The sequence below is a fragment of the Delphinapterus leucas genome, chromosome 1 (genome assembly GCF_059928025.1).
Source record: "Delphinapterus leucas isolate spDelLeu-1000000601 "Yukka" chromosome 1, BTC_Dleu_Yukka2, whole genome shotgun sequence".
NCBI lineage: Eukaryota > Metazoa > Chordata > Mammalia > Artiodactyla > Monodontidae > Delphinapterus > Delphinapterus leucas.
In genome coordinates this window covers 179,101,194-179,386,715 of record NC_143129.1, presented here as the reverse complement: position 1 = coordinate 179,386,715, position 285,522 = coordinate 179,101,194, and the positions used below count along the sequence as shown (strand labels likewise).

The following is a 285,522-nucleotide window of genomic DNA, read 5'->3' as shown; positions in this document are numbered from 1 at the left end:
TACATATATATATATATTCTTTTACAGATTCTTTTCCATTATAGATTATTACAAGATATTGAATATAGTTCCCTGCAGTATACAGTAGGATCTTGTTGTTTATCTATTTTATATGAAGTAGTGTGTATCTGTTAATCCCAAACTCCTAATTTATCCCTCCCCCCCACCCCATCCCCTTTGGTAACCATAAGTTTGTTTTCTGTGTCTCTGAGTCAATTTCTGTTTTGTAAACAAGTTCATTTGCATCATTTTGTTAGATTCCACACGTAAGTGAGATCATATGATGTTTGTCTTTCCCTGACTTGCTTTACTTAGTCTGATACTCTCTAGGTCCATCCATGTTGCTATATTTTTAAAACATCTATGAAATGAGATAATACCTTAGAGGTATATTAGGAGATTAAGATGCAAATATTAGTCAAGCTTCTAGACAGTGCTTAAGGAGAGGTGGTGGTCTTTAACTAAGATTCATTTGGCTACAAGTAACAGGGACCAGTGCAAGCTAAATTAAGTAGAAGAGGAATTCATGGGAGGAATATTAGTGTGTCTCATGGAGTCCAAAAAAAGTTGACAGCCATGCCTCAAGAACATTGGGAAGCAGGGCAGCCCCATGGACCTCCATAACTGGACTTTTTTGACCGTCCCTTGGACACTCCTGCCATTGACCAGACTCGGCACTCAACAGGCACCAGGCTCATTGCCTCTCAGTTCAAATTCTTGAAAGAAAGAACCTCACTGGATGGCTTGGGTCAGATGTTCACCCAGGATCCAATCATCTATGGCCTGAGGGTGGTGTCAGAGAGAACAAATATGGCTGCCAGGTCTTACCCTGTTGGACACGTGAACCCCTCAGGAGAAGTCCATTCTTCTGGCGTTATGGAAGCTCAGTGGAAGCTTCATGGTGCTCCCTATTCCCAGTGACCGTCCTGAATTGACTTTGACCAACACCTTCTCATCTTTCCTCCATCTGCCCCACTGCAGACCTTATGGTCAACTCTCTGTATAGCCCAGGACAAATTATTTACGCTCTGTAAGCCTCAGTCTCCCCATCTCTAAAATGGAGATGAAAGTAATACCTATCATATACAAATGTTGTGAAGATTAAATAATATGCATCGAGCTCTTAGCTCTTAAAGTGGTTGTTATTGCTTTCATTGTTGTTCTTTAATTGTTATTAGTATAGTAGTGGCAATGTTTCTTGCTGCCTAGCTGAGCTTATGAAAAAATAATAATAGCATAGAGCACTGTGAAGAGACAGAAGACATGGACTTTACAGCCAGCTATACCTGGATTGCAACCTCACCCTGCCACTTAGTGTCTATGCAACAAGTTACTCAACATCTCTGGACTTGTTTCTTCATTTGCAAAATGAGACTAGTAATAACCATCTTGCAGGATCCTTGTAAGGATTAAATGACATCCCTATGCATAGTGCACTTAGCAAAATGCCTAGTATATAGTAGGTGCTCAATAAAAGGGAATTTGTTTCATTATTTATTTTTGGCTGCATTGGGTCTTCATTGCTGTGTGCGGGCTTTCTCTAGTTGTGGCGAGCGGGGGCTACTCTTCGTTGCGGTGTGTGGGCTTCTCATTGCGGTGGCTTCTCTTGTTGCGGAGCACAGGCTGTAGGCTCACGGGGCTTCAGTAGTTGTGGCACACAGGCTCAGTAGTTGTGGCTCGCGGGCTTAGTTGCTCTGCGGCATGTGGGATCTTCCTGGACCAGGGCTTGAACCTGTGTCCCCTGCATTGGCAGGCGGATTCTTAGCCACTGCGCCACCAGGGAAGTCCGGGAATTCTTATCATTATTATAATTATAATTCTTATTATGAAACCACTTACTTAGTCAAATAAGTTCCTGTGCAGCGTGACTCCCCAACTTCATCTTACAACAGTCTGAATCTGGTGTCCTTTCTAAATCTGATGTCATTCATATCTTGGCCACCTGCAGTACTGGCTGATAATTATTAACAATTCTGGCTCATATGCCTTCTCCCATTGATAACTCTACAGTGAATATTTTCTGAGCTGGGCGGTGCTGTCACTGGCTTCGAGGACATCTGTAGTTTGGGGAATGGCAGTGTGATTTTTGCATATGGCACTGAAGCGATCCGTTCTTCACCGGGATTGGAGTTAATTTAGGGCACGCACTTTCTCAATTGCACATCCTCTGGGAGCACAGAGCTGAAACCCCACGCTGGGCCAAACCAGTCATGGCAATTTGGCACCTTGAATAGATGGCAAGGAAACGTAGCTCAAATAAGGAGGCACCGTAAGCACATTTCATTTTCATCTGCGTTTAATGGAAAAAGGCCACTGCCCTGCATCTAAATAACCTGATGCCTGTCTTTAAAATGCGCTCACTCGCTCTCTTTCCTGACTCACTAAATCAGGATAAAGAAAAAACTATCTTTGTATAGGGCAGTGCCTGAACAATTTGCACGCCCTGTAATTCTCACACAACCCTGGCACTCTCCCCTGCTCTCCTGCAAGGCATTGAATAGAAGGATGTTGTGCTGACACCTCATACTGTAACGATGTTGTTAGTCTACGGAAATACGCCATGGTGAATCTCCTAGTAAACAGTGAAGTGCCATTAGAGGTGCCATTTCTGAGCTAAAGGCACAGCGTATATTTAGGGATAAGAGTCAACATTTGGAATCACATTCTTCTGCCTTTTAATTTCCGGCTCTTGACTCCAGCATCTCTAGATTTAGACTGACGCAGGCATGCTTTGCGGACGTCCTTCGCCATGGCATGCATGCTTGGTTCCCTTCCCGGAAGGCAGTATTGCCCAGTGATTAAACCCACAGACTTGGAGCTCCGATCCTCTGGGTTCTTTGCTACTGTTGCCACTTTCTACCCGTGGGACCTTGGGTTGTTATTTTCAATATGTGTATTAACACATATATTATACTTGGCCAGTACTAAGGAATGTTTCATGTACTTTCCCTATATTGACTCTTTTAATCCTGAGATTTACAACTCTATGAAGTAGGTGCTTTTCTTATAATTCCCATATTATAAGTAGAAAACCAAGGCATAGCTGAATAACTTGCCCAGAGTCAAGATGTAGTCATAACCAAGCTGGCATTTGAACCACAGACCTTGTCTCTGGAATCCCCCTTCCTACCTGGTGTGTTTGGCTTAATCTCTTTGAGCGTCGTCTTTGCCACCCATAAAATGACAGGAGCACTAACACCTGCTTCTGGGATTCTCGTAATGATTAAATGTTTCGAGTCCAAGCAGGTGAAGTGCTTGGTGCAGTACCTGGAATATAGGCACAATTAATGTTGGCTGTTCTGCAATTAACAGCTGCTACGTGAGGCCTCTGCCTTGAGCTCCAGGGGTGCTCTGGGGACCTTTCACTGGGAGTCCTAGACGCTGGCACCCCTACAGCTGTGCCTCATCACAGCCCTGTTGACTGGCATCGTTCTGGATGGCTCAGAGTGGGTAGAGGCTGGAGGAAGGAAACACAGTCAGGAATCCACAGTAGCCCGGGAAGGAGATGGTGAGACCTGACCAGGGCAGTGGACGTGGGAAACATGAAGGGAACTAATTCAGTAGAAGCATCAGTATCCATGATTCAACATTTTTGAAGGATCAGCCAGAGTAAGGACCATGTCAGCGGCCCCAGAAGAAAACCAAGCCAATCAGAGGTGAAAGCCTGGCCTCCACGCAGGACACCCGCTATGTAGTTTGCTGGTCCATGAAAAACGAAAACATGGGACCCTGTGTTCAGAAAGTATTAAGAATTTCAAGACAGCAACAGCAGAGCATTAAACCAAGCACGAAGTGCTTCTAAGCATGGGGTCCTGAGCAGCTGCACAGGTCACATGCTCAGGGAGCCAGCCCTGCCTCTGTGTCGCCGTCCCCACTCCCACCCCCAACCCCAGGAGCTAGAGATGGGCCAGCAGTGGCTCCCAGGCTTCCGACCTCATCAGCTCACCTGCTTGGTTAGCCCCAGATTTCTCTCTCCAGGAGGAGCACAGCCGAAAGACAAGTATGTGGCAGGTAGAAAAAGGTGGTTTGGACTCCAAAAGGAGTGGGGCACGGAAGAGAAATGTTTAGCCCAGATGAATTGTGATTAACCACAGATACTAAGGGGTGCTCCAGGGAAGCCACGGTGGGTACATGGAATTCTTGAGGTGGCAGCTGTTCCTGTTCCTTCAGGAACAGTCTCTGGCCAAGAAGATCGATGCAGCACAAATGCTCGTAAGGTTTTCTTTTTCCTACATCAGGCTGTTAGCGTGATGAGGCGTGAGCTGCAGTCACCTGTCAGCATGAATAAAACATGCACGGAGACCCAGTAAGTGCTAAGAGCACCAGGCACTGAAGGGCCCCATCAAAGCATATGCAACGCAGAGGCCAGGCCACCATGAGTCTGCTGCTGCCAACTCTCACCTGCAAGCCAGAGATGGCTTTTCTTCCACAACTGCATCATCTTTAAGATGCTTAAGCAGGTCAGGCCTAAGAAGAGAGGCAGTGTGATCTGAGGCATGTAGACAGACACCTCTGCCCAGCACACCCGGTGCCTAAGGTGCTGCCATCAGAATCCCCTGGGTTTACAAATGCCGTCGTCTTACCAAGAGGGTTACCATTAACTTCCTGCAATGCCTTCCCAGGAACACTCAGCTAGATTATCTGACTCTTCTCTAGCAGAGTCCTGAAGGGATGGGACATAGACAGGTTAGTTTGGATAAGGGCGTGAGAGTCTTACATGTCAGCAACACTCCTTCATTTGTTCACCACTTCACTCATTCTTTCTGTCATCTAATATTCACTGAACCTCTTCCAGAGGGAATGCTGGCCAAAGCTGAGGACCTTGATGGCCGGAGGATGCCAGGAGGGCACCTCAAAGCAAACCTTGTCCACCTGACTATTTAAACCCAGAAACACCCCAGAGGCAGGGAAGGACACACCTGAAACAGACCGAATCCACCCCATTCCCGTCAGCTTGTACACACAGCCCTACTCCTTTCCAGACCTACCTTCCTCTGCCGCCCTACGCACACCCTGCTTTGCAGGCAAATTAAAACATCTTGTATTTTCCAGCTGCTGAGCCTTTGCCGCTGCTGTTCCTTCCATCTGGACCACCCTCTTGAAGCATTTCCACCTCTAGGATGCCCCCTGTCCTTCAAGGTCCATCCCAAACCCTGTGGTTCTCTGCATCTCGTTCCCTGGTCCCTGTGACCTGTCGGGACTTCACCTTCCAATGCGTGTCCTTAGGACTAAACCCCCAGAGCTTCTCACTGCCCGTGACGTGTTCCGCCTCCTGCCTAGTGAGTTGTTTTCCTGTCTCTTTCCCCAATTCTTTCTCTGAGGCCTAGGTCCCTGGTCTCTTCATCTTCCTTTAATCCCAAAGTCTAGAAGGTATCTGGCGCACAGTAAATATGCTGTTGTAATTGAAGGGTGTCCCCTGGCTGAAAGGGCTGCAGGTACCCAATTTTTCACAATTTTTGAAAGGGTTCTTTTATTTGTTTCCGTTCTTGCTGCTGTATGGTTTCCTATAACCAAGTCACCATATCTTGCTGTACCTTGCACTTCCTGACCCGTGGTGGGATATGGAACAAGGGGGCTTTTCCCACTTTTTTACTGTTGTGATGTAATTCACATACCGTAAAACGCGCCATTTTAAAGTGTACGATTCAGTGGTTTTTAGTCTATTCACAAGGTTGTGTAACCGTCACCGCTATCTGGTTCCAGGGTGTTTACAGCACCTTGAAAAGTGAAGGGCTCCTGTTAACTTAAAGTGTGTGACGGTTCTTTTGTTTAGATATCATTGGTGTCATTGTCGAAGTCCCGCCGACCAGCTTTCCCAGAGCTGGAAGGACAGATGGCTCCTGGGGGAGGCAGGCTGGCATCTTACCGGTCCTGCTTCTTCAGCTTCTGAGTCTCATCCTGTTCCACCTCCATTTCCTTTCTCGCTCACGGTGTGCCTCACTGAACGGCCTTGAGATGCTCTCAATCATCACAGGCCATCCCTCTTTGAACTCTGTCCCATCGCTGTTAAGCTGTTTGGACAGCCGTGCTCCTGGCGCGGTTTATTAAGATTACATTACCCAGGGACCAGCGCTCGTGTCCTGAACGCTGCCGAGCATCATGAAGGACCGAAGGGTGGGGAAATGCTCCAGACACCCGGAGGCCAGGTGAGCAGCATTGGCAGGGGCTTTTCTGGGAAGACCTCACAGGGTCACATCCATGTCGGAAACCACTCAGCTTCCTCCTTTTTCCATCCCGAAATGTCACTATGGGCCTCATCCTCAGACAACTCCTTCCAAACGTATTAGCTGGTTGGTGACACTATTCAAAATACTCCTCGGCAGCTGTCTCAGGCTAAGGGACCAGCATGCTCTACCTGTGAGCGTCCTCGTGATTTCCAAACCCCGAGTCTTGAGACCTGGTGGAGGAATGTCACCCGGTTTGCTGGACGTGCCTTCCTGTCACCTCCTTCCAATTGGCCAAAAAGTTCCCAATAACCCAGCACTGAAGACGCCCAGGGCTCCGCGAGGACGTGAGCGAGGACTCAGCCCCTGGAGAATGCAAAAGCAGGCGGTGTTACAGAGCTGGTCAAGCTTCTGGAACATCCGAGGCCTTAACCCATCCTGTGGCCCGTGGGAGAGCGGCTCCTGGGCCTCCCGGGCGGAAGGAGCGCCGCCAGCCTTTAATCTCTGTACGCACAGCCCCGCGGGCCCTGCACTTGATCCCGGGGCAGCGGCTGGGGGGAATTCCTGTGGTTGCTGTGTGATCTCCTGGCGTGGGAGTGGGGTGCGCCTTTCCAGAGGGGCAGCTGCATTCGCCCCCGTGACCTCTGTCTGCGGGGACTTCGACTGTCATGACTGTGACTGTACTTTCAAAACGCCTGCTCTGGCCCCTTTCATGTTATTCGTCCTCCTCTTCAAACACCCTTTCTCACCCTCGCTCACCGTCAAAGCACAGGGCTGCCTTTGGCTGTCAGATATAGGACATGAATCAGAATTGCTACCTGGTTGAAAAGGCAGATCATCCAAAGGTGGCCAGCCACTCACTCATCCATCCATTCATTCATTTATTCAATGTTCCTTAAGCACCCACTGAGTGTCACATACCGTGCTGGGCGTTAAGGAAACAAACATGCACGAGACACGATCCCTGCCCCCGAAGACTCTCACAGCCCAGCAGGCAGGCAGACAAGAATATCAGTGACCACACAGGGGTGGAGGAGTTCTGTGCCTATCTCCAGGGAGCAGTGGGAGTCCCGAGGGTCCCTTATTTCAACCTAGAAGTCAGGGTGGCTCCAGGAAGGAGCGGAACCTTGAGTAGCATCATGAGGAACTGGTGGGTGCAGAAAATGGGAGGGGTGCTCCAAACACAGGGAACAGCATGTGCAAAGGCACGGAGGCAGGGAGAGCAGTGGGCATTTGGACACGGTTGGTGGGACAGTGCTGGGGAAGCAGCAGAGGGAGATGACAGTCAGGCCGGTGAGGCCGTGTGCCGTGTTCAGACAGGGCAGCTATCGAGAGCTCTCTACAGGGGGATGATGGAGATGGACACCCCTCTGCAGTGACGTGGATGAGGCAAGGCTGGAGGCAGGGACCCCCAGGAGACTACGGCAGTGGCCCCGTCAAGAAACCCTGAGGGCAACAAATCAGACCTCCTCGCTGGCGTCTCTGGGGGTAGCCTGGCTTTGTTGCACAGAGGAGCGAGGGGTTTGGAGGAGCCCCGGGCACCCACAGCATCTTCCCAGTTTCCTTTGAGGAGATGTTGTACACATTCAGAGCATTTCCTAAGGCGTCGTGGCTAATCTCTGCATCCCCCTATCCCATGCAGTTTAGTGATTTAGGGGCTGGGAATCTGGAGCCAGACTAGCTAGGTTCAAACCCAGCTCTTCTACCTATTAGCTGTGTGACCTCAGACAAATTACTTAACCTCTCTCTGCATCTGATCGCACTGCTGTAACGTGGGGATGAGGATAGAGGGAGTTTCTAGTCACAGGGCGTGTGAGGGTGACATGAGTAACAGGCGTGTGTCAGTGTGTAAATATGTATATAAAGTACATGGCACACAGTAAGTGCTCAATAAATGCTCGCTCTTATTCTTCCTGTAGTGGGGCCTTCCTTACCTCTGTGGCATAAGACAGGTCAGAACAGGGCCCAGTTTGTATTTGAAGCCAGGGAGAACTTGGGGTAGACAGGACCCCTGGAGCAGCCCCAAAGAGTGCCCTCTAGGTGGTCTCTCGGGAAAACAAGCCTCCCCATCTCAGGCTGCCCCCTCCTCTCTCAGCGCCCTGTGAACCCACATAGCCTATAGCCTCCACCTGCGGAAATTAAAAGCTGGATTGGTTTTTATCGGCGTAATCGAAAGTAATACCACAGGGCCTGACCTTTTGTTCACAAGCAGTTATAGAAGTGACATTTGCTAAAGTCTCACCTTGAGCCTCTGCTTCTCTGCTTTCCTCTCCTGGCTCCTAAGGATACATCCTGGTTTGGAGGTGGCTGCCCCCACCTACCCTCCAACAGGGTTTTCTAGGTGCCCTCTTGTGATTGTAGCCATCAGGGGTTAGCACAGGGGTCACCCACTTCATGGAAAGCTCAACAGGGATTCCTGGCCTTAATCTAAACCAGACACAGTTAGGAACCAAAGGGATGTGGAAATCCCTAAAAATCCCCATGGCATCCAAAATGATGTACTGTCGCTGGAGTGTCTGCTACCAGAACCATCCACAAGCTGTGTCAAAAGGCAGCAGATCTCTGGACGTGGAGCGACCCAATGCTGTGGGCCTTTGCCCTCCTGGGCCTTGGTTGCCTCCTCTACCAAATGGGTATAGCCAGTGGTGTGCTGGTAAGCTCTCTCCAGGGTGGCCGAGGGAACAGCTGGTTGTGGTGTTCATCCATTTCCACAGGGTAAATACTTAGGTTACTAACTTGACGTCCCCGGTGGCAGAGCTGGGAAGGGATGCACACAGCCCTGAGGAGGCCGGGCAGCCGGCTCCAGCACACCACTGGGTGACACAGCACTGCCTCACACGCAGGATGACGCGAGAGACAGCGCAAGCAAGCACACGCTACACTGAGAGCAATGTGCGAACGGACCACCGGGAGAGCAGGAACCCAGGTCTTAACAGCCAGTGGGAATGTGCATAAGCCCAGCTGCAAACTTTTCTACTACGTGCAAGGTACGTAGCAGGTGCTCGTCTGGCTCGTGGAGATTGATTCGAAAGCCGTTTATATTTTTGATTCACAGATTTGCTTTTCTCCCTGCAGTTTATTTGCAAACTCAGGCTTCATGGCAACCCTCGAAGTGCAGGCTCTCTCCCATCCACCAGAACCTCCGAAATGAAACCTACATCAGCCCAACTCCTCACCCGCCCACGGCCCAAGGGATCTGGTTCCCATCTACTTCTCTGCCCTCTTCTCCTGCCACGCATCCCTGCTCATTCTGCACCAGCCTCTGGTCTCCGTGCCATTCCTGTGGTGGGTCCAGCATTCTCCTCCCACAGGGCCTTTGCACATACTGTCTGCTCCTCTCCTTATCCCCCCTCACTCTGGTCTCTGCTCAGATGTCACCTTTAACAAAGCCTTGTCTGAAATAGGAGCCCTTCTCTCGCCCTTCGTTCTTCATCCCCACAGCCTGCCTTGTATTTCTTTCTACCTTATACATTATAGGTTTGCTTGTTTATTGCCTGTCCTTCCCCACCGCCTCCACTAGGGGGGAGCTCCTTACGGAAGGAAATCTATTCCTTTGTCTGGAGTCCCCGCCTCTTCTCTGTTCCCATCAACACTTTGTCCTTCTCCGATCAGAAATGCCAAATCCGCTACTTTCCAGCCTCCGGTTTCTGATTCTGGCCCCTTCTCTCCCTCAGGGCTCTGTAATCCCACGGACACAAGCCTCGGGGTATCGTTCCTGCACACAAGCATCATATGGCTCCATCCAGGACGGCCCTGACCTGTGCGTGGGCCTGTCCGGCGCCCCTCTCCCCACCTGAACCTGGGCTTTCCCCAGCCAGAGCTCAGGCCCCTCAAGGCCCACATCTCAGTGAGGCCGCGTGCCTCTCTCCTGCATTCAGATCAGCCGTGCCAACCACATGTCCGCTTGCCCACCTGGATGTGAGCCCCGTGGGTGCAGGGACCTCGTCCTGTCCAGCTCTGATCCCCAGTCCCTAGATCAGAGGGGGCACATTGTGGGTGTGTGAGACAGACTGGGGGAGCTGACAGTTCTTCCAACAGCCCTGAATCTGCTGGAGAGTTCTGGGTGCGTTTCTGTTGCAAAAGAGCACCAAAGAGCTGAGTTCGGCTCAGTTCTGTCGGTTGCCATATTTAGGAAGATAGCTGTCCCACCGTTAGCAAGTGTGACACCATGAAAGTCTGTTCATTAGATGTTTCTTCAGAGAACTGCCTTTTACATAATATTAACAGCCCTCACCCTCTGTCACCTGAAGGAGTGAGAAAGGAAGGGGAGAACTTAAGAAAGACACAAACTTGACAGAAGGAAAAAAGAGGCTTGAACGGATGGTGTGACCTGCCCCTTTCTGCATCTGCAGCAGAGAAGCAAGACTTCAGGCAGCTCAGCGGGAGAAAGCAGCTCCCAGATCCACTGTGTGTGGAAAATGGTGACCATGGCCTTAGGGGTTTCCAAAGCTGTGAATTAAACTGTGTGGATGTATCATTTGGTGGCCAGTTGAGTAACACACATGAAGATAGAAAGGGAGAGGGTGGTGCTGGGGTTTTTTTATGGTTTGTTTGTTTTTTTTTAAAGAAGATGTTGGGGGTGCTTCCCTGGTGGTGCAGTGGTTGAGAGTCCGCCTGCCGATGCAGGGGACATGGGTTCGTGCCCCGGTCCGGGAGGATCCCACATGCCGCGGAGCGGCTGGGCCCGTGAGCCATGGCCGCTGAGCCTGCGCGTCCGGAGCCTGTGCTCCGCAACGGGAGAGGCCACAACAGTGAGAGGCCCGCGTACCGAAAAAAAAAAAAAAGAAGAAGAAGATGTTGGGGGTAGGAGTTTATTAATTAATTTTTGTTGTGTTGGGTCTTCGTTTCTGTGTGAGGGCTTTCTCTAGTTGAGGCAAGCGGGGGCCACTCTTCATCGCGGTGTGCGGGCCTCTCACTATCGCGGCCTCTCTTGCTGCGGAGCACAGGCTCCAGATGCGCAGGCTCGGTAGTTGTGGCTCACGGCCCCAGTTGCTCTGCAGCATGTGGGATCTTCCCAGACCAGGGCTCAAACCCGTGTCCCCTGCCTTAGCAGGCAGATTCTCAACCACTGCGCCACTAGGGAAGCCCCCTGTTTTTAATTTATGTTTTGTCCAAGAAGTGCTAACGGGAGGACAGTGCAGTGGAATTCTACAGTCCATTCCAGGAGACAAAAGTCTACAAAAATGGATCGATGGGAGAGGATTAGAAAGTATGTTGGAACTAAGAATGTTAAGGGACTAAATGAAGACGAAGTACAGAGTTTACAATGCATCAGATCAAGGAAAGCGGGCACTGCATTGCTCAGCTAAGCCTTTTTTATTTCATTCTGCAAATAGAAGTTCTATAGCTTTGAGGCAAGGGCTGTCAGCCCTGGAGTCAGGAAGACCTGGTTGGAAATTCTGTCTCTATCATCTGAAAAATGGTCATCATAACATGCCCACTTCATTGAATTGTTATGAGGATTCAATAAAATAATCCCTAGTTCAGTTCCTAAATCAACCCTCAGAAGATGCTAACTCTTATGATTTACTTATCAAATACTAATATGGTGCCCACAATGTACCAGGGACCTTTCTAGGTGCTTGACGGGCATTAATTAATTCAGTTACTTTTCACTGTCCACCAGGAAGGAGGGACTGTTATTTCCCCTAATTCACAGATGAGGGCAAGCACAGAGAGGTTGAGAAAACTGAGTCACACAGCTCAGGAGTGCTGGAAGCAGGATTCAAACCCACGAGTGTAACCTCTGTCTCTGTGCTCTGCTCTGCTGCCTTTCACACAGTTGCTTTTTTTTTTTTTTTTTGACTGTGTTGGGTCTTTGTTGCTGCACGCAGGCGTTCTCTAGTTGCGGCGAGCGGGGGCTACTCTTTGTTTCTGTGCTCGGGCTTCTCATTGCAGTGGCTTCTCTTGTTGCGGAGCACAGACTTCAGAAGTTGTGGCGTGTGGGCTCAGTAGTTGTGGCGCAGGGGCTTGGTTTGCTCCGTGGCATGTGGGATCTTCCCAGACCAGGGCTCGAACCCGTGTCCCCTGTATTGGTAGGCGGATTCTTAACCACTGCATCACCAGGGAAGCCCTTTCACACAGTTTTGGGTCACCTGCAGCATGCTCGGCCCTTTGGTAAGACACCAAAGCTGATGGAAAAGGAGTAGAAAACACAGTCCTATCTTTACCTGGCTTGCACTCTTATTAGAGAGCTCACTGTCTCATGAAGTCCTTCACTTATAACATAGAAAATAATTATGTAGTGTAGCATCGGGCAACTTTGCAAAGTCCATCAGCAAACATCCTCCTCTTCAAACAGAAATCAACAGTCCCTGTAGGTGAGCTTTGCTTTCTTTTTCAGGGTTAGATGAACAGAGATGCAGAAAGAAATGCTCCTTCTCTTAAACCCCTGACATTGGTGAGGTTGTTTGTTACTGCAGTATAACCTATCCTATCCTGTCCACTGCACTTTCTTAATACTACTTTGTATCTAATTCTTTCACAGTAGGTGTGCCATGATTACTCTTAGATGGAGATGAACTCCATCCACCCCGTTTACTTGAGGGCTTCAGAAGCAGAAGTAGGTATTTTCACCTCTTCTGCCCAGAAAGGCTTCCTCTGAGTCACCTGTGGGAATGACTGTTTTGGTGTGCTTTGATGTTAGCCGATTTTTGAAGCTTTCATTAGCTATGATAAATTATTCAAAAAAGAGTAACACCCAAAACCTCTTTAGAATATTGACGTGGTCCAGCAGTAAAGGAATGGAAAAGCACCTCCAGGTCTGAGGCTAACTTCCATTTAATTTTTAGAGGACCCAGTCGAGTTGCTAAAATGATCAGAAATGGGCCTGGCCAGAGCTAGCTCTGCAAAGAGGGGATTTTATTACCTCCCAGACCATTAACTTAGTCAGATCAAGTCAATGTCAAGAAAACAAAACTTCTCATGTCATGGGTGGGGCTCAAGATATAATTAACAAGGGAATTTGACTTTTGTCCAGAAGCCCCTTAGGAATTTTTTTTTTTTTTTTTTGGAAAGTAGGCTTTAACTAAATAAAGAAAATTATGTAAAATTTAGTTTCATTTCTGGAATCTTACACGATACCTTATGGGAAGCCTCAGAGACCCTAATCAGAGCTCCTTTCCCTTACTTTATTTTCATATCTTCATTCAACTAATAAAACAGCATTAGATAACAGATGTCCCCAAAGCCATATTGAAGTTATAAGTACCTGACGTGTTTCTTCTACTGAATTATGGAGACATTGTCAGAATACCTATGTACCTGGAGAACCAGTGTCATGGGAAGAAACTCAAGCTGGGGTATAAATAGCTTCTAAAAGACTTGGCTGTGCAGAAGGTGGAATGACAGTTCCATGATGAGCCACACGGGCAGAGAGCAGGGACTTAGGGGTGCCCAGAATTCCAACCCGGAAGTATACCCCAATCTGTGATCTCAAGGTTTTTATCATCTTGAAACCAAGAGCTACATATGACCCAGCAATTCCACTACTAGGTGTATATCCAAGGGAAATGAAAACCTATGTCCATATGAACATGAATGTTTACAGCAGTATTTCTCACAGTAGCCAAAAGTTGGAAACCCAAATGTCTGTCCACTGATGAGTGAGGAAACAGACTGTGTTATGTCAATACAATGGAATATCTTTTCAGCCATAAAAAGGAACGAAGTACTGACACGTGCTATACCATGGATGAACCTTGAAAACATGGTGCTAAGTGAGAGAAGGCAGTCACAAAAGACTAGTGTGGTATGATTTCATTCATAGGAGATGTACAGAATAGGCAAATCCATTGAGACAGAAAGCAGGTTAGTGGTTGCTGGGACTGGGGGGAGGGGAAATGGGGAGTGACTGCTAAGGGGTAGGGATTTCCTTTCTGGTGATGAAAATATTATGGAATTAGATAGTGGTGATGGTTGTACAGCTTTGTGAATATACTAAAACCCACTAAATTGTATACTTGTAGAAGGTGAATTTTATGCTGTATGAATTATATCTCAAAAAAAAAAAAAAGGACTGCGGTGGGGGATGAACCATTCTATCATGCAGCCAGCAGAGCCCCGTGATGATTCCAGAATGTCTTGGCAGCCAGTCCACCAAAGCCACACAGAGCATCGCAGGGTGCGTCGACATCCCTGTGATTCTCTCTCCATAGCACCTCAACAGGCTCCTTGGGAAATTTTCTGCTTTCCTGGGTCCAGGGGGTCAAGGCCAGGAGCAAGTTCACGTGGTCGGGACAAAGCTTACTTGTCAGTGTTGCAAGAAGCCGTGCAGATGCAGGTGAAGTGGCAGGTGGCGTCCACCCCATCCACAGCTCACGAGGCAGCTAAGCCCTTAGCCTGAGGGCCTCTGGGCGCTCCTGGGACTGGAAGAGAAGGGATGTGATTTAGGACTGGCCACCCTTCATTTCCCAGGAGGAGGAGAACAGGCCTCTCGGGATGTAGCCACTCAACAGGTCCTGGGCTTCACCGGGTAGGTTGTGATAGCCTGCCCACACATTTGCTGCAAGGTCTCCCCGAAATTCCCCCTTCTCTGCACTCAAGAGGGCTCTCCTCTTGACCCTTCCAGAACCTCCCTCTGCCACACCCTGCTTTTTAAAATGATCTCTTCCAGCAAGCTTTCCTTGGTTCTCTCCCTGCAGTGGTTCTCCACCGGGGGCATTTGGGGAACACGGGGCAGAGCCTGCAGACATTCTTGGTTAACTGGGGTGTGTGCAGTGAGTAGAGATCAGGGCTTCCGATAACCATCCACAGTGCACAGGACGCCCCACACAGAAGTGTCTGGCCCCTAATGTCAGCAGTGCCAAGGCTGAGCAGCCTCCCTCCATTTCCCCGCATCGTTGTTGACGTATGGTTTACATTGAAGACTTCTTTATGGACATTGATCCTGTTTGGGCAGCTGGCTTCTTTTCAGGATTAAAGAAGATCACTAATTGACAGGACAAGGAGCCTGGCACCCAGTAAGCTCCAGTAATGGCGCCTGCTATTCTCATCACCATTCTCTCCGGAAGGCAGGGTCTCATCAAGATTCAGAATGAGATGTGACCCAGGAGTGAAAGCCATTGACTTAAGTCCTGGCTCTGTCCCCAGCCCACATGGGGACTCAGGAGGGCCCCTTGAACTCTCGGGGCCTGGTTCCCTCATCACTAACCTGGAAACATTGCCATCTAACCCGTCCGCTTCCCAGGGTGGTCATGAAGACAGAACTCGATTACGAATGCAAAAGTGATTTACAAGAAAAGTGAGATCTTTTCGTTATTATGCCTAATACTCTGTCCTGGCTACTACTTACTGAGGGCTAATTATACAGCAAGTGCTGTGCTAAAGGCCTCCCTTCGTCCACACAATGTCTGGAAGAGGAAAGTTTTGTCGTCCCCATTTTACAGATGAGGAAACTGAGGCTCGGAGAAGTGAAGTTGTCCTAGGTCGCCTAGCTGGGAATTAGCAGAGGGAGGATTCAGACCCACTGACTCTCCACTGCTGTCCCCTGCTGCCTCCATGACCGATGAACAATCCCACCTTCTGGCCACAGTCATGCCTGGTGACTGTCACCCCAGCCCCCAGCGTGCTTGATGGCCCTGATACTCAGGATCAGAAAGTCCATGCATTGGAGGTCCCTCCAGCAGGACCAGGGAGTGAGTTGCTGAAGCTGTCACACACTGCGCTCTCCCTCCTCGAACACGACCTCTGCCCCAGGGGCCCGTGGCTCGGGCTGTCCTCCATGAATAATGCCCCAACTGGGTCTCTGCATCCAAAATGAGGCAGAGCCATAACGGGGGCCCATAAGTCCAGCTCCATCTGGGGAGTCACTCAAGTGCTTTACGACTGTACTTTCCAAGTGCTCTTCTCACTGGGGCTCCTCACTCCGTCGCCTTCTGCTCCAGGATGGGCCAACGCTTCACCGTGTTGCCTCAGGGCCACTGGGCACAGCCAGCAGGCAAGAGCCTTCCAGAGTCTCATCCACATGCCAGGACATACAGAGCCCCAAGGCAGATCCTGTTTCCTAATTAACGTGGAGCATTTTATCTGAACGCACCTCCAGAACCCAGCAAGATAAACATCCCCCTCCACCCCCAACTCAGTCCAGGTCCTTTATCCTCTCTCTCCAGCCTCTCGCCTGTCTCCAGTCCCATTTCTGGGCCTGCTGGCTCCTGACCTCGTGCTGTTGGTCTCTGAGTCTAGCTCCGGGGCTCCCAGATGGTTTGGTTGGAACCCTTGATGTCATGTTTGGACGTGGTCTGTGCCACCCCCCTCTGCCCTTGGCTCAGAGCAGCTCTAAGTATCAGGCAGGGCCTTTGCAAGGAAGATAGACTAGCCTCAGAGGAAATGTAAGCAGAGGGGACATTGATTAGAAGGACATGACAGAGCTCTCCAGATCAAAGGAAGAGCTGATGAAAGCCCAGAATTCCAGGTAGCAGGGACCAATGAATGGTCTTGTTGGGGTCTGCTGTTGGGATGAATGGACTCTGGGCCTGTGAAGACTTTGTGTGTCTCCACCGAAACTCCAGTACCAGGGACAGAGGGTCTGTCGGCCTGACTCAGGCTCAGTGGGGTAAGTCAAGTGAGGCTGAGCCACAGGCATTGAGAGTACAGGAGAGGTCGCCTCAGCAACATCTGTGTGCTATGACCAGAATGGGGGGATGGAGGCAAAAATAACAGAGGTCAACTCATTGCCCTTATTTATCATGCCCTGTATCCCCAAGTCCGCAACACTCAGCTTTATGAAAGAAAAGGAGGCCTCCTCCTTTCTCTTCTCTTTGGGGGGAACATATCAGGTGCTTTAAACCTGATATGCACAGATGTAGGCAAATTTTTTAAAACGCACAGGTGTAGGTAAAGAGCTGTCATCCCAGAGACTGCAGGGGGAGGCTTGAGCTCTGAGCACTGGACCCAGGCACACACTTTGGTCATAGCCAGATTTGGAACCGAGTCCCACATCTGCCATTTCGTACTGCTGTGGCTTTGGGCAAGTCATTCAGCTTCTCTGCGCCTTGGGGTTCTCCTTGATAAAATGGGGAGAAAATCATACCTATCGTGCAAGACTGCCGTGAACACTGAAGGTGTATTAGCATGTTAGGGGAGCAGGCTAAGGTACTGTAACAAAAGTCCTGAAAGGCAGCAAACAAGCCACAAGTGCATTTTCTCTTTCGTGAACATCTGGAGGAGGGTGGTCCAGGGTAGCTCCACCCCGTGAACCAGGAACCCAGGTTCCTTCTACCTTGTTGCTCTGCCAGACACTGAGGCCTTGCCCCCTTGGATGAAGCTGACTCTCCATCCTCTCTGCAGCCCTCAGGACAGGGAAAGGGGAAGTGGAGCCGGATTCTTTAAACAGCTGTGATGTGCAAGGTCACGAACCTCTACCTGTCACCTTCCATTGACGAGAACACGCCACGTGGCTGAATTAAGTTGCAAAGGAAGCTGGAAAAATGGAGTCTCTGGACTCCCATGTTCCCAGCTAGATTATGGGAGTTGGGGGACAGGGGCAGGGGCTGGAGGGAGCATTCCATAACTTCACATGAAGATAATGCAATTAAAAAACAATCAGGGGCTTCCCTGGTGGCGCAGTGGTTAAGAATCCGCCTGCCAATGCCGGGGACGTCGGTTTGAGCCCTGGTCCGGGAAGATCCCACATGCCGCAGAGCAACTAAGCCCGTGAGCCACAACTACTGAGCCTGCACTCTAGAGCCAGTGAGCCACAACTGCTGAAGTTTGCATGCCTAGAGCCCATGTTTCGCAACAAGAGAAGCCAGTGCAATGAGAAGCCCACGCACAGCAACGAAGAAGAGTAGCCCCCGCTCGCCGCAACTAGAGGAAGCCCACGCGCAGCAACAAAGACCCAACTCAGCCAAAAAATAAATTTATGTATTAAAAAAAAACAATCAGCACAGCTTTAGTGCATAGTAAAGACTCAATGAATGGTAGCTGTCATTTTTGGAAGACTAATTCTTAGGAGGAACAGGCAACAATCTCTCATCTCAGTATCCCAGTTCTGGAAGCCAGACCAGAACCCAGATGTGGGGCATGGCCCCTGATTTCTTTCTTCAAGGCCACTCCTCTCACAGGCCCCAGACTGCGGGAAGAACTCCCCATGGGCCCTCTGGCCTGCAGGGGAAGCCCGCAGCCCTGCAAGGGGGGGACCCCACTTGTCCCAGGTGCTCCAGACGCCTCTGCTCCCTTCGTCCCAGCACCTGATGTCAGTTCCTTTTGGCCCCATCACCCCAGAGAAGCAGCTAGGTATGATTGGCGTCCCTTGGGAGGGGGTCTTGGGGACCAGCTTGACACGTCAGCCGATGCCCTGCCATGTTCATTTTTGTTGACAGTTAATTATATTTCGTTCTGATCAGCTGTCAGGCCAGCGTCCTGACAGGACACTGAATTATGGTTGAAGCCAGTCATCCCCTGCAGACACCTTCTTCCTTGGGCCTTCTCGGCTATGGACCTCGGAGGGAAAGACTGGCAGGAAAGACCCTGGGAGTCAGAGTGTGCGGCCAGGCACCCCTTCCATTTTCTTCACTGTCATCGACACCCCCAAAACACACCAGGCTTCTTGATGGTGCTATTATTAAGGAATTTGAACATGTTTAATTATGTGTTGATCTGTACAGAGCTGAACACACACCCCCATCCTAAGCACTACCATGCAGGTCTAACCTTAAGCTATCATCAGGGAGGAGCTTGAGGGGCCAAGTTCTGCAGCCATAGTAGCAGACACTCGCATGGCACTTGCCACGTGCCAGCTGCAGTTCTGTGTGTTTTACATGTCCAGGCTTCCCTCTCTATCTGCATTGATTCTGTCTCTGAGTTTCTGATAACAGGCAGCAAGGGTTTGAACAGAGGGAATGGTTAATCCTCATAACTATATAAGGTAGCTCCTATCATTATCCCCACTTTATGGCTGAAGAACCTGACGCACACTGAGTTGTGTGGTGCGCTGAAGGCCATTGGGTTGGTACATGGCAGAGCCGTGTTTGAACCTGGGTAGTCTGGTTTGCATTTGTACCATAGCCACCGTGCAGACAGATGTGGAGAATATAAACTCATCAATAATTCCACCCTTGTTCTTGTGGGCCTATGTGTCCTGCAGAAGCAGGAAAGCTGGGAACTAGGTGTCAGAACTCCCTTGCAGCTAGAGTTCTGCGTGCGCTTCAGGTTTGGCCATGCAGATGAATTCACATGACATCTGGAAGGGAGGCTGAGTCAGAGGCACATTCCTGGTGTTTCTACACTTCCAGGGCAAGCATGTTCCTGAGGCACTCACTTGTTCTATGGTCACTTCAGCAGTGGTCCCTGTGCAGTGGGAGGCCTGCCTGTTACTGCACATCCACTTGGCTGCCGCTGGTCTGGGGAGGCCCAGTGTGGATTCAGGAGAAGCAACAGGAGGGGCAGCTTCCTGACTGTGGCCAAGGAGGTAAAGTTCTGTGGCTGCCAGCACCTGATTCATGGAAGACGCAGCAGATCTGTTGATGGTTCAGTTCGGCAGTGTGGCTTTTCATTCCTGAAAGATCTGTTTCTTCAGCTCTTCCTACAATACCATCACCCATTTAATATCCTATAATAAATGCCTTAAAGTATTAAAGTAGCGTAAAGTTGCCAGAATAGAATCTGTTCTCTGAACTAAATGACTGATCACACAATGCTAAACGAAAATATCTTCATTACTGATAAAGCTACCATTGGAGAATGTGACCTATATCAGCAGGTGAATAGGGCCCCTAATTACATGCATTTCCCCACCGAGACACAGGAAGCACCGGCCTGGAGCAAGCCCCAGGGCAGAGGCTGCCCCTGTAAGTTTGTGCCGGAGCAGAGCAGAATGTAAACCTTCTGGGCAGCTCACTCGCAAGAGGAAGGACGAAGGTGGGAGTGGCTATGTGTGCCCAGTTCTTTATCCTGTATTCACCAGGCAAATAAACCAGACCTACCTCTGTTGCGGACAGAGATGATGGTCAGTGAATGAGGAGATTACGTAGGGAATTGGATCAAAGTGCTGTTTTTCAACATTGAGATTCTGTGAGTCTGTGAATGGAGATCATGAGCATTAAACTGCTCTGTGAGAGCAGAGATGGTATAAGTCATAGATCGTGTGACTCTGGGTGCATTTAAATCGAGAAATTTTGTACTTTTTGGCACCCTCAAGGGCAGGGGATAACATTCCAGATGAAAGAAGTTTCTAAATAACTGAAGCTTTGTCCATTTTAGAGATGACACCTTTTAAAATATCAACCTCTAGATAGGAACATCTTCCTGAGAACTATTATTACAAAAAGAAACCATATTATTTACTTTGAGCTATGGTAATGGAGACTTAAACAATAAATGCAATTTCATTCTTACATAACGAAATTCAACGGTGTCATTGAGGTCTCGGATTCCTTCTGTGTTTCCTTCCCTCCATCCTCAAGCATGTTGGGGAAAGCCTTTCCTCATGATCACAAAATGGCTGCCACAATTCCAAGCATCACATCCCTTGTCACAAACCCATTTCCCAAACACAAAAGGAGTGATGGTTTAAAAAAAAAGGACTTTCTAGTCATGTGGCTCTCTGCTTTGTCAGAGAGGCAAATCTTTCCCAGAAGCTCTCAAGCAGACACGCCCTTACACCTTATTGACTAGAACAGGGTCACATGTCCTCTCTTAACCAATCACTGGCAAAAAGGGATAGGATGGGGACTTCCCTGGTGGTCCAGTGGTTAAGACTTCGCCTTCAAATGCAGGGGGTGTGGGTTTGATCCCTGGTCGGGGAGCTAAGATCCCACATGCCTCGCAGCCAAAAAACCAAAACATAAAACAGAAGCAATATTGTAACAAATTCAATAAAGACTTTAAAAATGGTCCACATCAAGAAAAAAATCTTTAAAAAAAAGGCGGTGGGGGGCATGGGATGGCCATCACTGATTTCAGCCCGTCTTGGGGCTGAGCACATTGCCTCCTGAATGAAATCAGTTCTGGTGGCATGGAATAAGGGGCGTAGGTATTGGTGGGAAGGCAGGAACAGTGCAACTGGCCTTAGTGTCTCAGTTCCATGCTGTGTAACGCAGAGGTGCCCGGAAAGTCCAAACAACTCCCAACTGTCGTGCTTTCGGAATTCTTCTTTCTCCTTCCATGTGACATTGCCCTTCCTCCTTCACTGTCAGGCTAACAGCTGTCACTTCCTGCTCCTGCCTCTGTGCCTGTTAGAGGCAGCATTGCTCCCTGCTTCTGATTTTTTCCCTTTAACTGTATGTGAGTCTAGAACTTGGGGGGCGAGGAAGTGCATTTACTGGACTAGGACTGTGGCTGTTGTTGGACTCCAGGGGCACTGGTCTAGAAGTATTCCCGAATCCATTTCCCCCAACGCTGGCTACAGCCAGCCCCAGATTCCTATTTTGTTTGATTTTTGGTTTTTTGTTTTTAGTATCTAGTTAGCAGAATGAGCTTTATTGGGATAGCCTAGGCCAGGAGGGGTGGAACATGAAGCCAGCCTCCACAGGGCACTCTGCATAGGTAGGCATTGCTGCATGCCCGCCATCATGGGAGATGCAGGGGCTGGGAAACGGCTCTCTAATGTCACCCATTACAGACCGTGATGATGGTGGGTCTATTAGTTAAGCCAGGTCCCTTCCACTAAGGGATTTCCAGAATCACCAGCTCTGTGAAGTGTCATGAAAAACATAGCACGGGGTGATGCACTAGGTCAGGATTTCTCAACCTCAGCAGTGTTGACATTTGGGGCCAGATAAATCTTGAAGGGTTTGGGGGGGCAGGGGTTGGAGGGTGCTGCCCTGTGCACTGTAGGGTGCTGAGTAGCATCCTGGCCTCCACCCACTGGATGCCAGTGGCCACCCCCACTCCATAATAGCAATATCACTAGACATCACCAAATGTTGCCTGGAGCGTAGAATAGCCCCTAGTTGAGAACCACCAGGCTGGAGAATCATGGGCTGGGGGCTGAAGTGCCTTAGCGAACCTGGCCTTCCCTGACCACCCTTCCTAAGGTACCACTGTGCCCCTCCCCCGCCATGTCCCATCTCTCTGCAGCTTCATAACTTGCTTTATTTTCTCCATACCCCTTATCACCTGAGTGTATCTTATTTTGTTTATTTGTTCGTTTGTTTATCTGCTCCCAGCCCTGGACTTATCCTGTGGGAGCAGAAACCAGATCTGTCCTCTTCATCACATCATCTCCAACACCTGACAGTGTCTACACATGGTGAGGGTTCAGCAAACATTGGTTGAAATCAGTTCAGAGAGTTCCATGAGGGGTGTCCTCATAGGAATCATTTAATAAGTGTCCACTGTGTTCCAGACACTTGGATGGATACTTCCCCTGCATGAACTCATCATGCCTTACGAATAAGGACACGGAGGCACAGAAGAGTCCAGTGACAAACCACTGATAAATGATGAGGGCGGGATGTAAACTTGGGTCTGTCTGATTCCAAGGCATTGCTGGTTTGGGAACACCAAGCCACCTCCCCAAAGACACTAGGCTGGCTTGGATGGGCTGTTTCCTGCACTGTGATTGGTGCATCCCGAGCAGGAGATCATGGCCTTCTGGGGTTGGACCGGTCCGTTCCACCCCTGACCGGCCAGGCTAAAAGGGCCGAGAAACCAGAGCTTGTTTCCTGACACCTGATAGAGTGCCAAGGCCACCTTGTCCTACCGAGGACATAGGACGCCCAAGGCCCCAATTTGGTTTTTTCAAATTGAAAGAATTATGGATCAACTGCTCTTCGGTGGCCTCCAAACTATTTCTTTTTCTTTCCGGAGGGAAACCACAATCCAAACCTCTCAACCGTTTCCTCCCCCAAAGCAGCATGGGAAATATGCCTGGGGAGTCTGCCCCTCCCCCGACCCACCCGCAATTGTGAGAAAACCCTGACACTGAACAGGATTTTGTGGCCTGTTTGCTTCCCCATCCCTTCCCCTCACAGTAATTAGCACTTCAGCTTTCTTTTGTGGTCTTTATGTGTTTAGACAACACAGTTTATTGTTTCCAAATGTTAGTCAATTCTAACTGTAAATCAAGCCCCAAATCTTGAATCCCATTCAAGGGAAAACTCACAAGTTGATTCTACACAAATAAATCATAAAAGGGTGGGAATGTTGTGAACGGAGAAAAGCAATTCAGACTCATAATGCTGTAAATGCAGCTTTTTGAACTGCTTAGTGAGTACATTAAGACAATTATATAAAGCTTGGGAGGATCTAATAAATAGTACATTAGTCTTTCGGACGAAGTCATTTGAAAGTTCCTATGTCTAAGAAGACAATATTTTTAGTGCTTTATAGTTTACAAAGTCTTTTTTTTTCTTGCACATTATTTAATTTAATCCTTCACAACACTCTTTTTATATAGGGAGGCAAGCTGTTTTACTAAATTCCATCAATTCCAAGACACATTTTGTTTCCATTTTTTTCTCTGAAATCAGGATACATCTTAGAATCAAAGACGTGTCAGTTTAATTGGCAGCTTTATTTCCTTAGTGATCCATAAAATAATGGTGCATGTTATAAATGATAGTGCCTTAGATTTAATGAAATTCATATTATTATGATTCCTGTTTCACTGGGGAGGTGACAGGTCCTGAGATGTTACAGATTTGGCCCAAGGTCATGCAGTGAGTAAATGGAAGAGTCAGAACTTGAACCCAAGAAGGGCAAGTCCTTTAAAGGGCATATAAATAGCCCAAGGTTGCATGATCACCTCTACCGAAGGTGGTCCCAATAACTGGGGAGCTTTTGTTTATCTGAACAAAATATACAAGTTTGGAGCCAGAGCAGAACTGTTTGAGATGTTAGAAGGGAGACCATGAGTTATCACATTCTCCTTCTCCACCTTTCCCTTGAAATGTTCAACCTCTCCTCAGGATGATTTAGGTAGCGTTGCTTTGAAGTTAGCTTTGCAGGTTATCCCTCCATGGCTAACTTGAGCAAATTAAGGAACAGCACCCTGACTCCAGCTGGACTCAGTCCCACACCAGACACAAGGCTTAGAGAGAGGAACGCAGGCTGAGTTTTAACCCATTTACTGCTCAACTGATCTCCTTGTACAGTGCACATCCTGAGCAACTGTACACAGAATTTCTGTACACCCACATGTCTCCAACCGGTCTTCAGTGGTGAGATGGTGGGACAAGAATACTTGGCAGAGAGAAGGAAGGTGTGGACAAATTCAGGAATTATTTTTCTAGTCCAGATCGCATACATTGTTTAAGCCTGGTCTTTGTGTTCTGATGAAGTCTTAGCCTGTGAACACTTTGACCAAGCTTGGCTCTCAGAAAAGAAACATAATGCTTGGGACAACTCCTACAGATTTAAGAAATTCAAACATGGTCTTATTTTTATGGTCTTTCTGGGCCTATTTCTGAAGATACAGCCGATTAGCTAAACCAACTAACAATTAGTATTAGCTTGCTGGGCTGAAGAACTACTTGGTAGAGTAGAAAGAGCTTATGTTCAGCGCTTATTCAGAGCTGAGTTCAGACTTGGGTCTCCGCTACTTTCCAGCTGCTCACTGTGGGAAAGTGTTAAATGTTTCTGAAACTTCAGCCTCCCCATCTATAAAATGGGTATGGTGGATTAAAGATAAGTGCACGTACTTTGCTACTCGCCCCATTGAGAGGTGGAATCTAATGTCCCTCCCCTCAAATCTGGATTAGCCTTAATGACTTGATCGGCCGATAGAATGTGGCAGAAGTGATGGTCTGGGACATCACCTATGTGGCTGGGTCACCTACGAAGCCTTGTGTTTTCCACCTGGACTTCCTGGAACTCAGCTGCCATGTTGTGAGGCAACCCAAGCAGCCCCGTGGAGAGGTCTTGAAGGAGACAAACCAAGACCCAAAGCTGACAGCCTCAACTGAGCTCCCAGTTGACAGCTAGCATCAACTTGCCAGCCCTGTGAGTGAGCCATTTTAGAGGTGGATCCTGCAGCCCCAGTGGAGCTGCCTCGGTTGATGCCATGTGGCTCAGACGCAGGTTGTCTCCATGCTCAAATTGCAGACCTGTGAGCAAAACAAATGAGTGTTGTTATTTTAAATCAGTCAGTTCTGGGGTGGTTTGTCATATAGCAGTGGACAAATGCAGCACTGTGGGTGTGAGTAGTAGCTCACTCGGGGCTTGTGTTGGGAGCTAAAGGAAATTCCATATGTAAAGCAGTGAGTGTGCTGTCCAGCACCATAGGAGGCACTCAGGGAAGCCGAGTTCTCTTTCCGTCCCCTAACTAGTGTGGGGTCCACTTTGTTACTAGTTGTTCTCTCCTGCTGGGACCAGCGTGATTGGACGAGGAGCCAGGGGGCAGGGCATCACCCTGACTCAGGGTTGATTGGACCCCACATCGATCTGTGTAAATGGTTAAGGCCAGCATCACCAGCCGTCAAGGGGCACATTTGCTACTGGGCAGAAATCATCATTAGTCCATCCCCCCTGATGCCCGATAAGGAAGGTCTCCTCGGATTTAAAGTTGATGACTTCCCATGGTCACCAAAGGTGATGAGTATGGTGACACATCGAAGGCTGTATCTTCTGTTGGTCCCGGCTGCCAGGTCTCTGCCTGGTGCTCTGACCATAGGCAGGCAGGAGGCTGGCCTCCCAGTCATGCAGAGACTTCCTTGTCGGCCCCACCAGGGCACTCACCTGACCCTGTTCCAGCAAGGACCATGTGTCCAACTGTCAGCACCCCTGGCCCCAGGCCCATGGGGCACACCGAGGCTTCCTGGTGCTCCTGGAGCTTGTTACATCTGCAACACACCCCAGGAGGGCTGCAGCCCAGCAGGAGCGATGGAAGACATGAGGGGTGAGGTGGGAATGGCTGAGTGGGCATCGCATACCTGGGGGCCTGTTCTGATTAGGGCCTGGGCTTTCCTTCTCACACTCTCACCCCATCAGTGTCTACTGATGGGGCGGGGGCTGACGGGGCTGCTACCTGCTTAGGCCCTTCCCGGGTAGCAACCAGTTCACAAAATAGGGGTCTTTGTAGGTCATTGGGAAGGCGGTCACATGATAAAGGTAAATGCTACAAGAGTGCGTAAGGGGGTCGGTGGAGGCGAAGCCAGGAATTTGCCCCTCTGGGTGCTGGGTGTTATCTCAAGTGGTGACACTGCAGTCACTTGGCCTCTCCAAGCCTTGGATTCCTCCCCTGCAGCATGGGTTGTCCAGAGCCCCCATTTCCAAGGGTGTCCAGGGAGTTAAATAAGAGGCTATCTTTAAGCCTTGGCCAGCCTCTGGTACAATAACCTAAGAGTAGTTCTGGGTAATAACATTATGAGAATCTTGCAACAACCTTCTGAAGTGAGTCTTGTTCAGAAAATTCAGTCTTGATCATTCCAGACTTGGGCAGGGTTTAGTAGCATGGGAGCAACAGAGTGAATCATTTTCTGAATAGCAGAGAAATCAGAGCCATTTCAGAAATGGTGCTGACATTAGATCAGGTGAGTCTGGAAACAAACCAGGCATCCATCTGCCTTTCTGTGCCCACAAACCTGGGCAACTACGGGCGTCTTCCAAGCAGGTGGCGAGGCCGGAGCTTTGCGCAGTGCACCTCGGGCCGTGACGAGGAAGCACGCAGTCTGTCGTTGTTGGCCTCCTTGTCCCCGTGTTCTGAACAGATATTGGGAATCCCATCATTTCTCCAGTGCCTCTTCTCAGCTCCAAGGTAGCAGCTGCCGGCCTTCAGGCTGGTGAAGCCAGAGTGCACGCTGCTTGGAGCATCTGCTCTTCTAGGAGGTGCCCTTAGGTGATGCTTCTCATTCCAAACCCAGGCACCTTAGCCAGGCTGACCTTGCTGTAGGCCCAGAGCCTCTCAGGATGCCCGCCTCAGCGAGGGTTTCGGGGGTTGGGGGTGGGGGGGAGCGTGTGCTGTGCAAGAGGAGGTCAGGGAGGCTGAACTGACCTGTCCTCTGCTGTCCTTCACCTCCAACTTTCAGGACCTACTATGCACCAAGCACCTATTAGTTATCCACTGCTGCATAGCAAATTACCACAGGCTCAGTGACCTAAAACAACACATGTTTATTATTTCATGTTTCCTGGGGGTCAGGAGTCCAAGTACAGCTTAGTTGGGTTCTCTGCCCAGGGTCTCACAAGGTGCAGCCAAGGTGGCAGCCAGACTGCATTCTCACCGGGAGGCTCGACTGCGGAAGAATCTGCTTCCAAGCTCCGTCAGGCTGTTTTCAGGACTCATTTCCTGGTGGCTGTGTGAGGGAGGCCCTGGTATCTGGCTGGCTGTCAGGTGGAGGCACCTTCAGGTGCTAGAGGCTGCCAGCAGTTCCTTGCCATGTGGGCTTCCTCAGCACAGCTGCTGACTCCATGGAGCCAGCAAGGATCTCTCTAGTGTGGACAAGCAAGATAGAGGCACAAATAGATGGATAGGTAGGGGTGTGTGTGTGTGTGTGTGTGTGTGTGTGTGTGTGTTTGTGTACAGATAGATACAGATACAAGTAGATGGATAGACATAGATCAATGATAGATAAGGAATTGCCAAGCAGAAATAGAGACGCAGATGTAGGGAACAAATGTGAGGATGCCAAGGGGGAAAGGGGTGGGGCGGGAGGAACTGGGAGATGGGGATCGACACATATACACTATTGACACTTATGTATAAGATAGACAACTGACGGGAACGTACTGTAGAGCACAGGGAACTCTACTTAATGCACTGTGGTGTCCTAAATGGAGGGGCTATATGTATATGTGTGGCTGATTCATTTTGCCGTGCAGTAGAAGCTAACACGACATCGTAAAGCAACTATACTCCAATAAAAATTAATTTAAAAAAGAAAAATCAAAAAAAGATAGATACAATATATACACATATAGATATAGATAAATAAATACAGATAGGTAGAGATAGATGGATAGATGATAGATAGATATAGACAGATAAGATTAGATGCCTACATATATATATATATATATACACATTAAGACAGATAAATATAGATGGATGGATAGATAGATAGATAGATAGATGATAGATAACCTAACCATAAGAGTGACATCCTATCACCTTTACCATGTTCTGTTCATTGGAAACAAGTCACAGGTCCTGCCCACACTCAAGGGGAGGAGATTATACCGGATGTGACACCAGGGGGTGGAGGTCAAGGGGACCGTCTTAGAATTGTGCCTATCACCATCACCTTGGGAGCTGTATCATTCTCATCTCTAGATGGAGAACTGAGGTTTAGAGAGAGAACTTGCCCCAGCTCCGACAGCGATCCAGTGGCCAAACTGGCATTTCAGGCTGTACTGGCCCACCTCTCAGTGGATGCTCCTTCTTCACCATCGTGACCACACTTCCCTAACTGCCCTGGCTGAGTGGTAGTGGTTACCTCTGTGCTGATTTTGACTAATGGGGCCAGAGTTCTTTCTCTGTGGTGGCATCCATCGTGATGATAATGTACTTGTTCAGTGTGTATCTTGTCTCTGCACCACTACTGTGTGCCCCCAAAGGCAAAGACTGCACCCATATTGTTAGTGGCCACACCCCTGTACCCAGAGAGGCTCCTGACCCATTGTGTGCATTCTGTAAACAGTCATTCAGTCTTTCAACCAACACTCGTGGAGCTGGGTTGCCTACTTTGGATACAAAGACGACCAAGACACAACTCTGCCTTCACAAACCCCTCACCCTCTAGCAGGGCAGAGACATGAAATAAATAAACTACGAGATAGTCTGGTGTGGTAAAAAGATTACAATGGCCTCCTCAGGTTTGCGTATCCTTATGTCCCCAGGGCCTAGAACAGTGACTGGCATATAGTAGGTGCCCGGTAATGTTTGTCGACTCTTCCGGTTCCATTACCCAGCATGCCTTGATCTCTTCTCTCCTGCATAGAGCAGAAGATAAAAATCACGAAAGATTAACTGCTCAGGAAAATCCACAGAAAGTTTAAAAAAATACATAATAACATTCTAGGCTGGCTTCAGAAGTCTCTGATGCAATCCTACAATCCTGGCACCTCCCTTTTTGAACAGAGCCTTGCATTTCAAAATAGAAAAAAAAAACAACAAAGACTGTAATTATTAAAATTGTGTATATAGGAGAATTTAGCCTTTCATTTGAAGTGTCCTAATGACACTTCAACAACTGCTAGGGAAGATAATAGGGTTTAGAGCAATTACACAGCCCGTCAAATACCGAACATGAGTGATTCAGATTCATGCTTGGAGCTGAAACCATTCTCAGCAGTTTTGCTCATACACAGCTGTTTCATTTAAAATACTTTGGCAGAAAATTGCAAAGTGGGCTGTGCTGGCCGTCCCTGCGTTGGAAGCTTAACTCCTTCCATACCCAATGTCATCCATCTCTCCTCCCTCCCAGACCCCCGACCTTAATTACTGCTTGGCCAAGCTTTTGAGCAGCATGTTTGTGGAGTTAAAACTTGGCCCCTTAGCTGAAAATGCTGAAGGGTTTGTTTCTCCTAAGCCTGCTGAAAGATTCTGTGTCTTTCTCCCTCTTTTGATTCGGTCAGTAGGTATCATTCAATCACCAGGTGGCCAGTCCTATGTGGGCTGCCAAGGTCTATCGGTCAGATGGCCAAAAACAGATGGTGCATTCAAACTGGGTGATTTGAGAAGAGTTCTGTCTTAGTTCAAGCAGCCATAACAAAATTCCTAGACTGGGTGGCTCAAACAGCAACCATTTATTTCTTACAGTTTTGCAGGCTGGGAAGTCCCATGATGTAGGTGCTAGCTGGTTCAGCGTCTGTTGAGAACCTTCTTCTTGGTTTGCAGATCTTGCTGTGTCCTCACAGGTAGAGAGAGAGGTCATCTCTCTTGTGTCACTTCTTATAAGGATGCTAATCCCATCATGAGGGCTTCACCCTCATGACCTAATCACCTCCCAAAGGCCCCACCTCCAAATACCGTCACAGTGGGAACTAGGGCTTCAACATATGAATTTGGGGGAAACACATTTAGTCCATAACAAACTCAATTAAAGAGCTGTTTACAAGGGAGGGTTCAGCTTGAATTTAGAGAAACCCACAGGGACAGTGCAGTGCCCCAAGGGTGCCACAGCAGGGAGTTGATACCATCTCCAGGGGCAAAGGGTAGGGAGCTGTTAATAGAATGTGGAAAGTGTACCTGTACGGGTGGGGGGCAGGCCAGTAGTTGCTGCAGCCTTGAGTTCAAGACATGCAGCCAACCCCCAACAGCAGTGAGGGACCCCTCCCCTCTTCTCCCACCCTCCCGGCTCCTCCTGGTGTCCCCCATTGGCCAAACCCAACTGGAGGCCAGAGATCAGATGCTCACTGATGCATTCCATACAGGGCAGCCTCCCAGAACTTTGAGAAAGGGTGAGAGACAAATTGAAGACAATCCAGCACAAAGGAGATCCATTAAGAGTAGACTTGTGTCCTCTGCCCTCAGAGAGTGGACCTCTATCTGCAGACAAAACTAGTGATGGGCTCCTGTGGTTGCAGTATAATGGACTCCTTCCATTTACCTCAAGTCATTGGGAGTTCACTATAAGGGGCCCAGAAAAAGCCAAATCCTCAGGAAGAGCTAGAGCTAACAGTCTCTAGTGGTTAAATTTTATGTGTCAGTTTGGCTACGCTCTGGTTCCCAGCTCTTTGGTCAAATGCCAGTCTAGCTGTTGCTGTGAAGGTGTTGTGTCGATGAAATTAACATCTGTGATCGGTTGGCTGTAAGTAAAACAGATTACCCTCTAGAATGCAGGTGGGCCTTATCCAACCAGTTGAAGGCCTTAAGAACAAAACCTGAGATTTCCCAAAGAAGGAAGGAATTCCGCCTCAAGACTGTAACATAGAAATCTTGCCTGAGTTTCCAGCCTGCCCTGCAAATTTGACTTGCGTGAACCAATTCCTTAAAAGAAATGAATAAATCTCTCCGTTACTCTACAGAACCCCAGCTGACACACGCCCCAACAACTTCCCGTTACATGTACGTTGATCCCAAACCCCTTTCCATGGCTTCTGAAACCTCACATGGTCCACCCCCCTCCTCCCTGCCTCCTCTAACCTCATTTCCTATTTCAAGGATTTTCCAGCTTTAAGGTGTGCAGGAATCACCTGAAGAACTTGTGAAAACACAGTCTCCTGGGCTCCATCCCCAGAGACTCAGATCCAGGAGGAGGGGGTTGGGCCCATGAATTTGCATTCTCACAAGTTCATACAGGATGCTCGTTCTGCTGGACCAAGAACCACAGTTGGAATAACACTGCATAATCTACTCAGCCCTCTACACCTGTTTTCTCTTGGGGTTCAGCGCTTTTGAGGGTTACTCAGCTCTTGGAGCCATCTGCCAATGCCAAGTGCCGCATCGTCTGGGTATCCCGAGAGCCCGAAAGCATCCATGGTGAATGGGATGTGTTTCACCCCATTAGCACAATTGGGTTTTTCTCCCAGCTGCAAACCCAGGTCCTGGGCGGCACAGCTGTCTGAATTAAGCTGGAGCATATAGAATGAACCACACAGATTATCAAGTTGGGTTTCCCACTCTTACCCGCAGTAAGTTGGCAACGCCTGGCCGACTGGACTCTGTGGTCTTTGAATTGAACCTTGGTGGATAGAATTTCGAAAAGAAGATTGGGGTCCCAGTAAGGGAGGCACTCAGAGCTTGAGCAGAGGATGGAGGTGAGAAGGTCCAGGTTGGGTCTGGGGAATGGTGTTAGTTTGGTTTGAACGGAATAGAAGGTTCCCATGGAGGAGCCGTGGAGTTCAGGCTGGGAAGGGCCATGAGGGACAGTGAAAACCCCTGAAGGTCTGATGCAGGGCAGGGACATGCTCCACCGAGATGGACAGAGGGAAAACGCTAAAGACAAGATGGGCACAAGATGAATGTGGGCTTCAGTGGCATCATGATATTGGGGATGGAGAGTTCTATATGTGGTAGGACCATGGTCTATCCCATGATGGAGATTTGGGAGAAAGGGGAGCAGGTGAGGGATGAAAACAATGCAACATGATTCTGATTCTGAGTCTAGGTGCCTACAGGATGGAAGCCCCATTGACCAAATTAGTAGAGAGTGGAAGCAAAACGGATGGGAGTGATCGTGATAGGCTCACGAGCTTGAAAGGATCCTTAGAAGTTACTGTTATGGGCTTAGTTGTGTTAACCCCCAAAATTCATATATTCAGATTCTAGCCTCCAGTACCTCTGAATGTGCTATCTTTGGAGATAGGGCCTTTAAAGGGATATTTAAGGTAAAATGAGGTCATTAAGGTGGGCCCTGATCCAGTACGGCTGGTGTCCTTTTAAGAAGAGGCAGTGAGCGCAGACGTAGAGAATGGACTTGAGGACACGGGGAGGGGGAAGGGTAAGCTGGGACGAAGTGAGAGAGAGGCATGGACATACATACCCTACCAAATGTAAAATAGATAGCTAGTGGGAAGCAGCCACGTAGCACAGGGAGATCAGCTCGGTGCTTTGTGACCACCTAGAGGGGTGGGATAGGGAGGGTGGGAGGGAGACGCAAGAGGGAGGAGATATGGGGATATATGTGTACATATAGCTGATTCACTTTGTTATAAAGCAGAAACTAACACACCACTGTAAAGCAATTATACTCCAATAAAGATGTAAGAAAAAAAAAAAGAAGAAGAGGTAGCTAGGACACAGACACGCACAGAGGGAAGACCATGTGAAGACACAGGGAGAAGACGGCTGTCTACAAGCCAAGGAGAGAGGCCTCAGAGGAAACGAACGCTTCTGACACCTTGATCTTGGACTTTGAGCCTCCAGAGTTATGAGAAAATAGATTTTTGTTGTTTAAGCCACCCAGTCCGGCACTTTGTTATGACAGCCCTAGAAAACGAATACGGTCACGCAGTTGAAATTTCCCCCTTTCTCAGCTGGGCGTACTGAGGCCCGGGGAGGGAACGGTGTCACTGCAAGTGGCAGAGTCCAGTCCTCCTTATGGGGCTCTTGACTTCAGGAAAATGATTGTTTTTCCCTGGACCGTGCTGCCTCTTCCGTCATGAGAGATTGACCATCTCCCTGCCTACAGTTTAGTTTGTTCAAACAGTTTACAGCCACTAAAGCAAACTGGCCTCTGTTTGGTTTCTTAAGTAATGATTTTCTGACAGAGCTCTCAGGTTCTGCACGGAACAGCAACAGACGCTTGCTCTGCCCTTCTCGAGCCCTCCCACTCCTGGTCCTGAGGGCCCAGCCCCGGAAAACGGAGCTTTCATCCCACTCAGGTGATGTGGCGAGGAGCTTCACCTGTGACCCTTGGAGGCGGAGGTGCTGTGGAATGTTCAGACAGAAAATTCCGTGAGACAAACAGAAGAACAGGACTGTAGTCAGGAAAGAGATTAGAACAGAGCTGTCATTTAGGAGCTGTCAGCCTGGAGATGAGGGTTTGAAACATTGTAAGGATGTGAAATCAGAGAGGCAAGAGTTCTCAGAGGAAGGGGAGACAGTGTGTCTTCGTCAAGACTCTTTGAGGTCCAGCAAGAGAAACTGCCTCTGGATTCTTAAACAAAGAGGATGATTTGTTAGGAAGACACTGGAATGTCACAGAATCCAAAAAGAAAGTGGGCATTCAGGCCCCAGGCAGGGTGGGGAGCAGTCCCTCCCTCCAGGGCCCCGGGTCCTCTTGTCCCCGTGCATTGGTTCTGATGTCTTTGCACGGAACAGAGAACTCTGACTGAACCAGCCCACACAGTAAGAAAAATGCATTTCCCCACCTAACAAGAAGTCTAGGAGGAGGGAGGGCCTGGGGGGGTTATTGCGAGGCTGTGCGGTGCTGTCAGGCCTCTGGCTTTTCCCATCTCTCCACTCGGCCAACCTCAGTAGCTGGCTCCATCACTAGCTCCTTACCTCCATCTCTCCTGGTCTCAAGGTGGCTGCCTCACGAGGACAGGGCGACTCTAACCCGAGAAGGGGACCGTTCTTTCCCGAGCATCTCCCCCACCACTCCCCACCGCTCCCCACCGCTCCCCACCGCTCCCCACCGCTCCCCACCGCTCCCCACCACTCCCCATTGCTCCCCATCACTCCCCACCGCTCCCTACCTCTCCCTACTGCTCCCCGTCTCCCCCTGTCACTCCCCATCACTCCCCACCACTCCCTGTCGCTCCCCGTCGCTCCCCACCACTCCCCACCGCTCCCCATTGCTCCCCATCGCTCGCGTTACTGCCTGAACCATCCCCCAACCCCCATCCCCCCACCCCATCCGTGGAAAAATTGTCTTCCACGAAACCAGTCCCTGATGCCAAAGAGGTTGGGGAACACCATATTGCAGGATGTTAAATATAATTCCTGTGCTATATAGTAGGGCCTCGTTGTTTATCTATTTTATATAGGGTAGTTTGTACCTGCTGATCCCAAACTCCTAATTTATCCCTCCCCCACCCCCTTTCCCCTTTGGTAACCATAGCTTTATTTTCTATGTCTGTGAGTCAGAAGCAGCGTTTTAGATGCCGATTCCGGAAGGGGTGCCGGGCAAGGGGAGGGTTGATTAGATCCTGTTAGTGACTCTGGGAAGATGAGAAGGAGGTTGAAGGGAGGGGAGAGGGAGGAGGGGAGGAGAGAGGGAAACTTGGGTTATTACTTCCATGAGCTTTCTCTGCAGACACTCTCAATAAAAATAGATGGGCTCTGGTCCTGACAGTTGTGTTTAAGAAAAGCAGTGAGAGCCTTTTGCAGAGTTTTAGCCTGAGTTGAAGGAATGGAGAATTCGGTGGGTCTGGCACACACGGCCCAAGGTAGATGGCAGAGCTGTTGTGTGAGCAGCTCTGAGCCGGCGGAAGGAAATCTCACAAGATTCAGAGTCAAGGGAGCTGGGCTTGCATCCTGACCTTCACCTGCCTGCTCCTAAGGATGTTCTGAGGGTTAAGAAAAGAAGGCACCTGCCCCAGTCCCCAGAACGTGGGCGCTGTCCCGCAAGTGGTGGCCGAGGCTGTCGTATAACTGGCATCAACATGATCGTCGTCCTCGTGCCCTTACCGGCTCACCAGGCCTCAGGGCTGCCTCCTCTTACATCGGGGCAAAGCCTCTCTGGCATTTTCGTCCTTGCAGCTTTTTTATATCTGGCTCTGTACGTCAGCGTCATGACCTTCTGCGGCACTGAATTCATGGGTCTGGCTCCATGAACATGGTGGGGGGTTTTTAAGATTCTTTTTCAAGTTCTTAGTGGCTGTTGAGGTGCCGACTGTTCTGTCTGGGTATTGAGGCAGGCTGTGGCAGTTTGGCTGGGAGCACGCTGATCCTTTTGCTTTGTCCCCTCGGAGGTGCGCTCAGAGTACACGCTTCTCTCCCACGGCTTTCCCCCAGCCCTCGCCGCTGCACCAGGCCTAAACAGGGAACGTTGGAGCCTTTGGCCAAAGCAGGAACTGCTTTTTGATTCACGCTAACTCGAAAGCCTGCGTCATCCGTAACAAGCTGTCAAGGCGTGGGGTCAGAGAGCACAGCCCAGCTCTTAGGAAGCTTGGGATGCTCGGAGGCCCTACAGGATGCGGGGACATTACTCGCTACATCCACCCAGCTGCGGCCACCTCCACCTGGCAGGTCTCTTCTAGCTGCATTCCTCCTCGGCTGTTCTAGAAAATGACACCTCTGCTCCTTTCTTGTGGTTTCTGCAACAGTGTTGCATATAATAGAATAGTCTCTGTATCCAGTGCTTTGCAGGTAGAGCTCATGTCATTCTTACCAAACCTCAATGAGCCACTTTATCATCACCCCATTTTTCAGAGGGGCAAACTGAGGCACAGAAAAGCAAAGTCAATTGTCCAAGGACACACAGTTTGTACACGACAAAGCTGGGACTGGAGCCCAGGTCCTCTGCTTACTCCCCAGGCCCCACTCATCCCTCCTATGGACCTTATCCTACGTGTCCTTCGCCCTTCAGCACTGGCTTTCCTGCCCCACCTCTCCACTCGCAGGTCCCTGTGACCACAGCCCTCCTCTCTCACTTGCCATTGTCAGTTTAGCTCTGCCTCTCCAGCCCACGCCCTCCAGAAGGACACCTGGCTGTCCCAGCACTTAGCCCAAGGGCCAGCACATGGTCGGTGTACAGTGAGCATGTTCCGAATTAGTGGACAGCTGGATGGATAGTCATGACACTCCCAAAGGTTGAATAGCTCACCCGAGGCCACACAGCAAGGCAGGGGCTGACCCTGGGCTCATTCCCAAATTTTCGGAAAGCAGGTCCGTGCCGGCCTCCGAGTCCCCCTGCCTTTTGGGAGCATGTGGAAACGTTTTGCGGCAGTCCCGTGCTTCTACATCCCAGGCTGCCTCCTCTTATTGTTCCTCCCAGGTTGCAAAAGAAAGAATAGGTGAAAAGAACGGGAAGTGTCCCAGCAACTGCTGATGGGCACGTACGAATGATCTGTCGATGCTCGCAATGGGCAGGAACTCAGACGCGTTGTCAGGCGCTCCGAGACTGGCCATATGGATTTATTTTTGTGAATTTTGTATTGTGAACTAGAGTTGCTGTTAAACACAGGGTGAGTCATCGTCTGCTTCTGCAGTTGCATCCCAGCCTACTCTGCCTTCAGAAGATTCTACAGAATGCCCTCGCTGCTCCCTGGGAGTGGGAGGCCTTATTCCCCAGAAGCATCCCCCTCCTCTTTGCTTCCTGAGCCTTGGTACCCACTTTGGCCCTCCTCTCCCACATCGGTGGTTTGTCAGTTTTCACATCTATTTCCCTAGTGACCCTAAGTTCTTCTGAGGCAGTGATGGGTTTATCTTTATAATCTTGGTTTCTGTAGAACCTGGGATGCCCACATCGCCAACATGCACCTGTTGAAGGATGAACGCCAATTTTGTTGGCTTTATCCCCGGTGTGCCTGGCTGGGAACCAGGGTTAAAAAGAGCTCAGGTGGATTTCGCTCTGATCACCCACATATAGTTTCACGGAGGACAAGTCGGTGCAGGAAGAAGAATAAAGGCTTGGGGTCAGACCAAACGGGGTTCAAATCCTAGCTCAGATGCCATGTGATTTTGGGTCCGCCAAGCCCCCCAAGTCTCAGTGTCTTTATTTGTACTGTGGGAATCCATCTCAACCCACCCAGAGGAGTTGTTGTCAGGGCTGAATAAAATCACGTGTGGAAATCTATGCATACCTTGGCCTTTCTCCTCACCTGGGAAAAGGATAGGGATTTACGGGCCCAGTCCTGAGGCACCTGTTGTCACAAGTAACCTTCCCTGATACAGCCTCAGGGTCCTACCGAGCTAGTGACCGACTTGAGGAGACTCAAGCATGAGCTCTGAGCGTTCTGGGCGTAGGATTTTGTTTGTTTCACCCTCAGATGATTCAGATGACAAAGGTGCTCAGGCAGTGGCTATCGGATTCAAGAGGAGGGTGTTGGGAAACAGTGGGTTCCAGAGAGGGGTCCTTTAGAACAAACCCCAGAGGAGCCTCCCATCCAGATCCTTCGGATTCAAGAGGAGGGTGTTGGGAAACAGGGGGTTCCAGAGAGGGGTCCTTTAGAACAAACCCCAGAGGAGCCTCCCATCCAGATCCTTCGGATTCAAGAGGAGGGTGTTGGGAAACAGTGGGTTCCAGAGAGGGGTCCTTTAGAACAAACCCCAGAGGAGCCTCCCATCCAGATCCTTCGGATTCAAGAGGAGGGTGTTGGGAAACAGTGGGTTCCAGAGGGGAGTCCTTTAGAACAAACCCCAGAGGAGCCTCCCATCCAGATCCTTCACAGAACGTTCACAAGGGTCTTTCTGCCAGCGAGCTTTCTTGATAAAGCAAGCCTCTTGACTATGGGAAGGTTGGGAACCAGTGATGAATGGAAATGTTTATGGGATTTATAAACCTTCAGCCCTTTTAAGAATGGCCTTCCTAAGATGGGACAGGAGCCCCCATCTTGAGTTGCAGTGTCATTAGAAATAGGTTGGGGTTCCTTTTGTTCCTCCTCTGTTTGCATAGAAGTTGGCTGTGCCCCCTTCTTGTCTGAGGATTAGGGTTAATTGATAAAGCTAGAAACAGAAGACCAGTGCTTAAGCCAGAGATGACAGATGCCAGCACGCGTGCCATAACTTAGCCCTCCCCTGCTCACGGCAGACATTCACAGTCGATCATCACACTCTCTATGCCATCCCTGGAATGAACTACTAGTCACAGTTCAGGGAACTTGCAGGCCAGAGTTGTAATCATTGCATTTTCTATTAGCAGACACTGTCCCTTTAAAAAGGGGGAAAACAATATACATATTACAATTAAAACATGTACCACTGCACTGTGTAAATATTCAGGACCCTGGGAATTCCATCTCAATAGTCTTATTATCAGCCTATTTTACTTGAGTATAAACAATAAATACATTGCAAATTATTAATGGAAAACCATGTTTAGGAATTACAGCGATTACCGATCAATTGGATGGAATAATTACTATAATCGCTGGGTAATTAGATTCTTCCTGGCCTGAGAGGGGAATGCCTGAGCTCTGGGATTGATTCCTCTGCTCCGCAGAGTCTCAGAACCAGGAGGAGAGAGTCCTGAACTCCAGGGCAGCAAGTTGGCAACTGTAAGTTGGGGCACCAGTCCTTCGTACCCACAAAGAGGAAGATACCACATTGTTACTAACGTTTTCAGCAGAAGGCTACAGAAACCCTGACTAAAAGCAGCTTAAACTGTGGGATTTTTTTTTTTTTGGTTCTCCACCAAATAGGAAACTGAGAGGTCAGTAGACCTGGACTGGTACAGCTCAACAGCAACACCCAGAGCCAGCCTCTTTCCATCTTTCCTAGTTGCCACCCAGAGGTTGGTGGTTTGTCACTTCGTGGTCACAAGATGGCTGCTGATGCTCCGGGCACCACATTCACATATAAGGCAGGAAGAAAGCAAAAGAGACAGTGACAGCAGTGTTTGTCCTTTTTCTTGTTAGGAGACTTCTACTTGTGTCTCATTGGCTGGGACAGGGTTACATGGTCACTCTTGCTGCAAGGGAGACTGGAAAAGTGGGGGACAGGATATCCTGGTTGGTTCAGGTCAATCATGAGCTGGAGCTGAGTCTACTGTCACTCTGAACAACAGGGATTCTATTATCGAGAAAGAAGGAGAGCCTGGAAATTGGGTAAACAACTAACAGTGTCTGTGTCAGATACTCCAGGAGACCATGCCCCAAGTCCCTTTGAGATATGACAGGCATCAGTAGTAGAGCTATAGATGACTTTGTTGTTCCTTGTTCATTCATTCATTTAAGACATATTTAATCAGTGCCTAGTGGATGCCAGGATAGAGGGAGAAGAACAGAATTATTTAGGAATAAACAGTAGGGATGGAGGGCATCACAGAAATCTTTCTAGGAAGAATGACATTGAAGCCAAGAATAAAAAATGAGTAAAAGTTTGCCAGCTTATCTCATGTGTGTGTGTGTTGGTGATGGACAGGAGGATGCATGAGGCGCCCACAGAAGGAGAGGTGAGTGTTGCAGACAGAGAGGATGACGTGTGTAAGGATCTCAACAGAGGAAGATGCCAATCCGTTTCCAGGAATGAGAGGAGGTATAGCCAGAGCATAGAAAGTGAGCCTGGAAAGACGGACAGACATCAGATACCAGCGGCTCTTATGAGCCAACCTGAGTTTAGACTTTATCCTAAAGGTCCTGTCTGCCCCAGTCCTTGCTACTGGGGGCAGGTAAAAGTGGCACTAACGACTAGCCCCCAGCACGTGAGCTTTCATCACGGCTGTATTGTTCAAGATGCTTTTGGTTAGGCAGGGGAAGCAAGTTTAATATTAAAAAGATGGGGGAGTAGTTATTGGTACCTATTATTAGAAAGTCCAAGGATAGTTGGCTTCCGGAACAGCTGAATTCAGAGGCTTAAATGATGTCATCATGAATCTCTCTCCTTCTAGACTCTTTCTTCCTCTGTGTTGACTTCCGTCTCAGACAGGCCCTCCCTGAATCATAGTGAGTGGCCATTAGAAGCTCTGGACTTATGTTCTATGCGTCTTGGACCAGAAAGGAAATAGTAGCAGTTCCAGCTCTAGCGAGAGCTCTCCTTGGCCCATCTTGGGAGACGTGGCCATCCCCGAACTGATCACTGAGGCCCTAGGATGCTGTGCTCTAATTGTCAGGCTGGAGTCAGGTGCCTCCCCCAGGAGCCTGCAAAGTGAGCCGAGAGAGAAGGAAGAGACTGAGGTGCTATCATGCTGGGCAGACTGAACGCCAGGTGGCCCCTCCTGCCTCGTTCTTACCTCACCTGTCATTGTCTGGACCACGCCTAGGTTCACCAGGCTCCTGCCCTCCCGTGCCCCTTCCTGCTGCCCATCCCTCAACCTGATGACTCATATGAGCTACCCCACGTTGACCCTCGGTCCTCCTCCCCCCAGGCCAGAAGTGCTTCTCACGCTCTGGATAATCCCCAGCTTCAGGTCCCTCTGCTGCTGTGGCCTCCTGAGGGAAATGGGACCCCTCCCTTCCTGCCCTCCCCGCCTCCACCAACTGGCGGAGTCTGGCCAACATCACTGGTCAATCCCGTCTTTAATAAAGGAAAACGCTGCAGTCTCCTTGTATCTCATAGCGTGGGGACGTGGGCCCTGCGTGTCGCCTTCTGTTCAGCAGAGTTTCTCAGCAGCCTGGCCCACGTCCCGCCGTGAAGGCACTGATTTACTCTAACTAACACACAGCACTGCTTATTAGAGCTCTCAATCCGACAAGAAGTGTCGAGCCTACCTCCGAGGTTCTACGAAATTATGAATAGAAACCCGTCTGGAGTCTGAGTTAACAGTGTTTTGCCCACTGAATGGGAACTGAGGGAGGTAACAAGCAACTTTGCAGACATGCAGGCCGCCCCCCACCTGTCCTTTAAGGCTACCTCCAATTTTACCTTCTCTGGGAAAGCCTCCTCTGAAATCCTGTGTTACTCAGGACTCTTTGGGTTGCAAGCGGCAGAAACCCAACTCAAACAGACAGAAGCAAAAATAAGTGAAGTTATTAGCTCTTGAAAGTGAAAATCCAAGAGTGTCTGGCTTCAGGCATGGCTGGATCCTGGGGCTTAAAAGATGTCATCACTACTTGATTCTCTCTCTCTCCCTCCGCCTCTTCTGCTCCCTCAGCCCAACCCACCCACCTCTGGGATCTATTGTCCTATGTGTTGTCCTTAAGCTGAATGTCTCCATACTATCCCATGGAATTTCCAAGATACATCTTTATAGCTTAGCAGTTTCAACAGGAAAAGGCTGCCTCTTTCAGGGAAAGGTTGCCCCTTTCCCACATTTCCCAGTAGACATCCTGTGGCTGATTGTCTTTGATTGGGTCAGCTTCTGTCATGGTTCTAGCGTCTACACCAGTCCCACCACCTGTTTATGCACGGCCCACAAACTGAGAATGCTTTCTGCCCTTTAAAATGGTTGAAAAAAAAAAAAAAGAAGAACAGTAGTAACGTGAAAATTATGTGAAATTCAAAATTATATGAAATTCAAATGTATTGGAACACCAGCACGCTCCTTTGTCTGTGTGTTGTCTAAGGCCGCTGTGGTGCTACAGTGGCAGAGCTGAGTAGCTGAGGCAGACTGCGTGGCTCACACAGCTGAAAATATGTGTTCTCTGGCCCTTTATAGAAAACGTTTGCCAACCCCTGGCCTAGACACTCCGTGTAGCCCATGGGATGCTTGAGTCAAGTACTCACCCTTGGAGCCTGGGGGTGGAGTCAACCCAGCAGACTACAGGATGAGAGCGACAGAGCACTGCCAGAGGAAGGGGCATGAGTGCTGGGAAGCCAGAACAGTCGATGCCCACTCTGCCCCCCACCCCAGTCTTAGACCCGGATCTCCCAGAAGCAGACACTGAGACAAGTATGTGAGCACTTGTCTTTTATGTGATGGAGGGGGCGGGGCGGCCAGGAGCACAGGCAGGGGTGGTGGGGAGTGAGACAGGGGAGGGGAGGGGAGAGAAAGAGGCCAATATAGGGTACTTTCTTGAGTGGTTACCACTGTGGGCAGCTGCGTTCATCGTGCTGGTATCTCTGGGAGACGGTACGGGGTACACATCTCAAGTATCCCAGACGAGGGGCAAGGGAGCAGGGGGGTCCATCCTCCAACCCCTGCCAGCCCCTGGTTGTCGGGCATATGGGTTCTGTCTTTTCTGGGTGACGAAGAGGCAGTTTCCTTTTCCATCCCTCATCCAGTGGTGGTTAATTAAGTTCTTCTCAATGCACGGACATCTGGGAGAAAGAGTAAGGGGCTACCGAGAGGCTGAAAATGACAGCTCTCTTGTCCAGCCTCCCCAGAACCCTTGCTAGGAGACACCAGAGCAACTGTGTCACCCACCTCAAGGCTTTGGTGAGCTGTGCACTTAGCAAGCAGCTGGTGACGGTCCATTCAGTTCCTAGCCTGGAGTTCAGGTTTACCAGAAGTCCGGGGTCTGGGAAACGAGGATACCGTCAGCCACGGCTCTGTTGTTTGCGCTCAAGAGGACCCCTCCTGTCCCTCCAAGCAGCATCTTATGCCCTCCTCCAGCTCTTTTACAATGACATATATTATTTATGAGAATGTGATAATATACATGAAGATGTCTTGAAATCCATGAAAATGTAATAGAAATCATCATTTAAAGTTTATTATCATTTATTCAACAAAATTTATTGAGTACTTTATGCCAGGCACTGGGAACATAAGAGTGTGGGGAAAAAGTAGCCAGAAATGCCTACCCTGATGGAACTTATAGCCTAGTGGAATTATTATCGTTAGTATTCTTATATAATGATGATCTAATGGTGGCCATTGTTATAATACCGAGTCTGGATTGGATGGGTTTTAAAGTGCCGGTTTGGGTCATTCTTCTATTTTAAGTGATTTTCTGAGGAAGACGACTTCAGGGTGCTAATGCTTAGCTTTTCCTCTGTATTACTCCTCAGATGCATAAAAGAAAAGTTCATGAGAAGGCTGTATGGGGTAGTGGTGAGGACCAGGGTCTCTGGAATGATCTGTCTGGGTTTAAATTCTAACCTCGTCTCTTCACTGGCTGGGAGACTCTGGATAAGTTCCCCCACCTTCCCTGACCTCAGTTTCCACATGCCAGGTATGAGGAGGGCCATAGAGTCATCATCGTTTAATCATTTAATTTAATGAAGATTAAATGATGCTACTGTATGCTCAGAACAGTGTCTGACGTTCAATGAATGCTAGGCATCATTTTTATGTAAAATAATAGCTGAAATGTACCCAGCAAGCTCTCTTGAGCAAAGCAAGTCCTTAATACGTATGAGCTATAGATATGATTGTTATCATTACTAGAAAAACTTCTATTCATCCTTCAACACCCAACTGAGATATTCTTCCCCGCCTCTCTCTTCTGACAGCATTTCGTGCAGAGCTCACAATCCCGTCTATCCGGTTGTGTTTTTATTTCTCTGTTGGTGGTTTTTTGTTGCTGTTGTTTTTATGATATCTTCCGGGACAGGGCCTGTTTTTCTCTTACTCATCCCTGTGTCCTTGATGGCCAGCACAGAGTAGGTGCTCAGTTTGTGACGTGAAGGAGCAAAGTTGAGAGAATACTGGGTCTTAGAGGCACGTCAGGGTCCCTTCTCCCCCAACGTGTTTGCAGAGCAGGCAAGAAAGGGAGCCAGCCTGCCTGTATTCATTCATTTCCTCATCGTTGCAGTAATTCCAAGGGAGGAAGAGTCAAATGGTCTCTGTCCTGCCTCCTGCCCTTGTCAGTCCAGGAGCTCTGGGCAGATGCCAAGCTGGGCCTCCAAACCCGCCTGCAGCCCTTTATTTTCCCTGACCCTCCTTACCGCCCAGCATCACACAAAACTGACTTCCCCTCAAACTGTGCTGCCCTCACTGGCTGCTTCAGAGGAAGGATCCCTTTCAATTCTTAATCGAGTCTGGGAGAGGACTCGCACAGTGAGGGCCAGTTTGAGCACGCTCCTCTGTAGAGGTCAATTGTTTCCTTTTTTAAAATAATAGCCACTGAAATGACCAGGCGGCTGGGCCACAGAAAGTCTGGGATGGGGGATCTAATCACCGAATCACTGGCGAATCATCTCCTCTTGGCCTCTTCTCCCTCATCACAGCTGCTCCTCCCTTTTTGAACTTTTGGCCACATTGTCCACTCTCCAGAGTCCATGTCTGTAGGAATACAGGTGCAAGGGAGGAGACACATTTAGCAAGCACGTTCAATGTGTCTTAAACGCGAACTCGAGGGTGAAGGCTCTCCTGATGCTGAGAAGAAATTGCACTGCAAACAGCCTGCTGAAATGACTCGCCATTCCTGGCGGGTGACAGAGGGGCTCTGGGTGTGATTTTCTGAACTGTGTTAATGGCGAGTTGCCATTCGTTCGTAGGCTGCCCTGGAGCTGGAAAATCCAACTCTCATCCAGGCAGAAGCAGCCACATCCTCCTGGTCGTTTAGCCTGGAGGCTGCCTCTTGCTAACTTACCTCTTGTCCACCAGGTCCCTCACTAGTCCCTGATGGAGGCAAATGCTTAAACCCATGCAGGGGGCTCAATTTACTTAAGTTCCCATATTGTAGGCATCAGACAGAAAGGTGATGGATACATATTTATTAAATGCATTCCTTCTATGCACCAGACACTATCTAGGCACTTGGAATGCATATAGCTGTGCCAGGATGCCAGATATCAAAGGTCATGGTCCACTTCATATTGTAGAAGATAGGTAGGTAGATACACACATACACAGAGAGGTAGGTAGATAACTTAATGTAGATGGTTATAAGGGCTGTGAAGAAAAATTTAAAGGGTAACGTGAAGAGGGTAATGGGGGCAGGGGAGCCCAGAAGGACTCTCAGAAAGGGACATTTGAGCTGAGATCTGAATGTTGAGAATGAACCCATCACGCAAAGATCAAGGGAAGAACATCCCAAACGCCAAGAACAAGTGTGAAGGCCTGAGGTGCACTCAGCGGGGCAGGTGTGGAGCTGTGCAGACCGTCACAGGTAGTTCACTTAGAAATGGAGCCATACGTGGGCTGTGTGTCAATGCGCAAGACTCGAAATCTGGAAGGGACGTACCTTGTTCAAAGCATTTAAGTGGAGAGTCCTGGGGGTGGGGGCAGCCTTTTTAAAATCACTGCAGCATTAAAGGGTCAAAGGCCAGGCACGGGCAATGGGGTGCTGGATTCTAGATGCTGGAGCTGGGCGTTCCCATCGCTTCCCAGCTCTGCCTTCAGTGACATCACTATAGAAATCAGCAGATGCCACAAACAGGGGGAGAGGATCGTAACGTCAGCTTTTAAACATCTGCCAGCTCACCTCTGACTACGGGGCCTCCCTGGTGGCGGATTGGACCTGCCAGTTACCTGCATCACCTCTTGTCCTCCACTCTCCCCTACTTGTCCTGTTCCAGCCACTCCAGGGGCCTGGCCAATCCTGTAACAGGCCAGATGTGCTCTGGCCTCCAGGCTTCTTTCTGTCCTTGCCGTTCCTCTTTCCCCAGCTTTCTGCGGGCCTGGCTCTCTGACCTCCCTCAGGCTGTGCTGAGATGTCCCTTCCCAGTGAGTCCTTCCCTAATGGTCCCCCAGCTCCCTGCACTTCCTGTCTCCCTCCCTGCCCTCTCTCTCTGTGTAGCGCTCAACATCATCTCTCTCATTTATCTTTTACTGATTCATCTTTTATATCCTCTGCCTCACCCCCGGCCAGAATGTAAGTGCCAAGAGGAAAGGGGAATTTTCGTCTGTTTGCTCACTGTTTTATACCCAGCACTTTAAACCCTGCGGGCACACAGTTAATGCTTCTTCATCTTCTGTCGAATGCATGAATGAATGGCCCAGTCTGTGTTTTCTCTTTTTTTTCTTCTAGTGTATCCATCGGTCTGGTATCGTCTCTTATTTCTAGAACAAGGTAGACCTGCAGGGCTGAGCAGACTTCAGTGAGGAAACCGAGGCAGTACAATGGGAGGAGTGAGGGTCTGGCCTGCAGCCCGCCCTGCAGTGAAGGTCTGGGCCAGGGCAACTCTGTCCTGTCATGTGAGGTAGCAGCCCTAGGAATGCCTCATTGTCCTGCATCATTTAGTGAACTATTCCCCCCAGAATTTTAATATCTAAAAGGCATTATTGTGCTGAATGGAATTGACACCTGTTTACATTATCCCTCTGTTCCTCATTTCCATGTGAAATCTGTTTGCCTTGATGCCGTACTATCATTCTAGGGCGTGTTACATGGAAGAATCAGAGGAGCAGTACAATTCGCAATGGGTTTCTTTTTTTTCCTTTGCGCTTTTCTTACATTTTTTAAATTTTTACTTTTATTAAAGTAATACATGCACATAATTAAAAAATCAAAGCGTACTAAAAGGCTTATAATGAAAAATGCCAATCCCGCGCCCACCTCTCCCTCCCTGTTCCAGCTCCCAGAGCGAACTCCTTCCTACACTGTAGCTGTTTCATTGCTCCTCATCTCCATATTTTGAGATAATTTGTATGTTGCTATTTCTTGGCTTATCCACAGTAGATGGTATCTCTTGATGTCCTGTGATGGTGGGTGAAAATGTAACACTCTTGGGACTCCTTCACCCACCCTTCCCTCCCCGATACTCCCCATACATTTGGATCCAGTTTCCTTTTCTGAAGTGTATGCTCTGAGCTCTCACTAGCAAGCCTCTGACATCTCATCTGGATTGAGCCTGTTTCTATCTGTAGCATCCCTGGCCCAGCCTCAGAGCCTGCTTTAGGCGTGTATAGGAGCCCTGCCCCACCCACACCCTCACTGTATTTTCCCAGACTCACCTTTTAGGCAGGTTGCTTTGCTTCTCTGAGACTCAGTCTTCTCATCTGTAAAATGGGGGTAATAACTAAACTGACCTCCTCTAAAGGTTACTGTGGTGGGTAAAGTCATGTGCTACAAGTGAAAGGCCTGGGATGGAGCAGGTACCTGGCAACTGTTACTTTCATCCCCTTCCTCACCTTTCCCATTGTTGACAGTGACTCCTAAAAGAGGCTTCACCTTTTATCAACTCCACTTTACAAAACAGCATCCTTCCTCGGCTGTCAGCCTGGCTGAACATGTGCTATAAGACGTGTGTCTTATAGGCGTCCCCGTGGGCACAGAGCCAAGATTTAAATGCAATTGTTCTCAATTGAGAAAATGTGAGCAGCTGTAGGATAGATTTTTGTTCCATCCGAATGGGAATCAACTCAGATGACAGAGTCCCTTTCCAACAGGGAAAATGGAGCCTCTTCCACGGTCTCTTCTTGGCTTCTTGGCTTCCACTCAGGGCAGCCTGAGGAGCTGGCAGCTTCACACTTGGGAAGTCAGTGACTTGTTCAACATCCCACCGTAGTGCTTGGTTGGGAGAGTGGATAAGCAGATGGATGTGTGCATGCGTGGATAAATGGATGGGTGGATGGATAGATGGATGGGTGGCTGGGTGGATAGATGGATGGGTGGCTGGATGAATGGATGGATGGATGGGTGGGTGGGTAGAGGGAAAGAAGGAGGGAGCAACTCCTTTCTTTAGTCTTGAATGTCCTTGACGGGCTGGCGGGCTGATAGTTTCTGAATTTGTCCTCTGTGGTGAACCTGTACTCCCTGTGATGCTGATAATGTGCTAGTGTTCACAAGGTGTGTGTTAGTCCAGGTCCTCCAGGAAGCAAACACCGAGATGGGATTAAACATGCAAGGATTCTATTAGGGGAAATGCCTGTGTGGGGGAAAATGGAGGGAGCTGGAGAAGGGTGGTGAGCTGTCATCCCCATGTGATGGAGAGAGAAGCATTGGACGGAGGTATCCTAGGTTGCCCTGCCACCTAAGAAAGGTTTTGCAAAGCTGTCCAGGAATTCTTAAGCCAAAGCTGGCCATCAAAGGAGTCCCCTGTCTCCCAGGAGTGGGCCTGACTTTTGGAATCTGTTATGCTCCGTCGCTGGCCGGGCAGCCCCGGGGAGGCGTGGCCTCCGTGCAAAGGCAGCAGCAGGGCCCTAGGTCAATGGCGCTCCCTGTGTTTGGAAGAAGGCAAGGCACAGTCCCACAACCAATATGGGGGAGGAAAGTTCTATAGACATATAAGCTTCAGGATTGCTGTACCCTACAGTCTTGTGGACTCAGGATGTACTGGCATAGCAAAATGGCCAAGAACTTTGCAATAAACAAGTCTGTTGAATTCAGCATTTCCCACGTTTATTTGACTGTGGAGCCTCTTATTATCAAATGGTTTCAAGGAATCAAGTTTGAGATCCAGTGGTCTTAAGTGTAGCCCAGGAGTTCCCAGGCCAAGAAAAAGAAGGAAAAAAAAAGAGAGAGGGGGAAAATGTGAGAAAGAGAGAAATAGGTGCACACAGACAGAGGCAGAATGAACACAAAAACACAAGTCAAGGGAGAAATAGAATGTCACTGGTTGTTTTCATCAGACCATGAGATGCCAAAAATAAAATACACACACACACACAGAGAGAATCTAGGTGTTAGTGGTCAAGGCTGACACAGAAAACAAAAGTCGTTTCATTGGACTTAGTAACAATCATGCCTTCTATGTGCATAGCGCACTATAGTTTATAAGACTCTTGCCCATTTACCATCTCCTGTGAGTATCACCCCAACCCTGCAAGTAAGCCTGGGCTGAGGAGCTATCACCCTCATTTTGTTGCTAGCAGTGACTCCGACCACGATGATAATAACTGTTGGATTCACTGAGCACCAGCTAAGTGCCAGGTGCTAACTTAAGCAATTCCACCTTTATCAACTTGATTCTTCCTGCACAGGAAGGTGACTGCACTTCAGAGAGGTTAAGTGACTGACTCAAAGTCACACAGCCAGCAAGCAGCAGACCCTCATCCAAACCCACTTGTGTCTGACTCCACGGCCCCTGTCAGCAAATAAGCTGCGTGGCCCCTCTGGCCTCTCTGGCCCCTTCCTTGACCAGTACAGCAGCAGGAACGTACAGCGCCCTCTAAGTGGGCTTTTTATAACCTGCTCTGTATCATAGCAAGAAGTAGGCTCAGGAAATGTAAAGTGGGCAGTGATTTTTTTCCCCCTTTCTTTTACTGCCTTTGTTTATTGAAGGACAAATCATTGCTGTTTTTGTTTGGGTTTCTAGCACAATAAAAAGAAAAGATACACTGGCAATCTGTTTAAAAGCTTATGCAATTCCAGAATTTGAGCTGTCGGATTTATGCCACACACTGATCTCACAGACATCATGGTGCCAGCCGCCCCAGCCCGCCAAGGGCTTCTGAAGTTGCCATTATCAATCCATGGCAGGCGGCCACGAGCTCAGGAGGTGGCTGTGGCCCCCTCCGCTGGCTCCAGCTGAAGCCCATGGACATAGACACGGATGTTGACCAGGGCCTTCGTTCTGCCGACAGCCATCTTGGTTTACTTGTTGGAGCTGATTTTTGGCTTCTGAGGCCGAAGAAGAGGGGTCCCAGGCCCGGGAAGAGTCTGCTCTCTTGACTCCACCTCTACATTCCAATCTGAGCCTCGGGTTCACAGTGAAGTTGGTACGTCTGCTTCTGTGCAGCGCGGGAGCGAGAAAGGAGTGTTGTTCCAGCAACAGATGTGCCCTGTGTGTGTTTGCCCATCAGCCTCCCACACCCGAGCGTCAGCTCCATGAGGCTGGGGATTTATCTGTTCCATTCAGTGCAGTATCCCCGGCCTAGAACAGTGTCTGGTACATAGCAGGTGCTCAATGAATGTTTGTTGGATGACTAAACGAGTGTCACATACACGTGGAGATCAGATACGAGTCGGAGGGGTGGGCAAGGGGGCCTGCCACACACAGCGTGTGGTCCCTTCTCTCTTGCTGCTTCTCCTTTTCCACCCTCAAGCCCTCCCGTGCCTCTCTCTGCCTCTCCGGCCCGTGCCTCTCTCTGCCTCCCCCGCCCTCCCCTCTCTTGCCTGTTCCGTCCTTTTTGCTGCCTTTCTCTGACCATCTTCTTCTTCTCCGCAAGAGGACGTCACCAAGCTCAGACCTTCAGGATAAGGGAGAGCCAGATCCAGTTCTGCCTCTGATGTGCTTTGAGCCTGAGTCCTTTCTGTCTGAGCCTCAGTTTCCTCATCTGTAAAATGGGGAGGGTGTGTGCACCGCTGTGCGTCCTGCAGAGGTGTCACGAGGGCAGGGGGTGGGTGGGCTGGAGAGTGCAGAGGGAGCCAGGAATGTTACGGGAAGTATTCGAGCCTACCAGACTCCTCCTTTCGAGGAAAGCAGTGGCTTTCTCTGGGTGCATGTTGGGGTGCCGGGAGCCCTGATTTTGGAGTTCCGCGGGAGGCACCCCGAGGGGGGAGCACGATAATCTCCGAGAGTCTGAAGCTACAGATGTCGGCTGTCATTGAGACCGACAGTTCCATTAGGCAGCTGCCCGCTATCCGCATGAGTGATTAAAACGTCGCCGTCCATCCTGCGCGCTATACATCATCTCGCCGGCCTGGCACTTCATCAAGGGCTGTGTGAACGCTGGGCCTCCGCAGCATCTTCCAAGGGCTACGTGGAGGCAGAGTTGGCGGGAGACATCTGTGCCTCGTGTCCCAGGAGCATCTTGGAAACAAAAGCCAGTGAGAGCCTGATGCTGAAGCCTGAGGAAGCAGGGCCTGGGTCAAGAGAGGTCGCTGGGAATCGAAGCAGCGGGGCCTGGGGGTCCTCTAGTCCCTGCCCTCATTTTACAGACCAGCAAAGTGAAGCTGGGGCAGCCGAGCCCCCCATCCCTGCCCCAGGGCCAAGTCTCACTCAGTTCAAGTTGAAGCAGGCGTCCTGCCGTGCTTGCTGACTTGCATGAAATGGTAACCAGAGCCTCGGGGTCACTGGCCACCCTGGAATGAGAGCCAAGGTCTCCTGCCCCTCATTTGAATGTGTGTTACTACTGTCATACATTAATTCTAATCGTCAGCGCGGTAACAGCAAACATAACAGCAGCTGCAGTTGCTGCAGCAAACAACGTCTGCTGAGTGTTTACCGTGTACCAGACACTGTGCTAAGCTGTGTCACGTGTCAACACAGGTATTTCTACTGTAATGTCACATGTGAGTTCCTAGAAACCCCACCTTCTGTAAAATCATGCATTGAAAATTGCACGGTTTATGGGAGTAGGGTTGGCGAGGCCGCTCCAGAACCTCGGGAACTTTGTAACTGGAGCGCTCCAAAACGGTAGATTCATAGGAGAGGACTAGCCCAGCGAATCTGTACCCGGCTTCCCTGGGGGTCGTTCCTCTGCATCTCAGAGGACACATTTAAAGGCTTCTGCTTTCTCTTTTGAGATGTTGATCCCGGAGGGCATTCACTTCTGATAGAGACCATTTTCATCAAAATTAAAAATCAGATCCAGGCTGTCGCCTTTATCATTCATCCATTGTTTTCATAGAGAGAGAAGCGTCTTCAAGCTTTTTCATCTCACTCACAGCTCCCCCATAGCTTCACAGAGCCAGGCAGGCACAGTTCTGGAAGCCACTAAGGCAGTCACTGTTTGCAGTAACGAAAAGCACTTGGGTAGATTTTCAACTTTTTTGGTTAAGATCTTCATATGCTGCTAAGGCTTTCTCTTTAATTTTAAGAAAGCTTGCCCCTGATCACTTCAAAACATAAATCAACAAGACGTCTACATTCTCAGATCCTACTCCCTTCTTGACCAACCGCATAAGAAGTAGTTACGGCGAGCAGACCATATCTCCTTAAATCCTCATCCGGACCCAAGGAGGCAGGTGCTACTAAAATCATCTCCATTTTACAGATGGGAAAACCAAGGCTTAGGAGAGGTTAAGTCGCTTGCTTAAGTTACACAGCTAAGAAGTAGGACAAGACTCTACCTCACTGACACCAACCACCCTCCACCTCACTGCCACTCCAGTCACATGTATGATCCTGCAATCCCACTCCCAGTCTTATATCTGGAGAAGAAGATGGTCCGAAATGATACATGCGCCCCAGTGTTCATTGCAGCACTGTTTACGATAGCCAAGACATGGAAACAACCTAAATGCCCATCGACAGAGGAATGGATAAAGAAGATGTGCTACATATATACAATGGAATATTACTCAGTCGCTGAAAAGAATGAAATAATGCCATTTGCAGCAACATGGATGGACCTAGAGATTGTCATACTGAGTGAAGGAAGTCAGACAGAGAAAGACAAATATCATATGTCTGAATCTAAAAAAAAAAGTATTAGGCATTTTAAAGTCCTTCACAGGGGCTACGTCTTGATCCTCTTTGCAGCCCCAGCACCTAGCATGCTGCATGGCACAGACCAGGCAACCAGAAAATGTTTTCTTAGAAGGCTGTCACACTGGAGAGGTTTCAGCTGGAAAGTCCCACAGAGATGGAGAGAGAGCTGTCACCTGCCCGGGAAGGTGGCCCTGCATCCCCAGCCATCAGACCGATCCCCTAGCAACACGTACCTCCCTGAGTTCCCCGTGTCCCAGACCTTGGGAGTTATATACGGGCAGACCTCGGCGATACTGCGGCTTCAGTTCCAGACCACGGCAGTGAAGCGAATATCGCAATAAAACGAGTCACAAAATTATTTTAGTTTCCCAGGACATATGAAAGTTATGCTTACACTCTACCATAGTGTATTAAGTATGTAATAGCATTATGTCTTAAAAAACAATGTAAATACCTTGATGTAAAAATACAAAACAACAACAGTCGCAATAGTAATTTTTTAAAATTTTTATTGGAGTATAGTTGATTTACAATTTTGTGTTAGTTTCTGCTATACAGCAAAATGAATCAGTTAAACATATACATCTATCCACTCTTTTTTAGATTCTCTTCCCATATAGGTGATTACAGAGCGCTGAGAAGAGTTCCCTGTGCTATACAGTAGGTCCTTATTAGTTATATATTTTATATATAGTAGTGTGTATATGTCAACCCCAATCTCCCAATTTATCCCTCCCCACCTCTTTTACCCCCCCGGTAACTGTCAGTTTGTTTTCTACATCTGTGAGTCTCTTTCTGTTCTGTAGATAAGTTCATTCGTACCGGTGTCTTTAGATTCCGCATAGAAGTGATATCATATGATATCTGTCTTTCTCTGTCTGACTTACTTCACTCAGTCAGATCACCATAACAAATATAATGATAATGAAAAAGTTTGAGATATTGTGAGAATTACCGAAATGTGATGCAGAGACACAAAGTGAGCAAATTCTGTTGGAAAAACTGTGCCGATAGACTTGTTCAATGCAGGGTTGCCACAAACCTTCAATCTGTAAAAAACGCAGTATCTGTGAGGCGCAATAAAGCGACGTGCAATGAAACGGGCGTGCCTGTATGATTTCTTGGCTCAAATTTCAGAAGGAAACCTGTTTCCCAATTTGGGCTGTGGTGCCAAGGGCCCGCCTTCCAGCACTTTCGGGCAGCGTCTCAGCCATTCTCCACTCTGCGTCCCCAGGGCCCTGCACGGTGCCGGGCTCAGAGCAGCCCTCGCACATGTTCATCTCTCTGGACTAACGGGGCCTTCGTCGAGTTGGCCCTTTTGCCGTCGCATGGGTCAGTCTTTGATGTGCATCCCTTTCCAGGCCCCATCTTATCCCTCCCTCCCGGGAGATGTGTCTGCAGGAGCATTAGAGAGGTGCTCACGCGTAAGCACACCACGATGGAGCTGCCTCCGGGTGGATCCTGCTGCCACCTTCTTGTCACATTGGGCTGGGCCTGCCCAGGGGACTGCTGCCCAGGGTGCCAGCCGACGGGATAACATCCTTCAAGCCGGTGTGTACCAGGCGGATCCTGCCTGCCCCACAGCTAGGGGGCTGTCCGGCGGCGGGTGGTGGCCCCCGTCGCTCCCCTGCTGCCAGCCATCCTCAGCCCCTGCTCCTGGCACAGAATCTTCTGCCCCTGGAGCAGAATCTCCCAACTCCTCTGACCCTGTCCCAGCTCCTAGGGGCCAAACTTCACCCAACCCTGGGGCCTGAAGGAGGGACTCTGTGCAGCTGTGCGGGGGGCAGGTGGAGCTGACGAGGCGGGGGGACAGTGGGAACAAAGGCACCCGGTCCAGGGGCTCATTTGGGGTTCCCAGTCAGGAGGCCTTTGGGGTCACCTTGCTGGGCTTGCATCCTGGCTCTTCCCCCACCACCTGGGCATTGACTTAGCCTCTCCAGGCCTCAGTGTTGTCAGCTGGAAAGTGGGATGGCAAAGGCCGACCTCAATGAGGCTATACACATAAAGCAGGGAGAAGAGAACCCGACATACACCACATGCTCAAGAAATGGGAGCTCTTCCCGTGGGACTCTATCTTGTGGGCGTATCTTCCTGTGGGGCTCTATCTTGGGGGGTCTCCCTATCTCTCCTTCCCTTTCTCTGCATCCCTAGTTCCCATCCCTCCCATCTCCCTCCACCATGGGGCAGTCCACCTGGGCCGGCATCTGGAGAGCTCCAGGTGTCCGTGTTGGAGGGTTTGGCTTTCCTGGGGCCTGAGGGAGGAAGCAGATCCTGTCAACCCTGGGAGCTGAGCTGGGGCCGAGTGGATGTGGACACAGCACCTTTCCACACTGCAGCCTAGCTTATCTTGAAGCCGGAGTCGACCTGCCTGAGTCACATGGTGGTGAGATGATGCCTGAGGGCCTGCGAACGGGGCAGGAGTCAGAGCCCGGGTCCTACCTGCAGGGCAGCAGCTCTGTGATGTTCCCCCATCATCAGAAGGCCCCAGCCCTCTCCCCACCTGCAAGCCCCGCCTCCTCCCTCCTGGCCCTCACACAAGGTGCCACCGTGTCTCGGCTTGGTCAGCATTTCCAGCCTCTGCCCATGCCAGTATCGGCAGTGCTGGGCATATTTCCAAAGGACCAGATGGTCTCACTGGTACATTTGCCCAGAGTTCATGCCACTGGCAGAAGATGACAAATGTGGGCTTCAGAGAAGTGGCTTTGAAATGGGGCCCCGGAGCTCTAGGGTATGGACTGCAAATTCTGTGATCAGAAACTTTTTTTTCTGGCCGTGGAATAAGATTGTGAGCTACCCTTTATTGCGCGTCCCTGTGTGCCAGCCTCCAGGCATCTTTATATAAGTGAGCTTAGCCTCATGCTAGTCAGTGTGGCCCAGGGACCAGCAACATGCGCATCGGTAGGAGCTTGTCAGAAATGCAGAATCCCAGGCCCCTCCCAGACCTGCTGAATCAGAATCTGCATTTTAACCAGATCCCCAGGGCATCCCTCTGCTCACTGAAGTTTGAGAAACACTGAGCCAGATTTTATATTAGTTCTCCGGGTGAGGACCCTGAGGGCCAGAAAGGAGAAATGAGTTGCCTAAAATCACAGCTAGGGACGGGGCAGAGCTGAGCTGTGAATTCATCTGGCTTTGCTTCAAAGTCCAAGCACATTCTTCCTGCACTTAACAAGCTCTTCTGGAGGGTCCGGAGGACCCTTCCTTGGGGACCTGCGGTTTAGCGGGTGGGAGTGTCCGTGGAGTGATCTTTACACAGTGTGGCAGTTGCTATGATGAGAAGGTACAGGGGCCGCTGAGACCAGGAAAGGCATCCAACAGGAGGGGACAGGTGAGATCCAAAGGACAAGCGGGACCTGCCAGACAGCACGTGTACTGGGTGCCAGAATTGTTCCAAACACCGTGCACGCACCGACTCATAGTCTTCGCTGCCCTGGGTGAGGTAGGGACCGCCTGCAGCCCCATTACTTAAGTGAACATCTGAGCCACAGGTCATCTGCACAGTCTCAGAACTAAAGCAGGTGGTGGAGGAGGGATTTGAACCCAGGCAGTCTGGCTCTCCTCCCCACACAGTCCTGCCAATGGGCAGGGGAAGAATGTTCCAGGCAGATGGAACAGCATGAGGAAAAGGATGGAATTTCCTTATCCGACTTGGTGGCTACCCTGGGCTCCAACCCCATCTCCTGGCCCCTCCCCCATCCAATCCTGCCACTGACCCAGAATTAGCTGCTTGAGGAAGCTGGGGAGCCTGGCCTGGGGCCACTTGGCTCATATGGGTTCCGCCACAGCTCTCCACCCGCTTCAAGAGCTCCCACTGGGGCTGAGACACTACGGCTGATAAGCACCAGTGGCCCACGGCCCTTAGCAGAGGAGTAAAGATCAGAGGAAGAATGAAGGCAACCCACTTTGGGGAGCAGAGACGTGTTTCTGGGTTGGGCTGGGCTGGATTGGAGTCTCAGAGAAGCTGCAGAATCTCAGGCAAGGGCAACTAACCTGGCCTCTGGTGGATTGCGTGTGTATGCCCCTTACCTGCCTGCTGGGAGGGCCACCGGAGGACTCAGGCCAGCGGTCTCAGTGCCATGAGAAGCCTCAAGTTGCCCCCAAGGAGACCACGTAGCCCTTTATGAGTGAGCCCTCCTCATTTTACAGATGCAGAAACTGAGGCCCAGAGAGGAAAAGGCACTTGCATGTTGACGCTTAGACATTTTTACGTCTTTGTAATGTCTTCACCCTTAGACATTTTTATGGAGCCTGCACGTGGACTAGTCCTCTGGGCTACCAGAGCACATAGACAGTGTCCTGCACGTTCTGTAGAAGACCCTTGTATTTTGGGGTTTCCCTTGCCATATTTGAATCCCCTCTCCCAGTTCCTAAAGGGAAGGGGAGGATCCCTTCCATAAACCATGAGGCCCAGTGCAGGGCGGGAGAGGCCTATTTCCCAGTCATTCGGGTGTTTCCAAGCTTGTTGGGGTCCAGCCAATGTTCTCAGGAAGTAGACTTGCAGAGACAGTAACACTAGATGGTTTTGTGGGCTGAAACTCACCTCGTTCTGGAAGCCGGCTGGAAAGACGCACAGGTGCAATTATTCTGGGGGCACTGCGGACCTGAGGCTTAGAGGACGTGGGTGGTAGGCAGGTGACTGGTTTTAATTTAGCCCTGTTCCCAGGCGTCCTGTGACTCAAGAATTTACAAGGGCTGTTAGCAGCCTGTTTCCAACCCACTAAATTGATTGTGACTTTAAGAATAGAAGATTCCCCTCTGTAGTTCCTTCCCTTGCTACCTGTCCCCCTGCTACGCCACAGGTATTTTTATCTGTTGCCTCTTGTTCTGAGCGGAATTATCCTTTCCCAGCCTCGCTGATCAGGAGAGTTTCTTAATAAATTTGCACCTCACCCGAAGGCTAAATGGCTGCCTGTTTTGATTTTTTGCCAACACCCCGACCCCAGCTCTGCCAAGCACCTCCCCCAAAACACACACGCCTTCACCCTTAGAAGTCTATGCCCCTCATCTTCAGATTCATTTGCCACCAGTTGGGCAGGTGACCAGGTGTAGTCTTGCACTGATACAGATCACTGGCATGAGCATGTGGCCTTCTGGTCAACCAGCCCAGGGCCCAAGCCCCAGCTAAATGTCCTAGGTCTGCCTTGCCCTTGGCATCAGCCTAGAACACAAAACCAGTGGCCGTCGTGCAGCCTGGAAGGGGACTAGCTCACACTGAGCAGCTTCTGTGTTCTGGGCACTTTGCACAACCCAGCAAAGAAGGAATGATCCGTCCCACTTTCCACACGGAAATACTAAAGTCCAGGCAGAGCTCATTCAAGTGCACAGGGTGAATGAATGATAGGGTTGGAATTTGAAACTACCTCTGAGGTCTTGCGACTGCACCGAGTCACCAGCCTGCTCACCAATCAGAACGGAAGTTTCCAGGGGAAAGAGAAGAGGAAGACTCCTTCCCCCTTTAAAAAGAGGGAGAGGCTGCTTCCACTGCTATTGTCAAAGCAGTTCAGTTGAGGGATTGATTTTTCAATAAGCCACCAAAATGATGGTGCATTTACTACTTATGTTACTAACAAGGAGCCCATTAATAATTGGAACGCGCCATCGGGATATGGCAGGTGGGTAATAATATGATTTACATCCTTGGGGGCTTGGGTTTAAGTTGTGTAGTAGTTACTGCAGGGGCCCGCACTATAAAATCGGATGGAGACAAACACCACTGAGGTGTTCAGAGATTCTATGGTTCTTGTAAGGATAACGGCTACAGAAATTGGGGACAGGGTACAAAGAAGGGAAGAGGTGGCCAAGAATGACGCTCCCACATGCATTTAGCAAACAAACGTGAAAAATACATATTTCGCGGTTAGATCGATCCCAGTCTCTGAGGAACCTGTACTTTCCATGTGTTTCTGAAATCTTAGCTTATTTCTCATACCGACAACAGCCATCGTGTCCATTCTTCCAGGGTAAATACGAGCACGTACTTGTCGTCAGGCTGTTGCAGGCTCAGTCAGGGACTTTACAATCTAACAGGAACTCAGACTTTTTTCCTCTCTCGTCACTCAATGCTTCTCTTTGGGAAGTGGGTGAATCGGAGTTGCTTAATTAAGAAGAGAAAGCTAAGAGATGCTTTGGAATCTGTCTTCAGCCACATATGGGGATTTCTGCAGTGGAAACCGATTCATACTCAGAACAGGAGAAAATGGGCTTAAACGTCCAGGAGAGATTTAGGTTAGAAGTTGGCGAGAAAAGAGAGCCAGGAATATGTAAGATAAAGAGCACAGGTTCTGGCGTCCCACAGACTCGGGGTCAAGAACTTGCACAAGTCATGTTGCTTCTCTGAGACACATTTATCTCCACTGTAAGATGGGGGTGGCAATACCCCCCTCAAAGAGTATTAGGAGGATAAAATGAAATAATGTATGTCAAGCACTCAGCGCCGTGACTGACCTATAAGTCACTGCTGTTAGTGCTACCGTGACTGAATGTCAAATGGATGAGCACTCTGGGTATGCGTGCACAGCTCCAGAAAGGAAACAGACCCAGGGAAGCTGCTTCTGACATTCACAAGTCTGTGGACCAAGCTGCAGCCACCCAACCCTGGGCCTGTGAGACTCTAAAAACTGGGGCTAACGGTGATCTGGAAGGGGGCCCCTTAGATACTCTGGGGGCCAATTCTTTTTGCAGTCTTGAGGATGCCCACAGATTCATTAGCAATTCGGGGACTTTGTCCCAGTGAAATCTTTTCCAATGTTTTGTCACTTGTTTTCCCCTTAGGCGGTTTTGCTCATCATCTGGGAAAAACCATCCCAGCTGTTTCAGTTCAAAGTCCCTTAAGCACGGCTGATGGCAAGGGTAGCCCACTTTTTTTCTTGTTGTAATAGTTTAATTGAAATATAATTCGCATACTATACAAGCCGCCCTCTTTAAGTGTATAGCCCTAGGCAACCACTACTCTCTATCTCTATAGACTTGCCTGTTCTGGAAATTTCATATAATACAGATAAACAGAATCGTACAATATTGATCTTCTATGACTGGCTTCTTTCGCTTAGCATAATGTTTTCAAGGTTGATCCATGTTGTAGCATGTATCAGTACTTCATTCCTTTTTTATGACAGAATAATACTGCGTTATATGGATATAGTACATTTTGTTTATCCATTCATTAGTTGAGGGACATTTGGGTCATTCCCACCTTTTGGTCACTGTGAATAATGCTGCCGTGAACATTCCTGTACAAGTTTTCAATTCAGCCTGCCTCTCCCTTAAAAACAGATCTCCATGGAAATAACTAAGTATTGACGATATTAACTAGAATTGAAGACAACATACTTTAAAATTTAGAGAAAAATTGAAAGATACCCAAGTACCTTTTGTTAAATTCTTATTCCATTGGCCTCTGGAACTCACCAGTGACTTTACTGGAAAGATGTCATCTCAAAGGTTGTCCCCTTGTCTCATCTTGTGCATCCTTTGAAGACCCACGAGATAAAATTTTCTCAAGTCTGTGTAATAATAACTATAATTCTGAGTAATTGTTTTATTTTTGGCTCATGGATGCTGAACCTTACAGCTGGTCCTGCTTCCATCGTTTCTGTGGTCACTAGCACAACCAGAGGCAAATTTCCAGGCCAGTGCAAGTAGGTTCTGGAACCAATGCAAGGTCCATACTAAGCACTCTTTGTGCGTTAGCCCATATTTCCTTCTGACAAGCCTTCAAGGTGCAGGAATGATGTGACTCCCATGTTACAGATGAGAAATCAGAGGTGGATGACTTGCCCAAGGTCACGTGACAGGAGGGGCGCGCTGGGATTTAAATCTACTTTTTTTATTCTAAAGTCTAGACTCTGACCCACTCTCTACATGACTGTGTGCATTTTTGAAAATCCACTTTAAATCCTTCCTGAGAAGTGGAGGAGAGGTATAGATCTCCTCAATCTTTAACTTCTTTCATTCTTAATTTAACCCTGATCTGATCCCAGATCTGCTTATCCCTCACCCACCCTGAATCTAATTACAATGTCCTTTTGGTATGTTAAGACTATCAAGATAGCCTGATATCAAAAGCCCTTCTATGTCAATGTCTTTTCTCTAACACAGCTATAATCTGTCGCTTGAGCTAATAAAGAGGGCGGGATTATTTTGTCCTAGGCTTTTCTGAGTGTCCAAAGCATTCCTACTATTTCTCCTTCTGTTCCCATTATACTTCCTTACACCGTTGTAGCAACCATTAAATATCAGTAAGGATGATTTAAAAACAGTTTATTTAAAAACAGGGGCTTCCCTGGTGGCGCAGTGGTTGAGAGTCCGCCTGCCGATGCAGGGGACACGGGTTCGTGCCCCGGTCCGGGAAGATCCCACGTGCCGTGAAGCGGCTGGGCCCGTGAGCCATGGCCGCTGAGCCTGCGCATCCGGAGCCTGTGCTCCGCAACGGGAGAGGCCGCAACAGTGAGAGGCCCGCGTACCGCAAAAAAAGAAAGAAAAAATATAGAGAAGCACAAAAACAGTTAGGATGTGGCGGTAGGACCGTTCTGCCTTGAAACCTCGCCTGGTTGCTCCCTACCCCAGTCATCACTCCCCTGGCACAGAATCCTGAATCCTGGGCAGCCGGGGCTGCTGGGCGAGGGTAGGTGGAGAGAACATCATGACATTCTCAGCAGCCACCTCACATGGGAGCAGGACCTCTGCTCCCTGGGCTAGAGACCCTGTATCCTTTCTCCAGATACAATGTGAATGTAGCCAGACATGCCTTTTTAAACGTTTCATCCTCTTTCTGGAATTGTGGTCAGGGAGAGAGGCCTGTAGACTTCCTTTTGGGATTTATTGAGATTTTCCTTATGGTCCAGTACGTCGTCAAATTTTTTTAATATTCCATGGGCATGTGAAAGAGAGTAGGTGTTTTCTGTTTGGTACCCATACATATACACTGTACACGTACACATTACACATACTCCGTACTCAACACACACATATGCTATATTGAGTTTGTTAACTGTGTCTTCAGAATACATCTTAGCAAAACAAAGTTTATCAGCTGAAAATGTAATGTCTTTTCTCAACAGACCTAAAATAAATTATTGGAAGAAACTGGATCTAGTTAATGAAGCATCTGTCTGCGTTTTGGCGCTCGGGTTGTTCATGAAAACAATTACCTCTCATCAGATTCAAGTTGCCACGAGGGTTGTTTTGCCTTCACTCAGTCCTCTTGTTCTTAGTGCATGTGATTTGAAAAGACCTTCCTATGAGAAGGAGTGGAAGGAGAGAAACCCAAGACAGAATTCTTGCAGGAAAGAAGTAACAATGGGGTATTATTATCATTGAGCCATGAGGAATTCTAATAGAGGATCTGGTTTCCTCCCTAATGTTGGTTACTTCATTGAGTGCTAAAGTAGACCTTTGCTGTGTTCTGTTCACTCGTCACCCATCACTCTGGTTTCCTTCCAGAAAATCCCCCCTCCCCACCACCACCTCAATCCATTTAGCTCAGGTGGGGTTCACTCCAGTCCTGAGCATTATACTGTTCCCAGGCCACATTGATTGGTTCAAGGATGGGCATTTGACCGAGTCAGAGCTAGAGAGACACCATGAGGCTTTTACTGAGACCTTTGGACAAGAGATACACGCTTACCCAATGAACTTGAACAAGGGAGAAGATGAGGCTGGAGCTGTTGGCAGCCATCTTGCCACCCGGAGGAGAGAGCTCGTCTGAGGAGTGAACCAACACAGCGAGGGGAGCCAAGTAATGCTGAGAGAGAAGCAGGGATGGTTGTATCACTTAAGCTCGTTGGCCAAGCCATATCTGAAGGTAGTACTACCCTTGGACTTTGCAGTTCTGTGAGCCAATAATTTTCTTTTTATTTAAACCAGTTTGGTTTGAGTTGTCTGTCATTTGTAATTGAAAACCTTGACTGACACCAGTGCCTAAAGAGTATGCCGGACACGTGAAAGAAGAGGGTGTAAAATTGAAGAAGACCAATTAAAAAATGGGCGGAAGATCTAAATAGACATTTCTCCAAAGAAGACATACAGATGGCCAAGGAGCACATGAAAAGATGCTCAACATCACTAATTATTAGAGAAGTGCAAATCAAAACTATTGATACAATGAGGCATCACTTCACACTGTTCAGAATGGCGATCATTAAAACGTCTACGAATAATAAATGTTGGAGAGGATGTGAAAAGGAAACCCTCCTACACCGTTCGTGGGAATGTAAATTGGTGCAGCCACTATGGAGAACAGTATGGAGGGTCTTTAAAAACTAAAAATAGAGTTATCATATGATCCAGTGATCCCGCTACTGGGCATATATCCAGAGAAAACTGTAATTCGAAAAGATACGTGCACCCCAGTATTCACTGCGGCACTATTTACAATAGACAAGACATGGAAGCAACCTAAGTGTCCATCGACAGAGGAATGGATAAAGATATGGTACATATATACAATGGAATACTACTCAGCCATGAAAAAGAGTGAAATAACGCCATCTTGCAGCAACGTGGATGGACCTAGAGATTATCATACTAAGTGAAGTAAGTCAGACAGAGAAAGACAAAATGTCATATGTATCGCTTATATGTGAAATCTTAAAAAAATGATACAAATGAACTGATGTACAAAACAGAAATAGACCCACAGACATAGAGAACAAACTTACGTTTACCAAAGGGGAAAGGGGTGAGGGACAAATTAGGAGTTTGTGATCAACATACACACACTACTATATATAAAATAGATAACCCACAAAGATCTACTGTATAGCACGGGGAACTAGACTCAGTATTTTGTAATAACCTATAAGAGAAAAAAATCCAAAAAAGAATAGATATATATCGATAGATATCTATATGAATATATATATATGTATAATGAAATCCCTTTGCTGTACACCTGAAACTAACACAACATTGTAAATCAACTATACTTCAATTAGAAAAAAATTGAACAAGAAATGGTCCCTCTTCTCAAGGATCTAACAATAGAATGAAAATAACACAGATCTGAAATCATCATTAAAACAGACCCTGACAATTGCTGTAATAACTGTAGAATTAAGTGCTGAGGGCCCAGAAGAGGAGGTAACTAAGCCTTCAGTTAAGGAGGAGGTTAGGGTCCCCTGCATTGGGGTATTGAAGCTGGGCCGAGGCACCTGGTTCTCTGGGGTGCTGTGGGGCCGGGACCCCTGAGGGTTTCCCATACCAGTGCAATCCAGCTCCTGTTCCAGTCAGACCCGGTACGGGTTTAATTGCTTTGGATTGATTTTTGCCAGTGGTGCCTTCCAAACCCCAGCCCAGGGACAAAGAGAGATTAGTCATGTCAGGGAGTTTCCCTACTGACAACAGAGAAAATCAGCCAGGGGTGAAAATGATTTAAACAGTTTTTTAAAACCAGCATCCCTGAGGGTACCTAAGATGCAAGCAGACTTTTGAAAATAGCGATTGGAGCACTTTGGGTCAGTAATAACACAGCAACGGTAATCATAGGAGCTACCGTTTGTTGTACGCTCCAAAGTATGGGGATGCTGTCTGAGCCCTTTACGTCTGGTCCAGGGTGCACTCAGCCTTGCAAATCAGAACACAGGGCCAGTTTCACCAGTTAATGATCACTGGCACAATGCCTGGGCTTTATTGTTATCAACTGTTTGTATTATAGCCCCTACACACAGTGTCTCATTTCATCCTCATGACAACACTGAGTCAGGTACTATGTTGTGCCCATTTTGTAGATGATGGAAGAGTGTTTATCTGCCCAGCTGGGAAGGGACAAAGCTGGAATCTGATCTTAAGTAGGACCTGTCTCTCCTGTAGTTCCGTGTATGCCAGGATGAGACATTTTCTGTAGCTGAGTCTCTGAATCCTCTTTTTGCAGCTATCATGTGATGGGTGCCAGCACTGAGAACTAGGTCTGTCCTGCAACAGTGCTTCGAAGCACCTGGAGTGTTGTCTGCACTGTTGTTCCCACGTGTTTGCCATCCGGGGCAGGATCTGATGACCAGCCAAAGGCATCTCCCAGTGAATGTACAGAAGGGGTCTTAGGCACTGACTGCTGAGTGGTCCAGAAAAGGCAGGGAGAGATTCATCCCCCTGTGTGGCAAGCAGGTTGTATCTCACGCAGACAGCCTACCCCTCAATGAGATGTTAGGGCTCTGCTGTGTTTGGGGTGGTGGTACAGGGGGAGATATGATTGATGAGACCTCTGCCCTCATCTGGAATGTTCCAGAACAGAGATGGCTCTGTATTTGAAAGACAGCTTTAAGCAGAAGCGCACAACAGGGCCCAGTGGACTCAGTCCTTCCCTGTCTTTCACTCACCCAGAGATGCAAAGCTCACGTTTTCTGTTTGACGTTCAAAGACTTTTACTGGGGGCTCAGAGATGAGTTGGGTTCAGTTCCTAACCTCGAGGATCTCACCTGTCAAAGAGAGAGGCAGATGTGTAAATAACCATAAGCCAATCCAGGTTCCACGAGTACCTTTTGTGTGTACATGTAGAGTGCTCTGAGAACCCAAGAAAGGAATGATTAGCTCAGCTGAGGAGTTCGTTTCAGAGGAAATTTAAGGAGGATAAGGGGTCAATTTGAACTGGCCCTTGAGTGATGAATAGGAGTTCATGAGTAGAAGTGAGGGCATAGCATTTCAGGCAGAGGGAACCAAATAGGCAGAGGCACAGAGATTCAGTGGGCGTGGTGTGTGTGAGGACAGTAAATAGCCTTGCAGAGCTAGAACGTGGGGTGGGGATGGGGTAGAGCAGAAAGGTAGCTGGTTCACCCTCTCATTCATTCTTTCACTCAGCGAATTCCTTCTTTCATCCGGCTAGGCGGCAATTACTGAGTCTCTGGTATGAGTCAAGCAAAGGACAGGAAAGGAAAAAGTCATCTCGACTCAGTGAGAGCAGAATCTCCCCAAATCAAGATGCTCAGCAGAGGAGGGGGGTGGATGCCACCCCCACCAACAAGCTCGAGGATAAAGGAAGTGTCAGATGAGCTGAAATCCTCCTTTATAGGGCAGCTGCTAAACCTCAGGAATGGGTTCCTACTGAGAAGGGAGGAAAGCTGCAACTACAATGTCAAGGGTCTGTTTCAACAATGGTTCCCAAACAGGACTTACTAAATCCAAGGTGGGCGGGACACAGCCCTAAAGCTTGAGGCGGAATTGGTGGCAGAAGCCAGGCAGAAGGACAGCTTGATTCTTCACCCGCACAGCATCTGACATGGTGTTGCATGTTGAGGATGGGCTCTGATTCAGATCGCCAGGGCCACGCATCGGCTGCACCACTCTCTGGTTGCCCCCTTCCCTCCTCCGGACCACTGTCTCCCCACGTGTGAAATGGGATGGTTCTAACACACCCTCCTGCAGGGCGGTCGTGACGCTCTGGGATGCACGTGAGTCACGACATGGAAAAGGCTCCTCCCAGGACCCTGCCACGTGACTGTTCATTGTCAATGGCTATCGGTGTCGCCCCGCACCGTGCGAGGAACACCAAATCTCATTGCTGATCAGAGTAAATGGCAAACCCCAGGTGCCATGTCTTCAACGGGATCTTTTCCCCTCCAAAATGTATCGACACATGCAATGGGAAACTAGTCAACATCGAGTGCGAAGATTCTGGGTCATGGGGGAGACTTCTACCTCTTCCGCCTGCCCAAGGTCAGAGACACCTTTCTCCACACTGCACACCATGTCTGGAGATGCCAGAGGAACAGACTTTCCCAGACAAACGTGGATGCGGTGCCTTCCCAGTATGAAAATAGATCGCCCTGGGACCGGAGTAGCTAATGAAGATGATAATTAGAATTGCTTATTAGGACATGTCTTCTAAAGTTCATTTGTGCTTTTAATAGAATCTACAAGGTAACTGCTTAGCAGGGATGACAGATCTTCCTGATCTGGTGTATTTTAAAGGAAGATCTTCGCACACTGGCTTCTCTTGGTCTCCCACCGCCCCCTCCTCTGCCATTTGCTTCTGAGGTAGCCTTTCCCTCACTGGAGGAGCCTTGAAGTTGCAACCAGCAAACACCATTCTTTTTGACAGGGAGCCCCCTCCCAAGCCAGAGAGACAGCTGGTCCCCCAACCTTGAATGTACCATCCCCATGCAGGCCCCCCCTCCTCCTTGCCCTCCAGACTCTCCTAGGTTGAATAGTGTCCCCTAAAAGTTTGTGTCCACCCAAAACCTCAAAATGTGACCTTATTTGGAAATAAAAGTTTTGCAGGTGTAGCTAGTCAAGTTAAGGGCAGGTCATACTAGATAAGGATGGGACCTAACCCAAAATCTGGTGCCCCTGTAAGAAAGCCATGTGAAGATGCACAGGGAAAAGACCACGTGACCACAGAGGCAGAGGTTCAAGTGATGCATCTATAAACCATATAAACCGAGGGACACCAAGGATTGCCAGCAACTTCCAAACGCTGGGAGAGGCAAGGAAGGATTCTTCCCTACAGCCTTCGCAGGAAGCACGGCTCACCGACACTTCCAGCCCCCAGAGCTGTGAGAGAATACATTTCTGTGTGTTAAGCCACCCAGGGTGTGGTACTTCATTACGGCAGCCCCAGGAGACGAACACAGTGCTTTTCTTCCAGTTTCTCAAACTTGCCCAGCTCTATGCCCTGCATGTGCTGTTCCCTCTGCCTGGGACTCTCTTCCAGCTTCCTGTCCCCCATCAGTTCTTCTGCTCTCCCATCCCCATGTCACCCGTCCAGCCCCTGCTTAAGATCTCAGGTCAGATGCGATGCCCTCTTGGATTCTCTGGACTAGGGAGCCCACCAATGCTGGAGGGGCCACCTCTGCTGGGGATCCACCTCTGTCGGATGCCCCCAGAGCCCTGCACTCACCACACTTTATCATAACTGTGTGTCCATGTCTGTCCTCACCCGTAGACCTTAGATTTGATGGAGACACTGCCATTGTGGATCTTGTCCATTGGCTTGTCCCCCAGGCCCTGGCACTATCCCTGGCCTTTAGTAGGACCTTGGGAGGATTTTGTGCGGTCATACTTGAATTGAGCTATATTCCTGGCCACTGCTAACTACGCTGTGGGCTCCTCTTGGCCTCTGCCACCACCTCCGCCATGGGAGAAAAGACAGCAGCCATCAGCTCTGATTTTGCCACCAAAGGCATGTGTGGTCCCGTTCACTAAAGGCTCTGCGACCTAGCTCACCGGTCAGTTGAAAAACCTAGCGAACAACACATGTCGCCTCCGTGGGGTGAGGTCCCTGTGTAGTAAGCTCTCTGGAGCTCCTCCTGCACTTCTCTTCTATGAGTCCTTCGCTCATAGATGATTATTTAATGAATTACCTTATTTAAAGCAAGGCAGCCTAAACAGAAAGCAAGCTTCTGATTTCCTTGGGATTCAGCTAGAGCCCTTGCCTCAGTCCCATACGTTCCTAGGGGAGGCTGGAGCCTGGCAAACAATAAAAAATGCTGGACCCTAGCTTTGCTAAACCCAGAGAGGTCAGTAGGTCCTTTCTGCCTTTTTAAGGCCTCAGGCCTGGCTCTATGAGCACCGGGCTCCTGTCCTGAGGCTCCCAGCATGAGATTCTCCATGGGAGACCCTAGTCTATGGAGAATTCTTGGGACTGATGCCCTGGAGAACTCTAGTGTTGCCATGGTATAAACTCGAATTTGAAAAGACAGAATGGAAGCTGGGAGCTGAGTATGGATGGCCACTCCCCCCCGTCCCCACAGTGGTGGACTTCTGACATTGCAGTGCCCTGCTCCTGAATCCCAAGTCCAGGCTCGTTTTTCCTAGGCCTCCTTGGCTACCATGCTTGGCCTTGGCAGCCAGGGCCCTCCGCAAGCAGGGGAGCCCACCATGTTCCAGGGCTCTGATCCATGGACCACAGAAACCTGCCTCTGAATCAACTCTTGGCTTCCCTCCCCTCCTCTCCCTTGAAGATTTGTTGTTTTGTGAGATCTGCGAGAGTGGGGAGATTTATTCTGCACCTAGGCTAGGTGAGCTGAGAGGGAAACAGAAGACAAAAGGTGCACTTGACTTAGACCAGGAGACCAAAATAGAAATTCTGGAGCATTTGATTTCCCGGGACAGACTCCAGCCACCACGCTGATGGCGAGTGCCCGTCGGGTTCAGAGGCATCTATCCACCTCCTGGACCACAGGTACGGCAGGCTCTTTTTCTTCTCTGTGCGTGGTTCCTGCTTTGTGAGGTGGGGAAGCTGCAGCATCCATCTCACAGGGATGCTGAGAGGGTGAAATGATGTAGCACGTAGTCCTCACTCCACTGAGATCCGGTGCTGTTGTTTGTGTTGTTAGTGATTACAGGAGTCACCCTGCCGAGTGCCCTTGCTAGGACTCTGTCTTCTGTGTCAGCTTCACTCCACATCTTTGGAGACCCCGAGAGCACAGAGGCCTGGGGTGGGCAGCAGGCAGATCAGCCAGCATGGCCCCTGGTCCAGGGAGGGCTTGTGCCTGGCTCTGTGCCCTCAGCTTTTCTGTGCTGAGCCTGTGATGTATAGAAAGCTCCGGACTGGGCTCAGGCAGGCAGAGGGGAGATGGAGACTCAATTTCATCATAGGAAGGACAGGAGCAGACGGGGGCGACTTCACGTAAGCACAGCCAGGGCTGCTGCAAAGCCGTTGGAGGGGAACTGTTCTGACACCCCCTAGAAGTATTTGGCTTCCCTGCCACTACTACAGACAGTCCCTGACTTACGATGCTTCCACTATGATTTTTCGACTTTACAATGTTGCAAAAGTGATACGCATTCAGCAGAAACCATAAGTCAAATTTGAATTTGGATCTGTTCCGGGACTAGCGTTATGCTGTACAACCTCTCGTGATGCTGGGCAGGGCAGCGAGCTGCAGCTCCCAGCCAGCCGTGCAGTCATGAGGGTAAACAGTGATATCCTTACAACCATTCTGTACCCAAACAACTATTGTGTTTTTCACTTTCAGCACAGTATTCTATAAATTACATGAGATGTTCAACACTTTATTATAAAATAGTCTTTGTATTAGATGATTTCACTCCCCTGTAGGCAAATGTAAGTTTTCTGAACACATTTTAAGGTAGGCAAGGCTAAGCTTTTTTTTTTTTTTTTTTTTTATTGTGGTACGCGGGCCTCTCACCGTCGCGGCCTCTCCTGTCGCGGAGCACAGGCTCCGGACACTCAGGCCCAGCGGCCATGGCCCACGGGCCCAGCCACTCCGCGGCATGTGGGATCCTCCCGGACCGGGGCACGAACCTGTGTCCCCTGCATCGGCAGGCAGACTCCCAACCACTGCGCCACCAGGGAAGCCCAAAGGCTAAGCTTTGATGTGCTGTTGGTTTAGATGCATTTTCAACTTAGGATATTTTCAAATTATGAAAGGTTTTAGGGACAAAAGTCCATCGTAAACTGAGAAAGATCTGTAATTGTTGCTACATCTCTTGGGCACATACTGAGTCCCAGACACTATTCTAACACCTTCCCTGGAGTGCAGCCATTTTATAGATGAGGAAACCGAGGCTCAGAGAGTTGAAACCACTTTCCCAAGGCCACACAGAGCAGACCTGGGATTCGAGCCCAGGATTACCGACCCCAGAGGCTGAAAATCTTCACCGCTTGCCAGTGGGCACCGCTCGAAGCAAATCCCTAGCCACTGCCGCTTCTCAGCTGGGCAGCGTGGGGTCACGTAGATCCAAATCATCCAGACAGGCCCTGAGTTTGGGGGCTCCAGCGGGCTCCTCTGCTGCCAGTCTCACCTCTGCCCGTCCTTCCAGAAATAGGGGGCCAAGGAGTGAAATCTGAATTGGGGAGCCTCCGGTCTGCTTAGTTTTTCTCCCTTGATCTTGCATTACCACACTCCGTCTTGACCCAGTGGTATAGTTGGTGTCAATGAAATTCCGCACAGGAAGCCAGGCTCCCCTTCACCAGTCTCTGCTCGCATCTCGGAATGTTCTGGGAAATGGGAACGCCCATCTTGACGAAGCACGGCAGCTGCCTCCTGTACCATCTGGGGACCGAAGCATCATTTTAGTTTTCCAGCTTCCGTCATTCCTTCCCACATCTACCCAATTCCTGCCCGTTTTGACCCTTGCAATTTGTTTCGTTAATCCTCCACTTGCGTTTTGGACAGTCGAAGCTTTTCCAACCTCTGATGTGTCTTCTCACCTCTCAGGGTGAGCCGGCGACCTTTCATGACCTTCGCCGTGTGAACACAATTCAGGGGGCCGGCTCTGGACTCGTTACGGGTCCGCAGCGCAGGGCCCGCGTGTATATATATTCAGCACAGTGCGGCTCTAATTACAGGCTGCTGCTGGAGACCAGTCATTTTGTGAGTCACTAGGACATGTGGCTAGGGCATTATAAAATCTTTTGACGAGTTCTGTAATTTTTTATACCTTCACCGAGGATGGCGTTTTCAGTGAAGCAGAACACAACTTCGGGGACGGCGCATGTCTCAGCCCCCAGACTGTTTCCAGGCTCCGTATTAAAATAGTCTTCTCGTTGAAAGTGGGCCTGCATCTCGGTGTCTTGCTAATCAATATCCCAGAGCCGTGGTTGGCGGTAATGTTTGAATACTCACTTCTGTTCTCCTTCTTGTTGGCAAATTACAGGCTTCCAAGTGAGGTGCCTGCATTTTGCAGAAACGGTGAGAAGCAGGTTTAATTAGCAAACAAACCTGCTGGAAAACTCCAGCGTTATTAAGAGCCTCGCTCTATGCACTGCACCGTCTGCCGGGCTGTGCCCGTCCCCGGCCCTCGGCCATTTCCTGCCTGCAGCCACCCAGCGCCCACCCCCCATTACTGTCCCAGGGTGTCCAGGGAAGCGTGAGACAGGGTCAGAAAAATCCCAAGTTCAGGTTGTTTCCCACTGAGTTGAGGGCTCAGGGTCTCATCTCTTGGAAGATCCCAGAATCCATCCAGGATTGGTCCTGGCCATGGACCCCTTGGCTTTGACACCCAGGGGTCTGCTGGGCAGATTCATTGAGGGTGGGGTTCATGGACTCAACTCTGGGAAAATTAAGCCCCTTCTGCTCAAAAGAGAAGACCACAAGCTTTGGAGTTAAGGCAGACTGAAGGTCAAGTTCCAGCTCTGCTCCTTACTTGCTGTGTGACTTTGATCAAATGGCTTAACTTCTCTGGTCCTCAGTTTCCTCACCTGTAAAATGTGACTACAACTAGTCACTACTAGTTGTAGTGACTCCCTCATGAGTTGCCAAGATGTCTAATGAGATAAAGTATAGAAACACGTCTGAGTTTGGCACAGTGATTGTCAATAGTCAGCTCTTGACCCAGGGCAGTTGCTAGGGGGGTTACAGTGGCAGCTGGCTGTGATTCTGGTGTTTTCATTATTACTGACATGAACCTTACTCCACAACCAAGTGTGCAAGAATCTGCCCAGGCCCAACCCTACCAGAGTGGTGAGAAATGAGGAGTCACCATACGGAAGGGTTCCTACACCACTGCCTGGGGTCACGCGTTAATCCAGGGAGTATATCTGATGTCTGGAAAACGAGGAATGGACCTGGAGTCTTCCATCCACCGTGGTCTCAGCTGACCTGCTCCTTATCCAGGCCCACCTGGTCCCCTAGAGGTGGACAGCACTCTTGTCTGAGCCTGGGTGTGCCTTTGGAGACATTAGGAGTGACATCCAGACCCACTACCCCTACGGGATGCCTACGTGCGGCCGTTCCCCTTTCAGCCCCGCCACCTCCTCGCCATGTTAGCAGAGACCAGATACAAGTCCCCACCATCGACAGCCCTGCAGACTCTCCTTCCAAGGCTTGGGGAATTGTCCAGTCTGCTCTCTTCTCTAATGTTCCACATCACCACCCCCAGAAGCACTACCTCTTCCACTCCCCTGGCCTAATTCCCTCCATGAGCTTCCTGTCTGAGGAACAGGAGTCAGGGGGGAGGTGTGTCTTCAGGTAAGTTCTGCTTTCCTTTTACACACAGACCTCCCTGAGACAAGGGGTCTGAAGGACTCCCTTTCTCTGGAAGCAGGGAAGGGGTGCTGCATAGAACTGTACCAATAGCTCTAGTCTGGCATTCAACAGCACTGAAATCAATCACAAATGATTTCAGTAGGGCTGCCACCCCCTATTATCCGCGGGTCGGCAACAGGGGAGTAAGGAAGACGTTTTCTGGGCATCTTCCCCTCACCCACCCACCCCATTCTGAACCAAAGGTATCACCTGTGGTGAACCTGAGCCGTCTACATGATGGCTCACACACACAGTGTGTGTGTGTATGTGTGTGTCCTGACGTTGTATAGCATTACTATTTCTTGACTTCATTCATTTGCTGAGTGCAGGAGATGCAGTCCTCTGGTTGACCAGACTTGACTCGCCTGCTGACCCTGGAATCAGAGTGGGATCAACCCCACTGAGGCTCACGGACTGAGAACAGGAGAAAGAAGGGGTCGAGGGAAAATGGGGGTGCTGTTGCCAGAAGAGGGGGGAATGGATACCGCAAAGACAACATGGCAAGTGTCCATCACCGGCCGATAAACACCTCACTTCCTGTGTCAGAAGTCGAATTCGGGTTCAAGTCTTTGGGGACCAGGCCCTTAAACTGCCCTGCTTTGGGAGGAACTTGGAACCCGAAGGACAGAACTTCAAGGCCAGCCACTGTCTCATGCTACTTACAGGACCTCTCTGGGTTTGTTTCCTTGTCTACAAAATGGGAAATAAAAGTTACTTAATAGGTGGCACTGTGGTTAAGACTCCACGCTCCAGGGTGCATTGGGTCCAGGTTCAATCCCTGGTCAGGGAACTAGATCCCACATGCGTGCCGCAACTAAGAGTTTGCGTGCCACAACTAAGGAGCCCGTCTGCCACAACCAAGACCCGGCTCAACCAAATAAGATAAAAAAAAAAAAAAAAAAAAGTTACTTCATAGGGGAGTTATGTAGCAGCACTGTCCAAAAGAACTTTCTATGATAGGAAAAGTGTTCTACATCTGCACTGCCCAGCGTGGCAGCTGCTGGCCCCATGTGGGTATCGAGCATTTGAAATATGGCTGGTATGACTAAGGAACTGTTTTTTTTAACTTTATTTAATTTTAATGAATTTAAGTTTAAACGGTCACATAGGGCTAGCAGTGGCCGTATTGTAGAGTACAGCTATGAGTATTCAGTGAGGTCACGCATGTGAAATTGCTTTGTAAAGTGCAGTAAAAGGGCTTCCCTGGTGGCGCAATGGTTGAGAGTCCGCCTGACGATGCAGGGGACACGGGTTCGTGCCCCAGTCCGGGAAGATCCCACATGGCGCGGAGCAGCTGGGCCCGTGAGCCATGGCCACTGAGCCTGCGCGTCCGGAGCCTGTGATCCGCAACGGGAGAGGCCACAACAGTGAGAGGCCCGCGTACCGCAAAAAAAAAAAAAAAAAAAAAAATGCAGTAAAGGAATAGTCACTGCATGCCTAAATGGAAAAATCCACGGATGGGGCCAGATGCTGCGTGAAGAAGCCAGGACCACACTCATGATTACTGTAACTCCTGATCTGGGGGAGGCTAAGCAGGGAGCCAACTGTGAATTCGGAGAAGAGGAGAGATGGGATCTGACGTATGTTTATGTTGTGTTGAAAATAGCCTCTAGGGAGGAAAAGCAGGTGACAAATAAGGAGGCTATTGCAGTAATCCAGGCAAGAGGTGATGGTGGCAGGGAGCAGAGAGGGGGCCGTGCAAAGTAGGATAGAGTGGTGGGATTCAGGGTCTGGTTTAAATGTAGAGCCAACAGAACTTACTGGTAGCTTGGATGTGGGGTAGGCGAAGCAAGGGGAGGTCAAGGATGACTCCGGGGGTGTAAGCGTGAGTAACTGGAGGGAAAGTGTTACCATTGGTTGAGCTGGAGAAGATTAGGGCGGGAACGAGTTTCCAGGGCGGGGGGGCGGGGAGAAGTCAGGAGTTCAGTTTGGGGCACGTTAATTTTGAGATGTCGGTTCATCACCCAAGAGTTTGGAATTCAAGGGAGGGGTCAGGGCTGGTCATATAAATTTAGGAATCCTCAGCGTAGAGATGATACTTAAAGCCGTGATACCAAGCAAGTGAATAGAGATAGGGAAAAGGCCTAAAGATGGAGCTCTGGGGCCCCCAACATCTGGAGGTCAGAAGGAGGAAGATGAGCCGAGCCGACAGATAGAGCTCTGCTGAAACAGAGCAGCAGGGGAGGTAGGAAGCAAACCAGTAAAGAGCAAAGTCCCGAAGTCATGGGGGTCGGGGAAGAGAAAGTGATCAAACCGTTAGGTGCTGCAGAGAGGTCACGTAAGGGGGGAGGGGGAGGCTGGAAAAGTGCCCATTGGGTTTAATGGCGTGAAGGTCATTGGTGACCTTGGACTGTTCAGAGGAATGTTGGCATGAATTGCTGGCTGGCTGGCTGGATGAAAGGTTAACGAATGCAGCTGACTGCAGCATCTCTTCACCTGTAACGGCAATTAAGCAGATGTTGCCTGACACCCCGGATGCCAGAACCAAAACTGTCAGGACTGATCCACTTCTCCATCCTCCCGTCTTTTGGGATCCAGCCCAGAAATGTTGGTGTGACCCCTGCTCACTATAAGATTAGAATCGTGACATGTTCTGGTTTGATTATTCTTCTTTTGAATACCCGTGATGCTCTCAGTTGAATTTTTCCTCTTTTGAAGCTTGAGAAAGGAAAGAAACAGAAGAAACTGAGAGAAAAGACTAGGTCTGGGATTCTGGATTTACTTGGTGTTTTTACCTGCACTTGCCAAACTGTTGCTTTGCTGAATATCCTTGCCTTTCGGGGGGAGCAGATTTGCAGAGTCTGTACCTTTGCAAGGAGGAGTCCCTGGTGATTCTCCTTCACCTTATGGGCAAGTGAGAAAAGGTAGGAGATAACCTTTTAAATTGTAGTTGTAGTTGGAGAATTACAGATTTTATGTGAAGCGTTATCTTTTTATAAGTTTATTTGATTGTTATCATTCATTGGACAAGCATGGAGGTAGGAGTTCAGTCAATCAGCCTGTTTTGCATTTTCATTAGGTTTTTTGTTCTGTTTTTAATAAAAAGGCCTATTTTCCATGAAGCAGTCTCTCCCTTCTAATAATGAAAATCAGATAACTTGGAGGCATGAGGCTCAGAACAGTCTTTCTAGACCAAGGTGTGCTGGAGTCAGCTGTTCCAGGCTCATGAGAATCAAGGGTTAACTTCAGGAATGCTGTGAGCTTCTCATGGGTAGCTTGAAATTGACAATGAGAGCATTTACACCAAGGCAACTGGCAATCACTACAAATCAGCATTCCGCCCCACCTCCAGACCTGGTGGTTAAGCATTCACCAGCCCACAGCTGCCTGTGGCCCTCAACACTAGGACAGAGATCCTCTGGGATCTATCTGAAGTGCAGTCCCAGGGATTTCCGCTTTCTTGGGAGGGAAGAGATTTCAGTTCAGGTGTGACTGCCACATAAACAGAGGTGCACAGGAAGACGTGTTGCCTCTAAACTTTCACAGTTGACGTCCCCTGCTTCCGTCTCTGCGAGGTGCTGGTGTAATGGGGAGGGGGTGGTGTAATTCCTGTGAGTGGGGAGATTAAAAGCAATTGTTTGGCTGAAAAGAGGAGGAAGAAGGAAACCAAGTGGGATTGTGATCTTTACAGATGTGAGGTCACCTCATTAGGGCACCTCCAAGGCTAGCTGCAAAGTCAGGAGGACAACAGATGAGAAGATGGCTTTATGGGATTGTCAGTGTTACCAGTTCTCTGTCCCCAGTCTGATCTGCACAGTCCCTGCCTCTGTTGTCGCCTGTCCAGTTTCTGATCTGGTGGTAGTTGTGTTTATTACATGCACAGATGCAGCCAACAACCGGGATGGCATCAGTGATAGTGGCTGCTGTGGGCTCATTATGATGCAGGCTGGGCAGGGGGCCCCTAGGTGGAGGATTAAACATGCTCTTGGCAGCAAAGAACAGATAGTTGAGAGGACACACCTTAGTTGTGCAGGTAGTAGCCGGGGCTTATGACCATCACTTCCATGCATGTCTGTGCAGGGAAAACCGACATGGGGTTATGTAGTAGTTAATTATGGGACATTTGGAGGTAGATTGCTTTGGGTTCAAGTCTTGTTCTGTGACTTACTAGCTCTGTGATCTCGAGCACATTTCTTACCCTCTCTGTATAGCTTACTTAGTCTACCCATCCGTAAAATGAGATGATAATAATGTTACATAAAAAATAGTACAAAAGATAGTACAAAAAAAAATCATGTGTTTGTGAGGATTAATGAGCAATCTCTGTCAAACACTGAAAACAGTGTCTGCTGCATAGGGCTTAATACGTGTTAGCTGGTGTCGCTCTCTTCCACGCCTTCTTACAGATAGGCATGTCTGGATTTGGAAAAGCCCTGTTTACCACTTAGGATACTGCAAAGCCATTCACACTGAAATCAGAACTAAGGTCTTTGAGCAAATTGAAACCAACTTATATTAGTCAGACATCCTTGAGTTTCAGGTGGGAAAATCTCAACCCAAATTGTCTTAAGCAAAAAAAAAAAAAAAAAAAAGTGCAATAGCTATGGCTCAGGTATTTGAAAGTACCAGAGTGGATCCTTCAGGCATGGCTGGATCCAGGAGTTTTAGCAGTGTCACCTGCACTCTCTTACACTCTCCTCCCCACCATCAGTCTCGATAGACCTGAGTCATGGACCAATCCCTGGATCGACAGATAAGCAGATGGGGTCAGCTCTGCCTAGCCCAGCCCACGAGATGGGGAAAGGATGGTTCTCCAAAGGTAGAGCAGGGGACAGACACGCAACACAGGTTCACCACAACTCCATGGTTAGGGGAAAGACTCTGAAAGCCTCTGAGAGCTTGGGTCCAAATCCTGGCTCCTCCATTCACCAGCTGGGTCACCTAGGACAAAGCTGTTTCTCCTCTCTGTGCTTCAGTTTCCTCATCTGTAACATGTGGATAATAATAGCAACTACTTCATGAGGCTGCTGGGGACAAACAAGTTAACAAATGTGAACTGCTAAAATAGCACGTGGCACTTCAGAAATAAACAATCAAGAAAGGCTGTTGCTGTTATCTGACATGTGCAGTTAACATGACTATCCTATAAATATTTTCATTAATTCAACAAATATCTTAGTGTCTGTTATATGCCAAGCCCCAGATGTCTTGATGGACCCTACTGCCCGTGGGGAGAGATAGACATTAAACAAATGATTATACAATACTGGGGAGAAGGAAGGATTTTTCCTACAAAGTGGCAAAGTGGAAGGACAAGAAGACTGCATTTAAAGTCAGAACAACTTACAGACATGGTTTCTAACTCCAGCTCTGACACAGATTGGCTGGGTGACTGTGGACAAATCATTTGTTCTGTCTCAACCTTCTTCTCTTGAAAATGGACTGAGAACTTCTGGTGGATTCTGATCCCAACTGCCCAACATCTCCAGGCCTTTATCACCCCACAGACCTGGGCTCAGGGGACCCAGGCTGGGGTTTCTCAACCTTGGCACTATCGATATTTTGGAGCTGGATAATTCTCTGTTGTGGGAGCCGTCCTGTGCATTGTAGGATGTTTAGCAGCATCCCCAGACTCTACCCGCCAGCTATCCCCAGTCATGACAACCAAAAATGTCTCCAGACATTGCCAAGTGTTCCCTGGGAGCAAAACCCACCCACCCCCCTCTATCCCCACTTAAGAACCACTGCTCTAGAAGAATTCCTCTGATTAACCGTTTGGTCCGGGATGTCCCTCCCCAGGCCTCAGTTTCCCCATCTGTCAAATGGATGGCTTGGTCCAGAAGATGGATAACCATAGGCCTCCCCAGGGCAGAGTTTTCCCCAACTCCAGATTTTATGGTGAAATCCCGCCAAGTTCCACTGGCGGGCTTGGACAACGAAGAGAAAGGCCATTGGCACTTCAGCTGGACAGAGATGCAGTCCTCCAGATGCTCATGTAGACCCCCCTTCTTCACCCCCTTCTCTTGCTCTGGGCCTTCACGGCCAAGGTTCCTGTTGGCCACCATGTTTGCCCAGGTGCTGGGGGAAGGGGGGACACCTTTAGCTCCCGCATCCCCCTGAAAATAGGGGAGTCACTTGAATATTAATGAACTTATTGGTGAATTCGTGGTTGATGTTGATCTGGTGTCTGGTGCCTAAAATGGCCTCATCTCCCCAAAGTGGCCTCCTAGCCCTGGCTCCATCTTTCTGAAGGACTTTGTCCCGGTTTTCTTGGAAGGTAATCTTGCACCTCAACTTTGCTAAGAAAATGAAGAGCCTTTTCCTCTCCTTTGAAATCCCCGCACATTTCTGCCCAAAGCAGAAGGACCTGTCGGAGACAGGACGTTGCATTTGACACTTGATCGCTGAGTCAGGTCTTGGTTCAAATCCCAGCTGGGTCAGTACCTGGCTGGTGACCTCAGGCAGGTCACCGGTTCTCAGAGCCTCAATTTTCTCATCTATTTAACAAATAATGGAGTAAACACCCCATTTTTTGTGGGGTTGTTGTTAGAATTAAATAAATTAATATATGTAAAGCACTTAGCCTAGTTCCTAACATAGAAAAGACTCAATGCATAATGATTTACCAATAATTATGTATATTGTGATTAAGAAGTCAAAGGAGATTATAGCCAGTTGTCGGTAAATTGTTCAGTGCTACCTACAAGTGCAAATAATACTAAAATGTCATCAATGTTAGAAATATCACCTTGCCAGCTTTCCAGAGGGAACACAGCCAGGTATGAACCATCAGTATCACAGTCCGTCAGCATGAGACAGGACTTACTGTGGCTTCAGGGTCAGGAACGGCCTGGATCTCTAACTGGCACAGTCATTCAGAGAGTGGACGCATTGGCTCAAATTGACTCAAAGGCTAGCTCTGAAAAGTCCATACCACAGAACTGTGCCTAAGAATCACCGCCCTGAAGATCAGTCGAGCTCCAGGATGGATGACTGGAATTCAGTTTGATGTGTGTGACTACACATGAATGGAAACACTCCCACATGCAGTAGACATGCTCAGGACACAATCAGACTCAATCACGTCATCATGACCACCATCGAATGGGCCCCACGTGCGAGCCACCACATTCATCTGTGTACATTGTGCGCACAACTTACTAAGCCCTGGTTATAAATGAGGGAAAGAGGCTCAGAAAGATCAAATCACATGACAGAACTCGAAGACAAGTAACCATGGTCCTGGGCTTCCACCCCGGCTTCTCAGATATGACCCCTGCAGGCAACCGCACAGCAGACGTGTCTGCACCGGCTTTAGAATGAGGTTGTGTCATATGCTCAAGGGGAGTCAGGAGTGGGGGAAGGGAGAGGTGCTATGACAAAAGCGAGGCGCCCCATAAGGTCCTGAGCTGATGCTAACGATAAGTGCAGTAGCAGCTGTACCAGACACGTGCTCAATGCTTTATGTACATTTTCCCACTTAGTGTTTGCAGCAACCTCCTGAGACAGAGTCTTTGTGGACGCCCATTCTGTAGATGAGAAAGCCGAGGTCTGCGGGGGCTCATGGCTTACAAAAATTATTGTTTGTAATAACTGGCGGAGCTAGGATTTGAACCCAGGTGGTTTGGTTCTAGAGCTGTTCTAGCTCCCATAGCTGCGTGACAAAACTCACCGATGTATTATAAGTTAATAACTGTAGCTAAAAATTTTATTACGCTTGTGAATTTTGTGGGTCAGGAAATTGAGCAGGGCTAGGGTAGCTTGTTTCTGCTCCATGGAGTCTAGGGCCTCAGCTGGGGGTGACCCAAAGAGCTGAGAACTGGACCTGCTGGGTCAGAGGGTCCACTTCTGAGATGGCATCTTCACTCATCTAAAGAAGTGGGCGCGTCTGACTCAAAGGCTGGGCTCGGCTGTGACTGCTGATCAGAGCACCTGCATGGGGTCTCTCCGTGTCACCTGGGCTTCTTGGAGACGGCAGCTGGATTCCAAGAGGGAGCTTTCCAAGAGAATCAATGGGAAGCTGCAGGCCTTAGAAGTCACTGATATCGCTTCTCCTGTGCTTTTCCGGTCAGAGCAGTCACAAGCTGGCCCAGATTCAAGGGGACGGGACCTAACTTATCCTGGGCTCGGGGCAAATGCCGGGGACTGGGAGAACTGCAAGCCAGATGCCTGCCCTTGAGGAGCTCCCAGTACAGCGCGGGGAAAACCACAGTGGAAAAAGAATTCCAGCGCAGCATGTCTTGTGCTCCTGAGGCCTCTGGGAAGTGGGCATGGAGCTCATTCTTGGAGCGTGTGGCAACTTCATTCACTGCCTAATTGCTCTGTCCCATTAGTCAGCAATGCTATATTCCTGGAGTTACTCATGACCAGGTCGAACTGCACATTCCCAAGAGTAAATTCTCCCGTGATAAGCAGGGTGTTTCCAGTTGTACGGGAAAAGCCAGCAGAGCAACTGGCCCCATAGCTTCCCAGCAAGCCACTTCCCAACCTTTGTCACAACTGGTCAGCGCAGAAACAGGAGGCAGAAAATACCACTGGCATATGAAACTCTGAGCCAGCGAGGCAGAACCCCTTTTGCAAACCGTAATTCACAAAGAGGCATGTACCACAGTGTTCATTGCAGCGCTACGTACAGTCGCCAGGACATGGAAGCAACCTAAGTGTCCATCGACAGGTGAATGGATAAAGAAGATGTGGCACATATATACAATGGAATATTACTCGGCCATAAAAAGAAATGAAACTGAGTTATTTGTAGTGAAGTGGATGGACCCAGAGACTGTCATACCAAGTGAAGTAAGTCAGAAAGAGAAAAATAAATGATGCATGCTAACACATATATATGGAATCTAAAAAAAAAAAAAAGGTTCTGATGAACCTAGAGGCAGGACAGGAATAAAGATGCAGATGTAGAGAATGGACTTGAGGACACGGGGAGGGGGAAGGGTAAGCTGGGATGAAGTGAGAGAGTGGCATGGACTTATATATGCTACCAAATGTAAAATAGATAGCTGGTGGGAAGCAGCCACATAGCACAGGGAGATCAGCTGGTGCTTTGTGACCACCTAGAGGGGTGGGATAGGGAGGGTGGGAGGGAGGGAGACGCAAGAGGGAGGAGATATGGGGATGTATGTATATGTACAGCTGATTCACTTTGTTATACAGCAGAAACTAACACAGCAATGTAAAGCAATTATACTCCAATAAAGATGTTAAAAAAAAAACAACCCTTTTTCAAGACCATGGAAATTATGTGAGGCCCTTGTGGCACTAGATGGGGTAGAGGACAGTAAACCAGCCTTTTGCCACCAAGACCATGACTGTTTGCTACCTCGCCTTGGTTTTCCGTTGTTCATTTATTCTTTCATCCCACAGGTGTTTAGGCATTTTCCTAAGCCCTGGGGATATGGTGGTGAGCGAAGCAGAGCTGTCCCTGTCCTTAGGAGCTAACAACAGTCTTGTGGTTTGTAAGATTCAGAGCACTGCATGGTGAGCTCAGGGTCTGGAGTCAGATCGCCTGGGTTTGAGTTCCTCCTCGACCACGTACTACCCGGAAGACCTCGCAGGAGTCCTTTAACTTCTTTCTTGCTGCCTCTGAGTTTGTTTCTTCATCAGTGTACTGGGGGTGCACTGGGTAACAGGATCTTCTGGGTTTAATGAGACTTAGGTTTGCAGATGTAGCTGCTGGTGGCTGTGGTGCTGGCGGCAGCTTCCTCTTCTTCGAGACTCATTGTAAGCTCCTCCGGGGCAGGGACTGTCTTCTGCTCCTCCTGTGTTGTCTCTTAGGGTCCTCTTTGAGCTGCCCTTGGCACTGGCACGCTATAAATTCCTCCTGAGTCACTAGGGCCAAACCTTAAATTTTGCTGTGACTCCGAAGGTCATTTTGAATAGTCATGGCTAGAGCATATTTAGCAAAACTTCGAATCTTTCCAGAAAAGAAAAAAAAAAAAAAAAGCCCATTTGAAACCTCTGCAGGGTGGCTTGGTGAGACATTCCTGAATTTGAATTAAAGCCTTTCTCCCGTGTTTTAGCCTCTCACCTGGGTAAGTTGTTGAATCTCTCTAAGCCTTGGTTTCCCTGTTGGTAGTAAGGGGACTGGCCTGTTTGGGAGGCTGTCGGGATGGGAAATGATGCCTGGAAAGCAGACTTGAGGTTGGGCGCACAGCTGGTTTTGATAAATGCAGGTTGCTGTTCTAGACCTAATACTTCCAGCAGTCCAGAGTTTTGGACGTCGGAGTAGGGGAGTTTGTGCAAAGGGAGACCCCAGCTCTGAGGGGCGCCAGGATGATAACAAAGCACTGTTCGGAGGTTCACTTCTTAGAGCGCCATCCATCAAAACCTTGCTCTTCCCAAAAACCTCCTTTCATCCCCCTGCACTCAGGAGGGCAGGTCGGAAGGATTGCAAATATAAAAGCAATTTTAGAACATTAAAAAAATTAATTGGCATTTATCGAGCACCTACTAACTTCCAGAATCTTCTTTAAGAATTTTACATGGATTCTTTCATTTAAGTCTCATAACAACCCCGCAAGGTAGGTCCTGCTATCACCCCCATCTACAGATGAGGAAACTGAGGCACACAATGGTGAAGAGATTTGTCAGAGGTCGTTCAGGGACTACGTGGGGAGCTGGAATTCAAACCCAGACATTCTTCTCCAAAGTTACTCCTGATCCATTGTTGGTGACTCCAGCAGTGGTTCATAAGCTCTTCTGTTGAGGGGCCCAGGTCTCCCTAGGACTCTGATGGAAGCGACGGCCCCTTCCCCAGCACAGGGCACGGATGTGCCTGGAGCACCTTCCCCAAAGCTGTGTTCTTTCCAAAAGTGAGACTCTGAGACACAGCCAAAAGCAGTGGGCACGTTTACACCCCCACCCCATCTTTTACCCCCAGGGTAGAATCTGGCATAACTTAAAAGAAGATACATGCACAGAAGTGGATACAATTTCAAGGAAATCCCCTCCTCCCAATCATATGCACACAGACAAGAATTCCAGTTAAGAGTCAGAAAACTATTTGCTAATAGAGACAGTTAGGGGTCCTATTTAACGCTGAGCTATAACTCTGAAATTAGCATACCACTTATTTGCATACGACCTACTTGAAAATCATTTGCTTTCTTTAAGTCATTAGTAAACATTCCCCCGGAAGTTACTGTTTCTGATCAGGAGGCCCTTTTTTATCACGTGGGTCCCCCAGCCCAGTCTGCTTTAGGGAAAAGGGCAGCCGGCGAGTTGGGTGCAGGCTTTTTACGTCTGTAGATGCTTTCTTTCGTGCCCACACAAACCTGATGAGGGAGATGTTATTTTTCCCATTTCCCAGATGAAGAAACTGAGCCTGAAAGAGATAATATCACTCTCCCAGGACTTCGCAGCCTGTGAATAACAAAGTCCAAAGAGCCTCTAACACCACAACATTCCTTCGTAATGTGTCACTGAATTAAAGAATAAAATTAGCATTTAATACTGTGTGTGTGACAGAAGTATGGTCTGTTTGGCTTTGCTTTGGAAAAAATATATATATATACGTATATATATACATATATACGTATATATATATATATGTATATATATATACTGTCAAGTTCTCCAAATCGGGGACCATTGTTGCTGGAGTCATAGAAGCCCAGAGCTGAGTGCATTTTTGAAGGTCATTCAGAGCAGGGCTTCTCAGCTTGCTGTGCATGACCATCATGTGAGGCTCTTGTGAAAATACAAAATTCTCGATTCACTAGCTCTGGAGTGGGGCCGGAGAGTCTACATATCTAGCAAGTTGCAAGTAAGGCCGAGGCTGCTTTTCCAGAGATCACACTGTGCGTAGCGAGAGGCTAGACCCTCCTCTGGCCTTTCCCTAAACAGCGTTTCACAACTGAGCAGGAAGTGTTGTTATCCAAGAGCTTCCAAAGGAGAAGTGTGTTGCCCAAAGGGAGCATTGGTGGTGGAAAAGGTCCGCCGACGGGGTTGGGGCAGAGTGGACCCGGAGACCCAGCTGCATTTAACATGCAGCATGAAGCTGCGCTCACCCAGGGAGTCCGCCAGGGAGGGGAGAGCATTACTGTCCGCGTGAAAGTGCCGGGAGGGAGCTATTATCTCTCAGTATCGAGTCTTCTCCGAAAAACATTGTAATAAGACATCAAGAATCAACAAAAATAACATTACCTCCAAGTTCTCCTTCATTAACCAGGAAATGAGAAGATAATCACCGCTTTCCAGCTTGTGTTAGCCCGGGAGTCCAGCCTGGGGGACGACGGAGGGGCGCCCCCTCCTGTTCTCCCATTGCCCACCTCTCCCAGCCACGCTGGCTTCCTTCCAGGGTCTCCGAAGCTCCCAGCACCTTCTGCCTTCAGGGCTTTGCACCTGCTGAGCTCATTGCCGGGACGTTCTTCCCCCTTCTCTCCATCTGGTCGACTCCTACCATTATCTGGGGTCCCCCTTAAATGTCCCCACTTCCCTAGAGAAGTATTCTGATTCCCCCAATCTGTCAGGTCCCCCAAAGACTATTTTCCTTCAGCGCATTCATCAAAATGGTAACCTGGCTTCTACCTACTAGATGGCCGGAGCACGTCCCCCAGTCATGACAATGAAGCCTCCACTTTCCAAATGCCCTCTAAGGGGGCAAAATCGCCCTCAGGTGAGAATCACTGGTAATAAGGTCAGCCCTCCGTATCTGTAGCTTCAGCATCCACAGATCCAAGCAACAGAGGATCGAAAATAGGAAAAAAATTTCCAGGAAGTTCCAAAAAGCAAAGCTTGAATTTGCCGTGTGCTGGTGACTATTTCCATAGCATTAACCTTGTATTAGGTATTATAAGTAATCTAGAGATGAGTTACAGATGAGTTGGTCATATGTAAATACTATTCCATTTCATATGAGGGACTTGAATATCTGTGGATTTTGGCATCCTCGGGGGTACTGGAACCAATCCCTCTGAAATCCTGAGGGACAACTACACACACACACACACACACACACACACAAGCATAATATGTTTAAGTGTATATATATGTATGTACACACGCATATATATACACACATAAATATATATAGGTTTAAGTGTACGTATATGTATGTATATTTAGCCATATATATGTCTACTTAAACATATGTGTCTGAGTTTACTTGTTTATTATAAGCTCCACGAGGGCAGGGTCTTTGTTTCGTTCACTGCTATGTTTCCAACACTTAGAACAATACCTGGATCCCAGGAGGTGCCCGGAAATACTTGTTAAATGAATGAATAAATGAACCACCACTCCCACCACTCCCAGTGTGATTGTGAGGATTAGATGAGATTATTTATGTGGTGCAATTAGCACTTGACGTAAATGATCAATAAACGCTATTTCTCCTTTCCTCCTCTCTTTTCCCACTTTCTCACCCCTTCCCCTACTTGCCAAGGACCTCTTTTTATTATTTTACTCCTCATGAAGCCCATGATTTGAAAGATTTTTCTCCTAAACGGATGAAATAATAATTCTTTTTCCCCCACGTCATGAGGCACAGACACGGTTAACCAGGCAACAGCCTCCCCGTGAAGAACCTGAGGTTCCTTTCAGTAGGAGCGCCATGATCCCAGTTGTAAATGGGCCACCACTGCAACCCCAGAAGTTCTTATGTTATCAACAGCCAGTCAGGCCTCTGATTAGTATCAGCAAAAGCTAGTTACCACTGAGCAGATGAAAGTCCAGCCCCAAACAAAGAAACTTGACATTTTGGGTTTGTCCATTATCAGGAGCAAAATAATAATTTGGTTATCAGGGTTATCAGGAACAAAATAATAATAATTTCTGGGTTATCAGGAACAGAATAATAATTTCCATTAGCAGTTTTTTACATTTTTGAAAAACCTCACAGCCCTTCCCTGCAGTTCCCCTCCCCCCAGGCTACCATGAGGAACCCCAGTTTGGGAACCGCCAGCCGCACCGCACCGTGCCATTTCTCAGGCTGTGGAGCCCAGAGGAGGCATTCTTCAGGATGCATCTACTTGATCACTTTCTTTTCCTGTTCCCAGTAATGAGCTTTCAGGCCTAATTAGAATGAAATGTGTTATTTCCCTTCCTTCTTTGTCTCCATAATGATCTTTATCATTAGGATGGATTCGTTTCCCGCGCCCGGCTCTCTCTCTCTCTCCCATTATGGTTTCATCGTGGTATGTGTATGTGCGTGCGTGAGTCTGCTCGCCCTGTGGATGGGAATAGTTAAGGGGACCTCCACAGCACTGGGAATAAAGAAACAAGAGAAAGAAACATGAAGAAAAGTGGCAAGGACTAAAAATGGCACCAAATGAGCCTCTTTCCTAACAGCGTCTCTGGATGATAATTGAGGACGGGGAAGTACAACACAGCCCCATTTGTCCTTCCTCATTGCCGTTGCTTTAATGAGAAAGGGAAATGAACCCATCGGGGACATTCCTGTCATCTTCCAGCACTGACAGCACCATTGTGAGGTCCTGGGTGAGCTCACCTCTCCTGAGCTGCACTGTATGGGCTCCAGGCACAGAGGCCTCAGCCCAGATTTGCTTCTCCCCTCTCTGCTGGCTGAGTCTGTTTGCTTGAGCACATCCTCCCCTCCCCTGCTCAGACCTTTTCTTCCGACGTGTCAGCTGGCCTTTCCAGTACCTGGACTCCAAGGCTGGAGAGTCTCTGCACGGCCCTCACTCCCTCCTCACTTGTGCACCCTCTGTGCACAAGTCACTTCAAAGACCAGGAAGGGGAGAGGGAGGAAGGGGCCCCAGAAGTCAGGTAGGAGGTGCCAATCATTCCCCCAATGCTAATTATCTTCGAAGCACTTTCTAGTTATTAATGAATGAATTACTCTCAATACACACACTGCACGGGGGTGATATTAACCCTGTTTAACCTGTTAAATATGGCTTTACGCATTACTGGTTAATTCAGTCTTGTAGGAAAATGGCCATTTCCCCTGCCCACTCCACTGGGAATCACTGTGTTGTGGTGGAAAGAGCATGATGTATCAGGATAGATCAGTCATGCTGCAGTAACAAATGATCCCCAAATCTCACTAGCTATCAACAAGGGTTTATTTCTCAGGCTCGTGCCCAGTGCAGCTCAGCGGTGGCTCTGTTCTGTGTCGTCTTCACTCCAGGACCCAGGCTGATGGAACAGCCTCCGTCTAAGACATTGGTGAGGAAAAGAGAACAAGGCAAATCATGCGCTGACTCTAAAAGCTTCTGCTTGGAGGTGACACACATCAATTCTGTTCACATTTCATTAACCAGAGAAAGTTGCAAAGCCAAATCTGCCATCATTAGGAGGAAAGTATAATCCTCCCCCAGGAGGAGCAATAAATATTTCAGTCTGCCATGATGGGCTTGTAGTTTATAATTACAAAAGCAAACAAGCAAACCAAAAAATTTAGAAATGATATATTTACTTAATAGAATAATAGAAAGCAGTGAAATGGCTACAGACAACCACGTGGGAATGTAATGTTGAGTGAAAAAAAAGCAAGTCACAAAAGACTGTATATTGTGGTTTTTTTTTTAAACTCAAAAAAAGTGGAACTGAACAATACGCTGTTAAGAGTACATATTGATTAAGATTTTTAAAAAATATTTATTTATTTGGCTGCACCGGGTCTTAGTTGCAGCACGTGGGATCTTTAGTTGCAGCACGTGGGATCTGTAGTTGCAGCACGTGGGATCTGTAGTTGCAGCACACGGGATCTTTTTCAGTTGCAGCGTGCGGGATCTCTTTAGTTGCGGCATATGAGCTCTTAGTTGCAGCATGTGGGATCTAGTTCCCTGACCCGGGGCCCCTGCATTGGGAGCATGCAATCCTAACCATTGTGCCACCATGGAAGTCCCTAAAGATATTTTTAAAAGAAGGGATTGATAAAACCCAAAACCTCTGATAGCAGCACCCTCTGATGGAGGAGGCAAGTGTTTAAAACAAGGGAGAGGCAAATAGGTAACATCTAATTATATGCGTTCACAGCTGTTTATTTCATTATTGCAGTTCATAACTTACATGTGTATTACATATAGTTTTTTCCATTTTTTTCTTGTGGTCAAATACACATAACATAAAATTAACCATTTTTAAGTATACAGTTCAGTGGTATAAAGTACATTCATATTTGTATGCAACCATCCATCTCCAGAACTCTTTTCATCTTGCAAAATGGAAACTCTACCCTTTAAGCACTAACTCCCCATTTCCCCCTTGCCCTGCCCCTGGCCACCACCTAAATATATTATTGTCTACATATCAACATAAGAATTTATTTTGAAAGAAAGAACATGGGCTTTGGAAACAGACGGAGTTGGGTTCAAATCCCAGCTCTAGTATTTTCTAACCTCAGGACCTTGGGGTCCGCCTAATCCCATCTACTAAATGGGAGTGATAAAAGCTCACTCCCAGGGTGGCTACAAGGATTATAGATGACATATAGAGAACATTTAGCATAACGCTAGACATACAGTCAATGCTTTAAAAAAGGGAGAAGATATTATATTAAGTGGTAGTTAAATGTTGAATATAGAATTGACCTGAGGCCATGCCCTTTCACAGCACTTAAATGAGCAAAGGCTGGGTTGGCCGTGTCCCCTGGGAGTGGAAGAGCACGATAGAGGTACTGCCTGCAGGCACAGAGCCCTGGGGGCTAGAACAGACACTAGCAGGGTAGCCTCAGAGGGTCTCCAGCTCATGGTGGAGGCAAGTTGTGCCTCCGTGGGAAAGTGGGACCAGAGTGATATATAAGAAGAATCCTGGTGTCCAAAGCGAGCAGAGGGGGCCAGACTGGGGAACAAGGAGTGGGCTGGGTTAGGGAAGCCAGGTCAGGACCAAGGCAGAAAACGATACAAAAGTGTTGCTAGGGACGGTTTAAAGGAGCCAGTGTGGTCACCAATCTGTTAGGATAATAGAATCATGCCAGATCTTTTAGTGAACCACCCTCTGGCAGGAGAATCCCCGAAGAGTAGATTGTGTCCCTGGCCTGCCCGATCATCACCGCCCTCCCCAGAGGTCACATGCAGATAATTCCCACCCACGCGGTGGCTTCCTGGCTCTCTCTGCCTGAGCACATCCTATGGCCCCAGAGCATGCTTGACCTGCCCACCAGGAGCAGGCCTAGAAGTGCAGCAGGAACAGACAGGAAACGCACCTGGAACAGGACCGGACATTCACCTGCAGCAGGCCCAGAAGTTCCAGGGAGTTAAAGCCACAGGAGCCACGTCAGCCCATGGGTTCCAGGAGTTGGAGAATAAAGACCCCAGCTTCGGTGGGAATGTGAATTGGTATAGCCACTATGGAGAACAGTATGGAGGTTCCTTAAAAAACTACAAATAGAACTACCATATGACCCAGCAATCCCACTACTGGGCATATACCCTGAGAAAACCATAATTCAAAAAGAGTCATGTACCAAAATGTTCATTGCAGCTCTATTTACAATAGCCAGGACATGGAAGCAACCTAAGTGTCCATCATCGGATGAATGGATAAAGAAGATGTGGCACAGATATACAATGGAATATTACTCAGCCATAAAAAGAAATGAAATTGAGTTATTTGGATGCACCTAGAGTCTGTCATACAGAGTGAAGTAAGTCAGAAAGAGAAAGACAAATACCATATGCTAACATATATATATGGAATTTAAGGGGAAAAAAATGTCATGAAGAACCTAGGGGTAAGACGGGAATAAAGACACAGACCTACTAGAGAACGGACTTGAGGATATGGGGAGGGGGAAGGGTAGCTGTGACAAAGCGAGAGAGAGGCATGGACATATATACACTACCAAACGTAAGGTAGCTAGCTAGTGGGAAGCAGCCGCAGAGCACAGGGAGATCAGCTCGGTACTCTGTGACCACCTAGAGTGGTGGGAGGGAGGGAAACGCAAGAGGGAAGAGATATGGGAACATATGTATACGTATAACTGATTCACTTTGTTATAAAGCAGAAACTAACACACCATTGTAAAGCAATTATACTCTAATAAAGATGTTAAAAAAAAAAAAAAAAAAAGACCCCAGCTTCTTCACCCGTCCATGGAGACAGTCCTGGGTGTGTTCCACACAGTGTCTCAGAGGCTCACAGAGGATTGACCCCCGCTGTCCCTGCATTAACCCAGTCATCAGCCTGCCCTCCCTGTCTCCCTTCCCTGCTCCTTCACTTGCTTCCTGGGACCAAATCCCTAATAAACTCCCTGCACCCACGTCCTTGTCTCCGGGTCTGCTGTGTGGGGGGAACGCAAGCTGAGAAGGCTTCTGGGCCTGGTGCTGGTCCAGAGTGACTTAACACTCACCGTCCCCCAGGACAGAATTCCCAGAGAGGGAGGGGCGTGTAGCTCTAATTCTGGAGGGGTCTGCACACTCACCGCCCCCCGGCGCTCCAGCCCATGGGCCAAATCCAACCCCTTCTCTCCTGAATGTTCAGCCCACCAACCGAGAATGGTTTTTAGATTTTTAAACAGTTGGGGAAAAAAATCAAAAGAAGGATAATATTCCATAAGCGAAATTTATATGGAATTCAAACTTCAGTGTCCGTAAATAAAGTTTATTGGGACATAACCACACCCGTTCATTTATGTACTGTCTAAGTCTGCTTTGGCCCTGCAGTGGCAGAGATTACCCATCTCTGGTTGGGACATAGACTGTATGACCTGCAAAGCCCTAAATATTAAAGAGTTTGTCGATCTCTTGTCTTAACATGACAAGATGCAGCGACCATCAGACTACAGCCGGTAGTAACATCAGTGAAAAGTACCTACAATGAAAACCAAACCCTAGAGGCAGAATCCAGTGTGAAAAGGCTCAGGAGTCTTGCCATGAGAACCACTCGGGGGCTTCTCAGAACTTGCCAATCACCTTTCCTTTTCCAATTCGGCAAGTTTGGGTTTGGGCCAAGCTCGGTCAGCTGGAATGCTCCACTGTGGAAACAGGCTGATCTGGGCAACTGAAATTTCTCTTTAATGGAAGATTGAGCAAAAAGTCCTTTCTGCATCACCCCCAAGGAAAAGATCTTTCAGTTGTGTGCAAAGCCCATTTTCCTGATGGAGAAGTCTGTCTTCCAAATGTTGAAGCTCTCCGTTGCCCAAGGATGGCACTTCCCCACTGGTGGATCATTGTGCCTCGGAAAGTGAAGATAATGAAACTGAATATGCCAAACCCATGACGTCTAAAAGGTGAAATGTTTTTTCCTTTTTTTTTTTCTCCCATTCATGATCCAAACATGATCCCTTCCATGGAAAACATCCTCTCTTCCTCACTTGCCCTGAGTTACCCCCTTGGCTATAACCCAGATCCCACACCATCAATGATCCAAAAGTTAGACTTTGTCAGGACTTCCCTGGAGGTCCAGTGGTTAAGAATTTGCGCTTCCACTGCAGGGGTCACAGGTTCGATCCCTGGTCGGGGAACAAAGATCCCGCGTGCCACACGGCACGGCCAAAAAAGAGAGAGAAGGCATAAATAAACAACATCAAAAAATTAAAAAGAGTTAGACTTCGTTAAGTATCAGGTAAAACTATAAAGACACACACAAAGTAAAGCACAAATTGCAGCCAAACACCTAAATCCTCAGCACCTATAAAAGCTGAAATTTTAAAAATTCTTGTTATCAAATTGAATTTTTTTCTTTCACTGTGTCTGCCTTCTAAAGATACAGGGAAGGGTATTTTTAAAGGCATCCTGGAGGTCAGGATTCTGCGAATCAGACTTATCTTGGGGGCTTTTCCAGTAGATAGACTTCCAGATCCCACAGCAGATCCACTGATCTGCTTCCTAGTGCTTGAGTTTGACACTCCCCCCCTTCCCCACCTCCTGCCTTTGGCCTCTGGGTTCCTTCTAAAGGGTCTGTGAGCCGTGCAGACATCCAGCAGTAAATGCCCTCTCAAGGCAGCAAGCAGAGCCCAGCCGGAGGGTGGTGGCCCTGCTGTCATTTATGCCATCATTCCAGCCTAAATGGAGTCTCAAGGTCTCCAGGAAGCCCAGCCCAGCACCTGCCACAAACGCTAAATTCTCCCAGAGCTCCAGGGAGAAAACACTCCTGGCAAATAGAGTTCAGTTGCCCGCAGCTTGCCTCTGGGCCATCTCTGATGCCTCGGTATCCGGATGCCCTCTCTTCACCCTCAGTATGGGAAGGGGGGCATCTGTCTTTTACAGGCAGCTGCCTCTCTCTCTTTCGCTCTTTGTATCCTACAATCCCTGGATTGTTTGAAGCCTAGTTTCCCCAAGACATCCTCAGCATCCTACCCTCCCCTGACAGCCCACAGGAGCCTACCCTGCAGACGTTCCCTACAGGGGCTGCAAGAGCCAGAGTGAAAGGGCAGGCGCTGGAAGGTGGCAGGGAAACCCCAGCTTGTGTCTCCAAAGTAGGCTTCGGAATTACCTTCTGTCTCTGCGTCAGCGCCCACCGTCCCTGTCCACGCTGAGCGTCGTCCTCAGATGCGGGCAGATAAGCCCACGAAGCTCCGCCATTGGGCAGTGAGGGCCTTCTGCAGCCCCAGCCATCTGATGGCCAGGCCCAGGCCGAATCATTTGACTCGTCTTGTATCCCCAGCACCCAAACAGAACGTTTCTGGAAGGAAGAAAGGGAGGGAGGGAGATAGAAGGAAGGAAGGATTGTGCATCCTTTCCACAAATATGTATGAGCATGTACTGTGTGCCAGACACAATTCTAGGTGCTAGGATATAATGATGAACAGAATTAGACCTGCACCCTACCTCATAAGGCTGGCAGTCTACAGGAGGACACCGCAATAAGCAAATAATCATTTAAAATACAGAGAAAAATGGCCCTGATGACAAGAGCTACACGGGAGAAGTAGAGGCCCTTGGAGCTGGTAGAGGGATATATTGGGGGCTTCCCTTTGGAAACAAAGCCCTCGTTGAGCGCTGAAGGATGGAAGGGGAAATCACTGAGGAAGACCCTCACCCGCCCTTCCCCTCACTTTAACCCTAACGTTAACTGGTTGCCCCGCTCCTTTCCATCTGGTGGTCAGAGCCACCCACCTCCTCTTTCCCCGCAGAGACAGCAGTGGCTGAGAAAGTACAGAATCGAAAAACTCTTTCTGGCTGTACTGTGTCTGGAGCTTTTTATGACGCTCGGCCTAAGACCCCAGTACCTGGAAACCAGAGAGGGCAAGAGCTCAAAGGGGGCAGGACTGATCTGTCCTGTTTAAGTCTGTGTGGAAGTTACAAGAGTTGTTTGCAAAGTCCCTTTCACAAAGGAGGCCTCCTCTGAATGTAAAAGCTTCACCCCAGCTTAGGAACAGACAGCCTTGCTTACTGAGGTGTCTCAAAAGTTGTGCCAATGACAAGCTCATTTTTAGCTGAAAAGATGGCACAGCTGAAATATTGGTGGGGCAGTCAGAGCCCGGCTCAAGACCCAGCTACAAAGGGAGGTGCTAAATAGTTGATGAAGAGTATAATTGATCAGGTATTAAAGCCCTCTCGCTGCAGGTTTCAAGCTAACTCTTCCGCACGTACACGTCTCTAACCCACCAGAGCCCAGGGTGCTGCCGCTCAAAGCATCAGCAGGGCACGAATCCAATTGTAAACTCGCCGCCTCTCGTCACCCGCTCTCTCCCGCTGCATCATCCCTCCGTTGCTTTTGCCGCTGGTCCCTCTTCTTAGGAATCCTTTCTCCTTGAGCACCTGGCCCGCTCCTGCTCCCTGACTTGCCTCTTACCAACTGTGCAACTCCAGGATACTTTCTTAATCTCTTTGTGCCTCAGTTTGCTCATCCGGAAAATGGGGAAGTTGTAATAGCCGCATCTGTTTAGGGTCACTGGGAAGACTGGACATGTTAGTGATGTCAAGGGCGTAGACCTTTGCATGGCACCTTCATACTTGCTCTGTAGACGTTAGCCATTGAATTTATGCATCCTTCCTAACTCACCTCAAGCATCATCTCCTGGAGCCTTCTTGTCCGCCCAGTCTGAGGTCGGTGTCCCACTGCAGCCTGTGTTTACGTGATTGCACTGTCACTCCACTGCTGGTTTGTGGGCCTCGGTAGATTAAGCTTCTTCAAGACTGGGATGGCATCATCCAGCTCTGTATTCCCCGTGGCTGGAGTTGGGTACACAGTAGGTGCCGAATGAATGAATGAATAATTGAGTGACTCAATCTCCACATGCATTTCTTCAGGTTCTGAGATCCTTTGATGACACATAGATGATGGGGAGGTCAACTCAGAATATTCCACATCTTTTACTTGGGCTGAAGAATGCAGCCCTCTGGCCCTGCTGGGGGCGAAGTAGGTTTATCTGGCTAGCTTCCGACTCAACTGCTCCAGAGACTGCCCTCTGCCCCAGGGTGCTCTATCCATTAGGAACAGTAGGCGGAGTCTAGGCCCCACGGATGGCCGTGATGCAGCCTGCCCACCGTCACTCGAGGCTGAGTTTTGGAAAGTGAGTCTCGTTCCAGCTCCCCACCTTCCAGGGTAGGGCGTCTGTAACTGGGGCCTCCTGCCTTTTGCCATTTTTGCTCACCCTACCCCACTGGGGGCCTCTCCCCCCTCCTCCATGCCTCTCGCTCCCTATACCAGGATGCAGCCACAGGGCTGTCTTTGGATTTTTCCAGCATTGGTCTCCCCCACCATCCCCGACTTTCCGCCGCTATGCCTTACACGCGGGGTACATGCTCCAGGCTCTGGCAACTCTGCCAGACGGGAAGTGCAGACCACCCTTGATTGGTATAAGCAGCGTGCTTTCCTTGGCTGGGTCTAGAGCTGCTGCAGCCTAGTTAGCAAAGCCGCCAGATCAGCAGGGCCTCTCATTAACACTGATCCGATCTGTGTCTCAGCTGCTGAAGCCCTCACAGTCTATCCCTCAGCAACGTTCCCCCAGGATCGCCAGGGCTCAGTGGGTCGGGGAGGGAGTGACAGCCAAGAAGGGCCATGCCGTGCGTGCCCTGTCGTCTGCTAATCTATAACCTAGCCGGGGGCTCAGCTTCCTGGAGGGCAGGGCTGGGGCTGGGCGGGGGTTATGGGCGGTGGGCTCTGAAAGTTCAACGCAGGCCTCGGGTCCCTCCGCCCTTCCGTCATGCAGTGACCCTGTGCTGAGGTGCTGCCAAAGATGCTATGCAGGCCATGACGTTCAGTATTAGAAAGCTCCAACCCTTTCTCCAAGCCACCCTGCTCCATGGTCTGGACCACTGCCACAGCCCCCCTCACTGGTCAGCCCTGGGAGTGTAGTTAGGTCAGCTGAGAGCACCTGAGGCCGGAGAATGAGAGCCAGTGAAGGGGGAAGTGAGGGGCAGCTGCTTTGGTTTAGGTAATCAGAAGGGCTTCTGGGAGGAGGTGACATTTTAGCTGAGACTTGAATGACAAGAAGAAGTTAGCCAGGCAACTATCAGGAGGAGAGGAGTTCCGGGACAAGGGACAGTGAGCACAAACAGGAAAGAAGGTGGCTTCTTTAAAGAAGAGGAGGGAGGCCAGTGTGCAAGGAGTTGAGGAGGGGCGTGAGGAGGGCTGGGTGATAAGATAAGAAGGAGGGACTAGTCGGGTGAACGAATGAATGAGTGAATGCTGTCAGAATTGAAAGCAGTGAGCGACCACTGGGAACCAGGGTAGTCAAAGAAGCTTTCCGGGGCTTCCCTGGTGGCGCAGCGGTTGAGAGTCTGCCTGCCGATGCAGGGGACTCGGGTTCGTGCCCGGTCCAGGAGGATCCCACATGCCGCGGAGCGGCTGGGCACGTGAGCCATGGCCGCTGGGCCTGCGCGTCCGGAGCCTGTGCTCCGCAACGGGAGAGGCCACAGCAGAGAGAGGCCCGCGTACCAAAAAAAAAAAAAAAAAAAAAAGAAGCTTTCCGGAAGACACGAGGCTTCCTTCTGCTTCCCTGTCATAGATCAGATTTTGTGCAGGGAGAGAGAAGAGGGAGACCATGGAGGGTGGCAGGTGAGATTCAGACAGGTGCAGCAGTGCTCGTGCATGATGGAACCCCCAGCTGTTTTATGACAAGTCCCCGTGAGGGAGCCAGGCGCCAAATAATACCTGAACTTCTGACTGTCACAACAGCCCTGCAGTGGGGTACGGTAGTTATCCCCATTGTACAGTCAGCAGACTGAGGCACAGAGAGGTTACATCGGTTAACTGAGGCACACTCTTTGTAAATGATGGAGCCAGGCATTGGGCCCATACATGCTCCTAATTATTCCTGAGTGAGAGTGTGCCTTTGCACTTGGTTAGGGAGTCAAGGGGCCTGCTGTGCTACATGACGGACAGTCCAAGTCCCTGCCAAAAGCCGTGTATTTATTTGTCCCTGGGAAAAACCTGTTTCTGGGCACTAAGGAGATTTGATCCACAGGACCCACTGGCTGGGAGCCTCTGAGTGCCTCTCCAGATTGCTGAGTATCTCTCTACAGTAAACGTCTGTCACTCCTGTGCGCCACACATCATGCAAACCTCTTTCCTACACTTGGAGAAGCTCCGATTGATTTAAGGCAGAGCCTGCTTCCCTCAATCAAGTTGAAAATGCCAGCTACTTGTTTTCCCAGCATCTCTTGCGGCTAAGGAATGGATACGTGACCCAGTTTCCAATTAGAGGCAAACATCTCACCCTAAAACTGGAAGTCAGTGACCCAAAGAAGAGGCAAGTCGTGCAAATTCGGATTCAGCTTCCAGAGATTGTGGTGGTAGCACCTGTCGGCCCATCGTCAGTGGTGGCCGCAGGCAAGATAGAGTTTCTGTGCCCAACAGTGTGGACTGGTCATAGGACTAGTTCAGTGGTTTGATTTGGGGCATTAATTTTGATTTCAACCCTCCAAGCTGGACTCTCCCATCCTCCAGGAGCTGTGCAACCTGGCCAGACAGACATGCCTTTTCTACTTAAATTACCTAGAATTGATTTCTGTTGCTTGCACCCAACAGCTCTAATCAGTACACTGTCATTAGGCCTCCTCAGGTCATTAGAGAAGGGAACTCTGGCAGGGGCGGGCTGGGGGTGGGGAACTTGGGATGTACCAAGCAGATCCAGGGACAGCCTGAAAACTCCCAGAGGAGGGACAGGGACCTGTCACTTCTGGGGCTAAGAGAGGGACTTGGGCAGACACTCCTGAGTATCTGAGACTACCCAGCTACCTGCAGCCCCACGCCATGGCATTTCCTTGTGAACTGGATTCTAGGCAGAGAAAGGCAAGAACCTAACTTTCTTGAAAGCTACATCATGTAGGGGAGAAAGAGAGGCTTGGGATACAAAGAGACCTGGGTTTGGATTCTGGCTTTGCCATCCACTAGCACTCACTTAACCTCCTGAGCCTCCATTTCTTCATATGTGGAACAGGGTATAGCAGTTGAAGTGCTGTCACCTATAAGTACTCAACACCCAACTCCAGCTGGCATAAAAAATAAAGATGTTCATTAGCGTCGTTGACAGGGCACCTGAAGATGTAGTTTGACTTGATCTGTGGCTCTGTCTCCTTTCCTGGTGATCCTCTCGGCTCTGCCCTCCCCTGGGCATCAGCTCCCCCCTCAGGCTGGAGGTGAGACCGCTGCTGAAGTTCTGACATCACATCTGGTCACGATAACATCAGAGAAAGAAAGGTGTTCCTGTAAGCCAGACAGTCAGGAAGAGCTTGCCCAGCAGTTTATAGCAAACATTCCACCCATCCCATTGGTCCAAAGTAGGTCACATGCCCATTCTCCAACCAATAGCTGTCACCAAGGGAATGCCACATGCTGATAGGCTTAGGCCTGAACACCTGAACCAATCACTGGCAAGTGCTATGAGATGATTACCATTGGCTTAAAACATCAGTTCTCAGACTTTTGTCCAGAACCTTGGTGGTTACATTTTCAAAAGTCAGAGAGGACTCCAACAAGCTTCTGTTCGTGTGGACTATATTTATTGATGTTTACCATTTTAGAAATTAAAACTGAAAAAGATTAAATATTTATTCGTTTTTAAAATAACAATAAACCTATTATACATGTTAATATAAATAACATATTTTATGAATAAGAACTATACTTTCCAAAGCCAAAAGAAGTTAGTGAAAAGAGCAGCATTATTTTCTACTTCTGCAAATCTCTTTAAAATCTGGCTCCACAGAAGACAGCAGGATTCTCATACCTGTTTCTGCACTCAGGCTGTTGCAATATGTTATTTTGGTTGTACTTTATGAAGAAGATTCAACCTCATGCAGATACGTGCTTGGGAAGGGGAGGTCCTCACAGACCTCCTAGATGGGTCTCAGGAAAGCCAGCTGTCCTGAGAACACACCTTGACAACCGCTTGCTTAAGCTAAGCAAGATTCACGGAGATAATGATCGCCCTTATTTCATAGGGTTGCTGAGAGAGAACTAAGGGAGATTATGTATGTAAATCGCTTAACACAGGGTTCAATAAATGGTGTCTGGGAGAGAGGAAAGACCTCAGGTGAACACAGGTAAAAGCGATAATCCATTACCCAGATGAACTGGCTTCTCCCTTCCTTTCCCCGGGGTCCCTCCGCCCACACACATCCCATTATGCCAATCTTGCTACATCTCTGTAAGCAGACATACCACAGTAATTGCCACGGAAAGGAAAATGGGGGCGTTGCTCAACAGAGGGGAAGATCAAACCAAGCTGTCCAATCAAGCACCTGAGTTTCCCTGATCAGAATGAGACGCAGAAGCCAGAGCTGACACTAACTGGGGATCAGGGTGAGCCTCAGATTTGCTGATGGCCCCTCACAAAGGCAGAATGGGGGCCCTTTCTCAGGAGTGGCTGTGCAGTTAGTGCAAGATACGGTCCAGGGTCCAGAGGCCAAAGCAAAGCATCCGAGGTCAGCACCCGGTCAGCAGGTTGGGGTCGGAAGCTGAGAACTGGACAGCATCAGGAAGTCAAAGCAGGACAAGAGAGAGCAGAGGGGGCCTTGGTGACTTGGCAGGAGGAGCAAGAGATTTCAGGCCAAAGGCAGAACCTCTGGCTTGCAGGGAACAGCTGCGGCCCGCGGGTGTGCGCGAACACACACACACACACACACACACACACACACACGGGTGCGGGGCTGGGCAGAAAGCTTGTACCGATTTAATGTCCTTTTCAGAGGAGACAGCAATGGTGTGATAGGCTGGCCACATGGCACAGCTTTCAGAACGATCTCAACTTCAAAAGACACGAAGAGGGGGCATCCCTGGTGGCGCAGTGGTTGAGAGTCCGCCTGCCGATGCAGGGGACACGGGTTCGTGCCCCGGTCCGGGAAGATCCCACATGCCGCGGAGCGGCTGGGCCCGTGAGCCATGGCCGCTGAGCCTGCGCATCCGGAGCCTGTGCTCCGCAACGGGAGAGGCCACAGCAGTGAGAGGCCCGCGTACCGCAAAAAAAAAAAAAAAATACAGCAAGAGGGTAGGAACTTGCATCCCCAGCCTCTAGTACATGGCACGTAGCGGCCACTCCATAACTATTGGTTGGATGGAAGACCCTGTATCCTTGGCCCTAAAAACCAACATGTCCCAGAACTTGCAATGCTTCAGCATCTGATTGCATCTCCCAGACTGCCCCTTGCTCCCAAGAGTGGCATCAAAGCTTTTAGCTGACAATGCATTTGGATTTGGGGCTCAGAACCTGCTACCCCCCACAGACAGTGGAAGGAACTGTGCTCTGGAGATCAGGAGACACGGGTTCCAGCCTTAGCTCTATACTAGGTCACTGTGTCATTTAGGGTTTGTCGCCTTCCCTCTTGGTGACTCAGGTCTCCCATCTGTGGGTGGCTAAAATCATCAGAGGGGGCATCTAAGAGTGGATGCTGAATGAGGGGCTTGGGGACCCAGCAACAAGGAACACAGAATGTTCTACTAGGTCAGGTTCCCAGGTGGGATCAGGAAGGCAAGTTGCCAGCCAAGGGTCAAGGCACCTGGGACCTTTGGGCTGTGGCCACGTCTGGCGATGTGTCCCCTCTCAGCCCTAGTGATCCTTTTATAGAACCCCTTTACCCTGGTGAGCCTACAGGCATTGCCAGCCTCTGACCTGATAAGGATCAAGGCCTTCTGCCTGGGTATTAGGGTCACTGAGGCCTGTGAACTTGAATCTGGGCTATGAGGAATGATTTGAAGGAAAGAAGCCATTTTCAGTCCCAGGCTCAATCTCCTTTTTCCAAATGTGGGATTGGGAGGCAAATAGGAAGGGACCGAATGACTACCGAGCACCTGTGATATGCCAAGCCACGGTCAGGTGCTTTAACTACATACGTGACTTCCTGTCCACATGGTAGGCATCAGTGTCCCAAGAAAATTGAGAGAGAAATGCAGTTTTTTAGCCAAGATCATGAAACCAGGATTTGAACCTCCTTTCTCCTTCCCACTCCCCTCCCTTCCCCTCTCCGTCTCTCCCCTGGGCCCCTGTAATGTCCCCAAGACACCACAGCCCCTGCTGCTCCCTCAGGGGATGAGAGCAGCCCCTTAAGAAGCTCTGTCCTCATTTCACTCTCCCTTTGTAACCCTGGATTTCCGCCCTGGGCGTTCAGAGTGGCAGGTTCTGACCGCCCTCTCCCCTCTGCCAACAAAAGCCAGCCGGTAATCCTACTTTCCTGCCCGCCCTGCTCCATCCTCCAAAGTAATGTCTTTCTTCCCACATTCTTCCTCCCCTGCTCCAGCCCTGTGGCTGCTTTCAAATCAGGCCAGTGGGACTTAGGCCAAGTTCATCAGGAAGGCCCAAGATGGTCAGCGAGGCAGAGGCTGGTGACCTGTGTGCTCCTGGGGCTCACTCTGGTTTGCTCACCCCGGTGGCTGCACCTTCGAGTTTTGTGGTGCTGTGGGGGCTGCCAAGAAGAGGGGGCAACGTCAGAGACTCCAGAGACAGTATTCCTTCTCCAGATAAGAGCTGCTTCTTAGGGAGCCATCGTCACTCCTGCCCCATGGCCGGCTTCGAGCTCCCCTGCGAGATATCTTTTCAGATGCGTTTGGGGAGGAGCTAAGAGCTCTGGCTCTGCAGTCAGTCCTGCCGCTTTGCATGAGTTGAGGCCAATCAGTGACTCCATGTCACCATCTGCAAAATGGGCACAATAGTAGTTACTACTCAATAGGGTCATCAGGAGGTCTGCATGCCTGTAAAGAGCTTAGGCACAGGGTCTGGTTCACAGGAAGGCCCTAGCAAGTGGGTGCAGCTACTACCCACTGAAGCCTATCTGGCTTCTTCTGTTTTCTGGAAATGGGATGGCACCAGAAGGGAGGGATGCTGGCATGGTTGGTTCAGAGAAGAAAGTCTTCCTACCCAGACTGCCGTGATTCCAAGGTTAGATACAGTGTCCACTTGGGTATGTTGCACAAACTGTCCATAAATGTGTTCATTCAGCAAATAATTGAGCATCTACTCCATACCGGTCACTGTCCCAAGGGCCAAGATACAGTGACGACAAGACGAAGACGGCCCCTGTCCTCAAGTTGCTCACTGTCTGGTGGAGAAAGACAACCAATGGGCAAATGACAATCATTAGCAAATGATCTCAGAGGTGGAAAAGGGCTATGACAAAAAGAAAGCACAGTCATCAGTTGGTGGCGACCGGGGAGAGGGGCTGCTCCAGGTGAGGTGGTGGGGGCCAGGGCTGACATCTCACTGAGACCTGGACGGAGAGAGGAACGTGGGCACGGCAAGGACAGGGACAGAGCAGTCAGGCAGAAGGTGCAACACGTGTCAAGGCCCGGAGGTAGGAAGCAGCTTGGCTTAGTCACAAGACAAGGCCAGCAGAGATCAGTGACTGAAGTCCAGAGTGGGAAAGGATGGAGCTGAGGGTGGAGGTAGGGGGCAGGGTTAGAGCACGCCCTCCATGCCATTGTTGGGCCTTCAGAGCTTATCCAAAGAGCAAGGAGAAGACAGCGGAAAGTTCTAGGCGGGGGGGGGCGTCACAAGGTCTGACTGGTTATAAGTCCGGCTTTTGGGTGGAGACCAGATAGACTGGGAGTAAGATGGAGGCGGGGGGGCCACTAGGAAGCTATTGCAATGTCCTCGGAGAGAGATGACGGCGGCTCAGCCCAGGGCGGCAGCAGTTGGGGTGGAAGCCATTGGATTCAAGATACATTTGGAGAGGAAGCCGACGGGGCCTGCTAGTGGGTGGGTCCATCCAAGTCACACCCCGAGAACAGCCACAGCGGGAGAAGCTCCCTCACAGCCCAGTGTCCAAGGTCAAGGTTCAAAGGACTATTAAATCTGTGTTCCCGTAGCTGCCTCTCTTTAGGGTGGCACGGGTTCAGCCTTGTCTGTCTCCCAACAGACAGGGCCAGCATATTTGAGGAGAGTAGAGTGACACAGGGAGTTACAGGGATGGCAACCCTTGGATCCCCTCTCTTCAGAGTACGGTGAGGGTCTCCAGCGGTAGCAGGCACCTTCTGCTAAAAAAAACTGATAAAGGCAATTTACTCAGCTGCATATAATATGCACGTGCAGAAGCGACCGACTCTCTGGGCCCGATAGGGACACAGGGACCAGCCAGGCTCACAGCACCTGGAAAGCCTGTGCTAACAGTCACGTGTCTGCACTTAGACTCATTGCCTATCCAAGGATGCTGGGGGCAAACAGGGACCAAGGACATGCTTTGATGGACACAGTCCTTATAGGCTAGAAAATCTGAAGTTCTGAGAACTGCGATTTTTTTTCATCTTCCGTGTTATTTCCAAAGGAAGCCTAATACGCAGCTGGAGTTAGAAAAATCCAGGCCCTTTTACCAGCTTTACAGCCATTCGGCAAGATGGCGTCATCGAGCCCAGGTGAATGCAGCAAGAGTCCTTGTCGAAACTCAGCGAGAGAAGGGGGAGGCCCACCCACGGGGAATGAGGGGCGTGGACAGGTAGACCCCCTTGGAGCAGAAAACGTCCTGGTTTTGTTATTTTGTCGTCATTTGGGGTTTAGAACATTGAGGCAGTTGTCCTTGTAGACACATAAATGATAAATAACCCTTAGGATGCCAGGCTTAGGAGATGCAAGAAAAAGAAAAAAAGAAGAAACCACGAACAACTGCTGACAGCACCTGCACCCTTGTTAACTCAAACGCAGGATCCAAGCTATACTTTTCCAGGAAGGAGGCTGTGAAGTGGCAGGTTTTGTTCAGTGGCCCTGCAGCCCACTGAGCGCCAGCTACCAGTACAGATTTCCCTTTTGCCCCAGCCCTGCAGATGGGCACCCTCGGGCCTTGGCAGCTGGGCGGGCACCCCTTTTCCCTGCCCGGGGGCGCTCCTGCTTTGGCTGCAGGGACAGGCAGGCTTTGCCGTGGGCACTCGGAGGACTAGAGGTCAGTGCGTTTGCCAGATGCGCAGGGAGAGGATGAAAACGGGAGGCTGAGACCTGCTTGGCTGTCTCTTGGTGACTAAAGATAGGACTGCTAGAAGGTGACGTGTGAATCTACTTGCTGGCCTGTGAAAGACAGGTGCGCGTGCCCTCCACTACCCCTGGGTACAGGCTTTGTAAAAAGTTGCTTTGTTTGAAAATCAATTTTAAAACATTGTACCAGAAACAAAATGTAATTTACAAAATTGCAATCCTATTAATCTCACATGAATAGGTAACATTTATTGAGTGCTTACTCTGTAGCAGATGCCGTTCTGAGTACTCTATGTATACTTAAGGCACTTAACCCAATGAGGGAGGCAGCGTTATTGCTCCTTCTTACAATGAGGAAGCTGAAGCCCTGGGAGGTTAAGCAATCTGCTTAATGTCGTACAGCTGGGGCAGGATTCCGTCTCAAGCTCCCCCTGTCCCCAGTGCCTGGCACCCGGTAGTCACCCAGTGACTCGTTATGCTAGGAGGAAGTTGGCTGGTTGATTGATTGGTTCGCTGGGTGATAAGCTACCTGGACCGCTTAGGCTACAGAATTGATAGGGGCCCAGTCTTGAGTCGGCAGACCCAGGTTCCAACCTCAGTGCAGCCATTTCCTGGCTGTGTGGCCTTGTGGGAGTTACTTCCCCCCATGTGCCTCAATTTTCCTCATTCGTAAAATGGGCACAGGAATTGCCCTACTTTGGGTTGTGTGGATCAGGGGAGAGAAATGCGTATAAAAACCTGCTGCATGGCAGCTGCTCTATAACGGGCACTGCGATGCTGCATTCCTGCTGTCGGTGCAGCACATCAGCTTGCAGGATTCGACCTGTCTGCACACGCTCCAGGTCACAGCACAGACAGGCTTGTGTGCTGCATGTCGGATTCCCTGCTGGAGAAGCCACTGCCCGGGTCTCTCCATGTGCAAATGGAGTTGTTTTCCGTCCATCCCAGATTAGTGCATCTTCTGCAGGTGCCACCAGCCCCAAAGCCAGCTGTTCCCTGGGGGGGCAAGAAGTGCACTTTGAGTAGGAACAGTCCTGCTGGCTTGTCTTGCTGCCACCTGCAAAACAGAACCCAGTCCCAAGGGCCTGCACTGGAGAAAGAAAGGTCCCCAGGCCCACATCCAGAACATACTCCAAGGGTCTGCTAACCAAATATTAATGATAAGGATGAAGCAAATACCTCATGCAAATGTTCCATAAGAAAATAACAGGGGCTTCCCTGGTGGCACAGTGATTGAGAGTCCGCCTGCCGATTCAGGGGACACGGGTTCGTGCCCCGGTCCGGGAAGATCCCACATGCCGTGGAGTGGCTGGGCCCATGAGCCATGGCCGCTGAGCCTGCGCGTCCGGAGCCTGTGCTCTGCAGCGGGAGGGGCCACAGCAGTGAGGGGCCCAAGTACTGAAAAAAAAAAAGAAAAGAAAATAACACACCACATGAATTCGGCTTACCATTAACTGCCCAGTGGAACTTGGATGTGAACGGTGGACAATTTAACAGTTGATGTGACTGTCTTCAAAGTATACTGGTTTTTTTTCTCTCTTTCTCACTCTTTCTTCCCCGAGCAGGGTGACCTTCCTAATTGCTTTGCTTAAGTGGATGTTAAAACTTGTTTTCATTCCTTGACATGGTTGACAGAGTTGGGTGTGGAGCAGGTCACCAGGAACATGCCTGGTAGCAAGGCTCAGAAGTGAGCCATGCAGAAACACAGCTACATAGACCAATGGAACAGAAGTGAGAGCTCAGAAATAAATCCATGCATATCCGGTCAACTGACATTTCACAAGCGAGCCAAGAATACTCAATAGGGAAAGGACAGTCTCTTCAATAAATGGTGCTGGGAAAACTGGATATTCACGTGGAAAGGAGTGGAAGTGGAACCCTCTCTTACACCACTCACAAAAGTTAACTCAGAATGGATTAAGGATGTAAACATAAAACCATAAAACTCCTAGAAGAAAGCAAAGGGAAAAAGCTCCTTGACATTGGTCTTGGCAATGGTTTTTTTGGATACGACACCAAAACACAAGCAACAGAAGCAGAAATCAACAAGTGGGACTACATCAAACTAAAAAGCTTCTGTACAGCAAAGGAAACAATGAACAAAAGGAAAAGGCAACCAACCTACAGAACGGGAGAAAATATTTGTGAACCACATATCTGTTAAGGGGTTAATATCCAAAATATATAAGGAACTCACACAACTCTATAGCAAAAAAAAAAATCCAATATTAAAATGGGCAAAGGACCTGAATAGACATTTTTCCAAAGGAGACATTCAGATGGCCAATAGTTATATGAAGAGGTGCTCAACATCACTAACCATCAGAGAAATGCAGCTCAAAACCCCAGTGAGATGTCACCTCACACCTGTCAGAATAGTCTGCTATTTTCATAAATACAAGAAATAACAAATGTTGGCAAGGATGTGCAGAAAAGGGAACTCTCATGCACTGTGGGAATGTAAATAGGTAGAGCTACTATGGAAAACAGTATGGAGGTTCCTCAAAAATTAAAAACAGAGCTACCATATGATCCAGCAATTCCACTGTTGGGTATTTATCCAAAGGAGATATAAACAGTAACTCGAAAAAATATACGCACCCTCATGTTCATTGCAGCATTATTTACAATAATCAAGACATGGAAACAACCTAAATGTCCATCAATGGATGAATAAAGAAGTTGTGGGGAATTCCCTGGCGGTCCAGTGGTTGGGACTCCGCGCTTTCACTGCTGAGGGCCCAGGTTCAATCCCTGGTCAGGAAACTAAGATCCCGCAAGCCAAGCAGTGTGGCCAAAAAAAAAAAAAAAAGTTGTGATATATATGTGTGTGTGTGTGTATATATGTGTGTGTGTATATGCATACATATGTGTGTATATATGTATATGTGTGTATACATACACATACGTGTGTATGTGTGTATATATATGTGTGTATATATGTGTGTATGTATATATGTGTATATATATGAATTCTATTCAGCCATTAAAAAAAGAAGGAAATCCTACCATTTGCAACAACACGGATGAACCTGGAGGACAGTATGCTAAGTAAAATAAGGCAGACAAACGAAGACAAATACCATATGGTCTCACACATGGAATCTAAAACCATAAGTCAAACTCACAATAACAAAGAGAATGGTGGTCACCAGGGGCTGGTGGGTGGGGAGGTGGGGAGGGCAGAGAGAATGAGGAGATTTTGGTCAAAGGAGACAAACTTCCAGTTATCAGAGGAATAAGTTCTGGGGATCTAATGCACAGCGTGGTGACTATAGTTAGCAGTATTATATACTTGAAAGTTGCTAAGAGTAGATCTTAAATGTTCTCACCCATAACAGCAACAACAACAAAAGGGTATTTGTGTGAGGTGAAGGATGTGTTAACTAACCTTGTTATGGTAAACATTTTGCAATATATACATATATATCCAGTTATCACATTGTACACCTTAAACTTACACAGTGCTATATGTCAATTATGTCTCAATGAAACGGAGGGTGGGGGGCAGATAGGAAGGAAAGAAGCAAGCTGTTGCATGGCCGGTGACCTGGGGGAAGTAGCCCGATGCTGAGCGGGAGTCCAGAGTTCATTGTATAGTTCAGCCATTTTGCTTTCTGCCCCATAAAATAAAGATGTCAAAAAGGGCATGTTTATATCTTTTCAGCATCACAGAGTGTAAAACAAAATGTAAGAACTGGAAGTGCCAATGATTAGCTGAAGCATGCAAGACATCTTTAAAATTAAAAATCATCGTGTTCACCGTCTCACTAGTGATTTCATCCTTTTCTAGGGGACAAGCTAGCGACCCTAGGTGCTCACCCCTGAGGGTAGGTGGCAATGAAATAATCCCAGGCTATCCTCAGTCATGGAGCACTTGATATGCCTCCTTCTTCTGAAGATCTGGAAGGAGGGTGTCGCTGAAACAGAGAAGCTGTGAGTCAAATTGAAGTATTCAATCTGGCCATCCCTCCACTGATGGGTCAACACTCTCCCTCCGTTCCTCCCCCCACCCCCCGTGCTGGCCTTTAGAATGAAGCCCCTGCAGAAATAGAGACACATATGTAGAGAACAAATGTATGGACACCAAGGGGGGAAAGTGGTGGTGGGGGTGGGGGTGGGATGAACTGGGAGATTGGGATTGACATGTATACACTAATATGTATAAAATGGATAACTAATAAGAACCTGCTGTATAAAAAATAAAATGAAGCCCCTGCCCCAGAGGAGTATCCTGTCCATGGAGGACGAATGACTCCCAGGAAGTGCTCTGAGACTTTGGGACTCAAGAGTGTGTTCCCTGGACCAACAGCATATAAGCACCTCCTGGGAGCTTGTTGTTAGAAAAGCAGAACCTCAGACCCCACTCCTGAATCTGCATTTTAACAAGATCCCCAGGAGACGGACATGCTGGTGAAGGCTGAGCTGCTCTGAGATGATGCCCCAGGAGGCAAGTTGAGTTTGAAAAAATGCTCTGGGTACAAAGACAAGGCGTGATTACTCTGCCTGGGCATGTCCTGAACTGCTTCCAGAAAGAAGTATCCTCTGAGCTCTGTTGCAAGGGATAGACTAGACGGAAGGGGTTTAGTGGAGGCGGAAAGGAGAACATTCCAGGCAGGGAGCATGGAGTGAGCAAAGTCCTGGAGGTGTTAAAGAGACAGCGAGGTGTGGGGGGGGGGGGGGGCACTGCAAATGGAGATGCATTTCCAGAAACCTGGCTTAGCTGTTTCTCACCTGAGTGGAGGGGCACCCTTCCTCTACCCCCATCTCTCCACAGAGCAGATGTGCCCACTCCAGAACCTCTCTGGCACCTCTCTTCGTTGATGTTGTGAACTGGGCTTTGCTCCATCAACCTGGGCTGGGACTCTATGCAATGTGTCACTTGCTTCTGCACTGACTCAGTGCCAGGATTGTGCTGGGCATCTTCCCTGCTTTATTTCATTTATTTTTTTTTAAAGGTTTCACATATTTATTACTGAGCTAGACAGTGAGCAGTGGTGAGGAAAGATCAAGAGGAGTGAGCCGTTCCATTTCTCCCATCACACAGGCAGCTGTTCAGACAGTAGTGATGTTCTGATATGGTAAGACGCACTTGACCTTGACACAGCATAAATGTGCACCACTTCATATGTGAGCGTCCTTATAGACCCAGCTTGGTTCTTCTCCAATGTCTTCTCTTGGAGTCGTACCTGATTTTTTTTTTTTTTTTTTTTTTGCGGTACGCGGGCCCCTCACTGTTGTGGCCTCTCCCTTTGCGGAGCACAGGCTCCGGACGCACAGGCTCCGGACGCGCAGGCTCAGCGGCCATGGCTCACGGGCGCAGCCGCTCCGCGGCATGTGGGATCTTCCCGGACCGGGGCATGAACCTGTGTCCCCTGCATCGGCAGGCAGACTCTCAACCACTTCGCCACCAGGGAAGCCCTGATTTTATTACCAGTTTTCATTTGAATCCATTGGGGAATGGGACGATTCTGCTTTTGTTTCTTGGCCAGGAATCGCTTGATCCTGAAAGTCTTGTGGGAAGACATGGCGAGAGCAAATTCAACCGCACGTATGATGGCGGACAAGAGAAAAGAGGAGCATTTCATTTATTCTTAAGGACAACTCACCCAGAAGGTTCTAGAGAGACAGAATAGCAGAACAACTAAGAGCATGTGCTGGAGCCAGACTGCCTAGGTTCAAATCTCACCTTTGTTCCTTACTAGTAGTATCCTTGGGAAAGTTAAAGTTGTTTTACCTATCCATATCTTGAAGTTTCCTCTGCTTTACAATTGGAAATAATAGTGCTATATACTTTGTAGGGCTTCTCTGAGGATTAAATACATCAGATATAGTTCAGTGCCTTGGCAAATGGTGAGTTCTACATGTGATAGTTTTTAATCACTCTTATTATCCCGTTGAACAGATGAGGAAACTGAGGCTCTGAGAATTAAAGTGATTTCTCCAAGGTCACAAAGTTAATACTCCACTACCTTTGCAAGGATTCGCCATGGGCTGCCCTCTCTCTCCCACTTAGCTTGACTTGGAGACCCCTTACATCCTGCCCACAATCTCCTCCTCCAACATCATGCCCTTGCTTCCCACCCAGCGTCCCTCCCACCTAACAGAAGACATCTCATCTCAGATGTGTGCCTCTGCGTCTGCTACTGCCACCACCCCTTGGCTTAGGCTGTTTCCTCTGCCCAGAATGCTCACCTCCCCATCTCTGCCCATCCTGACTGCACCTCTGCCCTTGAGACCCTGCTGATGTACCTGGTGGAGGGAGCCCCCTCCTCTACATTTCCGGATGCCCCCTCCTCAGCTGGCCACCTCCACCCCCTGGGCACCCAGAGAGCCAGGGCCACACTTTACACATCCTGGCTTTCTCCCCGCTTGCCTAACATGATGCTCAGTGTGCAGTCAGTCCCCAGCATGGGTGACCCTCCCTCTCCGGATCCTGTTCCTGGCCCGGGGCTCTGTTGATTCAGCTCAGAGTTTCTCAACCTCAGCACTACCGATGTTTGGGGCCAGATAATTCCTTGTTTGGGGTTCTGTCCTGTGCATTGTAGGATGTTTAGCAGCATCCCTGGCCTCTACCCTTTAGATGCCAGTAGTAAGTCCCCTCCCTGATTGTGATAACCCAAAATGTCTCCAGGCATGGCCCAATGTGCCCTGTGGGGCAAAGCTGCCCTCCAATGAGAACCAATGAGAACCAGAATTTCCCCTGGGGTGACCAGGATGAGAGAGGGGGTGACTTTAGCATGGGAGGCTGTGGGGGGCAGGGGGGCAGTTGAAATCCCCAAACGTACATGCAGGGAGGTCACAGAGACCAGGAAGGATGGTGGAGATGGTGAACGAGAGGGAGCGCACCCATGTCCTGCCAGCCACGGCCAGGTGGAAATGTGGTCCAGCTTCTGCCAGATTTTGAGACTCTTCAAAAGAAGCCAGAAATCCTGTCTTTTATGTGAAATTCCCTGATTCTTATTTACAAAACAGAAACAGACTCACAGACTTAGAGAATGAACTTATACCAGGGGGGAGGGGTGGGGGGAGGGATAGACTGGGAGTTTGGAATTGACTTGTACACACTACTATAGAGATAACCAACGAAAAAAGAAGAAGAAAAATTCCCTGATTCTTAAGTGTTGGCAACTAACATGAATTTGTTTTAAACATTGTGGGAAGACCAGAATATGTCTGTGAGCCAAATGTGGGCTTTGCAACCTTTCCTACAGACCAAGCTTCCAACCTATAAGCTTTGGGCGGCTCACACCTGCTAGGCCCACGGGTCCCCCATTCTCTCAGCAGTGGTTTGTGTCTTAGGCATTGTGCACAAGCCCCATGTTAGGGCTCTGGACTACACAGACAGTCTCTGCCCACACTGGCCACTCCAACCCCCTTCTGAAGCCCAATTCCAAAGAGGTGGAGGGTTCTAAACTCCCAAGCGATAGAGAATATGGAAAGTACCCCAGGAAGGGGGTCAAGAAGCCTGAGCTGTCATCTGACTCTGGCACTGATTTGCTGTGTGACCTTGGGCAATCACTCCCCCTCTCTGGGCTTCAGTTTCCTCCTCTGTCACGTGCTTGTTGGATGAAGAAAGAGAAGGGTGGAAGAATGCATGCTTTCTGTTCCTGGGACTCGAATGAGTATTTCCTCTTGGCAGCACAGAACCCCACCTGGCTTACCCAGGGCCCAGCGGGCATTCTTGTCCTCAGACTGACCTGGGCAGGGACAAGCTGGTTCCACCTCCCAGCCCAGGAATCCTGCATTTCAGAGCGGTGAGTCTGGGTCATCCTCATGGACTCTTTTCTCTGTGTAATTAGGTTAGCAATGCTGGAGGCTGCTTCACGGGTAGAACCCGCCTTTCCATCACTGGGAAGAGTGAGACTGTTGGCCCCTGCTGGTGCTGATGGCAGAGCTCTGGGTTTGTGAGACCGTCTCCCTGCCCAGAGGTGCTCATGGCCACAGGACGGCTCAGGTGGGCAAGCCCACACCTGGCCTGTCTACAAGCCCTCAGACAGTTTCCCAACGGGCTCTGCAGCTGAGAGGAGCCTTCCTTAGGCTGATAGGAGCAGAGGGGCTCTGGGAGATCTTTTTATCCAACCTCCGAATTGTATAGATGGGAAAACTGAGGCCCGGGGAGGGAAAAGCGTTGACGCAAGGCCACCCAGTCAACAGAACGAACACCCACATCTCCTGACTCCCTTGTCCTGTGTTCCTTCTCATCTAACATCAGGTTCTCCTGGAAGTGGGCACTGGTGAGATACACAAACAGTGACAGATAGACAGACAGACAGACAGACCCAGACAAGCACTGACTTTGCCCATCACCACCTGTGGCCTAAGACCAGCGGTTGTGGACTCCGTGCCTGGAGCCCCCATGTGCTGACTTACAGGAACGAGGGAGCAGGGGTTGAGGGATGGAGGACACACTGTTTCCCTGTGGGATGGAATGGGGGTTCTATCACCAGACCTCCTGATGTTTTCAAAATAAAGCTAAATATCTGAATTTTTTGGTGTAATTTATCCAAATTTTTAAATGTTGGCAACTAATTTTTAAAATGCTTTTTAGTAGAATACTAGGAAAAGAAAACATATTCACAGGCAGTAAGTGGCTCTAGGTCCACCGGTTTGCAACCTCTGCTCCCTTCTCTTACTCTCAGTTTACCCTGCTTTAAAGTGAGTATCATGGGACTTCCCGGGTGGTCCAGTGGTTAAGACTCCAAGCTCGCAATGCATGGGGGCATGGGTTCAACCCCTGGTCAGGGAACTAAGGTGCCACATGCCTCACGGCACAGCCTAAAAAAATATTAATAAAAAATAAATAAATAAAGTGGGTATCACGACAGTACCCCCTCTCATAGGACAGTTGAGGGATTAAATGAGATAAAACCACTAGAGGGCCTATCATACCACTGGGCCCACAGTGAAAGGTAGCTGTTGTTATTTATTAAGACATGGGATCCTTTTCTTAGAAGAAATGGGAAGGGACTTGTTAAGCTTAGCACAAGGCAACTAGGAGGCCCTGAGCCAGAACTCAGGATCTTTCCAACAATCCACGAATCCGAGTGTGTGCTTGCTGTATGCCTGGTGCCCTGGGCATGTATCAGTTTAAAACCCTGTCCCCGCCTTGAATTTACAAGGGAGGTGGGACTGGGCTCACCCAGCAGCTCGTGGGGTTGTCCTTCAACTCCAGGAATCCAAAAGCATCCCTCCACCAGGCCCCTAATCTGGGAGAAACATCCTACTTTCAAAGGTCAGATCTTTAAAAACAAAAAGAATGCAGCTCCTTTCACATTAGACAACACATTTCTGCTTGTTTGTTTTAATGAGAAACTTCAGGGGGAAGATGACAGTCCTTCCACGTAGCTGTTCGACAAATCTGCCTCCTGAAACCAGTTCCAAAGATATTTAAAGGACAATTCTGGGGAAAAAAGAATTTAAACAAATTCTAATTAGTCCCTGTGGGACTAGGGCCCATTGCCGATTTCTGCCCTGAGAACCCGGAGACCAGGGCCTAAGGTTACTTCCTGATGTCCAGGGTGCAGAACGATCTTCTTCCTGAGCTCAGCCCACACAGCGGCCGCTGGGGGCAACGTCAGGCCGGTTCCTGGCTTTGCTGGAGGCCTTGTGGACACAGAGCCTGAGGTGCTGATGGAGGCCGTGCATGCTCTGCCTTCAGGGTGGGAGAAGCCGGAGTCGCTCTGGCTGACATGCCTGAGTTCTGGTGGGCAGACAAGCAGGAAGAGCCTGTAATTACAGGAAAGTGGCCGGGGGCGTGTATGGACAGGCCTCCCAGAGCCCAGGCAGGTGGCCTCCTGACAAGGGAGGCCCCTAGGGTTTGGACTCTGGGTGCAAAAAGCCATCAGGGTGGGGGAGGGGTGGTTATGTAGCTGTGATGCCACAGCCGCTGACAAAATGACCTTGCTCTGCTCCACTGCCTCGTTCCTACCCCGCAACTCAGAAGGACATGAAGACCTAGCAGTCCTTCCTCCAGGCATTGGCAGTGGCCCTCACCTTTATCAGCATCAGGGTTACATGGAGAGGGCTGTTAAAACAGACTGTCAGGCCCCACCCCAGGAATTTCTGACTCAGGAGGTAGGGATGGGGCAGAGAATTTGCGTTTCTCATACATGCACAGGGATGGTGCTGATACAGCTAGTCTAGGGGCCACATTTCGAGAACGACTGCTCTAGGGCTTCCTGAAGTCAGTCTGCTTGGGCCCTGATTTGCTGTGTGTCTCTGGACAGGTATCTGAGCCTCTCTGGACTTCTGTTTCTCCGAAGGAGAAGCCAGCTTTGTCTTTGAACAGATATACCCCACCTCGGTGCTGAGATGCCTAATTACTACTTGCAGGTAGCTCAGAGACCTTCACATGAAAGGCCCAGGCCTTTGCACAACGTTCTTATTCCATGGTTCCAACTTGCTTCTGACCACTGTGAGAGCTGTTGCTTTAGGAGAGATTGGCACTTTAAGCCTTAAAGGGACAGGCCAGGCCAGCATCTCTGGGCCTCAGCGCTCACCCTGCCTGCAAGAATATTGAAGCCACTTGCTAGCCTGGTCTTTGAGATCGTTTTGTTTCCTTGGGGAGGGAGGTGGCAAGGGCTCGTCACTGTCCCAGTGGTAAGGCCTCTGTGGCACAGAGAGTCATAACCAAAGTCATATCTACCAGCCGTTCTCCTTTCTCATCTGAATGTCCAAGTGGACCGTGACCTTTCTACATTCGGGAGCCTGTCACCCTTCCCCACAGCATCTAGGGCAGGAGTGGACTCATGGAAGATGCTGAGCGCAGGCAGACCCCAAGAAATGAACAAGCAAATAACCAAATGGTTCCTTAACCGGCCCCTCAGCCTGGGTGTTTGGCCCTCTGCAGTTACGTGGGCTTTCGCACTTCTGGTCTCCTTTGTTCCTCACAGGACAGTCATGGGGAGATAGGCAAGTATTCTTATCCCCATTTCACAGGTGGGGAAACTGAGGCCCCCGGAAGGTGGCCCGACTTGCCCAACTTTACTAGTAAGTAAAGGGCAGTTGCAGAAAGAAAAGTCTAGAACTCCATGCCGCAGACCCTCACCACAGCCTCTCCCGAGTCTAATTGGTTTTCTTTTCCATGTCCCTGTAAGAGCCATTCTGCAGGTATTTGCCATGGAGATGAAACTGGGAGAGCAGTGATCTAGGAATCCAGACCCTTCCTGGTTCCGGGGAGGGAGGAATAGTTTCAACTTTGCGGAAATTACCAGTCTTCCCCAGGGGCCTGCCTTAGGCCCGCTTGGTGTCACGTGCTGGTACACCCGGGTCCCCATGGTAGGCTAGACCACATGGTGCTTCACCTCCGGAGCCCAGTACTGTGCCTGCCACATGGTTGGTACACAATCGGTATTTGTTGAGCCAACGAATGAATAAATGAAGACAGACGTGGTTGAAATACTGGGTCTAAACTTACCAGCAGTGTGACCTTAGACAAATCCTTCCACTCTCTAAGCCTTGGTTTCTTCAACTGTAAAATCAGAATACTAATAATTTTTATAATAATACAAAATAGTGGCCTAATAATTAAGAAAACTGGCTCTGGAGCCAGAACTGCTTGCCTCTACATCCTAGCTCCATCCTATTCTACTGGGTGACCTCAAGCAAGCTACTAAAACTCTCTGTTCCTTGGCTTCCTTATTGATAAAGTGAGGATTGTGGTAGTACTTATGTAGTGTCGTGAGGATAAAAATGAGCTAATATGTGTAAAGTGCTCTATCCAATATTATAAATAACCCTTAACAATGATGATTCTATCTCTGTGCATTGGTAAATTAAATTATAACATTTAAGTAACAAGTACCCGGCGGAGTGCCTGGCACAGAGATGGAAGCGCTCAGTAAACAGTGACCATTATTCTTATCTTGGGCACTCACTGGCCCATAGCTCTCTGTGTCTCTTAAATCACACATAGGAAGTGGAGACACGGGGCCTGAAAATTGTGGTGGTGGACATAGTGGCCTCATTCCCAGGAGCCACCAACCCACAGTTGAGGAAGGTAAAGTACCTCCAGTGGCCACCGGGGGCAGCAGAGGTCCCATCCCCAGATGCCCGGCTGAGGGTTCCCTGAGTCCCATGTCCAGGAGGTAATCAAGGAAGGGTTGACTATTCCACTGTGCCCACAGGCAGGCATTCTCCAGAACCCTGACATGCAAGGCATTCCCCCAGACAACACCCCTCACTTCTGAGGGTTAGACTCCCAACCCTGCATTGAACAGCCACATCATCTTGGATAAGTCCCTTTGTCTTCCCTAAACCTCAGTTTTCTCAGCTGGGACATGGGGATACAGTGGTTTGGAGGGTTGAATGAGCTAGAAAGGACAGTCCCTGGGGTGAAGTGTGTGCTCAGTGACAACTTTTTCCAAGGTAGCATGATGGTTATTAGCCCAAACTCTGCAGCCAGACTACATTAAGCTTGATTCCTGCCTACAACACTCATTGGCTGTGTGCCTTTGGGTAAGTGACTTAACTTCTCTGTGTCTGTCTCCTCATTTGTAAAATGGGGATGATAATAATAGTACATGTAACTCTCAGAGTTGTTGGGAGAATTAAATGAATGTCTAAAGTTTTTAGAACAGTGCCCGGCACATATAGTAAGTGCTGTGTAAATGTTTGCCTATTATTATTAGAAGTCATAGTATTTTGGCTGCGTTGGGTCTTCGTTGCTGCGCGCAGGCTTTCTCTAGTTGCGGCGAGCGGGGACTACTCTTCATTGCGGTGCACGGGCTTCTCATTGCGGTGGCTTCTCTTGTTGCAGAGCACGGGCTCTAGGCGCACGGGCTTCAGTAGTTGCAGCGTGTGGGCTCAGTAGTTGTGGCTCACGGGCTCTAGAGCGCAGTCTCAGTAGTTGTGGCGCATGGGCTTAGTTGCTCCACAGCATGTGGGATCTTCCTGGACCAGGGATCGAACCCGTGTCCCCTACATTGGCAGGCAGATTCTTAACCACTGCACCACCAGGGAAGTCCCCAAGTCGTAGTATTTTTGATGTTATTGTTATTTATTCTGAATAAGCTGCAACATTTCAGCTTTCTGCAGAAACCTCCCTGCTTGACATGAACTCCCCAGAAAGAGGCTTAGAGGAGACGGGAGAGATATGGCCCCTGGATGAGGACGGACTTTTTCCTTTTGGTGCAGCTGAGAGTCTAATTTGGGATGCAAGATGGTCTGAGAGAGAGGGCACAGAAGACAGCCGCACTCAGTGAAAACACTTCAGTGCCTGGCTTTGGGCTAAGTTTCTTCTGGCAGAGGTGATCAGGATCTTCACCAGGTCATCTGGGACCCAGGAAAGATCAGCAAAGAATACCAATGAGCCCATGACAGGCGCACAAAGGTCTCCAGCCAAGAAGTCCTCGCCAGGACAGATGGCAGGATGGAACAGGGGTAAAATCCTCCATCCCCCAAGGGCTGAGGTCTAAGTAGGTATAGGGGAAAATCCCAGTCTAATCCTTCCCGCTGCACCTGTGCCCCCGAGTCCTACTGGGATGGCCAAGGGAAGAAGAGGAGATCAGTACGTACCCACTGGTGGCGTCAGCCACAAAGGCATCCCAGGGCCTGCCAGAAGGACTTCTGAGAAATAGATCAAAGGCTGCAGATCTCCATGGAATAGCTGGTAATGCTTATCTGGCTTGGAAACAATGGGCACGTCACTCCGGCCTCCTCCGGGAATGTCCTCAAGCCCACTTTTTCGAGGGTTTACCTTGTGCTAATCACCATTCAAGAGCCCTGCGTGTGCCTCTTCTCATTGAAACCTCCTTCCACAACCCTATGAGGCAGTGGCCACAGTCATCTCCATCTTACAGAGGAGGAAACTGAAGCTTCCAGGGGTGAAATCATTTCTTCTAGATCATACACTAGTGTGTATCAGAGCCAGGATTTGAGTCCTGCTCTCTCTGCCTCCCAAAAATGTGTCCCCAGCCTCCTGGGGTGGGCAGCCTCCAAGATGGCCCTCAGTGACCCCTGCTTCCTGTAGTCAAACCCTCCCATCCAGGGTGGACAGGACCTAGTGATTCACTTTTTTTTTTAATTTTTATTTATTTATGTATTTATGGCTGTGTTGGGTCTTCGTTGCTGCGTGCAGGCTTTCTCTAGTTGCGGCGAGCGGGGGCTGCTCTTTGTTGTGGTACGCGGGCTTCTCATTGCAGTGGTTTCTCTTGTTGTGGAGCACGGGCTCTAGGCGCGCGGGCTTCGGTAGTTGTGGCACGCGGGTTCAGTAGTTGTGGCTCGCGGGCTCTAGGGCGCAGGCTCAGTAGCTGTGGCGCACGGGCTTAGTTGCTCTGCGGCATGTGGGATCTTCCCAGAGTAGGGCTCGAACCCATGTCCCCTGCATTGGCAGGCGGATTCTTAACCACTGCACAACTAGTGAAGTCCTGTGATTTACTTCTAATGAACAGAACAGGGAGAAGGTGATGGATGCCATTTCCAAGATTAGGTTACAGAGACAGAGGTTTCCATCTTGTGCACACCCTTTCTTGCTTGAAGCCCTTGAAGCCCTTGAAGCCCTTGAGGGAAGCAAGCTGCGATTTTTCAAGTAGATCTATAGCTCTATTGCAAAGAATGAGGGTGGCCTCAGACCCACAGCCGAGGAGGAGCTGAGGTTCTCAGTCCAACACAAGAAACAGAATCCTTCCAGAGCCACATGAGTGAGCTGGGGAGTAGATACTCCCCAAGGAGAGCCTTGAGTTGACTGTGCCTTTGCTCCCCGGCTGACACCTTGCCGGCAGCCTGCACAGAATTCCTGAGCCAGAGGCACCCAGCCAGGCCACCCTGGATTCCTGACCCACAGAAACTGAGAGATAATAAATGCTTCTTGTGTCAAGCCTCTGCGTTTTGGGGAGATTTGTCACGCAGCAGTAGATAACTAATACACTTGCTCTCACTACTAGCAACACACACCAAACATACCCCCACAACCATCATGAGAAGGATTAAAGACTCACTCAACCATAGCGGGCAGAGCTGGAAAGGCCCTCCTCACATCTGCTAACCCAGCCCTTCATTTTGCTTTTGCCGGTGAGGGTGCTTAGTTGCAGAGACAGAATGACCCTTTGCCACAGTCACACACAAGCTAGGGGATCGCTACCGAGGTCTCCAGACTCCAGGAACTCATGAGGGTGTTAAATAGACAAAACAGTGCGGATTCCTAAGAATCCACAGTTGCTACCTTGTCTTAGTGCCAGGTGTTTGAAAAGAGCACTGTTGGCTGGAAGATCTCAGTAAAACCTCCTCTACAAATACTAAAAACACAGCCAAGAAAAAAAAAAACCTGAAAAATTCCAGTGGGCTCAAATATTCAATTTCAAGTAGATACCGAATATAGTGGAGTTCTTTAGTACAACGTTTCTGGTTTTGTTCCTTAAGCCAAATATATCTTGTCATGTCACTTGCTCCTGTGATCTAAAGGAAGTTCCCCCGGCAATGAAGGTACACCGTGAATGGGAACTGCACTGATCCCTTGTGTCCCTGTGCCCCAGCCTCCTTTTTGTTTCCTTTGGTGGCGCTGTATTGGCCTGAGGTCGGGGTCATGGGGACATTGTCTGGCCTCAGAGCTTAGAGCTAGAGCAGCCTCCCAACCCTCAGGCTGGGTCGCCCACCCCCACCCCTGCCCGCCCCCACCTCGAATTCTCACTATGCCTTTGCTCCTTATGAGTTGTCAGGAGGTCTGGATGGGGCCAGTTCCTGCATCCTTTCCCCACACCCAAATCCTCCCTTCCCGCTGCCTTGCAGAGGCTGGATACAATGTACGCTGGAGAAGGACAGAGTGTCCACATCCCAGGCCCAGCTGTCTCCAACATCAATTCTTAGCATCACCCATGGAGGCCGGGTAGATCTTCTGGGAATAGGACCAGCTACATAATTTGCGGATCCCAATGCAAAATGAACATGTGAGGCCATTAGTTCAAAAATAATTAAGAATTTCAAGGCAACGACATTAACCCCAGCATAGGGCCCTTCTGCAAGGCTGCACGTTCAGAAGACAACCTGGGCTTGGAGTCTCCGATAAAGACCACCCTGGAGCTGCCGTTCTTAGAGGGCCTGCCCAAGCTGCTCAGAGCAGAAAATGGGCTGTCGCTTCCCGGCTGTTGCATCTCCTGTTGCAGAGCTGAGCAGAAACATCTCGTAGGCCCAGGGTGTCCTCAGAATCAGAAACATACCTCCAGGAGGAAAGACCTCCCACCCAAGGCAGATGGTTTTCTGGAAGGCTGCAGGCTGCTGCTGTCAGAGGTTGGCCTGCTAGCAGAGCTGTGGACAGAGAGAGAGGGAGGGAGACAGAGAGGCTGAAGCCAAATGGGGAGGCCTGGGCAGTCTGAAAACCCCAGAAAGCAAGGGCAGGTGTGCCCAACTGCCATGTGAATTCCTGGCCCTGAGTGTGGGGAAAACACACACACACACACACACACACACACACACACACACACACACACACACACACACACCCAGGCCAAACTTGGCTGAGAAAGGAGAGCAGCAGAATTTCCCCAGGGCTGGGGGCTTGAGAAACAGCTTGGATCATTGAAACGTCAGTAGAAAACACGTGCAGACTCCTAAGAGGTTGCAGAGGGGACCGACAGGCCAAATAGAAACTTCTAGACATATTTCCTTTGTTGTTCTTTCTCCTCCCTCTCCTCTTTCTTCTTAGGTTTTAAAAAGTTGCCAACATTTCAAATTTAGACTTCACATAAAAATTCATATTCCTGGCGCAGTGGTTGAGAATCCGCCTGCCAATGCAGGGGACGTGGGTTCGAGCCCTGGTCCGGGAAGATCCCACATGCCACGGAGCAACTAAGCCTGTGTGCCACAACTACTGAGCCTGCGCTCTAGAGCCCGCGAGCCACAAGTACTGAGCCACGTGCCACAACTCCTGAAGCCTGTGCACCTAGAGCCCGTGCTCCACAACAAGAGAAGCCACCGTAAGGAGAAGCCTGTGCACCGCAACGAAGAGTAACCCCCGCTAGCCACAACTGGAGAAAGCCTGCATGCAGAAATGAAAACCCAACACAGCCAAAGATAAATAAATTAAATAAATTTTTAAAAAAAATTCATATTCCTAGTAGCTCCAAAAAAAAATCCAGAACCTCTAGTAACACTAGAGCGAAGTTCCTGTATGACAGCAATCTACTGCCTCCGCTACAGGGGCTGGTGGCCTCTTGTTTGCCGCAGTCCCCATCACTCCTAAGGTCTCCCTGACGTTGAATCCAAGTGGCAGGTGCTACATATTTGTGCTTGCGCTGCTGTTTTCTCGTTATGGAGTTAACGGGAAAGTGAATGTTTCTATCAAAAGTGGGAAACTAGGAGGTTGACCAAGAGTTCCATGTACTTCAAGAAATATGGGAAAGAGCATGTTTCTTTGTGGAAGCGAAGAGCCTCCCTACAAGTTTAATACGCAAAGAATTTCTAAGTACAAAGAATACAACCTAAATGCCCTGCGAAACAGACCACAGCAGTCCCTGCACTGCCCACCTCACTCAGTCGTGTCCCTGTTGCATCCCTGAAGGCATCCAAAACAGAGTCTCCTGGACCAGATGTCTCCAGAATGCAGGGGCACTCCCAGCTTCTTCTCCCATGAGGGCTCAGAGCGATCTTTCTTTTGTTCTGTTCTGATGGTTTTCCCAGCAAAGGCAGGGGACTTGGGGGATTCCTAGCATCTCCTGTCACTTGGTGTGGGGTCAGTTTCCTTCTCCCAGAGCTGTATGGGTGTTTAACCCCATGGGTGGGTTTCTTCCCGAGCCGCGAGCACCACCAGCGTTTGGCGTACCTGTCAGCCCTCCACTGGGCAGTTGAGAGGTCCAGTTCGACAGGGGGAGGGGGTCTGAGGCAGCCCTGTGGGCTTCCACAGCTGGGCTAGTGTCCCAGTCATTGGGAGGGCAAGGAAAGTAGGGGGTGGGGTGGAACCTGGGAAGGCCATGGTGGATGTTGGCCAGGCCATAGTGGTTGCTCAGACGCAGGGCTCCCTGCCCACAGTCAGGAAAGTGACCTGCAGAAGGTTTTAGAGATTGGCGGGGGGGGGGGGGGGGGGGGCGGGCAGGGGGGGGCGGGGGGAAGTAATTTGGTTCCCACCAATGTTTGGAGAGCCATATGCCAGTACCTATAAGTTCCCAGAGCTCAGGCCTGGGCCAGTGGGAGCCATAGGTGACTGAGTCAGGCCTAGAAGGGGTGGGGTGCATGCTGCCTGGAAGGGGACACTGAGGACACCACGGAAAGTGTGTGATTCCTTATCTAGCCACGTAGCCTCGCCTTCCCATGTCTGCCACAGGGGGAAACCGGACCTGCCACCCAGGGCTGCAGGGAGATAATTAGTCCTTCTAAAGAACATCGTAATCCCCAAATCAAAGGGGGTTCAGAGCCGCAAACTCACCATACAGCGAGCTCTGTCAGCCACAGGAACACCCACTGCAGTGGGTGGGCTCTGATTTGCAGACCCTCCAAGGAGCCAATTCCTACAGGGCTTGACTGGCCTAATAACTGCCCCACCCACCCACTCGGGGCGCCAAGCTCCTGACCTCCCCTGGGAACCACCTCACCTGCCACATGGCTGCCCAGAGGGGTGCTCAGAAGTAGCACTGAGGATGGACAGGGTGGGAATTCCTGATGCCCCATTTTATAGATGGGGAAGCTGAGACGGAGGAAGTGCCCCGCACCAGTTTTCCTCCCCACTGGCCCAGCCATTGCGCTCAGTACTGTATGAACTTAAAGAAGGACTGGTCACACAGTACAGGTGAGTGAAGGAGGTGTCCCAGAGCTCCCACCCCTTTTCCTGCCCGCTCTTTCCGCCCTCTCTCGGCCACTTGCTGGGGCTTCAGCTCTTTAGCAAGGCTGTCCCAAGGGTATCAGAAGAGTGGAGAGACACATGCAAACTGGGGTACCAGGCAGCTGTCCCCTTGATGCACACACTTGAGGTTTTCAAAGACCTGGATTCAGGCCTGTCACTCCCGACCCCTGTGACACTGGCCATCTTTCTAACCCTGAGTTTCTCCAGGAATGACCATGCCGGGGATGCACCGAGCGGCCAGGGCCGGGCTTACAAAGGAGCGACGCGGCCCTCCCCCGGGCCCTGGGGCGAGTCTGGGCGCCGCGGAGGGGCCGGGGGCGGGGCCGGGGGCGGGGCGAGCGGCGGCCCTCGCCAGCCCGGAAGGAGCGGGAGGAGGAGCCGCGCGAGTGAGAGTCGTTCCCACGTGAGAGGGTCGGCGGCCGAATTCTTAGTGTGCGGCGGCCGCGGACCTCCCGGCGTCCGGCGAGACGGAGAGACCAGGGCCGGCGCGCGCGCGCGGGCGGGCGGCGGGGCCGGCGCTCGGCTGCGCCCCAATGCGGCGGCGACCCCGGGGGCTGTGAGCCCGGCGCCCGCCGTCGGAGCCCCCCGCGCCGCCGCGGGCAGCGCCCCTCGGGCACGCGGCATGCGGGCGGCCGACTCTGGCACCTGGGAGCGCGTCCGCCAGCTCGCGGCTCAGGGCGAGCCGGCGCCTTCCTGCGGGGCGGGGGCTGGGCCTGCGCGCCCCCCGGGACCGGCAGCCTGCGAGCCGGGTGCGGACGCGGCGGGGCCCGGCGATCGGCCCCGCGCCGGGGCGCCCTCCGTTCGAGCGGATGGCGACTGCAGCCAGCCGGGTAGGTGCGCGCCGGGAGGGGAGGGTGGCGCGGCCGCAGGCCGGGGGAGGGCCGGGGCCGGGCGCGCGGGGGCGCTCCCGGCCGGGATCGGGCCGCCGCTCGTGGCAAAGTTCTCGCCGCGCCCTTGACCCAGAGCACCGGACGGGGTGCAGGGGGAGAGGCGCGGGACGCGGAGTTAGTCTTAAGCATGAGGGCAGGGGTTGTGGGGCTCCGCGGCTTTCCGGCAAGAGCCCCCTATAGAGTTGCAGAGGGAGGTCAAGGCCAAGCCTGCAGGAGCTGTGCGATCCCGCGGCGCTTGGAGAACCAGGTTTGGGCCATTTCCCGCGCCTGATCTGGGAAGCGTGGGAAAGGGGCCAGCCTCGCGCGAAGTTGGGGAGGCCCCCTGTGACCGCACCTGTAACCCACCTGGCAGCCCCATAAAGTGCCGAGGGGAGCCTTCCCGCCACCCCGCGTAGAGGAAAGTGAGGGCTCGCATTTGCTAGGAGCGAAGAGGTTTCTCGTACACTTGAACGACTAAGGCAGAAAGAGAAATCGCCGCGGAGGAGACAAATGCAGTGGTCTAACTGTGCATCGTTGGCTAATCCGCCCCAAGCGGAGAGCAAGCGGAGAGCCCCTTTTGAGTGTTAAAATGTTCCGAGTGGATGCGCCCGTTCCATTCCGTTCCGGTCTCAGCTGGTCCCCCCCCGCTGAAGTTAGGTCATGGAGGGTGGGGCACAGGAACCCCTGGATCCTCCAGGTTCCACAGTAGGAAGGTGGAAGGGCTTCCGAGAAGGGTCTGTTGTCATCAGTTTCAAGTTTGAATACTTTTTCCAGGAAAAACGGAGGTGGGGGGACCACATGATTATTATTCCTTGAACACCCAATGTGTTCCAGTAATTTATATGCGGTGTCTTAAAATCTTATCACCACCCTGGCAGTGAGGCTGTGTTATCTCCAGGAAGATGAGGTCAGAAAAGGCCGGAGTTTAAGGGACTTGCCCAAGCCCCAAAGCCCTGAAGCCATGGTACTGGCATTTCAATTTTTGTCTGTGGATTGACACCAGCATGCCTCTCCCAGGCAGGAAGCTTACCAACTGGGAAACACCAGGCTTATTTACCTAATAATTATTTCTTTCCTATGAGAAAAAAGCCGACTGCCAGGCTCCTTAATTCCAGACTGCCTGTATTGGTTTCCCCAGGAGATGGAATCCTGAGCGTCAAGAGTTCTAGCCACAGGGGCTGGGACCACCAACCAGCTGGCTCTGATGAGCTGAGCTGCCACTGGTGTCCTGGAACAACTGAGGTCTTGGGTCACCAAGGGTCGGGAAGAGGGACCCTGAGGCCTGGAAGGAGCTTGAGTCCCTGGGTGGTTGGCTTAGGGGCTGGGTCTGCTGGAGACAGTCCCACCTCCTCCCCTGTTGCACAGAGCAGTTAGAGACCAAGACAGCTTGGTGTGAAACACAGCAAAGATGCAAAGAAGAAGCAAATGGGAGGGCTTGGGCAAGTTGCTTGATCTTTTTGAGACCCATTTTACCCATCTGTAAAGTGGAGATATTAATAATCTCGATTAACATTTTGATCATTCAAAAGCTCATGTCTGGGGCTTCCCTGGTGGCACAGTGGTTGAGAGTCAGCCTGCCGATGCAGGGGATGTGGGTTCGTGCCCCGGTCTGGGAAGACCCCACATGCCGCGGAGCGGCTGGGCCCGTGAGCCGTGGCCGCTGAGCCTGTGCGTCCGGAGCCTGTGCTCCACAACGGGAGAGGCCACAACAGTGAGAGGCCCGCGTACCGCAAAAAAAAACAAAAACAAGAACAAAAACAAAAGCTCATGTCTGGATGAATGGATAAAGAAGATGTGGCGCATATATACAATGGAATATTGCTCAGCCATAAAAAGAAACGAAATTGAGTTATTTGTAGTGAGGTGGATGGACCTAGAGTCTGTCATACAGAGTGAAGTAAGTCAGAAAGAGAAAAACAAATACCGTATGCTAACACATATATATGGAATCTAAAAAAAAAATGGTTATAAAGAACCTAGGGGCAGGACAGGAATAAAGACGCAGACATAGAGAGTGGACTTGAGGACACGGGGAGGGGGAATGGTAAGCTGGGACGAAGTGAGAGAGTGACATGGACTTATATATACTACCAAATGTAAAATAGATAGCTAGTGGGAAGCAGCTGCATAGCAAACGGAGATCAGCTCAGTGCTTTGTGACCACCTAGAGGTGTGGGATAAGGAGGGTGGGAGGGAGACACAAGAGGGAGGAGATAACGGGGAGATATGTATATGTATAGCTGATTCACTTTGTTATAAAGCAGAAACTAACACAGCAATGTAAAGCAATTATATTCCAATAAAGATGTTAAAAAAAAAAAAAGCTCATGTCTGCAAAGCACCTTGCCTGGGTCATAGTTGATACTAATGAATGTAACTCGTCAGCTTTACTTGTGGGGCACCTCTTAGTGCCCCCATTGACTCAGGTTCCCATTAGGATGTGATGCTGTCTGCTCCATCTCCACCCTCCTGAACTGTGTTGAGATGACATTTGTCTTGTCTTTAAAATACTTCAGTGATCCAAGGCTGACTGTTGGGCCAATGGAGGCTGTTATTATGTACACAGGTAGAAGAGAGCTGGGTGGAGATAAATAGGTTTACTTTGTGTCTATATAGACCCCACTTGTGTATTCATAATAACAATATCCTAATGACATGGTTTAGCTGAGAAACGCCTGTCTCTGAGGTCTGGGGGTGGTTCTTACTCCGGTGGCTCTCTTGGTGTCCCTTTGGGGCAGAGAGCAGTGGAAATCTCCTTTCCTGATCTACAGATGGCATCCCTGGTGTGAAACAGGATCAAGCCAGCAGCAGAACAAGAAAGTTCTGAGTTCTCTCTACCCTACCACCCTTCACGCTCTTTTGGCGTCTGGTTCTTAAAGACCAAACATAGTTTCTGAGAAGGTCTGTGGCGGCTGGCATTGAGGACGGCGTGTCGTGGACACAGGTGCTCAAAATCATTGGCTGTCGTGAGGGGTTTTCCTCTGGGAGGTCCTCTTCGCGCTTGGAACCGCAAGCTGAAATTATTGTTGCAGTAAACATTTTAGCCAGGCTGTGAGGTGACTCACGCCAGGATCTTAGCACATTAGTTCCCAGCCTAATGCGATGCTCGGTTTAAGGAGCTGCAAGAGTGCTCTTTTGGGTGACAGCGTCTGGAAATTGGCACTTTCAGGGGTTTGGGGAAGGGGAAAGAGAAATGCTTGCTTGGCGGGTTGGAGGCTTGGCACCCTGACGTTGCTCGTGGGGGATGTCCTGATATCGGCAGAGTGACAGACCCTATGCCGGTGACAGCTCCGGCCTCCAGGGTGGGGCCACTTCCAGGGGAGGTTACCATTTGCACCCGGACTAGGGAACAGAGCAGGAGATGCAGAAATTAGACACAGTGTCGGTCTGCACCTGGTTCTGCCCCAAATCTGTTTGCCCTTGAGAAACTCCGTTAACTCAGTTTCCCTGTTGGTGTGGTGGGAATGACTCCACTGGAGGAGAGATTCTTCCAGAGCCCCCGCAGAGTGTTCAGGTGATCGCTGAGCCTTCTGAGACTGAGAACGTGAATGATTCCCTCTTTGACTGTCCCTTCATTCAGTTACATTTCTTGAGCATCTACTCCTGCCAGGCACTGTTGTAGCTGCCAGGGATGTAGCAGCAACGAGACAACTGCAGACCTTGTTTCCATGGAGCTTATATTCTGTGGGAGGAGATTTCCAGTACACACAGGATACACACAGGATGTATCAGGGGATGGTAAATGCTATGTACAAAAAAAAAAGCCAGGTGAGGGGTTAGCGTGATGGGAGCGTGTGCTTTTTAGTATTTAGGTAGGTGGTCAGAGGAGAATGAGGTGAGGTATGTGGGTGCTGAGTCCCTAAGGCAAGAGGATATTGCCGGTCGGCTAAAGGAACCAAGTCATTTTTTTTTTTAGCAGTGTGACTTGTGGGATCTTAGTTCCCCGACCAGGGATCGAATCGAACCCGGGCCCCCAGCAGTGAGAGCGCCGAGTTCAAACCGCGCGGACCGCCAGGGAATTCCCGACCAAGTCATTTTTTTTTTTTTTTTTTTTTTTGCGGTACGCGGGCCTCTCACTGCTGTGGCCTCTCCCGTTGCGGAGCACAGGCTCCGGACGCGCAGGCTCAGCGGCCATGGCCCACGGGACCAGCCGCTCCGCGGCATGTGGGATCTTCCCGGACCGGGGCGCAAACCCACATCCCCTGTATCGGCAGGCGGACCCTCAACCACTGCGCCACCAGGGAAGCCCCCAAGTCATTTTTTAAAAGTTGTTGGTAAATTAGTATCTTCGTAGACTGGGCATATCTGAAGCCTACCCAGACTACCTTCCTTATTAGCCATTTGAGTTCTTATCTCCTCTTGCCCCTTCCCCTTACATAAAGTCCCCTGGAGGAGGGGACCAGACCTGTGTTTCTGTGTCCTGGCTTTCATTCTGCGGCCTTCCGGGGGCCAGGCTTGGTGGTGACCAAACGCCGAGCTTTGTCTTCATCAGTCGGTCCTTCCGCAGCCCAGGGGGAGGTGCAATTGCTCATTTCATCCACAGATCGGGAAACTGGCGCTCAGAAAATTAGAAACTTGACTGAGATCACACAGCTAGTAGGTATCACAGCCAGGACTTGGTCCCAGATTGTAGACCTCAAAGCCGTGTGAAAAGACCTTGTCTTGGTCTTAAGAAAGTAGGCTCGGGCTTCCCTGGTGGCGCAGTGGTTGAGAGTCCTGCCGATGCAGGGGACACGGATTCGTGCCCCGGTCCGGGAAGATCCCACATGCCGCGGAGAGGCTGGGCCCGTGAGCCATGGCCGCTGAGCCTGCACGTCCGGAGCCTGTGCTCCGCAACTGGAGAGGCCACAACAGTGAGAGGACCGCGTATTGCAAAAAACAAACAAACAAACAAAAAAGAAAGTAGACTCACATTAAGTGTCAGGTCCATTTTTCCTTTAAATTTTTATCTCGTAAAAAAAAGTTTGTCCTCTCCTTGATATTCCTTGGTTTAAGCAACTCAAGCATTTGCTTATCTTTGTGCCTTTAGCAATTTCCTCATTAGGTCAGCTTTGAGTTATCCCTTTTGTAAAGGATTTCTGCTGGGTTGGTGTGAGGTTGAATCTCCCGGGACGCTGGAATCGGGGATGCTCTTGGAAAGTCACCCACTAGGACCACGAGGGTCTAGTGTGAGCCTCGTCAGTAATGGGGTGGGACAGAGATAATTGGGGTCTTGGCTGTTCTGGACAATCAGGAAGGAAAGTCACTACACTTGAATATATTTCTGATTGGTTTCCCTTGGGAGGTTTCCTGTGGCCCAGCCCCCTCCACCCTGTGTGACTGCTCACAAAGGGGGACTGAAAGTTCCTTCTGCCAGGGCAGTGAGTGCAGGACACCAGGTTTGGAATCAAACACAACCTGGTTTGAATTCACCAGCTCTGCTGCTTACTAGCTATGTGTCCCCAAGCAAGTTAGTTAATGTCCCGAGCCTCAGTTTACCCATCTCTAAAATGGGATCATATTACCCACCTCAGAGTTGTTGGACAGGCATCTGTATGGTTAGCATCCTTCATACCCATGGGGCCTGCTGCCTACCTATGCCATAAAGGGGAGGGGAAATTCCCATTTATCCAGAGTCCAAAGGACTTGAGTGTGTGTATGTATAAAATTTTTTAAATATTTGAAGTTTGAAATATTGAGATTTGATGAGACAGGTGGTTTTGAAAGAGTGCTAGCCTTCCAAGTCATCAGAAAGGCCTTCTGAGTCATCAGGAAATTTCCAGAATGGTCTTTATGTTTTGTGTAATATTCTAACTTAGTCAACTGGATGATTTGCTAGAACCCTCCAGCCATTCTGGGGAAAGAAGAGTTTACTCCCTTTTCAATCATCTCAAGAGCCACAGGGCACGCATAGCCCAAGGAAAGTAGCAAACACGCCCCAGCTCTAGCCTTTCTCACCTGCGACACAGCCAGTTGGCAAAAGTGGAAAATCAGGCACATTGGCGTGCGTACGGATTTTAGCCCCAGCAGATAAGCAACCAAGTGTGTCGTTAAAGCTGTCCAGAGCGGTCCCCATGGGGATCCTGTGTTTGTTGTGAGTCACTAAGGGCTATAAACTCTCCAGAGAGCATTGCAAGCCGTGGTTACAAGGTGTGTGCGTGCAGTATGAATTTACACTCCGTAAACGCGTTTCGTGTTGAGCACATCAGATGAGTGCCTGTCCAGGAGGGGAAAAGTCAGGATTGCCTCCTGTTCACACAGACCACCCCTTCCGTTCCCCTTGGGGTAGCCACCCTGAAGGTGGGGACTTCAGGCTTTCTCTTGTCTGCTGTTTGGATGCCTTCAAGAGAAGCCAGTTAGAAGACGCTGATTGTGGCAGCTCCTCAGAGCCCTCACCAAATGGCATTAGCCCAGCAGGTGCTGTCGCAGCCTCAAATTTGGAAGAAATTAACAGCCAGAAAGGTATGACAGGTATGTGAGTCCCGCCTGGTGTCCTGGCCCTGAACTGGGTGACGCTAAGCCTGGGCTAAGGAGAAGGGGAGTTGGTGGATTCAGTGGTGGCGAACCTCTGATTGCGTCGTGCTGGGTGTTGGGGACCTCTTCGGGAACACCCACCACCCGGTGGCCAATCTGCAGGTGCTGACAGCTTCGTCTTTTGTCGCCGCCCGGGTTTGGAGGCTGGCTTGGTCTCCCAACTAGTTTGGGCTGTAACTTTATCACAGGCATTGTGTTCAGTACCTTTTAATTGTACAGAAGCTTCAGAAAGCTCTCCCTGGGGGCCTGGAGAGAAGTAAGAACAACAGCTGCTAGTTCCTGTATGCTTTATTCCCTCACCTTACGGCTCAGCCTTGCCGGTGCACTCCTAACGCTGAAGTCCTATGTTCCCCGGGGCAGGGGAGAATCCGTATTTCTTTTGGGTAAGGTCCTATTAATGATGAAAAGTCACTTACTGAGGGCCGCCCAGGAGCCGAGCACTTTGTTACCTGCGTGCCTGTTCATCTCTCCCGGCCCCTGTAAGGCAGCTGGCGTTCTCCCCATCTTACTGGACAGACAGTTGAGGCTTAAAGAGGCTACACAGGTTATAGTAAGCGACTTTTCCAAGCTGCCGTGCTGGCTGCCTGCCCCACTGCTTCTTCCTTGTGGTTTCATTCATCAGCTAACGATTCCCCGACAGCCAGTGGGGCACCAGGCAGAGGCTGGGATGCTCAGACTCATGGGATTTTCTCATCTTTGGCACGCTGTCATCCAGTCAGCCAGGGACAGTTGGGAGGGAGGGCCCCTGGGGCCCAGAGCTGCTCCCTTGGCTCCAGCAGACTTACCGCATGCCTCTGGCCCAGCCGGAATCCCAAGAGGCTCGCTGGCCCATGATGGAAGATTCGACCCTGGCCATTTGGGAACCTGGAATGCAGAGCCCTGAGAGGGAAACCTCGGCAGGGATGGGGTCAATTCAGTCCCTCTCCAAAGCGAGGGAACTGAGGCCCAGAGCGAGGAAGGGACCATACTGCAAGGTGTCATGTGGAGTAGTTTCCAGGGTCAAATGTGGAAACTTACAAAGGCACTTGGATGTCTTGGCAAAGCTGGACGTTCTCTCTCTTCAACCTCTTCCCTAGCTCCCTCCTGCCTTTTGAAGGGGCGGGGGTGGGGCTCAGACTTTGGGGATCACAGCGGTCTGGGGTGATTGCTAGTGTGCAAATTCTCAGGCTACACCTTGAGGTTTTGACTCTGTAGGTCTGGGGAAGGGCCCGGGAATCTGTATTTTTATCAGGTGCCCTGGGTGATTTTTTTTTTTTGCGGTATGCGGGCCTCTCACTGTTGCGGCCTCTCCCATTGCGGAGCACAGGCTCCGGACGCGTAGGCTCAGCGGCCATGGCTCACGGGCTCAGCCATTCCGCAGCACGTGGGATCCTCCCGGAACGGGGCACGAACCCGCGTCCCCTGCATCGGCAGGCTGACTCTCAACCGCTGCGCCACCAGGGAAGCCCGCCCTGGGTGATTTTGATGCAGGGTTTCCACAGGTCAGACTTTGAGAACCTCTGCTATTCACCTTTCTGAGCCTGGTTGATTTTAGAGTAAGGAACAAGGGAGGCCACATACTCTGGCTTTTACCCCCTGCGCCCTGACATAATCCTTAGCAGCGTCCTTTTCCCTCCCACAGGTGACCCAAAGTGGAGGTGAGGTGCATGGACATCCTAGTTAAATCCCACTTCTTCCTTTTCTAATCCAATTCTCCACCCCCATCTCTCCCTGCCCTGCTCACCCCCCCACCCCACTCATATTCTCAGAATCTATTAGAGGCACATGCATTTCTGTCTTGTGCCCTCACTGTGCTGTGTTAAGAAAGCAGCCGGTGTCAGGCTTTGTCTTTGCTCGGATGTCCTGCTCTGCGCCCGAGGCCGCCGCTAGCATTCACTCACCCTTTCACTCAATCAGTATTCCTTCTTGAGCTCCTCGGAGGGGCCAGGTCCTGGGCTGGCGTGCTGAGGAGTCACAGGAGATCACACCCTTGACCGTCCTGATTCTTCAGACTTGGTACCAAACCCACCAGCCCAGGCCGCCCCCTCCCTACCCCACTTGGATCCCTTTTGTTGGTGCTTTGAATGCTGTGCCCATGGCAGACGTGGTCAGCTGAGTGGCCAGTCTCTGCTTCCACTTGGCATCTCTCGCCGTGTCCACAGTACAGCCGGGAGCCACGGGGACTGTTTCCGTCACTTTATGTACCCTGCGGACTTTCTCAGCTCCCCTTGGTGGGGAGCCCAGGGGCCTGGGTGGCTGACCAGAAAGGAGACTTCCATCCCTGGCATTCCCTGTGGGCTCCTTCCTCCTGGGCTCTGGAGTGGACGTGGATGCCCGCACGTCCCCCCCCAAGCTGGACTGCTTTCTTCAGTGTGGATAGAAACGGCCACCCTGGGTGGAGTCTTTCCTCTCTTTTGTACCCTGGGAGAGACGGGGGAAACCCCTTTTTACAGAAGGGGGAAGTGGAGGCACAGTGTGGTCTCTTTGGGCCAGAGCTGTCTGATAGAAGTCTCTGCCTGTGCTGTCCTATACGGTAGCCGCTGGATTTAAAATGTAGCTAGTATGACCACAAAACTGAATCTCAGATTTTATTTGAAAGGCCACGTGTGGCCAGTGGCTCCTGTATCAGATGGTGCAGACAGCCCTGAGTCAGGGCTTGATACCACAGATGTGTCTGTGGCCCGTCACAGCTCATGAAGCCTGTGGTGTGTTTTTCCACTGTGCTCGTCTAAGGCCGCTGTGCTTCTCCATGTGGTCTCTGGACTGCCTGCGTCAAAATCACTCAGAGCTTGTGTGGTTTTTAAGTTCCTGGACCCTCTACCGGACCCGGACAGTCAGATATCTGCAGTGGTCCCAGGAGTCTGCACTTTAAACACGTCACCTCCACCCCCAGGTGATTCTGATCTTCTCTGAAGTTTGAGAACCACGGGCTCTAGCACGTTCCATCTCTACTCCTGGCGGTCTCCCCAGCCTCCAGTAGCGCCTCGGTACCTTTTTGCTTTTGTCCCCCACCCCAGCCCCTACCATCCCACTTCATACACCAGGCCAGGGGCTCTCAAGTTAGGGTGCCAAGACCAGCAAATCAGCCTCACCTGAGCACTTGTGAGGAACGCAAATTCTCAGTCTGCCCCACACCTGCAGAATCAGAAACTGGGGGTGATCCCCGCCATCTGGGTCTTAACAGACCCCTCAGGGTGATGCTGGTGCAGCTTCAGCTTGGAGCCAATCACTGCGCAAGACTGCTCTAGGAGGCTCCTTCCACTTAAAATTTTCCCCCAAATCTCTTCTGTCTTCTCCTCCTCTCCCCGTCCCCTTCCCTCTTCCCCCTTCCCTCTGTACCCTGGCCTGTCCTCTCACCAGCTGCCAAGAGCTGCTGAGACCCTTCCACACCCAGGGTGTGCTGGGAGCGTGGCGAGATGATCCCTCTGCCTTTCACAAGGGGATCCGGGCCTTACCCAAGGGGTGGCCATCACGGGGATGTTACGGGGAGGCAAGCAGAGCGGTGGCCAGCAGCACCCTCACCCCCATCTTCTCTCCCAGCATCACAGGTGGTGGCCGCCTGCCCACCCTGTGCCAGAAGAGCAGAGGGCCAGATGGGCCCATTTCCCTGGGGCCCCTTCTTGGGGCAGGGCCCCTGCTGCTTCCCCTGGCATCCATCAGCCTGGAGGAAGTTGGCACGGCTCACAGCTGTGCGCCCACTTGTCTATTTCCTGTCTTCCCAGTGTTTACAGAAAGCAGGGGAGCTGGAGGCCGGATCAGACGTGACCGTGCTACTTATCTGCTGTGGGACCTTCCTCATGCAGGTCATTCCCCTCTAAACCCCAGTTTCCTATTCCATGAAATGAGATCTGTAGTGCCAGCCCGGCTTAGCTCCCAGATTTGTGGTTGCTTTTTATCCGAGCCCTTGCATGTAGAAGTGCTTTGCACACTTGGAGGCACTTTACAAAGGTGGTTGGTACCACCTCAGTGCTGGTGAGGGCGGACCTGTGCCTTGGGGAACCGACTCTCCTGGTTAGCTTGGAACTTTCCTGGTTTCAGCACGGAAAGTCCCACATCCTGGGAAACCCCACAGTCCCAGGCAAACCAGGACAGTTGGTCTCCCTATCTGTACCCCAGTGGCTTCCAGACACTCAGCTGCTTTTGCCATATGGAAAGTGATCCCCTCCCCGACCCTGCCCTCCCGGAAGTTAAGGCATCACCTACCTGATTCCTGACCCCCTCTACCTTTGCTGATCGCATTGACCTTATGGCCCTGCCCTCGCTTCCAGCTCATTTACGTCTCTGGGCGTCGACCGATGGCCTGGATGACCCACCACCCAGATTCCAACTGAGCATGTCTTTATTAAGGCACATCTGCCATTTGTTTACTTATTCGCTCACTGGGTAAATGCTCATCAGACCCCGACTGGGTGCCTGGTGCCGACAGGCTGAGCCACGCCAGCTCTGCCCTCGTGGCGCTTCCATTCTGGAGGGCTTTTCTGCCTAGAACGCCTAACTGGAACCAGAAGGATGCCCTTCCTTAACCTCTCCCTGGATCCAACAAAGCTCCTGGTTCGTCCATCTGGCAGGTGTTGAGTACCTGCTCGGCCTGGGTGTGGTGCTTGGAGCCGCAAACAATGTCGGCCGCTTTCCTGGCTCCTGTTAAGGGGCTCAGGGTCTCCTGACTGTCCCATGAACCGGCCAGCTCGTTCCCACCCCTCACCTCTTCTTCTCTTATGGCTCCACCCCCGTACAAAGTCCAAATTCCATCCTGTCCCGGCCCCATGCCCCCTTCTGCACAGCCTTTCCTGCTCATTCCAGCCCCTCTGTGCGCAGTCCTGCCTCGCCGTGGGCACGTCATCTGGAGACCAGGTCCTGCAGGAACATTTCTTGAGCGTTAGGTGGGGCCTTCCTCCTGAACTGGACCCGCGGAGGGGGCGGGGGCCACAGGGCGCCTACGCATCTGCCTCCCTCCCTATGCCTGGAGCACACAGTAGGCTTTCAGGAAACGCTCCGAACGGGAGGAAACGCGCAGATGTGAATTTCTCAGCTGGAAGAACCTTGGGAGACATCGAATCTGGCAGATGTATTGGCGCACCTTTGGAGGAGCCTTACCTGACAGGTAGGGCAGCACCTGGAGAACACCTGCAGCCCCACCAGTAATTGTTGGGGTTTGGAGGGGTCAGTAAATATATCCCTCTTTCCTTCTGGAATTTGGGACCCGCCAAAAGATAGAGACAGAAGTGGGACAGATAGAGCATGTGGCTTGGGCGCTGCTGGCCCCGCTCCCCTGCACGGGACCCCATTCTCAGGCCTGGTAGCCACAGGCCCGGATCCGATGACCTAACGTAATGATTCCACTGGGTTTTACTCCTGGCCCTCGTCCTTTGTGTCACCTGGTCATTGTATCTGCATAAGCATGTGGACAGTTTATCTTTCAGTTTCCAGAATCTTCGAGCGTGGTAGAGCCCCCGAAGTTCTCTTGTTTGTTTATTCTGCAAATAATTATGGTGCACTTGTCTGGACCAGAATCCTTCTTAAGTATCAGGGATATAGTCGTAGATAAAACAGTCCTGCCCAAAACATGGTCCTCCCCTCGTCATGCTTAAAGTCAAGGACATTTTCAGAAAATTAGACACCAAAAGCTCCTTCTGTGTTTCCATTGTCTTTGAAAACTTCCTGAAATGCCCTTTTGCTTCCCCACCTTGGTCAGCGGGGCAGACAGAGCCTGGACAACTCCCTTTTCGGAAGTTAGGCTTCTGCAGACCTTTCGGGTCCTAACTCAGAAGCTGAGCATCTTAGGACGGGTGGTTGTACTTGACCCTACAACTCCCACTGCACACATGTAAGAAAATAAGAAGCCAGTGCGTCAGGGAGTCTCTTCATGGTTTGCTTATTTGTCCTCCAACCTAAGCCAGAATCCTGGTTAACTGGGCCTTGCAGCTGGCTGGGACCTGGCTAGAGGAGGCTTGATTGTGTGTTTGGACAGCTGCAGGAGTGTTTGAAATGACCAGCAGCTCCTCTCCCTTCTCTTCCTGCTGGCCTCTTGGTGTCGGCATCAGTGACTTCCCCCAAAGGCTGTGTGTCCCTGTGTGACCATCTCCCCAAGGTGACTGGGCTTCTGTCTGCGGCCAACCCTGATGACCGTGGGCCAGAGCCCCACCCTCTTGCTGTCACCAAGGCAGTTCCTCCCTCCTGCTTACTGGGCTGACTTGCTGGTTCTGTTCTCTGGGTTCTTTTCAGAGACTTACTGTTTGCCAGGTGGACAAACCAGTGTTCTGAGTAGTTGCACACTTAGAGGCACCCTAGCTTCTCCCCCACTCCCATGTCACTGAAACACTGTAAGGCTCTCGTCACTTACGTGCACTCATGAAAATCATGCAGGGGAGCCTGATCTAAGCACTCCTGCTTTGCAGGGTTGCCTGCATTAAACAACCAAAATAAATTAGGTACATTAATAACCTCATTTTCCAGATGGAGTAACTGAGGCACAGGGAGGTTAAGAAACTTGCCCCAGGCCGTAAAGCCAGGAAGCAGAAGAGGTAAGATTCGACTCGAGTCCAGCTGGAGTCCAGCTGGAGCCCACAGTAGTCACCACCCTCCTGTCCCTGCTGCAGCAGACTGCAGCATCACTCGTGTCCGTCCTGAACTGTGGCAGGGTCTGAAGTGAGGAATAACAAAGGGACTCTGTCCCTGAAGGTGCCAGACACACCCCTTCTGTCCAGGCCCAGCCCTGGTGGGGAGCTCCTTGTGGCTGCCTCCCTGGGCTGGGCAGGGTCCTTGTAAAGTGTGAGGGTCATGGGGCAGCTCTGCAAAGTCCAGCCAGAGGCTCAGGTGTGGTGTCGCTGACACAGCCTGTCTTTCCCAGCGCTGTGGGTTTCCTGCTTCTCTTGGCATTAACGTGTTAAAGATAACAGAGGTCACAGGAGGGTTTGGCTACTCTCTCTGTTCACCCTGTGAGATACGGAGGCCTGATCACCAGCACTCAGGGTGGCATCCGAGGCTCAGAGAGTTTCATGCTTAGAGCTCGATAACTATTTGTTAAAGAAAAAAACTAGCTTTGTATTGTTTGCACTTCTTAGTTTCCTACTACCTTCCCAGAGAGTCATGTAGTTACAGGAGTATTTGAGTTGCAAATGATAGAAACACTACTGGAACTGACTCATAGAAAGGGAAATCAGTAGCTCCCCCTAACTGAATTGATCAGCGGTAGGTCAAGCTTCAAGCATAGCTGCATCCAGGGGCTCAGATGATGTCATCTCCCAGCTTTCCTTTCATCTGTTTGGGCTTTATCCTTTCTAGTGGCAAAAATGACCCCTAACAAGTCTAAGCAACGTTTATCGTTCTTGGATTCCAGTGTAGAGGGTCCTTTATTCCCAGTATTTCTAGCAAAAATCCCAGGACTGACTCTCATTGGCTTAGCTTTAATTATGCAACAGCTCTGAGCCAATCACTTAGTCCAGTAGGCAGGAATGCACTGATCGGCAGGCCCAGATCATATGCCCTTCCTTAGAATAGGTTGGGGTAGGGGTTGTGAGCTTCCAGGGAAACGCACTGGCTGATAGTGGGGTATCAGGCAAAGGAGGGTCAGGGAGAGTATTCATCCTGAGGAATGGAAGCTGGGAGACAGGTGTACAAGCTGTCCTCTGCAGAATGTGAGCTGACTCCTTCAGCCAGTGTGTTTGTGTGTGCCCCTCGCTCACTAGGTGTTGTGAGATGCGAAGGAACGCCTTAGATGTAGATGCTACCAGTTAATTATTTTGCAGGTTTTCTTGAGCACCTACCATGGGCCAGGCCCTGTTCTAGACCCCTGTGGGGGAGCTAGGCTTTCTCTTTTGTCCGTTGTTCCTTCTGTCCCCCCTTTTCCTTCCTTCTCTATCTTCAAGAAGCAGCTGGACTCTTGCTGTCTCTCACGTTCCTTCATAGTCTCCTGGGCATAAGTCATCACGACCCCTCCTTTCTCTCCCTCCCATCCCTCTGTTTAAGCTTTTTTTTTTTTCAAATCACACCTGTCCCAGGCGGGCTTGCAGGAGGAACCCTGGACCGTTGGCTTCCTGAGTATGGGGCCTGCGTGGGCTTGATTTGAGCACCCCACACACAGTGTGCCTGCTTCCCTGAGGGCCAGCATAAACGTGTGCTGTGATGGCCCCCTCGTCAGCCTCCTGCCATGTCCCTGGTATTGCTGAGTGCGCCGAGGTCAGCGGCAGCAGCGAGGGCTTTGGGCCCTCCAGACGGCATCTGGCTTCTCTCAGCCTTCCCATAGGAGTCAGATTTTCTGGGCTGCATCGCTTGGCCATCTCCCTGGAGAGTGCTGACTGCTTCCCTCTGGAGATGACCTGAATTCATAGCATACCCAGCAGGAAGATGCTACCTTCTCACAGCAGGGTAGGGAGTGGGCAGCCTGGGAAGCTAAGAATTTAGCAAAAGGGCATGGTTGGCCTGCCTCTGCACCTGGTGTTGTTTAGGGCGTAGGTGCGGGCTCCCCGTTTCATTCCATATCAGCCCCAGGAGGAGAGCGAGCCTTCACACTAAGGCAAGCCCCCGGACCTGGAGCCCTAAATGTAGGAACGTTGGAGACTGTGTACCAAGTGCTCGGGGCCACGGAGCCAGACTGCCTGGGTGCAAATCGTTCCCAGCTCCTTAACCCCTGTGAGCCTCAGTTTCTCCATCTGTAAATTGGGGGTGCTATTCCTATCTAGTAGGGTTTTGTGGGGATTAAATGAGATGGCCCATGCACAGGGCTTTGCATGGTGCTTGGCGCATAGTAGGTGCTCAGGAAACATCATTTATCTTAGCCTAATACCGAATGGGCACTGGAGCAATACAAGGCTCACCGGAGAGATGCCAGTTTGCCGAAGTCCAGGGTCAGTGATCCGCAGGAGATAAACTCTTTGGAGCAAGGTGAGTCTTGTCGAGGAGACATTTTTGGAGATGGCATCTGCCAGCGCTTTGCTCCCCAACTCAGAGGCAGCTGTCAGAGACTTACAACTTGTGAGAAGCCCACACCGGGGTCTTCAGGGACACTGCTTCATCTTCCCAAGCCTCGGGTTCCTCATCTTGGAATGGGAATGAGGGAAGCCACCCAGCAGAGCCTGGTATACCGTGGGTACTTAATAAGTGGAACGATGGCTTTATTAATACGTCATCTCAAATGGGTTGCAAACAATAAAATGATGTTTGGGAAGCGTGGGGTCTGGTTGGTGTGGGCAGCACTGGAGGTGCCTTTCCATGGAGTCGGGGGGCGGGGGGCGTGTGCCCACCGGGCACTCTTCTGCCTGTTGGGATTTTGAGTCCTGGCCATGACTGAGCTTTCACTTTGCTCTCCATGGCACGCGGTACAGATCCGGGCACTGTGCCTAGCAGTGAAGGGAGGTACGTGGTTAGGGAGTGGGGAGCAGGGGCCTTGGGGAAGGCCTAGGGCTTCATCCCCTCACAGCATCAGGACTGCCAGGTTCAATGGCAGTGGCTGAGCCTTCACCCAGCCTGGCCAGCCCCAGAGAGGGCCCTGCCTTCCGCTGCAGGGTTCCCTGCCAGGGGTGTGCTAGTGTTTTCAGAGCTTACACCGCAGGCGCTCAAGTCAAAGGAGGGCTGCTTGTAAAGGCACAAAGGCAACCTCGAGAAGTCCAAGGCCAGCCACGTGGGGTCTGGCGCCAATGCTGGGAGCCTGGAGCAGTGCCCTCTCACTCCGTCCCGCCCCCTAGGAATTTCCGAGGATTCTCCCTAACGGCTTGCCTTGCTTTACTGCTCGGCCGGGGCGTCTGCTCTAGCAGGACCTTTCAATCTCTGAAATGCCTGGGAGACAGAGAATCGGATTGGTCCCTGCCTCACCAGTAGTCTGCAGGACCCTGGGCCAGGTGAGTAATCAGTCAGTCACCTGCGTGTGTCAGGGTGGGCGGGCTCCCTGTGTGCAGTATGGAGCTGCTTCCCTCTCGGGCTGTGGGAAAGTGGTTAACTTAGGGAAACAGACTGACCCATCGAGTCCAGGGCAGGTGTTCCTCCTGAGCTGGCACCCCTGCAGGGACTGGAAACGTACTTCCTCCTGAGCTGGCACCCCTGCAGGGACTGGAAAGCCCTTACGGTCTTTGATTTGTTTGAAGCATCCACTCACTGGTACATTGAGCCCCAAGTCGATCTCTTTGTAGCATCCACCCTTGGCCCGTGTCCTACCATTTGAGGACCTTACACGCTGAATCTATTTCCTTGACACGCCAACCCCTCTGACGTGAGAAGACAGCCACCGTGGCACATGAACCAGTACACCTTCCTGCACCAGCTTCCTTTCTCTAAGCATCTTTTTTCCCAGCCAGGGCAGAGCAGATCGTGCTGGGGAAGTTGGAGGACAGGATGTCTTGCCGTGGTGCGCCCAGCTTGACTAGCCTTTGACTCTCATCTCCCACCCGGAGCCCTTTGTGAGGGCAGAGAGAGCTTCTGGAGCCCGAAGCTTCCCTTGCACATCCAAGGGAAGAATGTTCCCCAGACTGAGCTGTGTGTTCCTGGCTCTCCTGATGTTTCTTTAAGAGGACTCTGCGGGAGCCCGAAGACGTCAGGTGGGCCCTCCTGGCAGCAGGCAAGGAGAAAGGGAGCTAGGAACTCCATGGAATGCTCTTAGGGCAGGTGGGGCCGACACAGTAGCCTAGGCCAGGCCAGGGCTGTGGAATTGGGATGCAATTCTGCACCCACCCCTGCGCTGACAGCTCTTAGGTCAGAAGGAGCCCCAGAGACATCCAGTGACAAGTTCACATACTCCTTTTGGGATCCATAAGCAGCATACACGGCCAAACGAACAGCACTCGCCTCTTGGCAAGAGGGTCCCGTCGACATCTGCCTGCAGCCAAGAGGTTACAAAAAGAGGAGGGTGGACAGAAAAGCAGCACGTTAAATGCCAAGCCCTTGAAAAAGGAGATTGAATTTCTCTGCCTGGAAATGTTTAACTTGAGTCAGCCGCCTCCCTTCCAGACCAGGCCAGCCTGGGTTGGAGGCCTGGTTTCCGCCCCGCCACTTCCCCCAAATTAGCTCTTTGCAGGTGTGCGTGCAGAGCAAATGCTAATTTGGAAGGAGATTTATAGGTTTCTCCAGAGACAGGAGCAGGAACAATTTCCTGGGCAGCGGGGTTATCCTGGGTTAATTTTCCTGATTATGGAAAGGATCTTAGCTGAAGACTCTTGGGCCCTGCCTGCCCATGGTCTCTGCTGAAATCCGTGCTGTCTGCTCACCTGCATGAGGGCCAGAGGGCCACTGTCCCCTCGTCCCCTGCCTCCTGGGTTTGGGCTTCACTGTCTGGGGTCTCCTGGCTGAAGAGTAACCGGAGCTTGCATGGGGATTCCTGGAATGTCGGCAGCTATGTGCCATCTGCCACCGGGGAAGGAGTGACCTCACGGGCCTGGCTGGTGAGCCACCTGCAGTTCCAGAGGGACGGGACAGCAAGTCCACAGCACACGGGACTTTTTCTTGTTACAAGTCGAGTCCCAGTGCTGCCACCTGCTCCTGGTTAGGACACCTGCTCCTGGTTAGGACACCTGCTTCTTCTATCGGCTTATTTTCTGCTGCTTTGCCCAACTGTGGAAGCAGTTCTGAAGCATCCACAAAGTGCGGGGTGTGTGTGTGTTTTGTGTACACCCGCACTGGGCCAGCCCTGTACACCCCGCCACACGTATCTGTTCTCCTTCCCCTCAGACAGCCTCAGTGATCCACGCTGTTTCAGGTGTGCCAGGAAAGACGTGTGTGAAAGGCCCAGATATTCCAGGTTTGAAGTTTGTGGACTGGGGAGAAGAAAGAAGAAAGATCTAGCAGTTCCGCCCACCAGAGTAGGGCAGGAGGAGGCTGGCTTACGAGAATAAAATACAGTCGCCCCTTGAACGACATGGGTTTGAACTGCTCGGGTCCACTTATACGTGGATTATTTCAATAGTGAATATTACACTCCTGCACCATCTGTGGATAGTCGGATCCACCAGGATACGGAGGGCAGACTGTGAATTACACCCCAGTTTTCGACTGTGTGGACAGTGGGCGCCCCTGTCCCCTGAGTTGTTCACGGGTCAGCTGCCTATAGAAAAACAAAAAGTCTCTGACCTGCTCCAGACCATTCACATCCCGTGTCACCGCTCTCATTCCGTTCATTCCTTTATTCAAGCTGGACGCTTTGACTCCGCCATGGCCGAGCCTAGAACCTGCTATTCTTTAGTTGGAGTCATTTTCTCTTGGGGTGCGGGGGAGGGGCGTGGAAGAAGACGGCGTCCAAGAAAAGCATGTTTGGTCTTGAAAGCACCTCTGGGCAGGGGAGCGCGGTCCTAGGAGAGCCTCAGCCTGCTCTAAGGGTTCCCTTGCCCCAAGCTCATGCCCTGGGCTAACTTCAGCTCTGTGGGCGCTTCTTGGGCTTAGCTCGTGGGTCAGGGCTCTTCTAGGTGCTGTGGTACATGATACGCGGCTCCTGCCAGGAGCTGCTCCAGAAAGACCTAGAAGGATGCCGTTCTGTACAAGAGATTTCCTTGTCTGGGCTGACAGGGTCATTTGTATTCCTCCGAGGACGACAGCCTAGGCTCTGGTCACCATCAGTGGAAATTCTGCCTCGCCTCTCTGTCCTCCTACTTGTTTTTAAGACCGAGGGGCTGGGACACGGCTGTATGTTCTGTCGAACTGGGGGTGAGCCGTGAACGCGTGCGCCAGTGTCGGGGTGGGGGGGCAGTGTGGTGGTGGCGAGCCATGGGGTTTTTCCAACTTACATTTTTCGAATAGTTTTCTCCTCTGCACTCCCAAGAGGCCGTACGCGGAGTGCAGTAAGCGTTTGACCTTTGTGAAATGGTGGAGTGGGCCAGACAGACGGGGGAAACGTTTGGTGGCGAGCTGGCAGCAGCTCAAAGCAGGAATTCAAGCTGCATCTCTGCCTTTCTCAGCCTGTAAACAGGCGAAAGTGAGGGGGGCGGGCGGCAAAAGAGAGGGGGCTTCGTGCTTCCAGATTAGGATCTCGTGGGCCACTTCCTCAGCAACAAGCCCCCAGCTGCTGGGAGCCCCACTCGGGAGACCTCTCAGCAAGGAATGTTCTACCTGGAAGTTCAGGTCAGGTTTCCAGGAGAAGCCCCTGGGGATCCAGGGACAAGGCTGCTGGGCAGGGGCTGGTCCCAGAACCAGAAGGCAGTGGCTCCTGGGAGGGAGAGGGGGAAGAACCAGCTGGCACATAGCGCTTGGCCTGTGCCAAGCACGGTTCTTTTATGGGTTCAGTCCGTGCGTGTGTCTATATGAACTCTATGTGTATAGTCACTCATTTCATCCTCACGACAACCCTGTAAGATGGGTACTGTTATTGCCCCATGTTACAGGTAAGGGAACTGTGGCAGAGAGAGGTTAGTAAGGGACTGGGACTCAAACCCAGACCAACTCGCCCCCAAGGTGTTTCCGGCCAGTTAGACCACGCTGCCTCTCAGCCCAAGTGTTCAACGAGCATCTGTCAAAACCGGAAGTCAGATACGCAGCTTATGCGTTCAGGTTGCGTCTTCCCACGCGGGGAGAAGTTCTGTCCACAGATGTAGTAACTCAGGGACTTGAGTTTGTCCTCCTCATCCCACTGCTCTCCCTTGCCCCCTCCCAAAAAAAAACCCATTTTCTGTGTCTTGATTATATATTTGGTTCATAGACAACACTGCTAAAACTCCCCAGGTGAAATAAGGTCATTTTTCTGATTGATTTTGTTCATTTTAAATCCTGAAAGTTGTACTCTGATGGGAGGAGGGACACAGTCGTGGGGCCCCCATTGGTCCTACTTTGAAGTCTCAGAATCGGTGACTGCAAAGGCCTCTGGAGACCGGATGGACCACTGCAGAAGCAGGGGTGCCCCAGGCCCTTTGAACAGACTGAGGACCTAGGAAGACAGGAATGGACCAAACAGTCCAGAGAGGCAGGGGTGTACCCAGGAGTCTGCACAGGTGGGGTGGGAGGGGCTCAGGGGGGACCAAGGTAGGAGAAGTGGGCCCAGGCCTCGCACACCTTAGAATCCCTGGGTGAGTTGGCTGAGGGGAGGAGCCATGCCTTGGGCCTTAGTTGACTGCCCCTTAATGAGGACAATAAAACCCACCATCGTAATCTTCCCAGGGGTTTGGGTGACAAACATAAGAGGTGAGAGCACTTTGAAGAAAATATCAGCCCGAGTGTGAAGATGCCGACTAGCTCCACGCGGGCAGAGGGCCTCCAGCCGGCCTCGCTAGCTGGTGTGCATCCTTTGCTTCCGCTTGAGCTCTGTCTGTTAGGATTTGGGGTGACCGTGGCCCTTGGGCAGGCCCTGAGTCTCTGCGCTTTAGTCTCATCTCTAACACGGGCATCGTGCCACCCTCCGAGGTTGCTGGGATGTGTGCCCAGCACGTAGAGCTTCCCCGGTTCCTGGGATGCCGAGCACGGCTCCTGGCCTTCCAGCTCTAGGTTGTTGAAGTACAGGCACGCCGGAGACCCAGTAGGGTTTCCTGTGACCCAGCCCACGTGGCCCGGCACTGCTGTTTCTCAGCCCAAGGTAATTTTTCAATTAACTCCATTGGCTGGAAACCGGGGCGCCCTTGGAGTGTGGGAAAACGTTCCAGGACGGAAAGGGCCTCCCCTCTGCCCCCGCTGGCTTGGGGCTTGGCTTCAGAGGGAGGATCCAATTTCACATCAGGACACCAGGACGTGATCCCAGTGCCCCTCTGAAAAATCCCACATGGCGCCTTCTGGAAGCCCCTGTGGGCTCCGCGCTAGCGGCTGGCCTGTCCTCCTCCCCTGCCCCCTGCAGACTCCCCGACCCGGGTTCCGGCGGTGAGAGCCTCCAACGGTTTCATTGCTGACTTTATCGCTAAACAATTTAGAAAGGCGGCCCTGCCAGTTTTCATAAGTGAAACATTTGAAGTATGCAAAGCATATTTTATTTTTTCTTGGAGCAGCTGCTCGGTTGGGCTGGAGAATAGTCAGGAGCGAGTTACATGGATCCGTGTGCCGCCCTGCAGCTTGCAGGCTCCGCGGCCTTGGGCGCCTCCCACTGCAGGAGCCCAAGACGTCCTCTTCCTTCTCCGCCCCCTCCGTGGGGTCAGGCATCCTCTCGATGGCATCGGAACTGGCTGCCAACATCGGCTGAGGGCTCGCTCTGTGCCAGGCCCCTTCTTGGAGCTTTTGGTCTGTTAGTCATAGGCTGTCACAGCAGCCCTGAGAGATGGATACTATCATTACCTTCATTCCTCACGTGAGGACACGGAAGTGATCTGCTGGGGTCCAACAGCTACTATAAAGGACAGAGCCAGGATTTGGTGCCAGAATCACTGCTCTTAGCCATCACTGTTGTGGTTTTATAGGTGAGGAAGTTGAGGGATGTAGAGGTCGAGACATAGCAGGAGACGCCCATTCTTAGTTCGCCTTCTGAAGCCACGTTTGAGACAGTGAGTCCTTCAGGTTTGCTGTTTGTCCACGTTGCCACCTGGACTTGGTTTAAATTCTTCTGAAAGCCCGGATCTGTTCGAGATACAGATCTGAAGATGCGGGAATTTCAGACTCGCCGCCCTCGTGTGCTGGCGATGCTAGGAGAGCCCCGGCTGGGCCCTGGTCGCCCACTTCCCTTCTCTGTGTAATTGTTTACATCTGCGGGGGCCTCCGGCATGTTGAACATGTTTCGAAGCATTTAACCCGAGGTGACTGATGCCTAAGAAAGGCTGAGCAGAATGTTCCAGCCAAAGCATGTTTCCAGTTTGCTTCCAGGTTATAGTGGCCAGTGGCCTAGCAGTCAGGGCTGTAGATTCCAGACACCTTCCTTTGGGCCTCAGTTTGGCCGTCTATAAAATGGGGATATAAATGTCTTTCTTCCCCCCAGGCTTCTTCGGAAGGTAGCTCTCCTGCCGGGAGCCAGGCCTTGGAGAACCCCATCTCTGACAAGTGGGACAGGCAGCTTCAGTCTGCTCTGTGCATTCTGGTAATGGGTGGAGAAGGAAATTGAGATGCAGGTGTTTTGCTGCTGACTCAGACTCGGGTGGGAAAGAAAGCAAGGTCTGGGCTCTCCCCCTGCAGTCGCAAGGCCTCGGTCAAGTTGGTTCCTCCTGGTTTGCAGTGAGCTTTGTGCTCGCTGCATGGATAGGCTGCCATGTCACAAGTTGGTGGGTGTAACCAATGCTGGGCCTTCTTTCTTTTTCCTCTTTGTGTTTTGTTAATTTTTTCCCCCCGGAGGGTGGAGAAGAGGGAGGAGGGGTGGGAGGAGAGAGTTTTGCGTGGTGAGGGTGGAGAGGGAAACAGGCAGTGCTGCCCAGTGGTCACTATCCCTCCTGGATCCGTTCCTTTAGGAGCCAAGCCTTGGGGATGGGAGAAACTTGTGGTGAGAGCCAAGGCTGGGGGACCCGGTTGTTTTCACCAAAGTTCGAAAAAAGGCCCAGTTCCAGCCCTGCCCCGCCCTTTGTCCTGGAGTTTAGTTTGAGAGATATGCACAGCATGGCATTTAGGGCTGGGCGCCTAGTCCAGTTAAGAACATGAGCTTTGCAATCAAACAGACTTCTGAGTTGGGATCCGCTGTGCCACCGGGACCTGCTCTATAACCTTGAACAAGCCTGTCCACCTGTCCTGGTCTCCGCCTCTCCACCTCCGTTTGCATGTGCAAAATGGAGAGAATGCTAGCACTGCTCCCAGCGAGAGAATTCAGTGGTCCGAGGCTTAGGGCCAGGCACATAGTCAGCACCCAAACGGGACCCAGAGCCCTCAGGCCGAGGAAGGCTGTGGGGTCAGTGCTCGCAGACCTCTTCGGGTGGGAGAAGAGGAGAAAGGCTGATTCGGGTAGGAAAAGTCTGGAAATGGCCTTGAGGCAGAGCTTGAAAATTTGTGCCTTCCAGGGTTTCGACCTGGGGGACTGGTCACTGCAGTCGAAGAAAAGCTAGAATTAAAGCACATGTGGGAGTAGGTGCTCGCTGGTTCTGTGGAGGTAAATTCCATTGTCCGTTTTGCTTGTGCGGTTTCTGAAGGACAGTGGTACAGCTTAGGGTGCTTAGCACATAGCAGGTGGCCTTTAAGTTTCTGGGGATGCTGGGCACCCAGAAAATGGTCCCTGACAGAAACCGTTTATCAGGATTGTTTTACAGTTGCAAGGGATAGAAAATGCAACTCAAACTGGCTTAAGAACGTGTTGGTTCACATAACTGAAAAATTCAGGAGTAGATCCTGGCTTCAGGTGTGGTGTGATCCAGGACAACAAGGATATTATCTGAATCCAGTCTTTGTCTTGTTGGCGCTCCCTTCTTGGTGGCAGGATGGCCGCTACCACCTCCTGGCTCCATCCTCGCATCCATCATTAAAGAGGGCGGCTCCTGGTCCAGACTCTGAGCCTGATTGGACTGATTTGTGTCATGTGCTTCCCCTCCTAAACCAATCACAGTGGCCAGGACAACTCAGCTCTCTGATGGGCCAGCCTGGGTCTTATCTCCACCTTTGAACCATGGGCTCTGGGAGTGGGTGGCTCCCCAGAGGGAAATGGAGGTGCTCTGTCTGAAAGACTGGAGGCATAGATGTCGGCTGAACCAAAAAGTCTGCTGCCCAATCCGGGGGGGGATAATGAAGAACTTTGAAAAGGTGGGATGAGCCAGCATCCCAGGGGAAGCAGTGGCTTTAAGGCTCAACTTGATAAGAGTGCTAAGATTCCTCTTTGCACCAAGAGGGTATCCCAGGACAGCTGCTGTCAGCCCACCCGACTCGAATGGGCCCCAGCTCGCTGTTTCTAAGTCCCAAGGGAAACTGTGTTCAATGCGGGTCAAGGGAGGCAGCTGGCCAGGCCCTAAGGAGAGGCCAACCCTTTCCTCTCCCATCACTCCTGCCCAGCAAGCAGATAGGAGCGGGCTCCTTAAGGCCCCCAAGGAGGCCTGGGCACCTGGCTTTGGGACCAAGCAGTCACAGCCTGTCAGGGACTCAGCCGCCCTTTCCACCCCCAGACAGATGCTGTATTTGGGGGTGCACATTCCTTCTGGAGCTAGAATCACCCGCTGAGTGACTGTTGCAGACCCCCGGGGACCGTGGGGTTCCTACTGGCTGTCAGTGCATGGTGGCATCAAGCCACACGCCCAGAAAGCCTGCCAGAGGCTGTCCTTTCCGGGCTTGGGGAGCAGTGGACACAGGAAGCGAGGACCTCCAGTGATAAAAGGGCACATTCTAGGAATCAGGCCAGGCCGCCTGCAGGGACCACGTTCCGTAGCGCAGATCCTCAGGTTTGGTTCTGCCTGAGAACTAGGGAGCTGCGTGCTGGAGGTTGGCGATGCCTTCACTTCCAAAGGCATCTCTGCTTTTGAACCTGAGACTGGCACCCTTCCAGGGCTGGTGCTTGGCACACGATTATTCCTGAGTCAGTGCTTGGCGAGGGATGGTCAAAGGACGCAGACCCCTTCCCGGAGAGAATCGGATTCCCGGGATGTGGAGCTGGGTGGGCACAGCTTCCCGTGGGAAAGGTGGGCCCCCCCAAGATTGTGGAAGAGGATTAGCTTGGCATTCGGGCCCAAGACGAGTCTGGCTGAAAGGTATGTTTATGGAACAGCTCTGCAGGAAAGACGGGTTAAACAGCACCTAAAAGAGAAAACAATTACTGTGAAATATGAGAAAAAGACAAAGCCTGCATCACCTGGTACCTGCCAGGCCCTCCCCTACCCACCTGTAGTAAGAATTACCAGGCGGCTCTCCCAGGCCCTGGAGCAGCCTTGGAATTAACACTGCTGAGGAGTGCCTGGGCGTTGTTGGAGAATCTACTTGTATTTGGTGAGTGCTGTATTGTGTCCCGTCACCCCCAAATCTTTCAGTGTCAGGATCACATGACAAAGGCCCAGAGAACATGCAAATCTCTAGCAAACCATAGACCCAGCTCTTGTCTGCCTGCCCCTGACCCTGTTCCTGGCCTAGTGGGTCTGTCTCCACATACAGGGGGGATGGAGGGAGGGATGGGAGAGTCTACATCCCTGGGAGAGCAGAGGTAGACCAAGAGGGCTGTTTTCAGCTCCCCACGCACAGACCAGGCTGGAGGGGAGCCTGGGCTGGGTGTGAGGGGACCAGACAAGCAGAAGGAAGTGATGTCAAGTCTTCCCTCCCCCATCTCAGAGGCCCGGCCCTGAGGCTGCTGTTCCCAGGCTACGGTTCCCAGATTTCTCTCTCCACAGACAAACCGTTACGTTCAATCAAGTCCCACCTGGCTGGATGTCCCTGTGGAATTCCAGTCATTTACAGAGCTTTGAGGAACCTTTGGGGCTGAGTCTAGAACCGAGGGCTGCATTGCTGCCTCTGCTGCCGCTGCCCTGGGCTGTTTGAATCCAGCACTCCTGTCCCTCCTTGGCTGTTGGGTCAGCTTAGCCAAGAGGTTCTGCGATCTCAGGCCTTCCAGGCTGGGGGAGGGATGCAAACAGTGGTATCTGTCCCAGGAGGGTTTGAGGGCCCCCTTGTAACTGCGGGCCCTGAGAGGACACATAGGCTTTGCCTGCCTTGTGGGGCAGCTGTACCGCAGGAGAAGAGGTAGAATATAACTCAGTAGTGACCAGAAAAGACTCTGCAGCCAGACCACCCGGGTTTAACCACATGTTTTCTCCATGCCTCAGTTTCTTCTGTAAAGTGGGTGCATCACCTTGGGTTATTGTGAGGATTGAGAATTAATGGTGTGAGGATTTAGAACTGTTCTGGCATATGCACGAGTGACTCAAAAAGTGTCACTGTTATCACCACGATGATGGTGAAGAATGAATTCAAGAACAGAGGAAATGCAACATAGGAATGCAGCTGCCTCTTTCTCTCCATGTGCTCCCCCCGCAGAAAGGCAGAACAGAGGAGGTGCCCTTAGGCCGCTGGTGAAGACCCTCACCCCCTCGGCCTGGGACGTGGGCTCTGCCAGCGACCCCCTCTCTGACTCTGCCTTTTCAGGACTCCCTTCCGCCATCAGGTACTGGCTTCCTTGGACACGAATACATCTGGTCCTGTTTAGTCTTGGGGCCTGGGAGCCCATCTCTTACGGGGATTTGATATGAATCATGGTACCTCAGCCTTAACATTTTAACCCTCCAAGAACCGTCTGATTCCTAATTTTTAGAACAAGCACCGTCCTAATGTTCTGGGACTGCCACCTGGACCAGACTTGGCAGTGAGGACAGCAACGGCAGTCCCGGCAGCAGTGGTGGCTTTTGAGCGCCCACGGCCTTCCGGCCGCTGCTGGACCAGCCCATGGCGGGGGTGCTGCACGACCCACAGGCTGACCTGGGCTCCGTCCCACACACCCCCAGCACCTCCGAGCTCAAGCGGGGTCACTACAGCCCTGCGTGGGTGCCATGAGGATCCGGTGAGATGAAGCCTGTAGTCCAGTGGGTGGCATCCTGCACAAAGTCGGGGCTCAGAACATGGCAGTGCCATCAGCCATCGTCTCTGCCAGAAAGGGTGTTTGGACCAGAAGGGAACCATGACATCATTAAGCAGAGCGTCGTGTCACCTGGAAGTGACCTCCATCCGGCCAGGGCCAGCGGGGCATGGTCCAATTTGTCTGCTACAGGGCAGGTATAGCTCAAGTGAACGGAGGTTGTCCACAGAGCCCGGGGTTGGACTCAGGCTCCCCTTTTCCTGAGGCCTGCTGGAGGGCAGGGGGCCGGTGAGCTCGGTACCTGGATTTGGGGGGAAGATCTATAAAAGTGAGTGAATGGAAAGCCTGAACTATGTTACTGCTATATAGGTATATATATGTATATTTTTAGGTATAATTTCCTACAGCAAAGTGCACAGGTTTTAAGGGTACCATCTGAGTTCAGAGAGTTTTGACAGATGTGTGCTTGGCTGTTTATTACCCACGACAGGCAGCCAGGGACTGTCACTCCAGCCTGCCCTCCCTTCGGAGCCCCCTGTGCCCTTGGTCCTGCCTTTGCCCTGCAGACTGGGTGACTCAGCCTTCTCTGTCATTTAATCCACCCCTTCCGGGTTGGGAGGCCCACAAGTCTGGGCTCCCAGGTTCTTGGGACCAAGGCCTCTCCTCGGAACATCGGGGAGGTTTGCCCTTTTCTATAATAATGATCTTGACGAGCTCCATATGACCCCCATTTAGAAGCTTCTGGAATGTTTCCACTTAGATGATTGCTTTGTTAAATGTTTACTACAGGCTTGGGAGACTGGCCTTGGCTCCAATTTCAGATAAACTCAGAGGTCACTTGTCCTAAGGTCAAATAGCCAGGAAGCGGGGGAGCCGGGACTGAGCCCTGGTGGCTGACCCAGACCAGCCTGGCCCAGCACTGGGCTGGCGCTGGGCGTCGGGTGTGAGCAGAGCAGAGCCCCTGCTGGCCCCATGGCCACATCCTTCTCCAGGAGCTGCGTGGGAACGGTGACCCGGGGAAGGGCCATGCACGGAGTGGCCGGCTCCCTGTGACCCACCTCCATGTGGGAAACAAAAGCAAGCCCATACCTGATGGGGGGCACGCCTGCCTCCCCTGCCATCCATCAGGGCAAGCCTGCGGCGGCCCATGGATTTTGTGGCCCTGTCCCCCTGCAAGATAGTACAGCGAGGGACTTCCCTGGGGGTCCAGTGGCTCAGGGTCCGCACTCCCAATGCAGGGGCCCCAGGTCAGGGAACTAGATCCCACATGCAGCAACTAAGGGTTCACATGCTGCAACTAAAGATCCCACGTGCCGCAACTAAGATCCGACGCAGACAAATAAATAAATATTAAAAAAAAAAAAAAGATAGTAGTGCAAGAGTTTGGACTGGGGTGGGTGCCGGAGCTAGACTGCTCTGACTCTGCATGACACTGGTCAAGTCACCTAAATCCTGTGCCTCAACTTCCCCATCTGTTGAAGGGGGTGATGATAACAGGACCTACTTCATGAGGTTATTGCGAGGATTCACTAGTTATCATTAAGGAGTGTAACAGACTTACCACAGAGCCTGGAGCACATATTATGTGCTCCCGAAGTGTTAGCAAAGGAATCGTCATTGTGATACACGGTGGTTACAGTATTATTGCTGTTTGGACCTTTGGCTTGGGAAGGCCAGACTCGTGAACCGGCGACTCACCGAGAGAGCTCCGAGGCCTCTCGCTGCCTGTTCACGCATCCTGTTCTTGGACGGTGCCCCACAGTCACGGAGAGTAAGTGTTTTTCTTTGTCTTCTTCCTCTCCCGCCCCAGCCCTGTGAGCTCACAAAAATTAAGCCAGGAAAGGACTTGTCGCAAAACTGGGGGCTCTTCCCCAGGGCCAGGAGCGGTCACCTCCCTCCTGCGCTGTGTGGATTCCTCCACAGTCCCCACCTCCTCCTCCCACTGCCCAGAATTCACAGCTGAGGCGGCCGCAGGGCAGACCCCAGAGGTGCTGGCCCTCAGCAGCCACCTGAACTCGATCTCAGCCGGTAGCACGCGCTGCTGTGCTTGGTTCTGGAGAACTGGTAGATCAGCAGGGAAATCAAAGGCTCTCCTGTGCCAGATGGCCCTGCCCAGCTGGTGCCGCTCCAGGTCTCGAGACACAGGTGCAGGGCTGAGCTGTGCTCGCCAGGCCCCAGGCTCTGTTCTCTCCCCTTGGCATCTTTTCTGCTCCCTGTGCGTGTTGCCTCCTTGTTACAACGTTGCTGCCACAGCTCTAACCACAAGTCCACTTTCCAGACAAGAAGGCACGGAGGAGGCAAAGCCCTATTTTCTTAAAGGGCAGTCTTCCTCAGGGACTTTCACCTACATCTCATGAGCCAGAACTGGGTCACACAGGCAACTCTAGCTGCAAGGGAGGCCAGGAAATGGCGTTTTAAAAGTGGCGAGCACTCGCTGCTCTTACAAACAGAAGGAGGTGTGCTACAGAGGGGCAGGGTTAGGGTCTCCCCAGCTCCCTCTGTCACCTGAGTAGCTATGCCACACCTCCTTGCCCTTGGGAAGAGGCCTCTGGGGGCTTCCACTGTGTGGCCTGCCTGCTCCCCCCAGGGCAGCATCATTGGTAACTGCTGGCCTCCCCGGGGGTGGGAGAGCCGCTGTCTCCCAGGCAATGCTTACTTCCGGCTTCCATGGCCTAGAGCTCTGCCGGGTTTGTGGCTTCTTTGGCACCAGGCCCTTTTACCACCACCGGCCCCCTGCCCTAAGGTCCGTGGTTGCCCAGCGTCGGCAGAAAGGTATGCAATTGATCTTTCCTTTTTGTGTCCCTGGGCCAGGGCCAGTGTGGTTTCTCCAGGAACATGGCTCCTTCCCCAGCAGCTCTCCCGCCTTTGGCACAAGGCCCCCTCCTGTCCGTATGTCTGCGGCCCGCGCTGCACCAGGTGCTTCACAAACCCCGCTTCTTCCCTTCCCCACCTCGTGCCCCTGAACGAGCACTGACCAGGAGCTCCGTGCCCTGACAGGGTGGTCTCTGTGCTTTTGACACGTGACGGGTGTGCCTGAGGAACTGAGTTGTTTGTTGTGACTAATTTACGCTTAAGTAGCCACGTGTGCCTGGTGGCTGCCTCACTGAGCAGTGCAGCTGTGGACCAGAGCAGGGACCCCTGTCCCGCCAAGGGGAGAAATGCACAATCGGTAGCATTCATCTAGATTCCTGAAGAGTGCATCCCTCTAAGGGCACCGAGATTATGAAGGCCCAGAGAGGGATAGTGACTCGCCCAAGGTCACACAGCAAGGTAGCAATCCCTCTGAGACAGCAACGCAAGTCCTCCAACTTTCACTTCTTCATTGCTTCTGAGGAATGTGGTCGCTCCCCTCTGTGAGGGGAGGAGGAGTTGGGGGCACGAGGGCACACACAGCACTCATCGTGCTTAGCACGTTTAAGTGTATTACCTGTGAGTCTCATTCCCATCACTCCCATTTCACAGGTGAGGCCACTGAGGCCCAGGGAGGGGAAGTGCCTGTGAATGGGCTTCAGTCTTGTGAGGCTCTCTGTGATTGCAGTCCCAGGGCTGTCACCCCTCTCTGCCCCTGGAAGGGTCCAGGCTGTGCAAGGTCTAGTCCAGCCAGGGCAGGTGCAGTTAGTAAGCTTGGACAAGGCTCTCTCTTTTTGTGGAGTTGTTTTTCCAGCTTGATCTCCTAAGACTTGGTTCCTGCAGGAGATGTACTTGGTATCCCGCCCTCCTGCTTCTTCAGAGCCTGACTCAAGGGGCAGGGCCTGGGTGTCAGGTACACCTATTAGCAACGTGAGCGCAGGAAAAATTTGCATTTGCTACTGTTAGCTCAGGATAGGGGCACCCAGCCCCGTCTTGCTCTCGTCCAAGAGCAAGGGGCAGAGAAGGCTGTGCCAGGCTATTCTGTGCCTTAACCTCCTTCCTCCTGTGAGATAATTTAGTAACACAGCCCTTTCTCATGATGGCCTCGTTTCATTGCAATGGAAGTAGGGTTGCTGGATAAAACGCAGCATGCCCAGTTACACTTGAATTTCATATAAACAACAAATCAGTTTTTAGCATAAGTATGTTCCATGCAATATTTAAGACATACTTATACTAAAAATTATTTGTCGTCTATCTGAGATTCAAATTTAACTGTGCACCTGGGCTTTTTGGGTTTGTTTTGCTTCACTTTGTTTTATTTTGCTAAATCTGGCCACCCTAAATGGGTGACATTGTCCCCAAGCAGTGTACATGGCAAGTGAGAGCCGGAAACATAATGGGGCTTGCTCAGGGTCACGACAAGTCCCTGGCCAGGACTGGATTTGAAGCCGGGTCTCTTGGAATCCTCTTCCATTTGCATAGACAGCAAACAACCTCAGTGGCTTCCTCTGGGCAGTTTAAGGAAGCCCAGAAGTCATGCCCATAAAATAAAATCAAACAGCCCTGGCTTCCACTTGCCTGGCAATGTAAATATAAACGGGGATGCTTAGCAGTCACTCACACCTTATCGTGAAATAACCGTTTGGTGACAGTTGAGTGGGGACAGGCCCCGGCAGGATGGGTGACTGGGGAGAATTGATGAAGGAGGGTGTCTTGGTCCATTTGGGGTTGCTAGAACAAAAGTAGCCAGTGGCTTATAAACAACAGAAATTTGTTTCTTAAAATTCTGAAGACTGGAAGTCCGAGAGCCAGGCATTGGCAGATTCCGTGTCTGGTGAGGACGCTCTTCCTGGTTAATAGACAGCCGTCTTTTCGTTGTGTCTTTTGCTCCACCCTCATGACCTCCCAAAGGCCTCACCTCCAGGTACCATCATCACATGGGGCACTAGGTTTCAACATAGGAATTTTATGGGGACACAGACATTCAGTCTGTGGCAGGAAGCAAGAATGAAAATTCCAGAGTCTTAAGGACTGCTAGAGACGGCGAGCCAGGGCTGGGGGCACAGGGGCGGTTGAGGTTAAGACCTTTTATGATCTGACCCTGTCGCACCTCCCCCGGCTTCCGTGCTCTTCCTCACCTGTTACTGGTCACGGGTTGCCCAGGGGTCTTTCCAGCCTTCTCGCCTTTGCCCGTACTGTCCCCGCTGCTCACTGCCCTGCCATCTTCCGAGGCCCATTTCAAATGTTCCTGTGCTCCAAGCACATGCCACACCTGCTTTGCATTATGCTTACTTGTGTGTGCTGCTTCTACTTGCTGGAGATTTCTCGAGGCCAAGGGTGTTCCCTTCTTTTTGAACACCCTGCTCCAGGCCTGTCTTATAGGCGACCTGCAAATGTTTGTCTGGAATGAGGGCAGGGGAGGGGCCCCCAATGCAAACCTCCTACTTTGCAGTTTTGCTAAGAGACCTGGACAGTTCCCAGCCTGCACTTGAGTCTGTCCATGTCAGAGCAACCAGGAGGTCCCTTGCAGACAGCCTGCCTCCCCGGGGAGCAGGTTTAGGTTTCTGCAGTCCGTGTTCACTGTGGGGTTTGGGAGCACCGGCCCGAGGGTGGGACCTGTCTGGAACCTTCACCCAGGGGTCTCCAGTGCCTTCAGCGGCAACTGGCTTGGGGCAGGTGCCCATGAACTCTTGCTGGGTGGACAGATGGCTGGAGGAGATCATTCGATTGTCGTGTGTCATCATATAGTATTCAGGGCACTTGAGACCCCTCAGCGAATGAGCTAGAGCAGAGCTACCAGGCCTGCTCTCGGGGAGCCGTGCCCACTGGGCACGCACACTGTAACGCATGGGTGGGCCTCCCACATTAACGAGGGGTTTGGGGTGCGTTGTCCAAACTGCTGTCAGAAGTGGACCACGGGTGAGGGCCTCTTTAGGGCTCTTGAGGTGACAGTAGGGCTGAGACTGCCCGACAGGGAGGAACCTGTGAAGAAGGAAGGAAGCTCTTCCAGCGGCCCTGAGGCGGGACAAGTCTGGCACCTTCCAGAACTGAAAGTCCCCCCGCAGGTGGCCTGAGGGAGGCCTCAGATGGGCTGATGGGGCGGGAAGCCAGGGAGGGTTTTCAGTGCAGGAGTGAGGTGGGACGCCCTGCATTTCAGGCTTTTGTGGGGAGGTTGGGTGGGGGTCAAGGAGCTGGGAGGGCAGGGCGGCCTCCCCTTGTGTGGGTGGCAGCTGGACCCAGGTGGCCTCAGAGGAGGCGGTTGAAGTAGACCAGAGAACAGGGGCTGGAACCAGTGCCACCCTTCCCCAGGCTTCTGGGGGTGGGGGGACCCCGGGTCCCCGAGGCCTCAGCTCTGCTCCCCGTGGCCTGACCCCCACCCTAGACCTGGCTCTGCCTTTGTGTCCAGGCTCCCCAAGGAGTGCAGGTTGTAGCGCCTTAGAGAACGCCGGGTGCTGCTAAGAGGGTCAGGCGCCTGGGGAGACGCAGCCCCCGTCTCACCGGCACTGAGCGCTCGCCGTACACACTGAGCACATGCCCTGGACCAGGCTTCCTCCTGCATCTCAACCCTGAGGGTTAGACCCATTTTATAGAAGGGGCGTGTGAGGCTTAGAGGGGAAGGGACTTGCTCGTGATCACACTCCTGGTCAGCGAGGGAGCCAGACCGGAGACCCGGGACCTCGAAAGCCGTGCCACAGCCATGTCCTCTGACCCTCACAGGCGAGGACTGCATCCCCTGCTACCGTGGGAGCATGGGACAGGGTGGTGTCGGGGGGCAGCTGTGTCACTGGAAGAGCAGGGAAAAGGGTGTCGCAGGTGGAGGGCCCTGCAGGGGCAAAGGCCCTGAGGCTGGAAAGAGCTTGGCCTGTCGCACAGAGAGGGACCAGCGTGCAGGAGGGTGGGGAAAAGGGAGAGAGCGATGTGTGAGCTTAGTGATGCAAGCCAAGACCAGCCACTCCAGGGCCGGCTTCCATGAGCATCTCAGAACCTCTTTTTTTTTTTTCTTTAACATCTTTATTGGAGTATAATTGCTTTACAATGGTGTGTTAGTTTCTGCTGTATAACAAGGCGAATCAGCTATACATACACATACATCCCTATGTCTCCTCCCTCTTGCATCTCCCTCCCACCCTCCCTATCCCACCCCTCTAGGTGGTCACAAAGCTCTGAGCTATGCGGCTGCTTCCCACTAGCTATGTCTTTTACATTTGGTAGTGTATATATGTCCATGCCACTCTCTCACTTTGTCCCAGCTTACCCTTCCCCGTTCCCGTGTCCTCAAGTCCATTCTCTACGTCAGAAGCTCTTTTAATCGGTCTCTGAGTGAGGTGAGCATCTCGGCCTGGGTGTGCACTGTCCTGAGTAATACTGTCGCGTTGACTGTGCCTGGAGTCGACCAGGTCTGGGTTCACATCCCACCTCTGCTACCTACTCACTTTATGCCCTCGTGGAGTTTCTTAATCTCTCCGAGCCTTGACTTTCTAGTCTGTGAGATGGGGGTGAAGCATCCTGCCCCCGGAGGTTTTGGTAAACAAGGTAAAGCACGTAAAGCGTAACTGGGAGTGCTGCTGGCTTGGGACTGCAGTGCTGACCCCTGAGAGCCCTAGAGAGTGTGGTGGGAGGCAGGGAGTCCCGCCAGGCGTGCTCTGCAGACTGTGGGCGGGGCCCAAGACTGGGGCGGGGCCTCCTTGCAATAAGGTCGTTCGGGGGTTTTCCTACACATAGTAGGACAGGCCCTGAATGCAGAGCAAACAGGGAAAGCCAAAGCACCTTCAAACTGTCCCCAGAAAAGTGAGCGAGCGGGAGCCACTGTCCCCCGCTCTAACCGTGTGCCCTTCTCCCCTAGCACTGCTGCGGGAGGAAGTGTCCCGGCTCCAGGAGGAAGTCCACCTTCTCCGGCAGATGAAGGAGATGCTGATGAAGGACCTGGAGGAGTCGCAGGGCGGCAAGTCCTCCGAGGTCCTCGCGGCCACCGAGCTCAGGGTCCAGCTGGCCCAGAAGGGGCAGGAGCTAGCCAGAGCCAGAGAAGCGTTGCAGGGTGAGTGACAAGTGGGCGACAGCTCCCTCCCCTCCCTCGCCTGGGCCTCAGCTGGGGCCACAGGGACACCAGGAGCCAGGGTCCTGCCTCTGCAGGGGCAGTGACGTGGCCCCAGGAGCCTCCCGGCGCCCAGCCCCCAGCCCAGGCTGCCCCTTCCTTTTTGGGTGGAATCCTGCGTCTTGCTGGGTCGGGTACAGATGTCATTCCCTCCTGCAGTGTGACCGCCTCGTGTTCTCCATCACTGCCGGTCATGGGGCGCCTCCTTCTGAGGTGTGTGAATGGCAGGTAGTTATCTTTGCTGAACGAGGATGCTGACCCAGAAGCTGGGTCGCCTCTTACTCAGAGCTCTCAGGGTCCTGCGGCGCCTCCCCTCACAGGACAGTGCGGGGGTGCTGGGTTTTGTGCTGGAGGACACATCCCTCCCCCACTTCACTCGTGCTCACGGCAGTGGGCTCTCCAGGGGAGGGCTCAGGCCTCTTCTCTCGTTGCTTGCTCTGCAGGAGCTCCCCTCTAAGGAGCTCAGCATCCAGCCCTGGGTTGGGGGAGGAGTTAGGAGAGAAACTGCTTTTGGAGACCACTGGGCGCATGTGTCAGCTGCTTTCCTCAGAGCCGGCCTGGGGTACTGGCAGCCGGCATACCCATCTCTCCTGGGAGCCACCTGCCCACACTGCGTCTCACAAGGTTATTTGAGAAAGGTTGGGAGTCATCCCCTCCCAGTCCTGCAACGTGAAACGTTGGGGGAGAAAATATCTTGGGTGGGGTCTGCCTTGATCTCTTGAGCCCCGCTTAGTGTCTTTGATTCTCCTGGGGCGGGGCGGGGGGGAAGAGCAATAAAACTTGGCACCCTCCTTTCCACTTACCACTTCCTAGAACGATAAATACTCTCTCAATAAAGACTTCATTTCTGAGGCCAAAGCAGGTTTATTCCTTCGGTTGATTTCGGGCTGCTGTAGCAAAGACCCCAAAACAGGGTGGCTTAAAGAATCTGTTTGTCTCTCTCTTCTGTAACCATCCCAGGGGGCATTTCAGGCTGGTGGGCATCTCTGCTCCCCTCGGCCTGTGAAGGATCCAGGGAAAGGGCCAAAATTCAGGGTCAGAGATTCCCTTTGGCAAGAGCGTGGCCGCAAGGAGTGCTGGGCATCCGCGTCCCAGCTACAAGGCTAACTGGGCGGGGAGGGAGAGGGGATTGTGCTGGATGATTAGTCGGCTCTGTCCTTGTGGGTTTCCCTGACCACAGGTGTGAAGTGAGCAGCAGGACACTGGCTAAGCCAGCTGTCTGGCCAACACGCCACCACCCGTCCCCCAGGAAGCCTGGGATGCTGGTGTGCCCTCACCCGGCTGCGCCAGCCCCTCTCTGCGTTCTCCCCAGCAGTACATGTTACTCTTAAAGCTGGGTAGACACCTTCCTGTTGGGGTGTTGTTTCCGGTTGGGCCACCTGGACAGTGTTCTGGGTGATCTCTTCAGGCCGTAGCAGGCAGGTGGTCTATGTCACGGTGCAGCTGACGCCGCGTGAGCAGAAGTCACCGTGCCAGGCACGCGTGCTTTCTCTATGCAACCCTCCTGCGGTCCAGGCAGATCTATAGAAGCTCCCTCCACTCCCAGCTTCCCGGGGGCCTCGGAACATCCCCACCCTTCTCAGGAAGGAGATCCAAGTCTCAGGAGTCTCCCATGGGCACGTGTTGCTGGGTCCAGGCCGTGTGAGCTGACGTCCTTTGGTCTCGCCAGGTTTCACGATCCTGCAGAGTCGAGGCTGCCTCAGGAAGCAGCCAGACGCTGTCTCAGCCTCCTTTGCCGGTGTTCATTCCAGGACAGAGTCACCTGCCTTCTGTGTCCTGGGCCACGGAAAGAATTCTCACCTGTATTCCCCCTTCTGTACCTGGGAGGAGGAGGAATACCTCTCTCTGCTGTTCCTGTGCCCAGGGGTGTGGGCAGGGAGTGAGCAGAGGCTCATTTACCCGCCGACTGCCCAGCTCCTGGAGCAGACGGCTCTCCAGACCTCAGTGTTCTGATCTGAGTGATGGGACAGTAGCAGTGAATTAAATGAGGTCGTGTCTGTGAAGGCGGGAACCATGATGTGCACCCTCGTCCGTTTAGCCCACAGGGCACAGAGCTATGCAGGCATTTCTTCCCAACTCTGTGCTGTACGATTTCTTATCCATCCGCAAAGGTCTTCAGGGCCTTGCTCAGGGACCCAGAGATCCCCCAAAGGCGACTGCTTTGTAGGAACAATAATCTCATCAACAAGGACTCGTCAGTATTCATTCAAGGAAAGCCTTATTGAGCACCTACTGTGTTCCATCATTGTTCTGTGCACTTGGTCTACCATTCACCCCACCACTGCTGCTGGAACGTTTCAACCCCTTTCACAGATGGAGACAGCTGAATGAGGCTCAGGGAGGTTAAGTAACTTGGCCAAGGTGACAGAGCTAATTAGCAGCAGAGTCCGAAACTTTTTCCACTGCACTAAACACCTCATCTCCCCTCTGGATGAGGTCACGAGGGGTGAAGTTGGCCTGGACAAGAGAGACAGGAGGCCATCCTAGCTCAGTCACGGGGACAGCAGACTCTGGAGTCAGATCTGGGCATGAATCCCATCTCTGTCACTTACTAGCTGTGTGGCCTGGGGCAAATTCCTTAACCTCTCTGAACCACAGTTCCTTTGCAGAAGGCAAGAGTAACAATACCTACTTTTCTTATAATTGAGGCCAATAATAGTAGCTACTTCACAGGTTGTCATGAGGATTAAATGACGTATAAAGCGCTTGGCCCAGAGCCAAGTACCGTTAGTACAAATACTTAGTGATTATCTGATGAGACAGGGTTTGGCAGTCTTCCTCAGATCGGTTTGGAGATGTTAGTCGCCTGATTCCCATTTGGGGTAGCCCAGACCTTAGACCCCCTGAGCCCATCTAAGTTCAAGGTAGCAAGCACCTCAAGCATCCTGCCTGGCATTCTACAAAGTCATAAATAAGATGCTTCCTCCCCAGCCACAGCACATGGTGAGTAAATTGCAGACAGATGTGGGCAGAAGGAGGCTGGGGCATGAAAAGGGATTTATATGCCCATAATGAGAAGGACGAGAATAAATGCACAAGCCAAGTACACGGCAGATGTTGGGCGACACTTGTTAATAACGAGCGTCCCTGCGGTGGGAAGACGCAAAGCCCCCAAAGACTTCCACTCTGGCCAGTCCCCACCGGCCCACCCTCAGTCTTTGGTTTGGGGGTGGTTGAAACTGGAATTCTTCGGCACGTGAGAGGATTAGGAACTCAAGCAAACATGCAAACATTGATGGTTCCAACATCAAAGCAACGAAAAGAATCAAGTCTGGCGAGAATGGGGGTTTAGAAGTTTCCTTTGTTTCTGTGGGGACGAGCCTGGGAATGTTTGGTTTGGGATTTTGGTCTCATCGTGAGTTTAAAGGCAGAAGCCCTGAATGATTGTTTAATAAGGAATGGTGTCATCGCGTGAGTAAACTTACCCCAGAGTCCCTGCATGACTGCAGCCCTACGCCTGTGGTGAGCTGGTCGCCCGTGGGACCCCTCTGGGGTGTCTTGATTTCTCCAGGCCCCCTCAGTTGCATTGATTTCTCCGAGAAAACGTGTCTAAATCTTCAATTCATTTTAAAAGGACAGTACTAAACCCATTACATGCTAACATTATTTTTAAATGAAAATGACTGTATTTTCCTAAACAAAAAGATTTGAGGGAAAAGAGCAGCATTGTTTCACAATTTTGCAAAAATGTTTTAATGTCTGACTCCATAGAAGACTGCTGAGTTCTCGTTAACTACTCTTTCAGTCAGGCTGCTATGATTTGTTGATTTGGTTGAAGATCTAGCATCACACAGATGTGTAGCTGGAAGAGGGAAGAGTGTATTAATTGCCTTATTAGATAATTATGGACATTTTTCTTTGACTTCATACTAACTCACCAAATGGTAATTTCTTAGAGGTTTGCTGAGTGTGGAATTATCCAGTGAAGGTTTTGTGCTCTGTTAGGCTGGACAAAACCATGGGTCTAATTGGTACTTTGAATGGCTATTGTACCCACACATGATTTTTTTTTAATCTAACATTGATCACCTGGAAAATATTGGTTCACTGAGCAATGCACATCCTCCAAATCTTGGCATATTTCAGTATCCAACATCAATAAGTCATATCTGTTAACATCACCACCAATCTCATTAGAAAAGTCTTTAAGTCTTGAGGAGCTGGTAAACTCATAGTGGCAGATCAAGTTTGCCCAAATTTGGATTTTTGCTCAAAAGTTCAAGTTTTATCACTGGCAACAAATACTGTCATTTGTTTTCCTAGAAGTAACAGGCTCACTTACTTCATGTGTTCACTTAGTTTGGTAGTTTGCCAGATACTATAGTTTGTACGTTGGTCCTTCTTTCAAGTACAAATGGTGAGCTACGAAAAAGTGGCTAGTTTAGCTAGCAACTCAAACAGTTGCACACATGATTTTCCTTGAGACAGCCATTGTACTTTGGTATGCAGCAAAAGAACTTTAAGTGTACTTCCCATTTTATTAAAAAATATGTACTTGGGAATCAAGTTTTAATAGAATTAATTATTTTTACAGCTTCATCAAGGTTATTCTTAAGTAAAACTGTCCTCCCCCCCTTTCTTTCAACTATGAGTACGTTGTGTAAAGAACTCAGTGACTACTAATACAGTTTGATGCCACTGTTATGATTTCTGCTAAAATGTCAGCATTTTACCCAGCATTGCTTTTGCACCAACATAGCAAATACTAACACAGTAAAACAGGCAAATAATGTCAGAGTGTTACTATGAAAATAGTTTTCCTCTTGGACCCCCTGCAATGTTATTATTGGTGGTAGTGGTGGTGACAGCTAGCATTTTTGAGCACTTTTTATATGCCACACACTTTAGCTCCTTTAATTCTCACAACAAGAGTATGAGGTGGGCTGTCAATGTGCCAAGATTACACAGCAGTACCTGGTTAGGGCCAGGTTCAGACCTCAGCAGGGTGGCTCTGGAGCCCTTAGGTGACACTGGCAGGGGCAGAGAGGGCATTACTGCAGGGGAAATAGCTTGAGCAAAGGCAAGAAGGCCAGCCTGTGTATGGGGCTGGGAAGGTGGAGGCTTTGCATTCAGGGCTGTACCCTGAAGTACAGGGACATGGAGGTTTTGAGCAGGAGAAAGCAGTATGAGGAGTGAGGTGTTGAAGATGTTCCTGTGTCCCTTTCCCACCCTCTCCTTGCCTTTGCAGCCTCGTCTCCTTCTAGCACGTGGATGCACATGTTATGTACACGTGGTTCTTAGATGTGCCTGTGGATCCTCTCCCTTCTTTCTCCTCTGAGTCTTTGCGTTTGCTCTTCTTCTCCCCCAGCCTCCTGATGGTCATCTTCCTCCAAGTCCTGATTCAGGCTCTGCTTCCTCCAGGAATCTTTCTGAACCATCCTCCACTCGATGGGTCCGGGGCCTGTGGTTGGCAGGATCATACCCCTTCACCCCCAAGATGTCTGCATCCTAATTTCTAGAGCACGTGAATATGGTAGTTTACGTGGCAAAGGAGAATTAAGGTTGTTAATCAGACATCCTTAAAATGGAGGGATTATCCTGTAGGCCCAGCGTAATCCCAAGGTTCCTTCAGAGTGAAAGAGGAGGCAGAAGAGTCAGAGATAGAGAAAGTCAGAGAACAGAGGCTGGACATTCAACGTGAGGACCCAATCCACCATTGCTGGTGTTCAAGGCGGAGGAAGGGTCCATAAGCCAAGGAATGTGCATGGCCTCTAGAAGCCGGGAAAGACAGATTCTCTCCTAAAGCCTCCAGAAGGAATGTAGCCCTGCCCACACCTTGATTTTAGTCCTCTGAGACCCATTTCAGACTTCTGACCTCCAGAACTATAAGATACTAAATTTGTATCTTTTTAAGCTACTAAATTTGTAGTTTGATATGGCAGCAGGAGGAAACTAATAAGGGCCCCTCCTCCCTGGACTTCACAGCCCTAGATGCTGAGCTCCCTCAGGACTCAGCACACATGGAGGGGCGTCTGTTTCCTACCCGGTTTGCCACTTGCCAGGCTCCTACAGGCACAGTACCCAGCACAGATTCAGCCTCACCATCTGAACAAAGTCGATGATTGGTGAGCACGGCGGAGAAGAAATGATGCCCAAGTTTCCTCTCTTTAGCACAAGGAATAAGCCCTGTTGGGGCCTTTTCCCTGCCTCACAATGAGTCACCTGTCCTAGACTGAGCTCCTGGCAGGAACTGAGCCTTATTGTTTAATTTGCTCATTCAACAAATGTTTCATGAAAACTTCCCCACAATAGAACCTGTGCCTGTGGCTCAGATAATTCAGAGGCAAGTGGAACCCAGGCCCTGCCCAGAAACCCACAACATACTCAATGCAAGTTGGTTGAATAATATATTTTTTCATGACCAACGAGGCTTGAAGATAAGAATCTATGCCACAGATATTCTGCTTGAAGAGTTCTGGGGTGCAGAGAATGTCTTAGGCCTTGAGCAGCAGGGGACACCAGTGTCCTTTAGATTCCTAGCAGGTGTGCCCATGCTTTGGCTGCCATTGTAACCAGTCCTGCAGGCAGTGGGGTGGTAGGTGGCCTGAGTGGCTATTGAATAAAATGATGTGTTACCAATGCTGGGATGGCTCTGCCCACCTGCTTTTTTACACACACATCCTTGTCTCCAGAGCTGTGTGGGTTTGAAAAGCAACTTAATGTTTCCTGTTTCCCTTCCCACATCCGCACTCCACTCTTTGTTTCATTCCTTGCATCAAAGACTTGTTCATCTTCTGGGCCGTCTATCGCCCTGGGTTGAATTTATGTCCTCCTCTTCAATAAGTAAATCATACATAGAAGCTTCCACTGTTTCTTAGGCCATCTAGCCTGATGCCCTAGGGGCTGCTGCCCCTCTGTCCCACAGCACTGATGTTGAAGACGCTTAGCTGGTACATCTTAGAATTTGGTGGAAGCTTCCAGAGAGTTTTAACTTTACAGACAGAGCATCTTCCTAATATACTACCGACTGTTTTTCACAGTTGACAGATCCCCCTTGAAAGCTTCTCAGACTCCAGATTTGATCCAGCTGAAAATAATCTATGGTCAGGTGGAAGAAGTGTCCAGAGTCTTTGCTGTTCTGTTGCAGCTCTGGCTGGGCTGTGTGTCTCTAGCAGGTTAGCTGCTTCACCTGGCAGCTGGATTCCCAAAAACGAGCACATGCCCTAATGCACATGTTTTTTAACAGGTGTTTCTTTGGAGTAGTTTGAGGTTCCCAGAAAAGTTGCAGAGTCCCTCTATGACCGGTTCCCCCATCCTCAGCATCTTAGATAGTGCAGTGCATTACAGGGATGCTTTTCAAGCCACTTCCTGCTTTATGTTTGCTGTTGTCTCATTGGCCAAAGCAAATCATATGACCAAGCCCAGCATCATGTGGGTGGAGACTCTGGAGGCTGTGGTTCCGGGGAGGTGGGGTTCGTTGCCAGCCATGACTGAGGATCCGCCACAGAGAGCATTTTAAATAGAATCATATCCAGAATCTGCTTAGAGTCCTGGTGTCTGGTGACTGACAACACATGGCATCGACCTTGTCCCTTTTGACTCCTTTGCTTTTTATAGGTTTTTGTACCCGAGTGACTGATGTCCTCTCTCTTCTCCCTGTCTGGGGTTTTTGTCCTGGGCCCTTGACTCTATGAGTTGGAAAGGCAGCCAGTCCAGTCCCGTCCCCCCAGGCCCCCTTTGTCACCCTTCCCGCCTGCCCAGGCCAGAATCTGTTCCATGGCCCTCCAAACAATTACCCTTTCTGGGGTCTCCTTCAATGCTTTGGGTCCAATTCTCAGTAGACTCCACTGTGTATTAATGTTCTGATTATCCTGAGAAAAGAGGAAGGACTGGTTAGTTTGAAAATACTCAAGACACCCTCCAGGACTCACCCTCCACATATCCGATGCTTGTTTAGGAAGCAGGTACCAGAGCCCAACCTCTTCCCTATTCAGAAAAAACCTTGTACACCCATTCTATAGTTGGGATGACTGAAGTGTGAGCACATAGTAAATTGCTTTTGAGCAGTAATCACCACAGCTAACGTTTGTTTAGCACTTGGACTATGCCAGGCACTCTAATTGCTCTGCCTGCACGAGCCCATTGATCCTCCCAACAACCCTCACTAGGTGAGTGGTGTTTATTAGCCTCAGTCTTCCCATCTACAAAATGGGGATGAGAGAGACTAAGGATTTTTCTAATCTCCCGGCTAGTAGACTTGAGAGCCCACACTTGATCTCCAGTGACTCTAGTTTCCAAACCTCTGTTCTTAGCAGGTACTCTTTTTATTCTAGGTGTCTTAGGGGTGGTTGTAGCAGTAGAGAGGAAGGGAGTAAATCGGGATAAGGGGAGAAAGACGGACAGATCTGGGTTTGGAAGCCCAGCATTCTTAGCTGTCACTCGGACCCCTTGAGGCACCGGGATTTGTGGATTCATTTTTAGTCTTTGCTCTGGAGCTTGTGCCAGGGACTAAAGGTGTCAAGGCTGGTCTCGGGGACACACAAGCCAGGAGCTTCTCTTCCCGACCTCCTCTCCCTCCGCTGCTCAGTGAACACACTTCAGTCCCAGGAAATGCCAGTGGCCTCGGCTGCCATATTTAAGAAATGAGCAAGGGCTGCAGACCTTGAGCTGCTGCTTTTAGTTAATCCCCACTCCCCGCCCAGGAAGTGTCAGAGATTGATCGGCTGAGAGGAGGAGAACAGAGCGCAGTGTGAGAAAAGCCAGGTTCTTGATATGCCTTTCATAAGACATTGCCCAAGACCCTGTTCAACCCTGTTTGGAGCTGTGGCCTCTATCACTGTGCAGGCCCATCTTGCCGTGATGGGGTCAGGACATGGCCCTGAACCCGTGGCAGGAAGTGAGAGCCACACTGGCCTCTGTCCTGGGAGAAGAGCTTTGGCGTGAGCCAGGCCGGAGCGGGAGGGGGCGGTGGTCTTCAGAGCTGGCCCTCCTTCTGGGGCAGCCATGGTGGGTACTGGCCCAAGGTGGGTGGACACAGGGTCAGGTCTGAGAGGGACCTCCACTGTGATTCTCCTCAGCCCTGGTTGACTCCCCAGGGGATGCTGTCCTGGCCTCAGACAGGGATCTGGGGGTGAGCTTCCTTCCTGGAAGAGCTGCCCCTGATGATGGCTGAACAGGAGAGGGGGGAGCAGATCTCTGTGGGCCTTGAGCGCAATATGAGGTGTGGGTGGCAGGCAGGGGCAGCACAGTTTCACTCAGACGTAGCAAGCCTTCTCAGGGATCTCCTGAGCTGGCCCTGTGCTGAGGCCTCCACCCACCTCATCTTCACATTCTCCTCAGATCCAGCCCATGACATAGGTGGAGTTTGCCTGACTTTACAGTTGGGGAAACTGAGGTTCCAAGAGGGTCATACTGCATGCTGGTCTCAGTGTTTGGACTTGAAGTCTCATGCCTGACACAGATCCCTTCCTACTGCACCAGCATTCAATTCTGATCAGTAGAAATCTCTTCAGTGTTGATAAAATCTTACCCAGAACCCCACTCACTTATTCATTCAACAAACACTTGTTGAGGTCCTCCTATTGGCCAGGCATTGCTCTGGGCCTTTGGGGAGTATCTGTGAGCCAGACAGACAGATCCATTTCTCATGGATCTGCTGTGTAACAAACAGCCCCCAAATCTCACTAGCATTTTTCTTACGTCCCGTGATTTTGTGTGTCAGGGACATGGCAGGGTGCAGCCGGGTGATTCCTGAGTTCCGCATGGTGGGTGAGGGTTGTGGGTTCTGCTGTGGTTGGCTGTTCCGCTGGAGAGTCCAAGACAGCTTCACTCACGTGTCTGGTGCCTTGGTGGGGTGTCTGGGCTCAACTGGGACTGACAACTAAAACACCCATTTGTGGCCCCTCCAGCATGGTAGTCAGGCCTCCTCCACAGGCTCAGGGATCCCACAGAAAGAGTTCCAGGAAGTCAAGGAGCAAGCTGTAAGGCTTCTTGGTCTCAGACATTACTTAGTGTCATTTCCACTGCATTCAGTTGGTGACAGACCAGCCACAAGGCCAGCCAGACTCCACCCTATAAAAAGCACGTATGGGAAGTCTTATTGTGTCCATCTTTGCGAAAATACCATGTGCCACATAGGGGAGGGAGAAGGCCAACAACAAACAAGGAACAGAGAAAAACTAAGTCGTATGTGTTAGAAGACTGTCAGTACTAGGGGGACATAGAAATTGTACCGTGAGATGAGATAGGACCCAGCCATGCCACTCCTAGTTTTTTACTCACCTAGGAAATACATATATCTGCACAAAGACTTGTACACAAATGGTCCTAGCAGCTTTATTTGTAATAGCCCAAAACTGGAAGCAGCCCAAAAGTCCATCAACAGAGGAATGAGTAAACAGACCAGTATATCCTACAGTGGAATCCCGCTTGGCAATAAAGCAACAAAGTATCGAGACATGCAGCCACATGACGGGTCTCAAAATCATTATGCTGAGTGCCAGAGTCCAGAAAGAAAAAAGTATATCCTGTGTGGTTCCATTCATGTGAAACTCTAGAGAATGAAACCTAATCTGTAGGGACAGAAAGATCAGTGGTTGCCTGGAGGGTGGGAGGAGGGGCAGGAGTGTGGCTTTCAAAGGGGAAGAGGAAACTTTTGGGGTGACGGATACGTCTCTATCTTGATTGTGGTGATGGTTTTACAGGTGTTTACGTATGTCAGGTTATATCAAATGGTCCACGTTACATATGTGCAGCTTATTGTACGTTATTTATTAGCAGTAAAGGTGTTTTAAAAAGGGGGTGTGGTGGCTTAGGAATCCTGAGCACGAGGCGTTTTGGAGTGAGGGGCATTCAGTGCCCCACGGGCCACAGTCAGGCAGCTTAGCCTTCATGCTGGCCTCAGCGGGTCACAGAGGGGACCCAGCCCCAGGTGGGAAGAGCCCTGTCCTATCAGGGCACCAACACCCAGGGCTCCTGGGCTCCAGAAACAGGCAGAGACCAGGGAGGTCCAAGGCTGCCGCGTGTGCTGTGGCCTGGGCTCCCAGCCCAGCTCTTTAAATAGGCCCAACGACACGGGCTGGCCAGTGGCTATAACAGAAGCTGCTAACAACCGGGTGAGCTTCATGCCCAGAGCCTGACGTGGGGACACAGAAGGAGGAGAGGCATTTTGGGGCACTGAGCTAAACACTCAGAACAGTCTAGAAAGGAGCTTTCTGATTCAGCTGAAGGCCAGGTGCTATGGTAGGGAAAAGATGGAGGTTAAAATCCAATGGCTTGGGAATTCCCCGGCTGTCCGGTGGCTAGGACTCCACACACTCACTGCTGAGGGCCCGGGTTTGATCCCTGGTCAGGGAACTAAGATCCTGCAAGCCACGCTGCGTGGCCAAAAATAAATAAATAAAATTTAAAAATCCAATGGCTCCATAATATCTTAAAAATTAATACTTATATTTAATGTATAGGTAATGAATACAATTTTTTTATACTCATTGAATATTTCCCTGGGCCAGGAATACGTGGACTTTAAAGAATGATCTCGGATAGGCTTCACCATTTTTCTGATGAGAAGGTTGAGAGCCCGAGAAGTGAGCTGCTGAAAGGTGGAATTTAAGCCAAGGAAGGTGTGCCTGGCTCTAGGACCTGTGGGGTATAGCCAGTGCCCTCCACAGCCCCATGGGGAGCCCGCTGCTGTTTGTTTCAGTGGCTAACAGGTTTTTAAATGATGAATCCTTTGTGACGTGTGTCTCAGGGACAGGCCGGTCCTGTGAATCCGAGGCACTGGGGCATGTCGGAGCAGGCTGTCCTGAGTCAGGAGTCCAGGGCTCTCCTACAGTGTTCCCTCAGCCTCTGCGGGCCTCATCTGGTGGGAGGGTTGGGCTGAGTGTTCTTCTGAGCCCTTGTTGTAAGGTACCATGAGCAGAATACTACTCAGGATGCAGGGGAAAATACCTGTGTTGCGGGGAGAACAAGCCAACCTCTGAGAAAGCCAAGACAGCAGCCTGACGCTGCCCACTGACTGCAGAAGTGGTCATAGAAGTGGTGCTGGTGTCAGCGTGTCCCTGGGTCACACCAGCTGGGCCTCTGACTGCCGCCAGGCCTCCCACTCTCACCCCAGCCCAGGACCTACACCCCACTGCTGACCAGCAGCCCTTAGCCTCTGACCTTCACAGCCCCTGAACTCCAGAGAAGTTGCTCGACCAGGAGCTCTGCACCATGAAGATCTAGAAGAACCTTTCTGATTCAGGCCTTGCCAGCAGAGTGGTACCCAAGGAAAGAAAGGTCTTTAGCAAGAACCCATGGGCTCAGGCAGAAGGAGGGGGATGGCCCAGGGCCGGTCAATATCCCTAAGCCCTGCCGAGCCCTCAAGAAGAGGCTGGGCCGTGCTTCTCTCGGTCGGTGTTGGCTCCTGGCTGCCCTGAAGATGGGCCTGGTTAGATGCAGCTAGAGAAGCGTTGGTCATCCCGGTGCTACTAACCCTTCTGTCTCCCACCCAGTGTTCAGCACTGGACCCAGCACGTGGCAAGGGACTCATAAACAGGTCTGAGATGAAGGTGGAAGATGGAAAACAACACGGAGCCGTTGGGACTGTCCCTTTTTGGGGGAGGTGGCTGTTGACTCAGCAGTTTAAGGCCGGGAGGTCGGGGCCTGAAGTGTGTTTGTCTCTGTGTCCCTGTGATTGTCCCACTCCTGCTACTGAGGAGTGAACAAGGCCGGGGAAGCAGGCAGAGCAGGGATGAAGCGCGCGCTGGGCCCACAGGGCTGGCACACAGTAGGTGTGCAGGAAACGGGCCAAGAGCAGGGGGAGGGCTCAGCCCACGTGAATGTACCCATAGTGTGTCACAGACCCGGAAGGTCCTGTGCGTGGGCAGCGCCCCTCAGCCTGGCTTTTCCAGTTACATGACCCATTGGTGCCATCTCAAGCTCCGACCTGTGTCTCCTGCCAGGATGACCATGGAGTGCATCGTGCTCCCTGCTCCCTCCCCAGGCCAGGCGCAGGCGTGAGTGGAGAAAAAACAAGGGCGCAGGCCTTTCTTTCTTCTTCCTGGTTCAGGTGACTGCAGACTGGGGGAGAATCACTCCCTTCAGGGGCAGAACGGGCTGGGGTGGCCCTGGGTGGCACGCAGCGGAGGGATGGACTGGGAGCTTTGGCCAGGTTCCACCAAAGCAGGGCCATTTCCTGGCTGGAATTCCCAGAGGAGCATGACTTTGGAGAACTGCCACAGAGGCTGAAAGCTCACACGCTGCCCAGGACCACTCGGGGGCCGGCTCCACGTTGCCCTGCCAGCGCCAGCCCTCTCGGCCGCTCACCTGGGCAGGACTGAGTGTCACCAGTGTCAGTTAAGCCTCGCACGCGCTGTGAAGTTGTGTTGGCATCTTGAGGCCAGTTTCTGTTGCAGGCAAAGTCTGTCTCCCCAAAGGCCTCTCGCCTCCTGCCCTTCCCAGCTGTGGCACGTTCTTGCTGAAGCCCTCTTTCTTTCCTTGGTCACCGCACTTTGCTGGAGGGCCAGAATCAGAACGGAGTCAGAATGCTTCTTCTAGATGTTCATGGCCCAGAGCTCATAGGTGAGAGACTTCTCCAGAGTTTGGGGACTGCAAGGTCAATGGGTTTGAGAATAACACCCTTACTGGCCTGTTCAAGACACTGGGTCAGTATGGAGAGCAAAAGACGTGGCTGGTTGGTGATATTCCAATTATCAGAAGCACCCGGCACCTTGATCCATATGATCACGGGGAGGAGGTTGGAGGTGTGTGATCACATCAGTGGGACTGTTTTGTCCTCTTTTCAGATGAGAAGGTGGTAAGATAGTTCCCCCTTTCCCCTTTTTGGGATCTTCCATACCCACCAGTGAAGCTCCTAGAAATAGTCTTCTTCTGTTGGATTTCTCTTCATCAGAGAGGGTTTCTTCTTCCTACTCTTCTGGAATTCAGACACCCCCACCCCCGCACCTCCACCCCAGGCTGCCAGCAGACTTACAGGGCAGTTTCTCGCTGGTCATTGATGGTCACCAAGCTCTGTGGAGTTTGTGTGGGCTGGAGGCCCTGCTTGCTGTGAGGACTGGGTGTGTGGAGGTGGCATTGCTCCCCTGCAAGTATGGGGGCTTTCCCAGGCAGAGGTGGGCTTTCTGAGCTATTTCTAGAAGGGGGATATGAAGCCAAGGCACAGTGACCTCGACCTCTGTTGCTAGTTTGTTAGTAGCAAGTGGAAAAGATGGTGAATAATTTGGGGGTGGGAGGTATAGGGAGAGGTCATTGCCCCCAAGAGAGGGGGCTTCACCTCTGCCATGTTATGCCCTGCAGGAGTGCCAAGAGCAGGGCAAGCAGAGGATTTCCTGTTCAAACCAAGCAACTAGGAGATATTTATACAGGGAAGGGAAGGTGCCCTCTGTGGTTCTAGGTTGGGTCCAAGTTCTCAGGAAAGAAATGAATAGTGGAAAGGAGCTGTCCTTCACTGAACACCTACAATGCACCATCAACCAGAAAAGTAAATACCTTGTGTAATGCTCCCCACTGTCCTACAAAGTTCCTTTCTTTTCTCCTTTTCTCCGTGTGAGGAACATAAGCTTGGAGAGGTTGCATGACGTGCCCAAGGTCATATGGGTAGTAGAGCCAGGACTAGGCTTGGTGTCCCCTCCACCTGAACTTGGACAAGTTGCTCAACTCTCCTTCCCCATTGGTAGAATATCCCCATCAGTGTCATAATGGCACCTACCCAGTGGTTGGGAGATTAAATGAGATGATTCATAGAAAGAGGTTTGGACAGTAAATGTTTACTTATTAAATATCAACTTCTCTTATTACTGTTCTTTTAGTAAGTTCAGAGACTGTATAACATATTGTCCAAACCGGGAGCGTTTTTCAAGAAAAAGAGGGCCTCTTAAAAGTTGTCCTGAGACATTAAGAGCCAACTGGGACTGTCCCAGACAAATGGGATCAATAGCCCTTGACCCAACAGACAGGACGTGAGTAAGTGGACAGGTGTCAGGCAGGTACTCCGGGTCAGAGGATGGTATAAGCAAAGGTGTTGGAGGGTGGGTGCTCATGGTATACACAGGTGACCGTGAGGTGGCCAGGGGGCCCACCTGCCCTACCGGACAGGAGAAGTAACATCTCTCCACCTGCACCCTGACCCCATTGCCCACAGGGCATCCTTCCCCTTCCCCAGGTTCATCTGCGTGCTCCAAGGCCGCCCGCCTGGTCAGCATCATAATTTACGAGGGCACCACAGGCCACTCCATTCTTTATGGACCTGAGAAAGATGTGATCTTTATGACAGAGAGGCACAGTATGACATCTCAGAAACCATTCCGATGCCCTGTTAGGCAGGAGGGAGCAGAGGTGGAGAAGGACGCTATTAAGTCACTAAGTGCATCCCCAGTTGACACCAGAGGAACAAAGCTTTCGAGTGGAGGCTCCAGAAGGAAGGATGTGGGAGGCCGGGGAGGGAGATGGGGTTGCTGGAGGAGGCTTCTGTCTCCTAGCCCGCGTGGCTTCCGTGTAAACCCCAGCAGGAGCACGTGAGGCCTTGACAAGGTGGGGTTTCCAGGCAACTGTTGTTACCCACCCACATGGACCCGGTGTCTCCCAGTGGAGCAAGGTGTTCCTGGGGGTTCAGGTTCCCAGAAGGGTCAGAGCAGCCTCCCCTGTGGAACAGGGAGAGAGGGGAAGTAGCCGGGAGCTGTAGGCCAGGCTCGGTGTGGGGAAGTGACATGCCCCAGCTAAGCTAGGAGCTTCATCCTAGACCCCTATCCTTACTCCCAACCCTGAATGCTCACTGAAGTTCTTCACTTTTTACTGTCTGTTCCTAAAACAGATTTCTAAATTTTTTGACAGAACCTTGAACCCAGTAGAGCAGTTCTGTACATAAAGATCTTACCTCAAGAAGTATAGGGCAATCACCAATCTATGGACTGTAAATGCATATTTTTCAAATTAATGGGACTCCCACTAGCCTAATGCAGGCTTTGTGCAAATTAGAAAAAGGCATGTAGACAGATTAGGCAAAGGTACCCCCACCTCCACGACATTGCACACAGGCCTACTGACCTGTATAGCCTGGTGACTTGGCAGGCAGCACCTGTGTGTGACCACATTCCTAGGGGGTTGCAGCCCTGTAGCAGGGTTTGACAAGGGGGTAGAGAGGTGCCTCTGCTCCAGGTGGCTGCAGCCCTGCACTAAACTGTACAATTTGACAAGCAGAACGCCAGCTGGATTTTACCTCCCACTCAGCTTACCTACCAGGTACTTTTGGGCAGTGCATCAGCTGTGCAACTGTCCATGGCGGTCCTGGGTGAGTCATGGCCATCTTGGCTGGTTGTGGTTGGCATAAAGAACAATTCCCTCTAGATTTCATCTTAAGAATATTAAGGGACTTCCCTGGTGGCACAGTGGTTAAGAGTCTGCCTGCCAGTGCAGGGGACACGGGTTCAAGCCCTAGTCCAGGAGGATCCTACATGCCGCAGAGCAACTAAGCCCGTGCACCACAACTACTGAGCCTGCGGTCTACAGCCACAACTACGGAGCCCGTGTGCCACAACTACTGAAGCCCGTGCGCCTAGAGCCCATGCTCCACAACAAAGAGAAGCCACCGTAGTGAGAAGCCCATGCACCAGCTAGAGAAAGCCCACACGTAGCAACGAGGACCCAATGCAACCAAAAACAGAAATAAATAAATAAAATAAAACTTACAAAAAATATATATATATTAGGATGGAAAGGTACGGCAATGCCTTTTTACTGAGTTTTATACCACAACCCAAGCTTGTTCAAACCGTGATGCCCCAGGTGTGGTGACCCCTCCAGGGCACCTTTCTCACTTGGAGAAAGGGAGAAGTGAAGCACCTGTTAGAAGGGACTTATCCTGGACAGCCACCTGAGGTCCAGAATGGGGCCGTCACCTGGAGGGAGTTAACGTTTATTGAACCCCTACTGTGTGCCAGGCTCTCTGCATACATGTCCTATTTCATCCTCACAGCCAGCCTGTGACGTGGGTTCTGTTATTACCCCAACTTTACAGAAAAGGTAACCGAGGCTCTAGGTGGAAGGAACTTGCGTGGGACACTCAGCTGGTTGATGGTGCAGCCAGGATCAGCACCCCAGCCCACTCTGGCTTCAGACCCTACACCCTGACTATTGTACCATAAAGATCACACCTGTCTGTTGACACCTGAAGTTTCCCTGAGCCCTTAAAATGTGGGTTTGGCTGGAGGTGGGCAGGCTTGGGCTTGGGAGGAAGGGGACCGGGCCTCTCGGCTTGTCCCCTCTGAGCCAGGTCTGCTGTTTTCAGCACCCTGAGACCCTGGAGGGGTGCCTGGCACGGGGGCCATCCAGGGATAGTGACCGTGTAATGGCAGGGAGGGCTGGAGGCACAATGCCAGATCTTTCCACCACCTCAATTCCTAAAGACATCTTCCCGTAACCCAAGAGCCTGCCATGGGAAGCACAGGTGCTGACTCAGGAAAAAGAAGTCCCAGTGAGTAACTCAGCCCACAAGGGCACCCTCCGGCCGGCACCCTTGGCCTCCTGCTCTGAGCTCTGTTGAGGCAGCGCCTGGCCCCGTGGCAGGAGCCTTGCAGCTTGTCCACGATCATCAGAGCAGAAGGCCAGAGCATTCCTTTTGCCTGCTGAAGACAGCAGGGAGCCTTTTTACTCCAGAAATGAGCAGGGCATGTTTCTGAGGTTTCTCTAGACACCCAGAGGGCTCCTTCCCCGCCCAGATGCCAGACTTTTATCTGGAGCACCGTTTGACTGCATTGTTCATGACGGGCTGGGTGGACACAGCAAGGCTGTATACCCCTTCCCCTGACCTTCACCCTGTCTGGGATGCCCAGCTTAGCACATCCAGGATGGGCCCTGGACTTGACCCCAGGGCTAAAAGAGGATGCAGTAGGTTAAGAAAGTGCAAATTAAAGCAGCCTCACAGACTGGCAAAAATTCAAAAATCACACAACCACAGTCTTTTGGCACGCCTGCAGGGAATAGTACTCTCACACGTGGTTGGTGGAAACATTGGATAGCGTGACTGCCGTGGAGGAAAATTCAGGTACAGCTAGCAAAATCACATCTGCATTCACCCTCTGACTCAGCAATCCCACCTCTAAGGACTGATCCTGAGGGTAAAACATTACAAATATGAAACAATTTACTGTACACGCCATAGAATACATTCAAAGGCTTCAAAGAAGGGGAGAACAGGAAGCAAATCTTGAAGTTTATCTAGTAGATTTATTGACAGTACTTCTGGTGTGATAATCCTGGCATTATTTTGTTATTATGGATTAGAGCAAGTGAGAAAATATATACTGTTGGGTACCAGGGTTCTGTCTGTGGGAGAATGGAATATGGAATAGAGGAAGATGTGAGATTAGAGTTGGGGCATCAATATACTTTTTTTTAAATTAATTATTTATGTTTGGCTGCGTTGGGTCTTCGTTGCTGCGCATGGGCTTTCTCTAGTTGCGGCGAGCGGGGGCTGCTCTTCATTGCGGTGCGCGGGCTTCTCATTGCAGTGGCTTCTCTTGTTGCAGAGCATGGGCTCTAGGCGCATGGGCTTCAGTAGTTGTGGCACGCGGGCTCAGCAGTTGTGTTACACGGGCTGTAGAGCACAGGCTCAGCAGTTGTGGGGCACAGACTTTGTTGCTCCGCTGCATGTGGGATCTTCCCAGACCAGGGCTTGAACCTGTGTCTCCTTCATCAGCAGGTGGATTCTTAACCACTGTGCCACCAGGGAAGGCCTCAGTATACATTTGTGATGACATATGTTCATGATTTACAAGTCGTAACCATGGAAGCGCAAGAAAGCAGTGACCCACCCCCCACCCAGTAGCAGTGCATACTCCTAGCGCCTGCAGCTCTGTTTCTCAATGCTGTTCCCCATGAGAAGGAGCCAGGGCCCCTTAGACACCTGGAGGATTCCAGGTGTAGGGCAGTGAAAAGTAACAGTATGACTAGAACATCTTGTCGCTCTAAAAAGCAAGGATGCAGGGCTTCCCTGGTGGCGCAGTGGTTGAGAGTCCGCCTGCCGATGCAGGGGACACGGGTTTGTGTCCCGGTCCGGGAAGATCCCACATACCGTGGAGTGGCTGGGCCCGTGAGCCATGGCCGCTGAGCCTGCGCGTCCGGAGCCTGCGCTCCGCAACGGGAGAGGCCACAACAGTGAGAGGCCCGCGTACCGGAAAAAAAAAAAAAAAAAAAAAGCAAGGATGCAGCCAAAGACAGATGGTCAGAAAGACCCAGGCACTGGCCAAGCGCCAGGAACAGGTGTGAATCCTCGTTCGCAGATAGGAAGCTCGTGTACAGTGATATTACTTCTCTTTATGAATATTTTAATATTAAAGCAGCAAATTCCGGAAAGTGCTGACCTGCAGCTTTTCTTGGTTGGCACATTCCGAACAGTTCCGCTGGCCCGCTTGGTGCCAGCCTGAGCAAGCGCTGACGAAGGAGCAAGTGGCCTCTTCGTGTGGTGGGGCTCCAGCACAGTGCCCCCCCATCCCTCCCTGAGGCTCGCGGGACCTCAAGGGGATAAACTGTTGTCTTATTTTGATGTCACTTCAGGAAAGGAGCTCAACTCAGAATCTCAGTAAAGAGGCTGCTGTGTGCTGGGGGTAGGAGCCGGGGACTCGGACGGGCCCTGGCTGGTCCCACACGCCCTGCCCGCACTCACCCAGCTAAGTACATAGTAGGTCCTCAATAAGCAGGAGCTGCTGCTCCTTTTCTCTGTGCAGTTTAATCAAACTCACACTAACAGGCACCCTGCCAGACATCAGAAATGCAGGTAGTCCTTCATTCCAGAAACATCGATTGACCCCTGGCCACATGCCAGGCCGAGGGCTAGGTGCTGAGGGTAGCAGGGAGAGTGAAGAAACTCTGCAGCCTCCTCCCAGCCCAGCAGTTTAAAGAGAAATCAAGTAGTAAATTAGTGAGCAGACAAGAAAACGATAAGATAGTAGTATGTGCCATACAGCAGCGGTCCCCAACCTTTTTGGCACCAGGGACCGGTTTGGTTTCTTGGAAGACCATTTTTCCATGGACCGGGCAGGGGCGGGGGGGAAGGTTTCAGGATGATTCAAGTGCATTACATTTATTATGCACTTTATTTCTATTATTATTACATCATAATATATAATGAAATAATTATACAACTCACCATAATGCAGAATCAGTGGGAGCCCTGAGCTTGTTTTCACTTGCCACTCACTGATAGGGTTTTTGTTTGTTTGTTCGTTTTTTAAAGGAACTCCTTTATTTATTTATTTATTTTGGGCTGTGTTGGGTCTTCGTTTCTGTGCGAGGGCTTTCTCTAGTTGCGGCGAGCGGGGGCCACTCTTCATCACGGTGCGCGGGCCTCTCACTATCGCGGCCTCTCTTGTTGCAGAGCACAGGCTCCAGACACGCAGGCTCAGTAGTTGTGGCTCACAGGCCTAGTTGCTCCGTGGCATGTGGGATCTTCCCAGACCAGGGCTCGAACCCGTGTCCCCTGCATTGGCAGGCAGATTCTCAGCCACTGTGCCACCAGGGAAGCCCACTGATAGGGTTTTGATATGAGTCTGCAAGCAATTGATTTATTATGGTCTCTGTGCAGTCAAACCTCTCAGCTAATGATAATCTGTATTTGCAGCCGCTCCCCAGCGCTAGCATCACTGCCTCAGCTCCACCTCGGATCATCAGGCATTAGATTCTCATAAGAAGCGCACAACCTAGATCCCTTGTCTGCGCAGTTCATAGTAGGGTTCACGCTCCTATGAGAATCTAATGCCGCCGCTGATCTGACAGGAGGCGGAGCTCAGGGGGTAACACGAGCCATGGGGAGCGGCTGTAAATACAGATGAGGCTTCGCACTCGCTCGCCTACCACTCACCTCCTGCTGTGCGGCCCGGTTCCTAACAAGCCGCAGACCAGTACCAGTCCGTGACCTGGGCGTTGGGAACCCCTGCCATACAGGATAAAATGGGGAGGCGTGGAAGACGGTGGGGGTAGGTGGCTCCTTTGCCTGCATTGCCAGAGATGGCTCTCTGGAGCAGAGACCTTTAACCCAAAACGGAGGTTACAGAGGCCACCAGTGTGGCTGGAGGGCATGGGGTGGGGGGATGGGGAGATGAGATGAAGGGCAGTACATGCGGGGCTCTGCAGTCCTGATGCGGAGCTTGGACTTTATCATACACACGGCACGATGCACTGGTTTTAAGCAAGGGAGCGACTCAGTCTGATTTGCCTTTTGAAGTGGTCCCTCGGGCTGCTTGAGAAGAGTGTGTGTGGGTGAGGGTGGTGTTGTGAAAGGCTATCCCGGGCCTCCTGCAGGACAGGTTGGAGAATCCACAGGACTTGCTGGCAGATTAGATGTGGGAAAAAGAAGAGGGCAAGTCTCGGGAATGGGGCTTGGGCACCTGGTGCAGAGTGGTTTCCCCTCCAGCCCGAGGGCACTAGGGAGCCAGTGCAGGCTTTAGGCAGGGAGTGACGGAATCAGACTGGGGTTCAGGAAGCCAGCCTGGGGGTGAGGAAGCCAACCTGGGGGTGCAGAGTGGAAGCAGGGAAACCAGCTCCGAGCAGGTGGGCCTGGCCTGGGGGTGGGGGGGGGGGAGGTGGGGAATGAGGGCGGGTGGTTCCCCCTTCAGAGGAAGCAGGAGCTGCCGGCAGGGCACCATCCCCTCCATCTTCTCCTCCTCCTGGCTTCCCCCCACCCCTTGAGGGGAGGGGGGTGCATCTGTTTCCTTCCCCACCCAGCTGACTCCCCTGAGCTGGGCCTCAGAGGAAAGAGCTCGGCCCACTAGCTCGGCCCTGCCCGGTCCTGCTGGAGGGAATTGTCATTAAAAACGGGACGGCTGCACTTAGAGTAATGACACGCTACACTCGGAATTGCTGTCCTAGGCTCTGGTTTTCCTGATGCCAGAAAATCCAATAACCCCGGGTAACATTCAGTCCGGTTGTGGTGCTGATTGGATTTGTAAACTCCATCCAGTGTATCGTGTTCTGATCATTACCTGAAGTTCTCACTCAGCCCACAGACATGTGGTTCCCAACGGCCGGCCTGGACCTGGGTGGGGTCAGATGCACAGCTCACACCAGAGGCTGCTGAAGTGAGGGAAGGATGGGTGCAGGCCACTGTCCACGGGGCTTCCCATCCCCGGAGGCATTACTGTGTGCAAGACTGCCGCCTCCCCTCACCCTGGCTCTTGGGGTCCCTGCGTGTGACCGTCATCTGGGACAGCAGGCTTCCCCAGAGCCTCGTGCGCCCCACCTTCCCAGCCAGGCTTGGAGGAGCGCAGGCTAGCATCTCCTAATGACTCAGGGTCGCCCTGGGAATATTCATTTTTGTACTTGGGAAAAAAAGGTTGTACAGTCTTTTTGTTTTTGCTCATTTCTCTTTCCCCTCCTCTCAGGCCATGGATTGTCACTTGTCTGCTGTCACTGGGCCTTCTCTTGGCATCGATGGAGGCAGTGCCTTGTGGGAGTTGGGGTCAGGGGCACTGGGTTCAAATACTGGCTCTGCTGCATAGTACCTGCAGGACCTTGGGCCAGTCCTTCAGCCCCTCTGAGAATCAATTTATTCATGTGCAAAGTGGGAATGGTAATAGGACCTGCCCACGGGGGGGCGTGGGGATGGACTGTCACTTCAGCCGGCTGCCCTAGGCATGAGCAGCCCCCATGAGTGAAGTGACCCCTCCCTCTCAGCACCTTCTTGCCCACCGTGCCAAGCTTCAGACCCAGCACGGAGCAGGCCACAGGCCACCAAGGCCAGCAGTGCCACAGCAGTGCTTAGCAGCATGAAGAATTCTCCTTGGGCAGCCGGAGGAGGCCAGGCCATCAGGGAAGGCGGGAGCTTGGGCCTGTGCCCTTGACTACAGAAGGTGGCCCGCAGGTCCAGGAAGACCGGCTGCTTGGGCAGGAAGGGAGGAACTGGGAGAGATGGCCATGTATCTTTTTTTTTTTTTTTTCGGTTCGCGGGCCTCTCACTGCTGTGGCCTCTCCCGCTGCGGAGCACAGGCTCCGGACGCGCAGGCTCAGCGGCCATGGCTCACGGGCCCAGCCGCTCCGCGGCATGTGGGATCCTCCCGGACCGGGGCACGAACCCGCGTCCCCTGCATCGGCAGGTGGACTCCCAACCACTGCGCCACCAGGGAAGCCCCCATGTGTCTTTAAAGTGAGCCCTGAGCCCCGTGCGACCACCTTCAGGTGCCTTCCTGTACTGAGGTCTGACCCTCCCAGGAGCTTCGGAGATGCCAGTGCGGGGCTGGGCCCATCTGTCCTGTTTGGCAGCAAGGAAACCTCAGCCCGGCAGCTCACGTGACTTTTCCACGGGGTTCCCTGCAGAGCCTGGCTGGCATCCACTGCTCCTCGTCCCAGCTCCATTAGCCCAGAGCCCAGGGGATAACCTCCCTCAGCCGGGCCCCTGTCCCCAGCCGTGGCTGTCAGAAGGAGGCTGGATCCAGCACACATACTCCCACCAGCTGCACAGAGAATAGAGCGGGGGCCCGGCGGAAGGGGCTGGGTGCAGGCTCTTCTCTCTCCACCAGTTGTGCTCCCTGCTCTTTTCCTGCCTTCAGCGTCGTGTGCCCCTCTTGCCAAAAGCCCTCTCCTGCCCAGCCCGAGCACCTGTGGGCATCTCGAGCAGTCATCTTTTATTTACCTTCATTTATTCCAGGCTCTGAAGCTGGTGACCCACACCTACGTTCTCTTGAGCCTGTGTGCCCTGCTGCTTTTAAATTTTCTGAATGTGTTGCCACCATTTAAAAGTCGGAAATTACCCACAGTGTGGATTTCCACCTTCTCTGGGAAAACGAGCAGGTCTGGCCACCCCGGGCCCGTGCTGCCCTGGCTGGCAGTCAGCCGGATGTGAGGGGCGGTTAGTCTGCAGCCCTCCACAGCCCGCCCAGCACCCTGCTTTGTACCTTGAGCAGCAGACCCAAGGATGCACGTCAGTTTCCAGTCTCTTGCTGACAGCAGAACTGGCTCAGCACCCTGGGGCTTTGCTCCTCGATTCCCCCCAGTGTCCAGGGCCTTGGACCTGTGGGCACTGGGCTGGCTTTCCTCCCTCTTTCCTTTGAAACCACGTCCTCTCTGTCCCCTTGCTGACCTCCATCCCTCTTTTACTCCCTTGCACCCCCTTCCACCCAGACCGGCAAGTGCAGTGACTCACAGCTTTCCTTTTGCTCCCCGGGTCCTGCTCTGGTGGCTGCATCCTAACACCCTGGGTGCGTGTGTCTGATTCATCACCGGCTCGCCGGGACCCAGCTCAGGGCCTGGCCTACAGCGGGTGCTTCGGGAGTAGAGAATGCCTTAATGAGATGTTGAGAAAGCTACCAGGTCCCCTCCCGTCCTCCCCTCTGGGTTTCAGAGGGAGACAGAGCCGCCCTGACTGCCGCCTTGGGGCGGGGAGAAGTCTTGTAGCAACGCGCTTGGTAGCCAGCGCCCTCCGAGGGGCGTGCAGATCAGGCAGGGAGATGCCGGGCCTGTGTGCTTCCCCCGTGTCAGCCTTCCCTCCTGCCAACCTCTCCCGGTCCCCGGAGGAAGGGCTGATCTCCCCAGAGGAGGAGGCATCCTGGGAATATTTGGGCCACGGGAACCCCGCCTCCTGGTGCCCCAGGGCATTGCGTGTGAGGCGCTGGGAAGGAGGTGCATTTGTTCTGTGTGACCTCCTGGTCACTTTGCCCCATCTGTTCCTCAGATGCCCTCGGGCCATTCGTTCCTGGGGCCCTTTTCGCTTGGCTGATGCCTCAGCCTAGAATGTTCTCTCCTGCCTCCTGGAGTGCTTGGTTCCTCAGCCTTCATGCTCTCAGCTGAAATGTCACCTCCTCAGAGAGGTCCTCCGAGCTTCCTCTCCCAAGGCTGCTGGTCCTGTCCCCCGACACCCTCCACCCCCCTGGCCAAAACCTCCAATTATTCTCAGTGTCAGCCTCAAATGCTTCCCTTCCTATGGCATATTCCACGATTTCTGACAGTGTTCTGTATTTGGGCTCTTAGCTATTTGCTGTCACCTGTGGGAGGACAGGGGTGTGGTGTCTGGCTAAGTTCTGTTCTGTCCCCAGCAGCACGCAGTTAGAAGGTGGTGGGTCCTTGGTGAAGCTGTGCTGGGAGAATGGATGGTGAGTAGACAGATGCTCACTGGGGTCAGCCCCCGGAGGATGTGTGGCCAGGCCCTGAGCTGGGGGTTAGCAGCAGAACGCAGAGCCTCAGGGGTTGACCAGGACCCCGGGCACCTGGGGTCCAGGGGGGCCTCGCAGAGCAAAGGCATCAGACAGGCCTCATCAGATCCCAGCTCGGCCACTTCACTGCTGTGTGGCCTTGGGCAAGTTACTTAACCTCTCTCAGCTCCAGCTTCCTCATCTGTGAATTGGGTGTAGTACTTTCCAACTCAGGGGGATTATTAATGCAATAATGTGTGTAAGGCACTTGGGACATAGCACCTTAGGCTAAGCACACAGTAAATTGTTGTCCAATAGTGAGCCAGATGTTAAGTGTGTTTAGTTTGGAATGAGGTAGACAGGAAGTGGAAATGTGGGTCTGCACTCAGGAACGAGGTGGGGCTTGGATCCCCTCCGACTCTTTTACCCTGTCCTCGCTCCCCCAAGGACCAGAACTGCCCCAGAGGCTCCCCCAGCCAGCAGGGGGCAGAGCCAGAGGTGGGCATTCCCCAGCCGTTAGTTGACTGGTCCACTGATGGGTTTTGTGGTTTTGTGGCTAAAAGGTGCTCCAAAGATTGGCTGGCGTGGGCTTGGGGATTGTCTGGGGGCCTGGGCCCTCTCTGCTCCGTCTCTCTGTATCAGCCCCAAGGTAATTAGGATATTGCTAACTTCTAGTGGGAAAACAGCCAGAAGATGGAGGAGACTCTGGAGAGTTGGAGTAGGTGGGACACTCGGCTTCCTCGGGGTGTGGCACTGTTCCTGCCCAAACACTGTACCTGATTTCATGCAGTAAATCCTCACAACACCCCAGGAGTCAGGTGCTTTCATTGGCTCCACTTTACAGATGAGGAGACTGAGGCACAGAGAGGTATAGATCCCCAGCTTGGGTGAGCCTGGATTCAGACCCAGGCTACTGGGCTCAAGTAACCTGCACTTTCAACCACCTTGAATCCTGCTGGGAGCAACTGTCAACAAGTATTTATTACCCTGAGAAAACCATAATTCAAAAAGAGGCATGTACCACGATGTTCATTGCAGCTCTATTTACAATAGGCAGGACATGGAAGCAACCTAAGTGTCCATCGACAGATGAATGGATAAAGAAGATGTGGCACATATATACAATGGAATATTACTCAGCCATAAAAAGAAACGAAATTAAGTTATCTGTAGTGAGGTGGATGGACCTAGAGTCTGTCATACAGAGTGAACAGAGTGAATTAAGTCAGAAAGAGAAAAACAAATACCGTATGCTAATACATATATATGGAATTAAAAAACAAAAATGGTTCTGAAGAACCTAGGGGCAGGACAGGAATAAAGATGCAGATGTAGAGAATGGACTTGAGGACATGGGGAGGGGGAAGGGTAAGCTGGGACAAAGTGAGAGAGTGGCATGGACATAGATACACTACCAAATGTAAAATAGATAGCTAGTGAGAAGCAGCCGCATAGCACAGGGAGATCAGCTGGGTGCTTTGTGGCCACATAGAGGGGTGGGATAGGGAGGGTGAGAGGGAGGCTCAAGAGGGAGGGGATATGGGGATATATGTATACGCATAGCTAATTGACTTTGTTATATAGCAGAAACTAACACACTATTGTAAAGCAATTATACTCCAATAAAGATGTAAACAAAAACAAAAACAAGTATTTGTTAAGTTAGTGTGTTGAACCCGGCAGCAATCTGGGTGGTAAAGTCGAAAGGGCACTGGTCCTAGAGTCAGCTGGAGCTGGTTGGAATTCCAGGTGTTACTGCTGTGTGACTTTAGGCAAGTGACTTTGCCTCTCTGAGCTTTCATTTTACTGTTAGGACAATGGACATAAAAATGCCTCCTTTGCAGTGTTGTCAGAGGGTAGAACAGGGTAGCATGTGAAGGCCCCTCCCCCCAAGGCACTCCACAAGTGTTTGTTTACTCCCTTTCTTCAGAATTTCCTCCCATCCCGTGCCTTCAGCCCCAGGCGCTGGCTGCCATCCAGAGCCTGACCTTGGCCTTGAGATCCAAGAGGATGAGGACTTCGGAAATGGCTTTGGCTGCTCCAGTGGAGGGAGCTGCCCTGATCTGCTTGCAGATCAGAATCTCGGGGCCCCCTTGCCAGGCCTTTCATGTTGTTGCTTTATTTCACAAGAGCCCCAGTGTTTGTTTAACAATGAGGTGGTATTTTTAGAACTTAAAAGTAATTCTGCTCTTCGAGGAATGAGCCCCAAGCCTGTGGATGTAGCCCTAGCCGGAGCCAGGCCTGGACTAGAGCCTTGTGGGCACCCTGTCCTGGCTTTCCCCACCCCACACCCTGCTCCCCTTGGGCCTTTCCTTTGGATGCAGGACACCCTCAGTCTGCCCTGTCCAGCCTGACTCCTTCCTGCCTGTCAGTCTAGGCCCTGGGGGTGCTGATGGGGGCACAGCAATACCAGCATGTGGTAGGCTGCGTAATGGCCCCCCAAAGATGTCCACATTCTAATCTCTGGAACCTGTGAATATGTTACCTTGTACGGCAGAAGGGACTTTACAGATGGGAAGATTATCCCGGATTATCCAGTTGTCCAGTGTGACCCCAAGGGTCCTTGTAAGAGAGAGGCAGGAGGGTCAGAGGAAGGAGAGAAGATGTGATCACGGAAACAGACGTTCAGAATCAGAGAGAGATTTTCAGGTGCTCCACTGATGGCTGTGAGGATGGAGGAGGGGCCACGAGCCAGCTCCTTGATTCTGGTCCTGGAAACCGGTTTCAGACGCTGACCTCCAGAGCCATAGGAGAATAGATTTGTGTCGGTGTAAGCCGCTAAGCACGCGCTCATTTGTTACAGCAGCACGAGGAGCCTAATAACACACAGCCCAGTGTCCCCCCACCTGGAAGCGCCTCACTTCCAGCTGGGCCGCAGGGACACAGCCTCTGGCGATACATCTGGAAAACAGGGTTCGTTCTCCCTGGAATTGTCGGGAGGAGTCTTTGAGAATATAAGAACCTGACCCAGCCCCTGCCATGTAGTAAACGTGAAAATATTTAGCCCTGCGTATTGTTTGCCTTTCTACAGAGAAGCTGGGTGGTGGTGAGGGGTAAGCATCGTTGTTGTGTGTTTGGGTTGATGGTACATACACTTGGATTCAAATTCCAGCTTCCCCAAACGCAGGGAAGTTTTTCAGTGACGTTCGGCAGAGTTGCTGGTGCCTCTGGGCCTCAGTTTCCTCATCTGTAAGAGGGGAGAATAGTGGCCCAGGACTGTGAGGGAACATACATACACACAGACCGCAGAGGGCGGAGCCTGGCCCCCAGCACGGCTGGATGAATTGAGCCTCCACTCTGGTTTGGTTAGCTGCCCCGTTTTCTCTCCACCCCAAGCTCAGCCTCGCACCTCCATCAGCAGCTGACGGGCTCCCAGCCTCCGGGGTCGACCTCTGTCGGATGCAGCATTTTCCCACGATGTTAGTCATCATTCGGGAGGACCTTGAGGATCCCTGTCTGTCCCACTGAAGGCCAATTTAGGATGGGAAGTGGTTTCTTCCTGCGGTTTCCCGCTTGGTCCAACAAAGCTGAAACCCTAACCAACTGCCACAGTGGGAGCTGTTCCCTCTCCCGACCGAGGCCTCTGGAGGTCACAGATGACACATCTGGGGCAGGAATTCTCTGCCAAGGTGTGGGAGGAGAGGGGCCCAGACATGGGTCTGAGACATCCCCTGTTCCGGTCAAGACATACCTGGTGTGTTTGAGAGGACCCAGCACGTTGAAAAGGAGTCAGAATGGGTTCAGTAGGATTTGCAGAGAGAGATCTGTGCACATGACCTCCTGACACTGTCACCCGGTCTGTTTGTGCCGGGGCCGGCAGCTCTGCAACCATAGAGGCCAGGGCATCCGGTTGCATCAGGCTGTGAGCTTCTCATGTCCTAGGGAGGACAGCACAGGGTCAGGAGCACCTGATTTAAAGCCTCTTGGCCAGTTGCTCTCTGAATGACCTTGGGCGAGTCACTTAACTTCCTGGAACCTGTTCTCCCCGTTCAAAAATAAAAATCACCATCACACCGTCATCATCTCCTTCGTCTAACACACGCAGCACTTACCACGTGCCAGGCACTGTCCTGAGCTCTTTAGGTGGATGTTACTCCTTGAATCCTCACCATAGAACCTGTGAGGTGGGTGCTCTAGTTTCCCTCAAGTAAGCGGGGGTGGGCCCCGAGGAGTAAAGGAAGGTACCCAGGGCCACACCAGGAAGGGGCAGAGCTGGGATTTGGACTCAGGCCACCTGGCGCTTGGTAAGCCTGCAGCCTTCTCCCTCGGGGATAACGGGGGTGGTGTGTGCACCCTCCGGGGCTTTTCTGGATTATGCGTGTCGAATGAGAAGCGCCAGTGCTGTGTGAACGGAGCACACAGTACCTGTTAGCGGCTTCCGTTTCTATTATCCAGATTAGCAGAGGTGCTTGGTGACTTAGTTCGGGGGCCTGAGGCAATATCCATTCTAACTTTTGAGGGTCATGAGTATATTTACTGTTTTGATCTGGTGTTGGTGGTGTCATGGGTCTATACATACATCGAGACTCATTTAATTCTGTGCTTTAAATAATGTATAGGTTGTTCATTCTATGTCAGTTATACCTCAATAAAGCTGTTTTTAAAAAACACAGCAGGGGCTTCCCTGGTGGCACAGTGGTGAAGAATCCGCCTGCTAATGCAGGGGACACGGGTTCGAGCCCTGGTCCCAGAAGATTCCACGTGCCACGGAGCAACTAAGCCCGTGCGCCACAACTACTGAGCCTGGGCTCTAGAGTTCGCGAGCCACAGCTACTGAGCCCGCATGCCACAACTACTGAAGCCCGGGCGCCTAGAGCCCGTGCTCTGCAACAAGAAAAGCCACCGCAATGAGAAGCCTGTGCACCACAACGAAGAGTAGCCCCCACTTGCCGCAGCTAGAGAAAACCCGTGCACAGCAGCAAAGACCCAATGCAGCCAAAAATAAATAAAATTTTTTTAAATTAAGAAATGCTTAAAAAAACACACACACACAGCAGAAGTTAATCGACAGAACGAAATCCATTCTGTCCAATGGGTTTGGCCATGTGAGGACCACCCAAATGATGGCACCCTTTTTGGGTTGTTTTTGGGCAGTGCCCTCACCCTCAAGTTCTAGCATAAAGGGAGCTGTGGAAATGGGGGGTGTCCTTTGTCATGGGCGTTGCCTGAGTGTCACAGCGTTGGCCTCTCCTGGCCACTCAGCTCAGGATCAGCGCACACGCACACACACACACGCTCACTCCCCTCAGCAGTCAGATGATGTTCCTGCAGGTGTGTTTTACATAAAACACACCTGCCTGCTGCACTGACTCCATCGCATGGAAGTAGGTGTTCACCCACTGCACCCAGATGTCACCCGCGGTGTCCCCTCACCTGTCTGCTCCAGGAGCTGTCCCTAAATGTCCCTGGCTTACACGTTGGCTGGTGGCATCAGCTTACGGGCCGCAAGCCTAGGCTCCCAGCCCTGCTGGGGGAGTAATGAAGGAAGCCCACCTTCGTTCCTTCCTTCTCCCCTTTAAAGGACATTTCCTCTGAGGCTCTTGTGTTCTGGGTGCTGTGGAAGGTACCAGGAGGACCTGAGTCAAAGACACAGCTCAGCGAGTAGACAGGCCTGGGGCCAAGCTTCCCAGTCCCTGGATCGTGTCCAGACTCGACCTCCTTTGAGCTGTGTGATCCTGAGTTAATCCTTTTTTTTTTTTTTTTTTTCGGCCACGCCGTGCGGCATGCAGGATCTTAGTTCCCCAACCAGGGATCGAGCCTGTGCCCCCAGCAGTGGAAGCACAGAGTCCTAACCACTGGACCACCAGGGAATTCCCCTGAGCTAATCCTTTAGCCAAGCTAAGCCTCAGTTTCCTCATGTGCACAATCACAGTGATTTCACAAGGTCGTTGTACGGGTCATATGAGAAGGTCCCATATCTCATTGATTCTGACGTGCATGCTTTTTGAATTTTAGCTGGTCTGAAATCAGGGGGTGCATCCCCCCCAAGTGATGTGTCAGACTAATTGGCAGTGTTTTTCCTTCCTCGGTGGCCCCTGAACTATTGGTGCATCTTGTACCTGCTGGCTTCCTAGATCTGAGGACAAACTCTATGGGAAGGGCCTGGGCAGTGTGCAGATACTAACATGTAATGGAAAGAACACGGACTCCAGAGCCCACGGACGTGGTCTTCATCTCAGCTTTGCTGCTTTCTGGCTCTTCATGGTCTCAGATAAGTGGCTTGATCTTTCAGAACTTCAGTTTCCTCACCTGTAAAATGGGAACAATAAAGTTTAGCTCCGGTCGTTTTGAGAATTTGATAAGCTAACCTGCGTGGATCCCCTGGCACAGGGCCAGGCGTGTAGTAGGCGTCTGGTAATCTTGTTCGCCATCTTCAAGAAAATGAGACTGCTTCTCTTCGAGGTCGATTTCAGGGGAAACTAAGCCTGAGGTCAGAGATACTTCCAGCATTGCCCTTTTTGGCATCCAAGTCACGTAGCTCCTGTGCCTTGGTTTCTGCATCTGTAAAATGTGACTCATAATAGTACCTACAAGCCAGGGTGGCTGTGAGAGTTGACTAAACTAACACAGAGAGCCTGGCACTTAAAACGCACTCACTGGGGGCAGGAACCAGGCGTATGGATCCAGTTTTCATGATTGCTGTTATTAATGGTGTTTATTCTTCTGAACTGGGGATACAGAGGTAGATATGTCCAGATCACTCCCTTGAGACCTTGCAGCCTCTTATACGTTGAGGAGAACATGCAAGTCAGGGCCAGCCTGAAGATGCAAGGACCACGGCCGACCCTTGTCCCAGAGCGTAGGAGGTTCTCAGGCACAAAAACGCCCTAGGAGTTTTACAGGTGCACTTTATTTAAAATCATCATTGGTGTTATTTGGGGAAAAGCATGTTTTTAATCCGTTCTACAGATTTTGCCTTTGTCGGTTGCTGGGTGTGGACCCGGCCCCTAGGGGTCCAATCCACCTGCTTCTGAGCAACCGCCAGTGTTTGCAGTACAGTCAGGGGGGCAGGCGCCATCTGTCGGTGCTGTGGCCCCTCCTTCTGACCTGACTCTGTCCCACTTTCCCCGCGCCCCCAGTTAGCCAGAGTCCTGCCCACCCCTTCCCGTTTCCTTCTGGGTTTACTGAAGAGGACTGGTGTTTGCACCACGGCAGCCAGGAAGCCAGTGACCCACTGTCTTGTCCCTTCTGCGCTGGGACAGACATCCCAGCAGACCCTGGTGGGACTTGCATTTTTTACTTTCCCTGTGCTTTACCACGTGGCTGGGCTCTGGTGGACATTGAGGCAAGTAGGTCTTAGGGTGGCTGGAGGATTGGAGGTCTGAACCTGGAGCCCTGGGCCTGTGAGCTGTGCTCAGGGACAGATGTCACTACTGTGGGACTTGGGGTGCTGCAGGGCTCTGCCATCCCTACCCGCTGGCCAGCCCAGGGTCCCAGCGAACTCTTCGCGGATAAAAACCAAAAGTGAGAGAGTGGCATGGACATATATACACTACCAAACGTAAAATAGATAGCTAGTGGGAAGCAGCCGCACAGCACAGGGAGATCAGCTCGGTGCTTTGTGACCACCTAGAGGGGTGGGATAGGGAGGGTGGGAGGGAGGGAGACGCAAGAGGGAAGAGATATGGGAACATATGTATATGTAAAACGGATTCACTTTGTTATAAAGTAGAAACTAACACACTATTGTAAAGCAATTATACTCCAATAAAGATGTTAAAAAAAATGTAAGACAAACGGATATGATTACAAGTATATGCAAAAATGTATACAAATATAGAAAATGATTAGAATAAATTATATTTAAATGCTAAAAAAAAAAAAAAAGTAAAACACAGCAGAGTCTACGAAACACTTGCATCCAGCATCTTGTTTAAACAAATAGGATTCCAAAAGCTGGGAACAGGACTGGAGGTGGTTGGCCCAGGCTTCCGGGCCATGGGAGGTTTGAGCTGGGTCTTCGCTGGACTGAGGGGAGGAACGAGCCCTCTGCCCCCCGCTGAGGTCTGCAGGTGACCTAGCAGGTGCCTCGCTCGTGGTAGCTGCTTCCTCAGTACTGATTGGATTGGACTGGGTGTCAGCAAGAAAAATCTAGGCAGGGCAGGGCAGGCTGCACGCCTGTGACCCCTCACAGTAGGGCAGGGTCTTGCCCTTTCCTTTTCCCTGTCATATCTCTTCCAGTCCCCAGGGCTGACTGCCCAGGTGTCATTGCAGAATCTGGTGGGTCGGCGAAAGAGTGATGGCAGTGATGATCATTCATTCATTCATTCCACAAATATTAATCGAACGCCTACTAAGTACCAGGCACTGTTCTAGGTGACAAGATACCACAGTTAATAAAAGAGACAAAGATTCCTGCCCTCACAGCGATGACATTCTGACACTCTACTCGGGGTGTGGAGTAGGCAATAAACAAGATAAATAAGGAAAATAAATGGTATGCTGGCTGGTATTCAGTGCTAAGGAGAAAAAGCAGGGAAGAAGGGTAGGAAGTACCAGGGATTGCAGTTCTAGAAACTTCCAGGGAAGAAATGATATCACTAATAATAACAATAGCTATATATTTGCTCAGTGCCTTCTAGAGGCCAAGCCCCTGCGAGGAACTCGCAGGCACTCATGCAGCCTTTGGTAACAACCCTGAGAGTTACCTGAGGAGGCTGGGCAGGGCGTGGGCTTGGAGCCTGGCCGTCCCTGTCCTGGCATGAACCCAGGCATGCTACCCGCCATCACTCTGCCGGCAGCACCGGGTCCCCCAACTGTGAAGGGGGAAGGGCAGTTGCATCCACCTCCAGGGGTTGCCGTGAGGATGAAATGAGTTAATATGTGCAAAATGCTCGCAACCCATGGTACAAGCCCATACACGGTAACTACTTTTATTAGTATAATTATCCTCATTTACTGTGGAGAAAATTCTCACTAGTGAGCGGCAGAGTTAGGATTTGAACCCAGAGCTGGCACACCAAATCCAGCAGTGTTTTTAAGTAGCTAGGAATTTACCGTTCCAGCAACACTATGAGGCCTAGACATTGTGGTCCCAATTTATGGATGAGAACATCAAGGCACCGAGCATTCTGCCGGGAGGTGGGTTAACTGTGCTTCGAGCCCAGGGCTCTCTCTGGGGCATCGCTGCTGCGCAGGCCGCCTGCGTCTGGACTCAGAAGGAGAAGGAGGGAGGTCCTGGGGCAGAGCGCTGGAGAGACACAGGCGCTGGGTGGGTGGTGGGAGACCTCCCTCCTTCCCCTGTTCCCGCGGGCTTCTGCTCTGAGGGGCAGCTGCCTCGCCCGCCCGCCTGCCTTCACAACAGATGTTTAAGCGGCCCCAAAAGTGGGTAATTCCAAAGCAGAGGAGATTGTTTGGGAACAGAGCTACTGCTTTCCCACATGTTACTGCTGACAAATCTGATTGCTGCGCCCGTTAAACTCCTCGGCTTCAATTTGCATAAAAAGTCCCCCCCCTCCCCCGGCCATGGAGTTATCAGTTCATAGCATCTCCGTGAGCAGAAGGCTTGGGTCCCCCCGCGGCAGCACAGAACGGAGCCGGCATCCAGCCTTGGTGCAGAGGTGATCCCTGTGCAGAGGTGGCCCATGAGAACAGGACCGGCCAGCTGGGGAGTCCCTCCTGCTGGGGTCTGGAGCAGAGGAGTCGCCTCCTTCCTCTTACCCTTTTTAATAAAATAACTGTTTTGCCCATGAGACGTAATGAGGATCTGGAAGCTTTGTTTGTCTTAAGCTGTGGCCTGTGGAAGCAGAGAGCTGCTTTCCCTGGGGGCTCAGCCCTAAGCTCATTACCGTAAGCCCAGCACCCGAGCCAAACCTCACCCGTCCAGCCCTCACCGTCTGAGTCTGGGACCCGGTTGTGATTCTGGACCCTGGGCTGCCAATGTCGTGAAGGAAGGGGCTTTCCCGAGCTGATGCATGGCCTGAGGCTGCTGGAACTACACATGTCCCTGGACAGTGCAGGCCTCAGACGAGCCTGCGAGTAGGAGGCCTTGACTCTCACTAGCTGTAAGACCACTTGGCCATGAGGTGGGAGCACTGCTGCCCACGGAGCTGTGTGCAGGAGTGAGATCTGTCTGACGAGGAGGGGTAATGCCCCACCATGTTTGCAGAGCAAACACGCCACAGAGGTCATTTCGTGTGAGCCTTAAAAGCACCCCATGGAGAAGGCAGAATTAAAGGTCAGCGGTAATGTGACCTGCCCAGGGTATCACGGGGCCTCTAACCTCCGTACCCAGCTCTAAGCCTAAGGCTCTCTCTACCTTGCCCCATCTGCCTTCCAAGTTCAAGGTCTATATAAGGCACTGCTGAGTCAGCCCAGGTCCTCAGTGGCCCCTGTGGACCCAGGATCCCTGGGGCAGGGACAGCAGAGTTGCAGTGGTGGCTGAGGACACGGAGAGGCAGTGCCAAGGCCCCGCCCCCTCCGGGCCTCTACTTCATCCCCATCACTTCGTGCTGTTTGTTTGGGCTGTTACTAGCTCAGTTCCTGTTATTTCCCCCCCAGACAATCAGCCAGGAAATTCTTCACTTATGTTTCCTTAAGAGGTCAGATGCTTTTCTCTGCAGAAGTAAGTAAGTGCTGCAGGCGGAGTTGGCAGTTTTTCGCGGCAGCCTCTGCAGCCCGTCCTCTGACTGCACAGGTGGCGTCCTGGGCACGTCTGCAAAGGCGGGGACGGTCTTAAACCAGACCCAGGGCTGCAGCCCGGGATGGTGCGGGGAAGAGACGGTGCCTTCTGACAGTAGCACCAGTGGCTCTTCCCTCCCACGGCCAGAATCCCGATGGAAACGAGCGATGGTAGCATCGTGACGTCACACTTCTTGAGAACCTGTCTCGGCTCTGCAGAGCATACTGGGCACCAGGAAGGGAATGAAGCCTGGCTGGGAACAGACAGAACCAAAGCCACGGCTCCTGGGGACCTCTGCACAGATGGCAGCCCTTGCTTGGGCTGGGGTGATGTGTGCTTTTCACACACTCCAGAGAGCCAAGGCCTCTGTTAAGCCCATCGCAGTTTAGAGGAGAATTTGGGTGAGGCTGCTCGGAGCACTCCTGCAGCTGGGACAGCTGTCAGCCACATAGCAGAGGAAAGACTACAGAGGAGCCAGCTTTATTTTTTATTTATTTTTCTTTTTTGGCTGCACCAGGAGGCATGCGGGATCTTAGTTCCCCGACCAGGGATCGAACCCGTGCCCCCTGCAGTGGAAGCACAGAGTCCTAACCACTGGACCGCCAGGGAAGTCCCAGAGCCAACTTTATAAAGCACCAAAGTCCAAGGGACTCAGCAGAGGCAAAAACTGTCCTCCGCTAGCCTTGGTGGCAGTTTTCTTTCTTATGGAAAATCTCAGTTTTATACAGAAGTCAATAGAAAAGTGTAATGAATCCCATTGACCCTGACCTGACCCCAGTACCCATCACCCTGTGGCCAACTCTGTCCCACCCCCATCCACTCCCCCCTCCCTGTATTATTGTGAAGAAAATACATTATGTCATCTATAAATACTTTAGTATGTCACTATAAAAGAGAAGGACTCTTAAAAAAAAATACATAACCACTAAACTATTATCACACCTAAAATAAAGATTAGATATCCAGCCATGATTCAAATTTCCAGTTGACTCATAAATTCGTGTTTTAAACTTTGTTTGTTAGAATCAGGATCCAGGTAAGATGGACACAGTGCAATTAGTTGGAATGTTTTTTAATCTAAATGTTCCTCTTCCTTTTTTTTGTATTCTTGCTAATTATTTGTTGAAGGAGCCGCCCCGTTGCTTGTCTGGTAGGTCTCCCGGGGTCTGGAGTTTGCTAATTGCATCCCCATGGTGCTGTCCAACATGCTCCTCTGTCCTTTGAATTTCCTGCAAATTGGTAGTTCATCTAGAGACTTGATCATTTTCTCTACTCATTTTTTGCAAGACTCCTTCAAAGGAGATGTTGGGTCCTCCCCTCAGGAGGCATGTGCTGTCTGATTGCCCTCTTTTGCGATGTTGGCAGCCCTGCCTGAATCCAGACATTCAGCAGAAGTGGCAAAAGGGCGGTGTTCTCCTCTGTCACCCCTTCTTCGTGTAGTAGCTTAGCTGGAATCCTTTTTAAAGAGGCTCCCCGCCATCTACTGCTTGGTTACCCACTGGTACATTTGGTATAGGAAACGCAGGATAAAAGCTTGACTGTTTTCCCTTTATTTACCAGTTTTCAGAATAATGACTTAGTACCTTTACTTCCATCGTGGTGTTTTAAAAGCTTAGCTCATCAGGAAACAGTTCAAGTAATACATTTATTAAGAGTTCCATAGTTAGAGGGCGCAACCTAGAAAACTATTTAGAAAATGACGTGTCCACGGAGGTAGTCAAGGGCGTTGCACAAATGTAGCAGATGTTAGCATGTTAGTGGACAGAGCACACCTCCTGGCTCAGAGACGGAGAGGAAGGTCATTCCCACTTTGCTGCTGAGAAGACAGCCCCAGAGACTGGGGCCTGTCCTGTTTATGTGGCCAGTTAGTGTCAGAGCCCAGACGCAGTGCATAAAGCAGACACAGAGAAAAGTGGTTATATGCTCACTTTATCTCTAGAATCCAGGCCTCCTGGCAAGACTTGAATAAACTCTCTCCCTCCTTGCTTATAAAATGCCCGGAGGCAACCTAAATGTCCATCGACAGATGAATGGATAAAGAAGATGTGGTACATATATACAGTGGAATATTACTCAGCCATAAAAAGAAATGAAATTGAGTTATTTGTAGTGAGGTGGATGGACCTAGAGTCTGTCATACAGAGTGAAGTAAGTCAGAAAGAGAAAAATACCATATGCTGACACATATATATGGAGTCTAAAAAAAAAATGGTTCTGAAGAACCTAGTGGCAGGGCAGGAATAAAGACATAGACATAGAGAACGGACTTGAGGACACGGGGAGGGGGGAGGGGCAAGCCGGGACAAAGTGAGAGTAGCATGGACATATATACATTACCGAATGTAAAACAGTTAGCTAGTGGGAAACAGCAGCATAGACAGGGAGATCAGCTTAGATTGTTGCTTTGCGATGACCTAGAGACGTGGGATAGGGAGGGTGGGAGGGGGCCTCAAGACGGAGGGGATACGGGGATGTATGTGTGCATATAACTGATTCACTTTGTTGTACAACAGAAACTAACACAGCATTGTGAAGCAATTATACTCCGGTAAAGATCTATTAGAAACAAAAAAATGCCCGGAGGTCTGGCAAGGGCCCAGCTCTGTGGGCACTGAGTGCCAGCCATCAGGACATGCGGCCTCAGGAGGTGGTTGGTTGCATTTCTGTTAGACCATCTGAAATTTGGGAGAGGCCCCAGAGGCCTTTCCAGGGATAATGATCTCTCTCTGGCTACCCCTTCTTCTCCCTATTACTCATAGCCCCACCACCTTTATTATCTCCTCACTGCCTTGGATTATTATCCAAGACTTTAGTTATCTCTGTTTCTGTGCTTGTTTGGTGCCAGGCTTAAGGTAAGTAATAATGTTTTCCTGAATGAATGAATGAATGAATGAACGAACGAACAGGCAAAAAACATAATGACCCTCATCATTTGTATTTAGACCTTTCTTTCTGACCTGGCTGTAAACCCTTCAAAGGCAGGAGCTCTTCTGTCTTCTGCGAGGCCAACACTGGGCCCACAGGGGCAAGGATGGGAGAAGGGGACCACTTAGCATCCTTAGGTCCAGAAGGGGGAGGGGCAGCGGGAAGGTGGCTGGTGGACACAGTCAGTCCAGCGCCTACAGCTCCTTTCTTCTGCGTGAGCACATTTGCTCCTCCTCCACAGTCCCAGGGCTTTGGAGAGCCTTTCTGTCCATCCTCCTGCCTCACATCAGGTCCTGCCACTCTCAGCCACCACTGGTAATAACGGCAGCCAACACCCTGAGCGCTGTTCCAGGTGCTTTGTGTGTGTTAGCTCGTTGGATTCTCTGAGTAGCCTATGAAGTAGGTATTGTCACCATCCCCGTTTACAGGTGAGCAAACAGGAAATTAAGAGACTCACCCAAAGTCACCCAGCTGACAAGTAAAGGGGCTGGGACTTGAACATAGGTGACCAGAGACCTCTTGCCAACTGCTCCAGCTGCCTGCTGGTAGAGAAAGAGGATCCTGTTTAAAAAGCCCTCCCGCAGGGATCCCCAACCGAAGTGTTAGAAAGTTTGTCCTAAATAGACCCAGTTATGCCCAAGTCTCTTCTATTGCTGGCAGCGATGGGGGATGGAGGACAGTTGGTGCCTCGACTCTGGGGTGATGGAACCCTCCACACTTGGAGACATAGGTTGTAACCTCTCCAGCTTTTTTCTCTAAGCTAAACAACCCTACTTTCTTTCAGGTTCCCAGTGCAGGGCACAGCACAGGCATCAGGACATAAGAAACCACACAGAGGCATAGACCCCCTTTAAAGCCTCTGAACCTTCCTGCAGAGGTCCCTCCTGCACACACAGAAAAAAGCAAACAGGCAAGTTTTCTCTGCCCTGGTGCCTTCAGCACGGTGTCTGAGCAAGCCAGCTTCTCACCTGGGAGCACCTCTTCCCAACTCCCAGCAAAGCTCAGGCAGTGCTGACTTGAGCGCGGTTCCCCAGACACACTGTGTCCCCACACACATCCAGAGCTTTGCGAACACCCTCCCCTCTCCTGCAATGACCCCAGCCTCCCTCCTGTAGCTCTTCTGCCTTCCTGTCCCTTCTACACCCTGTACTCACCTCCACTATGGCCCCTTCTAAATGCTTCCACAAACATTTATTGTGCACATTCTATGTGCCAGATCCTCGTCCTAATGCTGTGGGCATAGCAGGGAAAAAATGAGCAAAATCCCTGCCCATGCTAGTTGGAGGGGGAGCAATAAACAAGCAAATGCAAAACATATATGATGTCAGATGAGAAAAGAGCTTTAGATAAAAAGTATGTAAGGAAAATAGTCAGTGCTAGGATGTCTGGTAACATTGCAGTTTTAGAGATGAGGCAACAGTAAAGGCCTCTCTAAAAAGGTGACAGTGACTCAAGACCTGAAGGAAGCGGGGAATGAGCCACCATGTGCTTGGGCTTGGGATGACATGTTTCAGGCAGCGCAAATGGTAAGTGCAAAGGCCCTGTGGCACGTTAGAGAAACAGTTATTTTGCTATTCAGAAATTCTTTTCTTGCCCATCGGTCTGTTTCCTTTGCTTCTGTGTCTCACACACTCAACACAATGGTACATCTTGGGGAACATGGGAAGGATGCTCAAGGGAACCAATTGCTGAGAGCCTCAGGAAACTGGAGCTCATTCCTGGGGAGCCTTCTGTCCAGGGCAACCACCGGCCGAGACTCATAGGCTGAGCAGGAACTAAGATCCACTCTTGAATCCAGGAAAAGGTTACAATTATGCCCTTGGTCCTTCCGGGTTAGTCCCAAATCCTTCAGGCTACCTTCACCCTGATGGCCGTAGAGTCAGCCACACCCAGGGGTTTCTGCAGGGAGAGGATTTGTCAAAAGAGTCAGAAGTCTGTGATTTGAATCCAGCCCAGTCTCTGATTCATTTGTGAGCAGATAACTCTAACTTTGCTCCGTTTCCCTATCTGTGAAATGGGACTGCAGGTTTCGCCCGCCCACCTCACACGGTGCTTCTAGGAAGGACTAGGGTGGTGGTTGTCAAGCACTGCACCCCACAGCAGAGATTAGGTATGGTTATTGCTGCTGCTATGGGTTGTTTGTTTGTTTTTAATAATTCATAATTTAATAATAACCTGTCTCAATGTCAAGCCATCTCTAGACCAAGTCTCCAGTTAACCACTTCAGCCCTGCTGGATTAACTTTTCATGGTAGGGCATTTCCAGCACCTAGGAGAAGAGCCCCAGAAACTCAGCTCTGTGCTTCTTGAGCGGGAGGGCACCTGCTGGCTTGCATGGAACTCTGAGCATTTGTCACTGTCAGGAAAGCTGTTCTCCTGGGAAAAGTCTTGAAACATGCCCCTTGCTTACGGGGAAGAGAGGGCCATTGTCTGAAAGGGGCTGGTGATTTTTGGGGGGTGTGGGGGTGGTGCTGCGTTGGGTCTTTGTTGCTGCGTGCGGGCTTTCTCTAGTTGCGGCGAGTGGGGGCTACTCTTCGTTGCACTGTGCGGGCTTCTCATTGTGGTGGCTTCTCTTGTTGCAGAGCACGGGTTCTAGGTGCACGGGCTTCAGTAGTGGTGGTGCACGGGCTCAGTAGTTGTGGCGCACGGGCTTAGTTGCTCCACGGCATGTGGCATCTTCCCAGACCAGGGCTAGAACCCATGTCCCCTGCATTGGCAGGTGGATTCTTAACCACTGTGCCACCAGGGAAGTCCCACAGCTGGTGATTCTAAAGGGACACTTGGGCAATTTGTGGGGCTGAGACCAGCCCCCTGCCAGATTTCCTGTCTGTTACCCGTCCTGGCTCTGGCTAAATTGTTTTCTCGGGACATGAGACCTAAGCCTCTGAAGACTGGTGCTTTAGTATGAAGGGACCTTGTCTGCATGAGTTAACTGCTGTCCATCAGTTTTCTCATCTGTAAAATAGGACTAATAATTGTTAATTGTAGTAATAGCACCTTCCTCATAGGGTTACTTTAAGGATTAATAATATATAAAGTGCTTAGAATACTGCTGACACACAGTAAGGATTAAATAAATATTCCTTTTTTTTTTTTAAGTTTATATGAGTTGCGGGGGCTGTGATGGCTGGGGAAGGAATGGCATTTCCTTGCTATAATCCTGCACTCTGCTCTTTAGCTCCGAAAGGCAGATTTCTCATGATAGACTCATGTCAGCCAAACTCACGAGAGACTGATGTATAGTCCACAGTGCCAGGTAATTGTGTGCCTAGAGCTCACTCGTGCTTGGAGTGTGGGGTCTGAGGTGGCCCTCGGGGAGCTGCCGTGACTTGGGCCCTCCACCTCTGCCCTCCGGGGCACCTACTCAGCAGACAAACCACTGGCTGTGGGCAGGTCGGGGCACACCTTGCTGGGGCTGCCTCTCTGACCCCTCAGTATTGGGAGGGCGGGTTTCTGGTGACCTCTTCCCTCTGGTTGGCACAGCCTTTTCCAGCATATCTCACATCCATTCACTTCTTTGTCTCCACCGCTGCCCCCCTCCTCCAGGTGTCAGTCCTCTCCTGCCTGGACAGCAGCAAAACCCTGGCTGGGCCTCCCTGCTTCCGCTTGTCCCCAGTCTAGTCTCCAAGAGGCAGCCAGAGTGGTCAGAAGGCATGCCACCCTTGCATGCACCCTCGACTGCCGTAGGGATGCAGCGCCCTCTGCCTCCCCCCAAAGATATGTCCACCCAGAACCTGTGAATGTGACCTTAGCTGGAAAAAAGATCTTTGCAGATGTAGTTAAGGTAAGATGCAGGTTAGTGAAGTGTACTTGTAAGAGAAGAGAAGGGAAGAACACAGAGGGATGAAGACAGAGGCAGAGGTGGGAGGGATGCGTCTACCAGCCAAGAAACACCCAGGCTTGCTGGCGACACAGGAGCTGGAAGCGGCAAGGAAGGATTGTCGAGGGAGCACAGCCCTCCCAACACCTCGATTTCAAGCTTCTGGTCTCCAGAACTACAAGGGAATACACATCTGTTGCTTTAGGCCGCGCAGTCTGTGCAGTTTATTACGGCAGCCACAGGAAACGAATACAGGGGGCTCCCATTACCCTTCAGAGAAAACTCAAGCCAACTGCACAGGCCCGCAGGAGCCGGCCCTGCCCCGACTTCACCTCGCAGCCCTTTCTTCACGATGGCCTTCCCTCCTGGAAAATGCCCAGCTCTTGCTGCCTCGGGGCCATTGCATTTGCTGTTCCCCTTGCCGACATGCTCTTCCCCATTCCTGGCACGTTTGGCTTCTTCTCTATCCTGCGGGTCTCAAGGCCTCAAGAGAGGCCTTTCCAGACCATGCCACCCAAAGCACAGCTGCCCAGGGATTCCTCATTTATTTCCTTCACAGCCTGGCCTTGGTTTATGTCTAAATAATTGATTTGTAATGTATCTCCCTTGCTCTGACACAATCTCCATCGGAATAAAGACCTGATGTGTCTTGCTGACCCAGGCTCCCCAGCAGCCGGCTCAGTGCCCAGCACATAGTCAGCCCACAGTAAGTTTTTCCTGAATTAATAAATATAGGGCTTTCTATTAATAAGGCTACACTAAAGTCCTGCTCCTCTTCTTCTTGACCTACAGGGTGATTTGCTATTTTAAAGCAGCTTTTACAGATAAACCTAGTGTTTCAGGGGAGACCCCAGTGTCACCCTGCTAAACCATTCGCCTATGCCTGCCTCTGGGATGGGGTCATTAGAGTTGAGACTAGATACTTCTAGGAGTAGTGAGTTCTCCATCCATGGAGGCATGCAAGTTTTTACATGTACTAACTCATTTGATCTTCACCATTCCCGAAGACACTGTGGGATCTTTAGGGTCCTCCCCATCGGACCCCCCTGCCTTTTCCCCCAGCCTGCTAATTCCCTTTCTCCCTCCCTATTCTGGACATCACTTTGAGCTTTTATTTCAATAAGATGAATCAAAGTCCATCTGAGAAGTCTAAGTGTACATCTGCTTACACATATAATTTTACAGTACAAGAGTTTATCAGTCCTGAATGTATATTTAGTGACAGGCTTGGCTAATCTTTCATCTAATTACATTCATTAACATTTAAATGTATAATCATTAATATATCTGGGCACAGTGGTCTAAATATTTTATAGAGGTCTTAATTACAGTAGACTTCCAGTCTTGCCATAAAACTTGTGTGCCCTGCCAATCAAAGGGGTGGTATCAGGTAGCTCAGGGGCCCTGGCCAGGGGGCAGCAAGAACCTGCCTTTTGCTGGGGAACAGCAGTGGCTGGGAGTCTCCGTTTTCTGGCTGCACCGCAGAAGCAAGGCCGACAGTTGCAGAAGACAAGGGAATTGAAATCTTGTGATTTCTCACTGCCATACCTCTGTTAACTGAAGCCACCATCCTCCTAGAAAAGGGGGCAATCAGAGATACAATAACAAATTAAAAATAATAATTATTGGGGCTTCCTGGTGGTGCAGTGGTTGAGAATCTGCCTGCCAATGCAGGAGACACAGGTTCGATCCCAGGTCCAGGAAGATCCCACATGCCGCATAGCAACTAAGCCCGTGCGCCACAACTACTGAACCTGCGCTCTAGGGCCTGTGAGCCACAACTACTGAGCCCACGTGCCACAACTACTGAAGCCCACGCACCTAGAGCCCATGCTCCGCAACAAGAGAAGCCACCGCAATGAGAAGCCTGAGCACCGCAACGAAGAGCAGCCCCCGCTCGCCACAACTAGAGAAAGCCTGCGTACAGCGACGAAGACACAACGCAGCCAAAAATAAATAAATAAAATAAATAAATTTATAAAATAATAATAATAATTATTATTGCCACTGAGAATTTAGGAGGTCGATAAAAAACAACCCTTTCTTCCTCTGCCAAATTATGAAGTAGTCTCAGAGAGTTTCCTAGGAGTCGGTGAAGATCAGAATGTGAGTTTTGTGGCTGTGAAAGCTGATCTGGGAGTGGGGCTCAGATTCGAGGCCATGGCAGCTGGTTAACCCTCTGTGCCAGAAGTAGACAGACGTACCTGCCCAGACGGCACAGGTGGGCACCTGCAGCCCCCAGGCAAGTTGTTCCCTCATAGGAACAGCCGTCTTCACACTTCTGAAGCCCTCAATGTTTTATAAAGCTCATTCAGGCACGGCTCAGTCTATGAGGTTGGCAGGTTTCATTGTACCCATCCCACAGAGGAGAACTCTGAGTCTCTGAGAGGTCCCGTGGCTTCCCAAAGGCAACGGCCAGTGGGAGGCAGAGCAACACCTGAATCCTTGATGTCCTGCTGTGACCCCCACCTGGACCCCTGTTTTCCCAGGAGCTGTCCCAGCTCCCTGCCCCCACCCTCCCAGTTCTCTGAGGTGACCCAGCAGGTCCCCCATCAAGGCCTGGGCCCTGAAGGGAATTGGGATCTTGTGAGATGGGGCCACCAGACACCCCTCCTCCCCACCACCAAGGCCGGCATCCACCCCAGCCATGCTACACCTGCCACTGCCCACCTGGACAAAGCAGGAGCTCAGAGCCAGAGCACCTGGGCTGGATCCTGCATCCACCACTTACCTGCCAGCTGGGTCAGCCTAACCGATCCTTGCCTCACTTTCCTGGTTTGTATGCTATGGATCATGATGGTAACTACCTCACAGGATTGTTGCAAAGAAAATTTAGTGAGACTTACAAGATGTTTTAACCCAACCCGTAAAGAACACTCAGTAAATGGTAACGGCTGCTACACGGTCATCTGCCTCCCCCCTTCCCTCCCCTCCCCCTTCCCTCCCCTCCCCCTCCCCTCCCCCTCCCCTCCCCTTCCCTCTCCCTCCCCTCCCCTCCCCTCCCCTCCCCCTCCCCTCCCCTCCCCTCCCCCTCCCCTCCCCTCCCCTCCCCCTCCCCTCCCCTCCCCCTCCCCCTCCCCCTCCTCCTCAGGGCTGGGGAAGCCCACGCTGACCTTCATCCCTCAAGCTCTGTCTGTGCCCCTTCATGGAAGTCTTTCCCCTTAACTCTCACCACAGTCACACACAGAAGGTATCATCTTTGCCCGTGCAGGAAGGAGCTGGACTTTGAATCCAGGACCAACCCCAAGTTCATGTTCCTTCCCGAGCCCCGGGAGTCCTGCAGGATTCACGTAGGGCACACCTTGTCCATACCTGGAGCTGCCCTTCTTCACTACCAACTCATGGGGTGCCCCCGATGGCATGAGGGCCGCCTCCCCCCGGATGATAAGAACTGGTACTTACTGAGCACTGCCCCCTACACTCGACACTGCTCTGGGCGCGTTGCATGTACAAAGCCAGTCCTGTGAGGTGGAGGCTGTTTTTAAAGCTTTTTATTAAAATATGACATATCTGCAGAAGAGTGCAAGTGAATTCACAGCTTGGTGAATCGAAACAGACTGAACACCTCTGCCTCACCAGCCCCTGGATCAAGAAGTAGAACATCATTATCTTCCTGAAAGCTCTCCAGGGTACCGTTCCTGTTGCCATCCCCTCCATGGAGAGCCCCTTCCTGACTTCCCAGCACGTGGATTAATCCTGCCCTTTTCACGTGCCATAAAGGGAGTGATACGGAATATACGCTTTTGTGTCTGGCCTCATTGGCTCAGCATTTCTTCTCTGTGGTTCATTCATGTTGTGTGTGTTGTAATTTGCTCGTTCTCCTTCGATGGAGTCGTGCTCTGGTGAAGGGACCACAATGGGTAGAGCCCTTCTGCTCAGGGTTGCCCGGGCAGTTTCTGGCCTGGAGCTTTTACAGACAGTGTAACTTTTCCATGCAGGAACCTTGGTGAACATGGATGAGTGTTTGTTGGGCATGGGCTGCGGTAGGAACTATTTATCCCTCCTTTACAGTGTGAAAATCTGGGATCTATGACTTGCACCAGGTCACACCTCTAGTGAGTGGCCAAGCTGGGTTTGAACCCAGACAGTCTAGCTCCAGCGCCTGCTCTCTGTGGTCGTTCTCCTTCTGAACTTGTCTGGGAAGAGGTTGATCGTTGCTACCAGTTTGCCGCCTGCATCTAACCTTGAACAGCCCTGCTGGGTCTCTGCTGGAGAGAAGGCACGATGAGACCAGTCCCCAAACCACTGGGTGCCCAGGGCAGCTTCCTGAAGGTTCTAGAGGGCCTGCTAGACCATCTTGAGAGTATGACACCAAAGCCCAGAGAGGGTGTGTGAGCTCCCAAGCCCACACAGCACACTGGCTTGCGCCCTGGTGTCCTGTCTCCCTGTCCCCTGGGCATTCCCTGCCTCCTCTCAGGGCCTAACCAGCGCCATCGTCTTGCCTGAGAATGACCTCACGCGCCAACATGAGCCTTGAAAAATAGTCCTCATTGTGTGGGGCATGGGGCCTGTGGGCCGATGCTGCGTTTCCAGAAATCTCCACCCCCTGAGTCTAGGGAATGTCACAGTTCCGGGCCCATCCCCTGCCACTATTTTTAGTGGTGATTTGGAGGAAGGAGGACTTTCCTGGATTTGCCTTCAGAGGCTGGAAAACAAACACCTCCCCCTCCCCACCCCCGGCCTCCCAGTTCCCGTGGCAGGAAGTGCGGGCCGGGATTCCTGGACCTGCCACTTACCCTGCAGGCTTCTGAATGAGCTCTGAGGTCTTCAGAGCTGACGGGTGGGTGGCAGCAACAGTGTGCCCCTGCCCCCACCTAGGACCATGAACAGCCTGAAAAGGGCTCCCATGCCCCCCAATAGCACCTTATTTTTTTTTTTTTTTTTTTTTTTTTGCTGTGTTGGGTCTTTGTTGCTGCGTGCGGGCTTTCTCTAGTTGTGGCGAGCGGGGGCTGCTCTTCATGCGGTGCACAGGCTTCTCGTTGCAGTGGCTTCTCTTGTGGAGCACGGGCTCTAGGCGTGCAGGCTTCAGTAGTTGCAGCATGTGGGTTCAGTAGTTGTGGCTCGTGGGCTCTAGAGCACAGGCTCAGTAGTTGTGGCGCACGGGCTTAGTTGCTCCGTGGCATGTGGGATCTACCCGGACCAGGGCTCAAACCCGTGTCCCCTGCATTGGCAGGCGGATTCTTAACCACTGCACCACCAGGGAAGCCCTTTTTTTTTTTTAATATTTATTTATTTATTTGGTTGTGCCAGGTCTTAGCTGCAGCAGGCGGGCTCCTTAATTGCAGCATGTGGGCTCCTTAGTTGTGGCAGACGGGTTCCTTAGTTGTGGCATATGAATTCTTAGTTGTGGCATGTATGTGGGATCTAGTTCCCTGACCAGGTATCGAACCCGAGCCCCCTGTGTTGGGAGCGTGGTGTCTTATCCACTGTGCCACCAGGGAAGTCACCAGCACCTCTTATTATACTCTCTCTGCAGGTGTCTGATCCCCTCCTGGGGGTTGGCCTTACCCTCCCATCTAAAGTTTTTCCCAGGGGGAATTCCCTGGCAGTCCAATGGTTAGGACTCTGCGCTTCCATTGCAAGGAGCCTTGGGTTCAGTCCCTGGTCAGGGAACTAAGATCCCGCAAGCCGTGTGGCATGGTGAAAAAATAAAATTTTTCCCATTGGGAGCCCCTGGGCCTCTGTGCTTGAGGTGGACACTCTCCAGGTGGCTAATAGTGGGCACGCATCCCTCCTCCCATCACCCCCCTGCCCGGGCTCCGAGACAGCGTTCCCCCCAGTGCTCTTGCATCCTCTGCTCAAACTCCCACAACAGGGTGCCTCTTCCCTCCCAGGACCGCCCGGTCCCGTCTGAGATGGCTCTGACTGTTAGACTGTCACTTAGAATGGTGCTAAAGCACAGGCAAGCAACCACCCTCAGATGCAGTTAGAGCTTTTGCTTTCCTTTAGTGCTTACCACGGTAGAATGAGGTAGAAACTGTTATCCTACTTTAAACATGAGGAAAAAAGCACATATTGGTTAGGGAACTTATCCAAGGTCACGTAGCTGGTGAATGGTGGAGCTGGGCCTGGACCCTGATCTCTCTTCTTCTAAGGACACCTGCTCAGATTAGCAGTCCAGCCCCCGTGCAAGGCCGAGAGGTGTGGTTGGGTAGTATGATTAATTGCCAGTATTGAAAAATAAGGAGATATTTAAAACATAAAAATTGTAATAATCTAGAGTATGGAATTTTCTAGAAGAGACAGCAGGTATGGCAATGCTGGGGCCCATTCAGTCATGGAACAGCTGCCGCTCCAGGCTGGGTGTGCATTCTAGGTCCCCACCTGCTCTTCCTTTCTTACCGATGGTCGCTGTCAGGGCCCTGTGGCAGTTGCGTGTTCCACCCTTGGTTATAGCGGTCCTCTCTTGAGCCTCTAAGCTGGAGAATCAGGGAAGGGAGGGCAGCTTGAGAATTTGGCAATTATGAGCACACCCCCTTCCCCACCCTGCTCAAGCCCCCAAGTCATCTCTCCCCCACTTTCTTCACCTGAACAGACCCGTGCCTAGTGCTGGCTCCTGGAAATACTGTCGGATGAGGCCCAGGACCTGCCTTCGAGCAGCTTCTAGGCTAGTCTGGGAGGTGGGAAGGCCCTGAGCTGTTGGTCTGGTTTCCAGGCTGCTGGTGTACCTTCCTATGGGGCGGGCAGGGCTCCCTGCAGCAAGTAGAGGCGTGAGCTGTGGGCTTTGGAAACCCAGAAAGAAGCTGCGCTGAATCCTGAAAAGGGGAGGAGGGCGGGCATTCCTCAGCAGGAAGGCAGGGATGCTCAAACGTCACTTCCCCTCAATAAACCCAGAATCTGTAGTGTTAGATGGTGGTGAGTTCAAAGCAGAAAAAAACAGGGAACGGAGTGAGGAGGGTGTCCAGGGAAGGCTTTGCTGAGAAACTGACATTTGAGTCAAGACCTGGAGGAGGCAGGAATGGGCCACAGGCATAGGGGGCGGAGCGACGAGGATGCTCCAGGTGGGGAACAGCCAGCGCAGAGATGCCGAGGGACGGGCAACGTACATGAACCAGGAACAGCGAGGAGCGGTGGGGCAGGGGTGGCTGGGGAGATCACAGAGATACAGGTGGGGGTGGGGGGATGACAGGTCACGTGGCCCTGATGGGCCATTCTAAGGACTGTGCTCGCCCTTGAGTGAGACGGGCCATAGGGGAGGAGCAGAGAAGTGACATGATCTGGCTTGCATGTTAAGGGGACACTCCCTGCTGAGTTGACGTAGACTAAAGGGCTGGGAGAGCAGTTAGGAGGCCACTGCACGACGCAGACACGCGATGGTGGTGACACGGACCAGGGTGGGGACGGAGGAGTGGCGAGAAGTGGCCAGATTCTGGTAAGATGTTACAGGCAGAGCTGACGTGGCTCGCTGATGACTTGGGTGTGGGGCGTGAGAGAAACAGAATCAAGGAAGATTCTGGGGCTTGAGTCCAGAGGAACGGGAAGGCTGAGGTCCCCATGAGCTGAGTTTGGGGAGACAGAGAGGAGCGGGTTGTCGGGGGGGGCTGCTCAGGGACTCACTCTTGGACGTGTGAGGTTGGAGATGCTGTTAGACACCTGGCGTGGGAGGCTCTTGGCTCTGAGTGTGGAGTTTGGGGCGAGGTCCAGGCCGGGAAGCATCAGCATATGGGTGGATTTAAAGCTGGGAAGCTGGATGAGCCCAGCCAGGAAACCGTGGTACAGGAGGGCCGAGCCCGCTGATGCCTGGAGGTCAGAGGGAGGGGAGGGGAGCCAAGAGACAGCGACACAGCAGCCAGAGACGGGAGAAGAAGCCAGGAAAGAGGGGCTGGGAGGGTGCAGAGAAGCATCCCCCATGCCAAGGAGCGCATAGGCGAGGACGGTGGGGCTCGTGGCTTGGAGGTTATCAGTGACCTGGAGATGAGCACATGTCAGAGAGGACGGCAGGAGGGGAATGGACGCACGGGGGCCACAGTCTTTCCAAACTTCTTTGCTCCAAAAGGAAGAAGAGAAGTGGAATGAGAGCTGGAGGGGAAGAGGGGTCACATGCAGTTTTTCTGTTAAAGATGTGAGAGAGAATTGCATGTTCATGTGATGTTGGGAGAAATCCAGTGCAAGGCACGGTCCAAGAACCCTCACATCTGAGTGGGCCCTTGTCCTGAAGGGAGACCTGGTCTCAAAGCTTCCTGCCTAGCCAAACATGGCAGCCTCGCTGGCTCAGGGGGCCCCCAGGTTGCGCAGAGAGAGCCGAGCAGGAGGGTGGCCTCTCCAAGGCAAAGGGAAGGCACAGCCGTGACCAGGCTGATGGCAGGGTAGCCCCCTGGGAGAAGCAGACACCTCGCTCCTGTGCAAAGCACAGTGTCTGGGGTCTGTCCCCAGCCCTGAGCTCCTTAAAATTCTGCAGGTGCCCTGGGTCAGCAGGGAAGCTTTGGTCCACTTGAGTCTCCTTGTGTCCTGCTGGGACATGGCAGGAACAACGTGAAGTGGCCGTGGACACGGTTCACAGAGCCCTGGGTAGTTTGGCAAGAACTGCAGCCATGTTGCAGTCAGCCCTGAGAGCATCGAGGCTCGGGGTCCTATCAGGGGCCACAGGGAAATTAGCCTGCCATGTCCCACCCCGGAAGGCAAGGAGAGACAGAATAAAGGGAAGTAGAACCTTCTCTGCCCCCAGGACCCCGGAAATATTGGATGCTTCTCAGTGATGGCTGTGGACCAGGTCCCCTCTCCTTCCCAGGCTGCCTACTTTGTTCAGTCATTCATTTGAGAGTCAATCCACCGGTATTTACTGAGCAGTTACTATGTGCCAGACACTGTTCTAGATGCTGGGGATACAGTGGTGAACAAGGCAGGCCAGGTCCCTGCTCCCAAGGAGCTTATATTGCTCTTTGGGGTGGACATAAAAATATGTAGGTAAACTCAGTAACCCTTCATCTACCTTTAACCCAATTGAGGGAAATAGTCTGCTCTCTCACCTTTAAGCTTGCAGGTTGGAGTTTGTCTACCACCATCTCATTGATGTGAATGGACTGGTTTTCTACCAGTTGAGAGAATTGCTTCTTTCTCTTTTGGTTAAACGGAGTTGACCTTGGTTCCATGGAATGCAGTGGTAATTGGCACAGCATTGACCCAGAAGAGGCTCACCAAATCATTCTCAAACATGCCAACTCTGATCAGTCAGCGATGGCTGCCTCCCCGTCTGAGGCAGACCTGGCAAATCTGTGTTTCCCTCCCGTCGTCCCATGGCAGACATCCCCAATCAACCCAGGTTCCTATAGAGCCTGGTTGATTAGTCATGTCTACATGGACACAGGATTGGAAAATGAGAACCTGTATTCCAGATAGTTTCCTTTCCTGCCCTAGGCAGGAGATTGGAAAGGTCACACTGCCTAACTTTTTAGCCTGCACTTGGAGAGAGGAGCTATGGGGGATTATGGAAAGATCATGGGCCTGAACGTTGAAGTACTGGGGTCAGGTGCCAGATCTGCCTCTCGTTGGCCATGTGAGCTGGTCAACCCACCTCACCTGGCAATGAGAAGAAAAGGGGGGTTTCCATTTGTGAGGAACAGAGCTGCCCTAGGTCAGACCCCAGACCGCCCAGCCAAGCCCACATCTGACCTGGCTCAGCAGGTACAGTTTTCTCGGTCACCACCAGTGGCTGCCATTTATCCAAGTGAGTGGTTGGCTTTCCTTTGCTACGTAAGCACTACCTGATGGGGCAAGTCTGCTTAACCTTTGTAAAATAGGTTGAACCTTGACCTGTTCTGAACTCACCTTACTCAGCCCTCAAACAGGAAAAAGCAAGATAAACTAGGCTATACCCATCCCAGGGCCATAAGTCTGGGATCTTTTACTTGCTTCCCTGGGCTGCGGCCTCCTTCTCCCTGCCCTGGCTTCTTCCTTTGGTCCTTTTCTCAGAATGCAGCCTGTCAGCCAAGTCAACCTGTATCTTCTGAGACTTTTGGGGGCCTGAGTGCAGGCGTAGGAGCTGAATGACAGGAAACGACGCCTGCTAACATTCAGTGAGCACCTGCTGTTGGGTAATGTCACATAGAGCCTTAAAGGTAGAGAATAGCATCCTTAGCTAACAGCTCAGGAAGCTTTTGCTCAGAGGAGTGACCTGCAAATAAGACCCTCCAGGTTGGACGGGGTAAAGGCCAGACTGGAATCCAGGGCTCTGTGAATCTGGAGCTGTGTCTTTCTGGGTTCTCTTCTCCCCAGTGCTCAAGGTCCCTACCTGACCGTTCACTCAAGACATGGCAGTCTGTTCTGCATAGGGCAGAAATGATTACACGTTCATCCTCCATTCTAGAGATAATTAAATTTTGATAGGCAGACTCCAAAGCCGATGCTTTTAACCCAACTGTGTTGGCTTAAGAATCAGGAGACCTGGGCTTATTCGCTGTGTGATATTTGATACTCTTTCCCTCTCTGGGCCTCAGTTTCCCCGTCAAAGGGAAGTTGAGCTGGAAGAACATTTTGGTGGGTGTGTATTCAGAGTGGTTTACCAAGCCCTTCTGGCTCCCACCTACCCACCCCTCCTTTCCCAGAATCTGTAGATGCTGACCAGGAATGTTGAGTGGAAAAGAAAGGGGGCCCCCTGCTGGTGGCATCTGGGATTGTCATACACAGGCTGAGGTCTGCCTGACCCTGTTGGCCACCCCTCCCCAAAACTGACCCAGTGTTTGTCAGGGGTCCACCAGGCTGGAATTTTCACAAGGGCTCTTGGCCGTGGACCATCCAGAAGCAGGCCAGCAGTCTTCTGAGCTCAGACTAATGGGAAATCTGACCTCATGGAATGAGACCATGCCTTGGGCTGGCTGAGGATCCTGTAAGCGGGAGGGGGTGGCTAGTGGAGGATTCCTTAAGGGCTGCTGACGCACACATGCACGCATACACACCCTCTTTCCAGCAGTCACGGAGAAGTCATGGGGTGCGTATAAGAATGTCAAACCGCCTTTAATGGAAACCTCCCCACTTGGGACTGTAAGACAGCTGCAGAAACAGTATCTTGTAGCACGAGTAACTGGTGTGAATATTTGGATCGTCCACTGGTTTTATGGATCGATGAAGGTTCTGTGTTCACAGCGATGTGCTTTCACAGTAGGGGTGATGGAGGAGCATGAGTGGTTCAAGGTCAGACACCAAGGATGCAAGTCCAGGGTCTGCGCGGGTCTTGGTGTGTCAGTTAACCCTTTGAGCCTCAGTTCCGTCCTCCATAAGGCAGGTGCAGCCCTACCCCCAGCACAAAGTCCCGAGGAGAAGATGAGGCCAACCGGGCTGTGCAGATTTGTTGGGGGTTGGCAGTTTGGGAGCAAGCAAAGCTGTGGGACAGGAGGGTGCTGGGGACAGGTGGGCACTGCCACTTACTGCTTGGCCATGTTCCTTAATCTCCCTGGATGCCCACTTCCTCATCTATAATGTGGACTGACTTCAAAAGGTAGTTGTGAGAATTAAGTGACAAAAACCCATCGGGGGCTGAGAGCCGTGCCTGGCCCATGGGAATTGTTTTAATATCTAAGGAATTGAGGTGCGGGGAGGTTACGTGATTTGCTTGAGGTCTCAGAGCCAGGGAATTCCCTCATCCAGTGGTTAGGACTCTGAGCCAGGGACAGAACCCAGATCCTCTGACCCCAGACCAGTGCCCGTCCGCCCTGCTGTGTGGTGTTGGCCAAGGCCATGGACATGTTTGTGGGGGACAGTGGTCAAGGAGAAGTTGTCTAGGACCTCAGAAGTTAAAGGAAGCTCACAGAGTCCAGCACGCCCATCCTGGGGGAAAACCGAGGCTGGGAGAGGGGAAAGCTGACAGCCTGGTCCCTCACTGCCTGGCAAGGTTCTCACTGCAGGCGCTGCCCCGGTGCATAAGGAGAGACCCCCTCGTGCTCAGCGTTCCCTGTAAAATCCCTTACTCTCCAGGCCCACAACCCCCAGAAGCTCAAAAGCCAAGAATTACCCTGCGCTGTTCTCTTTGCCTGTCAGCTGTGGCCTCCCGTCACCTGGGCACTGGAGGAGGGGGTCTGCTTTGCCCAAGGCTGGAGTCAAGGGACCTTTTTTCTCTCTCTGGTCCCACCTGCCAAGAGTCGCATTTGCAGAAGTTAAACTGGGGCTGACACTGCTCCACCCTGCCTCGCATCTGGGTTAGGGGCTATGGCATCCCAAGCCAGGGAAAGAGGAGGGCGTCTGCTGTGGAAAGGCAGACCTCAGAAGCTTGGGAAGAGTGATGGCCCCAGAGAAGCGCCATCGTCTTGGGGTCATGGTTGGGGCCCTGGTTCCACCCTCCAGCTCATGCAAACATCCAGCCTCCTTGAGTTAGAAAAATCAGTCCCTCCTTGCACACCCTCCCTCTCACCCCCAGAGTCCCCACATTCCCAGGAGCCAGGCTGGTCTCCTGCAGGGTCTACTGGGCATGACATCACCTGTCACCATGGCAGTGGTTCCGGCGGCCTAGCTGCTGGCGTGGGACACACCTGGGTGAAGCTGGGTGGCCAGGAAGGAGAACAGAGCGCTGGGGAGCTTGGGGCCGAGGCAGGAGGAGGCTGGTCACAGAGAGAGACCATCATGCTCGTGGACCATCACCTCATCTTGCATTAAGGATGTTTGGAGATCGTCAAACAGGGTTTTGAAGGAGAAATATAAGCATGCTTATGACAAAGGAAGGACGCATTCCACTGTGTAATTTTCATAGCTGTGTGTCTGTAGTTTAAATTATTTCTTGGGGAGTCTGTCAGGCTAGGTGCCTTGTTTCCCTAAAGAGTTACAATACCTGTTCCCCTCTTCAGGGGACCCCCACATCTGTTGGGGATACTTGGGGATGTTCAGCCTCGATGGGGACACACGCCCGCTTTCCCACCTCAGGCCTGTGGGGCGTCCCCAGGTGCTCGCAGGTCCTCCACATGAGTTTCCTGGGTGGGTTGTGGACATTTGTGCTTCTGAAAAGCTGGGCAGACGGCACAGAAGCTTTTTGGTTCACGCCATGGTTCCAGAGGCACCTTGTCTTCGTTTTTAAATGATCTTCACCTGGCATCATTCCGCGAAATTCAGCTTTCGTGTTTTCTCGGTCCGCAGCCTGGCAGGGTCCAGCCCACAGTCAGGCCTGGAATTCCGGCCACGGTGACCTAAGGTGCTGCTCAGCCAAGCTGGCCATGAAGGGGACAAGTCCAGCTGCAGCAGCCAGGAAGCGCAAAGCTGGAATTTAAAGGGCGCCCCAAGACCTGCGGTCCCCACTGCAGGGGTCTCCCCAGGGCTCCTTGCACGTGATGACACTGCCCCAGCTCACCTGCCTCTACCCTGTTCTACAGGGCGGTCCTGGGTGGAGGTAGGGGGTGAAGATGCAGCTTATGTCAGGCACCGAGCCAGAGCCCAGGGTCCTCGGTCCTTATGCCGTACTTTTTCATATCAGAGGCTGAGTTTGCAGGTTCACTGTCCGGGACAAGATGGGGTGGCACCGCCGTTGCCTGCCCCCTATCACTGCCCTCAGCTAGCCGTGGGGCTGGGATCCTCTGGGGTTTGGGGGCTTCTCTGCAGAGGCGGCATAATGTAGGGTCAAGTGTTTGGGCCTTGGAGTCAGATGTGACTGTGTGACTCTGGGCAAATTACTTAACCACTCTGTGCCTTCTCAGGCTGGAAGCTTCCAGAGCCAAGGAGTTGCTTTGCCCCCTCCCCGCCGCCTCCACAGTTCCGTCCTCAGTGTTCTCTCCACAGAGGGGGGAGGGGATGGAGTGCTGGGGACCCTGGGGAAGGCAGTGGGGCCCGCCCTGCACAAGCCCAGGCTTGCCCGTCTCCACTCCCTTCTGTACAGAGCCAGTGCCGTGAGGAGAGTCCGGAGGGAGCAAAAGCCACACTGCTGCCAGGAGGCTGTGTGGAACACGGGGCACCATGTCTGTGTGTCTGTGTCTGTTTGTCTGTGTGACAGCTTTATTGAGATACAATTCACATAGCATACAACTCACCCATTTACAGTACGTGATTCAATAGTTTTTATTATATTCAGAGATGTACATCAATATTAGCGTATTTTCATCATGCCCTTTGGCCACACCTCCATATCTCCGGCCCCCGGCCCAAGGCAACCACTAGTCTAATTTGTGTCTCCATAGGTTTCCCTATTCTAGACACTTCATTTGAATGGAATTATACGGCACGTGGCCGTTTGTGACTGCCTTCTTTCACATAGCATAATATTTTCAGGATTCATCACATTGTAGCATGAACCATTACTTCTTTTTATTGTCAAATAATATACCGTTACATGGATGTACTACATTTTTAAACATTCATTCATCAGTTGACGGACATGTGGTTTTTTCAGCATTACAGCTGTTATAAACATACGTACACACGTCCCTGTGTGGACATACGTTTTCAGTTCTCTTAGATATACACCTAGGAGTGGAACTGCTGTATCATAGGGGAAGTTTATGATTCATCACTTGAGGAACTGTCAGCTGTTTTCCACAGAGGCTGTACCATTTTCCATTCCCACCAACAGTGCATGAAGGTTCCAGTTTCTCCGTATCCTCGCTAACACTTGTTACTGTCTTCTTTTTATATTTTAGCCATTCTAGTGAGTATGAAGTAGTATTTCATTGTGATGTTGATTTGTATTTCCCTGATGACTAATTATGTAAACCACCTTTTCAAGTGCTTATTGGCTATTTCTTGGAGAAATGTCTGTTCAGATCTTCTGCCCATTTTTTTAATTGGGTTATTTGTCTTTTTATTATTGAATTGTAAGAGTTCTTTATATACTCCAGATATAAGCCCCTTATCGGATATATGGTTTACAAATCTGTCCTCCCATTCCTTGCACTGTTTACTTTCTTGATGGTGTCCTTTGAAGCACAAAAGTCTTTAATTTTGATGAAGTCCAGTGTATCTGTTTTTTCTGCTGTTACTCATACTTTTGGTGTCATAACTTGCTGTGTGTTTAATCAAACACTTTTCCCTGTGAAGGAGATGGAGCAGACAGTGGACTGTCGGGCTGGGCTGAGTTCTGTTGGGCTCAGACTGGGCCCTGGGATTTCATTTCAGCAGGAAGTAAAGGACCCCATCAGCTTCCTGGGCCATGGTTAGCGATGAGGGAGCAGGGGGGTCACAAGCTCACCAGGCCTCCAGCTCTTTCCTTCTGCAGACCTAGGCAGTTCGGGGCGGGGACAGACATTCAGTCAAGGACTTGCTCCCCTGGCTGGGTCAGTAAAACTGAGAAATGAGAATTGGGATGCTAGGGATAGGCGGGTCTAGGTTTGAATCTGGGGAATGCCACTGAGCAACATAGGAACCTGGGAGAGAAACTTCCTCTTTCTGAACCCTGTTTCCTCGTCTGTTCATAAAAGGGAAGGAGATGGGGTCCCTTCTCAGCGTTCGGGGTGACAGGCAGCTAGGATCTCGGGAACTAACTCGGCTCTCTGTCCCCCAGCCATGAAAGCCGACCGAAAGCGCCTAAAGGGTGAAAAGACGGACCTGGTGAGCCAGATGCAGCAGCTGTATGCCACGCTGGAGAGCCGCGAGGAGCAGCTGCGCGACTTCATCCGCAACTACGAGCAGCACCGCAAGGTCAGCACGCAGCCCCCGCCCCTCCCCCTCCCCCCACCCACCAGCCCCCTCATTACCGCCCCTCCCCCACCCGGCACAGGGTCTGGCCTTGAATCTCAAAACACAGATGCACTGCTCGTGTCCCCTTATGCTCACTTGGGGAGGCCCCTTGTCAGGCCCAGGTCTGGGCACTGAGATGAACAGGCACAGCCCCTAGTTACGGCTCCATGTCTCCTGGGCAAACCAGCTTGGACAGGAAAGCGCAATCAGTGACAGTGTGCGTTCTGGATTCCCGCTAGCCTGGGTTCGGATCCCGGTTCCCCACGTGTGTGCCTTTGGGCATCTCCCTTAACCTCTCAGAGCCTCAGTTTCCTCATCTGCAAAACAGCGATCATGGTGCAGACCTTGCAGAGCTGTGATGAGGACCGTATGAGATGATGGCTACAGGGCATTCAGCATAGCGCCTCGTGCATGCTAAGTGCTCAGTGACTGTCAGCTCTGTGTCTTACTAATAGTACCATAATGAGAGTGTGAAAAAAGGGCTGGGGAGAACAATGAGACAGTAGGAAATTCTGCCTCCTGAGAGAGAGTCCTGGAAGGCTTCACAGAGGCGGTGACATATAGGTTGGGCTCTGTGGGGTGAGTAGGAGTTTCTGGTCAGATGACCAAGGACTTTGGTTCAGTAAATATCTGTCTGGTATATGTGCTGTGGTCATGCTGAAGAGGGTCCCAAAACTTAAAGAAAAAGGAGTCAGTCCCCACAACGAAGCAGGCCTTAGTAAGCTGCTGTGTCTGCAGGGAGAGAGTTGTAACCTCTGGTGAGCGGGGCAGAAAAACTGTTGAAAACTGCCCTTCAAGTACATCATACCACATGACAACAGCTATGACCAAGGTTTGCATGTACTCCATGGAGAAAACGGAGGTGGGAAGCTCGTTAAGTTTCCTCGGCCGTGGGAGGTTTGAGTGGTTCTCCCAGTGGTTGGTGGCCTGGTTGCATGAGTGCATTCACGCGTGTTCCCTCTGAGCTAGACTGTCAGAGATGACACTTAAATTTAAAAGCTTCAGCCCCATGGCCCACTTTGGTGTTTACCAGTGACCTGCCCTCTCACCTCCCAAGTATATAGATCCCTTCCTCTCCAGGATGAAAACAGCCCCGGGGGAGCTCCCTGGGCCAGGCACCCACAGCCTCTGACTGGTCTGGAGCCCTTGGTGCCCTGGGTGCCAGCCCTGAGCAGCAGGGCCCCAGCTTCCCCTGCCTGTCCTTCCACAGTAGGTGAGCTGGGTCCCTAGAAGTTGGCCTCCCCAGGCCTGTCACTTGCAGACAGAGTGTGGCATTAAGTCAACAACCTGTGGAAGCAGAGAGGAGGAAAGGGAACCCCTGGCTGCCTGCTTTCTTGGTCCTCTTCTGGGTTGCAGACTTCCTGCCATGTCCTCACTTGGCAGAAGGGACAAGGGAGCTCTCTGGGGTCTCTTATAAGGGCATCAATCCCATTCACGAGGGCTCCACCCTCATGACCTAAGCACCTCCCAGAGGCCCCACCTTCTAATGTCATCACATTAGGTGTTAGGATTTCAACATATGAATTTTGGCAGGACACAAACATTCAGACTATAGCACCACCTGCCTCTTTCTTGGTCCACCTCCAACCTTTCTACTTCTCCAGCTGGAGGGCCCGTAGCAGGTCCCAGGAGCCTGGTCCTTCTTCAGCAGGTGAGGCAGGGAGAACCTTTCCTTGAGTGGCCCCATGCCCATCAATAGGGAGACATGGTCACCCTTGTTTGAGGGGAGGGGACACAGGGCAGGGGCCAGACAACCAGCCCACGGCCATACCTACTTTTGGTGATTTGCTGGCCCCAGGGGCGAGGGGCACCGGGCTGAACGTGTCCTTGACACTGCTCGTCCTCGGATCATCAGCTTCGTTGGTGTTTTAGGGCTCTTCAGGGAAGTTATATATATATATATTAAGACTTATTAGAAGGAATTGGCCTACATGATTGTGGAGGCTGACAAGTCCTGTGATCTGCCTTCTACAAGCTAGAGAGCCAGTGGTGTCATCCAGTTTGAGTCAAAGGCCAGAGAGCCGGAGAGCCGACTTGTAAGTTCCATCCAAGGGCAGAAGACCCATGTCCCAGCTTAACTCTCAGGTAGAAAGCAACTTCTCCCTTCCTCCACTTTCCATTCGGGCTCTCAACGGATCAGATGGTGCCCACTCCCCCAGCCCCCGCCGCTGGGGAAGGTGAGCTACTGAGTCTACTGGTTCAAACGCTAATCTCATCCAAATAAGCCCGCGCAGACACACCCAGAAATGATGTCTGGCCTAAAAGCTGGACACCCCATGGTCTGGTGAAGTTGACGCATAAAAGTAACCATCACGGGCTTCCCTGGTGGCGCAGTGGTTGAGAGTCCGCCTGCCGATGCAGGGGACGCGGGTTCGTGCCCCGGTTCGGGAAGATCCCACATGCCGTGGTGCGGCTGGGCCCGTGAGCCATGGCCGCTGAGCCTGCGCGTCCGGAGGCTGTGCTCCGCAACGGGAGAGGCCACAACGGAGAGGGGCCCGCGTATGTCAAAAAAAAGTAACCATCACACTTGGCCTGGGAGGCAGGGTGGTACAGTGGTTAAGACCGGACAGTGGGTTAGACTGTCACCTCTGCCACTTGCTAGCCATGTGGCCTCATCCCTAAAACCAGGATAATGATAGCAACTACTCAGAGCCCAGCCTTGTCAGCACTAAAGTTTCTGGTACACAGAAAGCATGCCAGGGGAAAAATGCTTGTCGTTGTTATTATTATTATTATTGCCTCTGGGGGATTCAGAGTCAGGCATTTGATCATGGAAATTCCACAGTGGGTTTCAGGGCCCTTCTGTAGGTCTCTCATCTATCTACCACTGCCTGGTGTTGGTCCCCCTGGCAAACCCAGAGAAGCACACAGCCACCTGCTCTCAGGAAGCCTCTGGCCAGGCAGGAGCGGGTCCTGGCTGACCGCACACAGACCCCAGTCATGGACCCTGCCTCTGGGAGGATGGTAGAGTCTCAGTGAAGAAGCAAGAACCATGCGGAAAATTAACTCAGATAGGACCTTCTCCGGGGTCCGAGGGTCCCAGACGATCCAGGAACCGGGGGTGGGGGAAGTGTTCCCTGAGAACATGCACCTTGAAGGAGGACAGATCCAGATCAGAAAAGCAAACAGGCGGGAATTCCCTGGTGGTTCAGTGGCTAAGACTTGGCGCTTTCATACTTTCACTGCTGTAGCCTGGGTTCAATCCCTAGTCAGGGAACTAAGATCCTGCAAGCTGCGTGGCATAAATGAAAGAATGCATGAATGAATGAATGAATAAACGGATGAATGGAATGTGATGCTGATAAAAGGCTAAGCGGATCGAAAAAGATGGCTCTGTTTAGATGAGCACCCTAACAATGACAGTGATGATGGCCACCTTTAGAGACCACCTGTCACCACCTGACACAGGATAATATTAATAATGGCAAACATTAATTGTGCACTTGCTGTATGCTGTCTTGGTCCTAATCTCTTTACATTTGCTATTTTTAATAGCAACCCTATGAGGTATGATTGTCCCCATCATCCCCCTTTTACAGAGGCGAAAACTGACTTAGGTCAAGTCGCCAGAGGGACCTCAGCTCCCAGGTTGGCATCCAAGGTCCCAAACAGTTGGGCCGAGTCCTTCCTTCATAAATTCCGGCCACCTTGATCCCCGTCAGGTTTCAACGCCCCAGGCAGGTCTCCTTCAGTTCCTTTCCTGCCGCCACTGCCAGCAAGGATTGAGACTCCACCACACTATCTGTGGGGCTGCAGAGGTTATTTTACCTCTCTGGCCTCAGTTTGCTCATCTGTAAAATAGAGATAATCACAGACCCTGCCTCACAGGTGCTTGTTTAAATATAATAATGCATCTGAAACCTCAGCACCGTACTTGACATGTGTACAGAACATTCCGTGACAGTTGCTACTGAGACCTGCAGTCCTGCTGCCAGAGGTGTGATCATGGGAGGGGCTGTCAGAGTTTTCACCAAGGCTGAAAGCACCTACAGCCTTCCCCCCCCCCCCCCGCCTGGAACCCTCAGTCTGCTCACAACTAGTGGAGCTACTGACTGCAAAGAGACACAGAGACAAAAATGATCCTGAGTGTCCTAGTGGACCTTCTTCCTAATTCAGGGGTATGTGGTAGGCAGCCACTAGTACACCAGCCAACTCTCAGTGGTTCTGATCCACACACTTCATTTCCAGGATCTAGGCTTGCTGCTAGGTGCTGAGGGTAGATGCTGGGACGTGGTCCCCAGCTCCAGGGGAAAGAGCTGGTTGGTCCACCATGTGACCCAGGAGGCCATACCTGTCAGCTGTTGCACTGACCCCACCTGAAGACAGCTTCAAAGAGAAAGGAGAAGAGAAATAACTAGCGGTGGAGTGCCCCTCTGCACGGAGAGCCTTGCTTCCAGAACCCGAGAGTACAGCTTTGCCCGGGCTTTTGCTATAGTGCCATCTTTTGCTTTGCATCTCGCATTACCGGTCTCTTCTGACCATCACCCTGGGATGTGATAGTGTCGTTCTCTCATAGATGAGGTGGTTGAGGTTTGGGGAAGCTGCATTACTTGTTCAGTGTCACACAGCTTGTAGCGGATGGAGCTGAGACTTCACACCCAGGCACCCTGACCCCTAGGAGACACGTCCTGGAAGGAATCATCCCCCTGACACACACACCACCTCCTCTAGTCTACACTGAGAAGCCTGGGGCTGGTGACACAGACACCTGTGTCCTCCACTCACCCCAGCTGGGAGAGCTGTCCTGGGACGGCCTTTGGAGTCAGTCACAGCTGCTGCCAAACACTCTTTCTTTTACTCAGCAGCGTTCCTTGGCTGCTGTCTGCCAGGCTGCTGTTCCGTGACCCGGGTGTCTGCCGATGACCTGGAGTGTGCAGGAGGGCTTTTTGGTGTAAGCTCCTCGGGCACAGGGATTTTTCTGGTTTGTGCCTGCTGGTAGCATCCACGAATATTGGTTGAATGACCAGTATCTGGTACCAGTATGTGAAACAGATTGGGAACAGCTGAGGCTGCTTTCTTAGCTAGATAGTCAGGGAAGGCCTCTCGGAGACATTTGAGCAGCGTCCTGAGTGCATGAGTGAGTGCCTGCTGTGTCCCCGGCACCGTTCTGAGCTCTAAACTTGGATTATCTCATCCAGTCCTCACAATAACACCCTCAAGGACGGGTGCTGTGATCCCGTGTTACAGACGAGGAAACTGAGGCACGACAGTTATTGCAGCTTGTTCTTGCAAAGCCAGGATTCGACCCAGACTCGCTCTCTTTCCCAGGAACCTAAGCCATAGCTCCAGCTCTGTGACAGCCATGCAGAAAGGGCCAGACCTTGGCCTCCTAGTCTCTGGCCATCTGGAATTCAGGCCTTCGGCGACAGGGCTGTTAGACAAGGCAGGATGGTTGCCTCTCAACGGGGTCCCAGGCTGCACAGAGACCTGGAGTTCGGCTCTCGATTTGGTGGATGGGAAGACCATGGCTGGGTGGGTGGGCAGGGCCCCCTGCAGGGACCCTTCCTCTGGGGAAAAGATGCCTGGTGTCCTGAAATTGGCTCTTGCCAACAGAGGTCAGTCCCCCGATCCAGCCGGCTGTTCCTTGCCTGCTGGCTCTGCTGGACCAGCACAGCTGGAGACCATGGCCCTCGCCTCAGCATCACGGAGAAAACAGCTCATGCAGGAGGACCAGCCGGGAGCTGGGGCCGGGGTGACGGCCAGAGGACTGTACTGCATTCAGACACCACAGCTAGCTGCGGGCCCAGCCTGTCCCATCGTCGGCTGTGACCCTGTGGGATGGTGGCAGGGCCCTGTGGCAGCCAAGGCAGGTGGGCTGCAGGTGCCTCCTCTGTCCCTGTTTTCCTGTGACACACACGTTACCAAACAGCAGAACAGAGGCCCAAACCCACTAATGACCCTAACTTTTATCAGGCTCCATTTAACTATTTCCCTCAAATGAAGTCATTTAGTCTTTATAACAATTCTTTGAAATGAGGAGTATTGATTCCCCCTCCATTTTAAATATGGAGAAGTGAAGACTTGATAAGTTCAAAGAACTTACCTAGGACATTTGTTTGCTCATTTATCCATTGAAAAAAAACGGCTGAGCATCTACTAACAGTTTGTCTCTGTTCCAGTCTCCAACCCAGGGCTTTCTTCCTCCAGGGCCCGAGCGCCCGGCCACCTGCGGTGCTGTGGGGCCTCCCTGCGCTTCCTCTGGTCTGGGGGTCAAGGCCCTCTGGGCCAAGGGTAGGCCACACCCCGCGCCTCGCGCCCGCGCCCCGCACTCCTTGTAACGCTGGCCTCTCCCCACAGGAGAGCGAGGACGCTGTCAAAGCCCTGGCCAAGGAGAAGGACCTGCTGGAGCGCGAGAAGTGGGAGCTGCGGCGCCAAGCCAAGGAGGCCACGGACCACGCCACAGCACTGCGCTCCCAGCTGGACCTCAAGGATAACCGCATGAAGGAGTTGGAGGCGGAGCTGGCCATGGTGAGACCCCGCCCCCTCACCCACCCAGGCCTGGTGGGGCATCTGCCGGAAGTGATGTCATGTGCTGGGAGACAGGGAGTGCACGTGGGCTCACCTGGGAGTCCAGAGTGGAGTCCGCAGGGGCGGGGCCGAGGCTTGGGCGGGGCCGGGGCGGGGTCTGGGATGCCCCCTCTGCTTGTTCGTGGCAACCACACCGCCTTTCATCCACCTGCCTGGGGCCGAGCGTGTGGGGGATGCTGGGAAACCATCCACTAGCCTTTGGGAGGAAAAATACCGAAAAATTAATATCGGTTATCTCTGGGTAGTAAGATCACAAGTGGCTTTTATTTCCTTTTTTTCCCCGTATTTTCATCAGTCTTATTATTACTTGGGTCCTCAAGGAAAAAAAATGTTTTTTTCTAATCCAAAAAAAATCCCTCAAAATAATTCCACTGTGTTTTCCTCAGAGATGGGCAGCCTGCATGTGGGGACAGAGAGTCTAGGTGGTGTTTCCGGGCCTGGCTTGTCAGCAGAACTGAGGTCCAGAGCCCTGGAGCTCTGTTCTACCTTCTCCTGTGTGACCTTGGTCTGCTCACTGAACTTCTCTGAGCTTCAGTGACCTTTATCTGGTCCTGGGGTGGGGGTGAGGGTCTTTATCCCACTCTGCCTTCCCCAAGAGATGTTTGATCAACTTTAGAGAGCTCGTGGCTTAAAGGGCCTTTGAAACCACCATGGCTCACTGTGGTGGTGGCTGGGAGGACAGTGTGTAGGGAGCTCCCAGGGTGGGGGAGTCGCATGTTTCTTAGTGAGAGCCCAGCATTCTCTGCAGCACTGATGCTGGCTGACGGTGTGGTTACCACCATGGGTTCTGGGTTTGAATCCAGCCCCCATCGCTGTCTAGCTGTGTGACCTTGGGCAGGACCCTTCCCCTGTCTGGGCCTCAGTTCCATCAAGTGTCAATAAGGGTAAATGCATATATCCCATAGGGCTCTTGTGAGGATTTCAATGAAATAATGCAAGAGAAGCACTTAGCCCGGCCTGTACATGGTGAGTGATGACATGACAAGAGGGAGGTTTTCTATGGTCACTTGCTTCAGGAGCAGGGGTCACCCAGGGCAAGTCAGGATCTGTGGGCCCCTCCTGGGACCAATCCCACCCTCTGCCTCCTGGGTCTCCTTGTCCAATGCTGACCCCTAGTGGTGAGAGCTGCCCAGGCTGGAGGAAGCTCCAGCTGCTGGGTCTCCTCTCTGGGGTCTTCCCACCAGTGGGGTCGGTGGTGCTGGCGGCCCTGCTGCCACGTGCAGCCCAGACAGAAACCTTTCAAGTTGACAGTCTCGGAAGGGAGTGCAGGGTGAGGTGAGACCTTTATTCTCCCAAGTCTTCCCAGCGTCCTGTGATGGACAGATGGCTCTTCCTTGCCATGGACCACTAACCTCAAGCATCCTGGGGAATTCTGGGGTCTTTCAGGATTGGGAGCCAGCTCACCTCTGCTTCCACTCTCACCATGCCCGGATGACTCGACCTGCTTTAGTTCTGGCCAGCGAAACTCAGGTTCTTGCCCCCTCCCTCTGGCAGGCCTCAGGCCTCTCTGCTAAGTGTGAATAGTTAGGTGAATGTTTGCAGCTCAGGGTGGTGGGTTTGCTGTAATGTCAGCACAGGCACAGCCTGTGAGAGCCCCGGTGTTGGTGTGTGTCCACTTGCCTGGAGGTCCCCTCTGTTGCCCGCCATCTGCAGAATTTCACAGCCTGGAGGCTTCCAGGGCTGCCGGCTCCGGGCAGTGTTGTCCAGCTCCCCTCACTGCACTGCTGGCCAGGACGAGACTAGAGGGAAGGTACCTTCCCTGCGTGTGTGCCTGAGGTCCTCGGGTTGCAAGCAACAGAAAGCAGCTCGGGCTATCTGAGCACACAGGGTGCACTGGAAGGAAGTCAGGAGCTCACAGGTGCAGTGGGAAGGTGGAGGGCCAGGCTTGGAAATGGGCCGAAGCCAAGGCAGCCGCAGGGAGTGGGGAAGCCAGGATTCCATCTGGAATGGTCCACTCAGTGGCCCCTGCTGGGGGAGATGAACCCAAACCCTTTGCCCTCTGAATTTCACTTCAGTTTTCAAAAGTCTGATCAAGTACAGGGTATTCAAGTGGTCCATCTGGGGTCACTTGCTTACTCCTGATCTAGGAGTTCTGGCTGTGGCTCTGGTGATAGGTAATTTCTTAAGTGACCTGCCCACAACACGGAAGCCATGGCGCAGCTTCCTGGTGAGGGGTGAGCAGGCCCTGCCCCAATTCAGGCATTACCCCTCCCCAACCCAGCCTCCACTGGGTCTCCACACACCCTATGCAGCTGAAAAGGGCCACTTCACTCGAGTAAAAGTCAAAGGACATTGGCTTCCCAAGAAGCAAACATCTCTCTTGGTGCTTGCTGATGGGCTCCAACCCTTGGGGAGGGGACATTACCTGATAACAACTTCTGGCCGAACTAGGCATTACCACACAGGGAGCAGTTTCACTTCTGTAGCCACACTGGCTCTGTGGAGACCACCCTGTGGTTTGTTTGTTTTTTTAAGTAAAAAATTTTCAATATGCGTTTTATTGAGATATAATTCACATATTATAAAATTCGTCCTTTTATGACGTAAATTTAGTGATTTTTTAGCACATTCACAAAGTTGTGCGACCGTCACCACTATCTAATTCCAGAACAATCTCATCACCCTAATAAGAACCCATATCCATTAGCGGTCACTCCAGTGAGCTACGTATTCTTGTCGTGCCCATTTTACAGATTTGGAAACAGGCTCGGTGTGCAGGAGGCTCACCCAGAGCTGCCCAGAGAGTTGAGAGGCAGAGCTGGGAGGTGGGCAGTCCCCGTGCTCCGTGATGGGAGGCCTCCGAAAGGACACCCAGATGCTGGCCTGAAGGAGGCGCGTCCTCTTACCAGCCATCGCTCATCCCTCAGGCCTTCCCCAGTGGCCTCTCCAGTCACTGAGCAGGCGGGAGACAGGGCTGCCAGCCCCGAGATCACAGGCTGCCCCCAAGTGCTAGTCCTGTCCACTCCCTCCCCCAGGAGCCTGGTTCCTGGTCACCTAGTTTTCTATCAACGTTCTCCAAAATGGGAGACAGTTCTTACGTTACTATGTACACTGTACACAGGGCTTCTCACCCTCAACACTGTTGACACTTGGGGGCCGGAGAAGTCTGTTGTGGGAGCGTCCTGTGCACTGTGCGGTGTGCAGCAGTATCCCCGGCCTCCACCCACGAGATGCCTGTAGTGCCTCCCAGCTGTGGGGAATGAAGTCTCCAGACATTTCCCAGTGTTCCCTGGAGGGGGAGAGAATTCACGCCGGTTGCGAACCACTCCTCTGTAAAGTGTGGGATTCCCTCGTCTCAGTGTCTGTCTCTGCCCTGGACGTGCAGTTCTAACACAGCCCCAGTTGGGGGCCTGCGTTTCCTGGCTGTGTGATCTTTGACAAGTGACTTAACCTTTCTGAGCCTGTGTTCATACGTATAAGACCTTCCTCCTGGGGTGATTGTGAGGTGAGGTGACGGGAAATCGGGGCAGGCTCACCACCCACACTCAGTGGACGTTAGCTGTTGTTACTGATGTTGGAGACCAGCCTGTCCTCAGGCCGCGCCAGGACCAGGAGTCGTGGATTCCCACGTCCCGTCCACTAGCCAGTCATTTTGTGTCCTTGAGCTGCCTGGGCCTCAGTTTCCTCGTCTGTAAAAGTGACAGCCGCCACAGGCCCAGGCAAGAGTAGGGCGTGGTGAGGGACCAGCGAGAGGCAGGGTCGAGCGGCAGGGGTCAAGGGTGATCGCGGTTTGTTTTTTAACGGCCATGCTCTGGGTTGGCACCACTCCTGCCCTCTCTCTGAGGAAACCAGCTGGCCACACAAGCACACCTCCCGGCCCCGGACCACTGCCATCCTGGCCCAGCAGACCAGCCCTGGCCCACAGCCAGCTCTGAACACTGGGTCTGAGGTCAGGGCCCACCCGAGCCCGACGTTGTCCCCCAAGAGCCTCCCTCCACCCCCGGGCCTGCGGTTGTCGGAGATGGTATGGAGCCAGTATTGCGTCATCAGCTCATGCTGGCACCTCCATGCTGGACCTGCGACTCCTGCAGCCTGAGATTTGGGACAGGGTCGCGGCCAGTAAGCCCAGGAAGAGGATGGTGGAGTCAACTTGTAGCTGGCGTCATGCTCCTTTGGTGCAGATGCAGCGTCTCTGCAGCTGGAGTCCACGGGAGCACGACCCTTCTCGTGTTTGCTTGGAAGGTTCCTGCCCCGTGATCCTCCCTGCCTTTGGCGGGAGAGACGTTCCCTAGCCAAGCTCAAATTCCTTGGAAAGCCAGTAAAGGGTTCCCTTTAGCCACACTCACAGCATCCCTCAGGGGACAGGCCTGTTCTCTGACTGGAAGTACACCCTGGCCTCCAGGCAGCTAGGAACCTGAGGGTGGGGGAGGGCAGGGCCCCCGTGCCGCTCTCCCTTTCCACTTCCCAGATTGTCTGATCTCAGGGAGGCATAAGTAATCCTAACAGCCTGCTACTTTTTGAACAGGACAATAGACCAGACAGTATCCTGGGCTTTCATGTGAATTATTCCACGTCTGACTCCTACTTGTGAAATGGAAGCTGTTTCATAATAGCAGTCACCAACGTTCATTGAGCTTTTTTTTTTAACCATCGGCTAAGCACTCTCCATGGAACCCATGTTATCCCCATCAGACAGACTAGGACATGAAGGCACAGAGAGGTGAGGGGCCTCTCTTAGGATCTCCCAGCTAGGAAGTGGCAGAGCTGGGATCAAATCCAGGCCACTGGATGCCACAGCCTAGGCTCCGAGGCGCTGTGCCGGGCCACCTCATCCCACAACTTACCTATAAAAGTAATCCCTCTCAGTTCCCCATCTTACTGTGAGGACCTTGAGGCTCAGAGTGGTGGAGTAACTTGCTCCAGATCACACAGCAAGTCAAATAGTAGAAGTGGAGTTTGAACCCAGTTCTGTCTGACTTTTGTCACATGAGAGTGTTTGGGCCAATTCTCCAGTTCCCAGGAGCTCAAAACTGTGGGCTCAGGGTTCTCAGCAGGGGGTGGAGGCGCAGAGGGAACTCCCAGCATTGAGTTGCGTCTAATGGAAGAGATTAGTAGAGAAATGCTGTGCAGACTATCACACGAAGATGATTCAATGCAGCAACGAGAGAGAGACAGAGAGAGAGACAGGGAGTACATGCATGTATTTTAAGTTAGACCTTACGTGCCTTGTCTGCAGTTCACGTCTCTGTTTTGCTCTGTCTCAGAGGTTTAAACTCATGAGTGGACAGTTTGTGAGAGGTTCCTGTGCTCAGAATTCACAGGCACACCTGCCCCATCCTGCAGGACTAACCGTAGGCTCCTCCCCATTGTCAGGCAGCGATGATGCCAAGCCGCCTGCTGAGTTAGAAGGTGCCGCTCTCAGGCCCAGACCGAGGGGAGATCCACCTGGAAGAAGGAAGCCAGGTGCGGACAGGAGAGCAGTCCTGCCCAGGCCTCTTCCTCGTGCCTTCCTGTGCTGCCTCAAGGGGCTGCTTATTTCAGTGGGCGACTTGGACTTGCCTGCGCTTTCCACGTGTGTGGCTGGGGATGTCTGCAAGAGGGCAGAGCTGAGGGTTAGTTAGCATGATGGCAGACCGACTGGGCACTCATTTCCCACCCAAGTCCACCTTCCTGGCAGCCAAGATGGATTGGACAGGAGGAAGCAAGGGAGTGGGGCAGCTGCCCGCATGGAGGGGTGCCAGGATGGAGAGCTCGGAGGCCAGATGCACAGACACCTGGAGGGGAGAGCAGATGTGGTCCCGAGTGAGATGCGGTGGTCCAGGAAACATGAGTCCGTGACACTGGACCTGCAGCAGGCACGCGGCAGCTCCAAGACACAGCCAGCCTGCCTCCTTCCTTCGGCAGGAGGATCGCTCCACTGTTCCTGTAGTAAACTAACAGAGTTGCTTCCCTGGGCCGTCCGCCTGGACGTGGCAGAAGCCTGCTTCCATTTCCTCTGCAGATTTTTACTGAGTGCTTCACTGAATGTGCCCAGCCCCAAGCCAGGTGCTGGGGATCCCATGGTGCCCAGCCACGCCCCACTCTCTGCCTCGTGGATTCAGAGTCTGCATCACTTGTGCTGGTTATTTCCTTGCCCCAGAGGAGCGTGGGCACCATAGAAACCACATGGGGCTCCCAGGCTCCCAGACTTGGGCCCCAACTTGGACATTGTGCCTGCTGTGCACGCTTGGAGAAGTCACTTAACCTCTCTGAGTTCCTGGTTTCTCCTCTGTCAAGCACAGCTAATCCTACACTCCCTACTTGAGACCCAGGGCTGTTGCATGGAGCACATGATATGTTTCTAAACCAGGCAGGGACTATTACCTGGCTTGGGGGTGGGGCTGACTCCAACTCGGCCTCCCTCTGCCATATGGGTTTATATTCCCTGGGGTCTGGCAGTGGAAGGGGAGTGATTTCATAGACTCCTGGGGTATCCAAGCTAGAGGGAGCCCTAAAGATTGGTCTAGGCTTTTCATTACACAGATGGGGAAAGGAAGGCTCGGAGAAGGCAGTGACTTGTCTAAAATAACACAGCTTGTCAATGTGATGAGGGTATATCAGGCTTTAGGTCAAGAACTTCATTTCTCAGCTAGAATCTCTTTCTCAAGGACCTCTGCTCTGCATGGAGGGGCCCAGGGCCTTGCGGGAGGTATGGAAAGTTCTGGAGCTAGGAGAGAGATGAGGTGAGGTTTTTCCGTTTCATCCGTGTTCATTTTAGGGGCAAAGCCAGCACTCATGGTGGCTCTGCCATCTGTAGTGACCCCCAGATTCACTGGAAATCTCAGTGTGAGGCCCTTGGGCCCCGCCCCGTGTGCCCCCTCTCCCCTGACATGAGCCTGGGGAGCTAGTGTGGAAGTGGAAATTGACTATGAAAGAAAGAATATGCATTAATACATTTCTAATATGTACCCTTTTTCTCCCCCAAATAATTTGAGATCACTTCTAATACAACCCCACATACCCTGGGGGAGATAATCCAAAGCTGGGAGAGACCTCAGGCACAGGACCGAGAAAGGAAGAGCTCTCTATCCCACCTGCCTGAACTCAGCCCCATGCTTGTCCCTGGGTTTCCTTGTGTCCCACGTATTCTCATGTGATCCTGAGAGCCAGGTTGGGGTCTGCCCTATCCCCAGCCTGTGTTGCACAACACCTTGTGAAGGGGCCATCGGAGGTTGAATTTGGGAGGAGGTAAGGTGCTGAAAGGGCAAAACACCATTTTCTTACCATCTCATTCAAATCCCAGCTGGTTCTTGGAGAACCCGAAAGAATGGGTGCTAAGCGTGTCCTCGGTCCCTCATGTGAGGTACTGATTGGCATGCAGTGCAGAGCCAGAGACACCCTGGCACAGAGGTTGGATTCGTGGCTTTCTCACGATGGTGGGTAATGGCCAAGCAGTAGGCTGAGAGGTCCCCTTGATCATGTCGTCTTCTTCCTGTCCCCCGGCTCTCTCTCCAGGCCAAGCAGTCCTTAGCCACACTGACCAAGGATGTCCCCAAGCGGCATTCACTCGCCATGCCGGGCGAGACGGTGCTTAATGGCAACCAGGAGTGGGTGGTGCAGGCGGACCTCCCACTGACCGCAGCCATCCGGCAGAGCCAGCAGACTCTCTACCACTCACACCCCCCCCACCCTGGGGACCGGCAAGGTGAGTCCAGCCCAGCCACAGCTCCGGGGGTGTCTCAGGAGGCCACCTGGCCCACTGGGAGGGGCGGCCTCTTTATTCACACTATAGCTGCTTTCAGGGGGGTGTAGGGGAGAGGCCATGGCTCAGGGGACTGAAAAGTCTAAGAGATGAACCTCAGGCATAGCTGGATACTAAGGTTCAGACAATACCTGGGTCTGTCTGACTCTCTCCATCTCTCAGCTCTGCCTGCCTCCATTCGACCTCATCTTTAGGCCACCTCTTTTCACAAAGCAGAAAACAGTCTCCAGCAGTTTCAGGCTTTTAGGGCCCTTGAAGCTCAAAAGTCTTGAGAAGGAGAAATCTTTCTCTGTGTGTATAGTAAATCCCAAAGAAGGACTCTGATTGGCCAGCCAGGGTCACATGCCTACCTCTGGACCAATCACTGTGTCTGGCAGTGGATGCACTGATTCTCCAGTCTAGATCACATGGGCGTCCTTTGGCAGAGGAGACAGTGAGAGCTCCTTGATTGACAGCTCCAGGTAATCACTGGATGTGTGGGAGGGGCAGAAATAAGTGTTAGGGGTGTTTGCTGCAGGCACTGAGGGGAAGAGCGGCCCAGCCTGTGGTCAGCATCTGTACCCGTGGGCCACAGTAGAAGCCCCAAACTCCTCTGTACATCTGCGGCCCACTTGGCTCCATCTTCTGTCCCTCCTACGAGTGGTCGCATTTGTGTGACAGATGCAGGTTGGAGACAGGCAGCTGGCTTCTGAAGCCTGTGGGTCCTGCCGTCACCTAGCTGGGAACCCACGTCCCTGACTCCAAAGCCCCACGCTCCTCCGTATGACCATATGGCCATTGGCAGCAAGGATTGTCTTTCTCAGTAATGTAGCCCTCCCTGCTCACATGCTGCCTGCACACAGTAGGTCCTCAGTCTTGTCGAGCAGAAAGTGCTTCCTCCATCCAGGGCCTGTAGACAGGAGAGCACTCTGCTGGGGGACTTGGGTGGGCTTCCAGGAACTCATCTACTATTGAGTAAGCACCTACTGCACACCAGGCGCCGTGAGCGCTGGGATTGGACATGGCTAAGACACCCAGACTGCCTGCATTCATCAAGCTGGCACTGTAGGTGTGAAGACAGAAAACACATGTAACTAAACTGACAAAGAATGATTGTAGATTATATTCAGTGCAGGGAGAGAAATCAACGGAAAACAGGTGCTTTGCTGGGAAAGAAAAGACAGTGGGGAGAGCTGATAATAGGGGGAGGTTTCTCTCAGGACAGGCTGAGACTTGAAGGCTGAGGATGTGCCTGATGGGCAGCAGGGCCAGCGAAGGGTGAGGCAGGAGGGAGATGGTGCGTGTCGGGCACCATCAGAAAGCTGCTGTGACGTGAGCCGAGGCTGGTGGGGTGGGCAGGGCTGTATCCCCTCGGCTTGGAGGAGGACCACACGTATCTACCTCCAGGTAAAGAGAGACCGGATGCCTGGCTCTCATGGCAGTGAGGAGAGGAAGCAGGGAGGCCCTCTGGGAGGCCACCATGGTCTTCTAGGCAAGAGACAGTGGTGGCCTGGGCTTGGGTGGTGGCAGTGGGGCTGGAGAGAAGTGGCCAGATTTGGGGCTGTGTTTGGTGGTGCTGCTGCGGATCGGGTGTGGGGTGAGGGGGTGGGAGAAAGAGAGGAGCTGGTGGTAGCCTCACGGCTTCTCTCTTGGGAAGCTGGTACTGACCATGGGTTAGGATTGCACCAGGCCTAGGGAACGTCCAGGTGGCTGGAGCACTGTGAGGACAGTCACCGAGGCCCCTGGAGACTTCTGCCCCTTCCCCTTCACCCTGGTTAGGAGGGGGCCTAATTGGATCCAGAGGCTGGAGCTTCTTGCTGGCAGTGGCTCTCTGGTGACCCGTGGGGCTGTGAAATAGAGGGGTGGAGAGCTGGGCAAGTCTCTTCTCTATGTCTCAGTGTTCCCATCTGTATAATGGGGGCGTTGGGTGGACTGACCTGCAAGTCAGTGAAGGCAAGGACATTCTCTCCATCCCCCACTCACCAGCTGTCCCTGCTTTCCAGCGGTCAGGGTGAGCCCCTGCCACTCCCGGCAGCCCTCCGTCATCTCCGACGCATCTGCCGCCGAAGGCGACCGGTCGTCCACGCCAAGCGACATCAACTCCCCTCGACACCGGACGCACTCCCTCTGCAACGTAAGGCCAGCAGCAGCAGGGCCTGGGCCTTGGGCCCCGCCCGGAAACCACAGGGGTGGGAGTGGAGGGGGTGAAGACCTACCCGCTGTTTCCTCTCGTCCACCCAGGAAGCATTCTGGCGAAGGCATTTCCTGTTCTGTTCTTTCCTTTTGCAAGAAGAGATGGATGTGGGGAGAGAAAGAAATGAGGCCTGTTGGCTCCTTGTGTCCGGGAGGGCAAGGAAAATCCAGAGGATGGCGGGCCTGGGTCGGCCTCAGGGTCTGAGCAGCCTGGGCTTATCTCTGGTGGGCTATGTCTGGGACCGTAGGCTTCTCCTCCCAGACCATACCTTCCAGGGCTCAGGACCTCACCACCACCCCTGTTTCCCTGTAGAGCCAGCTCTTAGTCCTGCAAGAATGAGCTGGATTTTTTTTGAATCTCCAGGAGTTTTTGCACATTTTGCCTCTGGAGAGGCATCCGGTGAATTTGTTCTAAGTTATGTTTGCTTTGCTTACTTAATTACAGTTTTTGATTTCATACTGGGTCCCAGCTACCAAGAGGCACAGGTCCGTAGCCACCTAACTCTTGATGGCTGGTGGGACAGACAGGCTCCCCAGGAGTGAGGGGGTGAACGAAGGTGGGTGGGTCAAGCATCTGAGGACAGGAAGACGCCACATCAAGGCTCTACTGTGAAACACTGGGGTCAGGATGTGGGGACCACTTTTCACATGTGTTCCATCACGCGACTGAGAATCCAGAGGGCGCCCCTGCCGTGTCCTAAAGACACAGTAGAGTCGGGTCCTCAGACACACAGGAAGCCTTTCTCAAAAACTCAATGTTTTATTAACCAGTGAGATGGATAAGAAACAAGAAATGAGGTGGATATCGTGCAAAAGAAAGACAAGATAACCACTACTTGCCAGTGGGATGATTATCTACCTGGAAAACCTCAAGAGAATAACCAGAAAAGCCATTAGACTAATAGTGAGAAGTACAGAACGGTACTAGTAGAATATCAATTGATAAAAATCAGTAAGTATTCTATATTAGTAATCCCAATGGAAGCATTTTTTTTTCCAAATCTAGAATAACAATGAAGAGCACTTAATAAAAATAGCTAAGACTGGGCTTCCCTGGTGGCGCAGTGGTTGAGAGTCCGCCTGCCGATGCAGGGGACACAGGTTCGTGCCCCGGTCCGGGAAGATCCCACATGCCACGGAGTGGCTGGGCCCGTGAGCCATGGCTGCTGAGCCTGCGCGTCCAGAGCCTGTGCTCCCCAACGGGAGAGGCCACAACACTGAGAGGCCCGCGTACCGCAAAAAAAAAAAAAAGCTAAGACTAAATTTGAAGTAAGTTGCCTCAGCGTGGTGTCATGGACAACAGAGACGGCTGGCCGGGGCCTCGCAAAGCCATGTCAGGAGGGGGAGGAGGTCACTTCAGGCCTGAATCCCACTCGGGGCTCGGATTCTGTTTAAACTGGGGCTTTAAGGAAGCAATCTGTTCTTCTCTTGTTCCCAGGAGAGAACCCTGGTGACAAAGGCTGTCCTGACAGAACCAAGACGAGGAAGGTGGGCCAGTAGAGGGGCCTCTGATGTTACTCTCTTGTTCTGAGGGACCACTGTTGAGCTATACATACAGCCAGCAGTGCCATTTGTTCTTAGTGTGGGCCAGATACCCTGTAGCATCTGAGAATACCTTCCCAAGGGCCATACTTTGTCTTCCCATGGGGGGCCCACAGGGGCTTTGACAGCCAAAATGCTGCTGGAAAATCCATTCTGCAGAAAGAGTTCTTTAAAGGCCTCTTGAATTGCCTCTGGCTCAGACCTAGCCTTTTACCCAACTTGGCTTTGGCACATACCTGAGGCTACAGGCAGCAGATCCGGCATATTTATTCCCAAGCTCACTTTACACAGAGCCCTGGTGCCAGGCAATGGGTGCTTTGATAAGCCAGTTTTCTACACATAGGCATTTCAGTGGGCTCTGGCCTCATTCTCTTCCCCATAAATTTGGCAAAGATGGCCTTATACAGGGCCAACCTACCTTAGCTGCCTGCCAAATAGGTTCGGTTTGCAAACCTTGAGATGGGACTAAAGACTAAACTACCATTTGTTCCATCCCCACCCTCCCTCAAACACCTTCATCCCCCATCTCAACAGATGTGCACACAGGTAAGCCAGGAAGAGCCTGAAAATAGCTCCGGGTAACCATCTATGCTCAGGCATTTGGCCTGGTACCAGCAGGAACAGCCTGACCTGGAGTAAGGACCTCCCCATCCTTTCATGCTCTAGTCACTTATTTAGAGCAGAGGTGGGGACTCAGCACAGAGAGGCTGGAGAAGATTGATGGACATTGGCTCAGGTGACACATGCTTTCTTTCTTGCCTTTTGCCTGCAATTCTGGAAGTGACCACCAGGAGTCTCCCTAGTAATGACTTTTGTGATCCCAGTGATCTATGGTACCCACCCCCAGGCAGGCCATACTGATTCTGGGATGTGGTGAGGGCTTTTGTACACTCACAGGAAGGAGCACTAGACCAGGGAGAACCAGACGGTCTTGAATTTGAGTTGTAGCTCTGGTTTTAATTAGCTCTATAATGTTGGACTGTCTGGAACCTCTCTGTGTACCTGTAAATCAGGCTAATGAGCCCTGTTTTGGCCCTCCACAAAATAAGAGATTCATTGTGTTGTTTGTGGGGGAAATAAGAGGATGCGTAGTCTCCCAAGTCTTCCTGTCCCAAAATTCTTTTTTATTTTTTCTATAAAATTATACTTCTTTATGAAAAGCACCAAGTATAACCAACTTCAGTTCTAACTCTGTGGACCAATTGGGAGAGGAACTTAGAAGACTTTGAGTGACTGATTTGTTGGTCAGAGGGTGTTAGGGGTCAATACGCCAGAGCAGGCAGGAGAGCATCACAGGGCCTCTGGCCAGGACCCCTGGTCCTGGCAACATCTTCATGAACCCCAGGTGTCGTCATTGAGCCATTTGGAAGTGTCTACTTCAGGGGTGGAGAGTGGATTCCCCAGTACAGAAGCAGGGTGGTCCCTAGGGGATGGCTTCCTTCCACGGAAAACCCCATGCTCCACAGGCCACCTCTGCTCTCATGTGTTATGTGTCTTTGCTGTTTCATCTTCCTCTTCTCCTTTGGCTACAGGGCGACAGTCCCGGCCCAGTTCAGAAGAACCTGCACAACCCCATTGTACAGGTAGGTGTGCCTTCCCTGGCCACTCAGGCCCTCCCTCCACCCCACCTTGACCGTGACTTCACCCTTTTCCTCCTCAGCCCTCAGCACCACCATGTCCATACTTGGACACCCAGGGCAGAGAGGAGTTAAGCCACTACCTCGGTCACACGTGGGTCAGTGCCCCAGCCAGGCTCAGCACCTGAGTCTGCCCTTCCATGTCCTCTTCTAGATCTGTGGACCTACTAAGTGCATCACGCATCCCTGAAGAGTGTCTTCTCCTGGCAGCCAAAGGCTAATGACGTGGGCCCTGGGCTCTTTGGGCCCCTTGCTTCAGGAAACTTTTTAAAATTCATTTTTAACCTTTCAATACTCTATCCTCAGAGTGAGAAGGGGGCTGTAGGGAGGAAAAAAGCATGAATTTGACTGTCAGATGGGGTCTCTGAGGTCAGCTTTCTAGTCCTGGGGTTCCCACATGCTGGTCTTCTGGACTGCGCGTCTGCATCAGGGTCCACCAGTGAAGATTTTTCTAATGCAGATTCCTGGGCCCTTCACCCCAGAGATTCTGATCCACCAGGTTGGGGGAGGGGGGTTGGCTGGATTTCAGGTAATTCTGACATGGTTTGGGGAACCATTAGTCTAGTCTAACCTCCACCCTTTTGACCGGTGACACCACTCTGCATCTTTGTATAAAGCACTTGACAGTTTGCAAAGCTCTGCTGCAGACAGCACCCCAGTCCCGTAGTTACCCCGACAGGAAGACCTCCTCCACACCGTCATCATCGTCGTCATCACTGTCTTTGTCATTATTAACAATCCCCCCATGTCACAGACGAGAAACCTGGGCTCAGAGAGGCTGGGGGCTCTCCACGTTTCCGTGGGTAGTGACATAACTGAGATTAGAACCCAAACCCCTGCCTCCCCACTCTACCGAGGCCAGTCCTGCTTCTTGTCCAGGGCCTTAAGGTCTGGGGTCCTTGCTTTTGGCTGACATGAAGCTCAGATTTCCTCCTTCCTGGTTTTCCCGGCTCTCCTATGCCCCCTTTTCCGAGGGGACTTTTTCCGCAGTGAACTTAATACACTTGCGATGCCCCCTCCGGATGGACCCTGTGGTCAGCCGTGGTAGCATGCGCGGACGCGATTCTGCAAGCCCTCCACGAGCACTGGAAGGCTGTAGGCAAACTGAATTTAAATGATAGTACAAACCGCACCAGCAGCCGTTACGAATGCTACTTATGTGCCAGGCACTGTTCTAAGCGTCTTTACCCTCACTTTAGCAACATCCTCATGACAGTCTTGGATGGGCCCTAGTGTCGTCCCCGAGAGATTCTGTAACTGGCCCAAGTCCGCTCAGCGAGTGAGGGGCAGACCCTGTCATCCTTACCCACTGGTGCCTCCCACCAGCCATCCCCCATCCCCTACCCCTCCCTGTCTTCTGCCCCAGCTCAGCTTGCCTTTGTTCTTCTCCCCTCTACCTCTGCCACTTGGCCTGACTCCTCAGTCACTAGAGGATCTTGAAGACCAAAAACGGAAAAAGAAGAAAGAGAAGATGGGATTCGGCTCCATCTCGCGTGTCTTCGCCAGAGGGAAGCAGCGGAAGTCCCTCGACCCCGGCCTCTTTGATGGTACCGCCCCTGATTATTACATAGAGGAGGACGCGGACTGGTGATACCCGCCTCCCTTCGCCTGCTGCCCGGCGGGCGTGTCTGTGCGTGTGGACGTGCGTGCGAGCGGGGAATGCGCGGCTGGGCGTGCGTGGCGGTGCGTGTGCACGTGCGTGGGAGCTCTCGCGCACGTGGGCGGGGGGGGGTGCGGCTGAGGCCCGCTTGCGTGGGCCCCTCCCCGGCGTCACCACCTCTGTAATTGATGTACATACTACAAACGTGTGTGAACATGTCAACTCTCTGTTGTCCTCGGAGCGATACAGTTGTGTTGTTAATCTGGGTTTGTTTTTGTTTTTTTCAGTGTTTTTTTTTTTTTTCCGCTTTTTGGTTCGTTGGGGTTTTTGGTTTTTTTTTTTTTTGGTCCCTTCCCCCCTTCCCTTTTTATGAAACTTGAAAACTTGAAGGACTGCTGTGTATTTGTAAATAACAAAACTATTGTGCACTCCGTGCTTGTAAATGTCCCTCGTCCGAACTGCTACTTCTGGAGCCCGTCTCCCCGAGGATGTAGTCTGTGTTTGATGTTCCCCCCACTCCACCCCGCCGCCCACCCGTCCCCCCGGTGTGAACGTGTGGGACCAGACCCTGTTCTCGGGGTGCGCCCAAGTCACTTTAACCCCCAAACGCCATCGTCATCAGGGTAAGGTCCACTCTCCACAAAGACTTGCGAGCCCAGCCCAGGGGCCCTGTCTTGTCTCGGTTTGTCAGAGGCCAAACGGGCTCTTTCTAACGGCCTGCCGGTTTTTAAATTGCGTTGCCGTTTCTTTCTTTACGGGGAAAAGAAAAGAAAATTGTTCCGTTTAATTTATTTGCACAAATGCAGAAGACTTATTCTATCTAAATTATTACGTAAATATTGGAATGTATATTTTTCCACGGGGGGCGGGCGGGAGGCGGGTTCTCTGTTGACTTGTCTGTTCTATGATCATGCTGCTGCCGAGCTGTGCAAGGTAGAGTTTAGGGTGGCCAGAACCCAGGGACCATTGGACCTCCAAGCTTGCTTTTTTCCGTTCTTTCTTCTTCTCTCTCCCCCATTCTCCCATCCCTGCATGGGAGTGCGCTCCGCCTTTCTTCCTGCCTGTAGCTCTCTCCAGGCCTTTCTATATATATTTATTTATCTGAAATAACAGAGCACTGACCTCAGTGAACAGAGTGCCTGCTGTCGTGGTCACCTTCTCTTGGGTCTGTCTTTTGAGAAAGGCTGCTGCCTACAGGGTGAGACAGCCGACTGCATGAGCACAGGGTACGACCACAGGGACCCTCAGCCCGAGTTGGTTCCCCGAGGGTCCTGGAGCAGCACGCGTTCCTCGCTGCAGCTGTGTCTCATCCTTGGTTGATTCTGCACGTTGGCTGGGCAGGTGTCATGGGGGAGGCGCCCGTCTCAAGGGGCGGCCTGTTGGGGACACAGCATCCAGCACCAGCACCTCTGCCCTCCCCATTCTGCTTGGTTCCTCCAGCCACATCGCACAGAGTCTCTCGGGATCCCTCGGGCCCTCCTCCAACTTGTCACAGCAGCCTGAGCCTGCTCACCCGAGGAGAGAAGGGCTGGCAGGAGCATCTGCCTATTTGGAGAGCAGTGTTGGCCCCGGTGAGGCTTCACCAGCAAAGGAACCGTGAGCACTGTAACACCGGGTGATGGAGAACACGTGAGCTTCTAAGCCAGGGCCTCCCGAAGTCTAAAACTAGCTTTGCCTTTTCTTTTAACCTGTGAACCCCCGCCTCTGCACCACCTTAAATACTAACAGCTCAATTCACACACCCTCTAAACAACAGTAGTTGCGCTTTCTGCTAGCAGTAACGTTTTCAGCTCTTACCAAGAAACAGGAGAATTTTAAATGCTGGAGCATCTCTTATCAGAAGGGATAGGATATTTTGTCCAAAGTCTCTAAAACAAACAGAAAAGCCCCAGTCAGCTGCTCCCTTTCCTTCTGACCTGATGGGGGGGTTGGAAAGGAGTAGGCAGGGTACCTAATAAGGATCTTTCTGGCCTTTGGCTGAGCCGTTTCACCCAGCCTGGCGGCAGGGGAGAGCGGCCGGAGCTGGCATCTTTCTCTACAGAGAGATATTTTAGGAAATACTTTTCTCTCCTCCATGAATTTTTTTCTTTTGGTTGATTTTTATTGTTTGCCCTTTATTTACAAGAAAATAAGATTGCAACCCCCTCCTGGTAATGATTTAGTAGTTCCTTTTCATTTCAGTTTTTGGAAATTAGGAGATAATTCTAAGAGTTACTAAGGATGATTTATTTAAGAGAACTACGTCAAATAGCGAATGAGTTATGGGTAACAGTAGATGAAAATAACCTTTCCTGTGGGAAAGGTTTCTCGAAGGCATGGATGCAAATATAAAATATTAAAAAAAAATCTAAATAAAGCTTATTTTAAAATATGATCGAATTCTATGTTATTTGATTGCTTCTATCTTACTCCGGGTGGGAGGCAAAGCCTGGCATGACCTGCTCCTTGGAATTCCAGGGCTGGGTCCTGAGGGGGTAATGGGAGGGGCCGAGGAAAGCTGGCTGGATTCTGGGCCCATCGAGGGGCTGAGGCTGGGGTGGCCTCCCAGAAACATCTCATCTTTGCCACCCTGGCTGTAATTTGGAGGAGCCGTCAGCATCCAGGGCAGCCCGTGGTCCTAATGCACCACCTCCGAGCCTGGCGCCCTGACCCTGCATTCTCCAGCCTGGTGGCCCCAGTCAGCTTTCATCTGCTTCCTTCTCCCCCGTGGCACTCCTTCCAAAGACCCAGAGCGGGGCCCCATGAGTTTGGGGCAATTACTTCCTGCAGACCTCAGTGGGCCTCTGCATTGTCCCGACTTTCCCCGCCATCCCTGGGGACTGAGAGGAGTTTAAGAGAGAAATTAAAGGATCCCCAGGGCTTCCCTAATGAAGCCAGAGTGGGCCAGGCTTTTCCAAGACCCGAGATTCACCAGATGCAAAGCCAGTCCTCCCCCTGTGAAACTCCACAGTGTGGCCTGAGAAGAGGCCACCTGGATACCCCAATCCATGATCACAGCCAATGCCTTCAACCTCAGTCTCCCAACTTAACAACAAATCCTCTCCAGCAGTAAGACTGATGGAAGACTAGCCTTTTAACTCCCCTTGCATTTCTGCTAGGAGACAGCTCAAAGCACCACAATGTATAGACCATGCCGAGAAGTTACAGAGCTCAGGACTGCAAGGAACTTAGGGGCATCTACCCCAGCAGCTCTCAACCTGGCCACACATTAAAATCACCTGCCGAGCTTTCTAGAAAAAATTACCAATGCCAGGTGCTACACCCCTGAATCAGAGTGTGGTTAAACCTTCTCTGGTGCAGCCAGGATTGAGAACCACTGGGCTAATGTGAGGAGGGCAAATGGCCCCAAACACACATGCCACAGCTTCCCTCACCCTGACCTCAAGCAGACATCACTAATCAATTAAAGAACCCTTCCTACCCAGCCCAAAGTGGCCTCTAATTTTTTCACTTTACAAAGCCTCAGACACCGCCCATCAGTCAGAGTTGGCATCCAAGGAAAAAAGCCTATTTGCCTTCACCAAACTAACCCAACCCACTACACCTAACAGATGGGGGAAACTTTGTCCCAGAGAGGAGTGATTTGGCCAAGATCCTAGCTATCGCTCCTTCAATCCCGTGGCCTTCTCAAGGGCCAGGCCACACCTGATTCAAATCCGAGTAGCTCTACTCAAAAGCCACACTACCTCCTTTGTTAATCTTCTCCAGACCTTGCCCCAACTGGTCCAACTTCAAGTGCCACTATTAGTCAGAAATTGGAGTAGGGCTGCCCCGGCTGCAGGGCTGGTGGACAGCTGCACAGGTTGTATGCTGCATTACCCCTGTATGGACAGTGCCCTGAGCTGTGCAGTGCACAGCCTGCGTGGCCGTCCTCAGTGGCCCTCCTGCGTGCTCTCCTCCCTGTGCTGGCAGGTTCTAACTGGCGTAACCTAACAGTAGTAATAACAATAATAACATCTAACATTTGTTGGGCACTTACTATGGGCCAGGGTCCATGCTGCGTGCTTGACGTGTATTAACTCAGTTAATCCTCCAACGGCTCCGTTATCGATGAAAAAACTGAGGCGAAGTAAATTGTCCGGGGTCAAGGAGCCAGGAAACAGTAGAACTGGGCGTCCAACCTAGTGAGTCTGTAGTGCCCTGAACCGCTCCTCCGTGTGGGCAGTGAGGGGCTGGGACCCAGCACGTGGGCGCCTCCAGTGCCTCCGAGGGGCCTGCTTTGAGCTTCACCCCACCCCACCCTCACCCACCAGTAGCCTCTGGCACAGCCTAGCACTTCCTTGCTTTTGTGACCTAGTCTATCTCTGTTAGCCTTTTACCTCCAGCCCAGAAAACCCACTCCCAGAGAGGGGCTGGCAGGGAGGGCAGAGCAGAAACGAGCTGTGGTCTAGCATAAGCTCTCCATCTTGGGCAGGGGACGCCTCCAATCTGCCCTGCTACGGAACCCCTCGCCGTACCAGAGCTGCCACTTCCTGAGGTGTGGGGGGAGTCCCCTCAGGATGGCCCAGGGGTCCCAGGAGCTGCCCCACACCTGTCCCCCAAGGTTATGTAGCTGCTGCTATGTGCGTCACTCAACCTGGGCTCCCAGGGAATCCAGGTGTAGTGGGGCTGCATCAGATGGGGTCATCAGGCCTGTGACAATATGAGTTTGAAAGTATCTCGGAATTCTCTGGCGTTCCAGTGATTAGGACTCCACACTTCCATTGCCAGGGCCCCGGGTTCGACCCCTGGTCAGGGAACTAAGATCCCGCAAGCCGCCTGGCATGGCCAAAAAAAAGAAAAATGAAAAAAAAATTTTTTAATTAAAAACTTTTAAAAATAAATAATGTCAACTGGCCCTCTCACCAAAACCCTGCACTTCCTCCCAAACATCCTACCCCAGCCCATCTGCTCTGAACAAACGACTCTTAAGTTTTTTCAACTCAAACCCCACCAGGTGGGGCAGAACGTGCCACACTCCCCTACCTCCCACTTGTTTCCGTTTTCCCATGGGAAAAAAAACCTGGTACTGATAAAGAATCAAGCGGGAATACATATAATTAACTTTATCTTATAAAAGGATAGATTCATAAGTTTATATATAAAAGAATGCCCTATAAACTTAAAAATAACTTAGGGGTTTGACCTTGACTGTATGTTAGAAGTTGTTTAAATATCTAAGTCATAATGAAGTGTCACCATATAAGCAGATGGAGGGTATACATCCTGATGGCAGCTAGGGTATGGAGAATGCATACCTGAACCACAACTGCATGGCGTCTTAAAGCCCAGTTACTGAATAATCTGCAAATATGCAGCCCTGCACTCTGCATCCCCAACAAACTGAATCCTCAAGAAAATTATCCCAAGAGGATTGATCTTTAAGAAGCAAAAGTAGTAGCAATTGAAAACCTTGACCTTTCCTTCCTGGAAATGGCAGGAATCCTATTCCCTAGCACATCCCCAGGGAAGTCTTGTGACGTTGTCAGGCCAGGTGCAGCAGCCATGCTTCTGAAGCAAAGTCCCTGGAAAACAATGGCTGACTGCTCGTTTGCATTTCTGAGTTTCAGGTTTTGGAAATCTTTGATTGCTTTCTTAATAGGCTACCAGTAGCAGTTAATTGCACCCAAATAAGAGAATCTCAAATTGCATACCTTGCTCCATCTGGAGGACCCTTGCAACCCACCAGTGGCACCAGGACAGGCCTGGGTAATCATTCGAGCTCTGGCCCAGCATCTGATTTCAAGCAAGTCGTTTAATCTGTGAGCCTCAGTGTTCTCATCTATGAAGTGGGTGTAACAACCCTTTCCTCCTTGTGGGCTCAGAAATGCCAGCTGAATGTGTTTTGGAGCCTGGAAAGCACTGGCCCCAAGGCTTGTGTTCTCCAGGATTTGAGTGGATTTAAGTTCAACCAGAGGTAGGAAAAAAGTGTGGAAACAGCTTGACATACATCTTGAGCCCGAGGGTGACTTGATCAAAACTTATCCCTGGGGCTGAAATCAGGGCATCCGGCTGCCTGAACCTGACATTCCTCCAGCTGTGTGCACAGCCCTTCGAGTCCAGATTCCCTTCCACTGCTGCTTTGTGAGAGAATTCTGACTTCTCTGCCTTGGAACAGGGAGGGTTTGACATGTTCACCCCTAGAATCCACCAGCTCTGAAAACATTTTCTTCAGTTCAAATAGAAGCATACTCTGATGTGGCTAGCACAGAGAAATTTAAACCATGGGAAGCAATTAGGCTGCCCAAGGCTGGGTTCTTGAGGCAGAAGCCCCAAGGGTCCCCCCAGGGTGGCATGTTTATAAGGAGACGTGTGTCAGAGCCCAAGGCCGGCCTGGTCTGGCAGGGAGGAGTGCATCGAGCCCTTTGCAGATACCCACTCATATAATCCTTCCGACAACCCTCCAAGATAAATACTGTTATTGTCCCCATTTTACAGATAAACAAACCAAGGCACCGAGAGGTGAAGTTCTTGCCCAAAGTCACACAGCTAGGAAGAGGCAGAACCCGGATTCAACTCCAGCACTCTGGCTCCAGAGTCCATGCTCTCAGTAACTGTGCTATGTAGCCTCTGATCAGCCACTGGCCCCCAACTTCTCCCCCAGGGACAACTGACCAACAAGAAGCTTCAGAGAACTTGAGAAAGCCTCACTAGCCAAGTCCTGTACAGACTAGCTCTTTGGGGCTCAGTTTCTCCACCCAACAGAGGAAGAAATTGGAATACGCAGGGGTTTGCAAACTGTCTTCCATGGGGGTTCCTCAGAGGTCCCTCAAGAGGTGGCCATAGCTGGTGAAAGAACGAGCAGGCAGGCCTCCAGCCCCACCTTCTACCAGAAGCTCTGCTCTTATCTGTTACACACTGGACCTACATGCAAGAGTCCATTGGAAGGATCCCATGATAGAAAAAAAGTGAGCAGAGAGGAAGAGAATGAGAGAAGGTTTGAGAACCATACATAGATCAGTAGTTGTCAAGCCTTGAGTTTTAAGGATACAGATTCCCAGGCTCCACCCACACCTACTGAATTAGAAGGCCCAGGGTGAGGCCCTAGGACCTGTGACCAGCTCCCCACTGCGGACTCAGTTGCAGGAGGTCACATGGGGCAATGGCCGAGGGCAGCATCCTACCCATGGGCTTTAGCAGAGACTTGCCATGAGGAAGCTTCTCCAGGGGGCCTTCACGAGGTAGGTGGAGGCCACCTTCCTGGGGCAGCTCCATGGTGCCCCAGTGAGGGAGGAACCACACCCAGGTAAGATCCCAGGCTGCCCCCAAAGCAGAGAGCCAAGGGGACTGGCAGGTGTGAGTACCTGCTGCCTCCCGAGAAGCCTCAGAAGCCCCCAGCAGTACCCCTATTAGAGTCACAGAGAGGGTCCCAGGTTTTCCTAGAGGCACACAGCCAGGAAGTGGTGGGGGCAGAAGTCAAACCTGGCTGAATTCCGAGTCCTAAGCCTGGCACCCACCGTCTCAGACGTTACCTGACCTGTGGCTGACAGAGGCTTCTGACAAGCATTGGGTGGACCTGCCAGCTTTGGCCTGGGGCCAGTGGTGCCCCTGGACCCAGGTGATGAGCCCTAAACTGGGAGCAAGGCAGCTCAAGCCGTGTTCTGTGGAGCGGTCTGGGGTGGAGCTGCTACCAAGGGGCCTGGCAGGGCTCTGCCCAGACCCTGCCCTCAGGTTCCGGAGGAGGCCTGGCCTTCTCCACTCTGGAAGGCCCACCCGCCCCCAGCCCAGCGCAGTCAGGAGCCCCGAGCCCAGCTCTGGACTCCCAGTTTCCAGCTTGGCCAAGGACTTGCTGTGTGACCATGGGCAAGTCAGTCTCCCTCTCTGGGCCTCAGGTCCCCTCTAAAACAGGCCAGGGCAGTAGTTACCCACTTGTGGCCCGTGGAGTCTTATGAGTCCCAGTGTCCTGGGCCACCTCCCCGACCACACTCACTGCCCTTCAGCCCAAAGCTCCAGTTTATGTATCTCACAGATACATTTCATTTGGACAAAAGTTCTGCAACGTGAAGGCAGTGGGAAATCCACAGCTTAGGTCACATCTAAGCTCCCTCCAGGGCCCTCCAGGACAAGAGGAGGCACAGGCTGCCTCAGGCCTCCTCCTGCCCCAGCCTTGTGGAAAAGTCACTCCCTGAGGGCAGCCCCGGACTTCCCTGCTCACCCCTCCTCCCCATCAGAGAGAGATGGTACAGGCCCCTTCCCTCCTCAACCCTGGCAGAGCTGGGAAGTGGGGGCCACTCACGGGCCCCCCCAACTTCTGAAAGCCTGCAAGTCGAGGGCCGGAGATCCTCCCAAGAGGCCATGCGCAGCCCCTGGATGAACCACAGTGAGACTGCGTTGAACAATGCCACTCGCAGTTCACAGCCCTTTACACTTTACAAAGCCCTTTCACAGGCAGACTAGGGTCAAGGTTAAGATGTAGATTCTAGGGACTTCCCCGGCAGTCCGCTGGTTAAGACTTCGCCTTCCAGCGCAGGAGGTGCCGGTTCGATCCCTGGTTGGGAGCTAAGATCCCACATGCCTCCAGGCCAAAAAACCAAAACATAAGACAGAAGCAATATTGTAACAAATTCAATAAAGACTTAAAAAAATGGTCCACATCAAAAAAAAAAATCTTAAAAAAAAAAGATGTAGATTCTGGGCGAACTCTGTGTTCAAACCTCAGTCCTGACATTTACCACCTGGTAACCATGCTGTGACTCAGTTTCTTCAGCTGTACACGGACAGTAAGATTGTCAGAGCAGCTGAAATGAGTTACTACGTATAAAAGGCTCAGCTCCGGTAGCAATAAACGTCAGCCACAATGATGATGGCAATGGTGATGGTGACGACGATGATCTCATTTCGGCCTCTCACCGGCCCCATGAGATGGGCAGAACAGGCCCCCTTTGTACAGATGCCAAGTATGGCTCAGGTTAGTTCAGCAACCTTACCCCAGCCACCAGGGCCAGCCCAGGTAGAGGGCCGGACAGAGCAAGAGTCTTAGGGCTGAGAGGGCTCTTGGTGGCCTCTCGCCCACCACCCTCACAGCACAGCCAGGTAGGGCATCAGTGGCCAGTTCTGGAACCCAAGGCTGCTGACTCCCAGGCCGGTGCCCAGAGCTGGCACAGGCCACAAGACTCAGCTGCGGGAGAAAAAAAAATCCCTGGGTCAATAAGTTTTAGAAACAATGAATAATATCTCCAAAATGAACATTAGCTTTTCAAGGCTCTAGCAAGTTCTGCAGTGGAGAAAAACATTTCACTGCTTTCCACCTCGTGTTTCCCAAACTTAACTGACCACGGAACCATGCCTTTGAGTCTGGTTCCGTGGAGTGCTCTGTGGGGCTACAGGGGTGGGTGGCTCCTGCAGCCCCCTTTATTCTGTGCTTGGAGATGCTGAGTCAGTAATTCTTTGGTGACCTCTAAGCGGCATGGTTTAGCCATGGAAAGTCCCCATGGCTCACGTGGGATTCCTGTGGGCCTTAAGAAGTGAGGTGAGCCTGGCGCAAGGCCGGGTGAAGTGGGGATCTCTCTCTGCGTATCTGCTTTGCTCAGAAAGAAGCTGGGTCAGTGCACAGCATCCACAGAGGCAGAAGGGCCCCCGCAGATCGGCTGAGAGACGCCAGTCCCAGGTGTTTGCTTTCCTGCTGTCCCAGGTGTAGGCAGGCGGCCGAAACTATTGCCACAGGGTCCTGGGGCGTGGAGAGGAATGGGCATGCCATCCTGCCGGGACATCTGGCCCACCTGCCCTGTTCCCCCTACCAGCTCTGAGCTGCCTAATTGCCTTCCCTGGGACAGGCCAGCAACGTTGGAGTCACATCCAAATTGGCCCCATGCCTGCCCAGTGCCTGCTTCCTTCCTTGTTAGAAGGCTTATGTCTCTGAGGGTGGCATGGAGCTCATGGTCGGGGGCACGCGGGCCAGGGAGGGGAGAAGGCCCACTCTGTCAGCGGTCACTGCGGGGACCAGAGCTGTGGCGGCAGGAGAGGGAGCTCTCTGCAAGGCGGAGGGAACCTGAGGGCTGTCCACAAACCGAGTGTCAGAGACTGCAGCGCGGGAGTGCGAATCATTCCCAGGTCCCCTCCGTCTCCTCCTGTGTGTGCAAGAAACACACATTCATTTCAGTGAGAGTCTGAACCCAGCAGAATTGATAAAAACCAAGCAATCAGGGAGGGGTGTCGAGGAAGGACCCAGGCTTTGGAGCCAGATCTTTGGGTTTGAGCCAGCACTCAGCCAGGGACCCTAAGCCAGTCACTTAGTCCCCTCTGCACCTCAGTTTCCCCCTCTGTAAAATGAAAATAAGACGGCCTACCTCACAGGGCTGTTGCAAAGATGGAATCAGAAATGGGTAGAAGCGTCCGGCATGCGGCAGCTGCCTGTCCCAGCACTGCAGGAGATTCAGGAGACAGGAAGCTGGGGCCAGGGAGACGAAACACAGGCTCTGGGGCCCGGCTGTGCCCTGTGCACACAACCGATGGTGTTTCTGAGCTCGACTTTCCTCATCTATAACGTGGGCCTCTGGGAACCCGTGTCCACCTCGAGGGGGAGGACGCAGTGCGTTCACACCCACGCGTCGCGAAGCACCAGGCAGCGCTGTCCTGATGCGGAGGCCTCCGGGGGCGAGCAGAGTGACCGCGGTCTCTGCTGTCTCAGATCAGCTCTACGGGGCCCCACTGCAGACTGTTGTGGGTCACGATGACGAGGACCCATCTCTGTGAGCACCCTCACAGCCAGCCCTGTACTGGGCTCGCACACGCCCACTGAGTCTAAAGGAAGCAGCCTTGCTGGGCTCTAGTGCTTCCAAAGCTCCTGGTTTTTCAAGAGAAACCAAGAATGTCATATAATACACCCCAATTCTTTAATATTGGCAACTACTTTTGTTTTTAAGTTTAGTGTCCTTTAGGAAAAAAAAATGCCACGGCCCCAATATGTCTCCAGACCACCGGCTCCACTACCTCCCTTCTGGACTCTCTCTGTGGGCCGGTCCAGCCCTGGTGGTCCTCATCTTCCCCTTGACCAGTGATTCCCAGGCCATAGGTGCCCATTTCATTGGCCCATGTCCTCCTTCACCAGAGCGCCCTCCTGCCCTTCCCTCCCTGGACAGCCAGGCAACAGGGGGACCGCACTCATTTCTGACCCCGAGCAGTGTCCCCAGGGCTTGGGGTGTTAGGGCAGAAGTGGGGGAGCTGCCCTCAGAAGCCTGGAATCAGCACCGGAGCCCCCAGGGGCCCATATGGCCGGCAGGGCTCAGGGTCAGACCGCCTGCAGCCTGACAGCCCAGCTAAATCATTTCTCGTGGACTTGGCCAGGCTCAGTGGGACTCAGAGATGGAGAGGGTGTGGGCGAGGGAGCACTTCCGGTGAAGGTACTGATGGACCTGACAAAGGGGTGACGCTCTGCTCTCCCAGAAATTTCAGCAGGATGCATGGTCATAAGTGTGAAGAAAGCCATAAGCTGGAAACCCAGGGATATGGAGAGGGGGTCAGGCTGAGGACTGAGGACAAAGGCTGGCTGCTGGGGGGTTGGGGGCAATGATGGAAGCCGGGAGAGAGAAGTACAATATGATTTGCTGACCTTCACGGAGGGCCTGCTGTGCCAGGTGTGTGTAGGCACTCTACACACGCTCATTAAGTCATTCAACAAACACTGGCTGACCACTTTCTATGTGCCAGGCCTAGAACTAAGGGCTGAGGGTGCAGATGTAAATGATGAGATGACATAAATTATTCTAACACAGTCCTCACCAAAATCATATGAAGTGTGTGTTGTGTTATTGTCTCACCCTTACAGATAAGGAAACTGAGGCCCCAAGGGGCAACATAAATGGCCCAAGGAGACGTAGTCAGTGACGGAACAAGGCTAAGAATTGGGGTCCAGCAGACTATTGCACTACACCACTTTCCAGGCAGATATGAGTGAAGATGATAAAACCGTGAGCCGTTAGAACAATCTAGTCCTGGAGGGAGGCAGAGAAGAGGTGTCACAATTAAAGGAAGTCATCTGAAAGCGGGGAGAGGCTTATTTCCCCAAATTTCCCCAAATGAGTGGAAACTTCCTAGGATGTTTCGCCTTGTGCCAAGGCTCTGGCAAACATATCAGTGGGTTTGAGAGGGGTGTCAGTCCGCAGTGAGCATGGTGGCCACCAGCCCTGGCTCCAGACTCCGCCAGGGATCGTGTTTCAGGATGCATGACGAACAGCCATGGCTAGCACCAGTTTTCTCCCTGACATTTCCTATAGCATCTGAGTTGCAAGAAGGCCCCCAGCACAAGCCTCACCAAAGTGCTCTTCATTTTGAAGGAAGTTAACCGAATACCGCCCTTAAACATCTTTGCTGTTCCTATTGCCCTTTGGGCAAGAAATAAAGTCGCTCGCCCCTGGTGCAGGAAACTTCCAGGAGGCACTGTGAGGCATTTTGAGGAGGCAGGAGGTCAGACAGGTGCATCATTCGATGAGGATGATCCCAAAGGAGGCGCTGCCTCCAAAGGCCACGCCCAAGCCAGAGCTTCACGGATCTGACTCAGCTGTGGTGCCCCGGCCCAGCGAGCAAACGGACTGGGTCTCACGGCCAACACAATGACCACAGTCCATGTGGCTCATGGAAGCAGGCTGAGCAGAGATGTCCTGAGGCCCACAGGGGAGCTTGGAGGGTCGGTGAAGGGAAGAAGAGGCGGGACCGCAGATCCATTAGGGGTTCTCAGACCCCACAGCTATCCATCGCCTCCAGCTTTGCCTCTAAGAACTGCACCGACACAAACTTGTACTGTCCCTACATGGGCATGTGGAGAAGAACCCTCCTCCTGCCTGTGGCCTTAAAGAGGCCCCTCGTTTCTCACAGAATTCACCTTTCAGGCCCATCCACCAACAGAGAAGTTGGCCAGGAAAGCAGGTTGAAAAAGAGAACTAGCTGTGGGAATACATGGGGAGGCCAGCAGCCGGCTGGAATACTTTCCCGGTGGAAGCAAAAAAGGGGAGGAGATATCAGCTGCAAGTTAGAGTCTAAGAAGGACTTTCCCAAATGTGGGCACTAGTCAGCATTACAACAGGTGGGCAAGGAGGAAAAAGGAGCGTTTCGATACATTTTTTTAAAGCATTACAGTAGTTGTCATTGGATCATAGTACGTTTGCCTCCCCTGGACCTCTTCTGAGTGTCTTCCTCCGAAGTCTGTAAAATTAGAAAGTACTTGCCAAGCATATACCTGGGAAGTGAGCCTTGTCGACTCCACCAAGTCAATTCCCTGCTGCCTTGGAAAATTCTCAGGGGGTGGGGAGGAGGGGCTGGCAGGAAGCGTGGCTGGAGGAGGGTGTCCTCTGAGGCTGGGGGCAGGGGACCTGTCGAGCTGGGGACAGACACGGTGAGCGCAGCTTAGGCTCAAATGAGGGGAAAGGGAAGTATGCAGGCGGGTTTTAAGCATTAAGTAGTTATCACTGGTGAGAGCAGAGCTCTGTGGGCTTTTTCCGGGTACCACATGGTTTAGTGTATTTGAAGGGACACGTTGGGTGGGAGTGCCATCAGCTTTTAGCTCAGGGCCTCCAAAGGCCTGCTTGGCTCTGGGGTCGGGGTGTTGGGGATTGGTGGCAGCCCACCTGGGGACCTGCTGTTGACCCCGCAGCTGCACAGTTAGTGACTTGATGCCGTTTAGACCACGCTGTCCGGTCCCGGTGGCCCAGGCTCAGAGGGCCTGACCTTTGCACTTAGTATTTCACAGGAGTTGTGACCGGGCGCTGGAGCAAAGCATCTCCCTCCAACACAGCGGCCGTTATCAGGCCATAAAACATCAGTTTTTCACCTTATAATGCAGTGTTTAAAAAATGAGAATTCAGCGTTTGACTTGAAAGTGCTGACAGGGGCTCCCCTGCCACTGTCCGAAGGCAGGGAGTTTAGACGGGAGTCGGCTGTCGGAGCAGGGCTGGTCTGAGGACAGAGGGGCCCGGGGCGAAAGGATGGGGGAGCTGGGAGCAGCCATACTGCATGCTCACTGGCCTCTAGTGGGTGGAGGCTGGGGATGCTGCTAAACACAGACGACCCCCACGACAAAGAATGGTCTGGTCCCGAACGTCATTCAGTAATGCCAAGGTCAATAGGCCCTGAGACCATGTGTACATTCGAGGAACCAGCATCCTGAGGCGGCCTAAAGGAGGTGGGGCCAGCAGGAGGTGAGCCTGGAGAGGGAGGCCTGCTCCCTCCCTCCTCACCTCCCGTCCTACCTACCTTCTTTTTTTTTTTTTTTTTTTTTGCGGTACGCGGGACTCTCACTGTTGTGGCCTCTCCCGTTGCGGAGCACAGGCTCCGGACGCGCAGGTTCAGCGGCCATGGCTCACGGGCCCAGCCGCTCCGCGACACGTGGGATCCTCCCAGACCGGGGCACGAACCCGTGTCCCCTGCATCGGCAGGCGGACTCTCAACCACTGCGCCACCAGGGAAGCCCCTGGCTACCTTCCTTTAACCAAAACGTACAAAGCAGCCCCTTCTGTTCCAGGCAGCAGTGGGCTGGAGCTCATACAGGCTCACAAACTAATTTCCAACCCCATGCCCAGGGGCATCATGTTGGCAACTGAAATTGGCCACAATGGGCATATTTACACCACAGAGATGGGCAAACAAATGCTATAAACCAAACACTTTCTTTTTTTTTTTTCCCCCAAAGCGCTTTTTAAAAATACGAGAGCTGGTTGTTAAACATTTACTAGCACACCACTGGTCTGGGCCCTTGCTAGGTACCAGGGATACCCAGAGAGCAGAACGGGGCCAGCTCCTGTCCTCGTGGAGTTGAGATCTAGTGGGAAGCCAGACACCCATCAAACAATTACACGATCATTAATTACCTTCAGCTGTGAGAAGTGCAGGCTCGGTACCTGGAATGAGAGCTTGTGTGAGTGTGGTTTGAGGGCTGTGGAGGGCTGCGTGTTTCAGGGGGTGACTGACCTATGCCAGGTGACCAGAAAAGGGGTCCCCGGAAGAGGCGACATTTAAACAGAGCCCTGAAGGCTTCATAGGAGTTCCGGCAGAGGAGACAGCAGCAGACCACCTTTCAGGCAGAGAGGGGAGCAGGCACAGCTGATTGGAGATGGTGGGTGGGAGAGGCAGGAGCACCAGGGAAGTGGTCCCAAGAAGCCCAGGGAAGGGGTGACAGACCGAGGAGAAGCTGGCAAAGTCGGCAGGGCTGGGCCACACAGAGCCTTGTCATGTGAGGAACTTGGCTTTTATCCAGGGAGCCAGTGAAGCGTGTTGAGCAGACAAGGTCCCTGGGCAGATTCAAATGAAAAGCAAAGCAAAGTTGTATTGTCCATCCCCTTCCCATAACTTGGGCTTTTACCACCACTGATGGTATTAAGCAACACCATGAACCAGGCCTGGGTGATAAAGAGATGGATAGATTTGAACACTGACTTAGGGATTCCCTTCAGCCAGGGCAGGTGGACAGACCCATGCATGGCAGTGCCAGCAGAACGTGAAGAGTGCTGCATGAACAGTTCACATAGCAAGAGGGGTGTCCAGTCAGGGCAGTGTGGAGGAAGGCAGACTCTGAAGGACCTCCCACTACAAAACCACTACACCTGAAACAAAGCATACTTTTCAATACATTGCTGGCCTCATCAAAAATAAGGGAAATTCCCAAGGCACTTCCATCCAAAAATAAAAGGCCATGAGCCAATACCAGGACAGGAGCAGTGAGTGATAACCAAAGGCAAAAACTGGAGTTTGTCCTGGACACAGATGCTGATATCAGGACCAGTGACAGGGGAGTAAACCTTGGGGTGTGCAAAACGAAGCATCAGAAACTGTGACTCTCTCATTCTTCCAGGGCCTCTCTGACGGGGGTGGAGTGGTCCCTGCTCCCAGGTATCATCCCTACTCCCTATCTCCTCCCCACCCCAGCAGAAGCAATGTCCATCCTCTCAGGAGGAAAGCCTCTCTTATTTAGAACCTAGAGAGTCCCATAATAAGATCAAATATGAGTTCAGCATGCATGAGAATCAGCAGAAACAAACAACAAATTTGGACCCTCCAAGCCCTCTCAGATACAGTAATGATCAATACCAAATACAACATAATATGTATGCAATATTTAAGGAAATGTAAGATTAAATATTTAAGGATATTTAAGGAAATGTAAGACATCATAGACTTGAACAAACAACAAGAGACTATCTGGAAAGACCAGACGAACTTGAAAAAGAACCAAATAGAAATTTTAGAAATGAAAATATATATATATAGTTGTTAACAAAACAAAACAAAAAAAGATGGGTTAAACAGCAGACTAAATAGCTGAAGAGAGAATTTTTTAAATGGAAAATATGTCTAAGGAAATTACCCAGACTGCAATGCAGAGAGATAAGTTGATGAAAACCATGAAGGAGAAATCAGAGCTTTCTGGCCCACTACAATAGCCACTAGCCACATATGGCCATGTAACTTATATTTGGATCAATTAAAATTAAATTAAATTTATAACTCAGTTCCTATGAGCACATTTTTTTTTGCGGTACGCGGGCCTCTCACTGTTGTGGCCTCTCCCGTTGCGGAGCACAGGCTCCGGACACGCAGGCTCAGTGGCCATGGCTCACGGACCCAGCCACTCCGTGGCATGTGGGATCCTCCCGGACCAGGGCACGAGCCCGTGTCCCCTGCATCGGCAGGCGGACTCTCAACCACTGCGCCACCAGGGAAGCCCCTATGAGCACATTTTAAGTGCTCATAGCCATGTGGCTAACAGCTGTCACACTGGACAATGTATATTGCAGGCAGACCTCAAAGATGTCATGGGTCGGGTTTCAGACCACCACAGTAAATACCACAATAAAGTAAGTCACATGAATTTTTTGGTTTCCCAGTGCATATAAATGTTATGTTTACACTGTACTGTACTCTATTAAGTAAGCAATAGCATTATGTCTAAAAAACAGTGTACATACCTTAATTTAAAAATACTTTATTGCTATCAAATGCTAACCATCATCTGAGCCTTCGTCAAGTCGTAATCTTTTTGCAATAGTAACGTAAAAGATCACTGATCACAGATCACCATAACAAATGTAATAATGAAAATGTTTGGAATATTACGAGAATTGCCAAAATCTGACACAGAGACATGAAGGGAGCAAATGCTATTGGAAAAATGGTGCTGATAGACTTGCTTGATCCAAGGTTACCACAAACCTTCAATTTGTAAAAAAAAAAATGAGTATCTGCAAGTACAATAAAATGAAGTGCAATGAAAAAAAAGGTACGCCTATATACATGTCCATTATCACAGAAAGTTCTATTGGACAGCACTAGGTGATAAGATAGGGAAGAAAGTCTAACCTCAGAAGGAGAGCAAACAGAGAATGGAGAAGAGGTAATGGTTGAGAATATTCCAAAAATGAACCCACAGATGCAGGAAGCACAATTTATATCAATCAGGATAAATAAAAAGAAAGCTACCTGTAGCCACATCATAATGAAACTGAACACCAAAGACAAAGAGAAACTCTGAAGAGTAGCTAACAAAAAAACTATCAGACTGGAGCTGACTTCTCATTAGTGAAAAGGAGAGAGAGATAGTGGAGCAATGTTTTCCAGTGCAAAGAGAAAAAATAACTGTCAGCCTAAAATTATGTACCCAGCAAAGCTCTTTAAGAACAAGGATGACATATAGACTTTTTTCAGATAAACAAAAGTCATAAAAGCTTACCACCAAAATAATCTTTATGGAGGAACTTTTAAATCATGTTCTTCAGGAATAAGAAAAGTTATCCTAGAAGTGAGGTCTGAGACACTAGAAGAAATGATGAACAAAGAAACTGGTAAACATGTAGGTAAATTGTTTTAAGCAAATATTACCAGTATAAAGTAATCATGATGACAATGTCTAAATTGTACGACTTTTTTTTAAAGGATGGAATTAAAATACTGGACATGATAGAGTGTAAGTCAGGAAGAGTGATCAGAAGTGATATGTTTTAGGGCCTTCACTGGTGGCGCAGTGGTTATGAATCCACCTGCCAATGCAGGGGACACAGGTTTGATCCCTGGTCTGGGAAGATCCCACATGCCGCAGAGCACCTAAGCCCATGTGCCACAACTACTGAGCCTGCGCTCTAGAGCCCGCAAGCCACGACTACTGAAGCCCACGTGCCTAGAGACCGTGCTCTGCAACAAGAGAAGCCACTGCAACGAGAAGCCCATGCACCACAACGAAGAGTAGCCCCCACTCACCACAACCAGAGAAAGCCCGCGTGCAGCAGTGAAGACCCAACACAGCCAAAAATAATAAATAAATTGATTTTATTTTTTAAAAAAGAAGTAATATGTGTTAAATAACTCTTACTATTTAGGAGAGGGCATTAAGATATTGATAACCCCAGGTTTTAAGTTAAATATGCATACTACATCTCAAAGAGTAATCATTAAAGAAGGTTCTAGAACTTCAGCATACATCAGAATCACCTGGGGGCCAGGAGATCTGGGGTGGGCATCTAGAATTTTCACTTCCAACAAATTCCCAGGTGTTGCTGCTGCTACTGGCCCAGGGACCACACTTAGAGAACTACTGAACCAAAAACAGAGAAATAGGGTGCTTCACTTCCAAACAAACAGAGGGGGTAAAATGGAATGAAAAAACAAAAATCTTCCATCCAGACTAGCTCTGCCCAGTAAAATATAATGTAAGCCACATATGTGGTTTTAGATTTTCTGGTAGATGCACTAAGAAGTAAAGAGAAACAGGTGAAATGAGTCGTAGTAATGTATATTTTTTAACTCAATATACCCAAAATATTATCATTTCAATATGTGACCAATATAAAAATTATTAATGAGATATTTTACATCTTTTTTTGTACAAAGTCTTCAAAATCCAGGGTGTATTTTATACCGTGGACACTTCTCAATGGGGACTAACCACACTGCAAATGCTCAATGGCCACATGTGGCTTGTGACTACTACACTGGACAGAGTGGGTCTAGACTGTGAGGGACATGAGCCTGCAGAGGACAGAGGTCCCGCTCAATCACTGAGCACACACTGTGTGCCAGACACCGGGTTGAGCACTTTGTCCACATCATACATCATCTCCTTTCATCCCCACATAGACCTGTGAGATTAGCATTATTATCACCCCATTTCACAGATGGGGAAAGCGAGGCTGAGAAAACTGAAAACACTTCCCCAGGATCATCTGGCTGGTAAGCAGCAGAGCTGGGCTTCACACCAAGGTCTCTCACAGTCCATTGCCACCTCGGAACCTCAGGGTTTCTGTAAAGGATTTTCTATAACAGGCCAGATAGTAAACATTTTAGGCTTTTGGGACCAATCTGTCACAACTACTCAGCTCTGCTATTGTAACAGGAAAGCAGCCTTAGACAATGTAAACAAATGAGCATGGCTGTGTCCCAATAAAATTTTATCTAGGGAAACAGGTAGAGGGCTGGATTTGGCCCTTGGGCTGTAGTTTGCCAACCCCTGTGCTAGGCTAGCACAGCTGCCTCTGTAGGCCCGGTTTGAGGGAGAACTCAATGACTAATTGCTGAGGTTCTGCAGTGCATGCATGTCGGGGGTGGTTGGGAGGGTGAGACCCTCTCCTTCCAGAATCACCATAGCCCTCCTGGTGTCCGGAAGGATCCAGAGTGGCTGCTTGTTGCTGGCACCGCCTCAGAGTCTGCCAGGGGCTCGGTCAGCCCCTCTAACTCCCCAGCCTCCTCTGAGCTTCTGGCCGTAAACATGAGTTATTCCCACTCTCAGGGCTGAGACAGAGGGGAAATAAAAGCCAGGACTGATGGAATCCCAGACATAAAATCTGGCACCATAACGCCTACATTTTGGAAATTGCCTTTAATTAACGGTTTATGGCCACAAAGACTCCCCCCACCCTCCGTCCTTCTGCAGCATCTTCTCCTTGGTGTTCAAGTCCTGGGGGTCGGGGTGGGGAGGGGGTGAAAGAGGTGGGCTGGTGAGTAGCTGTCTTTTCTCAGAAACCAAAATGTGTGGTTTGCTCATATGAACCCAGCTTGGCCTCTGGCATTCCTCGAGCCTGGACTCCATAAACAACGTGAACTGAAAAGCCAGCTCCCCGCACAGGCCCGAGGCCTGTTAGCTATAGAATAACCTGCACACACTCACAAAGACACACCAAGCTCAGGAAAACACACACTCACGAGTGTGTACACACACACACACACCCCGGAAGTCTGCTTTTTCTCTTTGTCCACTTATCTGTCATTCCCTCTCTACTCAGTCTCTCCAGCCTGTTTATCTTCTTGCTTTTGTGTCTCTGTAACACTATTTCTTCCTGAAGGTTTGCTCTTTGAGTCTCTCTTTCATTCTCTCTCTCTCCTGTCTTTCCCCATCCTATGCCCCTTGATCTCCCTTACTGGGGACATATAGCCAAGCACCACAAACACACCCTTAGCCCCCACCTTGGCACAGAATCCACAAATTCGCCCCTTCCCTCACAGGTTCCCCCTCCCAGCCAGGCTGGAGTCTGACTGGGACGATGAACTTCTGCCCAGGTAGGCTTGACAACAGGTGGGACTGGGTTCCCTCCCTAAGCACCTGAACTGAACTCAAATCACATTTCATCCCAGGAATGCAGGGAGGACTGAGGCAACAACTGCTAAATTCTAGGTGTAGCCAAAAAAATTGCCCAAGCCCCAGGGGAGAAGCCCTTTATTACCAATAATATTCACCCTTGACTGAGTGCCTACTATGGCTTCACATTCGGAATTTACAATAGTCATGCTAACCTAGGCGGTAGATACTTTATTGAATATTATTCCCATTTTATAGATGGGAAAACTGAGGCTTCAAGAGGTAAAGGAATTTGCCTAAAGCCAAAGTCTATTCAACTCCAAAGCCTGGTCTCTTCCCACAGGGCTGGTCCAAACGGACAACATGGGCTGTGTCTTGAGATTTGGGGTAACCAGATTGAGCCACACATGGTCTCTCATCTTCCCAGAATCATGAAACAGAGACAGGACTCCACTACAGGAATAAGGCAGAGGTTCTCAGCTCTCTCCAAGCAAAGAAGGACACCCTGTTTGGGTGCCAGTGGTCAACACCTGTAGGACCCAATCAGAAAGGCTTCCCTGCCAGCCAAGCCTGTCCTTGGGAGCACGGTTCCAGCAGGAGGGGACCCCTAGGCTGAGGCCTGTGCCCTAGCCAGGCAGCTAGCTCTCTTACCAGGCAAGGTCTTGGAGCCCCCAGGCAGGGCTGCAGAGGCAGCTGCTCTTTCCGCATTCCGGGGCACCATGGCAACATGTGTGCTCAGATTGGCGACCTGCACATAGTCTGTGCCATCTGCTGTTTTCCGGGCTGGGGGGTGCGGGGTCGCCTTCCGTCCACCTGAGAAGGGAAATATAATGATGCTGCAGTGACCTCTCACCCCTACCCATCCAGTATAGATAGGCCCCATCACCCCCACTGTCACTGAGTCTGCAGGGAAGCCCAGAGAAGGAGGCAGAAGGCCGGGAGCAGCATCATGACAACTTGCAGGGGTGGAAACTGAGGCACGAGGCACCATCTCTGCCCACCCAGAGTTAGATCGCTCTGCCCAGTGCCCTGCTGGACTAGGGGTGGCATCTTTCAGGCCGGGTGACTGTGGGCCCCGAAGGGCTCTTGGCTGGGCAGTTAGAGGCCCCCAAGCGTTGGGGAGAAAAGTTTCGGTGGACCTGGGATGAAGGAGAAGTGTGTGGCCACCAAGCTGGTATAGCCATTTCCCAAGAGTCATCCAAGGTGTTTCAACAGAGGGAGGCAAGGGAATTGGGGAAAGGGGCTTTGTGACTTGAAAAAGTAAGATTTCTAGGCTGTGTTCTTTTTTCAATTTCAAAAATAATATAGTCAATGCAGAAAACTTGGGAAATAGAAAAACATGCACACACACTGTCACACTCACAAGTGCACACTCACACACACATTCATGCACAATTACCCATCACCCCTTTCCAGAGATAAAGACTTTTAACATTTACCCACCTAGTATAATGTAATATATTACATATATATGTATATATGTAATATACATAATTATATTATACATTATATATAGTCATATATTTTTTTTTCATGTGGTTGGGATTACATTGTACGTGCTATCTTGTACTGTGCTTTTACACTTGACAATAGATTGTGAACATTTTCCCATGTCAAAACTATTCTCCTGGGCTTCCCTGGTGGTGCAGTGGTTGAGAGTCCGCCTGCCGATGCAGGGGACACAGGTTCGTGCCCCGGTCCGGGAAGATCCCACATGCCGCGGAGCGGCTGGGCCCGTGAGCCATGGCCTCTGAGCCTGCGCGTCCGGAGCCTGTGCTCCGCAACGGGAGAGGCCACAACAGTGAGAGGCCCGCATACAGCAAAAAAAAAACAAACCTATTCTCCTGTGACAGATTTTTAAATTAATTGCTTATATTCCAACATATGAATGGAGCATCATTCATTCAAACTCCCATCCATAACCATTTATACTGCTTCCTAATTTTTTAATTTTTCCAATTTTTTCATTATAAACTTATACATGTTTATCATGGAACTTTGATGATACCCAGAGTTATAGCAAGAGAGACATAACCTCATACTTCCAAACTCAGTAACTATAACATTTTTGTGTTCTCCATGCCCATTGTTTTACTATGTGCTGCTTTGATGGATACGCATTTTTTACATATTAGAATGATTTATAATATACAATATAATATAGGGTCATTTCAAATCAGGCTTATTCTTTAATGCTTGTCATCTCTCACGGTATTGAGTTTGTCCATTTGGGTTTTCATTTAACCCTGCTTTAGAGAAAGATTCTTTTCCCTTCTTGGTTGACTCTTCATCACCTGAACTTGGTATATTTATCAAGTGTTGAGGCAGCTGACCATGGATTCAGGAATGGGGTTGGAAAATGCTGGTGGAGAGACGTTTTTGTCTGTGAGGGCCACTCCAGAAACAGGCTTCGGTGTGTTAAGGAACAGAGCTGGGGCTCCATTTACCCTAAAAATATAAATCACCCAGTTGCCCAAAGATGGCTGCCTTGGCGTTGTTTACAATAGTGAAAAATGAGGGACAACCCAGGCCCATCAGCAGGCAGCGGGTGAAATAGACTAAGCATCCCTTTGAGGAATGCTGTGCCTCTCTGCTGAGACGGAAGGGTGTCCTCCGTCGTGTAAATGAGAACAGCATATTACAAAACGGAACACGTCATGTAAGCGTGGGGACCTGTGTTTGTAAGCGTAGGCATTTGTGTATCCCAAAGACCATTTAACTAAATACTAGCAGCTACTGTCTCTGGGTAGCATAGGATTTGGGGTGATTTTCACTTTCTGTATTATTTTTATTCTTTTCTGGATTAAGTTTTTAAAATTCTTTTCTTTTAGAGGGCACAGATTACTTTGGACTGGGGGAGGGGCCGCAAAACAAAACAGCCGTTTGGATTCTGAAAAGAAGAAATGCGTGGGGGGAAAGACATCCCTGCCCACCCCCTGCATCCGCTGGGGTGCAGACTCAGGGGGCGCAGCCTGCCCAGTCCCTGCCCCCTGCAGCCCTTGCCCTGCCCCTCACCCCACTCCCCAGCACGGCCCTGTGTGCTTGTGTGTTGCAGACTCGGACAGCCAGTGCAGCCCCACGCGACAGAGCCTCAGCCTGTCGGAGGGCGAGGAGCAGACAGACCGGCTGCAGCAGGTGGAGCTGGTCAGGACCACGCCCATGTCGCACTGGAAGGCCGGCACCGTCCAGGCCTGGCTGGAGGTGGTCATGGCCATGCCCATGTACGTCAAGGCCTGTGCGGAGAACGTCAAGAGTGGGAAGGTAGGGCACCTGCCGGACCCCCGTGGGAACGCCCCCCTCCACCATCCCATCCGCTGGGTTAGAGGAGCTGGCTGAACTGGGTTCAGGCTCCAGTAAACCACTGTGTCTCTCCGACAAGGCACACAGCCCTTCTGAGCCTCAGCCTCCCTGTCTTTAAAATGGGACTAACCTTCCCTTACCTGGCTGGAGGGACGCAGGGCAGGACTAGCGGGCCCTTTCAGCCAGGTTAGCGGTCCCACCGCCTGGCCTCGTGGAGCAGTGGCTGGAGGCGAGGCGGCTGCAGAGACGTTCCCGGGGCCACGCGCCCACTGAGGGGAGGGGTGCCTTGGGTCCCCGCCCCCACGCCTCCCATCTGGCGCTCAGTCCCCACCTGCCCGGCGCAGGTGCTGCTGAGCCTGAGTGACGAGGACCTAGAGCTGGGCCTGGGCGTGTGCAGCTCCCTGCACCGGCGCAAGCTCCGGCTGGCCATTGAGGACTACCGCGACGCCGAGGCGGGCAGGAGGTGAGCCGGCGCCTGGGCCCCGGGGCGGGGAAGAGAGCCCACGCGAGACCTCGCCTCCTCGGGGGTGGAGCGGGCGCTGTGAGCTGGGCCAGGCGGGAGGAGCGCCAGGGCCCGGGACGCCACTGGGTAGGGGCCCGAGCACAGCCTAGCCCCACTCTGGGCCGGCCCTCCCCGTAGAAAGATGGAGAACAAACTCAGTGAGGCCGCAAATGCCCTATGATCTCCCCGGTGCGGGAGTCAGGGGGCTTCACATCCCCCAAAACTCCTCTGTCTGGGAGGTGGGGCAGCCCCAGTGGACCTGGGGAATTTGGCCCAAATGTGTGTTCTGCCTACTCCCACCTCAAAGCCCAGCTCTTACCATTCCAGGTAAGAGCCTAAGGCAGGGGGGAAGAGAAGAAATGGGCCTGGTTTGGGGCCCGGTGGGAGGGGGCGTCTATCGGCAAGCGCACCTGGGAATGGCTGAAGATGGCCCATCAGGTGTGTCCCCAGCGCGGCCGCCCTGCCCCCATTGCTCATTACTCCCCAGCCCCCCTCCTGCCTGCCTCTCTCCTGACCTTTGTGAGTAGGACTTATTGGGGAGCCCCTCTTTCACCAAGCAGCTCCAGGGAAAAGGGAAGAACCCCTCCCCCAAGTCCTCAGAGTGCAGGAGGGGGGAGAGAAGTAGCTGGTAAACCTGACACTATCTTTTTTGCATAATTACCTCCTTCACTGGTTTCCCCAGCATTTTTGTGCAGTTAATTAACCAAACCTGGTGGTGTGTGCAATTTACTATTTGCGGAAGCAGCTTTGTGGATTAAAAAAAAAGAGGGGGCTGGATGTAGGAAAGAGGCTGGTTTAGAAGCAGGCAAAGCAAATTCCTGGGTGTCCCGGAGAGTGATTCCGAGGTGACAGGAAATAGAGATGAGATAGGATCAGATAGCTCAGGCAGCAGCTCACAACATGCAAAGCCAGAAGGCGCTTGGCCCTGTCTGCAGGTCTCCTAGACGGCAGGGCTGGGGTGGGGGAGGGGTGGAGGAGTGGAGAGTTGGGGACAGGGGAGAGCAGGGCAGGGGCTTGCAACCCAGCTGAGCTTCCCCTCCTGGGGGTCCCACAAGCACCTCACACTCACCACCCACCCCTACCCAGTGCCTTCCTCCAATCACCCAAAGCTCACCATCCTGGGCCATCCAGGCTAGAAACGCCTCCCAACCCCTCCCATTCCCAACATGATCATGGTCACTTGAACAGGGTGGGGCTGTCCACCTCACCTCTCAAAAATGTGGAATCGCTGCCCAAGTTCCCCCCAAATTCAGCAGACCCTTCAGAACCTCGTAGCGCCTGGAAAGGGATGGATTCAACTCAGCAGCCGGATGTGAACGGATTTTGAAAACTTATGAGAGCCATAAGCAGGACTGTTTCCAAAACCACGGCCTGGGCATTAGACACCCAGGGCCTCCTAGAGCAGGGACGGCTCCATTCCCTAAGGAATCCTGGCCTGTGACCTTGCCCTCTGTGGGACTTGGTTTCTCCACCTGTGAAGTAAAGGGGGTTAAATCAGGATAGTGGCTCTTTAACTGTGCAAGATCATGGCCCCTTTGAGAATCTAATAAGAGCTTCCGAAACTTGCCCCAGAATACACAAAACTTCACAACTTTGCATTCTGGGACTCTCTGACCCACCTGTGGAACTTTGAGGGGGCTGTGAACTCTAGGGTAAGAACCCCAGTGAGGTCATCTTTGAGAATACATCCTGTGTGACTCCGGGCATGACATTGCCTTCTCTGGGCCTGGCTCCCCTTACTTCTAAAATCCTGACAACAAAATCTGCCAACCCCTGACAACCTGTCCATCGCTTTATGGACATGATTTTATTTGACCATCACAACATCAGGGCAGGATAGACATTCTTACCCCCATTTTAAAGGTGGAGAAAGTGAGGCCAGAGAAATAATAGACACAAAGTCACACTACAAAAGATCTGACTTCAAAGTCAATTCCCTTTCCACTCTCCCAAGTTGCCTTTGTGTTCAGAACATCAACGATGTAGCTCCTGCTACTATTATTTCTGGAACACTGAATGCATCCCAGACCCTGTGCTAAGGACTTTACCTTCTCTTATCACTTTTAGCCCAGGAGGCAAGTAGGAGTAGCCCCATTTTACAGAAGAGGAAACCGAGGTACAGAGGCACAAGGTCTTTCATCTAAGGCTGATGGAGCTAGAGTGGCCTCATGTTTTCTGTGCTGAATAACGACCCAGATGACATTGAAATTCTGTGCCCAAACTCGGATTTCAGGATCTAATTTGGTCCCAGTTTGAGGAGGGGGCAGTGTCAAATTTTATAAAATGTTCGAATTACTTTTAAAATCCTTCTGTTTTATTCACCTTCGGCGCTTACAGTGGCTCACACCAACAGCTGGGAAAGTGTTGCCAAGCTGAGGCCCCATGGGGACAACTTTAATGCAAAGAGAACCATTCGGAAGGGCGGGAGCGCATTAATTATCAGCATGCAGAGGGATACTGCTGACTATAAATGGGCCCCCTCCCACCCCACACCCCACGTCTGGTTGCACCATTGATTCGCTGAGCAGACCCTTCCTCCAGATGGGAAAGAAGTCTTCCGGTCTCCATCAAAGGCCCAACAGCATCTGATTCAGAGACCGTGAGCTTCAGCCCCTTTCCCAGGGAAGAGAGCAACGACGGCTGGGCCTGGGAAGAGTCCATCTGAAGTGACGAGGCTGGAGCGGGTCACCCAGGCACCTTCTCATCCCAGAAGGGAGCTTGTCTTGGGCCAGAAGGTTCCAGCTCAGGAGCTGGGTGCTGGGCAGCCTCTGGGAAGCCTGGAGCCGGTGCCCCCCTCGCCCAGCCTTGCCCTGTCTTCCTTGCACTGGACTCTAAACCAGAAGCTGTTGGGCATTAGCTCTGAGCCAGGTGGGGAGCCTGGGCATTCGTAGACACGCCACACCCGGTCCTGCCCTCCAGGAGCTGATGGTCCAGTGGACAGCTGGCCAGACGAGCAGCAATTACCCAGTGTGACAAATGTGAGGACTCTGAAGAGGCTCTGGACACAAGGAGGGTCTTGACCTAGCACAGGGGTCCTGGAAGGCTTTGGGGAGTGCCATATCTCAACAGAATCTTGCAGGAGTTAAGCAGGTGAAGAGGGTAGGGTGGAGAACAGCACAGGAGGCCGGGAGGCCCTGGCCCTTGGGGGCAGACCCAATGGTTCTGGGTGGCCGAGGGGTGGGAGAAGGGCAGCGAAGCCGGGAGCCCACCTTTCTGCCCTCAGTCCTTCCCATGATATGTCTGCTACGCATTTGGCACTAGGCTGACTCAGAGCCTAGAGACCACAGTCCCTGGGATCAGATAATTCATTTGTTAAGTTCCTGTGTGATCGGTGCTGTGAAGGGAATCGTTAGAGGCAGAGCAGCAGGTCAGGGGGCAAGTTCAGACAGCACAGTCAGAGGCAGCCTCCGCAAGGTGGGAGCTGACACCCGGGCGGGGAGGGGAGAACCTGGGCAGGGCTGGAAGGAAATGGGTGCTGGGCGAGGCGGGGACCCCCACCCGAAGAGCAAAAACCTCAGGGCATCCCGGAAGTGCTTCCAGCCCAAGCCCAGTGGGAGGGGGAGCCCGGACCTGTGAGGTCACCCCAAGGACTTCCGATTTCAGATTTTATCCCTGCAAAGGGGCGCCACAGGAGAGTTTCCTTGTTTTATTTTATTCAGATCTGCTCTGTTCTTTTTTCCCTCTTTTACTGGCTTTTTATTGTGTTCCCACTCCTGGCTTATGAGCTATACTTTTTTGTGTTATTTTTAATTATTGCTCTATAGTTTACAATACACAGAAAGCTTAACACTATCTTCAAATAATATTATACAACTTTGCGTGTAGTGTAACATGCTTTTTCCTCCTTCCTTTGTACTATGTCTCTATATATACATATATATATGTATATCCTCCATAATACATGGTTATTATTTTTCTTTTAAACTGGCCATTATCTTTTAAGGAGATTAGCAAATGAGGAAAATATTTACTGAGATTATTTACCATTTCCAATCATCTTTTTAAAAAAATTTTTTATTGTGGTAAAATACACAAAATTTACCATCTTAACCATGTTTAAGTGTCCAGTTCAGTGGCATTAAATATATTCACATTGTCGTGCAGCCATCACCACCATCCCTCCCAATAGCTCTTTTATTTTTTTGCGGTACGCGGGCCTCTCACTGCTGTGTCCTCTCCCGTTGCGGAGCACAGGCTCCGGACGCGCAGGCTCAGCGGCCATGGCTCACGGGCCCAGCCGCTCCGCGGCGTGTGGGATCTTCCCGGACCGGGGCACGAACCCGTGTCCCCTGCATCGGCAGGCGGACTCTCAACCACTGCGCCACCAGGGAAGCCCCCTCCCAATCACCCTTTTCATCTTGTAAAACTGAAACTGTACCCATCAACACTAACTCTCCATTCTCCCCCACCCCCAGGATACCTGCAACCATCATTCTACTTCCTGTTTCTATGAATTTGAGGTACTCTTGGTACCTCATATAAGTGGAATCACAGAATATTTGTCTTTTTGTGACTGGCTTATTTCACTTAGCATAATGTCCTCAAGATTCATCCATGTTGTAGCATATGAGAGAATTTCCTTTTTAAGGCTGAAAAATATTCCCTTTTATGTATGTGGCCCCTTTTGCTTATCTGTTCATCCATCAGTGGACACTTGGGTTGTTTCTACATTTTAGCTCTTGTGACTATTGCTGCAATGGACCTGGATGTACAAGTATCTCTTCAAGACCCTGATTTCAATACTTTGGGATATATATTCAGAAGCAGAATTGCCGCATGATACGATCATTCTATTTTTCATCTTCTGAGGAACAGTCCTACTGTTTTCCACAGCAGCTATACCATTGTACATCCTCACCAACAGTGCGCAAGGGTTCCAGTTTCTCCACCTCCTTGCCAACACTTGTTTTCTGGGTTTTTTGATAGTAGCCATCCTAATGGGCATGGAGTGGTATTTTATCACAGTTTTGATTTGCATTTCCCTCACGATTCGTGATATTGAGCATCTTTTCATGGGCCTACTAGCCATTCTTTTTTTTTTAATTTTTTAAAATTAATTTATTTTTTAACATCTTTATTGGGGTATAATTGCTTTACAATGGTGTGTTAGTTTCTGCTTTATAACAAAGTGAATCAGTTATACATGTACATATGTTCCCATATCTCTTCCCTCTTGCGTCTCCCTCCCTCCCACCCTCCCTATCCCACCCTCCCTATCCCACCCCTCCAGGCGGTCACAAAGCACCAAGCTGATCTCCCTGTGCTATGCCTATTAGCCATTCTTATGTCTTCTTTGGAGAAATGTTTATTCAAGTCCTTTGCCCATTTCTGAATCGGGTTGTTTGTCTGTTTTGTTGAGTTTTAGGAGTTCTCTTTATTCTTTTGTGTAGTCCAAATTTCCATGTGGTTATTATTTTCTTTCCTCTCGAAGAAATTCCTTTTACATTTCTTGTAGTTCATTCCTCTGATGATGAATTCTTTCAATTTTGCTTGTTTAAAGAAGTCTCTGTTTCCTCCCTCATTTTTAAAGACTTTATTTTTTTAGAGCAGTTTTAGTTTCACAGCAAAACTCAGGAGAAGCTACAGAGATTTCCCATAAACCGCCTGCCCTCACAGGTGCATTGCCTCCCATTATCAACATCGCCCTCCAGATGGAATATTTGTTTCAGTTGAACCTACAATGACACATCATTGTTGCCCAAAGTCCATAGTTTACATTAGGGTTCACTCTTGGTGCTGTACATTCTATGGATTTGGACAAACATATAATGGAGCGCATCCATCATTACAGTACCATACTGAATAGTTTCACCGCCCTAAAAATCCTCTGTGCTCTACCTTTTCACCCCTCCCTCTCCCCCAAACCCTGGAAACCACTGGTCTTTTTGCTGTCTCCGTAGTTTTGCCTTTTCCAGGATGTCATATAGTTGAAATCATACAGTCTGTAGCCTTTTCAGATTGGCTTCTTTCATTTAGTAATATGCACTGAAGATTCCTCTAAGAGGGGGTTTTAAGTAGAAGAGTGACATGATCTGATGGATGTATTTAAAAGCTGCCATCTGGCAGCCACGGGGAAAGTGGATTAGAAGGGGCAAGGGGGTGGGGTGGGGGCAGTCAGGAGACAGCTGCAGAAATCTATGCCAGAGGTGGCCATGGCTTGACCCCAGAAAAGGAGACAAGGGGACGGACACACTGACCAGGGTGACTGATAGATGGACAGAGTGGGGGAGGGAGAGGCGGGGCAAGTGGGATGCGCAGGTGGGAGAGAGGACCGGCGTTTCATTTGGAGCCTGTTAAATTTGAGATGCCCGTGCCAGGAGGAGATGTCAAGAGGGCAGCTGGTTAGAATCCGGGGCTCAGAAGAGGCGAGTGAGGAGAGATGTGAACTTGCAAGTCCCTGTTAAAACGGATGTGATCCAGAGCCCTGGAAATGGAGGTCAGCCCCAGACGGGAGAGTGTAGGGGTGGTGAAGGGAAGGGGTGAAGATGGGAGATGTGCCCATTGTCAGGCCGCATCTACCCGGCACGGAGCTAAGTAGCTGCTCAATACACATTCTTGGAGCGGAGGAAGGAAACGAGGAGCCATCGAGGACACCAGCAGGAGGGGAGGGGCGTGATCCGCTATCTCCACCTTAGGGAAGGGCCTGGAGGGGCCCCAGAGGCAGGGAGACCAGTTAGAAGGTGAAGTCCGGGGGGAGACGACGGTGCGTGGAGTGAGCGGTGGAGAGTAGAAAGGAGGAAGCGGAGTCAGGTGAGGTTGAAAACCCCACCCAGGTCTCCAGCTTGGTCGGTAGGGTGCTCTACTCACAGCCTCCATCCCGCCCCAGCTGGGGAGTGGGTGAGGGGTGGTCCCTCTGCCGGCCCAGATCCCAGGCCTGGGGAGGAGGGCGGCGTCACTCCGTAAGCCCATTTTTTCTCTTTCGCATCAGGATCCCTTTGTGGTCGGTCCCCCGAGGCTCCCACTTCAGCAATGCAGCTCCCTACCCGGCATCACCTCCGGTTGTTTCTCAAAGTTCCTCCGCAGGTGGGAGGCGCCGTCCTCATTCATTCTGCGAGGCTGCCACCCTGTGGCGAGCAGGGGGATGACATCTGAGGGGACCACACTTACCCTTTTGAGACGTATTCGTTGTTCGCCTACTACGTGCGCATGCGCGTGGCACTGGGTGAAGTTCTGTGTGGGATACAGAAAATCTGAGATACGGCGGTGAGGCGAGAGGACTTGGAATAAGCAAAACGTGGGGTTTATTTCTGATTCCAAGACGTGCCGCTGTGTGACTCTGGGTGAGGGGGTGGAGTGCCGGGGTCCCCAGAGGTGCTGCTTACTGCTGCATTCGTCCCTGCGGCTCTGTCAGTGTCCCTTTCCACTCTCAGTGTGTCTGAACGTGGTCTCTTCTCTTCTTGTTCCCTCTGCCTGTCTGCTGATCCCTTTTTTGTTCTCTGGGGCTTGCTCTCTGTTTCTGTCTTTCCTTCTGTCTCTGTCTCTCTGTGTCTGTCTGCCTCTCTCTCTATTTCCCTCTGTCTCCTCTGTGTCTGTGTCTCTCTCCTATGTCTCTGTCCCCCTCTCCCTGGGTCTCTCCCTGTCTCCTCCTCTCTCTCTCCCCTCCATCCACCTCTCCCCACCTCTGCCCTCTGTCTTTCTTCCTCTCTGTCTCTCCACTCCATCCCTGTTCATTTCTATGTCTGTGTCCCCTCCCCGCCATTGTTTGGCTTCTCATTCTTCATCTCTGCTCATCTCTGCCCCATTTCTCCCTGTCCCTCTGTTTCTGCCACCTTTCCCCACCCACCCCTCTCTCCGGCTGTGTCTCTCCCCACCAGCCTGTCCAAAGCCGCTGACCTGGACCATCACTGGGTGGCCAAGGCCTGGCTGAATGACATCGGCCTGTCCCAGTACTCCCAGGCCTTCCAAAACCACCTGGTCGATGGGCGGATGCTGAACTCCCTGATGAAGCGGGACCTGGAGAAGCACCTGAATGTGTCCAAGAAGTTCCACCAGATCAGCATCCTACTGGGAATCGAGCTGCTGTACCAAGTGAACTTCAGCAGGGAGGTGAGAAGCGGGGTGGGGGGGGCACCTTCCACAGCCCCGCTTTCCTCTCCGCATCCACTGTCTGTCCATCCAACCACCTGCTCATCTGCCAACCCATCTATCTGTCCGTCCATCCATCCTTCTACCTGTCCATCCGTCCATCCACCCATCCATCCCTTCCTCTCTCCCTCCCTCCTTTAAACAATTGCTTATTGGGGATGGGCCAGACCCTGTGCTCAATTCACGGGGAACGGGAAGCACTCATCCTCCAAGGACTCACTGCGTATCAGGGGAAACCACAAAGAGGCTTGTGATCACAACATCATGGAAGTTTGTCCCAATGAGAGAAGCCCAGGGTTTTCTGAAAACCCAAAGGAGAAGCTTCCAGAGGGATCAGGGAAGCCCTCCCAGAGGTAGTGACACCTAAAGTGAGACCTGAAGGAGGAATTTCAGGGATCAGTCAATAGAAGGTATGAGGGGAGAAGCAGCCCAGAGAGGAAACAGCATAGACTAAGGCCCAGAGGACAGGTCTGCGGCAGCAGAAGACCTGAGAGTCCTGTGTGGCTCCCATGCTGGGTTTGAGGTGGGAGGGTGAACAGGAGTGCAAACAGGTAGCTGGGGGACTGTAGGGCATATAGAGTTTGGATTCTGAGTGCCCCCTTTTCTGAGTGCTGCCAAGCCAGAGAACCCAGGGCATCTACTTCAGCTCCTCCAAGGCCTACCGGCACCTCTCCCCAAATAGTCCCCCGAGGGAGAGGCCCCAGGCTGCTGGGGTCTGTGGGGCTGAGTGCAGAGGGCTTACTTTTCTTAGATCGCCATCAGAGCACAAGCAGTTCAGGGGTGGGAGGAGAGGGACAGAAGAGGGGTCTTCATGGCCTTCTCAAACACCCAACGCAGAGCCCCGGGCACAGGATGCGATGAGGACACAGGCCCTGCCCCCAGGAGCCCCAGTCTGGTACAGGAGGTGACGAGTGGGCCGAGCATGACGGTGAAGTGTGGAAATGGGTGGCCTCATCTGGGGACGTCCCTCCACAAACACGCATCGAGCACCTGCTCCAAGTCAGGTGAGCAGGGGGCTGGGATGCACAACCAGGCAGCCGCCGTGGGTCCCAGGCAGCCCCAGCCTCCAGATGCAGGCGGCTCTGCCTCCAGGCTCCTTCACCCCGGAAGTGGGCTTCCCCGCATTTTCCAGAATGGAAGGATCGACGTGGCCAGAGCAGCCGTGGATGGCCTGGCCAGGAGCCTCACATCAGCATGCTGAGGTCCCTGCCAGCACCGTGGACCCTCATGCCCCCGGCTGACCCACCCTCCCCACCCCAACAGGCCCTCCAGGAGCGCCGGGCTCGCTGCGAGACGCAGAACATAGACCCCGTGGTGTGGACCAACCAGCGGGTGCTCAAGTGGGTGCGAGATATTGACCTGAAGGTGAGGGGAGATGGCGGGGCTGGGGGTGACTCTTGGGCAAATCCCATGCACGTCTGTGTGTGTACAAATCAATCTCCATTTTTGCGTGGGCTGAGGCATCGTCGCCCAGGCTGGCAAGAATAACCTGCTTCCTGTCACTCAAGAGGAGGGAACTATTCCCCGCTCCTGCCATCCCCCCAGCAGCACCCCCATCTCATGGGGCGGGAGGGAATGCTGAGCCATTCTTGCTCTTTGAAGCCAGGGTGGGATTGAATCCACACCCATCTTCTCCCTCAACAAGCATTTATGGGCTGCCTGCCTCGGTCTGGGTATGTCACTGACAAAATAGTCCAGTCGCTGCTCTCATGGCCCTAAAAGAGTGGGGTGGGGTTCCCTCTCAGTATTAAATGAACTGGTCCCCGGAGGTCAAGCCCTTGCTGTTGGGGGCATATCCCCAGTGGAGGTGGGGCCCCCTCAGGCCAGCAGGGTGGCCCACCGGCCTCGTGTCTTGCCCTCAGGAGTACGCAGACAACCTGACCAACAGTGGTGTCCACGGTGCCGTGCTGGTGCTGGAACCCACGTTCAACGCTGAGGCCATGGCCACGGCCCTGGGCATCCCCAGCGGGAAGCACATTCTCCGGAGGCACCTCGCGGAGGAGATGAGTGCCATCTTCCACCCGGCCAAGTGAGTGTGGGCTGCTGGCTGCAGCTCGCAGCTTTTGGAAGCAGATGGTCCTGGCCCATCCTTCCTGGATCCCACCTGTTCCTTTGCAACACAGCGGTCTCCTTTGGCAGATCCAGAAACTGAGGCTCAGAGAAGTGCAGTGCTTTGGCCTGAACGTCATAGAGTAGAAAGAGATAGAGGAGCAGTCAGGTTTTGAATAAAGTGTGTGGTTAAAACGGGCATTTAGAGAAGGGAGAGTGACCAGCGTGTATGAGGAAGGCCATGTGAGGGTGGGGTTTGAGCTGGGGAGGATTCGCACTGGCCTAAGAGGTTGAGATGGCTGTTCCAGGCAGGGCTGACTATGGGGACGAAGGTTTGGAGACAGGGATGGGCGTCTTAGTGGTTTTTACCATCTAGGTGAGCAGACCATGTCGGCCCACCTACCCCAGGCTCCTCATCTGAAAAGTGGCCAGAGAATAAACACGTGAACAGATGAACTCCCAATGCACTCTCTCCTTTAACAATGATTGTGGTTAGGGTTAGATGACCATTTATTGAGCACACGCCATGGGCACTAATTCTATCCACATGACGATGCTAAGAAATTAGTTTCACTGTCCCTCCTTTATAGATGGAGAAAATTGTTTGAAGGAGCCAAGGTACTTGCCTAAGGTCAAACAGCTAGTAAATGGCAGAGCCCGGATTTGTCCTTTATTCTATTAATGTGATATATTATGTGATTGATTTTCAGATGTTGAACCAACCTTGCATTCCTAGGATAAATCCCAGTTGGTCATGGTGTATAATCTTTTTATATGTTGCTGGATTAGGTTTGCTAGTATTTTGTTGAGGAATTTTGCATCAGTATTTACAAGGGATATTGGTCTGTAGTTTTCTTTTCTTGTGATATTTTTGTCTGGTTTTGGTATCAGAGTAAAATTGGCCTCATAGAATGAGTTGGGAAGTTTTCCCTCATCTTCTGTTTTTGGGAAGAGTTTGTGAAGGATTGCTGTTCATTATTCTTTAAACATTTGGTAGAATTCACCAGTGAAGCCATCTGGTCCTGGGCTTTTCTTTGTGGGAAGTTTATTATTATTGTTATTCTTCTTCTTATTATTAATCCAAACTCTTTACTCATTGTGGGTCTATTTAGATTTTCTGTTTCTTCTTGAGTCAGTTTCAGTAGTTCATATCTTTTTCTAGGTTCTTACTTTTTAAAAAATGTTTTTAATTGCAGTATAGTTGATTTACAATATCGAGTTAGTTTCAGGTGTGCACCACAGCAATTCATTTCTATACATATATACACACATATATGTGTGTGTGTATATCTATATCTCATATATACACACATATATGTGTGTGTGTATATCTATATCTATATATATATGTTCATTCTTTTCAGATTCTTTTCCCTTGTAGATTATTATAAAATATTGAGTAGAGTCCCCTGTGCTATACAGTAGGTCCTTGTTGGTTACCTATTTTATATATCGTAGTGTGTATAGTTTATATCTTTCTAAGAATTTGTCCATTTCATCTAAGTTAGCTATTTTGTTAGCATACAATTGATCATATAATCATTTCCTTGTAATCCCTCTTATTTATGTAGATTTATCCCCTCTTTCATTCCTAGTTTTACTAATTTGAGTCATCACGCTTTTTAACTCTTGGTCAGTCTAGCTAAAGGTCAGCTCATTTTGTTAACAGATGCCAGATTTGAACCTGAGGTTCTCTGCATCAGGCCTGAGTGCTCAACCCCCAAACCATATGGGGCCTCAGGGAACAGCTGAGCCACACCCCATGTTATGCAGGTGGGAGAAAATTGTGCATCTGTCGCAGGGTCCAGGTGCCCTGGACTGCCCTCCCCCGTTGGCAGGCTGATACCCAAGCAGTTCTCATAGACCCTGCAACAGAATCATCGGTGCTCTTGTAACATGCAGGTACCTCATCCCCAACTCAGACCTACAGGACCAGAATTTGCTGGCAGAGCCCGGGAATCTACATTTTCATGCATTTTATGCATGCTGAGGTGGTTTTGACAAGAACCCTATTCCATGAGCCATGAATCAACAGGTGCAGGAAAAAGGCTTTTCTTCTCAGAATTTTCCACCTTCCTTTACCTCCCTTCTGGAGCCATGTGATCTGTAACAGTCTTAAGATCTTCCGAGCCCTGGAGGGGCAGCTCTAGCTAAACATTAGCCAGTGTGAATAACATTTGTGTGACTGATTAAACCCTTGACCCCCCCATGAGGTGGGAGGTATGTTGACAACTGTCTAGGATTAGTGGGTGAGCACTAGGGATGTTTCAACGGGGCACAAATAGCGTGGGTTCTTAGGTCGTTGGGAGGTCAGAGACTCCTTCAGGAACCAGATGAAAGCAGTCCTCCTGAGGTCAGGACAAGGAAGAAGGAAATGAACTCAGTCCAGGCTCCTCATTTGACCTCTGAGGAATCTGAGGCTGCTCAGCCAGGGAACCAAGAGGCAATGCCAGTACCAGACCCCAGACCTGTCTCCCTGTTAGGACCTTTGCCCTTGATGCTGCTTTTTTCCACATGTTGGTCATAGCTTATGAGTCAAGGTCTCCACGTGGGATGTGGGATTTTGGAACCTCGCGGCCCGTTGCTGAGACCCTGCCATGGGCCAGGGGATCAGACTTTCAGTTAGCTGGGGGAAGACAGAACTCCATGAATTTCTAAGGAATTTTAGAGCCCACTGCTGTTGGTACAAGAGTCCCCAGCTAAGCCAAACGCCAGGGAGACAGTGATCCCCAGGCAGGTGGTGAGATGCTTGGGAAGGTCTGATGGGTTTATATTAACCAAGATCTTCGGGCTTTGCCCAGGACAGCTCTGCAGTGGTCTAGGTATCTCATCCTGTCTACTGCCTTCTCGCTCCTTTTCCTTCTCTGTTGCTGATTTCAGCTTTCCAGAAAGAGAAAGGGCAAGGCAGGTCTTTTGGGGTGAGTCCTCCCAGAATGCTTGGATTGGGTGGAGAGATTCCAGTTGGAGGAAACATCCCGAACCATCGAAATAGACTTGAGAAGCCAACCCTGGGACTGAATCCCAGGCCGGGTGAAACAGAGTGATGGTCATAACAGCAGCCCTTCACACTGATATCATATGTCATCGTCAACAAAGTGCTGTCACATCCCTTGTTTCATTTTCTCCTCCTCCCTGTGAAGGAAGCTGAGTGAGAAGGAATCGTTGCCTCCTTTTACGGATAAGGTGACAGGCTTCAGAGAGGTGCTGTGACCTGCTCAAGACTAGATGGGAGTTCGTGGCAGTGCTGGAATCTACCAGCAGGGACTCCTGTGACCCTCCACCACACCAGGAAGCTTGGAGGTGGGGGCTGATGAGCACCTGGTTCCACTGTCCAGGAGACGTGACCCCTGATCACATCTGTGATCCCACATCACCCGGTAGATGGGATGCCTGTAGTCACAGGGGGGCAGTCAGCTCAGAGCATCTTGGGAGATTATAGTCCCCATGTATTAATGGCCCGTGACCAGGAAGTCAGGGAACATCAGTACGCAGCCCAACTCTAGGAAAGGCACATTTACCAAGAGTTTATAGGTTCCAATATGACATCATGTTCTCCAGCCTCCTCTCATTGCCATGACAACCATATGACCAAAGGGACTGAGGCGGGGCACTTTCTGACATCATCTTGTGACGTCTGCTTTGACACACGCTGACTTCTTGCTTCTCCCGGTAAACCCCGGTCTAGCACCAGCTCTGTCATAGGACTGTGTGTTAAAGATCCAGAGAAATAAATCAGTGGACCAAAAGGATGCAGGGAGTGGCCAAGCCGTTCCAAAGCATCACAGGAGACAAAAAAAAAAAAAAGCCTTAATGAAAATGTGTGACCATCTCCAGCACTTGCCTGAAGGACGGTGTATCCTGTCACTAACAGAGGGTCAGGCACAAGGCGGATTCAGCCTGTAGTTCATTTAGATTCTCTCTGAATGTTAGGCCTGAGAAGAGTCCCCTTTAGGCCTCGGAAGCATCAGGCAAACATTGCATCTCTCTTGTAAATACTCCTCCCCATCCTGTGGCCTCCTGACCCATGGCCCCAAAGTGCCCCTTTTTGTTTCCAAGGATGCAAGAGTCAGCCGGTATCTCCCCCCTTTCCCTCCTCCTTCCCCCTCCAGACACAGTTATAAGGTGGGGTTTTCAAGCTACCATAACCATTTGGTAAGCTCTGCCACGGGCCAGGCTCAGAACCTAGCACGTTGTTGCCACCTTCTACAGGTGGGTGCGTGAGCCCCATTTCACAGATGAGAAAACTGAGGTACAGCAAGGCTGCATATCTTGCCTGGGGCCATAAGCTGGTAAGCTGAGGAGCTGGGATTCAAAGCATCGTGCTTTGCTGCTTCCCTAAAGGGCAGAAAGAGTGGCCAGAACAACAGGGGAACTGTGTCGAGCAGTGGTCTTATCTCCCTAGGGCCCTCCCAGGGGACCTTTGAGCCTCCAACCCGAAGTATAAACAGTGAGACAAAGTGAACGTGGAGCCTGACCCAGAGACGCCCAGGATGACTGACAGTTCATGTCCCCTGACCTCACAGGAACGCTGGAGCGTCTCAGTGAAGCAGTTTCCTCTTGAGTTGGTTCCATGGGGCTCCCCTTTCTGTCACTTTGTTCCAGCGTTCTCATTAGCATTTCAGCAGGGAAGAGCAATTCCATTATGAGCTCAAATAGACTCAACCCTCGAGCACACAGAATAAGAGGCCTTGTCACAGCTCTACCTCCTTGGCTGGCAGGCTACCCAGGTCTGAGAGATCCAGGCAGCAGACATGGGGGAGTATTCCTGGGCCCCCTGGCAGGTCACCTGAGCCAGGTGGGGAAAGGGGCACATTGAGATTTTCAGGCACCCACAAAAAGGTGATGTTTCATGATATTCTGCCTCACCCCACCCCCAAAGGATCACTGAATCGTGAGCCCAGAGACCAGGCCCTGGGGCGGTGTAGTCCATGGAGTCGTGGTCCTATGTAAGGAGGGGGCACAGCAGGGCCTTTGGGGGCTGAATTCTGGCTCCTCTTCCATCATCTGTGGTTTTAGCAAGAAACTGGAGCCTCGGTTCCCTCATCTTGAAATGCAGACAATCACTCCTCTTCCCCAGGGCTTCGGGAGGGTTCAAGGAGCTGACTCAGGGGAAGGACCTGGCGTCATGCCTGGAACACAGTAGGCGGCCAATTAATACTCTGTCCTCCCCGACTTCACTCAGCTCCACCAAAGCATCTTGCACCTCACGGCCTCGTAAACCTTCATTTAATTGGGTGAGACTCAGCCCTCAGGCCAGCCCTGCTGACAGAGGCTGATTCCCGCCCCGCCACCTTCCTTCCTGCACACATGCCTTTTTAGTGCCCAGGACACCCTGTACATTGACTCAGGAAATGAGTCAATAGAGATGCCCTATCTTCCAGAAACTTCCCTCATTAAAACTTATCCTTCCAACATTCCACTCCCTCAAGGTCTGACAAAGGAAGTAGAAATATTCAATTAGCCATTTCAAGTCTCCAAAGACCGTAACCTTGCGCTCGGCCTATTTGCGTTTTCGTGACTTTTAATCCGCAGGAGGAACGGTACGGTTTTAGCCACGGAGGAAAAAGCTAGAAGGGAAGGTGTTTTGGCACAGTGGTGGCAGGAGCTGCCCTGTGCTCCTCTGTCTACACCACAAAGGCAGCCACTTTCTGCTCAGGGGATGGTTTGTTAAGACCAGAACTGCGTACTGGGCTCCATTGTACAGATGAGGAAACTGAGGCCCAGCAAGGGAATCAGCTCACATGAGGGCACAGCTAGGGGATGGTTGAGCAGGGACTCAAGCCAGGTCTGTACCCCTCAGCCCCAGTATTGATCACAGCAACTCCTCATGCTATGCCAGCCCCTACTCAGCATTTTATATGTGTCCTCTCATTTAATCCGCCAATGACCTTATAAGAGAAGTGTTCATATTAACCCCACTCCACATTCTGTCTCCTCCTCTGGGTCCTACGCTGACCCCCAAGGTGGGAAAAACATGGTCTAGATCTTGCTTCTAGAGAACCAAGTTCAAGTTCTATCCCTGCCACTGTGTGTCTTGTGTATCCTTGGATGAGACACACATCCCCTCTGGACTTCCATCTCTTTTTCAGTGAAAAACAAAATAAGGGGCTCTGGAGTTCTCCCAAACTCATCAGACAGCTGACGTTCCATGACTCAGGGGGGTTTCATGCACTTCCCACAAGACAGCAAACACAGCTGGCTGCATCATGGCTTCTGCACTTAGGACAGCTTCCCCACTAGGCCCAGGGCATTTCATCCCCAGATGGAGGAGAGAGGGAGGTCATCAATGAAGACCTCAGTTCCTGACCCACCGCAGAGCAAGAGCCTCCCTGTGACGAGGATGCCCTGGCACCGGGGGACCTGAGAACTCACCTTCACCTGCCACCCAGCAGCCAGTGCGGTCCCCTGCCCAGCACCCTCCCCTCCCTTGAATTTCCTCTGCAGAACTTGCCCCAAAAGAAGCAGAGCTTCTCTAAGGCCGCTTAAGAGCTATTAGAAGGTTCATTTCTCTTCATGAGTCCACCTCCATGGTGGCCTGAGCCGAGGCTCACAGCTCCTGTAGAGCCACCTCCTGACCGCCCGTCAGCCAGAGCCAGTTCCTCTGTAATAAGTTTTTACTGTTAATATGACTCATTATCATTATAGCCATTTACTGGATTCCAGCTAAGCTCCAAAGCACTTTTTAACTAACCCTCACGATCACTTCATGAAGTTGGCTCTAATACGATCCCCACCTGGCAGATAGAGAAACCCAGCTTTCAAGAAATGAAGTGACATGCTCGAGGTCACGCAGCCAGTGGAGAGTCGAGCCAGGATTTCAATGCCACTGAAGCTCCAAGGAAGATGCTGGACACCAGCGTCTTGGGATTGCTGAGGTTGACAGGGAAGGTACAGAAGGCTCTGCCCATGCTGGGGCCAACCCTGCAGGCAGAGAAAGACGGGAGTCCAAGAGACACGCTGGTTTGCCCAAAATCTAAAAGAGAAGGAAGGCAGGTGGGAGGACGAAGTTCGGAACTCCTGGTTCTGAACCAGTTTCTCGCCCCAACTCCATACTCCATACGCACCAGCACTAAGATTCTAACACAGGGGCTGGCCAACTTCTTCCATACAAGGCCAGATAGTGAAGATGTTAGCAATGGAGAGCCATGTGGTCTGTGTCCAAGTAGTAAGAAAGCAGCCATAGACAACGTGCAAACCAAGGGACTGGGTTCCAATAAAACTTTATTTACAAAATCAGTCAGCTAGCTACATTCGGCCCACAGGCTATAGTTTGCCAAGTCCAATTCTAACAGAAGCCTTTGATGCTTTTGTACAAGGAAGGGAGCGATGGGGGTAACAAGTCAGTGGGGGACCCAGATTCCCAATGCAGAGTGGGGGAAACTTTCTTGATGTTTCTCCAGTCACACCTAATGAGCTGACATGGGGGGCTTCTCCCATCAAGTCTCCCCTCTCCTGACAGGGTTTGCAGGACAGTGGGGGCTTAAGAGAGACTTTGGGGTCTCTGAGACCGGGGTTCAGATCTTGGCTGTGCCGCTTCAAGCTGTGTGATCCTGGGCAGGTCGCTTGATCTCTCTGTGCCCCCTTTCCTCCTCGGCAGCGAGAGATGGCAGCCTGGCCTCTAGGTGTGCTCTGAGGATTGCGTTTGTAACGTGCTTAGCACGGTGGTGGCGCGTAGGAGGTACTCAGTACGCCGCAGCTGCGGTCACTGTTCCTGGAGTGAGTGAGTGTCTGTGTCTCTGGGTGGCAGTAGCTGGCACACACCCCCGGCTGCCGCAGCACTGGCGACTTGCACTGGGTCTCTCCTCAGCTCCACAGGCATCCGGGAGGCTGAGCGATTCGGAACGCCCCCGGGGAGGGCCTCCAGCATCACCCGGGCGGGGAAGGAGGAGAACAGCGGTGGGATCAAGTACAAGGCTGGCCGGGTAGGTCGCTCCATGTGTTTACCTGGGGGTCCCCCAGCCTGGGAAAGAAAGGTCTTTGTGTTGTCTGGAGGGGGGCCGATGGGCCAGGTCACAGGTGCAGCTGGGAGAGAGGCCCTGGAAGCCACCCTCAAGGGACCTGCATGATGGTTAAGATACACTCAGCCTTGTGGGGTCTTTGTCACTGTATCTTGAAGTGCAGGTCTCACCTGCCTGCATCAGACTCACCTGGGTGGATGCGTAACATACAGATTCTGGGACCCACCTGGGGCCTCCTGACTCAAGGGCCTCGGGGGCAAGGGGAACCCCGCATGCCGCAAGGCTGCCCAGAGGGTTCCAACACACCCTAAACTCTAAGGGCCACTGACTTAGATTTTGAACTCCAGTGGCCTGACCAAGAGCAGCGGATGAGCCTCTGGTGCATAAGAACACAGATTCCTAAACGGAGGTGTATAGACACAGACGACAGAAGCGGATAATCCAAAATTCTTCCATTTATTCAGCGGACAGTTTCGGGTACTAAGTGCATCCCAGGCACGTCCTGAGTGTGGGAGATAAACATGAATGAATGACCACCCTCACCATTAAGATGCTCTCAGTCTAGACTGTGCATTCCCACTGGGGGTGCTGTCACCCCGAAGGGGTCAAAATTGGTTCGGCTCAGGGAGGGCACAAAAAACCTTACTCGTTTTATTTATAAAGCACAGCTATACACATGGCACATAAACAGTGCACAGTATACCCGTGGCATGAAAATTTCATAGTGGGAGTGTGATTAGGGAAAAAATGTCTAAAAAGTCTTCTTTTAAGGGGGGGCAGTATTGAAAGAAAGGTTGAGAAACACACTGGTCCAGAAAGAAAGGCGGTCAAACCAATAAATAATCACAAAGCACTGCCATGACTACCCTAAGAGAGAACTATTTACTGAGGGGCCACCGTGTCTGATCATTATAGCTACTGTCTCCCAGCACCTTGCTGTGTGCTTCCCAGATGGATTTCTACTCTTTGCAACAACTCTGGGAGAAAGGAATTATTAGACCCATTTTGTAGCTAAGAAAACTGAGGCTCAGAGGGGACAGGTGACTTGTCCGAGGTCACACAGCTGGGAAATGGCAGAGCAGGGATCCAAACCCCAGTTTGTGAGTCTCCAAAACCCACACTCTTTCTGCCACACCAGGCAATGCTGGAATATTTCTTCTTCTTGACCTGGGAATGCAGTCAGACCTCACGCCCACACTCATTCTCACCCCCCCCCTCCTCCTGCTGAAGAGGAAGGTGAGAGACTTCGGTAGATAATCAGAAAGACTATATTTGCCCTCACCCTCGGTAACAAACGGGCTCCTTCCAGCTGGGAACACAAAGCTCTCTCCTAAGGTTAACTCACAAAAGTCCTCTGTCTCCCTGAGGAGTGGAGTATTATTACTAATAGGAGCACAGAGTGGCTAGGTAAGGTCACACAGCAACTGAAATTGGAGACCCCACATTTCCCAGATCCAAGAACGTTCAATTCTCTTTTTCTCTTCTTCCTGTCCTTTGTTCTCATTCCTCTCTTCTCAGCTGCCCCTGGGAAAGATAGGAAGGGGCTTCAGCAGCAAAGACCCCGATTTCCACGATGACTATGGCTCTCTTCAAAACGAAGATTGCGGAGACGATGACTCCCAGGGCAGGCCCGAGCAGTGCCGTCTGGAGGGCTACAATGGCCTGGAGGTCACCAACGTGTAAGGAGCCGATGCTCCACCAGACCCAACACAGAGAGACCCGGGGATGAAGGACAGCCAGGGACTGTCGCTGTTGTACATAGTGATCTCCGCCTGAGGGTGCTCCCCTAGTCCCGGGAAATCCCAGTAGACTGCTGTGACTGCGGATGGGAACCCCGGGGAACGAGGGGGCACCAGCCTGCCTGACTTGAGCGGGCTGTGGACTTCCGTGCTCACTGGAGGGAGACTGGCCCAGAGGGCCCGTCAGGGTGCCCAGCACCTCTGTCATCAAGGCTCCACCTCGGAGTGACTCAGCCACTGAGCAGTTCAAGTGGTCCCGGGAGCCTTGAAATGAGCCACCAGGATGGAAAGAGGTACAGGGTTCCCCAAAACACCCTCCCAGGAGGAACAGGTGGGTCTCCAGCCAGACACGCAGAGCCCGGCAGTGACAGCACCAGGAGCTAGCAAAGCTGGAGGCCGACCGGTCACCACGTGGACCCTTCTGGCCAGCCTGGTGGAGGTCTCAGCTCCAGCATCCATGCCCCCCATGACCAATAACTTGGCTTCTGACTTGGGTCACTGAATCTCTCTTGGGAGAAGGCACAACGGGAAGGTCATTCCCATCCTAAAAGCCGTGTGTCACATCCGGGTGGACATGTTAAAGGGCTACTTGCTCCCTCCTCCCGGGAGTGGCTGTCCTGGGTGGAGGCAGGTGACATCCCTGCGGGGGTGGGGCTGAGCAGTGACGTTGCCAGGAAATGCAGATATCTGGTCATCAGGATGAAGGATATCGTGTCGATAGGATCGGGGTTGACTGAGTTAGGTCCGTGACAACTGTACCAAGTGTGACAGTGGGTTTGGGACTGGGAACAGGGAAACGCTTATCATCGTTAACCCAGCAAACCTTGTTGTGACGTCTGTCACCTGACACACAGGTGTGCTTGCCAGTGTCCTAATTGAGCTGAATTTCACAGGTCGCTAAGGTGGTGCAGAGGATCCCCAGCCCTCTTCTTGACTCTACTACTGTTTTGCTGTGTGGCTTCTTCCCAGTGGCCTCACCTCTCTGTGCCTCAATGTCTTCATCTACAATACTTCTGGTTCCCTTCCAGGGATGTTGTGAGGATTAACACTTGCTAACGTCTGTAACACTTTGTAACCTCTCAGGAGACAGGTGGGAAGTTATGGGGTCCAGGGTGGGTGTCTGCTTTCCCATTTACAGCACAGAACTGATACTGTACTTATATAGTACTGGTTCTCTCCACCTGTTTTTTGTTGTTGTTGTTTTTGTTTGTTTGTTTTGGGGGCCGCACCGCACGGCATGCGGAACTTCCCCGACCAGGGATTGAACCTGCACCCCCTGCAATGGGAGGGCAGAATCTTAACCACTGGACCACCAGCGAAGTCCTCTCCAACTGTTCTGATTGGAGCAACGTGCAAAAGGAGGGCAAGAAATGTTTAATGTTCAGACTCTCTAGAGCCCCCAGTAGGACTTGACTTCCCCAAAAGAGGAAAATCCCACGTACATAACCCTTGAAAATGAGTTTGATCCATGTGTTCAGGCTTGACTTCATTGACCTCGATGCTGAGGAATGATTAGGGAAGGGCACGTGGCATTGGAGTTCTACTTACACTTAGGTTATCAAAGCAAATCATTTGTTGGAACCACGATGCTCGACTTCCATTGAAGCCTTTGGCACCAACAGTCTATAAGAGGTTTGAATTTCCAGGACTAGAAGCAGGGTCAGCCTCCAAGAACTGTCAAGGCACGTTCTTCAACCCAATGAATTACTTCCCCTCAAGGAAAAGCACAACCCGAGGCCTGATGAACTTGAGAATTCCTCCTCCCCGAGGCCGAAGACCTTGGTTTCCTGACCTTGGTTTCCTAACCTTAACACAAGCACAGCTTTTCTCACCACCGGAAACCAAATGCCTAGTTGTGGACACGTGGATGCCCCCTTTTGTCTGAACGTTTGGCCTCCTAGGGACACATTTCTGATTCCAGGGCCCAAGGGGTGAAGCTCTGGAACAAGGGGTGAAGCTTTGCGGAGGTTCCAAACCCAGTAACTTCATGACGTTCAGCCACACACACGGGATCGAAGGCTGCAGAGCCCGCAGCCGGAGAGAGGAGTTAAAACCTCCCTCTAACCTGGTGCCACAGGCCACTCCCGAGCCAGCATCCAGGCTGGCTGAGCCGGCACCCCAGGATCTGCCTCGGGAAGGAGCAAACCCAGAAGGGAATTATTCCCGCAGGGTGAGCAGGAATGGCAAACCGACAGGTGCCTGGGTGCAGGTCTGATTATTTGAAACCAATGCATTGTTCCCCGACTTGGGGACAAGATGGGCAAGCGGACAGTTGGGGGAAGTCACTGGCAGGGATGGCGGTGCCCAAAACATTCGCAGCACTTGGCCGGCAGGCCTGGGGCAACGTGGGCAAACTTGGATGCGCCTTTTGGTCCAAACGATGCCCTAAGAGCACGTTCTCGCCTCCCGGATGCTCTGTATCTCTGGCCCCCAGGCAAGCGTTTGGATGCTTTGCAACGTGAGGGTGGGTTGGCTGATAAATGAACAACCTCCATACAGAGTTAAATCAGGTGAGCTCTGTCTGCTGGAAAAATCCTAAATGTCAACTCTGCTTCAAGAGCGGGCAAGAAGAGCAGGGGGTGCAGACTTGGCAGAGAGGTTCTGGTAGCTGTTAACGAAGGCTGGCAGAGCGGCCACCCACAGCACAGTGACCTGCCACATCCTGTCCAAACGGCCTGAGTCATGGTCTTGGTCCTTAAAGGGTGACATGGCATCTGGACCTCGGAACCATGTGAATGTGCTTCTGTGAGAGCTGTTGTCGCCTGCACCCATGGGTGCTGGCCCCTTAAAAAGAGGTAGTTGCTGCCAGAGGTTGGGGAGAACCAGGGTGGGTAGAGAACACCCCATATTCCTCCCAGAAGCTGGGGACCAGAGCCATCAGAAGGCACCAGCTTTCTGACCCCAGACACCTCTTGTCTGTGGACAAGGCTCTCTTGTCCTTGGCTGAGCAGGGCTTTTCTCCGAGAAATCTGTCCGTGTCAGCATCGCAATCATCGGAGCCCAGGCTGCAGGAGGCAAGGAGAAGCCACAGGAGAACCTGGACCGGATGAAGTCGAGGGGAAGGGGTCTCCACACAGCCCAGCCAGCATGGAGGGCCCTCAGAACAGTGACCCCCAATCTCTAGGCCCCCGGACAGGGCTGAGTCCAGCAGAACAGGACGATTTGGCAAGATGTGACTTCCGTGTTCGGTGCTCCAAGCCTAGCTCTCCCCCTTCCCATCACAACCCATATTTTCTGGGCACTATCACTTCTGCTCTGCCCTTCGAGGTTCCAACGGGCTCCTGGCAGTGGAGTGGCAAGAAAAAGAAACCTTGTGGGAAATAGCATCTTCTGACACTAACATCATTCCCAGTGGTTGGCTGATGAGAATTTCCTGAGCCCTGACGCCCCAGGGAGCCTGTGGGTGGAAAGGAAACGAGTTGTCCATGAGCTAAGATGATGTTCCTGACCTTTAGTTACTGATCATGGCCCGGAATGTCCTCCCAAGAGTGAATTTTAACACTGTAACAATAAATACTACTCCACAACACTTCATTGATGAGCTGGCCTTTTTCTCTGTGTGTTCTCATTCAGTTTTCTCAACAGTCTCTTTGAGAGGGGTGATTATTAACCCATTTCATAGATGGAGAAACTGAGGTTAAGGCTGAGGGGCTTGCCCAGCTCCATTAAGCTAAGACGTGACCGGGCAGGACTCCAGCTCAGTCACCTGCCTCCAGATCCCAGGCTCGCTCCTCCCCGCTGAGCACCACCCCCACTACAAAGTTGGTGTTCCCACCCTCACCCCCACCTTCCAGCACAGGACTTACATCACTAGGTGGCAGCACTCAAAATGGAGTTCTGGTTCATTCTGTCCTATTGGAAAAGTCAGGCGCCTACTGTCCCCATCAGAGTGCTGCCTCCTGTCCCAGAACCCCGCTATCAGGAGGGGAACATCTGACCAGTTACCCCTCCCTTGATATCACTTGCTTCACCGTGTCCCTCTTTGGGGGTATTCACATTTCCAGATCGTCTGAATAGATGTTCAGCGGTTGTCTCAGTCAGCTCGGGCTGCTACAACATAATACTGGAGACTATGGGGGCTTAAACAACAGACGTTTATTCCTCACAGTTCTAGGGGCTAGGAAGTCCAAGATCCAGGTGCCAGCTAATTCACTTGGTGAGAGCTCTCTTCCTGGTTCACAGATGGGTGCCTTCTCATTGTGTCCTCCCAGAGTGCAGGGAGAGAGAGAGGAAGCAAGCTGTCTAATGTCTTATAAGGGCACTAATCCCATCATGAGGACACCATCTTCATGACCTAATCACCTCCCGAAGGCCCCATCTCCTAATACCGTCACATTGTGGGTTAGAATATTTCAAATAAGAATTTGGGGAGGACACAGACATTCAGTCCGTAGCAGTGGTAGAACCACAGATGTCCTAGCTCGGTGCTTCTCAAACTTTAACATGCACCTGGGAGGGCTTCCCCGGTGGCGCAGTGGTTAAGAATCTACCTGCCAGTGTAGGGGACATGGGTTCGAGCCCTGGCCTGGGAAGATCCCACATGCCACGGAGCAACTAAGCCTGTGCACCACAACTACTGAGCCTGTGTGCTCTAGAGCTCGTGAGCCACAACTACTGAGCCCGTGTGCCACAACTACTGAAGCCCATGCCCCTAGTGCCCGTGCTCTGCGATAAGAGAAGCCACTGCAATGAGAAGCCTGCGCACCGCAATGAAGAGTAGCCCCCGCTCGCTGC

At 51.3% G+C, this 285,522-nt stretch overlaps 2 protein-coding genes and 1 pseudogene across 9 annotated transcripts; 2 read left to right on the top strand and 1 right to left on the bottom strand.

Annotated features, from left to right (window-relative positions):
- Positions 1–108,422: 108,422 nt before the first annotated feature.
- LOC149750830 (large ribosomal subunit protein eL39 pseudogene) lies at positions 108,423–110,241 on the bottom strand (annotated as a pseudogene).
- Positions 110,242–122,324: 12,083 nt separating this feature from the next.
- On the top strand, positions 122,325–260,924 carry LOC111187131 (kazrin). Of its 8 annotated transcripts, none has more exons than XM_089900854.1 (9): positions 122,325–122,775; positions 157,278–157,469; positions 215,353–215,489; positions 221,826–221,996; positions 229,491–229,680; positions 231,720–231,850; positions 234,984–235,034; positions 236,512–236,635; positions 260,211–260,924. In XM_089900854.1, the coding sequence occupies exons 1-9, from the start codon at positions 122,568–122,570 to the stop codon at positions 260,489–260,491; spliced, it is 1,485 nt and encodes a 494-aa protein (XP_089756980.1). In that variant the 5' UTR covers positions 122,325–122,567; the 3' UTR covers positions 260,492–260,924. The 8 variants fall into 8 exon arrangements, 7 of the variants coding, with proteins under 7 accessions (XP_089756980.1, XP_022454189.1, XP_089756978.1 ...); XM_089900852.1 differs by lacking the exon at positions 122,325–122,775 and adding an exon at positions 122,832–129,255 and having other exon boundaries at positions 260,211–260,628; XM_089900861.1 differs by lacking the exons at positions 122,325–122,775; positions 260,211–260,924 and adding exons at positions 122,832–129,264; positions 233,348–233,397 and having other exon boundaries at positions 236,512–236,619.
- Positions 260,925–268,257: 7,333 nt separating this feature from the next.
- Positions 268,258–284,698, top strand: LOC149750829 (kazrin-like). Its single transcript, XM_089900867.1, has 3 exons — positions 268,258–269,003; positions 270,306–270,407; positions 270,905–284,698. The coding sequence occupies exons 1-3, from the start codon at positions 268,884–268,886 to the stop codon at positions 271,073–271,075; spliced, it is 393 nt and encodes a 130-aa protein (XP_089756993.1). The 5' UTR covers positions 268,258–268,883; the 3' UTR covers positions 271,076–284,698.
- The last annotated feature ends 824 nt before the right edge of the window (positions 284,699–285,522 follow it).

Bases quoted from the DNA above. Each gene is read 5' to 3' on its own strand.
- LOC111187131 (XM_089900852.1), top strand. From the start codon at position 129,003: ATGAGTGCCTGTCCAGGAGGGGAAAAGTCAGGATTGCCTCCTGTTCAC. The intron at 129,256-157,277 runs GTATGACAGGTA...CTTCTCCCCTAG, and splicing joins AGAAATTAACAGCCAGAAAG to CACTGCTGCGGGAGGAAGTG. The intron at 236,636-260,210 runs GTACCGCCCCTG...TGTGTGTTGCAG, and splicing joins CGACCCCGGCCTCTTTGATG to ACTCGGACAGCCAGTGCAGC.
- LOC149750829 (XM_089900867.1), top strand. From the start codon at position 268,884: ATGCTGAACTCCCTGATGAAGCGGGACCTGGAGAAGCACCTGAATGTG. The intron at 269,004-270,305 runs GTGAGAAGCGGG...CCACCCCAACAG, and splicing joins AAGTGAACTTCAGCAGGGAG to GCCCTCCAGGAGCGCCGGGC. The intron at 270,408-270,904 runs GTGAGGGGAGAT...TCTTGCCCTCAG, and splicing joins TGCGAGATATTGACCTGAAG to GAGTACGCAGACAACCTGAC.